Source organism: Antechinus flavipes, chromosome 2 (assembly GCF_016432865.1).
Source record: "Antechinus flavipes isolate AdamAnt ecotype Samford, QLD, Australia chromosome 2, AdamAnt_v2, whole genome shotgun sequence".
NCBI lineage: Eukaryota > Metazoa > Chordata > Mammalia > Dasyuromorphia > Dasyuridae > Antechinus > Antechinus flavipes.
The window spans coordinates 504,448,247-504,736,604 of NC_067399.1; the positions used below are offsets into that span (position 1 = coordinate 504,448,247).

The 288,358-nt window shown below is 36.6% G+C and overlaps 4 protein-coding genes across 18 annotated transcripts; 2 read left to right on the top strand and 2 right to left on the bottom strand.

The window, feature by feature from the left end:
• Positions 1 to 11,867: 11,867 nt before the first annotated feature.
• Positions 11,868 to 170,777, bottom strand: AK8 (adenylate kinase 8). Of its 4 annotated transcripts, XR_007950969.1 has the most exons (14): positions 169,431 to 170,096; positions 168,894 to 168,978; positions 159,761 to 159,810; positions 149,228 to 149,341; positions 137,560 to 137,628; positions 106,923 to 107,004; positions 106,723 to 106,794; positions 103,579 to 103,779; positions 99,077 to 99,208; positions 95,558 to 95,647; positions 66,862 to 67,003; positions 34,880 to 34,976; positions 13,465 to 13,545; positions 12,107 to 12,220 (listed from the first exon to the last, which is right to left on the bottom strand). XR_007950969.1 is itself a non-coding variant. In XM_051980248.1 (13 exons), the coding sequence occupies exons 1-13, from the start codon at positions 170,699 to 170,701 to the stop codon at positions 11,980 to 11,982; spliced, it is 1,443 nt and encodes a 480-aa protein (XP_051836208.1). In that variant the 5' UTR covers positions 170,702 to 170,777; the 3' UTR covers positions 11,868 to 11,979. The 4 variants fall into 4 exon arrangements, 3 of the variants coding, with proteins under 3 accessions (XP_051836208.1, XP_051836209.1, XP_051836207.1); XM_051980248.1 differs by lacking the exons at positions 34,880 to 34,976; positions 169,431 to 170,096 and adding an exon at positions 170,618 to 170,777 and having other exon boundaries at positions 11,868 to 12,220; XM_051980249.1 differs by lacking the exons at positions 34,880 to 34,976; positions 169,431 to 170,096 and adding an exon at positions 170,128 to 170,564 and having other exon boundaries at positions 11,868 to 12,220.
• A 1,075-nt stretch (positions 170,778 to 171,852) lies between these two features.
• Positions 171,853 to 185,520, top strand: SPACA9 (sperm acrosome associated 9). Of its 4 annotated transcripts, XM_051980257.1 has the most exons (6): positions 171,856 to 171,976; positions 176,759 to 176,823; positions 178,224 to 178,401; positions 181,563 to 181,765; positions 184,299 to 184,446; positions 185,451 to 185,520. In XM_051980257.1, exons 3-6 carry the CDS (start codon positions 178,258 to 178,260, stop codon positions 185,460 to 185,462), a joined length of 507 nt encoding a protein of 168 aa, XP_051836217.1. In that variant the 5' UTR covers positions 171,856 to 171,976; positions 176,759 to 176,823; positions 178,224 to 178,257; the 3' UTR covers positions 185,463 to 185,520. The 4 variants fall into 4 exon arrangements, with proteins under 4 accessions (XP_051836216.1, XP_051836214.1, XP_051836215.1 ...); XM_051980256.1 differs by lacking the exon at positions 185,451 to 185,520 and having other exon boundaries at positions 171,853 to 171,976; positions 176,755 to 176,823; positions 184,299 to 184,649; XM_051980254.1 differs by lacking the exon at positions 185,451 to 185,520 and having other exon boundaries at positions 171,853 to 171,976; positions 184,299 to 184,649.
• Positions 185,521 to 186,615: 1,095 nt separating this feature from the next.
• TSC1 (TSC complex subunit 1) lies at positions 186,616 to 226,920 on the bottom strand. 7 transcript variants are annotated; one of them, XM_051980239.1, is made up of 24 exons: positions 226,534 to 226,602; positions 217,605 to 217,667; positions 214,182 to 214,261; positions 211,664 to 211,850; positions 211,194 to 211,297; positions 209,896 to 210,048; positions 207,675 to 207,819; positions 206,533 to 206,687; positions 205,953 to 206,026; positions 205,162 to 205,337; positions 204,250 to 204,365; positions 203,762 to 203,873; positions 203,329 to 203,441; positions 202,999 to 203,062; positions 202,316 to 202,420; positions 201,482 to 202,037; positions 200,808 to 200,851; positions 199,973 to 200,139; positions 198,052 to 198,234; positions 197,575 to 197,685; positions 196,846 to 196,968; positions 194,000 to 194,187; positions 193,740 to 193,898; positions 186,616 to 192,373 (listed from the first exon to the last, which is right to left on the bottom strand). In XM_051980239.1, exons 4-24 carry the CDS (start codon positions 211,809 to 211,811, stop codon positions 191,857 to 191,859), a joined length of 3,513 nt encoding a protein of 1,170 aa, XP_051836199.1. In that variant the 5' UTR covers positions 211,812 to 211,850; positions 214,182 to 214,261; positions 217,605 to 217,667; positions 226,534 to 226,602; the 3' UTR covers positions 186,616 to 191,856. The 7 variants fall into 7 exon arrangements, with proteins under 7 accessions (XP_051836199.1, XP_051836197.1, XP_051836198.1 ...); XM_051980237.1 differs by lacking the exon at positions 226,534 to 226,602 and adding an exon at positions 218,148 to 218,231; XM_051980238.1 differs by lacking the exon at positions 214,182 to 214,261.
• Positions 226,921 to 262,255: 35,335 nt separating this feature from the next.
• GFI1B (growth factor independent 1B transcriptional repressor) lies at positions 262,256 to 279,914 on the top strand. 3 transcript variants are annotated; one of them, XM_051980251.1, is made up of 7 exons: positions 262,256 to 262,408; positions 271,359 to 271,477; positions 274,637 to 274,762; positions 275,828 to 276,090; positions 277,640 to 277,777; positions 278,370 to 278,535; positions 278,975 to 279,914. In XM_051980251.1, exons 2-7 carry the CDS (start codon positions 271,378 to 271,380, stop codon positions 279,151 to 279,153), a joined length of 972 nt encoding a protein of 323 aa, XP_051836211.1. In that variant the 5' UTR covers positions 262,256 to 262,408; positions 271,359 to 271,377; the 3' UTR covers positions 279,154 to 279,914. The 3 variants fall into 3 exon arrangements, with proteins under 3 accessions (XP_051836211.1, XP_051836210.1, XP_051836212.1); XM_051980250.1 differs by having other exon boundaries at positions 278,271 to 278,535; positions 278,975 to 279,912; XM_051980252.1 differs by lacking the exon at positions 277,640 to 277,777 and having other exon boundaries at positions 278,271 to 278,535; positions 278,975 to 279,912.
• The last annotated feature ends 8,444 nt before the right edge of the window (positions 279,915 to 288,358 follow it).

Consider the following 288,358-nt stretch of genomic DNA (forward strand, 5'->3'; position numbering starts at 1 on the left):
GTGGTGAATCTGAGGCAGCTTTAGCCCCACCTAAGGAGCAGGTAATTGACTCCCCTCCATCAACTCCACCCTCCGGGATGGAGGGAAGAGGGGTAGTGAGGGGGGGGGTAGTGGGGGAGCAGTGACAGCACCAGCACCTCCCCCCCAGCATCCAGCTGCTCCTATGACTATATTGCAAAAGGGACTAATTAAGGCCAAAGCGGAAGGTAGAGATGTATCAGAATTTCAACACCACATTTTTCCTGTAATTCAACAGTTTAATTCTTCAGGTCAAGAAAGTAGAAGATATGCTCCTTTTGATATAGAAATCCTCAAAGACCCGAAAAAGCTTTGCACTCTTTATGGGGTCATATCAGCCTATGTTAAGGTGTTATTACAGAATTTGGCTTTTGAAATCTTGACCCCTAATGACTGGAAATCTATAGCAAGGATATGCCTAGAACCTGGACAAAACTACTTGTGGCTTTCTGAATATAGTGAGCTCTGTAGGATGCAAGCCCAACAAAATAGTCAAAGTGGAATTCATACTACAATCACCTGTCACCTACTAACAGGTGTAGGTTCCTATGCAGATGTCGCAGTACAGATTAATTATTCCATAGCAGCAGATGAGCAAATTGCTGCTAATGCTATCAAAGCATGGGCTTCTCTCCACAATAAAGATGACAAGGGTGAGGACTTCACAAAAATAATATGAGGGCCAAATGAACCCTTTGCTGACTTTGTGGGACGTTTGCTGACAGCTATTACAAGAACAAGTGGGGAAAATGCAGTAACAGACATTTTGATAAGGCAACTTGCTGAGGAAAATGCTAATGAGGTTTGCAGAAGAATTATACTATGACTGCACAAGGATGCTCCTTTAGAGGAGCTCATAAGACTCTGTGCCACAGTGGGCACAAATGCCTTTTATAGCCAGGCTATGATGCAGACATCCCAAGAACCCAACATGGGAAGACAGAGTCCCTCCTGGCAAGGGACTTCCAAAGAGACTCGTAGATGCTTTCAGTGTGGTAAAGTAGGGCATCTGAAAGCTCAATGTTGGTATAGAGAAAGAATGAGAAAACAGGGTGGGAGAATAAAACCCAAAACCCCATGTCCAAAATGTAACTGAGGTTTTCACTGGGCCTCTGAATGTAGATTGACCCAGAGAAATGAGAGGCAGGGCCTAGGCCCAAGGTATCAATCAAAAGATGGTAGGGCATGATAGCAACTGAGGTTACACCCAGAGAGTTTTTAGAAATTCAGGACTCTGATGTCATCAATCAACAGAAAAGCAATCAGGATTACAGTTGGGGAGGTTACAGGCCTTTTAATACAACAGGGTAGTGTCCAGTGCAAACAGCTCCACTATCTTTAAATAATCGCCAGGTGATGTGGAGAGATCCAGAAAGTGGTAAATAGAAGGGAATTAGATAGGCTAACTGCTTGGGGAAGAGGGTTTGCTTGTATCTCTACAGGTAGAGAAGGGATCAGATGGGTGCCAATGAGCCGTATTTGCCTTGTCCATTGCAGAGAGATGGAGCAGACCCTTGAAACAAAGGAGAAGACCCAAAAAATATTGGGTGGTTCTGTTGCTGATTGTACTCACCATTGAAAGAACGTAGCAGTTATGGCGTTTGACTCATGGACATAGAAAATTGTTGGACTTCAAAACCCTCAGGAATCATTGGATTCTCTGGGCCATAAGATTGTTATAAGACTTGAAAGCTCTCAGGAATCATTGGATTCTCTGAGACATAAGATTGTTGTAGGACTTGAAAACCCTCAGGAATCACTGAATTCTTTGAGACATAAGACTTGAAAGCCCTCAGGAATCATTGGATTTTCTGAGAAATGATAAGACTGTTGCAGGACTTCAAAATCTGCTGGAATCATTGGATTCCTTAACACATAAAAAGACTGTTGCAGGACTTCAAAAACTTGGGGGGATCATTGGATTCCCTGATATGTGAAGCAATGGACAGTAGATTGGTTTTGGACTATCTCTTGGCTGCTGAAGAAGGCGTATGTGTGATTGTTGTTTACATACCCTCCTTCTAGGACTTCTGGCAATCTTTTACAATACCATGTTGATTTATATTGTTTGTTATACTGTTACTTGCTTGTACAATTCATGTTCATTACACTACATCAAGCCTGCACTGACTGTGGTGAGAGTCATCACTAATAGCCTGTGCATTGTTGCTGTGTGTTTGTGTAATACCTCCCATGCTGATGGGCGTGTGCATACCTGTTTCTAATAAGACCCTTCAACCCAGAAACCCGCTAGCAACCCCCACTTCCCTTTGGTGCTTTTCATCTCCCTTCCTGAGATGTCAGGGAGGGTGTGATTATCTCCTTTTTAGTGCTTTCACCTCCCTTCCTGAGAAGTCAGGGGGGTCGTGATCACCTCCTTTTCAGTGCTTTCACCTACTTTCCTGAGAAGTCGGGGGGGTGTGATCACCTCCTCTTGGGGGCTCTGACCTCCCTGAGGAGTCAGGGATGGCGTGACCACCTGTGTTCTAAAACAAAAGAAAGTGGGAGATGTAAAGGGCTGAGGCTCGAGTTGATGCACTGAGGTCCCAAGCACGTGAGGCTAAATAGTAATTGGACCATACTCTATTAATATATAAGCTTGGAGAAAGAATGGCCCCTGCCCACTCTTTGTGCAAGTCCTGATGTGTTGTATAGGAAATGATGATGTTGGTGGGTGGAGGGGGTGGGAAGGGTAAGGAAGTGGAAAGAGAGACTGCTGGCTGGTTTCTTGACAGCTGCTCGCATTGCTATCGCCACCTCCCTTCACCTCCAATCCCCTTTTCACCTGCAATCCCCCTTCACCTCTGCTAGCTGGCTTCCTGTCGCAGCTATTGCTATGGCAATCCTTCTTCACCTCTACTGAGAATAAAGATTGAAGATTTTTCCCTTAACCTGAATTCCTGGCTCCGGCTGATTTTAAATATGCGGTCATCACACATGAGAATTGCTCCTTACTTGTCTCATATCACTATACAAAAGCAACAGTATGTTTGCTTTCAATCTTCATTTCATTAGGGGAGGAAAAAAGGAGGAATTTTCTTCTCTAATGAGATCCTAGAGTTTGTTAATAGGATGACCTAGTGAGACATGGCATTGAGTGCTCGCCCTGGAGTCAGGACCTCCTGAGATCAAATTTGATCTAGAACAATTACTGCCTGTGTGACCCTAGGCAAGTCATTTAACCTCTGTCTGCCTCAATTTCCTCAACTTTAAAAGTGAAGATATTAACCCCTCTCTCTCAAAGTCATGAAGATCAAATAAGATGCCATATACAAAATGCTTTACAAACCTCAGAGTACTATATAAATTACTCACTTGTTATTGAGGTGTTGTGTGAAAGCAAATACACTAATGCACTAGTTGTTGATACAAGTGGTTTGCAAATGGGGCTAAGAAAATTGCTCAGGGTCACACATATGACTTCAAGCCCAGGATCCACTATGCCACTCAGATGCCCTCTTTCCAGACTAAACATCTCTAAAATCCTTTAAGATCATTGGGGTGCATTGCTCAAAATGAGTTAGAGACCTGAAGCCAAACATGGCCCCTGGGGGACAGACCAAGTACATGACTATCCCTTAGTGGCAGCTGATTTAGCTACATATCTTGACCCAAAAATCTAATGGATTTTCTATGATTCAAAGGACCTTCCTCATCAAAATCAAACCAACCTGTGAGGTATTAACTATGTCATCTCACTAATGTCCAAGTGCCTCACAAATTGGTCCTGGCATTGCTTCAGTGTCCTGGATTTTTTATGGCCTGGATTGATGATGGTGATGCTCTTTTGACTAAAAACCAGATCCAGGTAATTATGCTAATAGTGGCTATTGTTAAATCTTGTGATGGAAAATAAGAGAATGCTGACTCACTAACTGAGGATCAGTTCAGGGATAATAAGTAACTTGGCTAAGATCTGACTCCAAATCTAATGCCTCTGCTTCTCCTCCTATCAACCACTTCTTTTATAATATAGTCTCCAGTCTCTTTATTCTCCTGACTACTCTCCTCTTGATTAGTTGTCCATCTTGTCAGTGCTCTATAATATGGCACTCAGAAATAAAAAAAATACACCACACATGGTCTGGCTGTGATACAATATAACAGCATTTTTATTTCTCTTATTCTAGACATTATCTATTAATGTAATTTAAGATTGAACTAACTCTCTTAACAGCCATGTCAAACTTCTGATTCGTACTATATCTGCAGATTACTTAAACTCCAAAACATTTTTGGTAGGAATCATAATTAAAACCATAAGTCATATTATTCCCCCAACATCCTGTACTTATGCACTTGATTTTATGGAACCATGTGTTTATCCCTATTATATTTTCTATCCAATAGATAGAATTGGTCCAATTCCTGTTAGGATCTTTTTGAATGATGACTTTGTCATCTTAGTTGTTAGCTAGATTTGCATCTTTCTTTGCACCATATTTTTTATTCTTTGTATTATTCTCTTCACATTTTATCAACATTCCAACCAAAGATAAAAATATTAAATGTCACAGAGACAAGGACAGATCCTTGGGGCAATCCACTGGAGATCTCCTTTGAGGTTGACTTCAGTCCATTGGTTCTTTAAGTATGGGTATTCAATCAGTTTTTAAATCATCCTTAAATTTTATCTAGCTCACATCTTTCTCATCCTGTCCACAAGGACAGCATGAAGCTTTGCCAAATACCTCACATATGCCAGACATACTACAACTTTGCAAACAATCTACAACTTTTGACAGAAATGCATAATTGATACTAGTTGGGCCAAAAGTATTCATTAAATTGCTGGAATTATAAGGAATAACAAAATGAAGTAGATGATATAGTTCCTGACTTAAAAGTTTGCTACCTACTCTTAGAGACAGGTGGGCACTTAGATATTATAGTGAATAGGGCACTGGACTTGGAATCAGGACGATTTATCTTCCTGAAAAGAAATGGTAACATTTCTATCTTTGTCAAGAAAACTTCAAATTAGGTCACAAAGCATTGAACATGACTGAAAAAACTGACCAGTAACAATTTAGACAGGGAAGACAGAAAGGGACACAGACATAACTACATATAAATGAAATAATTACAGAACACAATACAAAAAGCATACATATGAGTGCTACATTAGGGAAGTATAGACTTAGGGCACTTAGATAATTAGAAAAAGTAGAGATCACTTGGAGCATAATAGGGAAGACATGGAAGAAGTGGTACTTGAACTGAGCTTGAGTATAAAAAGCATTTGGTGGGGAGTAGGTGAGCATGTGAGCAAGGTATTATAGGTAGGGAATATGGCACAAATTAGGAGGAGGAAAAGAAAGGTGACTGAATTAACTAAATGGGGACTTTGTTCAGGATTAATGGAAAATCAAACCAAGTCACCTAGGTAGTATAGCGGAGAGATTCATCTTACAGGTTCAAATCTGGCCTCAGACACTTTCTGGCTATGTAATCCTGGGCAAGTCACTTACCCCTGATTGCCTCAGTCTTCTCATAAAATGAGCTAGAAAAAGAAATGGCCATTTCTTCTTTGCCAAAAAAAAACCAAAACAAACAAACAAAAAAAAAAAACAAACCTGTGTTGGAAAGGCTTGACAGATGGTTCCAGAAACAACCTGGTTTCCTGTGACCAGTCTACCTAATCACAGAGGGACATAACTAATAAGCTGACCACCTGATGATAATTCCTTTTTGGCCACAGCAACCTCTGAAATAACATTTAACATGGCTTTGACCTGGAGTGCCCCTCACCTTGTGCTTCACCATCCCAAAAAGAGGGCAGAAGAGAATGCTGAGAATCACAATTTCTAAATCATCAAAAAACTGTTCGTTTTCATATGTGAGAATTTGGGATAAGACATAGACATGCAGCACCAGACGGGCAGGCATGAATGGGTTGCCATCTGCAGCAAGTGCTCCTGGACTGATGAGATCAAAGAACTTTTTGAGTACAAAATATATTTGTAAAATACATAAAGATTTTAGGGGAAAGGCACTAGCAAGAAGTAGGAGGATCAGCAAAGGCCTCTCAGAGTTTGTGACACCTGAGGACTGAAGGCAATTGGAGGTAAGAATACATTGCAGGCCTAGGGGACAGCCTGTGGGGAAGCACAGAGATAGGAGAGGGCATGCCATGTGTAAGGAATAGCAAGTAGATTAGTCCGTCTACCCAAAAAGGAATAATGTACAACAAGGCTAGAAAGGACCATGGGAGCTAAGTTGTGAAGGACTTCAAATGCCTAACAGAGTTGTTTGATTTTGAACTAGAAGTTAGGAGCCAACTGGAGTTTACTGAGTAGTTAAGTGTTTGTCCTTTATTCTCTAAGAGGGCCATGGTATGGGAAGGTGATGCTATGGTGAATTGGATTTAAATGAGGGAGGGCTGAGCAAAATCATCTGTCTCACTTTCTCCTCCAGATCCATCTGGGTCCAGTGGCCAGATATAGGTCAAGATAACTGGAGATGACCTTAAATGCAGCAGGAAACCTTGGCCTTTTAAAGCTAAAGTCTTTGCCAGGTCTCAGTTTGACTAAGGCAATGAGTCCAGTGAAGCTAGGTTAGAAATGAGGCAAAGAATGATCTCTTCTACCTTAGTCAAAAGTAAAAAAAAAAAAAAAAAAAACCAAAATCAGTCTGGGAAAGGAAGACTCTCACGGTTTCCGGCCACAAGAGAAATATTTGCTATTTATTCTTACTCTGAGCCACCTAGACAATGACCAAGTGAGATTTGGGTTGAGACCTATTGATGACCAAAATCAATCAAGAACTAAGGAATAGTTCTTAAAAAAAGAAATCTAGGTCTTTAACCCCAAGATATCTTGCAAGGTTTCAGATATCAAAATTTATATTCCTCTGGGCAGAGCACACACAGGTAAGGATATGATTCCCTATGTGAACAGAAGGAAGGAGGGAGCGGGGGAGTAGAGTCTGGGAAGGAAAGAAGGAAGGAAGGAAAGAAAGGAGGGAGGGAAGGAAGGAGGAAAGAAAAGCAAATAGAAGAGAAGAAGGAAGTAAGGAAAAGAGGGAAGAAGGAAAGAAGGGAGGGAGTAAGAAAAGGAGAAGGGAGGAAGGAAAAAAGGAGGGAAGAGGGAAAGAAAGAAAGAAGCAAGGAAGGAAAGAAAGGAGGAAGGAAGAAAGAAAGGAAGAAAGCAAGGGAGGAAGGAAGAAACTAACTGCATTATCTAACTGGAACTGACCAGTGGGGCACTACCACCACTCACAGGTTGTCATCTTTCATTCTCAAAGGACTATGATATCAGCAGAGTGATGTCATAAGTTGCAAGTGAATTGGATTTAAGTGAGAGAGAGATGTGCAAAGTTATCAATCTTATTCTCTCCCCTGGAGCCATTTGGGTCCAGTGGCAAGATAGAGATGGGGACAATTGAAGGTGCCCCCTCCCTTTTTTGAGTAGTAGTGTGATATGATTTTTTTTCCTTTACTTTAGGAAAATTGCTATGGTAACTACAAAAATGATTGGAAAAGAGAAAAATTTGAAGGGAGTTCAACTGAGGTTGCCATGGTTTAGATGAGAGATAACAATGGTCTGAACTAAAGTGAGATTGACTGTTTATTATTAAATAACAAAATTTACAGCTAATCAAACCTTTTGTGTTAAATTTTAGCCAAAGCCAACTAATCTAGAATTTAGCCAAATTTTAAACTTTTGATCATGACTACTGGTGTCTCTAAACCAGCAAGTTCCCCAGGTCTCCAGTTCTCTTTCATCTATAAAGAGCTGGTCATTTCCCTAGTACTTTGCCCAGAAATGGATGCTAATAAAATCCAGTAAGGCTTCCAAATTGGGTTGGAAGCAGAGGGATCCAATTATAAGAACCTAATTCTTTCTTCCATCTCAGGAGCTGATTGGTATTAGGCGGCTTTACTATGCAAAGTGCTGTGAGGAGCTGATTCGTTTGCAGTAATTAAATGAATGTCAATTGTTTTAGTTGTTTCTGAGGGAGCATTCTACATGAGTATTAGCATGTTCTGCTAACCCTGACGATCTGCACTCCAAGCCCCCAACAAACCCGTGGGGGATGACCATTGACCTGAGATTCCATACACAGCCATGCCAAATGCATCTCAATGAGCCAGCCTTTCGCTCTCTTTCCCTAGTTTCTATGGAACCAATGAAGCGAAACTAATATCAAGGCTGCATGCAGATGAAAAGAACAGAGAAGGAAGGGGACTTGTGGGGTGGGATTGGGAGGCAGGAGTTGTGGAGAAAAGGCATTTATAGCTAAGTTTGTTAAAGAGATACACCTGCCTAATGAGTAATACGTAGACTCTTTTGCAGCTAGGGAATGAGGAAGAGAACACTGGCTTTGTCTAGTATCCCTCAAATCAAATCGGCTCCATCACCGACTAGCTGTGTGATCATGAACAACTTGCTCTTCCTTCCTTCTCTATGAAATGAGGGAAATTTGATTAGATGATTTATAATTCCCTTTCAGCCCTGATGTAATGTGATTCTCAACCCTGTAGCCATTTTTCCTCCCTATGAACCTGTTTTTGGCCGTCACCTGACAAACTCGTCACCAGAAAGGCAGCCTTCTGGAATGTATAAAACTCCCAAGGATATCCAGACGATAATGACTCCATTGGGAGGGAAGATAGGGGTTCATATAGTCAATATAGTGGTATGTGGCACAGTAAAGAGAGCCCTGGGCTCTCATAGCAAGTCGTCTGATTTTGAATTTAGCCTCAGATATTTATTAGCTGTGTTTGTTATCTTAGGTATAAGTCACTCAATCTCTAACTCAGTTTGCTCAAATGTTAAATGGCGGGTAATAATAGTAGCTACTTCTCACAGAGTTATGAGGATCGAACCTTTGTAAATTTTTAGCACAGTGCCTGGCAATGAATATCTACTTTATAAAGTCTTCATCTTCCTCCTATATTCTTATCTGCATAAATGAACAGGAATAGTGGTAAAGATGGTACAGTGGTACAAATAAGTTGAAATGTAATCTTTAAAAGATATTATTTTTGATAAATTTAAATTTTAAAAATATTTATTATCTATTTTTTATTTTTTTTTTGTTTCAATCAAACAATAAATGTTTATTGATCTCTTCAATAGGCACTATGCTAATTGTTAGGGATATATTAAAAAGTGTCCCTACCTACAAAGAGCTTCTATCTCCAGTGATTCACCTTTTTGAAAATATTTTGACTATGCTGATGGGAGACCATCAGCTTGAGTTTAAACATTAGATGAGCAATCAACAAATTAGAAAATTTATATGTTAATAATAGAGAGGTATGTGTATTTGGGAGTCCCATTTTCTCACTAAATGAAGGTTCTGTGCACAGAATTCTTCATGCTAAATTGTTCTGTACAGAGCTTCAGTGATCTGCAGCTGTGAGAAGACTGTGGATTAGGGTCAGAAAGAAGCCTGTTAAATAACAGAAGTGGCACAGAGGGACAGCCATGGTCACCTGAAGCCGAGAACACAAAATAAGGGCTGTCTACAGTAAGGTGGGAATTCTTGAGAATGGGCCTATGACCCCTATGAAAAATGTTAAGGAAATCCATAGCCCAGTGTGGGATTTCTCTCCCTAGTGAGGAGAACAAGAGGTTTTTGAGGGGAGAGTAGGACCTGGGGTTGCTTTTGTCTCAGATGGACCTGGAAACCCGACACTGAGACTTAAGCAAACAAAGAGAGCATGCTAGCATACTTATATGTAGATATGTGTGTGTATACTTACAGCAGCTAATATCTTTTATATTGATAATAATAAAGATAATAGCTTCTTATTGTTGTACATTAGCTTTCAGCCATAGCTGACTGTTTATAACCCCATTTGGGGTTTTCTTGGCAAAGATACTGGTGTGGTTTGCCATTTTCTTTTCCAATTCACTTTACAGATGATAAACTGAAGCAAATAGGGTTTAGTTTCTTGCTCAAGGCCATATAGGCAATAAGTGTCTGAGGCTGGATTTGAATTCATGAAGATGTGTCTTCTTGATTCCAAGCCCAGTGGTATTCTACTGTACCCCATAATAATAAACATATAAGCTTACATTCTTATAATTCCTTCAAGTTCACAAGCCACTTTCCCTTCCAATTCTGGATCTATGAGCCTATGACTTGTGAGGTAGGAAGTAGGTAGAAGGCTTGCTAGCAGTGCTGGGGGATGATCTTTCAAGTACTTGAGAATGCTGGGCTCTAGGGCTTCAAGGCCCATCCAGGGGCTGAGTTTCTCTTGGGAAAGATTCTGTACATCTAATTGGGGAAGGACTTCAGGACTCAAACGTCAGAAACTCTTTGACCATCTAGGATTCTAGATTGTTCAAGAGTCAGAGTTAAAGATACACAGGATACATACCCTCTGTAGTCTGGTTTTAGATGGAGATATCATTGTGTCAGGATGTGACTAGATAACAGTCTGAAACCAGTCACTAATTATATCACTTTGGGCAAGTTACTTTCCTTCCTCTATAATCTTGATTTTCTTACCTTTCAAATCAGTATACTAATACCTATATTTCCTACCTGCTTTAGAAAAATATTGTGATAATGCAATTAGATGACAATAACATGTAGCACTTTACTTATATTACCTCAGTTGATTATAAAATCACATATTTCGAACTTCAGTAGACCTTAGAGATCATCCAGATGAGGGAACTGAGATCCATTGAGATTTCAATGGCTTACCCAAGTTTACAAAGATGGTAAGTGACAGTTTGGATTTGAATCTAAGTCCTCTGATTACAAATCTGGGGTTTTCCCCCCTAGGCTGTGCAGCCTTCAAAGTCCTCTTATGGCCTCTCGTCACAGAAGGGAGATTATCTGGAGTTCTGAAAGGTTCTGAGGTGAAGTACAGCATCTGAAGTACAGTAATAAGTAGGACCTACTAAGCCAGAAAAATCTTGAGTATAAGTCAAACCATGGATTTTAATACAAATACTACTCTAATTAAATTTAGAGCAATTCCTCACTAGTTTAATCCCAGGATGTTGCATTTTGCCACTAGGAATGAAGAAATGCCTTTCTTTGAGGAAGAGAGAATATCTCAGGTCAATATCAATGAAATTGGGGCAACTAGGTGACGCAGTGGATAGAGCACCAGCCCTGTCGGGAGGACCTGAGTTCAAATCTGATCTCAGACACTTAATATGTTCTGGCTGTGTGACCCTGGGCAAGTCACTTAACCCTAATTGCCTCAGCAAAACAAATAAATAGCAAATATATATGTATATATATATCAATGAAATCACAGATCCATGACTATCAACATTTAATATGATAGATATTGGACATGAAAGTGCTCTGAAAGGGCTAGTCCTTGATTAAAATCAAGGTATAGCAATTGGACCATACTCTATTAATATATATATATGCTTGGAGAAAGATTGGCCCCCACCCACTCTTTGTACAAGTCCTGATGTGTTGTACAGGAAATGATGATGTTGGTGGGTGGAGGCAGGGGGGTGGAAGGAAGCAGAAAGAGAGACTGCTAGCTGATTTCTTGACAGCTGCTCGCATTGCTATCGCCACTGCCCTTCACCTCCAATCCCCTTTTCACCTGCAGACCCCTTCACCTCTGCTAGCTGGCTTCTGTCGCAGCTGCCCATATTGCTATGGCAATCCTTCTTCACCTCTACTGAGAATAAAGATTGAAGATTTTTCCCTTAACCTGAATTCCTGACTCCGGCTGATTTTAAATACGCAGTCATCACACTATAGGTCTTTCCTTCCACTCATTAAGTTCACAGTAAGGTTTTCTTCTAAGTTTTTAGTAAAATCAAGATATCCCCCCATCCACATGTCTTCCCCTTCCATTGTTCTCAAATTCCCCTAAACAAGGCCATTTCCAGTCATTTTACTCTCCAAAGAAGTGATAATATGAATTCTTTATTTAATTGGCCATGGCTCAAAAATACTAAGGAAAATTAATACATGTTTTTGTGGGATATTATTACATAAAAGTAAAACCCAGTGGGTTTTTGCTTATTGTGAGACTTTAGTGGGCAAAGGCATAATGATCCCACTCTCTATGTACTCAAAGACAGTGTAAGGGTCTTGATCCCCATTGACATAAATGACATTATCAAAAAAATCTTCCAGCAAAGAAGAATTTCTGTAAAAAAAATCTATTTTGATCTTCACTTTCTCCTCTCTATCCCCTGGGTGCTGCATAAGACGCTCCTGGATCTCCATTGTTGGAGGTGGCTTGTACATTAAGTGATATCTATAAAAGAACATATGGCATAAGAAAACAGAGAATCAATTATTTCAAGGGGAATTGTGAGATTTGATCCATTTTTTAAATGCCCACTGAACTAAAAACAATATATGGATTTCTAGAGGACCCCGCACTATCCTCAGCAGCAACACCAAACATTTGCTAAGTACTTATGACATGCAGAGCTGAAGCTAGGCATTGTAGTCACAAGAATGACCAAGACATTATCTCCTGCCCTCAAGGAGCTTATTATTATTGAAGTGGAAAAATAGGACATGAACATAAAAAAGAGAAGTGATCACAAGTTACCACTTGTACGGTGCTACAGAAATTCAGGAAAGAGAGAATCTGGTAGGCTGAAAGCTCAAGGAAAGGAAAGGTGGAAGGGATTTGATCTGGACCCACTTCAAGGTGATTTGGATCCAAATGGATGAATTAAGTTGATGATGGGACAGCCTTTCCGTATCATCTATCTATCAAAAACACTCATTACCAAAGAGGAAGGGGATGCTGGGCTTCCTGTAAAGCCAACTATAGAACCTTGAGTTCCTAAACAAGGAAATGTGCCTTTGGCTATAAGAGAAATAAGACAATCCAATACTTTGTTGTAGGAATATATCACCTTGAAAATTAAAATCATATGAGGGATTCTATAAAATTAGAAGGCAGGAGACAATTCAGCCTTCAGTTCCTGATAAGCATGGAAAGAAGGTTCAAAATTGTGCTACTTCCTCCAGAAAAGGAGTTTCCCCTATGCAGCTACAGATGTTACTAATCACTGAAAGAATAAAGTCCAAATGGAGAATTGCATTTTCCTCAGTTCTTAACTTCATTACAGTATATACATTTCACAAAAATGAGAAAAACAGGGGAAGAATATTGCCCCCTGGAATGTAATGTATGGCCATGTGCCACCCTGGAGCTCTCATTGTTTTACTGTGTGATTTTAGGCAAGTTAATTGCCTTCTCTGCCTCGATTTAGCTTCAGCCAAAGAGGGCCAATAAAATTCAGATAGTTCCAAAGCAATTGGTCTTGTGAGTTCACTTCTTTAAGTCAGCTGTCAACATTTAACAGAACTTTCATTTGACTGAGCTTTCATCAAGCAACTATTTTCCTTTCTTTAGAATTCAGATTAATAAAAGGGGATAAGGGGGAGAGGGAGAGAGAAAGGGGGAGGAGAGAAAAGAGGGAAAAGAGAGAGGAGAGGTGAGGGCAGAGAGAGGGAGACAGAGAAACAGAGAGAACTGACCTTTCTCCTGTGGTTGGATCTGTTCTTCTTAGAGTTAACCGTTCAATGACAGAATCATATGGTACATTCAGAAAAAATACCCTGTGAAGGAAAAATGCCCACCGTTTGCATGTTAGTGAATTCATGAAAACATGACATTCTCCTTACACAGAAACCAAAAGAGATGATCTTTATAAATGTCAGTGACAGCATGAAATCATGAAATATCAGGGCTGGAAAGGACCTTTGAGACCTTAGTCCCACTCCTATCTCCTTATTTTCTAGATGAAACTTAAAAAGGACCTGTAGGCCCCAAGCTTCCTGCCTCTCTTTCCCCACCACTCTATAATCACTTCCCTAAGTTGAATGCTGCTTTCTTTTTAGCAAATGTTCAAAGTCAAAATTTAAAAATATAATCCCAAGGCTTTTAAATGAAATGAAATATCTTTTAAGAACAGTTTTTTTCTCTCCTCCCTTCCCTCTGTCTCATTTCCCTCTCTTCTGCCTCTCTCTCTCTCTCTCTCTTATTCTTTCCCTTTTTCCCTGCCTGCCTCCCCCTCTCACACACTAGCATGTAATTCATTGACATTTGCCTATGCAGTCACCAGAGAGCTGTTTTTCTGGTGTCGGGTGGGGTCTATTCCAATGAAAAGCCTGAGTTTTCCCTCCATGTGCATATAACAGTTTACCAGGCATCCTTGCAGGCCTGAAAGTTATGAAAATCAGATATCTCGCTTCAAATGTTCACAGATAATGATTTCCATTCACAACGTGCTGCAAAATAACAGCCTCCAAATAAAACATTCCAGATTGGGAAATTCCAAAGACAGGAGAAGCTGAGTTGTCTCAACATTCTTTCATCCCTTACACTCTGAACATGTTGTTTCCCCCCTTTATTTGTGTGGCCTACCAGTTGTACCAAAATGTGACTGTCAGAACAGCTAACGCCTCATGAAGCCTCTCCAGGTGAATATGCTAGTAGAAAGGAATCTGGTTTGGAAATCCATGATAATTGATGCCATTTCACAAACAAACAAAACCCCATTGAAAGAGTTTTAACCCAGCATATCAAGACCGCTTGTCGTCATTCTAGCGATTGGGCTCCGGGAGGATGGCGAGATTTGAAGTACAAGGACACAAAATTGGTACTTGAAACACAGCATTCAGAAAGCCTTGTTGGAGAGTCGCTCTGTTCTTACACGAGCTGGCTCTGATTACCCAGACTCATGTCACCATTAAAGGAAGGTGTCTGTGTAAGATGGGGGAGGCACCAGCCTTCTCTGCTTAGATGTGAAGCATCCCTTTCTTATTTCCCCCTTCACAGTAAGAAAGCAAAAAAAATAAAAAATAAAAAAAGAAGAATGCACTAGGAAAACTAAGGAAAGCATTCGCCTTTGAAGTGAGCCATATTGGATCCAGGGGAATCTGTTTAGGATTCGCATGGGCTAAGGGGTAGAACGAAAAGGGGAGAATGCTACTTATGGCTGGGATACAAATGATTCGCCAATGATGACATCCAGTGACAAAATACTAGAAGATACAGTTGCACGAATACTGGACTTGACATCACCAAGATCTTCATATTCTTTTCCCCCCGAGTCCCCATTCTCTTTTTTCCCTCCTTCTTCTCTCTGCTCCCAAATGTCTTAGCTATTCATTAGCTTTATGAATCTAACATGTCACTTCATCCCTTTCATCTTCAATTTCCTCATCTGTAAAATGAGGAAAATAATAGTTATAGTACTTAACTCACAACAAATGACAGCATAAAAAAATTTAAGACTAGATCAGTCTCTTGATTCTCTTTTGAACATTCTACATTTCATCAGTAACTGTTAGGGGAACAATTAAAAGATTTTGGATTTTAGAATCATTAAACTGACATCTTACATAAACCACTGCTAAATTTTTAAAAATGGGACCTCTTCCCATGTACCTCTGTGCTTACAATCAGTAACTAGAATTATTTTACTCTCTAGTAGTGGAGGGTTAACTGAAATGACTCCATTCCTCAATACTGAATGAGTCCCATTTTCTATTAGATAGTCAATAGTCAATGATCATTAATTACCTACTATGTGCCAAGTACTATACTAAGTGTCAGGGATACATGTACAAAAAAAAGACAGTCCTTGTCCTCAAAGAGTTTACAATATAAGAGGAATGGGAGAGAAAACACAAAAGAAATCTGAAAAGCAGAGGGGAAAAGAGGAGGAGAAGGTATCCAATGAGGATTATAGAGAAGTCTCAGAGCAGAGCAGATAGGTGAGAAATGAGGAAATGTCTGAGTTCAGCTCTCTCCTTAAATGGAAGAATATATAGTCATGGTCTCATTTTTTAATAAGAGAGACAAAGTTAATGATGAGGTAGAGTACCAAGGCCACTAAGGTCTTATACCATAAGCAATTATAAAGTCACTGTAGACATTACTTGATAGTGTGAAGGAAACACATTATTTGATATTAGGAAGCTAATGATCCAATCAAAATCTGATGCAATTAAAAATAAACAAATAGGTACATTTTTAAAAAAACATAGGAATCATTCACACAAGTGACAGCTATATAGACATGAGTGTGAGTACTTGTATAACAGGATAATTAAATTATGATTTTTCACTCTAGGAAAAATGTTTCCTGAAAACAGCCTATACTAGACTGATTCCTCCAGAACATAAAGAATTCTGCCCGGCATGGTGTATGTGCTCTGTGTGTGTGTGTGTGTGTGTGTGTGTGTGTGTGTGTAAGTGTGTGTGTATGAGAGTGAGAGAGAAGCAGAGAAAGAGACAGAAACAGAGAGACAGAGACAGAAAGAGACAGAGATAGAGAGAGACAGAGAGACAGAGAGAGACAGGCACAGAAAGAGAGAGAGAAAAAGAGAGAGAGGAAAGGAGGGAAGGAGAGGGGCAAGAAGAGGAAGGCAAGGAAGGAGAGAGAGAGAGGGAGGGAATATGGTTCTGGTTAGAGTCTTAATGGCAATACTCCTTCCTTTGTTGTCAGTTTTGCCTTGGCCTCTCTGACACAGGGCTAGATTCAGAGGCTGAAATCTCCAGCACACTTATTCTTCATAACCCCAGCTATTTGCAGTCAGAGTTGTCTTTCACAAAGAGTTTTTCAGTGGCTGCTGCTGAAAAGGGGACTTGGACAGAAAGGAAAAGGGGCTTTTGATGGAAAGAAAAAAAAAAGAAAGGCAAGGAAGGAAGGAAGGAAGGGAGGAAGGAGGGAAAGAGGGAGTGAGGAAGGAAAGGAGGGAGGGAGGGAGGGAGAAAGGCCACACAGAGTAGTATCTTGAAGAGCCTGTTTAAAGGTGTGAGCAAAGTGTGAAGATTACAAAAGTGCAACAAAATAGAGGGTACAACTTTCTACCCAACTTCCAGGATAAGGTGTCACCCTAAAAGCAGAGATCTCATAGCAGTTGTTATTTGGGGGGAAAACTCATGTGAGAAAGAATTTGAAGAAACTACACACACACACACACACACACACACACACACACACACACATACACACACACATATATTTACGTTCTGTGTATGTCAAATGATTTTCATATTTGCCTCCTTGAATCTCCTTGGGGCCAAGGGCTTTTTGTTTTTCTTTGTATCTCCAGGATCTAGTTCATGATAAGTATCTAAAAATGCTTGCTGACTAAGATCCCAAAGATGGGACTCAAATCCAGGTTTTCTAACTTCAAACCAAAGTTTCTTTTCTGCTCCTACTTCCAATCTACCTAATGATGCAGGAAGCAGTCATATTTCTTCTGGGACAACTTTAACATTTGATAAAGTCCAAAGGTGATTTTTATAATTTAATCCAAGGACTTTAAAGTAACCTGAGTGAAACAGTATGGAATAAATGAAAGAAACTATGGCTTTGGAGTCAGAGGACCTGGATTCTAATCCTCTCTCTAATGTTTGCAACCTTGGTGATCTTAACAAATCATATAACCTTTCTGGGTTTCAGTTTCCTTCTCTATAAAATGAGGGGATTAGAATAGGTACTCATTGAGGTTTCTTCCAATTCTACAACTATGATCTTATGATCAGTATTCTTTGCCCCTCCTCAGACTTAAGTCATAATGAGATCAAAATGATCCAGGATCTGTTATCCAAGTATATAGATAATAGAAATATATAAGATCAAAATCTTCTCTCCAACAGACAAGTAGCTAGACTACACGAACAATTTGAAAAAGAATTGCAGACTATTACTGATCATATGAAACAGTACTATAAATCACTAATAATAAGATAAAATGCAAACCAACACAACCCTCAGCTTTCACTTTTACATCCAACAAATTAACTAAGATGACAAAAGATAGCCAATGTTGAAAAGGTTGTGGAAAGATGGGTGCGTTCATATATTATTGGTGGAGTTGTGCATTGGTATACCCATTCCAGAAAACAATTTGGAATTTTTCAAAAAGAATCATTAAAACGTCCATGTCCTATGACCCAGAAATTCTACAAATAGCTATATGCCCCCAAAGACTTCATTGACAAGAAGAAAGACATCATAATATTCATCCTAGTACTTAAATTTTTTTTAAAATTAGCAATCTTTCTCTCTACACTCTCTCATCAAAAGGAAAAATAAAATACTTGTAACAAATAAGCAAAACCAAATTCACATGTTGATCATTTCCCAAAAATTTGTCTCATTCTGCATATTTACTCTATCACCTCTATGTCAAAAGGTGACTAGCATTCTTCATTGGTTGATCATTGCATTTATCAGACTTCTAATTTCATTGAAAATTGTTTATTTTTACAATGGTGTCATAGTATAAATTGCTCTGGTTCTAGCAATATTTTTATAGCAACAAAGAGCCAAAATCAAAGCAGGTGTTCATTGATTAGGAATGGTTAAATAAGTGTGATACACAAATATAATGAAATATCACTGTGCTGCAAGAAATGATAGCTGGCATACATATAGGAAAATAAAGAAAGACTTATATCAATTAATTCAATGTAAAAGAAATAACCAACAACATTCAAACAAATGAAACTGAATGTTGTGAAATTGGAATGACTTCAACCTGGCTCCCAAAGAACAGAAATGAAAGGGAACCTGTGCCCATGTCTTTGAAGAAGCGGGGGATTATGGGTGTGAGTGTAGTACTGCATATATCTCAGGTTGTTTGGATACATTGGTTACTTTTGCTGAACTTTCTTCCCTCATTTTTTCATGATATTTTGGATCTAGCTCTCTGGGAGGAGGAAACAATGAGATACATTAGAAAATGTAAATGATTTAAAAACAAAAGATATCAATAAAATTTATTTTTAAAAACCTAGGATCACAATTCACTTAGGTACAGAGAAACAGGTTGAGAGATGAATTTAATGACCTTTGGAAGTCCATTCCAGATCTCTTGGGGAGAAGTGGATAGGTCCCATTTACAAAGCAGAGCAATGAGTTATTAGTTCCCCAAAGTGAGGGTCTTAAGAGAAGAAACTCAGGAAATGTGAGAAAGTGTGGTGGTAGAATGAATCACATGTTTGCTCCATTTGGGGTCTAAAGAATGTTTGTTCAAAGAATGCAGACTTTCCCATTCCCAGATGATTCTGTAACTTTAAAATTAGAAGGCCATACACCACATACTTCTTTTTAAAATGTCTTATGTATCTTGCTTCCTACTCTCAGGTACCAGCTGTACTATTCCCATTCTTTCCTCTCTTCACTCCTTAGAAAGAGAAGCTCCCGGCTGGCCATTTCTTGTTTAAAACTGTGCATAATTGATAGTAGCAAATCTACCCCAGCTGTGTCTAAAACCTCTCCCGGGGCAAGAAAAACACTCTCTATGACTGTCATTAACTACTAAATTAGCAAGCACTACTGGCAGTTTACAATGCACCCTACAAAACACATCAATCTGGTTTAAGAAGAATGACCCAGGGATCAAATTCCTGCATAATCTATAGACATTTTAGAATCATCTTCAAGTTACTGCATCCTCTACCACGGGGAAGAAAAAGAATAATCCTGATCAGCACCATCAAAACATTCACCCAGACAACATCTGAAATGCAAATCGTGGGAAGCCAAAAAGTTCTGAAAACTTTCCTCAAAGAGAAAAAAAAAATTATGGTTAAAGAAGAAATGACAGAGGGATAGGGAAGTGCAAGAAATAACAGAGAATAGGGAATGGAAAATACCAAAGAGCTAAATCACCTCTTACATGATCAGATGCATAGGAGAGCTTTCTGACTTATTCCAGATGGTCGAGGTCATGGTGGGTACAAAAAGATGAAAAAGGTTCAAATTCAAAGTGAGGGTCAAGCCTTTTGGATCCTGTTATAGCAGGTCAGTCAATCACCTGAGTAGCCACAAGGAAGGAGGAGTGATATAATATTTACCATATGCATTTGCAAATGAGGGGACATTATAGTGAGACTAGAAACACAAAAAGTATGTACCTCAGGAATATCAGGATATTTATATTTTGCAGACAAACACACCAAAGGAGGAACTTGCAAGATCTAGTATCATTTTTCACTGATGGACTACCCCTAATTATTAAACTTAAAGTACCAAGTTTCTACATCTCTTATGTCAGATAATTTTGCATTTTGTAAAGATCACATTCTATTTTGATTATCTATAATGAATGCAATCAAGTTTCACAATAAATGCACTTCCTTTCTTGTAACTTCAGAAGGATTCTATTTTTTAAAATGTAATCAATGAGAATGAAGAGAAAATTTATTCAAATAGAAGTGTTCCCTAAAAGTTTGTTTCCCTATTCTAAACCTTATTAACTTAAGAGTCAAATGGGACAAGTAACTTAGTTAATGACTTCCATTCCTTTTTTACAAACTGTATATTCCTCACTAGTTAGCACCTCTGATGTTTTATTCCTATAGAAAGATCTTTTTGATGGCAACATTGCTAGAAGGAAGGTTTGGCTGAATAAATATTCCAATTTAAAGGAATTCTGTTGGAAACAGGATTACCAGAAGATGCATGATCCTTGCTCTTGTGACTGGTGGAAAATCTTGAAAGAGAGAGAGATATCACAAAGAAGAGGTAATATAAAGTTCTACAAAGACTTATTCATAGCTTAGAGGTAGCCTCACTAGACAAGACCTTTGGAAATAGATGGCTGAGATATATGCTTGAAACAAGTAATTTTCTTAGTGTCCATTACCAACTCTGGTAGGGAGAGAACCAATTCTAAGTGGGGGGTGTAGTCTTCTCTTCCTAGAGCACAAATGATGTTTGATAAACTCAGGGGAAGAATCACAGAAAACTTATTATTCGACCTAAGTAAATGCAACCTCTTCCCTAAGAAGTGGTTTGTTAGAATCTCACTGATAGTAAAATAAAAAAAAACTGGTTCTCATTTCTCTTCTGATCTATATTTTAGCTAGGTATGATAAAAGATAAACAAATAAAATGGATATTTAATTTTTTCCACAGCAATTATCCCAAATTCATCTGCTTTCTAATAGACTACTTTTTTATACTATCTTTTTATTTTTCAAAATACATGGAAAGATAGTTTTCAACATTCACCCTTGCAAAATTTTGTGTTCCAAATTTTTCTTCCTCCCTTCCCCCTCTCTCCTAGACAAGTGATGCAATATAAGTTAAACATGTGTAATTTTTCAAAATATATTTCTATATTTATCATCCTGCACAAAAAAAATCACATTAAGATGTGGGGAATGAGAAAGAAAAAAAAAGAAGCATGCAAACAACAGCAACAACAAAGGTGAAAATACTATATTGTGCTCTACATTCAGTCCCAGTGGTCCTTTCTCTGGAAGTTGATGGCTTTCTCCATCACAAGGCTATTGAAATTTCCCTGAATCACTTCATTGTTGAAAAGAGCCAAGTCCATCACAGTTGATCATCAAATAATCTTGTTGTTGCCATATATAGTGTTCTCTTGGTTCTACTCACTTCACTTAGCATCACAAACTACTTTTTAAAGAGATTTTAACCACTTTCTAGCTGTATTTAAGTACTGTATTTAAAGCTGTATTTAAACATAGTCTACTGTTGTTCAGTCATGTCCATTTCTGTATGACCCCATGTGGGTTTTTTTTGGGCAAAGATACTAAAGTGGTTTGCCATTTTCTTCTTCAGGCCCATTTTACAGATGAGGAAACAGGGTTACATGTATTTCTGAGGATCACATGGCTACTAAGTTTCTGTGGCCAGATTTGAACTCAGGAAGATGAATCTCCCTAACGTCAGCCTCAGCACTCCATCCATCTCAGCCACCTGGCTGCCCTTTTGTACTGTATACTTAAGAATTGGGTACCTTAAGGAATTCTTAAGGGTATTTTGACCTATATGAGATTTTTGCTTTACTCCTTAATGTTTAAACTTAACCTTCAGGTAAGATATTACTTTCCTGTAGTTACAAGGCTTCGAGTTAAGGCTGGGAATAAAAAGACTAAAAAAAAAATGAACTGTTCCTGCCCTCAAAGAGTTTATATTCTTCTGGAGGGAAAGGAGTTCCCCTACTTTACCAATAAATAAACTATAAGAAAAATTGAGGTGGAAAAGAGTTTAGATGATCAAGGAAGACTTCATACAGCAAAGACTTTTCATTTTGAAGAAAACAAGAATTCTGAGAAGCAGAAGGAGAGAGTACAGTCTAGAAATGTTACAGCTAAATGTAACAACTTGTATAAATGCACAAAGGCATTCCAAGCAGAATACCGCGAGAAAACTTTTGACTGTAAAATAGGATTTGTACAGGGTAATAATATCATATAAGGCTGGGAAAGTAGGTAATGAGGAACCACTGAGGGTTTTAGAATGAAGAGAGTCATGATGAGACCTGTGTTTTCAGGAAAATATTTTGGTTATTAAATAATTTTTGACAAAATTATTTTGGTATAGTGGATAGATTGGAGAAGCAAAAGGTCAATTTGGAAGCTATTGCAGAAAGCTGCAGAATAGTGGCTATGTGAATGGAGATGGGGGTGTCATGTGAATAGTTTTATGAACATAGAATAGACAATATTTGGCAACTGATTGAATGAAGGGTGAAGGAGAAAGAAGAGTCAAGAATGACTTCATGGTGAAAGACTCAGGAGACTAGGAAGATAGAGCCCTAAAAGTAAATATGGAAGCTTCAAAAAGGGGAAGCTCAGAGCAGCTAGGTGGCGTAGTGGATACAGGACTAGCCCTAAAGTCAAGAGGACCTTCGTTCAAATCTGATCTCAGACACTTAACATTTCCTAGCTGTGTGACCCTGGGCAAGTCACTTAATCTCAATTGTCTCAGAAAAAAAAAAAAAAGCAGGGGGGAGGGGAAGCTCATCTTAGAAGAGGGTGTGACAGTGGGTTCCATGTCTCATAAAGACTGAATATTCCTTCACTAGTAGCATCTCTAGCATTTTAATCCTTTAAGGAATTCCAGATGGGGTGGAAGATTGGCACTCTATCTGAACTTCTACCTTTGCAGAATTCGGGTGAAAATGATCATGTTCATGATCTAAGCTATTCTTCTTACCAAAAGTATTTAATCAATGACTTGCCAGGCTCCTAAGGAAAACTTGGATGGAAAGGAGAGAAAGAAAATAGGGACAAAAGGGACACTCTCTCCTCTCCTCTGTCTTTCAGAATCCTTATTTTCCTCTAGCAAAACCAAAATTCCATCTCCTCCATTTAGTTTCTCCTCATCATCCAAGTTCCCAGATCAAGTTTTCTTCTACTGTTCTTATTGGTATATTTAAAGAACCCCTTTTCCCTCCAGTAGAAGCTCTTGGATTTTTAGTCTTTTTATTCCTGTCCTTTATCCTTTTTTTTTTATTCTGAAGAGAGTCCTTTATTTAAAAGAACAAGGGTACTAATTACTAATTACTTATTCAAAAATAAAAATACCCAAATAAACAAATAAGAGACTTGATGTCCAAGAGCCACTAGTTCCAATCCTAGAGCTTCCCCGTGTCTATTTTTCATCCCTAGAACTATTGTCTAGATGTCAGCTCTTGCTGTTTCCACCAGAAAAAGCCATCAGACACTGTGTAGTTATGACGCTGTCTTATATTCCTTGATGGATTACCCCTATATGGGCAGAACTTTTGTAAGAATAACCAATTTTACCCTAGGCAGTGGAGTATTCAGCCAGTCTTGATAAGTGAATAAAAAGTGGCAGCTATTTTCATTTACCATCATCATGGGAAAGTTGAAGAGCTTTCAGCAGCTCAAGAAAAGAAGTCTAGGCAAGTACAGGTTCATCACACCTGGTTTGAACCCAGCCGCTATGAGGCTAGTTTTCATCCCAAGGAGGTATATGAGAAAGGATAACTAGATTAGGAGGCTAGGACTTAGGCTCAGGGACTAATGCCACCATTGGCTGTACAATTATGGGCAGTATGACTTAGTAAATAAACATTTACCAAGTATCTGCTCTGAGCTCAACATAAGGGATACAAAAAATTAAGAAAAGGAAAATTATATAATGTATGTCTCCCAGGACCTTAGAAGGATATGGCCACACACAGGAAAATGTGATGGATGCAAAAGAAAATAACAAAATTAACTGAGCAAAGACGAAGTAACTTTAAAAACCTTAAGAACAAAAATACTTTCAACTGAGGGGATGAGGGATAGTTTCATTTACAAGGTGTAGCAGGTGAACTGGGTCTTGAAGAAGGGAAGGAAGTTCAAAGGCAGAAATAAGGGAGGGAGTTCCAGAAATGGGCCCCATGGATGTAAGAGAAGACAAGATGAGATTCAAGAAACAGCTGATTGTCCAATTTGACACTCAATGCATGGAGGAGAGCAATGTGAGTGGAGGTTGGAAAGTGGAATAAGATTATAAGGGGCCTTCAAATGCCAGGCTAAGGAGATTATGTTTTATCCCATGATCAACTATGAGCTACTGAAGGATTTGAACTGATAGTGTATGCATTAGGAACATCATTTCAGAAGGTATGTGAAAGATAAATCAGAAAGAAGTGTAGAAACCTCAGGAGAACCTATTTCACAGAATCATAGAATGCCAGAGTTGGAAGGCACCAGAGCAGCCATCAGGTTCAACCCATAATATCCTAAAAGAATTCCCATTAAAACAAATGTGTCAAATGGGCATCCAGCCTATCTAACTGGAAGGGGGAGGTGGGAGAAGAACAGATATGCCACTAGTAGAGATATCCCATTCCACTTTTGGATAGCTCTAAATATTAGGAGGTGACAACTAAGTAGTGCAATGGATAGAATGTCTAACCTGAAGTCAGGAAAACTCATCTTCCTGAATTCAAATCTGGCCTCAGTCACTTACCAGCTGTATGACCCTAGACAAGTCATTTAAATCCACTTGATTCAGTTTTCTCATCTGTAAAATGAGTCAGAGAAGAAAATGGCAAACCACTCCAGTGTCTTTGCCAAGAAAACTCCAAATAGAGTCATGAAAAATTGGAAGTAATTGCAACAAGACTAAAAACAACAACAACAAAATATTAGGAATTTAGGTTTTTCTTGATATGGAGTCTAAATATGCCTTTTTGCAGTTTATACTTATTGATCCTACATCTGCCCTCTGAGCCCAAACAAATATTTTCTTTTTACACATGGCAATTTTTCAAGTACTTGAAGTCAGCTATCATGTCCTGCTTCTCCTACCCCTAAGCCTTCTCTTCTCCAGGCTGCACATTTCTTCTTCCTTCAGCCTAACCTCATATGAAATGCACTTAAGACTCTTCATAACTTTACTAGCCTTCTCTGGATGTTTTCCAATTTAGCAACATCCTTTTCAAGTCGTGAAGCCCAGAACCAAACACAGAAATTCAGATATGGTCTGACCAGGGAAGAGAACATGGGCATTACAGCCTCCTTTTCCCTGGAAACTGAATATTGAAACAGCTTTTTGGTAGTCAGTCACAGGGAGCTAGGTGGTAGAATGGTTAGGGCAGTGGTTCTCAAAGTATGGTCTAGAGAATCCTGGGGATCTCTGAAACCCTTTTAGAGGGTCTACAAATTCAAAAACAGTTTTTATTTCCAATATGCTAAGTGTCTATAAATATAATCCAGATAAACAAAAACGCTTTGGAAAGAACCTCAATAATTTTTAATAGGATAAAGATACTGAAAACAAAAGTTTGAGAACTACTGGGTTAGGGAATCAGATCTGGAGTTAGGAAGACTAGAATTTAAAATTCAGACTCAAGACACTTAGTAACTGAGCAAGTCTTTATGTCTGCCTGAGTTTCCTCACCTATAAAGTAAGAATGTCAATAGCACCTATCACCCAAGAGAGTTGTAAGGATAAAATGAGATAATATTTGTAATACACTTTATAAAACTCAAAGCACAATGTAAATGCTAATTATATTATTGTTATTATTTCACATTGACTCATGTTGATCTTCCAATCTAATAAAACTCCCAAAGTGCTTACTATTTATCTCAATTGAAGGCATGTGAAAGACTTTATATTTATACTTATAGGTTTTCACATTTTATTGCATATTTTACTTTATTATTTATATTATAAATATTATACTTATATGTATTATATAACAAATATTCTAACATTTTATTATTAGATTTGGCCTAATGATCTAGCTTGTCAAGTTATAATGTGTTAGCTATCTTTCTCAGCTTACTTACTATTATTTGGAAATCTCATAAACATACCCTTTATCCAAATCTTTGATTAAATATATTACAGCAGTACAAGGTTAAGCACAGATCCCTAGGATACTCTACTAAAGACCTCTTGCTAAATTGACATCAAACCAATAATGACTATTCTGAGTCTAGTCATTCAACAGTTTCAACTAATTATATTAACAGATAATATAAATCTCCCCATATTTTCCGTGCTTTATCAAACACTTTAATAAAATTAGGGAAACTCTAACTAATAGCATTCTTCTGACCTATTGGTTGAAGTAATCTTGTCAATAAAGGAAATAAAGCTGACCTCAAAAAGACCTGATCTTGATAGACCTAATGTTGGTCCTTTGGAATCATTCACCATGTCTTTCTTTTCTTTTTCTTTTTTCTTTTTAAACTTTTTATTGACAGAACCCATGCCAGGGTAATTTTTTACAGAATTATCCCTCGCACTCACTTCTGTTCCGATTTTTCCCCTCCCTCTCTCCACCTCCTCCCCCAGATGGCAAGCAGTCCTTTACATGTTAAATAGGTTACAGTATATCCTAGACACAATATATGTGTGCAGAACCGAACAGTTCTCTTGTTGCACAGGAAGAATTGGATTCAGAATCACCATGTCTTTCATGATCCATTCTAGAATCCCAGGACTCAAGGTCAAGCATATTGGCTTATAGTTTTGCAGACTGTTCTTCATTTACTCTTCTCCTTTAGGTACTTTACTATTTCCCATGATGTTTAATGATAGTGGCTTAGCAATCACATCTTCCTGTTTTCTCAGTATCCAAGGGTATATTCATTCAAATGGTCCATGTGGCTTACATTCATTAAGCAACCAAGTCTCTCACCATCTTCTTGCTGGTCCTTGGAATACACTCCCCAATAGCCTTTGAAGGTTCATTCATTTCCAGAATAAAGTGTATCATTTTCCCCAAAGAACACGGAACCAAAAGTTTGTCTTCTCTCTATTGTCAGTTACCATCATTTCATCCATCTTAAAGTCCTTAGCTTCCCTTGCTAGTTCATCCTGAGCTTTAGCCCTTCTAATGATATTTTTATGAAATCTTGCCACATTCCTAGTCATGCAACAGTCTGTCCTTGATTTCATCTTCTATGCAGATTTTTTTTTTAAATCTACCTGATAGCTCCCTGTGCACCAACATCAGTCTCTTTGGGAAATGCTTTCTTCTCTGGTACTGTTTCACTCTTTAGGTCAATCACTCAATTCATCAATAAACTACTATGTGCCAGATACTGTGATAAGTATTTTTTAGATCTTCAGACTTTCATTCTTAAGAATTTCCTCCATCCCTCTAGGCTGTCTTCCCTTGTAGAATTTTAGTCCATGGGGTTCTATCTATTCTCCCTTTGAACTATTTGAAATCTTTTCCCCATCAAATCTAGGATACATGTCTTCCCTCTCTTCTATCACATCCCAGCCACCATTCTACTTTGCTGTAAAAATTAAATCCAATAAAAAAAAGCATCCCCCTATTGTTTATTTCACCTTTTGAAGTATGAAATTATCATTAAAACAAGTCAATAGTCAAGATGCATACCTCTTAAATCCACCCCTCTCAAGCTCCATTTTTCCATCTTTAAGATGAGAGGGCTGTGCTACATGATTTCCAAGGGCCCTCCAGGTCCTAGAGATTGTGTTTCTAATCCAGCAAAAATAAAATGTCTGTCTGCATAGAGAAATTCATGTAATTCTATTGCCTAGCTTTAAGCTAACAGCCCTAAATTCATGGTTTAAACATTAGTTTGGTAGGGCTAAAATGCAACTGAAAGCCAAGGTCAGGGTCTGCAGAAATAAATACCATCTAAAAATCACACAAAAAAGATCGCACATAGGACACTGGGTAGATGTCCTGTTTGGGGGTGGGGTTGGGGAAGTTGCTCTAAGTCTGCAGGATCAACCATGTGACAATTTCTACAATCATTTTCAGTGAAGCACTCCAGGACAAGGACTTCAAGGACTGGGGGGCTTAATTTTGAGAGTATGTCTGGAATGTTTTAAAAATAATACTAGACCAGTGTGTCTTCAGATTAGTCAACTGGAAATGGGAAAAGTAACGTATGTATATATGAATCAATTCTGAAGTTCCCCCACTAAAGCATATTTTATATGCTACAAATGCAGCATAAACAATTATCCATGATATAAGTGTTACATAAACTAATTTGACCATTCCACCAACCCTTGGCCAATACCACCCTTTTCACCCCACTATCTCACCAATATCCAAGGTGCTCACACTTCAATTGTCTACCTTTGCCACTTTCTACAACTGATAGGCTAGAATTCTGACATTTGAATCTCTGCACTCAAGTCCATTTTGAGCATTTTTTATTCTTTGCAGTTTCCTTCCTTCTTTCTTCCCAAATTCAATCCCTCTGTATACCATACTCTTGAGGCTGTTGTGAATATCGGGGAGGAGGCATGAAGAGTGACTTTTAAAACATTTCTGCTTGGATTATTCACTTCTGCCAATGTCTCATCCATCTCACAGTAGAAGAATCAATCTCTCTCAGTCAAAACTCCAACCTGTTCCAAGTTCTCCATCTTGTTAGAAATGGCCTGCATTTCTTTAATGCCTGGGTTCCTTTTAAATTTGCTTTCTTGGGGCAAATCATACATACTTCAGAATCCCAGGGTTAAAGGTGAATAAACTGTATTCCAAAGAATCTTTTCTACCCTTACTGCCACTTTGCTGAGGAATCATTCTTATATCGGCTGCAGCACCTTCATTTATTAAACCAACACTTTAATTACTCCAAAATTATGTTAAATCCTGGAAGCAAATATTGAAGCAGGGTCCTTTGAAGAATTTCATTATACTGAGGAGTTGCAGTGAAGAGCAAATGGTTATAAAGTAACAGCCAAAACGACACATAAAGATATATATTGTTTTTAAATTTTTAAAAAAGCAAGCAGGTTATCATTTGTTGGATCACCCAAGTGTCAAAGGAAAAGAGTTTCATAATAGCAGAAATTTTCCATTTTAAAAGACCCAAGGAAAAAAAAAATGCCCTTCAGCCCTCCAATCTAATAGGGTATACTTCTGGAAAAACCTAAACCCAATTAAATATTAATATATAGTGGTATTAATTAAGGGGGAAAGCCCATCAAGAGAACCCCAATATGTTTACAGTGTCCCCAGGAAGCTGGAAAATTTCACAATCAAGTGTGTAAATGTTCTAAAAAAGGGTCCTGAATATTTTATGAATATTTGTCATAAAACAGAAATAATAACCACTGTGCAGAGCTATTAGAATTAATATTTATGCTGCCAGCCATGAAATATTCATGGGGACAGAGAAAGGGGGGCCGTAAGACAAGAATTAATTTACATTGGGCTCGGTTTACCCGCTGGCTTGATGTTTAAAGACGGGTTGACAAGCCTCTATATGAATCCGCCAGTCACTTTCAGCAGTAGGTGGAGTGGAAGGGGAGGGGAGGGGAGGAGAAGGGAAAGAAGGGGGGGAATGGGTCCAAGCTGCTGACAGCTCACAGATTGAGTTTCTGACAGGCCTTAAAAAACCTAAACGGCCCCCCACCTTTTTTTCCCTTCTTCCATTGCCCAAGGCGCTCTGTACTGCCACCGTTCATCCGATCTCCCCTTCCATCTGCTGAAATTAACGAATTAATGAGAGCTATACGCTTTACTGTGGGGCCCTATGAATGTTTACAGGCGATTAAATTATAATGCCACGGAGCTGTATAATTCATGAACCAATTAAAGGAAGTGTTAGTTGATTTGATGGGATGAGGACGTACAAAATGCATTTAACTAATAGGGAACCGTGGGCTGCCGATCGGCCGGGCGGGCTCTCTCGGATTACGCGGCTAATTGCTCTACTTTATAGGGCTGTCACAGATAGCCATGCATATTTCATTGTTCTCAAATACTTCAATTGTTTGCTTTCGTGTCGCTGCTGTAATATGTAGAAGCCCAGCCAAACTTCAGTGTAGTTAAAGTACCTGGCCACCGAGGCAGACCGGCTGGGGCACCCGGGTGCCGGGGGGCGGCGGGGAGGGAGGAGGAGGGAGCGGGGGAAGGAAGGAGCAGCGAGGACCTAACCTGAGCCCGCCGCCTTAAATGTCACTCTGCAATTACGTGATTAGAAGTCGGAGCATTCGATCCTCTTTGGCTTTCGCAGTTTTAGGACCCTAATTTCCGATGCAGACTCCTTAACAATGAAAATATTAGTCAAGTGGCCGCACGATTTGGTGAGGGGGAGGGTGACCGGCCGGTGCGCAGGAGGCAGGAGGCCGGGCCAGTTCCCTTAAGTGACCCCAGCCCATGACTTTCTTAGGCCGCTAGGCTCAGTTTCCAGCAACCCCAGACAACTAATGCGAGACGTCTTTTCTTCCAACCAAGAAAATGTCCTTTTCCTCTCTTGCTTGCCTCGATTTGCCCACCTGTTAAGGAGGGTCATCTGGTGCTTCAGGAATCACAACTATTAAAGACATATATATGACAAGCACATGTGCTATTATCATCAGTTCCCTTGGTTTGCGACAGGGAAGGAAAAATCGGAGAGGACAAAGAGTTGCCCTGAGAGAGAGCTGAATTATCCTGGTTCTCAGGGAAAATATATAATGCTTTTACTTACATGACTCCATATGCTGAAGTACATAAGAGATGAAGGCAGCTGATTTCCCAGCTGGGAGAACGTGGGATGTCTAATTTAGAGAGCTGCCACATTATGTTCGCTCTTTATACCAACAATTTCAGTTTATTCTGCAAGGAACAGGGAACTCGACAGCAGGGTGGCTGGGGGATTTTTTTTTTCCGAGCTCATCCTAGATTGACAGACCCCAGCATCGATAAACTATTAATTTCAATAACACAGTTAACTCTGATCATCTGGTTTACTGGCATCTTCCTTTCAAGTGGTTATACTCTTCTGTATGAAAAGATCAAGAAGGAGTTACAGCTGAGAAAATAAGTGTGGTCACCATCATGGATTCCTTGGGTGCAGGTGGGATCTGTTTTTCTCCTTTCTCATACACACATTAGACTAAAACATGCTCCAGATCCCATTTAATTTGAAGAGAGATTGAACTGCTTCTCTTGAAACTTCATTGATTTCCTTCATTAAAATAAAGGGGCTAGATAGATAACCTCAAAGATCCCTCCTGTATTTAAATCTATGGTTCAAATGATGTATGAATGCTGTGTAACAGTAGTAAGGCCTAAAACTTTTTTCTTATTCTTTTTTTTTAATATTGCCAAATTAGAAATTGATCAAGTTTGGAAGGATTTCCTCCTACATGGAAAGAAATATATGTAGTTAGTTAGACAACCACTTAGTTGATCATCCTCTTGAATAGAACAATATGGAAATAATACTTATATCATAGTCTTACCACAGATTTGAGTATTAACCAACCAGTCCATGAATGGGAGGAGAGAGGGAAGGACAGAGAGCCCATGAAAGGAAATTTTATTGACAGTGAGCAAAAGTTGAGTAGTCTCATACTATATCTTTGGTTTGGGGATAACTGAATCCAGACCTATACGATAAATGTAACAAATAGATTGAATAAATAGATTTTTAAAATACTTTTGTTGGTCTAATGATATAAGAATATATTGTGTAGTGTAAGTTTGTGTGAATTAGCATCTATGCCAAGCACTGTATTTTTTGGTGATATTTTGGGATAATATGCATGTATGGGATAGTAGGAACATTTCTTTTTTCCCATGCCCTCTATATTACTTGTACTCTCCTCCCTATACCTTTCCTTCACACCCCAATTCCTCCCTTCTAATTTTTCTTATCTAGATGAGAAAAGGTTATGGCCAATGAATCAGGCCATTTGTATTAAGCATGGGATTATAGTTAAATTCATATCATCCCCAATTACTGGCCTAATGTCAAAGGTTCCCTGAAAAATGTATTATGTTAAAATAGACACTTCATCCTACTATGGTGTACAAAGTATACAAGGGCACAACACATGTCTTACTTCCCTCAGAGAAACTGTCTGAAGAAAAGCATTCCTAACACTAATTCCTAACTAGCAGTTTAGTAACATGCATTGTCACCAAGGGTAGTATGAATGAGGAAGGATGACTCCAAGCAATTCAACACTTCAACTAACGAAACAATGCAACCAAATAAACTGAAAATGAAACTAAAAGCCAATGAAAGTTAAAAACCCATGAAATGTGTTGTTAACCCTTTGTGTGAGCTTCATGGGTGAGTTCTAAACTTGATGTGAAACCCAAACTACCAAAAAAAATCTCTTTATGCTTTTATTGTCAACTCTAAATCCATGTTCATATACTTTGTCTTTGTTATACTAATTAGTATCCTAGAGAAAGGTGAGTTTGGGGTAAGGAAGTGCAATGATGTATTGAAATTTCTGCAAATGTCTGATTTTTCAACTTGTAATTCACAAAAGACATCCTAATTCAACCAACATTTTCATATCATGTTGTAATTTGAAAAGATTTGAAGAGTGATTAGCTTTTTAAAAAAAAATAAAAGAAAAAACAACTTGTGAACAAAACCTTGATCCATGAATTGGGTAATTATTCTTTTTTCATTTCAGATATTAACCCTCCCTCATTAGTCCTTCATTATACTCTATATGTAATTTTGCATGTGATAGATAGATAGATAGAGAAACAGAGATAGAGATAAAAGCATCAGATAGATGAAAATAACTGCCCTTTGTGCTTAAAGTCATTTATTCAAAGTTGTCACCCCTGGTAGAAATTTCAGTATGTGCTCAAGTATGTCTAAAAAGACCAATTTATGATTAACTACATAAGTAAGCACCATAAAAGAAATGTTATAATCTTTCTAGTTTGGGGTAAGGAAGAAAGAGAGTTTTTTTTCCCTCCCTTTTTTCCCAGCTCCCCTCCCTCAATTGAGGATGAATAGAGCATTCCCAAATAGTCAAGGTGCAGATATTGAGGCTGCTACTATAGCTGCAGCTACTAGGCAGGTGTGTGTGTGTGTGTGTGTGTGTGTGTGTGTGTGTGTGTGTGTGTGTGTGAGAGAGAGAGAGAGAGAAGACATAGATACATATTTATTAACTAGTATTAATAATTTGATATTTGATTTTTTTATGTAATAGGGAAGTTGGAAAAATCCTATTTTTAAGTCACTCCGACAGCTCCAGCAGAATTTCCCTTTGGGGTACACTCTACAGATCAATTCTTTTGCTCAAGGTGACTTTTAAGACAAAATTTTAAGGACAGTCCTTTTAATGATGAGTTGTGACTTTTTAAGAGATGCTTTTTTTTAAAAATGGGATGATGCTAAGGACATAAAACCAATTTTCTAATTTACCTGGGATTTTATTTAAGTGTGTAATATACAGAAAAAAAAATCATAATTATATCTGATGCAGATTTTCCAAAGGGTAGGGCTGTCAACAATATTTATGTGCTATTTAGCACTTCTCTCCTTCCTTTATCTCCTTAATCTCTCCTTCTTCCCCTCTAACTTCTCTTTCCCCAGTCTACCTTCTGTTCTCAATCTATCTCCTGTTCCAGTTCATCTTCTCATCAGTCCAATCATCTGCCCACCCCTTTCATCCTCTCAACTTCCATCTTTCTCAGATGCTAATGAGCAGCACCATCAGTCAAAGCTATACCTCCCTTGTCTCATGCATTTTGAAAAATTACTAACAATTTGCTTAACTGGATTTGTTGTTGTTATGAAGGCAGATGCTAAGGAGATTACTGGGAAGTGATAGTGGTATAAAAAGCAAAATGTATTAATAAAATATCAAAAATCATTACCAAATTTTCATTTCACAAGTGAAATCATCTCTGTTCCCAACTTTCTAAATACAACACATCTCTTTTATTATAAAGTTTACTTTAACAGATACAGAAAGGTTAGATATCAAATTGCACCTCCCCAAAACACAACTACATAAAGCAAAGGTCTGTTATAATGTAGCCAGCCTACAAGGCAGTTTGTTAGCCTTGGCCACATACTAGCTTCTTCTGAGTTCTACTATGCAGTCTTTTCTTTTCTGAGATTTAGCATGCCTAAAATTTTAGTGTCAGTGCTGAATTACAAATGGAAAGGAATACAAATTGAAATTTGGACTACACTCTTGCTCTTCAAAACAAACCCATTATAAGGATAAATAACACTAACTTTTTGGATACTAAACCTGAGACTAATTCAACGTACTGAATGTGAACTCATCTAATGGACTGGGGGAAAAACACTTGAGGTTAAACTGTTTATCAAGGCTTTACTTAGGTTAAATTTCTAAAACAGACACTGCTTAGGATCGGAACCCTGAATTGGTAGATAAGGCTTTTCTAAACTTTCAACTGGACAGTCAGGCTTGCAATTTAAAACCCAGGCTCTGAAGCTGACAAGAGTCTCCAAGAACTGTTAATTGAAATCAAACTGTGACTTGTCTTGCAATGCTATCAAAGCTAGAGGATGTTTTGACTAGATCTTCTCACAGCACTTTCACTATATAATACTTTGAATAGATGGGTCTATTTGTATGTCAGGTTCACAACGGTTAGCATTGGTATGTGCCAGCAAGTCCACAAATTCATACTTTCATTTCTATAAGGCAGCCCTAGATACACTGGAACCTATTCAAAGACCAAATGATGTTTGTTTCAGGTTATCCCGTGAGCACTTTAAAAAAGTACCTATTGGAGCTGGCAAAGCAGATTGGTCTGCTTTCTCAATCACATATGTGTACCACATAGGATTTCAAGACATGACAGTGGTAGAAACACTAGGGAAGACCTTCAACAAGTCCAGATTCCCCTGAGGAACGGGGATTTTGGAAGGCCTAGAGAAGTGTCCCCACTTTTTCCTTCCTTCAGGCCAGCCTTGTACCTTAAGAGAAGAACTCCTAGATCTCAGCAGAAGAGCTAAATAAACCGCAGGAGAGGTTAGTTCATGGCCCTGAAGAATCCATTCAGCACAGTGAAAACTGCGTAGAATAAAGAAAAGAGAAGATGGGTAAATTCACATTGAAATCTCTGTTGGCAACAGCTGACAAGAGACATCAGAATATGGCAATGTCAGAGAATCAGAAGCACAGCACGAATTACGTTCTTTGATGCTTTTGAAGCACCTTGGATATATTCAATCACAAAGATGTATTTCGGTTCGGTATGGAAATGGCTATTTGCATTTCAATATGTTGGAGCAGGACTGCCAATACAAACAGGGACCCATGAAGAAGAGATCAGCTTACTGGAGTGAAAACCACAAGGTGACATCTAGGAGACCTTTAAGATGAAACGGAACCCAGCTTGTAACATTTTTTGTTGACTTACCAATATTTCTGAATGATTGGGTTTTCAAATGAGATCAGTCAGCATGCAAATGAGGAAACAGGATCAAGACATCCTCTCTATCTGATTGGATGTAGAGTGTATCAAAAGAGTCTTTTTTTGTATCAAATTTCCATCACAAAAGGTCAAACTTTCAACTCCCATTACTCTTGCTAACTGCATTTCTTGTGACTGCTGGTTTATTCCTGATGCTGTTGCACAAAGGCAAAATTTAACAAAATGCAGACAAACACACACACACACACACACACACACACACACACACACACACACACCCCACCACCACCACCACCATTGTATCTGTCAAATGCAATGGACCGACATTTTCCAATCTGATTCTATTTTTCTCCAACCCATAAAAAAAGGCCTAACAGCCAAAACATCACCTCTAACCTGATTAGCTATTCCCAGCTGATATTTTTATCATCTCTTTTCCTTTTTCAGCTGACAGGAGCATTCACTGTAGCGCCAGAATATCTGGATTTTACAACTTGGTCATCTAAAATATTTAAAAGGTTTTTCATATTTTCCATATGTTAAGGACCTAGAGCAGCATCATGTCTTTGGCATCTCATGAATTGTTCCCTTGGCCTACAGTTCCTTCCAGGAGCCAGTCTGAGGTCTTGGGCAACGCTCTACTAGAAACAGTCGGCATCACCCCAGGAGAGACTGCTGCAGGTTTGCCTTTGGCACAGGCTTGCACATTTACCTGGTAGTTTGATAACCAAACAATTCCTAATCCCTTTCCCACTATATGACATAGGTTTTGAAGAAATGTATTCAGCTGGAATATTGAGAACTACAAATCATTTGCTAGACCAGCAAGAGAATAGGATTCAGGGAGTCAAAAAGGTCCCCAAGAAATCACCTAAAATTTTAGACCAAACTGCATTCTATTCATCCCACAGGGAAAGCTGTCTTTTATTCTTAAAGATTTCCAAGAAAGAAAATTCATTCCACCAGTTCCCATGGTAGTTATCTCCAGTGTTTCCCAATCTTTTTAGACACTAACTTTTTCTTTATGTCTAATCTGAATCTCTTTTGGGTCATTTTATGCTTCTTTCGCATTGTTCTGTTCTCATTGGAAAGAGAAAAACATCAGTTTCCTTGTATTCTACAGAAAATATATCTTATATATAATGTTTTATAAAATACATGTTAATAAAATATTGAATCTGTGTACACATTATATATTATATATGCATATGTATATATATGTGCATGTGTATATGGGCATACACATACATTCACCTGCTAAGGCACAGACAGAGGAATTTTCCCATACTCTCTACAAAAGGCTATTAGACCACAGAAAAGGTCATTGTTCATGAGACAGGGATATTATAGTACATTTTCTTACTCGAGTGAAATGATCTTTTACTGTGCTGAGTCTGACTCAATCTATCTTTGTGGGTTCAAACAAGAGAAATAAATAGGTGATAAAAAGAATACTACTTTCCAAAAATAATCCCATACTTGTCTTTGGCTATTTCTGGGAGAATCAAAGATCCAAAAGTAGGTTCTCTCTTGATTTCCAATTTCTAACTCTACATTTCCTAACTGCTGGACAGCTTCTCTGAAAAATGAATTCCCACTTAATGTGCCCATGAAACTGGTCCAAAAAGAGTGTGATGATTTGAGATCAATGCCCAATTAGGTGTCTGATAAATACTATCAACTGACTCTAACACCTTATTCCAAACTGTCCAGTCCTTATTTAGAACCATGCTGTGCAATCATATTTTGGTTTTGAAAAGAACTCTGAAGGTCAGATGGTTGGGTCTTTGGAAAGTAATGAGCATTTGGCTTTAGGCAATGAAGTTATTAATGTCACAAGCAAAAGTCTGTGTAAGGCAAATTAAAGTCAGTATGCTCATAAAATGGCTCTCTCAATATCATTATCATCACAACATATATAACTCATCAGATTAGCACCTAGAGATTTCTGCTCATCTGATTTTCTCTGTTCTTCTTATTACTCAACAACTAAATGTTTCACAAAGTCATTTCCTACCGAAATATTTATGTTCTCAAATGTTTATTATCCTCTCTATCATGATCAAGATTTTATGAGCACTCTATACCAACTGTGAATTAAATGCATAATTTCTGATCCATCAAAATCCAGTTTGGCACTCTGTTTGCCTGTATTATATAGCAGCTACAATGGGCTTCAGACAGATTATAAGAGAACCATTTTGGATATCCAAAGCAACTGATATTTCTGGCCAAGGGGCTTATTGGTCATCACTGTTCATTGGTAATGAGGAGGAAATTCATGGATCCCACCGAGTTATCAGAGGGATGATGTGATATAAAGAAACTTTTCGATGGAATCTATAGCTAAAGATCTAAGAAAGGTTTCTTAATAGCAAAAGAAGAGAGGGACCAGAACATTAACATCAATTCCCAATCTTTTACAAAGGAAAGAGAGAATCTGCCTAACTATAGGAATCAGAATAAATCATAACTTTTAAATGTACAAGAGAATCTATGATAATAACTAAGATTTTTTCCTATCTGATGTTCAGAGAGCCACCAGATCTCTTTGCTTGATGACTGTGGAGATGAGATTCATAGAACATTAGAGCCAAGAGTGAAGAATTTGAACACGTAACATTAGAACTGGAAGGGACAGTAGAGCTAGTAAGAACCTGAGAAAACTGAAGTATAATGTGACAAAATCTAGAATATTAGAGCTGGAAGAGGTCTTAAAAATCATCTATTTCATTGACCTAGAGAGATTAAGGGACTTACTCATGACAATAGCAATGGTCCCTGGCCCAGGGAATTTCCATGGTGACCTGGCACTATGGGAATGAGCCAGCCTGATTTAGAATTATGGTTTCACTCTGAAGATGTCTTTGCTTCTCCTGGGTTCCCCAAACCATCTTTAGTGGTGCACCTCACCTGTTGGGGTTTTTTTTATTTGTTTGTTTTTCAAAAATACAATTTCCATGGTTTTCTACATGTTGTCAGACATGAGAACAATTTCCCCAAACCAAACTCCATTGCCCTAGAGTGGACCTAGAAGTCCACCCTCCAGATTAAAATACAATTGAGAAATATTTAATAAAATAAATAAAAAATCCTTTTAAGATATAGATAAAACAAAGTCATTATGTGGCTCAGTAACCCTATTTCTGTTTGAGTTTGAGATCAGTTCCTACACAAAATAATGTGGTCAATTGGAGAGTAGTAATGATCAAATGAGATAAATAATATTTTATAAAGTATGTTTTCTTTTAAGAGTTAAAGCAAGTGATTTCCTTTCCTATTGATCTAAATGCTATACCCGTAGCAGATTAATCCCAAATTTCCACCTAACAGAAGTACTGTAATAATAGGAAAACTAAGTGACTTTCAGCTTTTTTCTTTTACATTTCCTGAAGAAGATGGTTGATATAAGTACAACTTGCTTCCTTACCAGTGAGCATTGTTATTTTCCAATTTTACCCAGCTACTCAGAATGCTAAAAAAAAGTATAATATTCTCAAGATGAATTCCAACTACAAGTTAACTGAGAGTCATTACATCACCCTAATATATATAAAGATATATATTTTTAAGTGGGAAGAATATGGTATTTTATTCCTTCTTTATTGTCCATTCTTTTTTCCCTTTTTTCTCTATTAAAACTTTATTTTTCAGTAAAGATATATTTAAAAGGAATTCTCATTCCTTCTACAGAATGTGTTAAGTTCTGGATAGCCCTATATTTCTCAGTGCTCAAATCCTGCCATTGATGAAACGTAATCATTTCGAAACCATATATGATCTATCATCCTTTAGCACAATTCACTGGGCCCATCATAGAACCCAGAATTCTAAGAGACATTTTAAAACATCTTGAAGAAAAATGACCAATACTAATGCACTTAAAGGAAATTTGTATTTCAGCATCTCAGAAAGGGTCAAAGTGAGAAAAATGGCATGGGAAGAAACAATATGATAAAGGACACATTTCTACCCATTTCTATACATTACTAGCTCTTAATGGAATCATAGACTGGTAAGACTAAGAATGTACCTAAAATATTAGTGCCCATAATTTCAGAAAAGCCTAGAAAGATCTACATGAACTAATGCTGAGTGAAGAGAATAGAACAAGGAGATCACTGTACACAGTAACAACAAGATTATATGATGATCATCTATCTGTGATCTCAACTTGACTCTTTTTGACAATTCAGTAATTCAAGGCAATTCCAATGACTTAGGATGGAAAACGCCAATCACATCCAGAGAGAGAGGTTTGTATCTGAATGTGGATCAAAATCTAGTATTTTCATATTTTTTTATATTTTTTTCCTGGTGCCTCCCCCCTTTGGTCTGATTATTCTTGCATAATATGACAAATATGGAAATATATTTAAAACAATTGCACATATTTGACCTATTTCAGATTGCCTGCTCTCTTGGAGAGTGGAGGGAGATAAGGAGAAGGGGAGAAAAATTTAGCATGTAAAGTCTTACAAAAGTGAATGTCAAAACCCATCTTTACAAGTATTTGGAAAAATAAAATACTATTTAAAAGAAGAAAAAATAAATTAGTTCCCAAAGAAGTGATATGAGAAAACACCCACTGCCTTCTTTATAGAGGTGAGAAGTCTACAGGTATGACACACTGCATACATTTTTTGGACTTTTGTGAATTTATGGATTTGTTTTAAAACATTTTGTCTCTTTTTCCCCCTCTTTTTTTTTAAAGGTGGGATTTTTTATGTGGGATGACTCTCTTGAAGGGGAAAAAGAAATGGATGACCAGGAGAAATTTTGTAAATTCAGGAATTTAAAAAACACAACAAATAACAGCAAAAATATTTATAAAAGAAATTAGTCAAATGTTCTCAATTTATATATAGAAAACTGAGGCCCAGAAAGGAAAAGGAACTTTCCCAGAGTCATCTAGCTAATGGGAAGGAAAAATGGGAGAGTTATAAATGTCAGTGAAAGAAGAAAATTGGCTAGGATTTCAGGAAAATAAAATGAGAGGCACTTGCATCTAATTTATGGGTCCTTATATTGTATCAAATGTTTAACATCAAAAGAGGTACATTATGGTGGTCTATCTCTATCCAGTCAGAAAAATCTGGGTTCAAATCCTGGTCTTTGACATCTATTGGCTGTGTGACCAATTTCGAGCAAGTTGACAACCTCTCATTGCACCTATATAGTTTTCCAAATCTCTAAGTTGCAAAATAGTTGTTACATGCGTATTTGGTAGAACAATCTTCTCACTGAGACTTCCCCATACCAGTAAAATCAAAAGTATAGTTTTAAACAAAATGTCAAACAAAGAACAAGCTCATTTTAAAGATGAAGATAAAAAGGCAAAGATGAAAGGAACCTCAGAGATTATCTGGCTAACCCCCACTAATGTTACAGATGAGGAAGCTGTGAGATAGGCAATGTCAATTGCTTAAGCTCATCCAGACAGTGGTAGAACTGTGACTGGGCTGAGACCCTCCTTATCAAATATTTTGTTGAAGTCACTTATTTCTGTTTGTGATACTACTTTTCCTCTTCCATAGCTGTCATTCTCAATTATTCTAGCAGCTTCTTACTAGCTGTGTGACCCTGAACAAGTCACTTAACCCTATTTGCCTTAGTTTCCTTGTCTGTAAAATGAACTAGAGAGGTAAATGACAAACCAGTCTAGTATCTTTGCCCAAAAAATTCCAAATGGGGTCATGAAATGTTGGACATGGCTTGGAAAATGGCTGAACAACAACAGATTGGTTTTCTCTGCCACATTTATTGTATTCATTCCCACCACTGTCATCCTCCTCCCTCCCCACTCCCAGGGCTACCATCCTAGGTCCAGGGCCTTTATAAACCAATTGGGAATGATAAAAATCATAAAAACAACAACCTACATATTAACAAATCTTCCTGCCTTCATTCCCTCCCCACTTTCCATCATCTATGGGTCAAATGCCAAAATAATGTTTCTTACATATCACTTCTCTGCTCAAAAATCTTTAATGGCTCCCTCTCAAGTAATGTTCAGTTTCTTTTGCCTGATACTCAATATCCTTAATAAGAACCTGACACTCTATCCTTTCCAGGATGATTTCATATTACTCCCCTCCACATACTCAATGTTTTAGTCAAAATTAATTCTTCTTCAGGTCCCTTGTCCCCATTTTTGACATTCTCTTGTATTCTCACACCTCTGAACCTTTTCTCCTTTGAACTTTCATGCCTGGAATGTGTTCTTTCCTTTCATTTCTAGAATTCTTATCTAGTCTTTAAAGCCCAATTGCCCTGCTTTCCTCCCTCCCAGAACCCTTAGTTTTGAGCTTCTTAATGCACTTATTGGATAATGTTCTCAATAGTTGTGTGTATTTCTGTCATTTATCTATTAGCTCCATGTGGGCAGAAAGAATAGTCTTTAACCTTTGTTTCTTCCTCAGTGTCCGACAAGGTCTCTACACTTGATGGGTGCTTACTAAATGTTGGTTGAATTTCTTTTTCCCCCCTAGTAAGGGACAAGTCTCTAAGCATACCAAAACCCCAATTCCATATAAGCATTCACATCTCCAGAAATCAGCAAATGCAAATCAGGGCTTGATATACTCTTCTGTTAATTGGCCAAACTTAAGAAACTGATCAAGAAGATGTTAAAAACTTAGAAGTGGATCATGTATATATCTCTTCCTTCCTCCCTTTCCCCTCCAACTACTAGTGATAGAAATTATACTAGCAGATCCCTGTCACAGAGAGACAGAAAATTCTCCCTATTTATTTCTCCCCTGAAGTCAACGTCCTAAGTGGGATCAAAGATACTCAGACATTGCAGTATCAGAGGAAGATGATGGAAAAAAACAGTGAACACCAGGAGCACTTCTCAAAATTCCTCTCAAGTTCTGTCAAGGAGAAAGCAGGGAAGGCAGCAGGGTTCAATCCTTGTCACAAGACAGGTATACTCTGTTATCACTAGAGGGGGAAACACTAACAAAGCTAGATGCACTGGGTACAACTGGAATGGCCTGCGACCCACACAAGCCCTGGCTTTCGAAAGGTATCAAATAAAGCCAGAGCATACCTTTTGCACAAGGCTGACACATTGGAAACTGTTTTGGACTTGGAGTGGGCAGACCCAGGTTCTTGTTGTAGCTCAGTGACAAGCTAGTTGAATGTCTTTAGGTAAGTCATTGAACTTCTCTAGATCTCAGTTTTCTCATCTGTAATAGGGGAAGGTATAATGACCACTCAGGACACCCCAGAATCAGGATAAGCAAAAGTCTTCAATCGTTATTCTTGGTCCCCAGACACAGGATCAAACAGGATGGAAGCAGATTCTCCAGCGACCACCTTCTCCTCTTCTATCTCAGAGAGTGTGTCCCCTGGATAGCTTTACTCCATCACCTAGTCCCTCCTACAATCCTCCATACACCAATCATCGAGCCAGGACAGTGGATAGGACTATTTTCCAAGCATATGCCCAGAGAGTATTGTCCAATCAGTAATTAGCCTAAGCACTCAGCAGTCCCGACCTCAGTGCATCAACCCAATAATTTCAGCTTTCTACAGGAGGGGAATCAAATGGATGAATCCTAAGGTTCCAAACAGCTGTAAAATTCAAGTGTAAAGAATGCTGAGTCAGCATACTTTCATCTTGATCTGGACACAATGGGTAGTTGGTTTTTTTTTAAAAGAGAGAAAGAGAGAGAGAGAGAGAGAGAGAGAGAGAGAGAGAGAGAGAGAGAGAGAGAGAGAGAGAGAGAGAGAGAGAGAGAGAGAGAAAGTGAGAGAGAGAGAGAGAGAGTGTGTGTGTGTGTTTAAGGTATGGAAAATTTCAAGGAAAATTTGAAAGGAAGGAAAGACACTTGAAGGTGATCCTCAGTTCAGACATGGCCATAAATTATCAAGAAAATTAGTACTGTTCTCATATCACTCATTTAAAAAAAAAAGAAGAAGAAGCCAGGCCGTTCCGACTGATGCCATGTGCCATTCCTGCGAGGTAATCAGATAGCTGTTAATTAATAAAGCTGTCAGGTGAATCGCCCTACTCTGGTCATTATTATCCATTCAGTAACAGGATCCTGCTATCACCACCCCTATCTGCCCCATAGCTTCCAGCTCAATTAACTTAATGCTATGCAAATGAGAGGCTCTCCTCATCATTAGCCTAGAGTCCACGAATGTTAATAGCATAATTGGGCCCTTCAACAGGGTAATTAGACACGATTTCTTCCATTAGTCTTACAAGGCTAATTATTGTTGATAGGAGAGAGGGGACAAGTCCCAGGGCTACGTGCAAAGAGGGGCATCTGGTCAAAGCAAATATAGACAAAACATTGACAAGGTAAAATAACAACCAGAACCCAAGGCAAGCTAGGCAGAAGAAAAGGAAATAAAGAGGAAGAAATCTTACCACTCTGCACAAGGGTAATGGCAATAACAGTAAGAACTTTTAGAATGTTGTACATTTTATGGCATTTTTCCTAGCAAGAACCTTTTGGTCTAGGGATCATACTCACTTTATAGATGAGGAAACTGGAGGCTCAGAGAAGAGAGGGAACTTGATCATGACTCACTAGGCATGGGATCAAGACTAATAGCCAGTCTTGTGACTCCTAAGTCCAATGCTTTGACTACACTCCCTCAAAGAAAGCGAGTAAAGGAAAAACACCAACATGAGAATTCTGACTTTTGAACTAATGAAAAACCTTATGGTATTGAAAGATAAACAGAAACCAGATATATACCAACATCTCAAACTGCACACCACGATAAGGTCAAAGTAGATACATGACTTAGACATAAAGGAAAAAACGTCTAAATCACTACTGATTACAGAAATGCAAATTAAAACAGATATCATCTTGCACCTATTAGATTGGCTAAAATGACAGAAAAAGATGACAAATGTTGGAGGACAAATATGGAAAAATTCAGATACTAATTGGTGAAGTAGCGAACTGATCTAACCATTCTAGCAAGCCATTTGTTACCATTCCCAAAGGACTATAAAACTGTGCATACTCTCTAACCCAGAAATATTATCACTACTAGATCTGTACCAAAATAGATTATTTTAAGGGAAAAAACACATTTTTGAAAATATTATAATGAATTTTTCATGGTGGTAAAGAACTAGAAATTGAGGGGATGCTCATCAATTGGGGAATGGCTGAATAAGTTGTGATAAATGATTGTGATGGAATACTATTGTGTTAAAAGAAATGATGAAGGGGTGATTACAAGAAAATCTGGGAAGAATTGTATGAACTGATGCAGAATGAAGTGAGCAGAGCCAGGAGAACATTGTATGTAGTAATAGCAACATTGTAATGAAGATCAACTATAAAAGACTCAATTACTACTCTGATCAATACAATGATCTATAGCAATTACAAAAGACTCATGATCAAAAATACTGTCCTCCAGAGAGAGAAGTGATCAGACTCTTGAGTGTATATTGAAGCATATTTTAAAGAATTTTTTTCTTGGTTTTTGTTATCATTGACTTTACAATATGGCTAATGTGGAAATGTATTACATGACTTCATATGTATAACTAGTATAGCATTTCTGAAATTTTCAGTGGGGGAGAGACTAGAAGGAGAGAATTTGGAAGTGAAAATAAAAAATTTAAATTAAACACTTAAATGACTTTAGGTCCTATAAGAATAGAAATTCATTTATTTCATAAAACAAGCTACACCTTTCTAATCTTAACCAAGATCTACTATTTTCTAAACATGAACACTAACGACACACTGTTGATGGCTTGGAAAACAAACAAACAAACAAAAAAAAACCCAACAAAAACCCACATTAATACTTTTTTTAAAGGTTCCAGGATCTGAAATTTTATTTGACTAAAATTTTGTAAGAGAAAAAAGAGTGGAATTGGATTGTTACTTTTGATAGAGCATTTAAGATTCTATCTCAAAAGAATCAAATACTTCTTTGACTCATTGCTGAGATATTAATTTTATTGCATTAATACACATTTTTAAACACATACACCATAATATACTGGGCACCAATATGCATTTTTAATGCTTTGTGTTGAAACTTACATTAAGTAGTACATCTTAGGCAAAATTGTGATGTGAATAGATACCATCTTCAGTGACCCTAACTTATAAGCAACAGATCCCTTTTTGCTTCTATACATTGTCCCAAGAATTTTGGAACTACTTTCTTGGGCACTCCAATATTCTCTAAATCTCTGCCTTCTATCTTATTCCCAAAGCTGCTAGATGCTCTGTTTCTAAAAAAGGTATTAGAATGATTTGAGAGGAACAGCCTCTTAAGCCTTCATCTCTTCCAAGGATAACAACATATGTGGATTTAAAAAGGATTTTAGGAGGCAACTGAGTAGTACAATGGATAGAATGCTGGGAAGTTAACTTCTATTCGGAGACTCATCTTTCAGAGTTCAAAATCTGGCCATAGGCATTAGCTGTGCGACCCTGGGCAAGTCACTTAACTCTGTTTGCCTCAGTTTCCTCATCTGCAAAATGAACTAGAGAAGAAAAATGGCAAACCACTCCAGTATCTTTGTCAAGAAAACCTCAGATGGGGATCACAAAAAGTTGGACATGACTGAAATGACTGAACAACAAACAAAAAAGATAATTTTTTATCTTTGTTTTCTCAATAAATGATTCTCCTAGGCAATATGATTATCAGTTCATGTGAAAAGTACTTAAAGGCAGGGAGGACATGATAATAATGGTTTTTGTATGTCTATATGAATTTCAAGTTTTTTTAAAAAGGGACTGGATTTGTTCTATCTTGCCCTAGAGGATAGAACTAAAAGCAGTATCTACAAAAGGGAAAATATGGCTTAACTTGCTAAAAGGAGAGCTGTCCAAAACCATCATGGGATGCTCCAGGAAAAGTAAGACTGTAGTGATATTTCTGAAAGGGTATAGGGAGGAAGTTTTCACAATATTGGTGATATTTAGGAAGAGGCTCTTCAAGATTTTAAACATCTGCAACCTGCATCTGGCAAAGCTCCAAGCTTTTAAAGCACAAAGCAAGGTTCAGCAGTTCAGTGCTTTATTTATGCCTCTAAGGAAAATGGAAAATTGAAGTACAGTCTGAAGTCTCCCCAAGACTCCTATGGGTAAAGAAAAACAAATATGATTTCTCCAAGTCATCTTTGTGTCTTAGTCCTTTTGCCTTTTTCCAGGAAATGAGTTTAAGTTAATGGTCTGGCATCATGCTTGCTAAAAGTGGTGACATCTATTCATCAGGGCTTGAATCAAATGCCAACGATTCTGTGCTCTGGCACTGTGAAAGGTTAGTCTGTCATTCTCTACCCAAGGAATAAAGAAGTCTCTGAATTTACTGATTCAGCAAGTCCAGGGACCAAGTGTTTATTTTCTCTCCTTATTGGTTTGTCTTTAACTTTTACTGCTGGATATAACCTATTGCTCTGTTTAAGATTATAAATGAGTATGAGATTAGATGAAATATTATTTTGAATCCTGAAGTAAAGAAAGAAAAACTGATTGGATATTAAAGTTGTAAGACACTGAAACAAGTCATTGACAAAATCTGTCTTACATTTGAAGAGTTAATTTCAAGGATTGGGTGATCAGACTCTTCCATGTAGTCCCTGGTACTTAACAGAAAATTCTCTCTAAATGGATAGTAAATGTTACTTCTATGCTACAAAAAGGTGACAGTAGGCTCTAATATGCAACCCATATATATTTCACTGGGTTTTTATTAATTTTGTTGAATTTTTATTGAAAAACCTTTGACCTGACTATGATGACACTAGGTCTATACCACAAAGAGATCAAAGACAAGAGAAAAGGATCTTTATGTACAAAATTTTTATGACAGCTCTTTTTGTAGTGGTAAAGAATTGGAAATATTGTATTGATCAATACAGCAATTCAAGTATTAAACATATTTAGCCTCACTTCCACTGGTGACTTCATCCATTGGATGAATACCTCATTAATACCTCAAAATAGAAACTATATTACAGGGATTAAAATGGAATGGAACAAAAATTTATTAAATACCTACTATGTGTCAGACTCTCTGCAAAAGCATCTTAATGAATATTCTCTCAATTTATCATAGCAGTGATCACAAGGCTATGGTTAATGAAAAATCAACCTTAGGCAAGAATAGAATCTTTTTCTTTTTAATAAGGAAATGTATCTGCCTAAAGATAAGAGAATAGGCTAAGTGACCTGTGGAAGTTCTCAAATTAATGCTTTTGGGACATATACCTAATGGAGTGTTACAGAATTCTTAAGAGCATAATACCATAGAAATTAGAGGTATTGTTTGTATGCACTAATATCTAAGATAATGATTCTATTTCCTATCATCAGTCTTTAAAAAATTGCTTTGCAAATAAAGACTGAATCTTGTTATAAAGTAAGCTGTATATCCATGGTTATCTTCATAGAAATTAAGCTTCCTAATTTTTTCTCTCAGGTTAAAGCAGCCTACCTTCTATAGGTAGTACCACTTAAGAGTTCTTATTCTTATCAACCCTCAAATATCTAAGTGTCATGGTGGAAAGAATGCCAGGCTTGGACTCAAGAAGATTCCACTTCCTAAGTTCAAATTTAGCCTTAATCACTTCCTAGTTGTGTGACTCTGGGCGAGTCACTAAACCCTCAGTTTCCTCACTTATAAAATGAGCTGGCAATGGTAATAGCAAACCATTCCAGTATTTTTGCCAAGAAAACCCCAAAAGGGGTCTCGGAGAGTTGGATATGACTGGAAAACAATTCTTATCACTTCTCCCTAAAGTTTATTTCCCACAGCATGATGTGTATCTCTCCAGATCCCCAATGTGGACAAGATGATCTTGGATGGCAAGAGGAAATCTGGACCCTCCATGAAATTTACTATATTTTTCTACTGCAGCCTGGAGGCTGCAGCCATGGAGTTCAAAGGTAATGTACATTTTTGTCTGTCTTTGCTTCAGAAGTAATTGCTCTTGTGCTCTCAACGACAGACAACAAACCTAGTAACAGACTTTCATAAACTAAGTTTTAACCCAGGGAGAGTAAAGCTGACCTTCCACATTTGCTCAGAATAATATTCACCAGACTTTTTCTTACACAAACATTGGAAGTAAGTGGTAAAATGTCAACAGTCCCTAGACAGGAAAATAATGGAAGAGATTTCCTTTTTCCTTTCAAGTTCTTTACTGCAAGATTAAAATGCTACAACTTCATGAGAAACATATTGCATCACCATCATGGATTCTAAGCTCTGAGACTGGTAGTCAGGGGATCTAACTGACTGTTTGATGCCAGGCCTGCTGACCTAGCTGCTGTTTGCCTGTCACAATCATCTTCATTTGCAGGCTCTGAAATCACATTAGGAAATGCTGGCTTCTTCAGCAAAGGCCCAAGAGCAGGGAAGATGGCAGAAGATGAAAATATATATTTTTAAGATTGACTATTGTTGTCCCAAAATAAACTGACATGCATTCTTAGAATTCAGATTTTTTAGTTTGCCACAGATGCTACCTTTTCCTGTTTTCTTGAAGTATATTCTGCATAGCACATATGAAAACCCTGATAGATGATTCCAAACATTTCAAACATCTCCTTCTTTAAAGCCGATTTAATTGGGAGTGATCTGCTTGTCGTGGTAGTTGCAAATTATGCCTCAGACAGTGGATATCTGTTTTCATTTTGGGATGGATCAAATTTTATGTTTCAAAAGGTTTCTTTTCATTAAGACCCAAGGAGACGAATCCTACATAATCGGCACAGGAAATGAATAGGTATGGATCTAAGGGTTCAATCAGATGCCCCCTTACTGTCCAACCCAAATTAGAGCCTAATTGAAAACACATTAGTTCCCTTTTAAGGGACATAAAAAGATATGACTACAAGGAACTCATGGGCATTCAAACTTATAGAAAAAAAGAAGACTACAATATCCCTTTTTAGTTTCATGTATCTGTGGAATTGGAACAACCAGATGACTCAGTGGATAAGAATGCTGGATTTAAAATCAAGAAAACCTGAATTCAAATTCAACCTCAGACACTAACTATGTGATATTGGGTTAAGTTACCGAACCTTTGTTTACCTCCTAAATCCACCAGAGAAGGAATTGGCAAACCATTCCAGTATCTTTGACAAGAAAATTTCATGGACAATACAGTCCATGGGGTAATAGAGTCAGATATAACAATGACTCAACAAAAACATTATCATCTATAGGGTTGCTCTGTGGGGCAGATGGAAGGGTCTTCTCTATCCAAAAAAGATCACTTTGGTTATTGTGTCTTAGGTAGCGTTTTTGTAGTGAGACTTTCATAACAGATCTCATTGTCTTTTTTTCACTTAGTTTAACCCTTGAACCCAGACATGCTTGATGAACTGATGACCATTTCAAATAGCAGGCATATTCAAATATGAAGTATAAGAAATTAGGATTCACATGAAGTATTCCATATATATGTCCAGTGACATAAGTGGGCATACCAAGTATTCGCTGCACCTGTTTTTCCATAAGAATTCAGAAATGCTACACCTGGAATGGCTTACAGAATTGTTTTAAATACAGGTACATGACTGCCAAAGGATAGCAAACCAAACATTAAGAAGGGTACTAAGATAACTGATCCTAAAAAAGGAAAAAAATCTTTTCTTCCAATATAAAAGATGCATCTATGGAATCATCAGTCAATGATATGTATTCTGGTCCATGTCTGGTAAACTCTCAGATAATAGCAGCATGCTAGGGTCACTGGGGTTCTATTAGCTCAATTAATGAGGAGTAAGATAAGGCTAACACCCAGCTCTTCAGATGGCTAAGGAATAGAGCTGGTAGTAATGGAGTTATTAACCTGCGTCAGCCAGTAAATTTTGCTGCTGATTCCAACTCCATTTCCTAGTTCAGGCCTCCATTAATAGGCTGTTTATTATTCCTAATCCACATAAGGATCAGCTGCTGAAATGTGAAAGCTTCTTGGAAGGACCAAATGGTCCCCACCAACCCACCCAAAATCTCCCTGCTTTGCATTCTAATTTTCCTGGTGGTCCTGTGGACTTCCTCTTAGGAGATTGTAACATCACCTTCACTTTTAATTATATAGAGCCCTACAGCCTACTGAAAAGCTACTGAAAAGTATCCCGGGTACCTAAAATAATAATCCAATCAGATGGCTCTGTCAGATCCAGCATGGGTTATTTTAATTATATAATTATATAAATATATATAATATAATAAAGAATCACTGTAAATGAGGATTTGTTTATCCTCAATAACTAAGATTTTAAAATGAGTATTTAAAAACTATGATTAACAAAATGGCACGATGTGGAATTTCCACTTGTAGGAGTGAAAATGTCTCCCTTAAAATAAAAAAAGACAAGAAAGGCAAAGCAAATGATATTAAAAGAATAAGTCATGCAGACATTTAGAATGTGTGTTATTCATATGATCACATATGGAATAAGTATAATAAATACAAGTTGATATTCTCCTAATTCTGTCCCTCTCCAACACTCAGTTTAGGTGCTCTACCCTCAGTGAGACTTTCCCTCAAGTCATTATCCTCCAGGTATTAGTGTTCTGTCTGCCATTTTCCATGCACCATACATGGTTTTTTATAGTTGTAAAGTGTGGTCAAAGCAAATTTCTCTATTCACTGTTCCACACTTCTTTTTGCATATACCAAAGTGTAAATAGATATGATAGATATGTGTTGAATTAACAGCAGAAAGAATACTTAACCCTAGGGTCAGAGGAGCTGGGTTCAAATCCTACGTTTGGTAATTACCACCTGTATGGCTTTGGACACATCACATCACCTCCTCAGTTTCCTCCTTTGTAAAAATGAGTGGATTAGGCTAGATGGAATTCTGAGTTCTATTCCAAATCTACATATAACACCAAGAAATAGGGTGTATGTCCAATACATTCACCAGCTTTATTTGTTGGTCAATCATTTCAGTAATATCCAACTCCTTCTGACCCCAATTGGGCTTTTCTTGGCAAATAATTGAGTAGTTTGCCATTTCCTTCTCCAGTTCATTTTATAGATGAGGAAACTGAGGCAAGCAGGGTTAAGCAACTTGGCCAGAGTCATGCAGTTTACAGATTTGAGACCAGATTTGAACTCAGGAAAAGGAGTCATTCTGAGTCTAGTGATCTATCCATTGTACCCATCTAGCTGCCCTATAGCCAGTTTTATCTCCATTATGTTAGAGTGGATTTTAGTAACCAGAATAGAGGCTATTTTAAAATAAATTACCATTTTCACACTTCTTAATCTTAATAGATGCATCTTAATAGATGCAAAGCTGTAATTGACCCATTTTTCTCTTCTAAATTATGTATTTTGGCTTTTAGTATTTGGATACTAGAGATTCTAGAGTTGGATAAAGCACCAATCCTAGAATAAGGAAGACCATAGCACACCAACCCTAGAATAAGGAGGATTTGAGTTCAAATCTGACCTCAAATACCTAATAGTTACTAGCTGTGTGATCCTGGGCAAATTATTTAATCCCAATTGCCTTGAAAAAATTTTTTTAAATAAAAAATAATAACTTAAGGCATTGGATATAGAATCAAAAGACCATATGTAAAAATAAATATAACATAAATTAAATTATATTACATAGAAATAGCATGTAAAAGAAATCATTTACACTTAGTGTGTAGGTTGTACATGTTGAATATGGATTTTAAAATTCTATAGTTAGGAAATAATTTGGCTCCTTTGAACATAATGTAATGACTTCTGACATACTTGTCTGTTCATGAGAAGGTAATATCCAGTACAGACTCATCAAGCAACAAATATCTTCAAAAGGCCAAACAGTCTAGCCCCAGACTCAAGTTAGCATTTCATCTTATTAATCTGAGACATACATATTTACCTCATCCCAAATATCCTTTGATAACTTATTCCAGAAGGAAGATGGATCTTTTTGACATTTAACCACAATCTGTCTTAACCTCAGTTTCAAGTTGTCATTTACTAAATTCCTTCTCATGCAAGATACTATACTATGTGCTATGTCCACCACAATAAAAAAGAACAATTTGTCTCAAATTGGCCTGTAAAAATTTCTGTTCTCAGAGTTTACAATCCAGTAAAAACCCATTCCTTTAGTTCTAATGTTGCTGAGCAGAAACTCCAGGCTAGAAGTAAATTCTTTTGAGATTAAGATACAAAAAAGAAAGAAAAAAATTCTATAAATTTTTCTGGGTTTCAGAGAAGAGGTGATAGTTAATCAATCAACAAGTACTTTTGAACCACCAAGTATGAGCCGGGAATATACAAACCAGGCACTAGGAATATAAAGACAGAAACTTAACAGTTCCTTCCTTAATTGGGTTTATAGTCTATCTAGGAAAACAACATGTACACATATAATCAAACACAAAATAAATCCAAGGTAATTGAGCACATTGGTAGTTAGAAAGATCAGAATCATGTAGAAGATAGCAATTGAGATGAGTTTTAAAAGAGATTCTAAGAGACAGAGCCAAATAGAGACAGAAAGAGACAGAGGTAGAGTATTTCACACATGCCAGAGAGCCTGTTCAAAAGCAAGAAAGCAAAAGACAGAATGATTAGGAACACTTAGAAAGTCAGTTTGACCCAACTACAGAGAGGGTGAGCTAGTGGCTCAAGGGAAGGAGCAGATGGAAAGAGGGAAAGAAGTTTTTGTGACACCAGTAGAATAATTAATATTTATATAATGCTTTTAAGATTTATGAATCAGCTTCCTTATAAACTATCTTTTAAAAGAGGCCTTATAATATTATCCCTCTTTGGGGAGGGGGGGAGAGGGAAAAAGAAGAAACAGTTTCAGAAAAGCTAACATTTGGCCAAGAAAAGATAGTGAAGAAGTGGAAGGAGAATGGCTCAAATTATAGGTGACATTGAACTAAAAGCCCATGTTGTTGTTCAGTCATTTTTCAGTCATGTCCAGCCCTTCGTGATCCCTATTTGAAATTTTCTTGTCAAGGACACTAAAGTAGTTTGTTATTTCTTCCTTCAGCCCATTTTACAAATGAAAAAACTGAGACAATTCGTAAGGATCTGAGACCAGATTTGAATTCACATGAGTCTTTCTGACTCCACACCTGGATTTCTTTCTACTGTGACATCTTCTTCCTCTAAAATATTAAAGTATTATTATTAACTAAGCCAGGGAAAGCTAGATGGTGCAGGGGATAGCGGACCTGTCCTAGAACAAGAAGGACTTCACTTCAAATCTGATCTCAAATACCTAGTGGTAACTGTGTCTTCCTGGGCAAGTCACTTAACCCCAATTGCCCTGCAAATTTTTTTAAAAATAAAAAATAATAACTTAAGGCATTGGATATAGAATCAAAAGACCATATGTAAAAATAAATATAACATAAATTAAATTATATTAGATAGAAATAGCATGTAAAAGAAATCATTTACACTTAGTGTGTAGGTTGTACATGTTGAATATGGATTTTAAAATTCTATAGTTAGGAAATAATTTGGCCCCTTTGAACATAATGTAATGACTTCTGACATACTTGTCTGTTCATGAGAAGGTAATATCCAGTACAGATTCATCAAGCAACAAATATCTTCAAAAGGCCAAACAGTCTAGCCCCAGACTCAAGTTAGCATTTCATCTTATTAATCTGAGACATACATATTTACCTCATCCCAAATATCCTTTGATAACTTATTCCAGAAGGAAGATGGATCTTTTTGACATTTAACCACAATCTGTCTTAACCTCAGTTTCAAGTTGTCATTTACTAAATTCCTTCTCATGCAAGATACTATACTATGTGCTATGTCCACCACAATAAAAAAGAACAATTTGTCTCAAATTGGCCTGTAAAAATTTCTGTTCTCAGAGTTTACAATCCAGTAAAAACCCATTCCTTTAGTTCTAATGTTGCTGAGCAGAAACTCCAGGCTAGAAGTAAATTCTTTTGAGATTAAGATACAAAAAAGAAAGAAAAAAATTCTATAAATTTTTCTGGGTTTCAGAGAAGAGGTGATAGTTAATCAATCAACAAGTACTTTTGAACCACCAAGTATGAGCCGGGAATATACAAACCAGGCACTAGGAATATAAAGACAGAAACTTAACAGTTCCTTCCTTAATTGGGTTTATAGTCTATCTAGGAAAACAACATGTACACATATAATCAAACACAAAATAAATCCAAGGTAATTGAGCACATTGGTAGTTAGAAAGATCAGAATCATGTAGAAGATAGCAATTGAGATGAGTTTTAAAAGAGATTCTAAGAGACAGAGCCAAATAGAGACAGAAAGAGACAGAGGTAGAGTATTTCACACATGCCAGAGAGCCTGTTCAAAAGCAAGAAAGCAAAAGACAGAATGATTAGGAACACTTAGAAAGTCAGTTTGACCCAACTACAGAGAGGGTGAGCTAGTGGCTCAAGGGAAGGAGCAGATGGAAAGAGGGAAAGAAGTTTTTGTGACACCAGTAGAATAATTAATATTTATATAATGCTTTTAAGATTTATGAATCAGCTTCCTTATAAACTATCTTTTAAAAGAGGCCTTATAATATTATCCCTCTTTGGGGAGGGGGGGAGAGGGAAAAAGAAGAAACAGATTCAGAAAAGCTAACATTTGGCCAAGAAAAGATAGTGAAGAAGTGGAAGGAGAATGGCTCAAATTATAGGTGACATTGAACTAAAAGCCCATGTTGTTGTTCAGTCATTTTTCAGTCATGTCCAGCCCTTCGTGATCCCTATTTGAAATTTTCTTGGCAAGGACACTAAAGTAGTTTGTTATTTCTTCCTTCAGCCCATTTTACAAATGAAAAAACAGACAATTTGTAAGGATCTGAGACCAGATTTGAATTCATTAACATGAGTCTTTCTGACTCCACACCTGGATTTCTTTCTACTGTGCCATCTTCTTCCTCTAAAATATTAAAATATTATTATTAACTAAGCCAAGGAAAGCTAGATGGTGCAGGGGATAGTGGACCTGTCCTAGAACAAGAAGGACTTCACTTCAAATCTGATCTCAAATACCTAGTGGTAACTGTGTCTTCCTGGGCAAGTCACTTAACCCCAATTGCCCTGCAAATTTTTTAAAATAAAAAATAATAATAACTTAAGCCACTGGAAATAGAATCAAAATTAATTGCCCATGTGCCAAATGACTACAATAGAATATTCTAGTAATAATGGTACAGATACAAAGGCATCCTGTTTTAATAATTTTGAAACTGTTTGATTCTCCTTGACTTGTAATACTTTTATCTAATCCTGGAGCTTTTATGGTAGTTTCATGTTGTATGACTTAACAACACAAATTTATCTTTGATTTGTTTTCTCTGTTAAGCAAACACTCTTCTTTTGAGTTGCTACTATAATGGAAGATGTGCATTTATAGAAAACTGCCTAAAATTCTCTAGAAACCTCTAGAAAAAATATATAACCTCCAAGTTTTTCTTCTTGGTTAGGATTCATGGCTGGTAAGGGGAAGAGAGTCATGTTGGTCAATAACAACAACAACAACAATAATAGCAGCTAATATTTAAATAGCACTTACAGTGTGTCAGGCACTGTGCTAAAAATTTTACAATGATTTTTTATTTGCCAGTTTCTTAAACTTTGATTCACAACCCTATATGGTTGTCTCATAACTGAATGCCGGAATTGTGAAATTATGCTTTATTATCAGTAAATGTGTGCTTTGTATACCTATTTTATATACCTAAATATTGAAGGTCACATAAAAATTTCTCAGACACAAAGGGATTGTGAATAGAAGAAATTTAAGAAGCCTTGATCTACCTGATTCTCACAATAACCTAAGAGATAAGTGCTATTATTTCCATTTCTCAGAAGAGGAAACTGAGGATGAGTGCCTTGCTCAGGATTACACAAATAGACAGTGTCTGATGATGTATTTCAACTCAGGACATTCTGATTCGAAACCTAGTACTCTATCCACTGAGTCACCTAGCTGCCTCTTAACAATAATCTTCCTAGCAATCATTTGATAAATTAATATATTTCCAATAGGTCTGATCCCCTAAAACACAGTGTGATTCAGTTTACTTGCTTCATAAACAGATGCAATCATGTTTTGAAATTAATTTGTATGAATCAGTGGCCATAACTTCCCCTCCCCCTGTTTTTTTCTCTCTCTCAAAGATAAACAGCTCCACAAAGAACTGGCTAAGCTGACCTTTCTTTGTCTCCAAAATATGCCTTTCACTCTCCCATTTCTGTGTCATTGTTCACTCAGTTCCTTATGCCTATCCCACTATTCACTTGTTGGATCCTTATTCATTCTTTAAAGACTAATTCAAATGCCATTCTGACTGGTAATCCCCCGTGGGCTTCACATATTGTTATGTTCTGCTATTCTCCTGTATTTAATGTTATTTTTTGTGTTAATCTATTTTTTTAAAAATGTTAGTGTCCTACTAAATTGTAAGTTCTATGTGGGTAGGATTTATTATATTGATACTGCTTCTTTAGCATAGCATGATGGTCTGTACATAGGAAGTACTTAAGAAATGATTGTTGAATGAATAAAGGAGTGAATTTCATTGTCACACTGGATTTGGATTCAAAGGACCTGACCTTGGATCTTCCTCATCTATAAAATAAGGGAAGCAGCATAAAAAAAAAAATAATGCTCCAATCCCTAAAAATCAGATAAATGGAATCAAAATAACCTCAGTGTATCATCATGTACCTAATTATACTGGATTAAAAAATAGCAAAGAATCATAAAAATTAAGTGTCAGTGGGGCTGCAGAGAAACATCACCTATAAATCAGAAGTGAACTTCAGTCCCATATCACCAAATGCATTTTGGACCTTTCAAAATGGACTGTGGGTATCTCCATCCCAACAAGCCTGAAACAGAAGTTATTTCTTTTCTTCTAAGCTTACCCCCTGCCCTCTTCTTCTGAATTTCCCTGTCTCTGTCAGGGGCATTGACATGCTTTCATTCATTCAGGATTGGCATCCTCCTTAATGTCTCATTCTCCCTTTGCCCAAAATATCCAATCAATTGCCACATTTTGCTATTTCTACCTCCACCACATCTCTCCCATCTATTTCCTTTTTTCTACTCATGCAGCCATCATCCTGGCCCTCATTATCTCACAGCAGCTTTCTAAGGGATATCCCTGTCTCAAGCCTGTTCCCACTCTGATCTATTCTCCACACAGCTGCCAAAATAATGTTCCTAACCATCATTTCCTTAAACAGCGAGCTCCAATGACTTCCTGTTACTATCGTCATATATCGCTGTATTATATACATGATTATTTTAACCAATATGACATATATAGTTACATAAATATATATTATACATGATTATCATATCATCAAATATAAACTTGTTCTGCTGGACATTGAAAACCCTTTACAATATGACTCTGATGTACTTTTCTAGCCTTGTTCCCTATTATTCCCCCTTCCTTCAGTTCAGCCAAAATGGCCTTCTTGTTAGTTCCTTTCACACCACCCTCCAGGACCCATCTTTATGCCTTTGTCCAAGGTGCCTCCACACCTGGAATGCTCACCTCTGCCTCTTAGAATTTTCAGCTTCCATCAGCACTCAGCTCAAACACCATAAGGGCCCTTTTGTGAACTCTCTGACTACTAGAGTCTCCTCTCCCTCCAAATAACCTTTCATTCCTTTTGTATATAATAACGTGGATATGCATATCCCTAGAAAAGTTCATTGAGAGCAGGGACTATTTCATTTTCAAATATGTATTCTTAGCACCTAGTCCAGTGCCTAGAATACAGTAAGTACTTAATAAATGCCTAACGGTTGAGGTTGGTAAATTGTTCATCAAACTTTAGGTTGGTGTCAATACTTTGGAAAGCAATAACAGTCAGAATGCCACTCAGTTCATAATCCAGTGATCCTATTGCTAGAATTTTGTTTTAAAACATTATAATAAAGGAAAAGGAACCTTCTATAAAAAATATTCATAGCTGTTATATTTCTAATAGCAAAAAATGGAAACCATATATCCAACAATTGGAGAATGGCTGAATAAATTATGTTATATGAGTTTAACAGAATATTATGGTACCATAAAAAAGATAAATATGGAAAGTGCCAGAAAATATGGAAAGACCTATATAAGGTGGTGCAAAGAGGTATCAGCAGAATGGGAACTGTATGTATACTGACTGCAATTCTACTTTTTTTTTTAAGGAAAGAAAGAGAAGAAAACCTGAAGTAGTAGATTTTCAGATGGCTCTGGAGAGAGACACCGAACAGAAAACATTTTTTAAAACTGGTTTGTTGTTGAGTGATTTATTTGGTTCTATTCTGCTAAATACTAATGGTTTTATGTAAGATCATTATTCATGTGGCTTATTTTATTATGTGCCTCTTTTGTAGTGGTTATCTTTATGCTATGTTTTTAAACAAGAAATGGAATGGACTAGGTGATCTTTATGAGCTCTTCTAGATCGATACCTTATTATCCTATGACCCTCAATGAAAGTTCATTTGGGGAATGTATCCCCAGATACCTAAAGGGCCTTCTCACTTACTTATCTGGTGAGAGGCACAACACCAGGACACCGCCTTCTTTGGCCTGAGATTCCCTACTCCAGCGGTCCAGAGGTGGGACAACAATACTCAGGATCTTTGAGGTGGCTGGAATTTGCCCGTGTTTGACTTGCTGTCAACACCATCTCTCCCTTGGAGGCAGCCCTTCTGTGTAGACACCACTTCGGCTCTCCAGCAGGCTGTTTGTGATAACTGTCTTTTTGTTTAGCGGGGACTGAAATAACCCTGGCACAGTCTAAGAGGCAAACCTAATGACAAGAGATCTGTCACAGTTTCCTCAGTGACAATGAAGATAAAGTTCCCCAGAAAATGTGGGTGTGGAGCTGCATGTCTATCTTACCTGGGGTGTCCTTTTAGAGCACAAGCAACTCGTCTTAGCCTCTTTCACAGAGCAATTTCTGTCTTGCACCAGGGTGCTTGAGACACAAATTAGCTTGTCCAAATGATCATCCTGGAGGGATTTATTTAGACCCCCACAAAAAGTGGGGGGAGTCATTTTAAGGAAAATAACAATTATAAAATGCCTGGTAGCACTCTGCTGTCATAAACTCATCTAGCATTTTACATATCTTGTACTGCATGATTCCTTTCTATTTTTCATCCAGGTACTTTGCAGCCATCCCTGCTGAACTAAAATAAACAGGATTCTGTACCGGCTGTCGATGAAAGTCTCCATTAAACCTTGACATAAGTAAACCAAAGCCTTTTATTTTAACCATCCAATTCATGCAACTCCTGACATGAGAGATTTTAATGGTACTTTTTTTTTAAATGTCTCCACCCTGTGCTACCATCACTCAAGACTATCAGAGAATTGGGTTTCTCATTCACCTTAAAGGCTTCCATAATTCAACATAATTAAGATCACATCCAGATACCCACCAACTTCCATAACAGGGAAGATTTTCAAAACAGGTGGAAACCTTGTACCACAGATGCAGAGGAGGCAAGAAGACATTTTTGTCTGGTTCACTGCAAACTTCCTGATATCAATCTGAATTCTATTCTCTTTCTATGGTAAATATTAATTCTAAAGGAAAATACCATGCTTCAAATTTGCAGCATGAAATGAATTATTTTACTGTTAGGCAGAGGGCAGAAGTTTGGATGAAGCAGTGGATTTTTTAATATCATTATTATTGTATTTTAACAAACTTTATAGCCCATATTGTTTGTTCTCAAATAACTTTCCCCCCTTCTTTTCTGCCATCAATTACTTGGTTTGTTCCCTTCACTGTATGATGTTGGAATCAAAAGATTGATACTACTCAACGGTATATAATTTAGTATTATGTGCACTGGGTTTATGCAGTGGGAGTGAGACAAAACATAGCATTTGAACACTATCCATTTATTAGCTCTAAGAAAGAGATTTATACTGTGACAACTAGACAATAACTCTGTTTTCTGATAAGCCAAAGAGGTCTGTTTTTGAATCCAATACACAGAGTAGCTTACCCTTTCACCAATAACTCTGTTTACTAGTGTGAGTATATTTTAATAATAAACTTGATATATATGTAAATTTATTTTAATCTAATTTCATCAACTGAACCCTCCTAAAAATGAGTCTTTGTAGATTGTTTTCATATCTGAGTTATAGATTTCTGTATCCTATTCCCAGATTGATTTCTGGGCTATAATTCTGTCAAGATTTCCTCCTGGTGTCAAAAACAGCAACACCACAGCTAGAGTGTTTTATAATTGGCATCACACCTCAACCAGAATTATAGCCCTAATGTGCTTTCCCAGGGTGGGTGGTTTGATTTTTGAATCTCTCTTTCTCTCAGTCTATAAGTGGACTTCAAGGTTTTATACCAAAAATTGTCTGCAGGATTAATCAAGAAATATTTATTTTAAAGCATATACTTGGGTGTGGTAGAGAAAGGAGAAAGAAGGAGAAAAGAAAAGAAAGAGAAAACAACTCTGTGAGGAATGGAAGGGAAATGTAGAAGCATGATTAAATGTACAAATTAATCAAGGATTTAAATGAATATTTTAAAATAAATCCATCTTCCTTCTGATCTGAGGGCAAATAAATTAAATTGTTGTTCCTTACTAATTCTCCAAGCACTAATCCTTGTTACATGGGCAAGTGGGCTCTTTGCAAGCCTAAATTAAATCAAAATCATACTTGTGAAGTGCTTTCTTGACCCATTAAAAATAAACACTTGGTAATACACATATCTTCTCTAGTCCACATTGATTCATCTGTTTCTCCTCCGGGTATGATAGTCTTGAGTTCATCAAAAAGCACCTTTCATTCCCAAACATTTCATGTGCTTAAAATAAAGTACAGTCCAGCCATGATGAGATTACTTGTCCAACATAGGAGTAGAAAAAAAAAAGATATTATGACCTCATTGAAATAATAGCTCCATAATTTTACAACTCATGTCAAAAGTTACTAAGAGGAACAATTTTAATAAGAAAAGCTCAGAAAACAACAGTGCTCGGGAGTTATTAAGGAAAACAGAGAGGACTGAGAACTAACATAGGGAAGAGTCAGCAAAGTTTAAATTATAATTAGTGGTAAATAGAATATTTGACATGAATTACTGTAATCCATGGCAAAGTGCTCCAGAATGAGAAAAGGGACAATGTTATTGGGAAGAAAGAGTAAGAATAATGAAAACACAGCACTATGGAAGAAACAAAAATGTATGACATATTGGCCCAGCTCTCAAGAACCTTACAATTTAGTTAAGACAACGAGATTGTTCAGAAAGTTAAATAACAATACTAGAAATGTCACAAGGCAGGGTGAGTTGAATCCTACTCCAGTAATTGCCAGTATTGCTGCTTTGAGGATCAAATGAGTTGATGCATGTGAAAATGCTTAGGAAAATATTTAAAAACACACACAAGCATATTGTAATATTAATAATAATGATAACTTGGCATTCTATTCTGGGCTCTCCAATCCTGAGCACTGAATCTTGGAAAAGTCAGTCAACCTTAGGCAGAATTTTCCCATTTTAGAAATGAAAATATTGCTTGAATATACTATGCTTGAGAATTACTTTAAGAACTATGAGGTAGACAGACTACAGAATTCTAATGAGACAGCAGCTGCAATTTAGTTCTGGCTACTACAATACCAGGATAAGGTAGCTAACTGGAAGTTTTCCAATAAGAGAAAGGAATATTGTACTTATATTGGAAGATAAAAGAAAAATAGCTACAAGCGATTCCAAACTACATTTATTCCATATTCCTTCAGTCTCCATCATGATCTTCTCTGTGATAATGCTGCCTGTTCAGTCGTATAATCCTAGAGGACAAGGATCTTACTTATTTAATTCATTTAGTTTCACAACCAAAGGAGTGCTTAATAAATATTTTTGAATGGAAAAAGGAATTCAGTGGATGGAGGCTGATATCAGGAAAAAATTTAAAGTGATGTTATAGAAAGTAAGTTCCTTAACACAAGGCAGATATGTAAGCTCAGGCAAATCATAGTTTCACTTTTTCCAAAAGAAAGGGAATGACTACAGGGGCCATTCCAGCTCCCACCTTCAAAGTTCTAGGCATTTCCAACTTCAACAATGTTGTTCAAAGGTCACTTTCCAGGTCTTGCATTCTGTATTCTAGGGTCCCTTCCAATTCTAATAATCCATAATTCTATGATTCTACATGCCCAGAGTAACCTTTGTAGTGGTCCAGTAATAAAGATGTGATTAATTCGTGGCTTAACAAATTAAGGCAAAGGATAGGCTTATTCATTTTTGTAGACCATCAATTTTAAGAATTTACCTGCACAACTGAACTAAGATAACTAAATGCAAATTAAATGCACGTTGATTAACAATGCATAACAAATACATTTATTAATTTGTTCACCGACTGAACAAATTTAGAAGAGATATGGTCAAAGCTAAGGGATTAAGGACAAGACATGAATGAGAATCAAATTTAAGGATATGAAAGAAAAAAATAACTAAAGCTATCCATTATCATTATCATTATTATTGTTGGGTTTTTTCTAGTCTTATTCCATGGAGTTCATATAAAAATGGTTCTGGTTGGGAATTGATATCCTGCTATTATTCTTTTATATTTGATATTCTGTAGTTACTGCACAGATGGACAAAATGATAGCTTTTGTATAAAATTATTATTGATTAAATTAGTAAGATGTAAAATCATCCTCTATAGGTTCACTGAAAGCTTTCTCGATACAATTCCAGCAAAGACAGACAAGAGCAATGATATCCACCTCATCCTATTCCTACATGATTTTGATCCACTCTGAGGTCTCTGATGATATCCTTTATATAGCACTTTAAGTTTTGCAAAGTGTTTTACAAGTATTACTTTATATTTTGAAGGTTTTAAAGATGATATTCTCAAGGTTTTTTTAGATCCTTGTTATATTTAGGTGATTATGAGCAACAGTTCATTCTGTGTTGTTTTAGCATACTTTATTGGTTGAATTCTCCTGATATCATTATGATTATGATTATTATTTTCATTACTCTACTAAGGTCTTACTTTAATACTTATTTCACCAGAGGGTGGAAGTGACTGGTATTTCCCAGATTATGCCAGTAGAGTACAGCCTATGGCAGGTTTTACATCTTAGCAAGATAGGAAGGCTTTGAAGATGTGACTATCTAGGTACTGTATTATTCAAAGAATAGTCTAACCAATCTGGCCAGTTTGTGATGATTTTTTTGGCTATAGAAACAAAATTGCCTACTCATTCATATGAAGTGGGAGGGGAGGGTTGCAACCTATGCTAATGGAAGACTCATAGAAATCACTTACTTTCTCTGAGCTATGATTTGCATGTAAAATGAAGGGGCTGGACTAGATCATCTTTAAGGTCTTTTCTGGTTCTATAATTCTGTGAATCTAAGTACCAACCATACTTCATACTCAGATAGTGTTTTATAATTTTCCACAGAATTTTCACATATCTTATTGAATCCTAACAATAATCCTGTAAAATAAGTAAAGGCTATGGCATCCATTTTATAAATGAATAAACTAAGGTTCGAAAAGTTTTAATGATTTTTTCAAGGTCACGCAGGTAGTAAGTGGAAGAATGTTTCTCATTCAGGTCTTAGAAGTCTTAAGTCCAGTACTCTGTACTAAGGGAAGAAGAGCTAAGATACCCTTCTCAATATCCTTCCAGAAAAGGAGCAGAACTCAACATGCAGAAAGCACTGAAAACCCAACAATCTGAAATGAATGAAAATGTTGTGACAGTTCTCCAGTGGGCTTTGCAAATTGGGTCCGAAGGCTGGCTCCATCACTACAACCTGTCTGTCTTTGAGGTAGTCATTGCCTCTGGACTTTAGCTTCCTTATCTATAAGATCATAACATTTAAATTTGGTCATTTATAAGATCTTTGCTAATTCAGAATGTTATGATGCAAACTACAGAAAAGTCTAGTAATGGAAGACACTCACTCACCAAACTTCAGAAATTCTTGTTACAAAGAATTGTAGTGGATACTCATCAATTGGGGAATCTACAACATGGTAGATGAATGTAATGGAATATTACTGTTCTATAAGAAATGATGAGCAGGCTGATTTCAGAAAAGCCTAGAAAGCCCTATATTAACTGATGCTGAGTGAAATGAACAGAGCCAGAAAAACACTGTACACAGTAACAGCAAGATTATGTAATAATCAAATGTAATGGACTTGGCTCTTCTCAACAATGCAGTGATTCAAAGCAATTCCATTAGATTTAGGAATGAAAAACGCCATCTACATCAACTGAGGGAGAATGAATATGAATCGAAGCATAATATTTTCAACTTTTTTGTTTGCTTTTCCTTTCTCATGGCTTTTTCTTTTTTGGTCTAATTTTTCTTGTACAAGATGACAAATGTGGGTATATTTTTAAAAGGATTGCACATATTTAACTTATATAGGATTATTTGTTGTCTTAGAGAGGAGGAAAGTAAGAGAGAGAGGGAGAAAAATTTGGAACACAAAGTCTTACAAAAATGAATGTTGAAAAAAATTATGCATATTTTGGGAAAAATACTATTGAGAAAAATTTTTTTTGCTACAGGAAAACATTAAAGATCAATACAAGGGACTTAATGTCAAATTGTTTACTTCAAATATGTGAAAATATTAGCATTATTCTTATAAAGATTGTCATCATCATTTGAAAAAAAGGCTTAGACTGAGCTGAATATGATAGGGTGATGCTAAAAAACAAAACTGTTGGGAAAGATAGAAAAAAATAATTTATCTCATACAAATAATCATAAAAGGAAAGACTGATACAGAACAAACTTGTAAGGGGGGAGGGGCAAGTAGAGGTAGAACCTTACCCTCATCAGGAATTGGTTAGAGAGAGAGATATATATTTCCCAATCTCTCTGTGTGTATAGTAGTAGTAGTAGTAGTAGTAGTAGTAGTAGTAGTATATAAACACACATATGTATGTACACATACATATACGTCTAAATAATTTATATACATAAATTTGTATAGGTACACACATGCAAATATACACACATTATGTATTATGTATATATATATACCTAGAAAAGTATAAAAGCCTTTAAATTCAGAAAGAAATAGGAGAGCAAGGAATGAGGGCAAGCATGAGGGAAAAGGATAAAGGACGGTTAAGGAATACAAGGGCAAGTTAGCTGATAGAAGTAAAACGGGAGTGAAGCGAGAGGTTGGGTAAATAGTGTGAGGAGGATATGAGAAAAAATAGGAAGGAAGAAAGTACAAAACAAGTAATTGGAGTTTAGAATGTGAACGGGACAAATTTACCCACAAAACAGAAATGGATAACAAATTAAAAATTTGAATTCAATAATATGTTGCTTTCAAGAAACATAAAAATGAGACATATACACAAAGATAAAGGGTAGGAGTAGAATATAATATGTAAAAAAAAAAAAGCAGGGAGAGTAACCATGATCTCAGACAAAATAAAAATAAAAATAGATTTAATCAAAAGTGAAAAAATAGAGAAACTACACTATGTGTAAACAATATCATTTGAAATTGTTTTAGGCCATTTGAAATACCCAGGTGATATAAAATACCTGAGCATATATCTCCTAAAATAGTCTCAGGTACTGTATGACTATTAATATAAAATAGTATTTTTTATAAATAAACTCAAAGCTAAGTAATTGAAGTAATATTTATTGTTCATGGGTAGGTAAAGCAAATATATTTAAAATGACAATTTTGCCTAACTAATCTATTTATTCAGTGTCATCCCAATTAAATTAAAAAAAATTTGTTTTGCTGAATTAGATAAAAAAAATAACAAAGTTCATTTAAAAGAGCAAAATGTCAGGAACTTCAAAGAAACCAAGAAAAAAGATGTAAAGAAAACAAATTCAGCAGTATCAGACCTTAAACTATATTTGAGGGAGAACATTGTTGGAGCATAAACAGAATAATTCTGATTATTTTAAATTAAAATTTTCTTATATAAATAAAACCTATAATAGAAAGGAATAGAAGGAATGCAAAAAATTAGGGAAAAATTTTCATAGACAATCTCTCAGATAGGATGTGACTGGATTGGAATATTGCTGTGATATAGGAAATGATAAGCTGTGATTTAAAAAAAAACATGGAGAAACTTGGACTATGAAGGAAGATGCTATCCACCTTCAAAAGAATAAAGGTGAAAATAAGCATAGTATGGTCTTAGGTATTTGTGTACATTTGTAGCTATGTTTATATATGTATATGTGTGTATATACACATATATTCATGCTTAATTATAGCCTTCTGTAATGGGGGAGGGAAGAGAAAAATAAAGTAAAAAATGTACAATGTACAAAAGAAAACCAAAAAGGAGGCAAAGTTGGGAAGCTTTGAAAACATTATTTAGTATTTATTATGTAGGTTTTCCTGAAGTGGAAATTTTTTGTTTTCTATTAAATCCTTGCTTATGGCCTGCAGTGTACATAGTAATTTTTTTCTCATTTTTCATTTAAGTTTAAAATAAAATTTTACAAAAAACCTTCTTGTTACAACTAATAAAATACCTGTTGGGCACGAATCCTTCACTACTCAGGAGAGTTGCTTGGTCTAAGTCTTGAGGGAAACCATGAAGCACCCATCCATAGCAAATACAATCCTGTTTTTTCAAACGGCTTGACAGAACTTTCATGATGATTTGATCAGGAACTAGAAGGGAGAAAAAAATGAAACCTTGTTTTGGACAAAAGCAAAAAATAGAATTTATTTATGGTATGTGAATGTTATAGAATAGTATTGTTCTGTAAGAAAAAACCAACAGGATGATTTCAGAAAGGCCTGGAGAGACTTATGTGAACTGATGCTGAGTGAAATGAGCAGAACCATGAGATCATTATACACAGCAACAACAAGATTATACAATGATCAATTCTGATGGATGTGGCTCTTTTCAACAATGAGATGATTAAAACCAATTCCAACTGTTCAGTGATGAAGAGAGCCATCTACACCCAGAGAGAGGACCATGGCAACTGAGTGTGGACTATAACATAGCATTCTCACTCTTTTTGTTGTTGTTTGCTTGCATTTTGTTCTTTCCCAGTTTTTTTCCTTCTTGGTTCGATTTTTCTTGTGCAGCAAGATAACTGTATAAATATGTATACATATATTGGATTTAAGATATTTTAACATAAAAATAGAATTTATGAAATCTCTCTTGGTAGAAAGCAAGATTTATATGAACTGTCACAAAGTGAAGTAATCAGAAGAAAGCACTAGATACAGTGATTACAACAATTTAAATGGAAAAAAACAACCACAAAAAATCAAAATTAAATGCTATGAAATTATAATGACCATGTCTAATGAACTTTATGTTCTCCCAAAGTGAATAGCACAGGATTTCTATATAGTAGTCTCCTATGAAATGATAGTTGGATTTTATAGGAATATACCTTGTCTACTGAATTAAACTGTCAACTCTCTGAAGATGGTCTGTATTTTATACAACTATTTTTCCCTCAGAGTCCTTCATATTTAGATTTGTATTTAGATCTGATTGATTCATAGAATTTTCAACTATCTATTTTGCTTTGTAATGGTTTTCAAGTTCCTTTCAGTATGTTTGGTTTGTTTATATACCTTCTTCAAGGTAGGAATATACATATATATGTATATAAAATCTTCCATTTTTAAAAGATTTTCAATTACTTCCAGTCTGTAGATCTGTAGACCCCAAGGAGATTAAAGAAAAAGGAAGAGGACCTATATATATAAAAATATTTATACCAGTTCTTCTGGTAACAAAGAATTAGAAACTGAAAGGATGCCCATCAATTGCAGAATGGCTGAATAAGTTGTGGTATACAAATATGATGAAATACTTAACTATTGTATAGTCAGAAATGATGAAGGAAATGGTTTCAGAAAGACCTGGGAAGATTAATATGAACTGATGGAAAGTGAAATGAGCAAAATCAGGAGAAAAATCTACACAGGAACAGCAATAGTGAAATGATAATCAACTGTGAAAGATTCTGATAGATAAAATGATCTACCAAAGGACTCATAAAGTAAAAATGACATTATTTCCAGATAGAGAACTGATAAAAACGAAGCATATTTTTCCCCTTGGTTTTTCTTGCTTTGGTGGGGGGAAACGGAGGTACATGCATAATATGGAAATGTTTTATATGACTTCATGTGTATAATAGGTATCTTATTTCTTGTCTTCTTAGTGAGTGGAAGGGGGATAGAAAAAAGAAGAACAATTGCAACTGAAAATAAAAAATAAAAATAATAATTTCCAGTATGGCATTCATGAGGTCAGAGTAGCAATTCCTAGTTTGAAATAAACAAGGGACAAATTCACAATGGCCAGTCTTTTTGCCCAAAGCGACATTTATTTAGGAGAAGAGGTTCTAGACAAAATGAAGAGGTAATAGGCATCAGGAGTGGTAAATATGAGATAGATTTGGGAGAGCAAATAGGGTTACAAAAAAAGGAGTTTGGAAGAATCCATTAAAGGAACATGCGGCCATGGGCAGATTTATAAGGGAAATATAATTTCAAGGGAGGAGGGGAAGTACCTGGGAAGAATATGGTAGCTCAAAGGGAGAGATCAAGGAAGAGCCAGATGGAATGCACCTGGCAGACCAGGTCCCAGACCAGTCTAAAGATATGCTAATCAATACTTCAAAGATTGTCTAAAGATGCTCTGAGTTCAGAGGAATAGACAATGGAGGCTGATAGAATTCCAGTCTTAATATCACTATACAAATAGGATAGTCTGGGCCGTGGTTATGTCTTATAACAGCCAGATGGGCTTCTTCCTGACAAGGAAGAACAATTAACTCAAAGCCCACATCAGCACCATGATGCATAGTGTGTAATCATGTAAATTTTTATCATACTTTTAATTACAGACAAATAAGGGAAATTATAATAGCTTGCTCCCTAATGCTATTGGGTACAATGTCACATGCTTAAAGACCTGAAGTATTATTTCATTATGTTGATGATTTATTTTCACTTAAGTGAAATCAGTCTCATAGTATGTCTCACAGGCAGGATTTGAACCAGATCTTCCCAATTCAGAGGTTAGCTCTCTAATCACTAAAACATACTGATATCATTGAGTGTCAGGCACCAGACGCTGAGATTGAGGAGAGCAATTGGCAATAAATATTGGGGTTCGGTTATGTGAAGAATTCACTATGGCCAATCTCTTTAGGAAAAGGTAGATTATTTATGATAAATGGGTATAGACAAAATGAAGAGGTACAATATTCACCAAGAGTAATAAATATGAAATAAGAGTTGGGAGAACATATAGACATCATGAAACCTAGGAGAGGGGTAAGAAGAAAGACACCCCGAGGCAGAATGACAGTGAGCTAGCCCAAAAGGGGTTCACTGAAGATGGCATGGGCCATGGACAGATTTATGGGGGAAATTTAACCTCAGGAGTTTGACATAACTTGGATTTCTGACTGCACACAGCAAAGCGGGGCTACCACAACCTTCACAGAGGATGGAACTATAGGGTTGAACTGATCCCCATCAGTGCCCTTCCCTGCTTGAATCAAGGAATAATTTTAGCAGTACTTCAGGCTTTCTCTGCCAGCCCCACCTAGTTACTCAGGACCTTATCAATACTGTCTCTCATTTTACAGATGAAGAAACTTAATTTGAGGGTTTAAGTAACAGCAATAGCAACAACAACAATAATAACTAAGATTCATATAATTCTTAGAAGTTTGTAAAGCACTTTACATATGCCATTTCATTTGATGCTCAGAACAAGTTGATGTTATTACTATCTCCATTTTACTTATTAGGAAACTGACTTGCCAAGGGTCATACAGTTAAATAGAAGAGATGGCACATGAAGCCAAATCCTCTAACTTTCGGCTTTTTTTTACCTTTTTTCTCTCAGCCACACTATATTTTCACACTACTAAGATGTTTCTAAAAATTCTAAGCATTTATGGAAGTAGGATGAGCTTAGTATCTAGAGAAGGCAATTGTTTTCATAATCAGAAATGCAAGCATTCTATTCAGAAACATATCATATGCCTAAAACCAGAATCTCTGCATACTGATACATACAAATGGCCAGATGCACCCAGGTGAGACCATGAGAAGCAAGAAGGGTGAAGGAGGGTTGGGAAAATGAATCACAGAACACTAGAAACATTGAGTCTGTTTCTCCTCCCACTGGAGCTCTGTGAAGTCATACTATAAAAGTCCTCCGGATGCATTCAATGGTGTTCAGAGAAGCACAAAGGAGTTCTGCAGCAAGCCCACAAATGAGAATGAGTCCACAAGCTTTCTGTTTGTTTGGGTTTTTTCAGCTGGGGGAGAGGGGGAAGGATATCCTGCACTGGCTTAAAATTATTTAACAAGTTGGCTCCAGTTTCGGGCGTCGGGTTGCACTGGCTCACCACTGTAGTTTTTCTCTAAAGAGACACATCACACAGGATGACCAACCTCAGTTTCCAATAGTCCCTTAAATGTTATGTGTCTATCTATGATCTCCTATAATTTGCTTTTCTTCCGGCCTTCACCTCACGTTCTTTTCTGATTCATACTTAGAATCAACTATTTCTCAAGATTCAATGTTCAAGGATAACTGAAGACTACAGGAAATGTATATAGAAAATGAAATATTACACTGAAAGCTCTTATTTACATTGACACAACTGACATTTTCCTGAAATTTATACCTTCTCCTCTAGTCTCATTAAATATCCTATGTGGTGATGTTCTGAGTTCCAGCAATTTGCACTGCATTCCCTGCAATTTGCACTCATTTTTCAGAGATGATTGGTAAATATTACCATTGTTTGCTGTGAAATTAGTTCTCAAGAGAAGATAGGTTCCTATATAGTTATTATAACTGACTGTTTCACACCTTCTTTAGAGATGCATAGCTTCCCTAATGCAATCCTACAGATAAAAGAGACTCCAAAGTAAGTGCTTATCAAGGATTTACAACAATGTAAACAGAAAGAACAAAAAAAAACAAAACTGAATGTTTTGTAATTATCATGACCAGACTTTGACCAGATAAGGGCTAGGAAGAGGTACCTCCCTCCCGTTCTTGGAGACACCGAGAACCATGGGTGTAGAATATTGCTTCTATTTTCAGATATAGTTGATGTTCATTGAATTGTGGTTTCTTATAAATTTCTGTTATAAAGGAAGGTTTGATGGATAGGGGAGAAAAGGGAAGGATATATTTGGAAATGCATTTGATATAAAAACAAAAGGCATCAGCAAAAATAATAATAATACTTTGTGCTGGGCCTGAATGCTGGTTATCGTTTCAATAGGTAGAGCTGGGGCATGGGGGGAGACATTATATGCATTAGGAACACTACAGAAAGGCACAGAAATGGGAAGGTTTGGGAAATATTTGCAGGAACAGTGAATAGTTTATTTGCCAGAAACCCAATTAGCCTGAGATAAAGGTAGAAAGGTAGGTTGCAGCCAAGTTATAGAGGTCCTTGAATGTCAGGCTAAGGAGTATATACTTTTTTTTTTTCAGGAGAGAAGTAGCAGAAAGAGCCCTGCATTTGAATAGATGACCTGGAGTTAAGTTTCATATCTTCGGTGTACTACCATGTATGGCTCCTCCCTTATTGGATCTTATTTTCTTCACTGTAAAATGAGGGTGTGTAGCTCTAAGTCAATAATCAATGGGGAGCCACCAAAGGTTCATAAATCTATATGTAACAGATTAGAGATATGCGCTAAGAAGATTAAACTGTCTACTGTATGTACAATGACTCCGAGAAAAAGCTAAATTGGAGGCAGGGAGGCCTGTTAGGAGACCAAACTATGAAAGTGACAGTAGGAAGGGCAGCTAGATGGTGCAGTAGATAGAGCACCAATCCTAAAGTCAGGAGGACTGAGGTCTTATCTGGCCTCAGACACAACACTTTCTAGCTGTGTGACCCTGGGCAAGTCACTTAACCCCAAGTGCCTCAGAGAGAGAAATGGTAATAGGGGTAGGAAAAAAAAAGATGACAGAAAATTTGACATGATCTTCACTGATTGTACTAAGAGGTTTCTTTAAGAAATACTATTCTTCATCCAAATTATTGATTTAAATATGTTATTGTTGAGTGATTTTTCACTCCTGTCTGCCTCTTCGCAACCCATTTAGGGTTTTCTTGGCAAAGATGCTGGAGGGTTTGCCATTTTCTTCCCCAGCTTGTTTTACAGATGAGGAAAATGAGGTAGCAGGGGTAAATGACTTACTCACAGAGCCAGGAAATGTCTGAGGCTGGATTTGAATTCAAAAGAATGAATCTTCCTGATTCCAAGCCTAGTGTTTATCCACTAAGTCACTATCTGCTTGATGAAATATGGCCATCTTCATAATAAAGGTTCTTTAAACTCTAGAAAGAACTGGATCACACTAAATTCAATTAAGTTCTCTGTACCAGTCAATGTGATGTGATACAGCCATTGTCAGGACTGATATGAACCCTAACCAAGTCCACCCTGTTCCCACTGTCAACCTTGTCACACACAAAGGGAGGCCAAATTGTCAGCCTGACTAAGGCATACTCAATTAACCAAATCAGATAAGGAACCCCTCTTGCCTAAACAGGTGCACTAGACACATTCTTGCTCTACAAATAACCTTTGGAAGTAGCCTCATTATCCTGTATTAGTATACCCCATTTCCTCCAGTCCCGGTTGCTGAAGTAGACATAATGAAAATGTGAGTTTACCCTCAACTAGGACCTCCCTCATTCCTCCCTAACTCTCTAGACCCCACCCTTATTTCCCCTCCTCATCTTCTCTTTGACTTTAAATAGCCCCCTTCACTCACAGCCCTCTGTTTTATCATTTTGATTAGACCAGGAGCCTTTTCATGACAATAAAGGGCCCTTGTGATTATAACACCTGGCACTTCATCAAATGTACTAGGTGCTTTGGATACAAAGAGAAAATCAAAGTCCCAGCCATCTAGGAGTTTACATATAAATTCTGAAAAGGGTCTAAACCTAGTGTCAATCCACAAATGTTGAATTGTGACTACTTACAGTTTTTTAGGATTTGATATCACCTTTCATTCACTTTAAAAACTTAGAGCCCACCATGTTCGGTACACATTTGGCACTTACCAAATGCTTATTGAAAACTGAATTTAGTTTTAACACCAGCTCTGCAAGTAACTAAATAGATGAATCTTAGACCAGTCTTGGTCTCTGTTTCCTTCCTCATATTTAAAATGAGACATTGAATTCAAGTTTCTAAAGTCCTATCTCTGATATTTTGTGATTTTTATAAAGAAACAGGTTAAAGATGAATTCAACTATATGTGAAAATGCTCTTCCAAACACAATGATAATTGTCTTTCCTAAGGGGAAAACTATATTAATGCAATGCTTTCTTTAAAAAAGCGAAACAAAAAAAAAACTTTTCTTCATCTGTTGCCTTAAAACAGAATCATAGAACCACAAAATTCTAGAAACCATACATATTAACTGGCAGGGAGATCTGATAAATTATCAGGTTCAAGTCCATTTAGAGCTACAATTTTCTGTTTAAAGCTCAAACCTTCCATCTCATATCTATCAGACAAGTATGGATGATATAAAAGGAAAATGACTTAAGTGGGAAGGACTACAGGAAAATAAGCACATGTATGTGTTATGGGTGGAGCTGTGAATTAGTCAAGCAATTCTAGAAAACAATTTGGAGCTAAACTTTCAAAAGTTACCAAAATGTACTCATCTTTTGACCCAACTATACAATTCCTATACAATTCCTAACCCTGTACTTCAGAGATCAAAGAGGAAAGGACCTATACATACAATTTTATATATATATATATATATATATATATATATATATATATATATATATATATATATATATATATAAAACATTTATTTTCATAACAGTCAAAAGCTGGAAATCTAATGAAGCACCCATCTATTGGGAGATCACAACACAAATTATGACATGTGAATATAATACAATAATAATGTGCTATGAGAAACAACTAACTAGACAGTTTCAGAGGAAACTAAGATGATGTCTATGAACTGATGCAAAATGAAAAATCAGAATCAAGAGAAAAAATTTCATAAGGAAAACAACACAGAGGAAAACAACTTTGGAAACTCTAATCAAGGCAAAACTAAACCACTGCAAATTCAAAAGATTAAAGATGAAATAAGCCATCCACCTCCTGTCAGAAAAATGATGAACTTAAAAATGTGGAGTAAGACATACATCTTGGACATGACCAATATGGGATTTGTTCTGGTATAGTATAAATATTCAGAATGAGGGGTCTCATTTTTCATTTTTAAAAATTGTTCAGTAATACATGGGAGGGGTTTGGAAAAGATATACAAAATTGTTGGAATCTTTACAAATTGTTAAGTCATTAGAATTGATAGAGACAATAATTATCTAATTTCACATGGTTCAGTATGATTGATCTGATCCTACAAGGAGATGTTATGGGCCAGAACCTGAAACAAGGTACTAAGTAGAACTAATTGATACAATGCTTGTGTTCACACCAGCACTCACTGGAGTGCACAAGTATGGGAGATTCACAAAGTAAACTTTGTAACTTTGTGAATTCACACCTCCCTTGGGTGTGCCTCCAGAAGGAGGAGTCAACCTTTGGGAGATCATATATAAAGAGGCTCTTAGCTTCGGGTGAGTTAGTTACTTTGGGTTAGAGAGAGTTATTTTGGAACATTGACTGGGGTCAGAGAGGAGCACTCTGGGAGGAAGCCCACAAGCCCTCTCTCTGAGGCAAGTCAGATTCATTCCACCTTTGTGCTGGCTGGAGGCTGAAGAAAGCAGAGGCAGAAGCAAAGGACAATCTGTAAGCAGAGAGATAGGCCACAACTAACCGGGCTATTTTGGAAGGAGAAAATAAACATTTGCATTTTATCACCTGGTTGAGTTTTGAGGCTGCCTCCTGAAAATCTCCCTGAGAAACCTTCTCCCAGAGAGAACCTTTATATTATTTTAAAAGAAGAAAAACACCATACAAAATGCTTATTTTAAAAAAGACAATTGAATTTTTAAAAAGGAAATCAAACTCTGATCATTCAACTAACAATACAGAATGACACATTTTTGCCCATGAAAGTACAACACAAATTTACACTTATTTATTACAAAGGAGGCTTTTTATTTGAGATGAGGGGAAAATTACCTCTCCCCGTGAAAAAAAAAGAACATCATAAATAAAACATCTAAAATACAAAGAATAGAAGGAAGAAAAGGGTATAGACAAGCCAGGCAATGATTTTAAAGGATAGGTTGACATGTCACAAATGCATGATTTCAAATATAACCCTCTTTTTTTTCTGGCTTTCTTTGTATATAGAAATGTTCTGTATTGTTCTGTTAACATTCAAGGGTTTAAAAAGACAAGATGGTAGAACCAGAAAAGACTTTAGAGTTCATCTAGTTCTATCCTTTTATCTTATAAATGAGGAAACTGGGTCTTATCCAAGTTTACTCTGCCAATGACTGGCTAGGCAAAAGACCCAAATCAAAGTCTCCTGGGAGTTGGGACAATGCAACATCCATTTGGGTCAATTTTTTGAAAACTATGAATGAAAATGAAAATACTTTTCAGGTCTGTATGTATTTGTGGTCCATATTATCACTAAGAAGTACTCTTCAGGCAATAACACAATAAAATCTTGTGAGAATAAAAATAACAAGAAAACAATGAAAAAAGTTATGTTAGGGTATTAGAGCCCTTAAGAGACCACAAGGTTCAAACCTCTTATTTTACATAGATGAGAATAGGGAAACAAAAGAATGGATTTTCCTAGAAATGCATAGCTAGTGGTAGCAGAAAATCAATACCAGAACCCACATCTGTTTCTTAGTCACTTTTTCCCCCTATACAAGATTGTCCTGGACTAATGACCCTTTCACATAAATATCCTAGATTATGACAATTTTCTGCACTCGTTTATTCCATCCATCAATCAAGGATCATTTTAAGTACCTCCTGCAACTGGGCCCAGGGGGAGAATACCAGGTTTGGGTAAAATACTGTTTTTGATCTCAGAGAGTTCACAATTTAGTAAAGGGATAAGTCACTTAGTGTTAGGGGTACTTAGTGGCACAGTAGATAAAAATGCTGGGCCTGGAGTCAGGAAGATCTGAATTCAAACCTGCCTTCAGACACTTACTAGCTATGTGACTCTGGGCAAGTCATTTCCTCTGTCTGCCTCAAGTTTCTACATCTATAAAATGGAAATGATTACCCTTACACCTCCCAAGGTTGTTGTGAAGATCAAATGAGATAATAATTGTTAAGCACTTAGTGCAGTGCCTGGCACATGGTAAATACTATATAAATGTTAGCTATCATTACTAAATACAATCATATTTGTAAAGTACTTAATGTAGTAGCAGGCATATCATAAGCACTAAATAGCTTTTCCTTTCCCTTCCTCATACATTTAGTATCATATGCAATGATATTTGAGAAACGCCTCACTGTGGTATAGAATCAAAAACTATGTGACATCTGAGGGGGGAAACTATCATCAACTAGGGTTATCAGGGACAACCTGATGAAAGGGATAGCATGTGAACTGATGGCTTGAAATTCACTTAACGTCACACTGATTCAGGCGAGGGCTGTAGGGACCGAATGTGGATGACAACATAGTATTTGTACTTTTTTAGTTATTGTTTGCTTGGTTTTTTCTCTTATTTTTTTATTTTTGATCTGATTTTTCTTGTGCAGCTTGATAAATGTGGCAATATATATAGAAGAAATGCACATGTTTGACATCTGTTGGATTGCTTGCTGTCTAGGGGAAGGAGTGAGGGAAGAGAGGGGGAAAAACCTCAGAACACAGGTTTTTGCAAGGGTGAATGTTGAAAACTATCTTTGCATGAATTTTTAAAATTAAAAACTATTATTAAAAAGAAAAAGAAATTCAATCAATTAAGGCAAGACTCTAATATGTGACATCATGGTTAATGGTGCTACATAGCAAATATGTGGTGTCTAAGTGGAAAAATGGGTTTGATGGTATTAACATACCTTTCCTAATCTCCTTAATCTTCATGTCCATGGAATGAAAGAAATTGACACTAATGGGCCATCACTGTGTTTGTGTACTATCATATTGTGCCTCAAATCCCAAATAAATATGGTAATGGAATGCCCATTTATAGCACAATCTATGATCAATTAAAAATGCAGGTCACTTGAAGGCTGCACTTTGACCAGACACATTATGAAAATAAACAGGTTGTACCATATTAACAATGGCATTCAAGGATTGGTGTAAAAGAGTTTATCACCAAGATGGTTAAAATTGAAGGTAAGATAAGTTGATGGTGGTGGACAGAATAAGAGTACAGACTGTCTTGTAAATTAATCTTGCAAAAAGTCCCCGGATATTAAAGAAGCCATAATATAGGGTTTAGAAAGACACAGAAACAAAAACTCCACTGGATAAACCCAGGTGTATGGGTTGTGCCCTATACTATCAGAGGGAGTGACCACATTGATGAGATCACAGATCTGTTCGACTATATATCAATTTCTATCCATCAGCTTGTACTTTCCAGTATATCTCACAGGTTTGTTGTGATGAAAATACTTTGAAAAATCTGAAGCCAGAATGAAAATATAGGTTATAGTGGTTGACATGAATAAAATGTTAAAATTATATGCATTGGCTGGCAAATCTGGTTAAAAGAAGAGTGCTAGTTTACCTGAATAGAAATGGTTCTGTTCTTCTTAATCTTGCCCCTCAACACATAAACTTCCCTTATCTGTGTTTATTCATTGTTCAGTTGCAGGCTGAACTATGTAATGTGTTTGCTACTGGAGCAAACCTACAAGTCCTACCCTTGAGTATTTGCTAAGGCTCTTGGGCAGAGATCCTCCAACCCTGTGCATCACCAAACAACATTAGACAAGTGGATTGTTAGCCTATTTTTAAAGATCTCCAAAGATTGTGGCATGAATTAATGAGCTAGGTGAATTACAAAAGCAAAGTTAAAGTGATGTCTGTTTAACATTTTTCTCACACAACATTAGGGAGCTCCCCCATAGAGCAGTTCTGTGGCACTTATCTAAGTTGAGGTGAAGAGGGGTGGGAGATATTGCTAGAGGCTAAAGCAAATTATAAATGACTCTGGGTGCACTGACTTGAACTGCTTCATCTGAGTAAAGAAAAACTCTTGCCAAATGAGCTTTTCTTCTCACCTTCTAGAAAGATTCCTTGAAACATGTAAAGTCCCAGGATATAACCCTGGAGAAGACCATGCATTTAGCTAAACTGACCAAAAAATCTATCTCCTCTCCTATCTCCAGTTAGTGTGCCTTTTTTCTCTTTCACTGTTTTTTTCTCTTTTTATCAACTCTATTTTTTTCCCTGTGAAGGCTATCGACTCATTTCTTCCACCTTGCCCTGTCTAGCTGGCCAGTTCAGCACAAATGCACTTTTCGGAAAAGATCTTTGCTGTTGTGTTCTGCCAAAAGTTTAAAGTACCCTTGATAATACTGCCCATTTAGCCTTTATCCTCTTCTCAGATAGAGATTTTTCAGCTTGGGTCTAAAGTCTTTCACCATTAATTCAGATGCCTAAGGCTTGATTTCAGTGCTTGACAGTTAACATCTTACCCTGAGTACAAGCTGCTGCTAAGGGCTACCTCCCTGGAATGTCCTGTCAACCCTAAATTTAGCAAAGTGCAAGATGTGAATGTCCTATTATTTTAGGAGGCCACACTGGATAACTTCACTTGCTTGCTCAAGATCTTCCATGAAAGACTTGAATCCTCACAAAGACCTCAGAGTTGTTAAAATTCAAATCACTTGTTTCCAATTAGACTTGGGATACTGATTTAAATAGTGGTTTAATGCAGTTTATCATCACAGAGGCTAACTAGAAAATGACCCCCAATATTGAATGGGTCTATGCCCTAAAGAATGAGTTCCCCCTAAATCAAGCTGGAATTCTAATGAGGGAAAAAGGTCACCGGTTAGAATGCCCCACCCAATGCCACAAGTGATGGATTGTGAAAAGGCTCTGCCTTTTTATTCTATGCCAAATCACAGAATATAAGGATGGGATTATCTTAAAAACTATCTCATCTAATCTTCTGATTTTACTAAAAACATCCTGATGCCCAGAGAGGGAGTATAATCTTCCAAAAGTGACACAGGTTTCCACAGTCCCAATCTGTGGGCTTAACATTTCACCATGCTGCCATCTATTGTAATGACCAATGCCCCCTCCTCCTTTCCTTGACCCCCTACTTTCAAGTAAGTGTTTTCTAGACGCAGAATAATTAAACATTAGAGCTGGAAGGAATCTGAGACCTGACGAAATGTTACAGAAAGGGTTAAGTTACATCCCCTGGATAAAGGAATCTGAGGAAAATAACCTTATTTCCCTTCCTGAATATTTCCTTTTCCTCTCCCTTCCAATACCATCTTCTCCCAATACACACACACACACACACACCTTTTCTTCTGGCTGGGCAGTATGGTTTTATAGCCTAAATGAATTTAGATGAATTAAACTCAACAATTAGCCCATGACCCTCCTGGGTGCTCCCATCCAACAATTCTGTTAAAACTAGCTCTCCTTTTCAAGTTGTATATATATATATAATATATATAGTATATATATATATATATAAAAATTATATACTGGAAAATACAACTCAAGCAAATATAAGACTTCTTTTTCCCTTAAAGACTGCCTCAGTTTTATTTTTTATAAAACTAAAGACATAGGTGTCAGGGAGAAATCACAGAATTTGAAAGTTGGAAAGGATTCACCTAGTTCAGCCTATATACCACTGTAATGTCCCCAACAAGGCGTCACCCAACTTCTGCTGGAGGATCTCCCAAGAAGAGAAATCCAACACCTCCTGGGCTAATTCTCTTAAACTGCCCTCTTGGCAATGTCCATCTATTGCTCTTGCTTCTTCCCTCTGGGTCCAAACAGAACAAATCTGATCCATAGGACAGCCCCTCAAATATTTAAGCATGTTCCTCTCCCTAGAGCCACTTCCCCACCACCACAGCCAGTGACAAGAAGATGAAACAATCAATGTACCACTGCTAGCCATTTACAACAGAGGCTAAAAACAAAGGGGAGAATCCTATATACAAAAATATTTATGGCAGCACTTTTTTGTAGGAGCAATGAACTAGAAGAAACGCAGGTGTTCATCAGTTGGGGAATGGATGAACAAACTTGTACATGGTATATTGTCTTGCTATAAGAAATAATAAATAGGAAGAATTTAGAAAAACTTAGGAAATGTGAGGCAAGCAAAAGCAAGAGAACACTTTATACAAGGAGCATAATAATGTCAAGGAAAACTCCATGAAAGATTTCAGGGCTCTGATCGATGCGGTCACCCAGTGTGACTTTGGAGGACTGATGGTATGGAGCAAAGTGGTGCTGGATTTTAGGGGCAGATGAGGGAATAAATCTGCAGGCAGAGTCATTGAATTTATTCCTCTTTGTTTCATTTTGCTCAGTTTTGTAAAAGGAGGGTTACCTTATTATGGCTGGGGACAGGGAAGCAGAATCTCTAGGAAGTGATCGCAGTATTAAAAAACAAACTATTTCTCCTAAAAGATTGATATGTCCTGAGTACTCCTCAGTCCCCCTGTGACAACTCTGAATCGGGGAATATTGAATAGGAGGAATCCTGTTCTTTTCAGACAGCTGGGTGGGCAGGTTGCCATTTTTGGTCAGAGTTTTGGGAAAGTATGGGATGGGAGAAGGTCAAAATGGGGGGGCTAGGGTCTTTCTGATGGCGGTCTCTTTATACCCCAAACCAAGTGTGGCTTTTAAAAGCAATAAAAGGGGACTCTGGGAGGCACCCAGCTTTGCTCGGAGCCATGGTCCGTTTGAGGTAGTTCCCGCTGTTACCATCCAAGCAATTCAAGGATGAGTTCTCCTTCCCTAAAGACTACGAGTGCCCCTCGCATGGCATGGGTTCTGGCTGTTGCCGGTGCCTGCCTGCTTTCTTCCCGGTTGTAACTGGAAATCATCACTGCCTTCCCTAGCACCTACGGTTCTGAGAGCTAGGTTCGGGGCTCTGCTATTCTGCCAATTCCTGGTCTCTCCACTGTTTGTTTATTATTTACTGCCACCTGCTGGCCAAAGGTATATCCTGCACGTCCCCAATAGCGGCTGAAATGCAGAGAATGGATTCACATAGAATCCAGGAAGGCCAGAAAATAATGGAAAGTGTTTTTTACTCTCCACGTCTGCCTCTTGGTCACACCTTGAATTTCTCCAAAGAAACTCACCAGACTTTATAGACCTTTCTGATAAACTCAGGTCACAGGTAACACAACTCAAACTGCTTTTAACAAAAATCAAATAATTCCAAAAATCCTCTACAGAAAATATTATCAAGATGAGAATTTCTAATACATGTTTTTATATTTAATCTATTTATCTATACGTTACATATTTATTTTTCCCTTTACAGAAATATATTGTCTTTGAACCAATTATGAACACATTTAATGACTCCCTAAACCTGGTTTTTTTTAATAAATAAGAGCAGATTCTTCCAAACCCCAAAACTTAGTGAGATCTTATGCTTCTCCTCTGATAATTCTGCCGAGGAAAAAGGCTTAGAGAAAGCCAAAGAAATATAATCCTAGAGTCAAGACCCTCAGACCTTGTGGACTCCTTCCTAACATAGTAGATAATATTCCTGGGATTTCTGCCAAGGACTTAATTTTTTTTCCATTTGGACTAAATAATTGATATCTTTTAGGGTTTCTGTTTTTCTGTTTTGCATTTTGTCAATATAAAATGAAGCTCATTCTTATTTAGAAACATTATCTTAAAAATGCTGTGGGATGAAGATGATACTGTCATTGAAATGACTGAACTACTAGACCCTTTGCAAAATGGAAGTTTGGATCTTTTCATCCCATTTTAACATAATTAAATGAAGCCTGATTTAATCTCCAGTACACAGAGTAACTTAGGAGGAACATAGGTCAGACGTAAGCAAGATGAACTTAATTTTTATTTTTAGATTTTGTTGCAGTCCAAAATGTAAAATTCTAAAAAAATAAAAATAAAAGGGTATTATAACTGTATAAATTTCATGCCTACTGAAAAGGTACAGTGCCAAAAACATTGGCTTGAATCTCTCCAGAGGCACAACTTCAAAAATTGTTCACTGTAGTGGGTGAAAAAGGAATGGGGCTACTTCAAGGAACTACCCAAATAACCAGCACCTCTACAAAACTAAGTAGGAGAAAAATCTCAAGCTCTACTAAGCAGGATAGCACCCTAAATTAAGGACTCCAGCTTTGGTTTTCATTCTGGTTGCCATTTTAAAGTAGCTATTTTAGACTAACAAATTCATGTGGGTGTTTCCACGGTGATGTGAAATGGGAAGCTTGTAAATAGATCCTAAAAAAAAATTTAAAGCATGCAAACAGGCTTTCCTTAGATTTGGGGGAGAATGAGGGAGGGAGCTGTAGAAACTAAGCCCCTAAGATCAGAGGAAAGAGATAACACCTTGAGTTAGTAACATTAATATCAACAAATAAAAAGGCCTCGAGTTCATATGTACTTATGGAGAAATCCATATATTCCCTCAAGGAAATACCCAGTTACCTAGCTTTTTGTCTCCTTCCCACCCTCCAGACATTCTTCTAGCTGCTAGCGGCTTTTTTGTTAGCCTGGGACCAGGAAGATCATGGGCTTGTAGTTTTAGAGCTGAAAGGACTATGCAAAAGCATACTGAAGAACTCTGATAAGCCTGGTCTAGAGGAAAGGTTGGTTCTCCTGAATGCCTATGAACTAGTTTTTGTGGATGGAATAAGATAATCCATAAAGCTAAAGCGTGAGATGGGGAGTAGACATAGGGGGAAGGAATTGAATTAGTGGATAGAAAGTGGTCCCCAAAGCCAAAAGATCCGAGTTCAAGTCCTTTTTCTGACACATACCTGTGTAAAGACCAGACTGCAAAGAGGGTGCCTTGGTAGGTAGAGGGAATTTGCTCATGTAGGAATTCTTTATAGGTCCAGTCCCTATTCCTTATAACTCTCTTTTTTTTTCTACACCTACCATCCCCATCCACATAATCCTGAATCATAATGATTTCCTCTGGTTGTTTCCCATATCCTGGAGATGTCAGGTCAGATAATGGTATATTCTCCTTTTCACTTTTAATGCTGGGGCAATTCAGTATGTCTGAGTCTTCATGACCCCATTTGTGGTTTTCTTGGCAGAGATACTGGAATGGTTTGCCATTTTCTTTTCCAGCTCATTTTACAAATGAAGAAACTGAGGCAATCAGGATTAAGTGACTTGTCCAGGGTGATACAGCTAGTAAGTATTTGAGACTGGATTTGAACTCAATGAGTTTTCCTGATCCCAAGCTCCATGCTCTATCCACTGCCCCTAACTCTCATTTATTATATGCTGATACTGTGGATAGTGAACTTAGGCTATGTAAATGTCCAGCCTAGACAATTCCGACTCAAATTTTGGGGACATTATTGGCTACTTTGGCCATAATCACTAATCCCGAATGTTTAAAAGAAACATTGATAATTACCTATTTTTCTTTTCCCTTTCTTTTGCAGCTTTAATGCTGGATAAAAGCTTTTGGCAGTAGTTACCCAATATCGTCCTCTATAATCTAATATGCCTACTCATAAGTTTGTGCCATCATTGTACATATATATTTACTAATCTATGTGTTTGCACTGGGTTTTCTACACAAAATCTTCAGTGATATTTTCCATTCAACAAGCTCTTATTATCACTTTTATGTTCTTGAGTGGTTCCATAGATGTAAATCCATTTTCAGAAGAGAAACCCATTTGAGTTTCACTTGCCTATGTTGTCAGAAGCTGGGGGATTTTAAAAAAACCAGGAATTAGAATTCTGAAAAGAGATCTGGAGGGCATCTCGAGGAAGGGCCTGGTGTCATATCTTTGTGCTCTGCCTTGGGACTTCCAGGCTGGAGAAAGTAGTATTTAGTCCTCTGTAGGTTACTGCCTGTCAAGACCAATTTCATAGCTGAATAGATTGGAATGTTATTCTTTCTCTATAGCTATTGTGGCCATGGAAAAAAAAGGAAGAATTTCCAGGGCATCTCCAATTAAAACAAGGAGAAAACCACACACTCATGGATTATCCACTTCATAGGACTAAAAGTGTGACTGATTGTTTCATGAACCAGACACCTTTCAATCACTGCCTCAGTTTCCCCCAGCCAACTCTGATCTTTTCACAACTATACCTCATAAATCATGATATTAAGATATAAAGCAAAAATAGAAACAATCCAGTTAAAAGAATACAGAAGGGACTCATCATGTCAAATAAACCTATTGATGAAACAAGGACTTTAACTCTCAGTTCATTAATAGAAATTTCAGCATTTAAAACATACTGCTACTTTTGACTACCCTGGCCACAGATTTTCTTCAACTGAAAAAAAAAAAGATTCCTACCTATTTTCCATAAAGAAATCTTTGTAGCAATCCCAGTGGAAAAGTCAAAAGTTTGACTTGAAAAAAGAAGCTACTTCAAAAGCATTGTCAAACAGAGGTGAGGGTTGCTTTAAAATGCATAAATTAAAGGGGTGTATGTTAATACACCTATAGGAAACTTTACATGGGGGTTCTATCCAGAGGCGGGCAAGAGGATGTGTATCTGCATGTGTTGGGGAGGTGAATAAAATATACATTTAATAAAAGAGCAAATTAATCTGTTTATTACTTACTGTTTGGACTGCCTCCGTGTGTGCAAGTGTGTGTGTGCGTGCGTGTGTGTGTGTGTGTGTGTGTGTGTGTAGAAAAATGAAAGAAAAATGTAGAATTTTCTCAATAATAAAAAGGGAGTTGCACTGCGGGGCCCCTAAAGCTTGTGAAAAATTAAACTCGACGGATTCAAACTGTCCTATTTCCACTTCAAAAGAGAAGAGGCACTGAGCTCTTCCCAACTTATCTTCAAACGCCCAGCACCCTAGAAAGTTTCTTTAAAAAAAATAAAGTCTCCTGTTCCCCCAAGCACTGTACCGGTTACTGTATCCACTGTCTCTCCCTCTTCTAATTATACCCATGTGAGTCTATTAATCAACTTGTAAATTATTTAGAGAGTCATGCGCTATCTTCAGCTAGTACAAACACACTGCATGCAAAGACTTGCTGAAAACGCATAGAGGTCCCTACGGGTCTCTCTCCCGTGTTAAGACAGCTTGCAGCTCGCCAATACAGCGCCGTTAAAAAACAAGGAATAACATTCAGCTTTACCTCCTCAGATAGAAAGATTTACTTTGCCTTTCAACTCAGCAACTCTTTGCAAGTTTTTAACAAAAGAGAAAAGCTGGCCTATTGTCGAATCTTTAGTGCGCATTTAGTGATGAGAATATTAATTCACCGTCAGAAATGAAGGCTTTGGCAAAACCGTGATCATTATCATCCTGGGGAGCCGATCTTTGGGAAAATCCAATTTGGAAACCTTCATAATCGTTCGAAGTTAAAAATGTTTGGTTTTTTTGATTGCTGTACTTGGAGCACAATAGCTGGTTCCTAGCACTGGTGGAAATTAGGAAACCCATTTCCCTTCTACTCCTCTAATCCATTCGCTCTTTTGTGGGTGTACCACATTCATTAAGGACCTCTCTAGATGGAAATATCTAATAAATGTTGGGGGGGGAGAAGATATCTATTCTGGTTCCCCTCCGAGGGATTTCAAACAGCGACATAGCGTGATCTATTCTCTATGTGCATCAGGATCTGCATTCTAATGAGAAAAACCATTATAACAACTAAATAGCTGTTTTCTCAACCAAAAATAAGTGTGTCTCTACAATATGCTCTGAGGAATTCAGAGATTTTTGTGATTGCCCTGCTTTGGATGAGGGTAGGGGTTGAGTCGGAAATGTAGGGGGATGTGAGGAGATTTGGTGTAAAGACTTATTGTAGCCTGGCAAACAAAACAAAACAAAAACAAAAACAAAAACACCAAACAAAACCCAACAAACCCATTTAGTCTCCGGCTCAGCTCTTAGAGAAATAGATAAGTCTGTAAGAAACCATAGCCTAACTCAGAAATTCCTGGCTGGATGAATAATCATTGGGGCATTCTCCTGACCTTACTATTCCAACAAGTTTGAGAGTATGCCTCTCATTAATAAAGACAAACATCTCACACACTCAGAGCAAAGACTTCAACCAAGAAGGACAAGATATGCCTTTGGCTGTTTTTAATATCTTCCCTGAGCAGCCATTCTCCAGAGATGGCCAAGCAAAGGCAGGAAGAGAAAACAATTACCACAGTCTCAATGGAAGGCAACCTTTCTGAACTAAGGAGAAGATGAGGTGCTGCTAATTGGATTCAGGAATCTGAAGGTGGGGTTTCTACCTCCTACTGGTGTCTGGACCGCAGGTTTATGGGTGAAACTTTCTAAGGGACAGCCGCTTTCTTTATGGTGTGGTGTTATCTGGTGGACTGTGCTGGCTTTTATCCTCATGATAAATACAGAAAAATAATTTTATGATTCAAAAACCCTCACCCTTCTCTAGGAAAAATCAGAGTTAGGAACACAGCACCCTAAAACCAGCTAAAGTAGAATTCAGAGATGGCAGCCAGAGCAAATGTTTGAGATGAGAAGATGACTAGGACTCTATAACTAGAACATCATCTCCACTTCCAATACCGATTTGTGATGTCAATAGTCCAGACATGTTGGAAATCTTGCAATGCCAGGGGCCTAATCTTAAGTGACATATAAACAACTGAGTACTTAATTCTACCCAACACCTGGAGTTGGTATTAACTCTGCACTCTACCACTGTAAAAGTGACAGAGATATACAGCTATGAAAATTGAATGTTTTAAAACTTAATACCATTCTTCATATGCAGACCAAACACACCTATTGACTTTAATGGGGATTGTCTGCATAAAGAGCATGTGCTTAAACCCTTGGGGAATAAATTTGCTATTCAATCTGCAGCTATAGTCAGAAAGAGTTTGGGAGGTCAGACCTATATATTTTCAAAGTCTAGGACGCATACATTCAGCAAAATTAAAAAAACAACAACTATCCTTCAAACACTTCATCAGTGCTGCTGTATTCAAGGTTCTATAACAGAAGATTTAAGACAAAGTTAAGGTAGGACCTTAGGATTCTCTTGCCAAGTAAATGTGAAGATATGGGTAAGTGGTATAATCATTAATATTGTAGTTGATACTGAATTTGGGAGATGTTGGCAGTATCTGTGAAGATTCTCCCCTCCCCCCCAAAAATGTAAGCAAGACTAGAGAAGTCAGAAAGGGTTTATAGGATCATGAAACCAAAACTGGGATGGGGATGGGGGAGTAGCAAATCCTTTTGAGGAGGAGAATGTGATAACTGGTGCTATTCAGTAGGGGCAAAATTAATGATATGGTCTTGGTGGTGGTGATTATTTTATAGCTATGACTATATATATATACACAAATATTCATGGATGTATATTTACATAAATATACCAAAATCAAGAATTTATCATCAAAGAAGAGCTCCCAAGAGTTTATCACTTAAATTATATATTCCTATGAGGCCAGAACTTGATGAGACCTTAGAAAACAGAATTATTAGAATACAGAATATAATAGTATCATTCATTCAGCAAATGTTAAGTGCTGTATCTTGTTCATAGCACTGCGATAGCTGTTATAAAAGTTTAGATAATGTACTATTTTTATACTTGCGGTCTAGAAGAGAGATAAGATATGGTGCCCAAATAACTATAATAAATAATCATTTTTGCATTCAAGAATATAAAACAAGGTCTGAGCAGGAAGGCTGTTACCAATAGGAATAATCAGAGAAGACTTCATGGAGAAAAGTAGCACTTGGGCTTTAAAGAATGGGGAACTCAACAGCTGAAGACCATGAAAATATTTTAGGCCTGGGAACACCGTGAGCAAAATGTTAGGGACAGAAAGTAATCCAGTACAGGATTAGGACAGAGTTCTTGGAAGGTCACACTTTGAGATAAGATTGCAAAAGTGATACATGGGAAAGACCCTTGACCTTGAATGCCTTTGTACTTTCCTCAGTAAGCAGCAAGGAGTTATAACAGATTTTGAGCAGAGAAGTAGAAAGATTTTCAAGTAAGGAGATTATTTCAACAAGGAAGGGAAAGACCTGTAAGGCCCCTACAATGGTCCTGATGAATGTTAATGAGGGTCTATACTAGGGTGGAGGGGAAGGATTGGATGTGAGATGTTTCACAGAGATGTGATGTGCACTAGTGATATCAAAGTCAAATAGAAATGGGACCCATTACATATTACATTAGGCTCCTTGCAGGCTTTATATTGACTTTGCTTTTAAAATGTGATACTATGTTTTAGTGTAATTTTATTTTGTTAAATGTTTTCCAAATACATTTTAATCTTTTCAGGAAGTTTTTGGTGGTGTTATGGGATGCAGGCAGCCCTTGGGCCATGTTTTTTTTTTTTTAAATATTTCTGTCTATAAGACTGGGTAATGAATTGTATAAGAAAGTAAAGAACAAATCAAACAATTTTTGATCGTTTGTAGGTGAACATTGCTGTTGTAGGGAAAAATTGTGAAGTCAGAAAGAAGATCAAGTTAGCAAGTCAGAGAGCTAGAAAATTTGGACAAAGAGTAAAGACCATAAAATGCTGGAAACTAGAACACAGAATGTTAAAAGTTGGAGGAACCCTTAGCAATCCACTATCCCCCCCCCCACCTTTTATGTGTGAGAAAACTAAAACCCAGCTAAGTTAAGAAGCTTGTGCAAGGTTACAGAAGTCAGAATTTGAATCCACTGCACCAGCATAGCACCCACTATGAGCAAGGCACTGTGTTAAATACTAAGGAAACAAAGACAAAATACAAACAGACCTTGTTCTCTAGCAGTTACAACTTGGACACAAGTAAGTAATGTAAGTATGGCACAAGAGAAATGAGGGAAAGGAAGAACCACCATGGGGGAGATAATCAGGAGGGCTTCACAGTGCCTCTGCATGAATTCTTGAGGGAAGATGAGACTTGATTTATCTCTCTGTCTTCATATCTATTTTCAGTTCTTGATTTGAGAGCACACTAGCAATTTAAAACAAAGGCTGAGCAACCTCTTAACATGGGCAGGATCAGGAAGGATCTAAGAGTTTAAAAATCCATGATGTAAAAGGATTGCCTTGATATCCACCCCGGAGCCCCAGAAACCCACAGGGGCAGCTAAAGAAAATCCATATGGGCCACATGGCTGTGATTTTAGGAGAGAAGACTTGAGTAACTTCTTATCACCTAATGAGAGACTACCCTTAGGGCTGTCATGTAAGAATCCAGGGGAGAGAGAAATCTACTTTCAGGCAAGTCACTCCTCTACAAAATGAGAGAATTGAACCAGATGGGGTCCAAGGTCCCTTCTAAGACCATATTTTAACATCGCTTCCAGTTCTAACATTCTGATATGAGAATCCATGAAATGTGGAGGAAACCTGAAATAATTATGTAGCATGATCCATGAGAATAATTTAATTTGTCCATTTTTTCCATAGCATAGTACTCTGTGTACAGTGGATATTTAATAAATATACATTGAACATTATCGAATAATGAATGACTCAGTTAACTTGGGTAGCAATTCAGCTTGCCTATAGCAAGTATTCTACATTAGTAACATTGTCATTGGTTAAATAGGCCAGCAATTTTCAGTCTGACCTTCTCTTCAAAACTTAATTCTATTGAGGATTGTTTTCAACTTTCTTCCTGAGTTAAATGGTAACAGAAAAGTTCCAAGCCAAACTGGTATTTTTCCTCTCCCTTCCTCCCCCTCTTTTCAGCACATAAACCTCTTTAGTTTTCTCAAAGGCTTTTGTGAGGGCCACTAATGAGATCATGTTAGTATTTACTAATGTAAATTCATTCTTTGTTATTCCTTTGAGAGGAGGATTAGTGAAATGACAGAATTTATTGCAACTGTTACTAAGATATGATAGTTGTAGTTTTGGTAGCTTTAATTTTGTAGAGATGTACAGTCTAAATAAACAACAAGCTTAGGGGCATATTTTTAGCATAGAACACAAGGTCTGAGATTACCTGATTGCTACTAACATTTATGGGAAATGGTAGTCAACTTTCCTTGTGTTTCATTAAAAAAAATTATCCAACTGAAGTTAAAATTGAAAGAACTACTCTGGATTTGCTTTGGAGAAAATTGAGGGCATCTCAGAATTCAAGGACTGGAAGAGATCTTCCTCCACTTTAAAGATAAAGAAACTGACATCAGAGAATTAAAATAATTGACTAAAGGTTCTAAAGTTTGGCAGAAATGGAAGTTGAACTTAGATTTCATGATGATGATGATGATAACTAGCATTTCTGTACTTCTGGGTGATTGCAAAGCACTTTACATTTGTTATTTCATTACAGATGAAGAAACTGAGGAGACTGGTTAAATGACTTGACCAGAATCATATAGGTAGTAAATGTCTAAAGCAGAATTTGAAATCAGGTCTGCTTGACTCTAAGATCAGTAACACTAGGCAGTACCTGGCTGCCTCCAAGTTTACTTAATACTAAGGGTCCCCTGCTTCCTCAAACCAAAGCAATGTATGTATATCATAGTTTAAAACAAGTCACTTCACCAAGGCTAATGTATAGGAAGGGAGTAACTGGTAAATGGATCCATGACAGGTTGAATTTTGTACAAGTATTTCTGCAAAGAGGTTCATGACACTCATTAAAATTAAGTGATATATTTTGGCAACACCATCAGGGAGGTAAGTACGAAGTTTCTTAATTCACTATGATAATGTAGCTATCTACAAATAATCCTATGGAACCAACTTTTAATTCATTTCTATATTGGCTTCTCCTCCCAAAGATAGTAACTTTTAAGATCATCTCCCAGACTCAACATCAGCCCAGCCAGCCTGCATACCATTTCCCCCCCTACAATTTGCTTGTTCATTGCAATATCTCACAATATCAAAAATATTTAAAATTTAAAATGGCTCACTTACTTGAGAGGGGGATAAGTCAACGAATCACATCATTAAAATTGATGATTGACCATGAGACCAAATTTTTTCAAGGACCCAGATGTCAGTAGCTTATATATGGATGTTGATATTTTTCATATCTCAAATATTACTCCACCAGTCTCACTGATATTCTAAAAATTTGAGAACTCCACAAGCCTGTGGCTTCTGATTTCTTTCTTTTCTAAGGACTATGAGATAGACTAGGAAATATACATATATGAAATGATTTGTGATGTTTAGGAACATAAATATCTATGAAAGATCTATATACATTCAAGTATGGAAGATGGAAGAGAAAAAAACAAGCATTTGTTAAGTGCCTACTATGTGCCAGGCACTGCGTTAAATGTTTTACTACCATATCTCTCTTCAATCCTCACAACAATCCTGATACAGTGCTGTTATCATTTCAATTTTACAGTTGAGGAAACTGAGGCAGACAGAGGTTAAGTGATTTGTCCAGGGGACTCAGCATCTAAAACAATCTTCCTGATGTTAAACACTGTGCTCTATCTATTGAATTGCTTACCCATCTCATTTACGTAAGACTTAAATAATCACCTTAGCTGTAAGGTTCTCATAGTTAGACCCTCTTTTATAAACTGGTCACTGTAGCATTTTCCCCTAAATAGGGATGAGATACTTTGATATACAGTCTGTCTGGATTTCATTCAATTTATACTGTGCAAAGGGGAACAGAGTGAAATGATGCTCAAAAAAGAAGTTGGCAAAGGCCTTAAATGCCAATCTAAGAAGTTGATATTCTGTCTGGTAAGCAATGGATATCCATGCTATTTTTTTCCTCAAGGCTGGAATGACATCATGAGATTTGTACATTAGGAGGATTCTTTTGGCAATTGTGTGAAATATCCCTGTAGAAGCAAAAGGTGATTTCAACCTTCAAGACCATTTTGCTTGAGTTGTTTGTGTATATATTTTTTAACATTATATATAAAAGTTAAGCCTCTTCCATATCACTTGATAGCTTTTTATCTTATGATTAAAGGAATAAGAAATCAGTCTATCTTGGAACAATACTAAGAAAAACAACCAAACATGGAAGCCTATTTCAGCAATGAATATCTTGACTAGATAAACACCAGAATCAAGAAGGCAACATGAGAGAAGAGAGAAAGGAAAGTCAAGATGAAAGGAAGGATTTTTCCTTGGTTCCATGGATTATTTGGAAAGTATTACCACTTTTATGTTCAGGGTGACTTGAGAAAACATCTTACCCTACACATCTCTATTGTTATATAAAAATATACATCATTTAATCTTATAGAATTCTATTTTACTCTATGAAACTCATCCTGAAATGTGTAATCTCTGGAAAAGAAGTACTATTTTGGACTTTCTGTTGACCCAAAGCTTTCTTTGGCTAAAACAAATCAACAGAAATGTATGTATTCTGAGATCTTTTTTAAAAAAGTAGCATAAAACCAAAAAAAAAAACCAGTCCATTTTCAGAAATTTGCAATATTAGTTACTCTGTCTAGCAAAAGAAGAAGAAAGAGAAGGAAAAGAGGAGGAGGAGGAAGGAAGGAAGGAGGGAGGAAGAAAAGGAGGAAAGATAGAAGAAAGAAGGAAAGAAGGAAGAAAGAAGCAAAGAAAAAGAAAGCAAAAGAAATCTCATCAAGAAAAAATTACTAGGTTGAGATTTATAAGTTATTTTTCATGAGAACATAATCTTCTTTCAACACTTTTGTTTTCAGCAAAAATCTATCACCATCATTAACCTGATGTATTAAAGAATGCACAGAAAACATCTGTCTACAATGTGCCCAACAAGTGATCATCCAGCTTTTGCTTCAATTTAATAATGATGATAACTTCTTGAAACTGAGAAAAAGAGATTAAGTGACTTGCTAACATCACACAGTTAATAAGTATATGAAACAAGATTTGAACTCAGTTCCTTCAGACTCTTAAGTCCAATGCTGTATTCACTGTCTCACTTAATTGCCTTTTTAAAATAGGAACTTCCTTAGGCATCCATTCCACTTTTGGACAACCCTAATTAAAAACAAAAAACAAAAACCTTTTCTTTAGACTAAATCCAAAATCTTTCTTTATGCAACTTATACCTTGATAGTTTTCAAGCTACCAAATCATAATACATTTAATTTTCATTATCCAAGCTACAATGATAGAAAAACTGGAATAAAATCTTGGATGTGTATATTGGCCAAACCTCTTCTCCAGATTTCTTTCTTTCTTCCATTTTTTGTTTTTGTTTTGTTTTTGTTTTTGTTTTTTTGCTGAGGCAATTGGGGTTAAGTGACTTGCCCAGGGTCACACTGCTAGGAAGTGTTAAATGTCTAAGGCCAGATTTTGAACTCAGGTCCTCCTGACTTCATGGCTGGTGCTGTATCCACTGTGCCATCTAGCTGCCCCTCTTCTCCAGATTTCTTGCCACCAAAAAATAGTGGTTCACACAAAGCTTTACTTCTTCTTGAATCATTTGTCAGAAACTTTATTTCTATTTGTTTTCACAACAGAGAAAACACAAATTCTTTAGCATTCTTAATCTAAAATTAACAGCGGTCATCCCTTTCAGGGAGTATGTCTGGTATTATGTGTTGTACCTAGAATCGAGCCATATTTGTTGGTGACACATTTGCCCTTTCTAGTGAACTCTTTGAAAGAAGGCATGTAAAACCAGAGGCCTCCATGTTGATCTCCATGTGCCTCCTCTCTCCTATTTGCCATGAGGAGGTGTGGGAGGTCTCCATGAAAAAGGACAGAACTTTGAACAGTAGGAGCTATCCATTTAGCAGCCTCCAGAGGGAGAGAAAATTTTTTTAATTTTTTCTTCCTTTTTTCTGAATATGGGGTTTGGGACTCCAATAGCTACCCTTTGGGCTTTCTCAGGGGGAGGAAAAGGATTTCTTCTTATCCTTTTAGCAGCTAGAAAATGTACACTTGCCTAGGTGAACCTGAGAGTAGACTCTCATGGTTTTAGCAGCCTCTTCTGCTTTGTCTTTTGCAGTTGTTGTTTTTTCCTAAACCAAAGATGACTAAAATTGAGAGGGAGTTTTGAACCCAACGAATCCTTTGGGAGTTTTGAAAATCTTGGGTTCTTCAATTGGTTCCAGCTTCCCTGTAACTACTACACTGCTTCTTGGAAGAAAAGATGCCCAGTGAGAGAAGAATGAGGCAAAGCCATGCTTGCCAAAAGATAAAGACATTTTTAAAAATTGTTTAGACAGTTTTAGACAGTTCAGAGCTGAGGTGAAAGTAAACCGTCTATTCCTATCTTAAGTGTTTGTATGATGCTCTAAGGATTTATCAGTACAGGATTTCTTTTGTGGTGGAGAAATTAAATACTGTCCTATAACTGATCAATCTACTTATCCATGAATATCTTTTTGAAAAGGACCCTGTAAATCCTTCTTGGGATATGAGCCAAATCTAAGCTTTGCTGAAAAATATTCTTCAGAATTCTATTTTGGAGGACAGAGGCATAACAAGCCAGAGAATTTGAGAAGATCCTTCCTTTTCTTCTAGAGGAAGAGTTATAGTCCCCTCCAGGACCAACTATGGTCTCTGAGTCTCAAGCCACTGGGACTGTTACACTAAATATCACACCTTGGAGAGGACTTTAAATGACCATTTTAGTCTCTCGACATTTAGGCAAAAGAATATCTAATCTACCTAAAACAGAGAGTCAAAAATCTAATTTCAAGTTCATAAAGGAATTATTTTAAAAATCTGTTTAAAATAGGGACATAGTTCCCTTCCAGCATTATAATCAAAGTGTGCCATAGAAGAAAGATCACTGGATTTGGAGTTAGAAGACCTGGGGCTAGGCCAAACTCTGCTACCACTAAATCAGTCTACTTTGTGAAATTTGGGGGACCTCCACTTCTCCATGAGTAAAATGAGGGAGGTTGGCCTAAATAATCTTTAAGGTCTTTTCTGGTTCAAAATTCTGAATGCGATTAAGTTAGGAACAATCGACATTACTGCAAAGCAGGTCAGTATCCATAAACTTGCTTCACCTGGGGATCTCCAACTTAAATAAAATCCAGGAGCTACTCATGATTAAAACATATGGATATTTGTTTATAAAACAGCCAATCTCTAACTCATCTGGTTATCTTTCCCCATTATGAACCCCCAGGGTATCCGTATCATGGATTATTTCTCATCAGAATCTGGAACCATTTGGTGGCTAGCAGGTAATGTGACTCACCTGACATTTTCTTTTGAAAATATGGCCGTATGAGTTCTCCAATACTCGAATTGCTTGCAACGCATTCTTTCAGTAGTTGCCCACAACAGACTGAGGGAAGAGAACAGAAAGACATAGGTTAAATTTTAAATAAGATAGAAAGAAGAGAAAAATAAGCCCCAAAGCTGCATGCTAGAAAAAGGTCACTGCAGACGGAAAAAAATAAAAGGCCTTTTCTCGTATGAGAGTATAGCCAAGCAAAAACAAATATCATACAGAAACTGAGCAGCAAGAGCTGTGGAATGAAAAGGAATGCATTTGGTGAAGAACATATTAAAAATAGAAGGCAAGAGAAAAGACACTAATAAGATATGTCATCAAAATAGGAAATCCAGGAGGACCTAGTTTAAGCTCAGAATTACAGAGCAAAATTGGAAAGTCCCTGACTTCATGGGAACAAACAAAATATCCAGTTTGGAAATGAGTAAGCACAATTCTCTAAATGATGGGTCCCAAATACATTTCTGTTAATAATACTATTATAGGAATTGTTAAGTGCATAAGAGCCAGGGAGTATCAATTGCTGATTATGGGGACTATTTTTTTCCATCAGCAAATTACTTCTAAGTCAGGGTGATCTCTGGTGAGTAATTTTCAAAATATGTCCAATGTAGTCATGTTTATACTGTTGACATTTAAAGATGTAATACCATCTTTGGAAGCAATGCCTCCTATTAATAATAAAGAATATTTGGTTATTAAGTCATGGAACTTAACTTTCACATTAGTTGTGCTTTGCAGAAGTTGAATCTTCTTACTTTTGCCAAACCCTTTTCAACCTGAACCTGAAGCAAATGGTACTAATGAAAATTACACGCAAAAACTGAGAAATTCTTTACCAACAAAATTAGTTACCCATTATTTTGTTCATCAATGAGTTTGTAATAATAACTATTCTGTCCAATGTACCATGAACTTGCTGTAATAGTAATGAAATATGCTTCAGGATCATATTTCATCATAAATACCCTGGAAGTTTGAAGGGAAAAAATAAAATGGGATTTGTAATGAAGAAAAGAGATATAACTGTTTAAACATCAAGTTAGGGGGTGCAGAGACCTGAGAGTCACTGTTAAGAATCATGAAGATGTGCAAGCTTCACAATTCAGCTCTTTTAATGGGGAGTTGGAACACTTGATCTTTAAGGTCCCCTCTCCAGCTATAAAAGTCTGCTTTTGTGGCTTTGGATAAACAGTGATATAATCTGACAATTGCAAAAGATCCAGTTCTATCAGACAAAATTCTAGAGGAGGACCCATTCTCAGTTCACTTCTACTTCTTTCTAAGATGATGCTGGTTTGTGTTTCTGATTCAAATCCTTTTTTCCCCATGTCTTTGCTAAAACTCTATATTTGTATCTGTAGTTCACTCTCAGATACGTACTAGCTGTGTGATCTTGGGCAAGTCACTTAACCCTGTTTTACCTCAGTTTTCTCATTTGTAAAATGAACTGGAGAAGGAAATGGTCAACCACTCAAGTATCCTTGTCAAGAAAACTCCATTTGTGGGGTCATGAGTCAGATAAAATTAAAATGACCTCCAAACAACCACCTTATTATTGTACATAATAATAAAAATTAACTGCATAAAAATGTTCACATTTTAGAAGCAGTATTTAAAGATTGTTAAGCTGTATCTTTTTCATCTACCAACTTCTGGAGCCTAATATGAGGTCCTATAAGATAATAGTCACTGACTAGAAGTTTGATCTTGCTGTTTACCTTAGTTTTTAAGGAAATGATGAAAAGTGTGGTTTGGCAATTAGTAAGTGTGTGTATGGAGACAAAGCAAGAATTGGTCCAGAAGACAAAGTTTTCACCACTTATGACTAAGAAAAAAATCCTTTTAACTTGCTAGAGCAACTCTGTATCTCAGTAAAGAAATTCTGTAAATGGGTTAGCTATCTGCCCAAATCTTAGCTAGCTGAACTACTTATTTGTTTTCTTAAACTGATGAACGATCACTCTGTAGATTATAAAATTATAAATGCAAATCTCAATTGTCCAAGATAACAAAAAGGCTTCTATTCCAACATGTAATCCAGAAATAATAGCATGAAAAGGAAAAATTATGATGGGTCACTTTTAGCTTCTTTCTTAGAAAAATCTCACCAGTTAAGTTCATTTCTGTTCAATTAATTAATGGTGAAAAAATTCAAATAAAAACATTACTGAAAGAAATATATTGCATAAGATAAAAATAGAGCACAGAGATAATTACATAAGGATAAACTAACATTTCATTAATCTACTCATTTAAAAAAATCTAGCATAATTGTGCTTTATCGGATCTCTTCATTCTTTAATGTGTTTGCTGTAATAACTCTGTACATATACAGCCATAATTAAAAAAATTCAAACTACAAAAGCATCTTTAAACCAAGGATGACTCTGCATTTGCTATTCATTTGTGACAAAATGCCAATACACTCTATTAATTGCAACTAGGATTTTAGTTATAAAAAGACAGGACTGCGTATATAAGTAAAATGAAATAGAGAACACACATTTCTAGACAAATTTGGCTTAGAAAAACCAGCATCCTATTGCTGCAGGAAGGGAAAATAAAAATTTTGGCCAGAATATGTATCTCTACTGATCAAAATAATGGATAACTGAGCAGCCATTCATTTTAAGTGAGCAAACACAGAGACACTAATCCTGGTTATTCTGAGTAACTTTGGTGTAGAAAGTGGGGGGAAAACAACTAGAGTTTTTAAATGCCTTTATCAACAGAAGATCCACTAGAAACTTCCAAGAGATGAAAATGGGGTGGGGGATAAAGGTTTTATAACTACATATTATCTTTAAAAATAAAATAGAGGTTGCTTCAGTGTTACAAAGAGTTTGAGGCAGGGCCTTTAACTTTCACCAACTACATTACCCTGTCTGGTACTATTTCCTCTGACTTTCAAATCCTTTATGCTCTTTAACACATGCTGGCATCTAATGCCACCTGGGACCACCCTGTGAAAGGCCGGGAAAGCTCATTTCAATATTTTCTCTCCTCCTGGTGAAATATTTATTGAAATGATATACAGGAAAAAGTCTCCATCCAGTTCAAAAATTGTTAGCCTGTAAACACCACTCTGGACTGAGGTTGTTGCATGTTCTGGTGTCATGCAACAACAACAGAAAATCAATCAATCAATCATTGAAAAGAGAGTCCTTATCATATAAGGTCTATAGAAAATTCAGAGTATAAGGGTTATCTCTGGTGTATAACACATGAAAAACTACTACTCTAAAAGTTATAAAAATGATGACTAGAAAAATGTTCTAACTTATTTGGACTTGCATATATGGTTTTATTTGGTAAAAAAAAAATTATAGCAATTTTTTCAGGGAAAAGTTATTCTGCTGTGATGTATTAACTAAAAAATTTTGTGAGCATGTAGCAGGAAAGAAAAAAGATAAATGATTTCCCCCCTCCCTCCAAAAAAGTTGGAAAGGAAATGGAACATATGAACTAGAAACTTACCATTGATAATGCCATATTTCTGAGCAAGGAGAGCTGCCTGTAGACTTTTCCCACTGCCTGTGGGTCCACAAAGCAAAATCTTTGGAGTAAAAGGTGCATTCGACCGATGCTGGCTTTGGACATAGGTCAGAGCTGAAGAGAAAGGATAAAGGGATCATAAATTCAAGATTCCAAATAAAAAGAAAACCATCTTACCCTTTGCCTTTCTTAATGGGAACAATTAAACTTTGTATCTCTGCTGAGTAGCCACCAGAGCAGCAGGAGAAAGTAATTATATTTCAGGGACTCTGTCCTCCATGAAAAGACATAGCAAAGGCAGAGGGGCAAAGAGGGGAGTAATTAATTTCAGGAGAAGCCGCAGAAGCACCTGAGCATCCGCTGGCATTCTCTATAAAATACAGTGGCTTCCATGGACTATTCTTTCCCACATGTTCAAAATACTTGTTATTGGTATGCGGGCTGTACATGAATGGCATTGCACTATGATTTCTAAAAAATCAAACAAGATTGTGAACTTCTTCATGCTTTATTCCTATTATTTTATTTGCATGAAAGAGGGGTGGTAGGAAGCCCCCAGAATGATTCTGCTCTCCCTTGTCAGAATCCGCTTTTGATTTCTACTGATCATGTCTGGTATTAGATGGAGGGTTCTAATAAATTTATTAGTCCAAGGGCCTATCTCCTGGGAACTTCTAAAGGACGGCAGGATTTGTGAAGAATAATCCGTGCAGCTGCACTCCAGTGACACAAACTTGGTTTCAGGTCCCCAAAGGGATGATGATCAAATAGGTCAGGGAGACGGTGGGGTTTAGCTCCATAGGACTGACTAGGGTGTGCATGGCATTTGATGAACAAAGAGAAATGGAAACACGGAGGTGAGATACTCCTGGAAATGAGGTGACTATCACAGCAGAGGGCTTCAGGGGCTAGGAGCCAGAAGAAAAAATAAGTGAGACCTCCTGAAACCAGAGGGACGAAAGCTGGGGAAGGAAGTCAGCTCATCAGTCCAGTGAAAAGGCAGACACTTTGGAGATCTAACAGCAGGTATTTTACAAGGTTGCAGCCCCGCCGTTGAAACCAGCTTCCCTTCTCCTTAACCAAACCTTCTGAGGAACGGGGACACTGGCTTTGCAGTCAATTTGGAACTGCAAAGACAATTAGATTGCAAGTTGGTGTGTAAGTTCAATATATTATTGCCTTTGGTCCCAGAATACTTTCTTATTTTTACGATCCTTCTAAATGGAGTTTTTGGATTCTCCCACGCCAAGAAATGGAAGGAGATGCAGATACTCAGATTTCAGGAAATGGGACACTTCAGAAGGGGAAGAATCGTTCCCTAGCGTTAAAATTGTGGGAATTTCATAGTCAATGGTCTTCACAGATCTATAGAACCCAGATGGGGACTCAGATTGAAACTGAGAGCCCAGAACGTTGAGAGTTGAAAGTTACCCCCGAGTTATGTTAGAACATAAAATATTCAAGCTGGAAGAGACTTTATACCAATGATTGCTAAATCACAGAACAATGAATCTGGAAGAGTTCTGAGAATAAGACTTGAATAACTTAGTACATAGAACATTAGAATATGAAGCACTAGAGCTGGACACTTTAGAGCACAGAGTGTTAAAATACAGAATAGTGATTCTGAAAGATCCCTAAGAATATGGAATGTTAGAACCTAGTGATTAAATAAGACCTTAGTCCATAGAATGTTAGAACCTAAATCATTAAAGCTGAATGGAAACTTAAAATGGCAGAGTTGGAAGCATCTCAAAGAGCCTTAAGTCCACCTTACTCATCTAGGGATGGGTAAATTGAAGCCCAGACACATTCTGTGAATTGTATTCCTCTCCCTTCCTCCTCCTCTCTGCAAAGGTCACATACCAGTAAATATTAGAGATGGGGTAGAATTAGTACTCGTTTCACTGTAACATGTAGCCTGCATTCACTCCCCAAACAAGGAAAAGTTGAGGAAAGCTTGCCAAGGAAGAATCTTTATACTCGATCCTTTTCACAATCCAAAAAGTCTAAAAGCCTACACACTACAGGCAAAGCAGCCTGCTTACAAATGGTGCTTAATTTACAGTAAATAACTAACTTAATTAGAAATAATGATCCCCCAGACAATCTCAACATCTAATTATTCTTTTAAAAATATCTGGCTGGTTAATACACTGCAGAGAGGAGGGGGAAAAACAAACTAGCGATTTTTTTATTCCAATTTTCAATTTATTTCTCTACATTATTAATTAATAATAATTAATATTCAGACATTCACATTTTTACTTACAATTCTAAGCATGAATTCTTTATGAACAATCATATGAACTTTTAAATTTAATTAAGTAATTTTAAAGTAATTAATGTATAAATTCAGAATCGAGGCATAATATAGACTTCTTGGTTGTTTATCTTAGAAGTACAGTGTATGTTATTAAAGATCCTTTTGAGATGCAAAATAACTAGAAAATTATAAGTAATCACAAGATGGGGATTTTTTTTTTAAGTGTAGTATTCTCTGGATTTTCAACTGCTGGTTGATTTTTTTTTCTTCATCAATTTCAGAATATAATGTTGTACCCCAGATATCACTCAGGTAAAAATCAAGCTTCACAAAACCCTTCAAAGCAAAGCCAGCTTACTCAAATCATACTTCTTCATATAGTAGCTCTTCAATTAAATGCCCCAAGAACGGGTAGGAAGACAGTGTCTACATGGGTAACAGGATCAAGGGTGATTGCTATGGGTGTCTGACCTGGGTAATTAAATCTCTCAAAACCTAAATCTCCTTTTCTTCAAGAGGTTTATTCAGATAATTGCCTTAGTTTTCTGCATTGCTCTGCATGTGTTGACAGATTACATATAGACACTCTTCAGGCATCCAAGCACCTTTAGGAAACTGATGAATTTTGCAGATAACTGAAAGGTGAGTCTTTAAGCACAGGGGAAAAAAAGATTTAAAAATGCTAAATTTTGGAGATGGAAATATTTCTAAAACACATTATATTCTTTTTTGAATAAACAAGATTATTGAACATAATTTTCTTTTTTCTTTATGATTCAGGAAAATAATTAATGATTGCAAATGTAGAACTATGCAGGAATCACAGTGATGTGCTCAAAGATCTATTGAAATGCAAAAAGCTCCTTGCCCCCAGATTAAATTATCTTAAACTTTTTGAGAAGTTGAGTCTATTTCTTATAGTTTTCCCTAGCCTATTCCTTCACTATCATTTCTCTTTAAAACTTTTTTTTTTCAGTAAATAAATATGGATTTTCTCTTCCTCCCTTCACCCTCAGTATGGGAGAGGGAAGAAAAATGAAACTTATCTAACAATATGCATAATACAGCAAAATAAATTTCCACATTGGTCATGTCCAAAAATGTTTTTGTCATTCTGCATCTTCCTGCCAGAAGCTGGGTGGCACACATCATTACTGGGCTTCTGGAATTATCATTAGTCTTTGCATTGATAAAGTTATTCTTATGGAGCAATAATATTATTTCACTCATATGTCATCTTTTGTTCAGTCATTCCCCAACTGGTAGGCACCTCATTAGTTTCTAGTAATTTGCCACTATATATAAATAGCTTCTAAAAGTATTTTAGACAGGTGAGTCCTTTTCCTATTCCTTCAATTTAGAGAATGGGTCTAGTAATGGCATTAGGTCAGAGGATTTGGGTTTTTTTGGGAAGGAGTGCATCGCATAATTGCAAATTACTTTCCAAAATGGCTTAATTGATTCACAGACATAAGCAGAGGCCAAGTACACTTTTTTCTTGAAGCCCCTCCAATACTTCACAGCTGCTTTAATTTGCATCTCTATATACAATTTTTGATAGGATGATAACTTGGGATTTCTTCCTCTGAAAACTGCCTTTTTACATTTTTTTTGACTATTTATCAACTGGAAAATGAAACATTCTTATAAATGTGGATCAATTTGTCATATATCTCAGAACTGAAGTCTTTATAGAAAAACTTATGGCAAAGATTTTTCACCAATATTTCCTTCAAATTTCAAAATTCAAATTTAAATTTCATCTGAATTAAAAATATATATATATAGTTAGAATTGTTTATTTTTCCTCTTTATCCACCTATTATTCATGAATAAATTCTTCTCTTTTCCATATATTTGAAAGGAAATTTCTTCTTTATTCTTTCCATTATTAATGATGTAACCTTCTATATTCAAATCATGTATTCATTTGGAGCTAATCTTATATAGGGTGGGTCAACCTTTCTTAGTGTTGTCAGTATGGCTGGGTTTTTTTTTTTTCAATTGATCAATAAACATTTAATAAGAAACTACTATTTGCAAGGGACTATGCTAAGCACTAGAGATACCAAAAAAAAAAAAAAAAAGGCAAAAAACAACCAGTCTATAGCCTCAAAAGTTATTGTTAGACACTGGATAAATAAGGTGTCACTATATCTTGATGGCCATCTTGAACAGCTTTGGAATATTTCAAGTGATGCCCTGAGTTTATATTTACCCTGGTAGAAGACATCCACACAAGGCTGGTCAGAACTGATAACCTTCAAAATTTTAGGATAAGAAGGGAGAATCCTAATAATGTTCCTGTGATACATCATTAGCCTCTTGACCGTTTCCTCCTCGGAGATGCCCAAAGGTACCTTCAGCCGATTTTGAACTTCAGGCTCTGAAGGCCAGTCAAAAGTTGTGTGATAAACCTCTGGAGAAAAAAAAAGGGGGGGGGGGGAATCTATTAGAACAAAAGGGCATTGCTCAAAATCACCAAAGAATTGACTGTTGAGGACTATATATATATATATATATATATACCATCTGTCCACACTTTCAGTATTGTACCTAAACTTAAGCTAATACAAAACTTAGAAATCTTTCACCTATATTGTTTGGTTATGATACAACATTCATTCAATCATTCATTTAATAAATATGGGATGAAGTGAATAAGTTCTTAGTTCAGTTCCCAGTTCTTCTCTTAGGTTTAATTAAATTGAACAAGAATTTAACTTCTTTCTGGTTCAGTATATTTGAAAGGAATGAATAATCACAGATTACAATTGAAGAAAACACAACCTTATCTGAAAGATGGCCAGAAGCCAATGCAACTTCTGAATGAAGACTAGGGGAGACCTTCATCATAAGCAAAACCTAATTTAGAAAGTGTCTATTGATACAAAGCAAAATAAATTATTGTGATATTTTCCTAAGCCAAATTTAAATGATTTTGTGAATTAGCACTTTGGGTTTTCCATACCACTTCCCCACCTCTCTCAGATACTGGCTCTTCAGGTAGAGGGAGAGTTCCCTCCTTCAAAAGATGGAAGAGGTTCTGACACAATTATCATTTTCATGTATCCTGGCTCTATTCTCAAAGATAGATGGTCAATAAAACTCCACAGACATAAAACCACACTCCTGAAGTCATAATTGCACCTCACTAATACATTCCTCAAAGTGCCACAGGCTGTTTTAGCAGTTTATGCATGGATTTCCTGCTTAAAATATAGTTCCGAGACCAAATGGAAAGGAAGTTCTCATCTTTCTTATAACAAATAACATAAAATAAAAATGTTGGCATAGATAGATGGATGAGGTCCTAGACCTGAGCTAGACTTAATCCTGAATGAATGAATGAAACATTTAAGTGCTTACAAAATGTAAGGAATTGTGCGAAAACCAGGAGACCTCATTTAAAAGGTAAGACCCTCCCTGTTCTCAAGGGACTTTACACACTTCAATGGGATTGGGGAATGCAGGGAGAGGGCAAGAGAGAGAGATAAACATGGAAATGTTCAGTTGCAGGGTGGATTTAAAGTCCCAGAAGATCTAAGCATTCAGCACTAGAATGGATATTAGGACCTAGAGAACTGGAAGGGCAGCTAGTAAGGTCTGAAAGTCCTCTATCTTACAAGAAGAATTGTAGTTGGTGGCTTTCTGCTCATCAAAGTGAATAGCCATGACTACTGTGTGGGAGCGGGAGGGGAACTAGAAGGATCTAGCCCACCACCATTAGAAACTGGGAAAGGGCCCAAGGATCTGAGTGAAATGGAGATTCTGAGCTCCCTCCAAAAGTGGGGAGAACTGACAGAAAGGTTTGGTGGGAAGGGCACTCATTGGCACTTGTTCCATTAAGCTTTCTGGCATCTACTTGGATGGAGGAGAGCAAGTTCTCTCTCATCCTCTTCATATAGTTATTAAGAACCTATCCTTCCTAAAGTGACCCTGGACAGGCCTTATCCTCTTTCATCCCCACTTTTCTTCTCTTCAAAATAAAGAAGTTGCACTAGATCAGAATGTTCTAAATTTAATACTAGAAATATTATCCTCTACAATTTCAAAGAGTAAATTATGTGTACATGAAAACTACTACATGCCACATGATATGAAAATAAGCTTAATTTCCTCAATCATAATCTATTATTTCCCTGATTACTTCTCATCCCCTAAGATAATCAACATCCCCAGGTCTCTTCAGATTAGTAACTATGGGTTTTATTAATATGTTTCAACTCCAAAAACTTTCCAAGGTCAATTTGGGTCACTAGTTGTTCCCCTAAACTCATATTCCATCTCCCAACTCTGTACTCAAGATCTTTTCTGTGTTTGAAATGTACTTCCTCATCCTCACCTCCCAGAATCTCTGTCTTCCTGAAGAGATCAACTCAGATGCCAGTTCCTCTATGAAGCCTTCCCTTATCCCCACAATTGTTCATGTTCTCTTCCTCCTCAACTGTTTTTGTATTATATACTTTTCTCTGCAGATGTTAAATTCTCCTAGTATAATGCAAGCCAGTGGAGAGCAAAGACTGTTTTACTTTGCCTTTGTATATCCAGAACCAAAAACCATACATAGTAGGTACTTAACAAATATGTGTTCTATTGAATTATCAAATAAGTTTGGGAAGTATTACATTAAACTTGTTTCTCACATTTTATAAGTCTATAGATTTATGAATCTAAGAATAGAACTGGGGCAAAGGGTGAAAAAAAAGGTCACCGTAACATAGCTAAGATTTCTTTATAAGACTGATTCTACCCTCTTGATATGCTTAGTGTCTAATATACTATTTTAAAATTGTTTTAGATGAAACCTATCTGCAGGAGTAAATCAGTCAATAATAATTAAGCACCTATTATTATTTTTTTAATTAAAGCTTTTTATTTTCAAAATATATGTATAATTTTTAACATTCACTCTTGCAAAACCTTGTGTTTCAAATTTTTTTCTCCCTCTCTTACTCACAACCCCTCCCTTAGATGACAAATAATTAAATATACATTAAACATGTGCAATTCTTCTATACATATTTCCACAATTATCATGTTGCTCAAGAAAAATTATATCAAAAAGAAAAAAATGAGAAAGAAAATAAAAAGCAAGCAAACAAAAAGTAAAGTGAAAATACTATGTTGTAGTTTACATTCAGTTCCCACAGTTCTCTCTCTGGGTGCAGATGGCTCTCTACATCACAAGTCTGTTGGAACTGGCCTGAATCTCTTCACTGTTGAAAAGATCCACATCCATCAGAATTGATCATTGTATAATTTAAGCACCTGTTAGAAGCCAGGCACTGTGCTGTGTGCTGGAGACATAAAAAGAGGTAAAAGACAGTGTCCAGTCTCAAGAAGCTCTTAATAACATTACCTCCATTGGAAGGATCAACCCGTTTGCCCAGATTTCTCTCAATCAGGACAGTATCCGGAGCAGTCAACACAACTAGAAAGAGAAAAGTAAAAAAAGAAAAAGGAAACAGAAACAGAAACGTAGGTTAAGATACTTTCCACTTTGTTTCTGTATTGGAGGAATATGGATGCTATGTGAGCCCGAGACCAAATGCTACTTACCAACATGCCTGGGAGAGATTCCAGAAGTCTGTATCATCAGTGCCTGTTCTCTAGTTTCAGGAATACCATCCAAAATCCAGCCCTACTCAGAAAATGAAGAAAGGCAGTTTTTGAAATGAGGACAATCTCTACTCTTAATTAAACCTGAAAAGTCATATGGGAATGAACAAAACCCTAAGGCACAGATGTCACTGTAGAACATCAAGACATTTCCCCCACACACATTCACTTCTACCACTACTTTATGCCCCTCATATTTTTTTCATTTTCTCTTCCATATCTCTCTTCATCTTTTCTCCCTTTCCTGCTTTTTCCCTGTTTTTTTCTTTCTCTCCCTTTTTATTCCCCCAAACTATAGCCTAGATTTATCAATGGTGCCCATAGGTTGGTACTCTCCTTCCCTTTCTATCATATAGTGTCATCAATTAAGTTAGAGGGACTTGACAGCTACTAATTTTACCAAAAGACTTTTTCTTTCTCAAAGTAGCTTCTTAATCCTAAAATTGATTTGAGCTATTAATACAACTTACATTCCTGAAATTATTGACAACTTTCTGATTTCCTGATTGGTCATATGAGAATGGTCAAATATATACGAAAAAATGGTATTCCATAGAATTATAGGCATTTCCCATGAAATTATCTTTATTCTGGAATTAAATAACTTTATTTTTAACTTGTCACCATGAATTACTTTCCATTTCAAGCTGCTCCCTGCCAAGTTGTTCTTGCTATTCTGAAATATATTTTTAACAGCAGTGGAAAAGTACATGATAGGTAGATGTAGATTACATCATGCTGCCAACAGTGACTTGTGCACAATTATCATTAAAAAAAAAACCAACCCCACTGATTTTTGAGAACATTTAAGACATGTGGACTAGTCATGCATCAAGAATGAGGAATAAGAGATGGACAATCTGAACTGCACTGATTATCTACTAATTTTTTAACTGACCAGGATTAATCTTGATTTTATTCTTCTCATGCATCATGATAAATATGGAAATTTATTTCGAAGAATTGTACATGTTTAACCTATATTGGATTACTTGTTATCTAAAGGAGGAGGCTGGGGGAAAGGAAGGGAATAAAATTTGAAGCACAAGTTTTTGCAAGGGTAAATACTGAAAACTATCTTTGCATGTATTTTGAAAATAAAAAGCTATTATTAAAAAAAAGATTTCTTGTCTTTCTATATAGGATTTTTTTAAACCATGGCATTTATACATAGTCAAATGATTCTTACACTTTTTTTCTTCTCAATCTGTTTTTTACATATTATTTTTTTTTCTGAAAAAGCTTTCATTTTCTTTCCTTTTTTCAGTTTTTGACTAATATTTTTTCTTGTTGATTCATGAAGTCATTAGCTTACATTCAGTCCATTCTAATTTTTAAACAGTTTATTGCTTGGAAAAAAATTTGTACTTCTTCAGCTAAACTTATTTCTCTTTCCATTTCTTTCTTCCTTAGTTCTCATCTCTTTTCAGTTTTTTCCTCAGTCTTTATTTCATTTATTTAAAAAAATTACTTGTTTCATGTCTTCCAAGAATTCTGACTAGTTTTGTGTCCAAGCTCTAGCTTTTTGTTTTTGTTTTTTTTCTGAAGAGATATTTTGGAGTCTCCTTTGCATTTGTGTCTTGAGTGTCCCTCTCACTGTTATGGTAGGAGCTTTTTGCTTGTTTGCCTGTTTTTCCAGGGTCTTGTTATTTAGAACTGGTCTCTGTGGACTTCTGTGGAAGTCTGAAAACTGGTCCTGTTGTGACTTTCTTGCTCTATTTAGTACTGTGTTATTCCAATACCTCAGGAACAATATCTAGAGATCTATAAGCTTTCAGTGCTCTCAGAGTGGTCTGATCAAGGTTAAAGTCTGATTACTGCCCACCCTGGTCTGAACTCTACAAGTTCCTGACCTAGGTTTGGGTCTGAACAAAAATAAAATGCTACTGGATTTAGGCCTCTATTACACAGTTGGAAAACTGTATTGGCTCTGAGCAGCCAAACTGTAGATTTCCAAACCACTAACAACATAGCAGTTAATACAGAACAATTCATTTTAATTTAACAAATATCTATTGAACGCCTACAGTAATGCAAGTCTCTGTATGAAGTGAAGCAAAGAAAAAAAAACTATTATTTTTTCCTCTCTAACAAATACTATTTGTAATATGGGATTGGCTCTTGGGGAGTAGAAGGGATAGTTAGGAATAACTATAATGGTGGAGGAAACAAAAAATATATATAAAAATTTATTTTAAATGCCATGTTTAACAAAATAAACAAAAACACAGTATAGCTTAAAAGAAAAAAAAAGGAAAGCAGCTTCTGTTTTCAAGGAGTTTACCTTATACTTAGGGATATGCATAAGTAAACAGAAAACTAAGAACAAAAATAATTTGAGGAATGAAAGAGAACCAAGGGGGAAGAGGAAAGGCACATAAGCTGATCCTTGGAGAAAGCTAGGGATTCTGAGAGGTGGAGGTGAGGAGGGAGCACATTCCAGATGTGGTGAAAAGCAAGCCTGCACACAGGGGCACAGAGACAACAGATGGAATGTCGAGTTCAGGAAATAGCAAGTAAGCCAAGTAGGATGTGAAGTGGGAGAAATGAGGGCTAAAAAATCTCTCTTGAAAAATAGTCTGAGCTCATGATGAAAAACCCTATCTGTATCCAGAGAAAGAACTGATGGGAGTTATGAATTCAGATAGAAGCTTACTAGTTATCATTTTATTTTTTTCATGTTTTTCCCCTCTTTTGGTCTGTGACCACATGATGAATATGGAAATATGTTTTGCATTATTGCACATATATAATCTATATCAAATTGCTTACTGTCTCAGGTGGAAGGGAAGAAGAAAATTTGGAACTCAAAAAAATTTAATGTTAAAAATTGGCTTTGCATATAATTGGGAAAAAATGAAATATTTAAAATAAAGGAAGAAAAGCTGGATCCAAACTTTGAAAAACTTTAAAGGTCAAGCTAAGAAGTTTGCATTTTATCAAAGAACACTAGGAAGCCCCTGAAGATTCTTGAGAAGGGTGACTTGATTAGCCCTGAGCTTTAAGAATTTTGGTAGCTGTATGGGAGAGAGGATTGGAGAAGAGAGAGCCAAAAATCCAATTAAGAATTTCAATAGCTTAGGCAAGGGCATGAAATAGAGTGATAGCTAAAAGAAAAGAGAAAAGGAAGTAGATGCAAAAGGTGTAAAGGTGAACAACCCAAGGATTTAGAGTCAGGTGAAGTCTGTAATAACTATATTGTCAAAGTGTAATTCATCTTCCAAGGTTCCCCCATGACTAGATTCACATTAGACCATGAACAGGTCTATTGCTTTAGGCCTTTTCCAAAGGGTCATATTCTCTTATATCTATTTCCCCCAATTCAGATTTTACTATAGAAAAATCTTCAGACAGTATCTCAAGTTTAAGTCTCCACAAGATCATTACTGGCTTCCAAAGATTGTCCTTCACTCTCAAAAAGAGCCATGACATCAGGGAGGCGATGCCATGACTTGCAAGTGAACGGTACTTAAGTGAGGTGGAGGTGTGCAAAGTCACCAGCCTCAGGCTCCCCTCCGGAGCCATCTGGGTCCAGTGGCCAGATACAGATCAGGATAACTGGAGGTGGTCCTGGATATTGTGGGAGACCTTGGCCTTTTTAAGCTAAAATTTTAATAGGCCTCAGTTTGATTAAGCATTTAGTGATTAAGGCTAGGTAAGAAATGAGGCAAGAATGGCCTCTTGTACCTATCAAAAACAAACAAACAAACAAAAAACCAAAATCAGTCTTCGAGGGAAAACCCTCAAGATTTCTGGACAAAACCAAAATGTTTGCTATTCATACTCACTCTAGGCCATAAGAGCCCAAATAATGACCAGGTGAGGTTTGGGTTAGGACCTACTGTTGGTCACTCCATGAGAGTATTGACTCCCATACAAACATTCAAAGTAGCAAATGCATAAGGGTAAAGGACAAACTTTATTTCAAACCTCAGACAATACAGAATATGTAAAGACGTATTTGGACATATGCAAAAGCATATGTGATTCACAGGAGTCACAGCAGCCCATCAAGAGATAGATTAAAAAAAAATAAAGTACTTAAAGAACTCAAAGAAGTCAATCAGAATTTTTCACTTTGGAAGGAACTGAACTTGGGTTACCACTGGAGTAATACTGACATTCTGGAGAATCCCACATTTTTTCAATTCAATTCAATTCAACAACTATGATTCTAGGAATCATAGTGTCCTTGCTCCTAGAAGATAGAGGGAATTCTCTCCTCTCCTCCTCCCTCCCCACACTTATTCTGAAAATAGGCACAAGGGAAAAGGGCCAAGAGCCATCCCTCACTCATTTACATAGGCTAACATTATTTAAACCAGATCGATAAGGGTCTATCTTCCCAAGAGGCCTTGCTAGCTAATCATCTTGGGGGAAACCTCAGTCACCGGAGATTAATAAGGAACTCATGTCCTGTCTTCTCAAAAAAGTGCCATTGGGCATGATGTTCACAATTGCCAAGAAGTGTTCATCAGCTACTCTCTGGATATCTGCTCTATAAGCATATCAAATTGATCAAGGAGCTCACTAAATTAATGTGGAAAACTCCTTTATTTTAACAATCTCTCCCTCCCTCCCCCAAAAACCCCACAACTTTTTTTCTAGGAGCAATGTAATGCAGAATTACTGACCTAGGAGTGAAGAGTTCTGAATTTCCATTCTCACTTTGCCACTTATTTATTGTGACTTAGAGCTTTCTCCAGGCCTCTTGGTCACTCCTAATCCATACTATAAAGAGACTGGACTAGATGGTCTCAAATATCCCTCTTCCTACCTGTTATCACCTGAAAATTTATGGGAGAAATTAAAATGATTGCTCAGTAATGCAATATTAAAATCAGAGGCCTTTTTTAAGGTACTTGAGTCATTTTTTGTAAATAGGTGTGGTTAACATACAGTATACATATATGTGCATATATAAATACGTCATGTGTATGCATATATATTTATTTATATTATAAATATAATACATACACATACATGATATGCTGCTTTAATCTAATGGCCAATTAGTTCAAATAGGATCAGTTTTTGTGTACTAAACTGTGCAGATTATTATTTTAACTCTCCATTTTGCAACTGGTAAGACATAATGCTATCAAATGAAAACTAGAAATGAACTGTCAGATTTCCTGCAAGATATTCTTTACAAGAGATCTCACTTTAAACTAGATACTTAACAGAACTTGGCAGTTCTAAAGATATATTTGTTGGAGCCACACAAATACAAGAATTCCAAGAAAGGTCAGAGAGTAGATTGATAGGCATGAAGCAACAGTCAAGGTCATGCACAATAAATAACTGTTGATTTACAGAAAGAAATCAACTTTAACCTACCAACAGAGTGAGGGTTAACAGAAAACAAATGTGTTTCTCAATGTGTTATGTGGAGAGGAGAATTTTTCCAATATTAAAATATTTAGGTTGCAGCAGCAATTGAATGAAGATAAAAACAAGCCAAAGAGATTTGAAAAGCAAAGAACACTGGCAAAAATCAGGCTTGCTTTCATTATTTTCTTAAATTATACAGCAAAACTCAGAGTCACTGAACCCCTCATTTCTAGAGCTAATGAAGCAACAGTGTTAAAAAAATGTTAACAGCCTTTTGCTCCCTTAAGTCCTTGTTATAGCCAGCTAAGTGTTGGATTGCAGTTCTTAGAAAAAAATAAACATCTACAAATTTAAGCAATACTACAGGACTAGAGTGGAACACCTTGCTTTTTAAAAAGCATGGTTTTTGATATATCTCCCACTTAAAGATCTTGAATTTGAATCCAAATTTTAATAAAAATTTATCCACCTCCTAATTCATTTTCCTTTTCTTTGAGATATATAAGAAGGGATTGTTTTTTTCTTAATAGAACAAATTTGTCATTATGCTTCAAATCACTTTTGGGGAATGAAGGAGGTTGATGTAACATCTTCACTCGGTACCTAAAAAAAGGCCTCTGCTTTTAATATTGCATTACTGAGCAATCATTTTAATCTCTCCCATAAATTTTCAGGTGATAACAGTATGTGGTCCAGAGCTTTTAGAACTATTTCAGGGGAACATATCTCACTGACTTCTTTTGGGGAAAGTGGGACATTCCAATTACATAGGAAAAATGCAGCAAATGAGGAACAACTCCCTAATTAGCCTGGCTTCACTGACGCACCATTCTCCAGGTGCAGGAATGAAATAAAAAAGGAATGGAGCAAACCAGCAGTCAGCCGTTCCCAAGGTCTGCTTTCTCAGACTAGGATGAACGATAAGGTCACCCAGGTGCCAAGAAATGAATTATTCCCTCCAGGACTCCTAGGGGAAAGAGAATGCCAGTCCACGGAATGGCAGCAGTATCAGAAGTCCAGAACTCCGCCGCCGAGGCAGGCTGTTTAGCCAGCCAAGTGAGACATTTTATCACCACGCCTGCCCAAGTCAGCTGGCTTGGATTCCAAAGAGCTAACGGGAGCCATAAAGCAGATCTCTGTATCAAGGCAGTTTCAATATGGCGACTCTCCAAGACAGAAGCTCTAAGTCTAGCAGGGTAGCTCAGAGAGCTTTCTCTTTCAAGTTGCTCTTAATTTTAGGGATTGTATGCAGCTGCCCAGCTTCAAAATGGACTTCACTTGCTAGCCTAAGAGAAAGTACTTTAAGCTAGAGAGCAGACAGCTTAATGCCTGCAAATTCCAGCGAAGCAAGAGGTTATAAATCAGGCAAGAGCATCCTTCACTAGTAGTCTGGGGCACCAAACACATGTGGAATAAAAGCTATAGTTAGGTTTATAGGTCTGATTTCCCGGAGTCTCTGGATGCTAAGGTATCAGTCAATTTCTAATTAGAATATATTATCCATCTTCTTGACACTTCAGTGAAATGTCTATTCCACTCCAGAGCTGCAGCTTTGTTCAGAACAGGTTAATTGATATTCTGATGCATTCTCTCACCATACCCCCAGTGGCTCGGTTCTGTTTTATCACACATCAAAAAGGCCTTCTGCTCAGGGCACCCTATGCACCAGCACGGGGCTGGAGGTCTGAGCAGCTGCAAGGAGTACGGTATCACAGGAGGGACAAGCACTGAGCAGATGTCACAGATAAAAAAAAAGGCAGTAAAAAGGCAAGAAGACTTGGGAACCAGGCAAGGGGAAACAAGGCCCAGCAGAGCAAGACCTGACTTCAAAACATTCCTATCATGCTTTATGCAAACACGGGTCCTTTCTGCCCTTATCACTATTATTAAAGTGCAATTAGCAACTTCACATGGTAAGATTTTGCTGCTCTCTGTATCTTCTTCTATTCTATTGAGTTGCTCTTCATCTCATGTCCCTCCTTTAAAGGTCAGATTGGATGTATTCCCTCGTGTTTTAAGCTCCTTGAGGGCAGGGGCACACTTTATTTATCTTTCTCTCTCCCCTACGAGTGCCCACCAGTTATCTTACACATGATTAGGCTCTAAAGTAGTTAAATGAGTAAATGAATATCCCCCCCCACCACCACCACCTTCCCGCCAGTATCACCACTTTTCTCAAATGCAATCTACAGAGATTTTCAATCAATAAGCAACATGTCTCTTTAGAGATACAAAATCAGATCTGGAACCAGCACTGAGTGCTTCCAGAACCAAATTAAAATGTAATTGGGAAATGTTTATTTCCCAATAATACAGTATTCACAGTAATATAGAAAAATACAGTATAACAGAAATAATAATAATTTGTGGTTTTGTAAATCAATAGATGGCCTATAGGAATCTGTTTCTATGTGAGGTAAAGACCACTGCTCTATATTTTGCAATTAAAATGGTCATTTCAGGATACTCAACTAGCCATGCAAAATTCTCTTTGACAACTCACCCTAACAAAAGGATCCTTATTTTGAATTCAGGCCTTCCAGTTAAATATTTCACAATGTTTGAAAATAAAACTAAATATTTATGAAAAAATACAGAGCTACAGATATTTCAAATATCCAGCAAAAATCAGATGTTAAAAATATAAGTCTAACATTATACATGCATACATATACACATATTATATATATATATATACACACACATATACATGCACACATACACTAAAAGAGAAGAACCCATTTATGTTTTCTGTGCCTAATATATATTCTTTGTACATAATGTACACGGGCATTTTGTACCCTTTCACCAAGATTATATTAATACTGAGTTAAGTATTATTTAGAAAAACAGCTCTACCCAAAAATCTGTATTCTAAATTTTTTTAGATGATAATAAACGTGCAACTTCTTGACAGGAGGAATAAGTACTCCTAATTTGAAATTATTAATTAAAGACTTAAAAATTGTGTATTTCAATTATATCTGGAGTGAACCTAATTAGGGTGTCAATCTATATTCAGTCAAACGCATTTCTTCAGGCTACTTTAAGCATTAATATTATGTCAGCTAGTCTCAGCCCATGGATTGGAGAGATCACATCCAATAGTGCAAAACATTTTTTTTTTTAAAATGTAGAAAGCTAAGTCTGCAACTAGGGTCAGAGAGAACATATGTCTTATAGGTCTCACATTGCTACTATGCTTGCTGACTGAAGTGAGTTGGAACCATGTTAAACCATATTAACGTAGTAATTATATTTTGAAAGTCTTCACTTATTTAGCTAAAAGTCATTCACTTAGTGAATTTTTTCAGTATGTACACTGCAAATTATTTTACTTAAGATTTTTATGAAAACCTTCAGTTAATCTCTTTATTTAATGTTTCTGTTGCTCACTCTGCCTCATTTCTGTACTTTAGATCTCTGTTTCCTTATCCATTAAATGAGCTGGTTGTATTTGATGACTTCTAAGATTTCTTCAAGTTCTGATACTCTGTGTTCTATAGTCCAACATCAGTAATTCTAATCTTTAGATTCCATCTGAGATGAGCCATATCATATAAAAATCAGTTCCGTATGTCAGAGAATTCAGTCTGGTATTCACATCATCAATTAAAATATTTCATTTACTGAAAGTATCTCCAAGAATGTCTTTAATTATGGATCTGGTGGTAGATCATTTGGAGGGAGACGGAAGCTCACCTGGCTTTCTGGTATCTATTACTTAGGTTTCACAGTATTATAAGTTTTTCAACAGGATCCATCCTTTTTTGTCTCATCTCAAAGTCAAATCTTCTGCCTAGGCTTTCTTTGTTCTTACTAACAGTGAAATACAGGGCTAGTCCATGGAAAACTTGTAAAGTTGGGGAAATGTATCTTTAATATACTCTTCCCATCTTCCATCAGTGCCTTCTCTTCCTGCTCTGCTACCCCTGGCATCCCAACATAAGCATCTATCTTGATCTCAGCTGGCTGTCAACTAAACCCTGATAAAGTATTCACTGATTCTGGTTTATGGCATTCCCTTCCCATGGGTGCTTGCATTTTAATAGGTGTCTTTGTACCTCAGCAACATTTTCCATTTTCCAATAACACTTCTAAGTCCCAACTACATTGGTCAAATGTCAGGCAAAATTCTTCCATTCAGACTTCCTAATTTAAAAAACACACACATTATATACCATAACATTATATCATTTATGTTGAGGGGTAATCTTACCACATAATAGTATGGACTGTTACATTTTAAACTGCATTTATGTCTCCTTGGTATTAAAATAGTGTACCAAATAGAATTTATTGAAACATCATTAACGATATGGACCAACCAATGGGGTCTAAATCTCTAGCCTCACTAGCCACCCCTGTGGTCTAGCAACACCAAAAATAAGGAAATAATGGAGCCATACTCACTGTGCACTAACCCTGTGAGATGAAATGTTCTTCCAAGTCTCCGCTCCTAACATAATGCTTGCAATAAGTTTTCTGTGTACGCACTAAGACCTCCCCGTCTGATCCCCTGCAATCCTAACTACATTTGTATTGGAGGAACGCACAACACACAGTCTCAGCAGAGCTGTTGATCAATAAAACCATACTCCTTAGAGGATGCATGTGACATCTATAAACCTGTGAGTGTCAAAACAATGGCAAAAAAATTCAGGATTCCTACTGTCGGTGGGATGAAAACTATGCAATTAATGCTGGTCCAATGACACCACAAGGAAAAATAAAACAAACAGCTGGTGGTACTGCAGTCCAGCATACAACTTCTCAACTCTGTTAACATTTTCAGTATAAAATACTGACTCATGTTATGGGCAAGACAGCATAAATCTGTTACCAAAAAATAAAAATAAAAACTCTGGAAATCTTCCAACTATGAGCTTAAAGTTTTGGTTCTATGGTTAAAATGACAACACAAAAGGAAGGACATCAAAATTTTCTACATATTTCTTCAGGAGGTAGACTTGGAGATGTGAAAACTGGATAGGGATATATTCAAGTTTAATCTATATATACTGAAATCAGGATAGCCACTAAAACCAAAGGAAGCAGTGAGTTCAGGTGTCAAATATAATAATTTCATTTTATCAAATGCTAAATGTGTGAAATTCTTGTGCATTCATGGCATGCACATATATATGTATGTGTGTATACATATATGTACATATATGTATATTACAAATATATATTGTGTGTATAACTATATAGTATATAACACTGTGCATATGTATTATCTATACCAACTTATATTTCAGACTACTTTGTCAATGAGTGGTCAGAAGTTTTTCTGGTCTCTAAAATATTTTATCTTCTCAAAATGGAATTCGTTATAATTGACAGATCTGTACTTACTTTTTATCTAGTCCCTTTGTTACCCTTGGCCTGAGTTTGTTCAACTGTGGATATTAATATCTGAAAGACTTGGCATAGGGCTATTGTATGAAAAAAAACCAAATTATTAGCCTTAAGGTGCTATGGAAACATTATTATCTTGAATCCCAGATATAGTTATGATTATGATTAAGGTTTTTAACTTTATAAAATAAGGTCCAGGCAAAAATACATTAGGCTATGAGCCTTTTTGGTGATAATTTTTCACTTTCACTGAAACAGAGAAACTACCTCACAGTAATACCTGTGTATATTTTACCTGTAAGGTGTACATATAATGTACTTTGCTCTTTAGACAACTGTCTCTGATGGTTGCTTTTAAGATTGTTGTGACTAATGATAAATGATAATGATAAACTACCAGTTTATATTCTGACATATTACCACATGCAAATGTCTGAAACAGATAAGAGTTCTGTACACTGTGCATTCAATGAAACTAAATGATATTCTGCACTGAGTTCAACCCATTCCTTCCTTCTAGCATTAGTAGTTGTGTTTATACCAATGGGCCAAATTCTGATTTCAATTTTTATGTGGTTCAGTGGATAGAGCACTGGATCTGGATCTAGCTATAAAATCCTGAGCAAGTCACTTCACTCTGTTTGCCTCAGTTTCCTTATCTATAAAATGAGCTGGAGGAGAAAATGGCAAACCACTACAATCTCTTTGTCAAGAAAACCTCAAACAGGTCCTCAAAGTCAGACATGACTGAAATGAGTCAAAACAACAACAAAGATTGAACACATCCATGTTTACTTCTTACCTCTTCTGAAAACAGGCCCGAAGGTACGTAGATTCATAGAACCAATTATAACAAACAAACCTAGTCAAAATTTTTTCTTAAGTTCTGTAGGAAGCGTGAACTCACACCACGTTAACAAAGCGAGCTCAGGTGGGATATCTGACAAGGAGTGAGAGTGTAGGGAGGGGGAAAGGAAGATTCTTTTTGAACAGGTAGGTGAAATGGGGTGTTTAGAATTCATTAAACAGGAACACAGACTTGAGAAAGCCTTCCTCTGCAGACTGAAGAATGTCTTTCATTTAACAGCACCACAGGAAGACACAAAGATGCAGCACGTATGTTTTTCATTAGAGAAAATGTGATTTCAACTAGGGGGACTCAGAGTACCATGGGGCTTTCCAAAGTGTTTGGCAAAGAAGAAAGAAGAGATACTTGAAGACAGAACCATGATTGAAGATCATATCAGCAGAGAAAGACAGAAGGATAAAGTGACCTCCACAGTTGAACATCAGGGAAACTAATTTCTAACTCAATCACACTAAAGGCCCTTCCCTTAAGGCATAAGTATGTCTTAAAAGGAGTATACGGAGAACTGTGTATGCCCTGCCTTCTTTCATTACACTCAACAAGTTTTTGAACTAGGCCTCACCTCCAAAAGAAAATGAGCTCAGTCCCAAAAGGGAACTCACACGAGTGAGAGAGAAAGAAGAAAGAAGATGGAGGTGGAGGGGGCTGGGGAAGCAGTTTATGGCTGGTCTTGCAATCTTATTGATTTGTGTGTGTGTGCTCGAAATGCATTTAATCGTCATGCAGTTGGTACCCGAGCTGCTCAGACTTCTTTGAGGCACCCGAGGATGAACAACATCAGACACTCAGTCTATAAGGGCTCAGAGAGCTAATGGTCTCATTGGTCTGTGGATTCAAGGATTTGCCTTCACAGGTTCCTCCCTTTTGTTTCCTTTCTGCAATCCCCCTCAGCTGCCCGGAGATATAAGGCTTGTCCAGTTCCTTTCACCTACTGACTGCTCCTCCTTGGCCCTCTGTGGAGAACCATAAAATGCTGCCTTCTTGATGCTATGGAGAACTATGGCCTTTTGTGGGTGATAAAGCATCAGGCCTCTGACAAGTCTGTAACTGTTCACAAGTCATTGCTTTTGTGTTTTTATAAGTTTAAAAAACACCATTCCCCCTACCCCCCATTATACAGATATTGCCTAGCTCATGCTACTCTGGCATAATCTAAGGGAAGGTAACAAACATTTATTAAGCATTTACTAAGTACTGCGCTAAGAGTTTTACAAATGTTATCTCATTTGACCTTCACAACAATCTTGGGAGGTAGGTGCTATTATAATCCTTATTCATATATGAGGAAACTGAGGCAGATTTAAGTCACTTGCCCAGGATCACAAAACCAGTGTCCGACTCTTCTCCAGATCCAGCCTTCTACCTACTTTGCCACCAAGCAGCTCCAAGACAAATTCAAGGAAAATTCAAACTAGGTTTTTGTCCAAAGACCTAGAACCAAAGAATGTAAAATGTATAAGTGTGTAAATATAATCTAGGTGAGTCCATTCTCACAATCAAAAAAGCTTTCAAAGAGAAAGCACTATGGTGCATTAAAATGAAGAAGTTCTAGGCATAGCTCTGTGCTTATGTCATTTCCCATCTTTGCCTCAGTTTCCCCTCCTGTAGAATAAGAAGGTGAGACTTGGATGACTTTTAAGAGTCCCTCAGATCTGAAATTCTGTGACTTTATTTTGATTGTGTTCCTGTCTTTTTAATTTATTTCCACCAAAAATCTAATTCATATGCAAGGTGATGTTTTTATTCTTAAATAAGTTTAGGTACACAAAGCCACATTCATTTCTTCATATAGAAAGAAATGTATCATCTGAATATGAATACACTTGCTAAGCAATTAAATTCTGATTACAATGGGTAAAAGAATGAAGAAAATATAAAAAACGTTGGTGAGCAAAATGGCAAGATTAAATTGGAAGATTAATTGGTTCTCAAAAACATGGACCTTGAATATCATTGAATAATGATGTGAACAATACACTGTAGTTGTTTAATTTGACAAAGGTACAGAAGACCAGAAAGAGATGAAAAAAAAAGCAAGCATTAATGATCGTGGAATCTTAAAAATGCTCCAGGGAAGCAGTGTATCTATGGATCCATATTTCAGATGAACATGTTTTGTTTTTTATAACAGAACAATAATACAAAAAATTCTCACCAAAATACAAACAAACACTAACAACAATAAAAAACCCAACCCACCCTAATCATGTTGTGGAAGTCTTTAGGAAAAAAAGATTTGATTGAATTATTCTTAAATAAAAACATCTTATTTCTTTCATCCTTCTTACCCAAAACAATTTTCCATTGCTTAGGATGAAAAACAAAATCAAGACACAATTTAGACAAATTAAGCCTGTTTCCCTTCCTCAAAAGTTATTTTTATTTTATAGGTAATTAATTCTCATTTTGCAGGCAATTCATGAATTTAATCAGGCAGCTAAATGGAGCAGAGGATAGAGGACTGAATTTGGAGTTAGGAAACTCTAAATTAAAATGTTACATCAGACACTTAGTAGTAGTTGTGTGACCCTGGACAAGTCACTTAACCTATTTGCCTTATTTTGCTTAGCTACAAAGTGCAGTTAAATTTAAGTTACCTTAAGTGGTTACTGTAAGGATCAAATGAGATAATATATGCAAAAAATTTTAGCACAGTGCCTGGCACAAAGTAGGCACTATATAAATGCTTATTCCCTTCCCTCTTCCCATAATGGACAAGGCAAAATGAAACATATAAACACTATGTTTAAATAAATTGGATTTGGTATTGAGCTTTTCCCCTGAATTATCAAGACAATTTCTGAGCTATATGGCTTTAATAAATAAGACCTTATGTTAATAACTAACAAAATTTCAAATTTTTAATTTTTAAAAATTTAAGTGAGATTGGCAATATAAATATTACTTTCTCCATCCTACAAATGAGAAAATATAGAGAGAAACCCAGAAAGTAACTTGCTTAGGCTTATACAGATAGTTAAGGAGCATTGCTACAACTGACATCCAGTTCTCTGATTCCTCTTTCTACATACCTAGTTGTTCCTGGAGCTCTCTTGAGCCCATCTATTCTGAATGTTCTCCTGAGCTGCCAAACCTCAAAGTCATTCTCTTCACTCTTAAGAATGGTTAACCAACTTAGTACTGGTAGAAACCAATCTCTTTTGATGTTTCCAATACAAAGTGCTAATTTCTCTTTCTTGAATTTATTTGATGGTCACTTCAAAGAAATTCTTCAAAGAGATTGTGTTATACCAAAATAAAACATTATCTACTGAATCCTGATAAGTTATATTCCCAACATTTCTCCCAGGAAGTTATCTATACTTTTATCTCTCATTCTAAATTATATATCGATCTTCCTATAAAGCCAAATGGGAATAATTAAGTGATAAATGAATGTGTATTTGTATCAGCTTTCTGAAAACAGAATTATATATTTACTATATCTGTGTGTTGAGGGACCAAATACATTGAGATTCTCATCACCTTTAACCTAGAATATTTTTCAAAACCCTTCTAATTGTTTTTCCCTGCATCCAGTCTCTCCCTTATCCAATAGATGAACTGCAATTACAATTAATTTTTAACATTTATGGTTTTTTGTGTCTTTAGACAGTCACTTAATTTTATCAGTAACTAAATTTTCACTTTTGTATTGGCAATTGTGCACATTCAGGCTTTGTGGAGTAAAGAAAAAAAATGAAAGGTATATATTTGCAAGTTTGTGGAGCAGCTGATGTCCTATTTGGCGAGTCACTGGTCTTATTTAGCCTATCAATGTAGAATAAAGAGCTCCCTGAGCATCTGTTGCATATTTTCATTGTTTGCCTTAAAAACCTGTGTTTTATGCTGCAATGCTGCCCCAAAGAATAGTGCAAGACTTTTGGTTTTAAGGTGATATCAAGACCTTATCAGTCTCAGATTTTCCTACAGCCATGAATTAAATTCTAGTAAATTCTCCTTTGGTTTTCAGAGGGTGAACAAGGCTAAGAGGTTTGCAACACTTTAGTATATAGCACAATGTTCTCACATCACCATCTAATATAGTAGAATTATGCAATGTTTTAGTTGTAAGAATTTTCATTGCTGCATAGTATTTATGATATTGTCAATTTGGTATAAAAGTGGATATTATCTGAAATAAATGTTTTCTTTGAGATGTCAGTACAAAATATTATAGAATACTAGGAAATTGCTGCTGAGAAAAATGTTTTGCATGTTGTCAATTTTATTTTGTTTATTATGTTTTATGGGTTATTTCATGGTTACTGTGTTAGGAAAAATATATTATCAGAATTAATGTTTTGTTCTTACAAATTGTGTGCAGAAAAGTGTATTTTCAATCATTTCTAGTGAAATTACAATTTGGGGGGACAGCAGAAACCTAACCTCTTATTTTCCATAGATTCAATGTATCAACATTCAAATTTCTGACTTTCCAATCATTTTGTAGCCACAAAAGTTGAAGATTGACTGACATTTCTAAAGGAAAAATCACTTCACTCCACTGCTCATGAAGTTTTACTGACTCTCTAATGCCTTTAGAATGAAATACAAACTTCTTTATTTAGTAAAAATTTACATTCTAGTTCCAACTCCAAGGATCATCCCTACTACTATCCCTACTATCAGGAGAATATCCCTGATCAACTGACTTCTACTCTGCCCAAATAATTAAATTACAACAACAAAGGGCATTTACGTTAAATGCTAAGAAAGTGTTTGGTTATTTTTTTGTTTTTTTCCCCTATAGAAGGTGGAAAGAATTCTTGGAAAGAATTCTTCAATCAAGCCTGATAGAATTAAGAATGCAGCTATCAATACATTAGCATTTAAGGACCATTACCCAATGGTCCTTTAAAAGTACAACACATTTTCTACAGAAGTGAGTTGAGGGAGTAAGAATTTGAGTTTAGCAAGGGTCAAAGTTTCTTACTCAGTAAAAAGTACTAAAAAGTCAACAGGGAAAACAGGCTGAGTGAGTCAAAGAAGGAAATGGCTCTGATGAGTATAACCTCTGGCAATAGGAAAGAGAGCCAGTTATATAAAAAGGATCTAGTTCTTGAGAAGCAGGTGAAAGAAAAAAATACTATAAGCAATCAAAAAGAAATAGTTAAAAGTATCAACAAATTACTATGTTACATCCACTATAAGGAAGAAAAAAATTAGGAATACAGTATTCCAAAAGTTAAAAGACTTTTGACCAAGAATAACGTGTCCTGCAAGACTAAGCATAATCCTATAGGGGGAAAATTGCCCATTAAAAGTAGGAGTCAAGCAAACTACTACTAGAGGATCAAATCTAACCTGCATGCTGTTTTTATACCATGAGATAAAAATGATTTTTACGCTTAAAAACAATAAAACTTTATTTAAAGATGTAAAAGCCATTTCTAATTCTCCTGCCCTACAAAGATGGGTGACTGGCTGGATTTGGCCCACAGCCTGTAGTTTGTCAATTTCTATTTAAAAGAATAAAGAAATTTTAAAAGAAAGGCAGAATCTTTAAAATGCAAACATAAGAAACAAGAGGAACCCAGAAAGGAAAACATATTTTAACAACTGGAAGGGGCTATAAGGTAATAAAGAACTTCCATTCTATTAAAATTCGAACATTCCTTCAGAATCCCATTTTCTTCAAGGGTCTAAGAGAGTTTTAAGAAAAATAAACATGGAACGTGGGTAGGTTTTTAGAGTTTTTATTATTTTGTTGATTTTTAAAGAATCAATAAAAGAGAAGAGAAAAAGTATTCACCAGAAATCTCATGAAATTATTCTTAGCTAAACAAAAGGAAGGGTACATATGAAGGTACACATACACATACACATACACATGTTTACAAGAGTTTGAATACATCAAGTTCAAAAGGAAAATAGGCAGGGACAGGAAGGAGGGAAGGAAAATTTAAGAGGGAAGATTGCATCTGAGAGAAAACAGACACAAACAAAACAAACTTTAACTTCAGATAGTGAATCATGAGGGGGAAAACAAAAAAAGATTAAAAAAAAGAATCCACCGAACAACATCAGAAAGAAATCCCAAAATAAAAACTCTCAGTAATATTATAACCAAATTCTTGAGCTCCCAGGTCAAGAGAAAATATTGCAAGCACATCTAGAAAAAAAACAAATCAAGTAGAATGGACCCACAGTCAGGATAACACAAGATTTAGCAGTTTTTACAATAAGGGACCAGAGGCCTTGGAATATGATATTGTGGACAGCAATAGATCTAGGATCATAACCAAGTATCATCTACCCAGAAAAACTGAGTATAATCTTTCTGAGGAAAAGGTGGTCATTCAATGAAATAGAGGATTTTCAAACATTTATGATGGTAAGACCAGAGCTGAATGGAAAATCTGATTTTCAAATACAGGACTCTGAAGAAGCATAAGGAGGTAATCAGGAAAGGGATATCATAAGAGACTTAATAAGACTTGTTTGCATTCCTATATGGAGGATGATACTTGTAACTTATTAAAATGTTTTCATTATTCTGGCAATTAGAAGGCAATTATTGAGAGACAGAGGGCATAGGTGTAAGTTAAATATGAAGGGATAATATCTTTTTAAAAAAATGATGAAATTAAGGAGTGAGAGAAAAATATACTGGGAGAAAGGGAAAGGGAGAAGTGGAATGGTGCAAATTATCTCCCATAAAAAAGGAAGTGGAGGGGAAGAGGGGAAAGAGAGGGAGAGAGAATGAACCTTACTTTCATCAGAATTGGCTCAAAGAGGAAATAACATACATGCTAAATAGGGTTATAGAAACCTATCTTAACCTGCAGGAAAATAGGAGAGGAATGAGATATGGGAAGGAAAGGACAGTGACAAAAAAGAGGGAATATTGGGGGAGGGAGTGGTCAGTACCAAAACATTTTTGAGGAGGGACAAAGTGAAAAAAGAGAATAAATTGGAAGTGTGGGGGGAGGTGTAGCAATAATAATTGTAATTGTGAAAAAGGATTCCAAAGCAAGTTTCTTTGATAAAGCCTCATTTCTCAAACGTAGAGGGAACTGAGTCAAATTTATAAAAAGAACCATGACCCAATTGATAAATGATCAAAAAATATGATCTGTGCCCCAAAGGCCATGAATTCATGCATATCTTTTGAAGTAACAACACTACTACTTGGCATGAATGCCAAAAAAGATTTTTTTTTTAAAGGGAGAGAAATGACCTATATGTACAAAAAATATTCATAGCAGCTCTCAGGGCAAAAAAAATTGGAAATTGAGGGGATGTCCATCAATTGGGAAATGGCTCAATAAACTGTGCTGTGTCTTTATGATGAAATATTAGTGTTTTATGGGAAAGGCTGAACAGGATGGTCTCAGGAAGAAAAAAAATCTGGAAAGTCCTTCATGAACTCAAGCAAAATGAAATATATTGTAGGCAAAGTAATAGCAATGTTCCAGGATGACCAGCTGTCAATGACTTTGCTATTCTTAGTAATACAATCATCTATGACTACTCTGAATAAAAAATCTATCCAGACCCAGAGAAGGAACTAATTGTGTCTGAATACAGAATGAAACATTCTCTCCTCTCTCTCTCTCAGCTTAATTTTTCTTGAGAGTTTTTAATTTTCATTAGGATAGGAAATCTATGGTGTTTTTTCCCCCACAACTTGACTTTTATGGAAATGTTTTGCATAACTTCACAAGTGTTTTATTATTATTATTATTATTATTATTATTGTGGATGGGAATAAGAAAGAGAACATAGAACTCAAAAATTAAAAAAAAAATAAAAAATTGTTTTGAATGTACCTGGGGAAAAATATTAAATAAATAAAACACAGAAAAATTAAATATAAATGGAATAAATTCACCCACAAAACTGAAGATGATAGCATAATGGATTGGAAAGCAGAATTCATCCTTTTTTTCATTTTTTATTTTGACAATTTAGTTTTCTTCTCTTTTAAAATTAATTATCAATTGTCTATTAACATTAAGTAGAAGTTCAATTAATTAAACATGAAATAGGAAAGTACAAATAAAAAGCCCAACTAAACATCAAAATAGAAATTCTGAAAATTAAAAAAAGAAAAAAATAGAAAACAAAAAATAAATTGATAAATAAAAGCAGGAATTTTTTAAAAATAAAAATAACAATGTAAGAAATAATAGACAACTATTAACTAAATTAATTTAAAAGAGTAGAAAAGTAAATTGTCAAAATGAATAATAAAAAAGAGGATTTACACAACAAATGAAGATGAAATGAAGAAAACTATTAGTTTACTAAAAATGAATTGACCTATACAGGACCATCCCATAGCATAAAGAGAGATGTCATTCTAATTTCAGTCCACTACATACATTGTTGTTGAAGAGTCTTCTTCTACTCATGAATGACACAGGGTTAAAGGGCTTGAACATTGAAATGAAAGAGCTGCTTTTTCAGTTATAGATCCAAAAGTGCTGATGACTCAGTGAGCACATAAAAGAGAACTAGTATCTCTGCTTATGTTTCCTTTTCTAGCTGTGAATCATATTAGAAATTATTCCCAGTAAGAGAGACCAAAAAGAGGAAAAACCTAATTTTCCGCCTTAACCGCAAGTTCTATGTAGCTATGATCAAATAGTATCTAAAGCTTATGTCCTGCCTGGGTAATCCTGAGCTTAGAATCTGGGCTGCATCTCTTTAGGTTTGCTCTTTCCTTCCTGAGTACTTATCCTAAAAGGAGTATTTTCAAATTTGAAAAAGAGTTCAAGAAATCTCAAAACTGAATTTAATGAGCTGACTTTATACCTAGAATGAAAGTTTTGTTCAATATTAGGAAAACAATAGACATTGTAGATTTTATTATAAAAACAATAAAAATCACAATTATATCACTAGACACAGAAAACATTTTTGAAAAAATGCAGTGCCCACTTATGTTAAAAACAAAGTTTGAAAGTTTAGGAACAAAGGGAGTTTTACTTAATAAGGTATATAGTAGCTATCTAAAACCAAGATCTAGCATTATCTGTATTGAAGAAGTACTCGATGCCTGTCCAGTTTTATCAGGGGTAAAGACAACTGGATAGCACAGTATAGAGCATGGGGCCTGGAGTCAGGAAGATTCATCTCCCTGAATTCAAATGTGGCTCACATATTTTTTAGCTGTGTGGCCCTGGCAAATCACTTAAATCTGTTTTCGTCGGTTTCCTTATCTGTTTAAAAAAAAAAAAGTGAGCCAGAGAAGGAATTGGCAAATTACTCCAGTCCTTTTGCCAAAAAAAAAACAAAAAACAAAAAACAAAAAAACCCTAAATGGATTCACAAAGAATTGGACACAACTAAAAGACAATAACAAAAAGCAAGGATGTCCATTGTCTGAATGATTATTTTATATAGTTTTAGAAATGTTAACTATAATAATTTAAAGAAGAAACTGAGATAATAGGCATTGGCAAAAAAAGATATAAAATGGTCACTTTTGTAGATAATATGATGGTTTGCTTAGGGATTCAACTAAAATTAATTGAAATAATTAATTTCTTCAATGAAGTATCAGGATAGAAAATAAATCCCCCAAATCATTAAACTTTCTAAATATTACCAACAAAATCCAGAAGGAAAAAAAATAAATTTCATACAAAACAACTATGGATTGCATAAAATATCTGGTACTTCACCTGCCAAAACACAAACAGACAGAAAGGAAAAAAAAAAAAGAAAGACATAAATGTAAGGGTAGAATTGAGTAAGTCAATTAATCCCACTCACTCCTTTAAAGCAAGATGAATACCTTAATGAGATGAGAACCAGGGTCAATCAACCAAACCAAACAACAAAACACCATAAAGTAGTAAATATCCTTGGAGGAACTAGAATATCAGAAAGGATTTATGGACTTGCTGAAAAAACTTTAGAGTTGTACCCTCTGAATCACCTATAAAATAAAATAACAGTTTAGAACTTAAGTTATGATCAGTGAGCCATGAATGAGATCAAGTTCTTGCTAAGTCCTCTTAGAAGGAGTTTCTTGGGGGGTAAAGAATGAGGAACACCTTGACTTTGGCTTTGGTCTCCTTCCCACCTCCACTGACCAGAGGATGACCTAGTAGACTTTGATGATCTGGAACAGAATTAACACATAGCTTGTAATAGGTAATCAAATTAAAATGTAATTAGGAAGCATTTGACTAACGAGATCAAAATACAATAAGACACAGATAATGTTAATATGTAGTTTTCTAAGTCAATATTCAGACCGTAGGGATCTACATGTATGGTTTTGTTTAACTCTGAAACCACATGTCTGAAAGACATCAAAACCCTATAGCAGCACAGAGTCATGTTTACAAAGAGAACCAAGAACAGAGAGGATGCTCATCCAGGGGAACTTTTGAGCACCTCATGGAAGGAAGAAAGAGACGTCCAATAACCAGATACTGTGAGGTACCTTACATGTGTTTTCTAAACTTGAGTCTTCTTTCTCCTGGACTCTGTATGTACTCGGGGGAAGAAAAATCACAGAATTCTGAATGAAAAATATTTTGTATCAATTCTCCTTACTTACTATGCTTTAGTAATATTTCTTCCTAAAAACTACTTACTGCTGGTTAATTAAAATCATTCTGAACTAATAGACATGGCAGGAAGCACATCAGTAAAGGATTAATTGAGTTCTAACTCTAGGAAAGTCTTCTCCAACACCTTCTGAAATATCCCAAGAGACCTAAAGGGACATAGCAGCTATGCCCTGGGAACTTGACTCATCAGTGTGAGCAGGAGTTGGAACAGTTGCCTGAAAACCTGCACTACATAAATAATAGTAGAAATACTCATTATAATAAAAATAACTACTGTTTAAATAAATCTATACATTCAATCTATAAATTCATGCTAGTCAAATTACCACTGGATAATAACAAGATTCACTTGAAGGAACAAAAGGTCAAGAATCTCAAGGAAAATATTTATGTGTCTATGTGTGTGTGAAAGAGAGAGAGAGAGAGAGAGAGAAAGAAAGACAGACAGACAGAGACAGAGAGGCAGAGAGAGGCACTTAGTAATACCATATTCCAAAATATATCATAAAGCATAATTTAGTCATCATGACTATCTGATACTGGTTATAAATTTAAATAGTGGAACAGATTAGGTATACAAGACCAGAAGAAACTAAACATAGAATAGTAATTGATAAACCCAACGATACTAAGACTGAATTAAGTATTCTTTATTTGACATTAAGAATTTTATGTGTCTCATTCTAACCCATTCAATTCTATAACCTTCCCTCTGTTAATAATTTCCTTCTTAGGAGCAGCTAAGTGGTACAGTAGTTAGCGCACCAGTCCTGAAATCAGGAGGACTTGAGTTCAAATGTGATCTTAGACACTTAACACTTCCTAGCTGTGTGACCCTGGGCAAGTCACTTAACCCCAATTGCCTCAGGAAATTTTTTTTTCCTTTTTATTCTATAATTTGCTTTGTATATATGCATTTTGTACATTGTTTCCCCAATAGATTGTAAACTCCTCGAGGAAAAGGCTTGTCTTTTTTTTTTTGTATAACTTAAAGCAGGCATTTTATAAATGTTTATCAGTTGCTTGAATTGATACAAATATATGAGAACAAGGGATATATTACCAGTAGAAGGTGGTACCCTGAGCACATAGAGACAAGTAAGTCTGAGGATGGGGGGCAGAATGAGGCTGGAGTCTCATTTCTCCGCAGGCCCTTCAGCCCTTTTCCTCTTCTAGATCTGAAAAGCTCTGTCCTCCTCCCCACTTTTCCCTCACACTAATTTTGTTTTTGAAAAGGACAAATGACACCAGGAGAATGCTTACATCTACTAGAATATATCCCTTCTGAGGGCAATGATTGTTTATTCTATGTCCTCAAGGCCTGGCACAGTACCTGACCTTACCTCATATTTACTGAATTGAACTGATGTGCAAGATTGCATATAGCTGAGCTTCTTAAATTCAGTCTGTATATATATTGATGAGTTCCATCTCTGAATGAATCTAGTACATTTAGGAAAATGAAGTAAATATCACTAGATATTTGGCCTAATGGGACACATCACTATTGTTGATGAAAAAATAAAAAGTAGCTCAGCTTTAAAGGGCACTGAGAGACATGAGGCAGACCCAGATAATTCAAGCATAGTGATTTGCAATGCAAAAGTCCAATTCTACTTGGAAAATTCAAAACAAATTATGGATTAAGGCATAAGGCATTTTGTAAAGGAAAATGAAGACCATTTCCAGGCAATAAGACTTTCTCCCACCCTTTTTATCCTAAGGAAAATTGTTATTTTCATTCTCTGCAATGAAAGAGAAAGAATTCCTCTTAAGAAGCAAAAAACAAGATTGGTACATTATAAGAAAAGAAGATCTAAGGTCTTTTGAGCAGAGTGATCATTTTATAATATTTTCAGTTGAGAAGGTAAACCACTTTAGGAGGCCATAATTAATGGGAGGAGGGTTGGATTATAAGAAAATTTAGCCTTTTCTGAGATTCTTTTTTGCCTTAGCCTTTCTCTTGATAATTTCATAACTTCTAGTTCTGTCACTTATGACACAGAAGATCCAATTATATGCCCTGAACTATGTTTCTCCCTATCTCCTAAAATTTGGTCAAATTATTTAGCCTCAATTTCTTCATCTGTAAAGTAGGGATAATAATACTTGACTTATCTACTTCACTGATTCATCATGAATGTCATTGTAAAGATGATTTATAGAATGAATCCCCTTCATAGCCATATTATATGTCTCATGACTCATCACAAGCTGCTGTACTTATAATCAGACTTTTCAAAACCAACTTTTGCCGACAGAACTCTCACTTGTCCTTTTAGTACAACCATCAATATTAAGCTCTACTCCTTGAGTAACACCCACTACAACACTGCCCATGAGCTATAGTCTAGCTTAAGAATCAATCGATCAACATTTATAATATATGCCTACTTTCACTTAAATCCAACTCACTTGCATGTCATGGAATCACCTTCCTGATGTTATCAAGTATATAGAACAAACAGAAATAATGATAACATGTGCAAGGCACTGTGGCCAGTAGTAGGAGATACGAAGACAAAACCAAATCAGTGCCTTCCTTAAGGGAATTGACATTCTATTAGGGAATAACAACATGTACACAAAAGTACATATATTTGCAAAAGATATAATCAGGCTAAATGCAAAGGAAAGCCCTAGTCATAAAGAATTAGAAAAAGATTTCATGTAGCTACTGACATCTGATATGAGTTTGAAGGAATTCTAAGGAGTGCAGATGAGGAGGGAATGCATTCTAGGCATAAGGGACAGCCTATACAAAGGTATAGAGATGGGAAACTGAATGTCTTATGTAAAAGAACCAGCAAAATTGGTTGGAACATAAGAGTGTATGTACAGGAGAAATGGATAATTAGCCTAGAAAGGCAGTCTAGATTCAGGTTGGGAAGTGTTTTAAAAGTCAGAGTGAAAAAAAGTCAAAGAGCAGAATTTATATAGTTGATCCTACAAACATTTAGGAAGCAGCTATTGGTAATAGAATGAGAAAGGAGAGACTTGAAGCTGGTAGAACAATAGTGGACTATGGTTTATCTGAATTAGGAGTGGTCACATGAGTGGGGAGGAAAGAAGGAAATAGATGTAAAAGATGTTAGGAGGTTAGAATCAACAAGATTTGACAACAGACCAAACTTGGGGAGAAAGAAACTGGATATTCCCAGGTTATGAGTCTGAGTGACTGAAAGGATGTTGGTATTCTTGATAGAAATATGGACATTTGGAAGAAGAGTAGGTTTGAAAGGGAAATAACATATTCGTTTTGGATTCTGTTTTAGACATGCTGAATTTGAGATGGGAAGTTCAGTTTGAGATGTTCAATAGGCATAGAAGAATAGGAATTGTAATCAGGGCAGAGCCAAGATGCAAAAGCAATATAGCAACTCTTCCTCTACAATTCTTCCAAAAATATCTAGAACATTCACCAGATTGAATCCTTTTTAAATTTAATTTCATCTTAAATTTTTTATTTTCAAAATATATGCATAGATTTCAACCTTCACTTCTGAAAAATCCTGTGTTCCAAATTCTCTCCCTCTTTTCCCCACCATCTCCCTTAGACAGCAAGCAATCCAATATACGCTAAACATGTTTCCACATATTTCCAGAATTATCATGCTGCTTATGAAAAATCAGATCAAAAAGGGAAAAAATGAGAAAACAAAAAACCAACAAACAATAATAAAAATATGAAAATATTATGTTATGATTCACATTCAGTCTCCACAGTCCTCTCTCTAGATTTAGATGACTCTATCTATCATAAGCCTGGAATTGGCCTGAATTACCTCATTGTTGAAAAGAACCAAGTCCATCTCAGTTGATCATAATCTTGCTGTTTCCAAGTACAATGATCTCCTGGTTCTGCTCATTCATGTAAATCCAAGCCTCTCTGAAATCATCCTGTTGATCATTTCTTTCAGAAGATCAATATTCCGTAACATTCATATGCCATAACTTATTTAGCCATTCTCCAACTGATGGCATCCACTCACTTTCCAGTTCCTTGCCACTACAAAAAGGGCTGACACAAACATTTTTGCACATGTGGTTCCTTTTCCCTTTTTTATGATCTCTTTGGGATATAGGCCTAGTAGAAACACTGGCTCAAAGGATATATACAGTTCTATAGCCCTTTGGGCATAGTTCCAAATTGCTCTCCAGAATTGATTGGATCAGTTCACAACTCCACCAACAATACATTAGTATCCCATTTTCCCATATCCTTTCCAACATTTATCATTATTCAGATCAAATCCTAATGAGAAAGTCATCAAAAAGTCATAGTGAATCATTTGTGCAGTTCATGTCAGCAAAGGGGAACAGATAAAAATTGACTGCTGAAACTGGGACTGAGTCAAGGCAAGAGGATTCCAAAAGTCAGATAGACACACCAGAGCAGGAAATTGTCCCCAGACTTATTATATCAGGGCACTTCAATTGGGACAGATACCAACTAGTAGCTTTGTTGCCTACTATCCAGTTCAAGCTTAGAGACTAAGAAAGGGGAACTTGCAGCACAAGGAACAGAACAGAATCTCAGTAACAGCATCTCTAGACCAGTCTATAAAGCAATAACCTTATAGAAACCTTAGGCAGAAACCTTAGGCAAAAGGGGAACTTTCATTTTTATCATTCTAACCCACCAGAATTACCTAGCTGGCTAATAGTGGCTGAGTAGAGGAACAATCTACTATACTACTACTACTAACTAAAACCCAGATCAAGGAATCATAGAGTTGAGAATAGGGGAGTAGCAGTCAACTTTGTCCTAGATCAGACAATTCTGAGAGCACTAAAATAATATGACACTAAATAACTCCAGGAAATCAGCATCAGGACCTGGCCAGTCTTCTCCTCAAAAATGTGTCAGAGCCCAATACTAACATTAAATCCAAAGTCAAAAAATAGGCTAAAAAATTGGGAAAACAAGCAATAGCAATTTTTAAAATTCTAATATAATAAACTATTTTGGTGGAAGGGATGCTCAATACATAAACTCAAAAGAGAAAGATTTCAAAACATCTCCAAGCAATTCCTCCAAAGAAAAGACAGCTTGGACACAAACTCAACTAGAATTCCTGAAAAAATGAAGCACATTTTTTAAGTTGAAAAAAGTCTTTTAAATGAATTGGAAGGGGAATGAACATAAGATCTATAAAATCTTACCCAAGCAACAAATTCCCTGAAAATTAGGATGGATAAAATAGAAGCCAATGACTCCATGATTCAACAAGAAATATTAAAACAAATTCAAAAGGTTGAAAAAATGAAAGAAAATTAAAAGGATCTCATAGCAAATGAATCTCATAGCAAAAACAAAACAAAACTTTACTGGAAAACAGATAGAGGAGAAAAAGTTTAAGAATGATTAGATTAGGGGCAGCTAGTTGGTGCAGTGAATAGAGCACCAGCTCTGAAGTCAGGAGGACCTGAGTTCAAATCCAGTCTCAGACATTTAACACTTCCTGACTATGTGAACCTGGGGAAGTCACTTAACCCCAATTGCCTCAGGGGAAAAAAAGGAATCATTAGACTATATGAAGTCCATAACCAAAGAAAACAAAGAACTCAGAGAACCAGAGTATTTCTAGACAGAATCCACCTAAACCTTAAAGTGAAAATTCCCAGGAACATCATAGCCAAGTCAAAGAAGAAAAAAAAAAAAGCTTCAAATGGCCAGAAAGAATTAATGTACTGAGACTGTACTAATTAACTTTTATCTTCCAAGCTTATATCAGTCCAGATTCCATGTTGTACTTTTTATTCCACAAGCACATACATCTGAGACTGAGTTTCTTATAGAACAAATGAAATAATGTGTTTTTGTAAAAGGCTTCATAAACTATAAATAGTTAGCAGTACCACATAAGTCTCTTAAAGGGCAAGGATTGTTATATTTTTTAGTTTGTGTCTGAGGGGCTTCAAAGTGTATCTGACTCATAGGAGGGACTTACTGAATGAATGGCTGAAGTGATCATTTCCAAACTGTTGACCAAGCTACTGAAGGTGGCTTTGGCATATCATAAGACACTAGCTTAAAAAGAAAAAAATACCATGTTCCAACATGGAAGATCAGAGAATTCTATCCATAAACCAACATCTGTATTTGGGCTACCTGTAGTACCATAAGAAGAGTGGTAACATAAGAAATGACTATGCAGAGAAGTATAGAAGTAAAGCTGGGTCATGAGTCTACTCCCCCACCCCAATACGTCTATCCAGAATAAGAAATGATAAAGATCAGATTGCTTTATATAGAGCCCCTCTTACTTTTTGATTACTCCTCTTTTGCCGGGAAAAACTTGGTTTCTAATGCTTTAAAAAGATTAAGAAAGTGATAGCACAAGGAGCCACAGACTTAAGAGGCTTAGAAAGGTCATACTTTTCAGGCACCAGAAACTTAAACTGACCACTCTGAGATCAGAGACATTGGAGAACACAAAGTTTATTTGGCAAGCAGAGCCGAGAGAGTTTCTGTCCACTCTCACATTGGCTTTTGTCTGCTGCACCTTGACTCCCAACTCATGACCTAGTTGTGAAAAGAAACAGTCAGATGTCCCTTCCAGTGACAGGACACTGGGTATAAATACCCAGTCCCAAGCCCATGTACCCTTGTTGCTCTAAGGAGGAGGGCTAAGTCTTGGGAGCCCATTTCCTTAGTCTTCGGCTAATGATCTGCCCTAGTAGGTAATATTAATAAAAATGTAGCTGGCAATTCCATGCTCCTTTGCCAACTCCAAGGAGGACTAGCTACTCACTAGGGGCTAAGCAAACTGAACTGGATCATGTACTTCCTGCAACCAGGAGAAGCAGCCACAATATTAAGTTTTATTATATGTTGTATCAAGGTATTAGGAGACACCTTGTTTTTCAGAGCCAAAGCTAAGCAAGCAAGCTGTACCCTGGACTTGGCACAACAACAATTCTTTGCGCTCACCCTCTGGATGATCTCAGAATTATTTCATAGAATTATTGCATTGTTGTGAGCAGCACCTGAACTTGGACAAGCGCCTGCGTATCCATGTTCCGGTCATGAAGCCCTGCTATGAATCAGACTTGTCACATTGTGGCAGTTACCCCTTATTGTCAGGGCAGCCCCTGTTAGTGTTGAGATTTGGCCACACTAAGGCAAAGCGGGTCGTCCCTCCCCACTAGGGGAAGGGTTTCAGCACATGAGTCCTGTTTCCCTCTCTTTGAAATTAAACTTCCATTTGATTCCTAACTCCTGTCTCTAGCCTGCTCTGTTCAGCTGTGGTCACCCACAGATTAGAGGCCAGCTCTGTCTGGTTGACAGCTAAACAGCTTTTATTTATTAAAATTGCTTTTATTATTCCTGTGCCAAAAGTAAAACACTATACAGTTGAAAACATTTTGTCTTTTTCTGTGGAAAGAAACCCCATTATGTCAAGGTCAAGTGACTATGGCACAGAACAATACCATAATTTCAGGATAGAGGTGGGGGTTCCAGGAGAATGGAAACTTGGGAGTTTTTTTGCTTGGATAAAACCACAATAATTATACCCTTTATATTGACACAGTATCTGATACATTATAGGTCCTTAATAAATAGTCATAGATTGTTTGATATTGGCCTGGTTACCCAGAAAAAGGTGGAGATGTTAGCTGGGAGAGGCAGAGTTGGGGTCCCTCTGAGAACAATAGAATTTGGCCCCTCCTCTGATATTTCTATGCATACAATTAAAGGAATCCTGCAAGTTCCAGAACCTAAGGCATCTTGTTAAATACAATCAAGTCAGTTGTGAGTTGTGATAGGTAGTGGTGAAATTATATAATTTATCTGAATTACAGTCCCTGAGCTCTGTTTAATTTTTGTTTCCAAAAAAAAAAGTAATAGGGAAGAGGGAAAGAGGATTAGATGAGCAGGCTACAAATCACTACTACATTGTAAAAAATCCAGTCATTTCTAAAGGTCTCCCTAAAGAAAAGAAGAGAAAACTGCCAAAATTAACTTCTCTTTTCCTCTTCATCAAAGGTGAAAGGCAAATTCAGCCTTTTGTTTTTTAGGTGGTGTGTGTTTATTTGATTTGTCCATCAATTTTCTAGACTTGCCGCAGAGCAATCTTCCGTGCTCTGCCTTTGATCATCTTTACAGGGTCCTCAAACTCCGGCTGCGGCCAGATGCAGCAGCTGAGGACGTTTATCCCCCTCATCCAGGGCTATGAAGTTTCTTTATTTAAAGGCCCACAAAACAAAGTTTTTGTTTTTACTATAGTCGGGCCCTCCAACAATCTGAGGGACAGTGAACTGGCCCCCTATTTAAAAAGTTTGAGGACCCTGCAAGATTAGCATGTACACTGTTCATCTTTCTTTTTTCCTGCTTATGATATCCCACACTCTGCAGGTCATTGTTGAAAAAAGCCATCAGATCCAAAGTCCCCTAGCTGATTCCCTTTTCTAGTCCCATCATGTGAACTAATGGTACAGATTGTCCTGTTATTCTCTAAGGAATTATTCTTACCTTTGAGATGCATTCTTCTTTTGACATACGTTCCAAGAGCAATTTCAACAACAGAAAATCAGGAATTGCCTAGAGAAAGCATCAAATGTACAAAAAAAAAGAAAGAAAGAAAAAGAAGATAAGGACTAAATATTTACAGGGAAGGTAAAAAGGAATTTTAATAGGCAAGCACACTGGTTAAAGTAAAAGGAATATACTTTTAAAATTAAAGTTCTTAAAATCCTAAATCAGTATCATATAATTCAGACAGCTTTAGAAGTGAAAAATTCAAATTTTTTTTTTTAAAAAAAGAAACTTGGAAGCACATTTCTTCTGTCTTTCCTTTTCTTCTAAATTCTCTTTCTTCCCTGAAACACCTCCAGCGATGGAGGGACCAGAGACACCAGCTTAACTCAACATCTGTTTGTATTCTAAAGATGCTTAGAAGATTAAATCAGTTTCTTAAACTCTTCATTCTTCACTCAACAAATAAGCCACTCTTGAAGGTTTGCCATACTCTAATGGTGTCAGGGCTCAGTGAGACAAAACAGATTCCAATGACTTTTCTAGTGTCTATTTTACTAATCTCCCAGAAAATCTAGAATCCTAGAAGTGTTCCAAACCAAAGATGTAGAGGGCTGAAACTATTGAGTCGATGCACTGAGGTCAGGACTGCCGAGCACTTAAGGCTAACTATTGATTGGACAATACTCTATGGGCATATGCTTGGAAAATGGCCCTTCCCACTATCCTGTGCTGGCTCAATGACTGGTGTATACAGAGGATTGTAGGAGAGACTAGGGGGTGGAGTAAGACTAGCCAGGGTTAGTCACTCTTTGGTGGTAGAAGAGGGAGAAGGCAGTTGTGGAGATTCTGCTTCCATCCCGTTCAATCCTGCATCTAAGACCAAGAATAAAGACTAAGGACTTTTGCTCATCCTGACTCCGGCTGATTCTGAGGTATCTAGGGTGCCAGTGCAGTCATCACAACATAACATTCCCAATCCCTCTATTTTTGTTGCCTGTATTTTTGATTTCCTTCACAGGTTAATTTAACACTATTTCAAAGTCTGATTCTTCTTGTGCAACAAAATAACTGTATGGTCATGTATACATATACTGTATTTAACATATACTTTAACATATTTAACATGTATTGGTCTACCTGCCATCTGGGGGAGGGAATGGGGGAAGGATGGGAAAAATTGGAACAAAAGGTTTTGCAATTGTCAAAACTGAAAAATTACCCATGCATATATCTTGTAAATAAAAAGCTATAAATAAAAAAAAATCTACATTTATGCTTGGATCACTTGAGAAGGGGAAAAATACAGTTAAATTGGGGGCACTCTTTTTTAAACATGACAGAAAATGTGGCATCTGCTCCATCACAATGCCCCCAAACAGGACAACTGAGCACCCATACTACAGACATTGTTAGTTGTGTATAGTTAGTATAGTGTATAATTTGGAAGGAACCTCAAGAGGGCCCATGGAAATAAGTCCTGAGAATCTAGAGAATTTGAATCTTCAGAGAGCTGAGACTTAAAGGAGGAGATTAAAGACAAAATGAGCTATACACATAGTCCATAAAGTTTGTCTGGATGTACAAAAATTTATGGACAAAAAATATAAAATTTCCAGAAATTTTCAAGTGAAAAAAACAAAATAAACAATTTTTTAAAAATTGAAGTAAATATACTTTGTTGATTTAGGAACACAAAGATATGTTGTGAATAGCTTGGTTTACTTATAAAAAAATTATTTCATTTAGAGAAGCAAAGATTTGGGAAAGGGAATGGGAAGAAACAAATTTTTGTTCATTTTTTTTATGATTTTGAAGGAGGAAGAGTCTCCCTGCCACACCTTAAATGTGGAATTTTCCTCTGATTTTTTATTTTTTTCTAAATGTCTTTTTCTTCCAGCCTTTTTATATCCTTAATGTGGGTTGGAATGTGATAGAAGGGAAGGTAATTAGGAAAGCAATGATGAGGATGAAATGAAATAGAAAGGAAAGGCAAATTGTTTGAAAACCTTTAACTTCCCACAGAGGATCTTTATTTAGGGTTCAGAAGTAGCTAGCTGCTCCAATCTCAGCTCACCATCAGGGCCAGGTGGGACCTAGGAAATGAAGCCCAATGGGGTCCCTTTCTAGTGGAAGCATTTTTTGTCTAAGGATCCTTGGGGAAAGGGGCAGGAGAAAAGGGGAAAGCATCTGGAAGGACTCTCCATTCAAGGTGACCCCTCTTTTGTTCCACCATAATTCTGCCAGGTCCTACCCTTGAATCCTCAAGGCCACCCCTCCCAAATCCAGGAGGGGCCTAGGTCAGAGACTAAGGAATGGAAATAAAGAAGATGGTTTCAAGAAAGTAAAAGTGCAAGGGCACAAACTCCCAGAACAAGGCTGGGTTTCTGCTCCCCTTGATTTTCTCCAACTCTTTCTTCCCTCCCCAAACAACAGTCACTCTGGAGGTGACATTCAAGAGGTAAAAGTGGAGATGGGGGGGAATTGGAGTAAGTCAAAGAAACCTGGGGTTTGAAAGACGACAGGTCCCATAGTGTGGGACGTCAAAGCCTCCCGCAGCCTTGCGCTGCTGGAGCATGGGGCTGTGGCTTTGAGTCTGTCACCTTCCAAAGGTGCGTCATGCTGCTCCCTGAAACTGCTACTGTCTTGCTTAGCTCTTTGATGTGTCATGTCAACAGGGGTTAGCAGTTTCCAGGGGGTCCACTCCTCCAAACCCTGCCAAACCTGAACAGAAATTAGACTTTTCTCTTTTCAGAGTTTATGATAAGATCCTGCCCCATCAGCCCTGAAGGGAGTAAAGGGGCACACACTGGCGGGAAGCCCCAGTCAAGCCAGTTAACGGCTGTCCCCAAGCATCCCAGCTCAGTGCTAGGTTCTCTGCTGCTCGAGATGCATGCTCGTGGCTCTCTGCTTTTGCTCACAGAAAGCCGCAATGCACTGAGATTACTTCATCCCTTATAAGGGCAAGTCTGTTGGAGTTCTCTAAATTTGGAAATCTCTCACTTCTTGTTCCAGGTCTCCAAATGTTGCAAACAGCAATGTCCTGGTGGGATCGTGTCTCATAATCACCAAAATCACTATTAACTCATTCTTCCCTACTTCCTGTGATTCAAAAGCACCCGGATAGGTGATAAATCTGAGAGCTCCCTGAGGACAGGTACGACTTTATGGTTCCCTTTGTATCCTCAGCACTTAGCCCAGTGGCTGGGACATTGTTGTCATTGTTCAGTCGTGTCCAGCTCTTTGTGAGCCTGTGGATTATATCTGTCCATGGGGTTTTCAAATACAGTCCATGGAGTTTTCCTGGCAAAGATACTGATGTATTTGCCATTTCCTTCTTCCAGACAAACAGAAGTGATTTGCTCAGTCATACAACTAGTGTCTGAAGCTGCATTTGAACTCAGGTCTTCCTGACTGTAGGCTCAGGGCTCTATCCACTGAGGCACCTAGATGCTTCATCTGGCACATAGCAGGTGCTTTATAAATGTTTATCAATTGATTATTTCTCCATAGATAAGGCACCTTTGATCTGCAATTACAAACTTCTTAAAACTTAGGTTTTTTTCTTCTTTTCTTCTTTTTTTTTAATAAATAAAGGGGAAGGATTTTGGTGAGTTAGGCAGAGCTGCCTCCAGGCCTTTCCCTTTATGTCGTTCTCCTGGAATTAATTCCCCTGTGCCCTCTGCCTATTTGAATTCTCCCCATCTTCAAGACTCAGCTTATCATGAGATTTAGAGCTGAAAGGTACCTTAGAGATCATCTAATCTAACCCCTCATTTGACAGACAAGAAAGCTGATATTCAGCTCAAATCATTCATTCAGTAAATATTTATTGAGCCTCTCCTCTGTGCAAGGCCCTGTATATAGGAGCTATAAAGAATACAAAGAAGTAAAAGATGTCCTTCCCTATTGAGAAGGTACTGAAATAGAATATAGGACTACAAGCCCCAACTCTTCCTCGGAACATTCCTGACAACCCCAGCATACAATCATTCCTGTCTTCTGAACTATACATCTAGGACTTACTGGGAGCTGTTTTGTACTGTTGTTCTTATATTCAATTCAGTATTTAAAACTATATATGAAATGCCTACTCACGATACTTTTTGACTGAAAATATTGTGAGACTCTTGGGTATATCACAGAGAAAGGTTGGATGGTCTTCTTCTGTCAGTGGACAATCTTAAGAAAAAGGGCAGGTTCTTATCTTGCTGGTGGTCTTGTGTGCCATTAGTGTGAAGACAGGACAATACATAAAAGTAGGACAGATCTGCTGGACTTGGGCGTCGTCATAAGTTAGGAGTTCCAGTCTTGGCCCTGACACTTATTAATGATATGATCCTGGCCAAATTACTAGAGCTCTCTGAGCTCCTGCTTCATAATTTTATCATCAGTCCCCTACCCTCAGAGCACTATTGTGCTTTGTAAACTTTAAAATATAGATATGTATAAGTAAATGGCTAAAAGGTTCCTCCCCACCTTCCTGCCTGCCAAACTAGGGCAAATCCTGGGCCTTCATTATTTTAATAGAAGATTCTTCTTATAGATTAGTACATCAGTGGAAAAGGTTAGGTTCACAAGACAGAATAGTCAACTATAGCAATCTAGTGTTTGACAAACCCAAAGATCCTAACTTTTGGGATAAGAATTTATTATTTGATAAAAACTGCTGGGATAACTGGAAATTAGTATGGCAGAAATTAGGCATGGACCCACACTTACCACCATATACCAAGATAAGATCAAAATGGGTCCATGACCTAGGCATAAAGAACGAGACTATAAATAAATTAGAGGAACATAGGATAGTTTATCTCTCAGACTTGTGGAGGAGAAAGACTTGTGACCAAAGATGAACTAGAGACCATTACTGATCACAAAATAGAAAATTTTGATTACAACAAATTAAAAAGCCTTTGTACAAACAAAACTAATGCAAACAAGATTAGAAGGGAAGCAACAAACTGGGAAAACATCTTCACAGTTAAAGATTCTGATAAAGGCCTCATTTCCAAAATATATAGAGAACTGACCCAAATTTATAAGAAATCAAGCCATTCTCCAATTGATAAATGGTCAAAGGATATGAACAGACAATTTTCAGAGGATGAAATTGAAACTATTACCACTCATATGAAAGAGTGTTCCAAATCATTATTGATCAGAGAAATGCAAACTAAGACAACTCTGAGATACCACTACACACCTGTCAGATTGGCTAAGATGACAGGAAAAAATAATGATGAATGTTGGAGGGGATGCAGGAAAACAGGGACACTAATACATTGTTGGTGGAATTGTGAACACATCCAGCCATTCTGGAGAGCAATTTGGAACTATGCTCAAAAAGTTATCAAACTGTGCATACCCTTTGATCCAGCAGTGTTTCTACTGGGCTTATGCCCCAAAGAGATACTAAAGAAGGGAAAGAGACCTGTATGTGCCAAAATGTTTGTGGTAGCTCTGTTTGTAGTGGCTAGAAGCTGGAAAATGAATGTATGCCCATCAATTGGAGAATGACTGAATAAATTGTGATATATGAATGTTATGGAATATTATTGTTCTGTAAGAAATGACCAGCAGGATGAATACAGAGAGGACTGGCAAGACTTACACGAACTGATGCTAAGTGAAATGAGCAGAACCAGGAGTACACTTCAACGACGATACTGTTTGAGGATGTATTCTGATGGAAGGGGATTTCTTTGACAAAGAGACCTATTTGAGTTTCAATTGATAAATGATGGACAGAAGCAACTACACCCAAAGAAAGAACACTGGGAAATGAATGTGAACTATCTGCATTTTTGTTTTTTTTCCGGGGTTATTTTTACCTTCTGAATCCAATTCTTCCTGTGCAACAAGAGAACTGTTCGGTTCTGCACACATATATTGTATCTAGGATATACTGCAACATATCTAACATATATAAGATTGCTTGTCATCTAGGGGAGGGGGTGGAGGAAGGGAGGGGAAAAATTGGAACAGAAGCGAGTGCAAGGGATAATGCTGTAAAAAAATTACCCTGGCATGGATTCTGTCAATATAAAGTTATTATTAAATTAAAAAAAAAAGAAGATTCTTCTTCAGCTTTCTTTTTGAATCTCTTCATTTTATTTGAGACCTCAAAAATACATTTTCAGGTCCTAACAGGGGGAAATAGCTGTTGATCAGACATGTTGGTAATTCAGTCTTTACAGATTTTCCTCGATGAAGGAAGATAGACAGAGATTATAACAAGATATTGGAGAAAGGCTATTTTCTGAGCAAACGCCCAGAGAGCAAGTAAACCCTGAGCACCCAACACCAACCTTTGTTCTCACCTTCTGGAAGCTGAGCTTGGGCAAGCACCAACAAGCCCAGGCATGAAGCCCTGCGATTAATGGATTTTTGGTCTCTAGACAACCTCTCCACTGTTGCTTGCTGTGCCTCACCACAGTTGCTACACTATTGTTTGACCCTGTCTAGCCACAAATATTTAATTCAAGGTTCAGTAATACTAAAGCAGATTCTTCCCCCACCTCCCACTAGGGCTCCTGCACATGTGTCCTTGCTTGTAAGCTGTTTCCCTCACTTTGAAACTAAACTTCTGTTTGATTTCTTACTCTCCTGTCTCTAACTTGTTCTTTTCAGCCATGGCCACCCACAGGTTAGCTGCCATTTCTGTCTGATTAACAAATGGCAAAGGAGAAAAGGGATACCTGCCTAGCCATCCAGTCCCCAGTAATCAATCAATAAGATGACAGACATCTTCAGAATCATCTCTCCCTATCACAACCCAAAATCTTCTTTTCTCAAGGCTAAATCCTTCAGGGACCTTCTCACATCTTCAACTGGCATAATTTCAAGTCTTCTCACTCTTTTGGTTGCTCCTCAAGTGCTAGTTTTTTCCCTAAAATATAGCGCTCAGAATTGAACACAATACAGTTCAGATGTGATCTGAATGAAGCAGAGGAGAGCAAGACTATCACTTCTTCATAGCCCTCCATTAATGGAGCCTAAGATAGGGTAGTTTTTGGCTGCCATAAGATACTTGATGCATATTGAGTTTGCAGTCACTATTAATTAGGCATGAATTCCCTTTATAACGTTCTTGATGGATCAGGATTATGCTCCCATGCCCACAGCGGTATAAAATGTGAATCTCTTTCATTATAACATAAAAAATCTAGAATTGGGGTTCTGTCTTTGTTTTAATACCTATGATATAATTATCTTTATGGAACTCTACAGTTTTAAGCTAAATGGGCTGAAAATACAAGAGAAAAATAACATATATGTGAGTATTGAAAAGGTTTGTTATTTTTTCTAAAAAGAGACACAAAGAATTCCAATCAGCCTAAGGATATGGAAGAACCATGTAACTAACTGCTGTTTTCCTGGCAAACTACATTCTATAGACTTAAAGTCAACCACCAAGACCTCACCAATTTCAGTCCTTCAGAAACTCCTTTAACTATCTTATTAGTCTTGACAGCCTTGCTTTTCATCTTCCCTCCCATCAGTGTTTCTGAACCAAATAACCCCAACAAGGCACCCTTGAAAGTACTTGATATGATCTAAAAATATGTGGATAATTAGTATAATTAAACCCAGGAGGGTTGTATATAAATTCTGTCCTCTAAGTTGAATTTTATGAACCTAATAAAATCATCTTTACAACAGAAATAAACATTTTCCCCATAAAAGTTTGTCTTTTATATAAAATTAGTTATTTTTTTCTATACTTATGTTAAGTCCAAAAATATTTTCCAGCACCCCAAAGTAGAAATACAAACAATTAATACTACAAATATACATAGACATTGGGGTAAGATTGTGAGGAATTACGGCAATTTTCTGTCATTAATAAATGCTGCCAGAAAAGTAAAGAATCTGGAAAACAGAGGTGAATGGAAAGCTGCAGGTCATGCCTCAGTCACATCATCTATCTACAAATGTAATTCTTTCCTCTGTCTCTTCCATTCAGAGAGGCAAATCTAACTGGAATATCATCAGTTGTCTTCTTTTAGATGATGTCTGGATTGGCCCAAAAGAGCAATGTCATCTGAGGAATTGTATCCACACTTCGGTGTGGGTTAACCTTGCCAAGTTGTTTTGAATTGAAATACAAAGATATACTGCACTTACAGTTATCATCAAAAGATGAAGATAGCCTCAGATGCAAATTAATGTGTTTGCCATGATCAAAAAGATCCAAATGTATAGATAGAAGAAAGCTTCTGAATAACATATATGCTACATAAAACAGTGCAGAGGTTTATTATTGCTTATGATCTATTGAGATATAAATGGAACTAATGTTAATTCATGGATATGTATATCACTTTAAGGATTTAAAAAGTGATTTCTTCAAATAATCCTATAAAATAGTTAAAGTGGCAGAAGATAGTTATTTGTCACACATGTTTCTTATATGTGTACTCCACTATTATCACGATCTAAGTTGAAGGTTATTCCTTCTCCTCCTCCCATGGATACTGAATTTGTGAGGAGTAAGCCAGAATGTTTTTTATTAACTGTCTTTTTATCATGTTGTCTGAGAGTAGTAGTAACTGCCCTCTGAATAATGCTGCTGCTTTTCTTCTTCTTCTTTCTTCTTCCTCCTTCTCTTCTCCTCCCTTTTCCTCCTCCCTTCCTCTTTCTTCTTCTCCTTCTTTTTATTTTCTTGTTCTTCTTCTTTTCTTTTTCCTTTGCCTCCTCTTCCTCTTCTTCTTCCTCTTCTACTGCCTTCTTTTCATCTTCCTCAGAAAATCAAAGTCCCTTGCCCATCATCCCATAGCTAGTAAGTACAAGAGCTACCCATTTTCCCGACTTTGCTGCCTTTTAGAAGCTTCTATTTATACAATACTTAAAAGGGAATATAGCAAACAAATTCAATAGGCAGCAGAAATATTTACCCTTAAAATAAATTAATCCTTCAAAATAGGATCATGTTGAGAATTTTAAGTTTCAGAGGATCCAAATCCTGCTAATTTCACTCATCCTTCACCCATGGTATATACGATACTGAAGTGGATCACAGCACTGTAAGTCTAAGACTGATCATATTAGATTATAAGTTCCACAAAAGCAGAGAATGAGTATCTAAATTTTGAAAGTAGGTACTTAATAAACATTTAAGAAGTGCTACTGAATAAATAATGATACCAGATTTCTGAAGGACATGACAATGGAGTCAAAGTCCAAATATTAACAAATTAAAAGACCTGAGCTAGAAGCCTGGTGATAATGTGTCTGTAGAACAAGAATAAGCCTTTGGAAAGTGCAAAGGATTCCATCATAAGATCAGGCACCAGACAATGAATCCTTCTGTTCAAAACAGCTCCTGAAAACTGGAAGTTCTGGAAGAATTTGCAAAAGTATCCATGGAAAGAATAGATCTGCCCTGATGAAATCTCTGAAATAAAAGCATGTAGATGGTATTCCTCTCCAAATATGCTCCAACAGGTATATTTGTTCTCATGGAATTAAATGATATAACAGAATACTTAAGCACTTATACTATATTTTATGATGTCAGAGGCAAGGGAGTGAATAAATGGCTTAGCTCTGCCACTTAGAGGCTATGTAATCTATGATAAAAAGTCATTTAGAAAAAAAAATCAAATGAAGGTGGCCTAGCTGTACCAGATCTAAAATTATATTATAAAGCAGCAGTTACTAAAACCATCTGGTATTGGCTAAGAAATAGACTAGTTGATCAATGGAATAGGTTAGGTTCAAAGGACAAAACAGCCAATAACTTTAATAATATAGTGTTAGACAAACCCAAAGACACCAGTTTCTGGGATAAGAATGCATTATTTGACAAAAATTGCTGGGAAAATTGGAAATCAGTATGGCAGAAACTAGGCATTGACCCACACTTAACACCGTACACCAAGATAAGGTCAAAATGGGTTCATGATCTAGGCATAAAGAATGAGATTATAAATAAATTGGAAGAGCATAGGATAGTTTACCTCTCAGACCTGTGGAAGAGGGAGGAATTTATGACCAAAGAAGAACTAGAGATCACTATTGATCACAACATAGAAAATTTTGATTATATCAAATTGAAAAGTTTTTGTACAAACAAAACAAATGCAAACAAGATTAGAAGGGAAACAATAAACTGGGAAAACATTTTTACCATCAAAGGTTCTGATAAAGGCCTCATTTCCAAAATATATAGAGAATTGACCCTAATCTATAAGAAATCAAACCATTCTCCAATTGATAAATGGTTAAAGGATATGAACAGACAATTCTCAGATGAAGAAATTGAAACTATTTATAGACATATGAAAATATGCTCCAAATCATTATTAATCAGAGAAATGCAAATTAAGACAACTCTGAGATACCACTACACACTATCAGATTGGCTAGAATGACAGGGAAAGATAATGGGGAATGTTGGAGGGGATGTGGGAAAACAGGGACACTGATACATTGTTGGTGGAATTGTGAACACATCCAGCCATTCTGGAGAGCAATTTGGAATTATGCTCAAAAAGTTATCAAACTGTGCATATCCTTTGGTCCAGCAGTGTTTCTACTGGGCTTATACCCCAAAGAGATACTAAAGAAAGGAAAGGGACCTGTATGTGCCAAAATGTTTGTGGCAGCCCTGTTTGTAGTGGCTAGAAGCTGGAAAATGAAAGGATGTCCATCAATTGGAGAATGGTTGAGTAAATTGTGGTATATGAACGTTATGGAATATTATTGTTCTGTAAGGAACGACCAGCAGGATGAATACAGAGAGGACTGGCAAGACTTACATGAACTGATGCTGAGTGAAATGAGCAGAACCAGGAGATCATTATATACCTCAACAACATACTGTTTGAGGATGTATTCTGATGGAAATGGATCTCTTTGATAAAGAGAGCCTTAATTGATCAAAGATGGACAGAAGCAGCTACACCCAGAGAAAGAACACTGGAAATGAATATAAACTGCTTGCATTTATGTTTTTCTTCCCGGGTTATTTATACCTTCTGAATTCAATTCTCCCTGTGCAACAAGAAAACTGTTTGGTTCTGCACACATATATTGTATCTAGGATATACTGCAACCCATTCAACATGTAAAGGACTCTTGCCATCTGGGGGAAGGGGTGGAGGGAGGGAGGGGAAAAATCGGGACAGAAGTGAATGCAAGGGATAATGCTGTAAAAAATTACCCTGGCATGCGTTCTATCAATAAAAAATTATTTAAAAAATTTTAAAAAAATAAAAAAAAGTCATTTAATAATATCTCAGTGCTTCAGTTTTACCATCCATAAATTTTTTTTAAAAAACACCTTATCATTCACCTTCTCTTTGCTCCCTGTCGAGAATATGCAAAAGAAATTAGAAAATTTATAAAAGAAGTACTCTAAGACTTTGTGTTTATTCAAAACAATTCTTTTATCATTATTATTTTCTTTTATGTAGCAGCTAGCATCATAGAAACCTTTTCTCAATTCCAACCAGACTGAGGGAATGCCTAAGAATTCTCTCCCATCTCTTTCCCACTTGTTCATCCATCATACCTTGAACATGTCTTCTCTACATCTCCTGAAAAGAACTATTTTCTTTTATTTGATCCAAGCAGAAATTGAGACTAGTCTATCTATAAACTAATAGTTTAGCAGCATTAGAGAAAGCCTGGGGTAAGAGCCAGCAGGAAGTCATACCTCTTCTTTTTCATATATTTTAAGTGCTTTAATAGCTAGTCCAGAAAGCTTATTCCATATTAAGTTCTCCAGTGTAATGAGGGAGGCATTCAAATGTTTACAGAGCCACATCGCCTAAAAAAAAAATGGAGAAAGGAAAACATCAGTAAAGAAAATGAATATATTTACCAAATTAAAATTCTATGGTGTAATAAATTATATTAAAATATTTAGCTCCTTCTAGTTTCTATCTTTTATTTTTAAAAAGTTTTTAAATGTGTTTATTTTTTTATAGCCATGGCTTTAGAATGTTTAAGCAAAATTATAGCTAGAGACAGGAAGCTAGACTATATGAACTCATTAGATTTAGAAATCATCTTTCCAACCTTCTTCATTTAACAGATTAGAAAACATTTGCCCAGAGAGATAAAGTGATATGCCCAAAATTAGCCAAGTAATGGGTAATTAGAGCTAAGAGTCAAACTCAGATTTAACTCTCATTTACTCTGCCATGCTGCCTCTTTCTTCCTTTCTTTTTCTTTTTTAACCAGGCAATTGGGGTTAAGGGAACTTGCCCAGGATCATACAAGTAGCAAGTGTTAAGTGTCTGAGATCAGATTTGAATCTGGTTCCTCCTGATTTCAGGGCTTGTCATGTTGCCTCTTAAAGTCCTTGCTACCTCAAGGATTCTACTTATCCCTCTTTCATCTCTTAAATATCAAATGATTGCAAAACAGAATAGAAACATGATAATCACATTGCTTCTTAGGTTTAGTGTCATGTGCATTAGCTTTCTGCATCATTCCTTTTTTTTCTTTTTAAGTTTTATTAATACCTTTCCTTTGCATATCACAGTGATTTCCCATTATATCCCCCTATTCATATAGTAAAAAAAAAAAACAGTTAGGCAAGGTCATCAAAAAATAAACAAAAGAAAAAGGAAAAACTAACTCAAAAAGCACCTGCATCTTATAGCCTTTGTATATCCCATCCCTATAGAATCCCACCCATGAGCTTCATCCTCTTGTTGTCTAGAACTGATTATTCATCAATCACACAAGTTTGGGTGCCTTTTAGTTTTTTTTATTTGCATTATTGTAGTAATTGTTAATATTATTCTCCAAGTCCTGATTAACTGCTTCACTGTGTTCATAGAAAGTTTTCCTACATTTTTAAATTTTGTTTTTAACATTACTTTGCTGCTTCTTAAAATTCAATATTTCATTTCATTCATAAAACTATAATTTTTCAGCCATTGCCTAACTGATGAGCTCCTAGTCTCTATGCCTTTCTGACTATGCTCTATCACACACACACACACACACACACACACACACACACACACACACACATATATTTACATATACATATATATATCCTATAGCCAGATAGCTAGATCAAAGACTTTTTCTGGGAGCAACATCTCCTAAGAAGACTTTTTAGAAAGTCCCTGCTATATAGGTTTGGTTTTCCCTAAAAAATGAATCAAGCTGCTTTCCAGAGTTAATTGATCCAGTGGATTAAGACTGAACTATTGGCAAAATATCTTGGTCGCCTAAGGCATAAAAGCTAGTAAGCACTCCTCAAGCTTCCTGACTTCACTCCTTTCAAGTCAATGCACCTTTCTTTTGGATCTTTGGCCATTGTGGCAAATGAAGAGGTAAGGAAAGCCACATCTAACTAAAACAATTATATCTTGGCCAAAATACTCGCTATGTTACTGAATACACTTCTCTATATTAAAGGTTATATGTTCTATTTATACTGGACTTTTTTCCAGGGAAAGGCCAACTCACATAGGAATAAAGAAAAAGACATTGCTGAGTCTTGAAGGAAGCCAGGGATGCTAAGTTATGGAGGCAAAGAGAGAAAACATTTTAGCCAGGTAGGACAGGTCATACAAAGGAAGCAGTCCAGAGAGAAGGGATAGAATGTAATATTTAGAGAACAGTAAGCAGACCAATATGGTTATATCACACAGTTTGTGTACAGGAGACTAAACTCCTGTTTACCAGGTTGTGAAGAGACTCCATTGTCAAAGAATGGCTTTTCTATTTGACCCTGGAAGTAAAAGGGAGTTATCAGAGTTTATTGAGCAGGCTTAAGAAGTAGGAAAATGCCTTTGATGGCTTTGATTGGAATGATGAGACACATGAGGCAAAGTAAACAATTAGAAAACCAGAGCAAAAAGTTCAAGCAAGAATGAGGCCCTATACTAGAGTGGTTGCTGTGTGAGTAGAAAGGAGGGCACCTATATATCCAAGAGACATTGTAAAAGTGTAATCAAAATTTGGCAAATTATTAATCTATTGGATGAGTGAAAGAGAGAGTTCTGGAAAGACAGCAAAGTTGCAAACCTTGGTGAGTGGGAAAATGGTGGAACCCAGGTGTACCACTGCTGAAGCTGTTGCTGGTGCCTACCTACATCACTGCCCATTCTTCTGGGGCCCATGCTGCCATTGTCTGCAGACCCAACACTGTTTTCTTTTTTTAAAAAAAACTCTTTAAAAAGATTTTTTGAGAGAGGTTATAAAAGTGTCTACTTGGGCAATATAGGTTCTCAAAAAAATCCAATGCTTTTTTTTCCTAATGAATTTATTTTTAATGCACTTTGTTTTATAACCATGTTGGGAAAGAAAAATTAGAGCAAAAGGGAAAAACCATGGGAGAAATAAAAAAAAAAGAAAAAAAGAAGTGAACACAGCATGTGTTGATTTACATTCAATCTCCATAGTTCTTTTTCTGGATGCAGATGGCATTTTCTATCCAGTCTATTGAGTTTGCTTTGGATCACTCAATCTCTGAGAAGAATCAAGTCTTTCACAGTTGATCATTGCAGATATTTGCTATCATTATGTACAATGTATTCCTGGTTCTGCTTGTTTCATTCAGCATCAGTTAGTGTAAATATCCCCAGGCCTTTCTAAAATCAGCTTCTTCATTATTTTTATAGAACAATAATATTCCATTGCCTTCATACACCACAACCTGTTCATCCAATTGATGGACATAATCTATTCATTTTCCAATTCTTTGCTACCACAAAAAGAACTGCTACAAACTTTTTTTTTGCTAAGGTAATTGGAGTTAAGTAACTTGCCCAGGATCACACAGCTAGGAAGTGCTAAATGTCTGAGGTAAAATTTGAACTCAGGTTCTCCTGACTTCAGGGTTGGTGCTCTAAAACATTTTTACACATGTAAGTCCTTTCCTCTTCTTTATGATTTACTTGCAGACTCAGTAATGACACTGATGGGTCAAAGGGTATTCATAGCTTGATAGCCCTTTGGGCATAGTTCTAGATTGCTCTCCAGAATGGTTGGATCATTTCACAACTCCACCAACAATGCATGAGTGTCCCAGTTTCCCACTTGCCCTCCAACATTTATCATTATCTTTTCCTGTCATCTTAGTCAGCCTAAGAGGTGTAAAGTGGTGCCTCAGGGTTGTTTTAATTTGCATTTCTCTAATCAATTTAGAACATTTTTTCATATAACTACAGATGGCTTTAATTTCATCATCTGATAATTGTCTATTCATATCCTTTGACCATTTATCAACAAGGGAATGATTTGTATTTTTATAAATTTGACCCAGTCCTTTATATATTTTAGAAATGAGACCTTTATCAGAAACATTGGCTGTAAAGATTTTTTCCCAGCTTTGTATTTCCCTTTTAATCGTGTTCCTGTTGGCTTTTTGTTTTGTTTTGTTTTGTTTTTTATTTGTGAAAACTTTTCAATTTAATGTAATCAAAACTGTCCATTTTGCCTTTCATAATGTTCTCTAGTTCTTCTTTGATCATAAACTCCTCCCTTCTCCAAAGATCTGACAAGTAAATTATCCCTTGCTCTCCTAATTTTTTTATGATGCATCCTTTATGCCCAAAGAAGAATCCAATAATTCTTAAGGGTTTCTTAAACCTATAGGAAAGTAAAATTCCCTAATAGTATTAGAGGATTTGGTAGAGGAGGACTTGGGAGGAAAAGATGAATTCTATTTTGAGTATATTGAATTGTTTATGTAATATCTAGTATATGAAATATCCAGTAATCCAGTGGGACTAAAACACAGAATATTAGCACTAGATATATCGAATTAGTAATCATTTGCTCATGATACAAGGTAAAGTGAGCAAAACAAGGAGAATACAGTAATATTGTCATGATAATCAACTATGAAGACCTCAAGTATTCTGATCAATACAATGATCCAATTCCAAAAGACTCAGAATGAAAAATGCTATTCACTTCCAGAGAGAGAATTGATGAATTGATAAAGATTAAAGCTTTTTATTTTATTTTATTTTTCTTGTTTCTTTTTGGTAATGGTAGGCAAAATGTGAAAATATCTTTTGCATGATTTTGTATATATAATGGGTATTTTATTTCTTGTCTTCTCAAAAAGTAGGGGCAGGGTGGAAGGAAAGAGATAATTTGGAACTGAAAATAAAAATAAGTTTTTTTTTTAAAAAGAAATTGTCTTTTCAGAGATAATGACTAAATTCATGGGAACTTGTGAGATCACCAAGTAAGAATAGTATAGATCTAAAAATAAAAAAACAGAAAGCCTTTGAAAACTTTGGGAGACACCTATAGGTATGGTACCCAACAAAAAGACTGAGAAGTATAGATTTTCATCCTTGACACTCTTTTTTCCCTCTGCTCCAATAGTTGAAAATAGCCAGTAGTAGTTTGCCTTTTTCACCTAGAAAGTACAATAAAATTTCACCATCCTTCTTCAGAGCTCTTTAACATCCCTCATATTGCCACAGTCAGGTGAGCAGAAATTCAGATAATTAGACACTGAGTGGATAATAGTTCAATGTGAGCCTCAATGTTGATTGAGTCCTCATATTAACCCAGTCCACAATGTGCTACTGATACTCACTTTCCTATAGTTTTAAGAAAGTTTTGAAGCTCGTTGGATTTTTCAAGTTTTAGAGAATCCACATTGCCAATCTGAGCATAATGTTAACTCTCCAAAAGTCTACCTCTTTCTAGCAAAGTTAAAGAAACCAGGAAGAACAAGGAGGACATGCCCTAACCAGTAAGAGGCAGTGGCATAGGCCCCAAAAGAATGGGCAGTGGTGCAGGCAGGGACCAACATCAGCTGAAGCAGAATTGGCAGTGATAGAGATAGCCTGAGCATTAACAAGCAGGTAGTGAAAATGCAGCAAGAAAGGCAGCAAATACAGTTTGGTACAAGCACAAGTTCACATGCAACTGTAGAAGTAGGGCAAGTGGGTCCATTGTAGTCCTTCACTAATTGTAATCTTGGCCTCTCTAAGGCTCTTCCACACTGCTGCCAGCACCATATTAGCCATCAACTCCATCCATGATTTCCTTGTTTAAATGGATGAGAAGACATAAGAACCCTATGCAAATACTGGAATGGATTCTTGAAACAACAGCCACAAGATTAAGTAACTCACTATCAGGGCTGAGTGTCTCCCTTCCCAGAAACAAAGTGAACTCTCCAGTCCAATGGTTTCTTAGATTCAGCCTCCAAGAAAACTTACTCAACAAGGACAGGCTACTATGCGACATTTTTTTACAATTAACCCCTTCCTTTTAATTTCATTTCTGTGTGAAATGTCTATGGCTTTAGGGTCCCCCTTTAAAAGGATAACCCCCCCCCCCATGGCAGATCATCAAGGGTTAAATTTTGGGGAGGAGAGAAGTGGGGCTACCCTTTCTAAGGAGGGATGGAACTGTCTTTATAACTATGATGTGAGTTTACCAGAAAAGATCCCTTAGCTAACTTTGTGGCAATCTGAGTCACTAAGATGAAAATGAGAGAAAGAACTAAATCAGTCCTGATGGAAGAAAAGGGAAGTCCCTAAGAAGAGGTAGGTCTCCTTAGGTGGCCAAGGATATGGTAGCACTCTTCTGATGGCTCTCAGGGAGGGCAGGTGCTATGCTGAGTAACACTGAGTGGATAATAGTTCAATGTGAGCCTCAATGTTGATTGAGTCCTCATATTAACCCAGTCCTGAGGATAGATTTCATAGAAGTGGATTAGGCTCTCTTAGGTACTTTACCAAAAATGATTCTGACCCATAAGTGATGGTACCAAAAGTGTCATCATCTGAGCTAGGGCCTTGTTCCTGGCACTGCTCTTACTCATCAACATTGCTTCACATCGAGAGATCCGTTCACACACTGAGCAGACTGCTTGATAATAACAAACCCACATCCATGGAACATATTATTAAAATCTTGGACTGGGTTTTCCAAAGGAGAAGTGGGATGGGGAAGGTGAAGCCTGGGATTTCTGAAACTGGTTTTATCAGAAGATAATTCTGTGTTTGGGGTATCTCCTCCTTCAATGCTATTTTTGTCAGGTATCTTCTATATCTGAATTCGTCCAGTATGGTGACTGATACTCACCCACCCCTAGGTAATTTAAGGGTAAAAGATTCCTTAGGAAACCATTAGAATCTTGACACTAAGGATTGGAATGTGGTAAAAAGAAGCTACTATTGTTACTACTAGGATGACTCAAAGGCTAGCTTTTCTGTAAAAATAAGTAGTGAAACTGTCTTAGAAACTTATTGGTTCAAGAAACTGACATCCATCTGCTTGAGCATGCTATCATAGCAACTGCATGAGAGACCAATGTTCTCAATTGAACCAACATTATACCTTTGCGAAATAATTTTTCCAATATATTTGTGATTAAAGTTATTTTTGTTGAAGGTTATATTATCTACAAGTCTATTTCAATCCGAACCATAAATCACATCAGACCTAGCCCAGAACATTAGTAATTTAAAGGGTAATAGGGACTAACAAAGGTCCACTTCTCAGACATTTCTGATATTCCCTGCTAATTTCAATACAATGCACAGAACTTTGGAGATCCAGTTCTGGCCAGGAGTGACTAACAGATATATTTCTATAGTCTGATAAGGAATTTTCCAATTGGCCTCAGGATAGAAAGACTAATGATGGAACCCAAACTGAGTTTTCATACAAAATTATCTATTGACACCTCTCCCTCAGTCCTTTGTTCTTCTCTGGAAATTTTCCAGTAAGGAAAAAGAACTTCTATGAGCCTTCAGAGAAATATATTAAACTTCATCTCCTACTTGACCATTATGGGCTCATGAATTCATGATGCCTATTTCTTTTTTTTTGCATGTTTATTCTTTCCAGATCTTAGGTGAATGAATGGCTAAAAAGAGAGGATGAATCAAGTTACTATTTTTAAGTTATGAAAGATGGAAAGACTCATAAAAAATCCCCCAGCAAATAGAAACTGATAGTAACAATAGCTGAGTCCAGAAAAAAGGCATCCCTAAAGAAAGACCTGTTGGATCTACCCAACTGCTAAGATCCTATATCCTAGAAGCCAACTTTACCACACACAGAAATGAACTTGTTAGACTCCAAGAAGTAAGAAAAGGACTCCCAAAGCCAGGAGATACATTTCAATCAAATATACCCCCCTCCATATATTTTATTCAGTACTTCTGTACAAGAGGTACAAGAGGGAAAGCATGCCTCCAATTATTGGAAAAATATCTTAATGATTTCTATCCTTACTAAATTTCAGTAAAGAGTCTTGTGAAGGCTAATTGGTATCAACTAGTTAATCAATATTAGGAAGCCTACTCCACTTGGGAGCAATCATAATAGAAAACCTTTTAGTCATAAGTCACTCTCTGGGGCCTCAGTATGTCAATTATAAGTAGGAGTTAAAAGAATGAAGCCAGAAGTGGGCAAAAGGAACATTTTTCATATGATTATTGAGTGTCTGCAATTTTTCATTTGGAAACTGTTTATATTCTTTGATGACCAATCTCATTGAGGAATAACTCTTAGTCTTATGTTATTGTGTCATATATGAATATAGGGTATAATCAAGATGTGACTTTTCCCCTTTGCACTGGACAGTTTCTCTTGTTATTCTAGCTGCATTGATTTTGCTCATGTAAAAGCTTTTTAATGTAACTGAAATTGCCTTTTTAATTTTTTTATGATTACCTCTGAGAAGTGGCATAGAAAAATAGAAAGCTAGCCATGGCGCCCGAAAGACCTAGGTTTAAGTTACACCTCTGACACATACTGTTTGACTCCAAGATAGTCACTTAACCTCTCACTGTCCTAAGCAACTCTTTGTGACAAGTCATAGATAAGTTGCTGATAGGCATTGATAGAGGAAATTTCTTCACAAAAATTACCTAAACTCATGAAATAAAAGGCTCAGATTTTTTTAAGTGTACATAGATCATGTAAAAATAAACCCAAACATTCTTGCCTTCAAGGGATTACATTGTATTGAGGAGATACAGTGTGGAGAAAAAATATATACATAATATGTCCAATGTAATTTAAGGAGGGGTTTAGTAGTAAGAACTGGGGAAGATGAGGAAGAGAAGAAAAAAGAAAAGATAAGGAAGTTATATCAACTTGGAGAAAGATATGGATTCTGAAAGGCAGAGATTAAGAGTAAATACATTCAGATAGCTAGGTAAATTAGGCAAAAATGATTTTTGTTCCTAAGGAATTTACTTTCTGTGGGGACTAGGAGAGGAACACAACAGGTAAGTAAATATATTCACAAGACATACAGAATAAAGATACATTAGAGAGGGAGGGCATTGGTAGCTGGAATGATCAGGAAAGACTTTATATAGAAGTATTAGAACTAAGTCTTGAGGAAATGAGCAGGGAGCACATCCAGGCATGGGAGGCAGTAAGTAAAATGGTATGGAAATGAGAAAGAGCATACTATATGTGAGGAAAGGCAAGGACTCCAGTTTGGCAGGAGCAAAGAGTGCAGGAAGGAAAGTAATACATATGTAAAAAAGCTAGAAAGATAGATCAAGGCTGAGTTATAAAGGGCCTTAAATGCCAAAGAGTAATTTACACTTGCTCCAGAGGCAACTGAGAGTAACCAGAGATCTTTGAGTAGGGAGTGATTGTTAGATCTGTACTTTAGGAAAATCAGTTTGGCATCTTTGTAAAGGATGTATGATGGAAGGGAGAGAAGAGCAGAGAGACCAATTAGGAAGCAATATTGCATAATCCAGATTAGAAGGCTTGAATTAGGATAGTGGCCATGTGAATAAAAAGGAGTCAGATGGAAGCAATGTTGTAGAGTTATAAAGGACAAAATTTGGCAACCAAATGGATATGTGGGTGAAGTAAATAAAGAATTATGGATAATAATGAGACTCTGAACCTTAGAAATTCTTAATAATGTCCAGGTCCGAAATGGGGAAATACGGAATTGGAATAAGTTTGGGTCAATAGATAATGAGAAATAACAGTAAGTTTGGATCTACAAATAATGAATAAATTATTGTTTTGGACATGAAAAATCTAGATATTTACAGGACATTCAGTTAGAAATTTCCAGTAGGTAGTTGATGATTTGTGATTGGATCTCAGAAGAAAGACAGAAGCTGGATAAAGATTTAGGAATCATTTACATAGAGATGACAATTAAACTTATGAGAGGTGAAGTAACCAAGTGAGAAAAACAAGGCAGTTTAGAGTAGTTAGTAGAAACAAACAGGCCAATAGGCCACAAAAACTGCATTATATGACAACAAAACATAACAATTGATATAAAAAAAGCAAGTTCAGCTAAATATTCATTCCGATTACACAATTTTTTTCTTATAGTCAGAATGATGGCCCTGATTCAACAAAACAATCTCAAATTATGTTCATCTTTCTCTTTTTTAATTCTTTATTATTGTTATTATAGCTTTTTATTGACAAAACATATGCATGGGTAATTTTTCAATACTGACCCTTGCAAAAACTTCTGTTCTAACTTTTCCCCTCCTCTCTTCCATCCCCTCCCCTAGATGGCAGGCAGTCCCATACATGTTAAACATGTTAAAGTATATGTTGTGTACATATTTATATAGTTATCTTGTTGAACAAGAAAAATTGGCTTTAGAAAGAAGGTAAAAATAACCTGGGAAGAGAAACAAAAACAGCATTCTCTTTTAAGAAGGCAAAGAAATGTATCATTTGAGAAATGTTTCAATCAAGAATGGTTCAAAAAAATCTTTTAACTGTGTAGATAAAATCTAGCTAAATTAAATTAAATTAAATTCCCCGCTTCCAAAACATGTCCTGTACTTTCATGCTCCTGTGTTTTTGCTTATGTTGTTTCTTATACCTGGAATGCCCATCTCCCTTTTTCTTCCCCTATCAATTCTTTCATATCTATTAAAGTATAATTCAAGTGCCATTTCCTACAGAAATACTGTAGCCCATCTCTTTTCCTCCATCAATATTGACCTCTTCCCTTGGACTTCACGTAACATTGTTTTACATCTCTCATGTAATATCATATACTTCACCATAACTAGATATGTTTGCAACTTCATACTTTACTAGCTCCTTTGACAGCAGGGACTTTTTCTAATCTTTGGAGCTCCCTCTGTGCCTAGTACAGGGCTCTCTATACAAAGTAGATGCTTAATAATTGTTGTATCTCAAAAATTCACTTATAGGGAACACCTAATTCCCCATCAGTGTTGGGTGAATGAGATGCTACTATATAATAACAATACAATGTACTTACAATAGTCGTTTTCCCAGAGGCAGGTGGGCCCAATATAAAAATCCTTGGCACTGTGGAATGAAAAGATTTAAATATCGAATCTCAGCATCACAAAGCATCCTCCCATGTCTGCTGTACTCTGGGTGTATTTATTCCTCTCCTCCCCAGGATTTCATTTTCCTTAAATGACACAACCATTTGTAACAGGGCTACGCCGGAGATACTATTACTGTAGAACATATTCTCTGTGTTTAGAGAGGTAAGTGATCACTGAGATGGTTTATTTTTCTTACTCCAAGGGGACACAGATAAGGTAGCTTACTTACTGAACTAATAAATATCAAGAACAATTGGGATTTCAACCAACATAAAGCATTTTAAACAGGAACTTTGTCTCCAAGATGCTCTCCCAAATAAAGCTGTATTTTATGTAAATCGACCTTCAAAAGCATTTTTATATTTATGCTTTTTTATTTAGCAAATTGTATTCAACATCATTTTACTGAGAGAAATAATAGGAGGGAGTCCATAGTGTCTGAACTAGATTTATAAAACCCAAGATAAGAATGTCTTTGTTTTCAAATATGGGCATTTCTATGCAAATAGGAAATGCTGCCTGAGAATTTCTGTCATAGTCTGATGCTCCTTGCCCTAAAATAATTCCAAAATGGCCACAGAATTAGTTTGGGGTCTCTAGTGATTTTGAAAGAAAAGATTGCCATCTTAAGAGTTGGAATAGGTAAGTGATTAACTGCAGTCAGGACTAAAGGAAGAAGAGACCAGATGTCCTCTGGGGAGCTTTCCCACACCAAGGTGCTAAACAGATTCCCTAGAGAATGTAGTCTTGATTGTATCATGTTGCTGTTAGATTTTTTTAATGCTAAGTGAAAGGAGGGAATGTTTCATTCACTAACAAAGGATAGGAACATTGTAGATCCATCCACCTTCTGTTCCTTGCTTAGCTATTGGCTCTGGGAATATAGCCAATAATTGTATTCTCTGTAGACCATCTTTTTCTATCATATTTACGTAATATTTTTAAGATTTGCAAAGCACTATCCTCAAAGAAAACCTAGGAAGTAAAAAGTTTAAGTAATAAATATCACTATTCCCATTTTACATACAAGGCAAACTGCTAGTGCCAGAGCCAGACCTGAGCCCAGGTCTTTTGGCTACAAGTGCAAAGTTTCTTTCACATTCCCATGACTGCCTCTATAAGATATAGCCAAGTCCTGAGAGCCAAACCGACAGACAAAGATCAGTTCAGTCAGACATGGCTCTCGCCTATTCTTGCAATCCAAAGGCTTTTATTTTCCTTGAAGCTTTTCTGAGAGGACATAAAGAAGGGACTAGATAGTGAGAACATAGGGAAGGAAGTATGGTACCTTTCAAAAAAGAAAACTAAATGTTAAAAGAGAATGCAAGTGACCTCCACAGCTCCCAGAGGATGCTCTCTTTCAAGCAGTTCATTGTCCAAATTCAGTGTCCTTTCTCATCATTTCTGGGTAGGACTTAGAAAACTGAATTAAAATTATCTCTGGGAATGCTTTCCCTGGGAAGTCCTATTTACCTCAGTCTTTTTTTTTCCAACAACATCTTTCTATCCTATTATTTAGACAAACAACAATTCCTCAATCCATACTCTCTACTCTATTTAACATTAAAGGGAGGTCCCTTCCTTGTCAGTTTCTGTGCTTTTATCCTTGAAAATTTTATGCAGTTAAAGATTCAAAAATAGATTTCAGATAGATTGAGATCCACAATGAATAATGAAAGTGACTTACTACTACAGATCATTAGTCTAACTCAACAAGCTCTCTGAACAGGGCCATGGATGTGGATACAAGAGTCTTGTCCTCTTTCTTCCCTCCTTCCCTTTCCATATTGAATGGAGTAGGATGAGGTGTAACATGAATAGGAAGGACTCATAAATAAGATATAATTTCAGTACAAATATTTTATTCCTTCCAGAAGGGCCTCAACATAGAAGACTTTACCCTAATATATCCTTGTAAGCTGATCTAACACTGCCAAGGGGAGCTGTTTGCTTTGTTCAAGATATTCCCTAGCCCTGTCATGCTTTCCACAATCCTGTCTATCTGGCCAAACTCTTCCCACAGTTTAGTTCAAATCTCATCTCCTCCATGAAACTTCCCCTGAACACTTCAGCTCCTGTTATCTCCCTCACTTCTGAAATCCTATAATATCAATCATTGGTACCATTCAATTTGATGCTTAAACATATTTTGTGTTGCATTATTTAGCTTTTCATTTTTACCTGTTTTATCTGCTCTAGACTGATTTCTTTGGAACAAGGATCATGTCTCAGACTTTTTTGTATATCCTACTGAGCCAAGAATGAGGACAGAGTGAGGGCATTCAATTAATGTTCAAATTAATACATGAAAGAGCTATAGTAGCAGGCATATCATGTGCCATCTACTTTTTGTCACCTGTATGAAATCCTTCTTTCTAAAGATGTTAAAGACTTTCTTCTTCCTCCTCCTCCTCCCTCTTCCTCATCTTCTCCCTTCTCCTTAGCAACATATATTTTCTGCTCAACTAAAACAGAGTATACCTGACCCAAGTCTCTTCCTTTTTCAATCCATTTCACATGGTTACCAAAATTATCTTCCTAATGCACAGGACTAATGATACTTCCTTTTTTCAAAAACCTCTGTGGCTAATTATTGACTATCAAAAAATACAGACTTGGTCCTCTACAATCTGACTTGGAGTTGCCTTCCCAGACTTATTTCATATTCTTCTCTTTCCTACTCCTTTATGTTCTTGCCAAAGTAAACTACTAATTGTTTCCTGGTCTCTTGGAGTATTCTGAGAATTTGTGCAGACCATCTATCAAGCCTAAGAAACTACCTTTTGCTCATATTTGACTACTGAACGTCAAGTGCCTCCACAAGCCTTCCATGATCTTTACAATCCAAGGTTATCTCTTCTAGTTCTTCTTTTCCAATAATCCTTTGTCTGGATCTCTTTTTGCCTCTAACACACTGAACTGATGATACTCATTTGTGTGCATGCTATAACCCCTGCACCACCCCAGTAGACTGGAAGCTTGTGACCAGAGATTCTATTATTCTATTTCATCTATTTATCACCAGCATCTAACACAAGGCTGTGTACCTAAAATTATTTAAAATGAATGCTTGCTGAGTGATTGCAAGGCATCATGCTATATACAAGGCAAACCATGGCAAATCTAACACTAAGCCTCTCTTCTAGAAGCTTACAAGCTTACCAAAAGAATGCTTGGGTACTGAAGCCTCTAGGAACTGAAAAGAGTGAGATTGGTGAAAGTTAGTATGGCCAGGGAAATCTTCATAGAGAAGATGGGCTTTGATGTGGGCCTTTGGAAGAAGAAATTTGGATAAGAAGATATATAGAAGGGAGGCTATTCTAGGTGGAAGAAATGGCCAAAGATCCAGAGGAAAGGAAGAATAGAGGTTTATTCAGACAAAAGTGAAGGAGAGTACATAGCGGAATGATGAGATCCAAATCTGGTTTTAGCTTGTTCTATGTATAATCTCTGTTTGCTTCTCCAAAGCTTTGGTTCATTTGAATTGGCCTTGTGTTTGAGTTGGCTTGTGTTTCTGTGTATTCTACCTTCAATGACCCTCTTTTCTCTCTTCTCCTCTTTCTCTCTATCTCTCTCTCTCTCTCAGAGAAAAGAAAAAAAGAAGACATACCCAGTCCAGTGCTCTTCTAGTATAAGCCTGAGACCTAAATTACACATTCATCTTGACAAAGTTATCTTACTTGGAAAGCTGCAGGGAAAACCCTCCCCTTATTGGTTTCCATAAGTGGCACCAAAATTGTACACAATCTATGAAAATGCTTTAAAAGGGGAACATCAGCTGCCTTTCTCTCCATCTAATTTCTCTCTCGCACATTATGTGATTAATTCTGGTTTCTTAAAATCTAACACCTTGAAACTCCAGCCCTGCTCATGAGTAATTATTTATAAACAGTGTCATAAAAGACTGCTTGAGTGCCAAGAGTAATCAACTTCTTCAAACCACTTCAAAGGAAATCAAAAAACCTTTCCATCCACAGATCCTTTTGAGGTTGAACTAGGAGTGTGATTTAAAATTCACAAGAAAACCCTTAGGTATTGGAGCTTTAATACACAGCTTTCTTGGACAAACGTTTGATAAAAAACGAAACATACCATTATATACACCATCTCATGCTTTAATATTGCCCAGGGCTACTGTAAATGCTCACTTTGTACTAAATCTGCTTTTCTCTGTGCTTAGGGGCTGGCAGCCAATGTGGCAGCGGTCTAGCCTCTTTTGCTCATCTGCACACTCTCCAGGGATCTGTCTGAAGGCCTGCTCCCCCTTTGCACCTGACACTGGGCATGTCGCTATGTATTGTATTTAACCCCCACTCACCCAAATCCAGGACCAATTAGCATAGGAGTTGGAGACTGGTGTGCCAGTTAACAAAGGCCCCTTCACTTTGCCTATGGAGAGTGACATGGTAGTCTAAGGCAATGGCCCAGATGATTCAAGCCCCTTTAAAAATGCCTTCGAATTACACCAGAAAAGCTACTAATTGGATAGATGGATAACCTGAGTTTTAACCCCAGCTGGACTACAAACTAGCTGTGTGATCTTTCATAAGTCATTTTCCTTCTTTGGAGCTCAACTTCCACATCTGTAAAATGAAGGGATAGATATAAATCCTAAAATATTGAGAGCAACTCTTTTTCTGATAGCAAATAATTGGAGAGTTGCCAAACAACTATGGTATATAAATGAAATAGGTTATTAACTGCTTTCCCTTAATTCAGAATTCAAAGAAGCAGGGGAAGATATACAAACTGATAGATGCAGAATAAAGGAAGCAGAAAGCTATAGTAGGGATGCAGGGGGGGGGGGGAGAGAGTACACACAAAGATAGCAACACTGCAAATGGAAACAAAAAAAATTGAATGATAAGTAAATTAAATGAGCTTAGCCCTTGAAAAGAGAGGAGAAAATGTATCACCCTCTTTTCCTTAAAAAAATGTTGAATGTCACAGAATATCTGTGATATCACAGATGTGATATCTGTGAATATCTGATTCAGTTGATATGCTGATTTATTTTATTAAACTGTTTTTTTCCTCTTTTTTATTCTTTATAACAGGGGATGATTCATTGGAGTAGGAAGGGGGAGAGAGATATCTTCTTCAGAAGGTGATACAAAAATAAGCAATCAGGAATTTTTCTCAAATGAAGGAGTTGGACTAAATTTTTGAAATCCCATCCAATTCTTACATTCTAGTCAGTGACATCAAGTAAAAGAAATTTGCAATTCCTAGAAGAGTTAGTATCCAGAATATTACTTTGGTACTTCTCTTTAAAAAAAATGTTTTCATGTTCAAGATTAGAAGCTTCTAGAGGATAGGGATTTTATCTTAGAAATATCCTATTTCCTGTGGTAACTCAGAAAGTGTTATTACAGTTTTTGTTATTTTTTTTTCCTTTTACTTAGCTGAAGACCTCATTTCTCAGTCTGTCTGTCAGGATAGTCCTATTAAAAAATAATACTACCTCACTTCTATAGAATGTTTAAGGTTTACCAGAAAAAAGTACTCTAATAATAGAATGTCAAACACTATTCATTAAGTAAAAGAGACATTTGTGAAGGAAAGCAGAGTGAGACATCTTCCTGGTACTCCCAATAATATAACACAAGGGCACTTCCCTACTCTAACTAATAGTACCACAGCAGGCCTAGACTGAGAAGTGAATTAAAAATAGTCTTCCAGCAAATGAAAATAGCTAGTATACTGAGGCTCACCTCCACTTTGAAAAAGAATTAAATCACTGGCCTTCTATACTTCAATTTCCCTATTTTAAAATGAGGGAGGAGTTGGACTGGATGAACTCTAAATGTCCCTTCATCCATAAAATTATGTGAATCGACTAAATGTCCTCGACTTGGACACTCTGACATCTCTTCAAGCTCAACATGTCCAAAACTGAATTCATTAGTCCCATGAACCACGAACTCCCTCAAATTATCTGTTAATTTCCTGGTTTCTATTGATGATAGTACTAATCCCCAATGCCACAGTCTGGGAATCTCAAGAGATTTTTTGGTCATTGCTTTTTTGTTTTTAATCTCTTTCTTCTCCTTCCTTCCCCACTTAATATCCAATCAGGTACAATCCCCCTTTTATTCTGCATGGATATTATTACTGCAATTACTCTAGTTCTAATTCTCATGTCTTCCTTCTCTTTCCAAGATCTCATGATTGTATATTTGACTCCTTCTATAAATCTAACCTATTCTAATTTGTGTTATATATATTCATGTATACATGTATTCCCTCTCCTAAACTGTAATTTCCTTGAACACAGGAACTATCTCATTTTCGAGGGATTATTTTTGTAACACAATATCTTAAACAAAAGAGTTACTTAATAAATGTTTGTTAAAAAGTGAAACACTGTGATATTAACACATAGGAAAAAAGCATTTCTTAAATGGAGGTTATCATTATCTTCTTAAAGAGAAAAGTTTTATTTGTGTCTTTTGTCTTTGCATCAAAATCATTTCCAACCCCACTGCAGATCAAACCCTCTCTTCTGACAAAGAAAAACATGGAAATAAAAAAATCTGAGCTGAAGAATGTGTCTGGCAATGTATATTCATTGTTCTTTTCCAGTAGACCACCATCTCTCTACTGTGAGGGAGAATACATGTTCTGCACTGTGTCTTACATCTATCCTCTCTCCTATTTACTGCTGCCACCCTAAAATGGGTACTCATAACCACTCGTCTTCCAACATGTTTCCCACTTCCTCCATTTTCTTTCCTCTAATATATTCTTCATCCTGCTTGCAGGCCAATATTAATTCTTACAGTTGGCTTTGTCTTTCCTCTGTCAGGGCAACTAGGTGGGGAAATAGAGTCAGGAAGACTTATCTCTTAATTCAAATCCAGCTTCAGATACTTACTAGCTGTGTGAATTTAGGCAAATCCTTTAACCTCTTTTACCTCAGTTTTCTCATCTGTAAAATATTCTGGAGAAGGAAATGGCAAGCCACTTCTGTATCTCTGCCAAGAAACCCCAAATGGGATCTTTGAAGATTCCGACACAATTAGAACAACTTCTCTTTTTAAAATTCTACATAGGCTCTTTACCTGTGAAGGAACTTTTAAACTCCTTTGCCTGGCATTCAATGCCTTCCCCAATTATGCTACCAATTTAGTAATTTTTTCCTCAATCTACTCCTTGTCATGTATTCTTTCACCAACATGTCCAGCACTTTCCTGTTCCCATGTCCTTTCTCATGCTACTCCCTACACCTAGAATATTTTCCATATCCTCTTCATCTTTTGAATTTTTAAATCTATTTTTAAAGTCAAGTTGAAACACTACTTCTTCCATGAAGACTCCCTTCTGTCTGTAACATTGCCTTCCTTGGCATTCACACAATTTATTTTCACACTCTTCTAAAGCAGGAACTTTGTCCTATCCCCTGCATGGGTCCTCAAACTATGGCCTGCGGGCCTGCGGCAGCTGAGGACGTTTATCCCCCTCACCCAGGGCTATGAAGTTTCTTTATTTAAAGGCCCTCAATACAAAGTTTTTGTTTTTGCTATAGTCTGTCCCTCTCACAGTCTGAGGGACAGTGAACTGGCCCCCTATTTAAAAAGTTTGAGGACCCCTGCCAGAATCTAAATACTTCTTTGCACTTAAGTAAACATATATTGTTCTTTGTTCCTATACACCTTATATTCTGTAAGTTTCTCATTTGGGCGTGGGAGAAATCAGTTAATCAGAGGTCTGCTGATAACATCCCACATACACACTTCTGTTAGAACAGGTCAAATTTATAGAAGTCAAACATAGATATTGGGTACTACAGTTATCTATAAGTAGTATCACAGTTCCCATGAAGGCCTTAAGTTCCATGAAGAAAGAGATCACATCTTACCTAAACTTCCGACTTTCCCCAGTACTCAGAACAAAAAAAAATTCTGCTCATTAATAAGTGCTCAGTGAATGATTATAGAATCAGCACACCAAAACCTTTCTAGAAGGAGTAAGGTGCAGTCAGACCTAGAAGTAGTAGGATGAACTAGTTTCTAGATTAAAAGCACTTTACTGCCCTGAGAATATCAGATTAATTTGATAGGTGAGAATGGCCTTGGGTGATGCTAGAGGCCTGAAAAGGGAAAGAATTTGGCTTTTTCTTTTGACCACACTTCGCAGAAATATGAAATAAGAGTTTGGAAAACTGATAATACCAAACTACAATTCCACTTCAGCTATCCTGAGACTATATTTGAACTGGGGTACAGAACAAATTGTGTGGAACAGACATGATAGAATCAATAGGACACAATTTGCATGGCAAGAGAATTTCTCTCTTTCCCTTCTTCCCTCTCTGCCCACTACTACTTAAGATCATGTCACATTGACAGCCATCCGAACACCACCATGACATGTCAAAGCCCCTCTCTGAATCTCTAAGCCCTAATTTCACTGATGCTCTGGTAGATCTTTCATAATGGCTTATGTTCTGATTTGAAAGAAACATCAAAGCACCATGACATCAGTTCATCCTGACAGCTCATGCAGAACAGAAATGATAGTTCACTTGTGCATAGCCAAATATAATCTGCCTAAGGGTGAACAGTTTGTAAATCAAATAATTTGAGAGAGTGTACAAGCATTCCTTGTTCAGGATACATCTTTCCTCACCAATTCATCAGCTTTGGATTTCTGTTCATGCAGATATGTTTTTTAGCAGAAGTGCTCCAAGCACTAGAACTCATTAACAGATAATGAACTAATCAAAAAAGCAGAGATGCTGCCTATCCAGGTAGGACAGGAAGTCAAATTTACACCTGACAAGAGGGGTAATTAGAGAGCTTTAATGACAACAGGAAATATCAGATAGGGCACTAGAAGCATTAATAATTGATACCATGGAAGGCGCCAACATTTTCATTTTTATAACTGTTCAAGTGCATTTTATTATATGTGCTATAAAAGAAATTAAAGCATCTAATTAATTAACTATTCCAAATTCCCATTCAGTATTCCCTTCAAATAGCAAATTAAACTTTTTTTTATCGATAGATCACCATAGTTATAAATATTAAGCTGTAGTTCTTGAGACCTTACCCATATCATTGTCTCGTTCTAAGTGTTCCAACATAAACTGAATGGGCTCCTTTGGTTGATGAATCAAGAGTTCTTGTAGCATGATCTGCAATGAATTGGGGTCAGATCAGAAAGAAGCAAAGTCAGCATCTCATGAGATTGAAGTAACCAGGATTTTAAATACCCAACCACAGACTCTGGGAAGCCCTAGTCTGAAAGATGCTGCCACAGTTATAACTGATCATAATTTCCTTATCTTGCTACCAGTCTCCCCTTCTCCTACCCCTTAAAGCACTCACCCCAAATTCTGAGAGTTCAACATGCCAGTTGGCAACTACTTGTGTTCATATGGGCAGAATGACCAGAGATGCCGCTTTCAACTGAAATACTGTATGTTTTGGATGAGGTAGAGAAATGAGGAAGAGACAGTAGGAGTCTACTTCTTATTGAAATTATCTTTTCCAAATTTAGATCTGAGCAAAGTTTCTGAGGTCTGATAATATACACAGTGGGATAGCTATAGGGCTAGGGTGAACATGCAAAGAGTGCTTTATTCACCAGGTCTTTTTGTATCTGTGTCTCTGTGTCTATCTCTTCTCTGTCTCTCTGTCTCTGATTCTCTCTTTTCTCTCTCTCCTCTCTTCTCTTTTCTTCTCTCTTTCTCTCATTCTTCATAGCAATGCTGTCTACTGAACTTCACTACAATCTGAATGGTGTCTGGGATTATCTAGCCATGTTCAGAAAAAAAAAAAAGAAAAAGCAAAAAAAATTAAGTTTCTGATGAAAGCCGAATATGCATGTGTGTCAGCAATGATTGTTTTTACTTAAGATAATTGCTAAGGAATTTTTAGTTCCTGAAGGGAATTAATACAAAAATTTTAGAGATTACTCTGATCTCTAAGGTAATGCCCTATTTTGGACAAATCACTTCTATCTGGGTTTCACTTTCCTCCCATATAAAATGAAGGGGTTGGAATAAATGGCTTCTGAGGCCCTTTCCAACTTGACATTCAATAATTCTAGTGCATCCAGAATCATTCTTCACCCTTATTAGTATGCTAACCTCACTGATACAACATTGCCTCCTTTTCTAATAGTTTAAATTTGTTCATCTATAAAAGTTTATTTCTTTGTCACCCAGTCTTTCAAAGGTGTACTATTTTTTGTTAGTACTCTTTGTAGATAAACTTTTCCAAAGCTAAACTCTTGTTTTAACTGTTGTCAAGAGCAGAAATTACTGCAAATGTATCATTACTGAAAATGGGGGTAGAAAGGAAGAATCCGGCCAATCCCAATTCCCCATTGGAGAAGGGTCTAGGAATCCTGGTTGAGTCAAGTCCTTCCCGCCCAGAAATTTGGTCTTGACGTCTCTGATGGGAAAAGTCCTTTTAGTGGAGCCCAATCTTCTGGCCTTGGGCCTTTTGTTGCCCCTTCACCTGTCTCACCCAGGTCAAGCCCTTTTATTTTTTCTGTCCTGGTAATCCGAAGAGAGGAACAGGGGGAAACAATTCTAGGACTTTGCCTTTCGACCAAGGACCCAGCTGCAGAAATGTCCCTCTACAAAGAATCGCGATCCTCACGAGTTGCTAATACTGCAATAGAGGCTAATAAACGAGAAATGCCGCGCCCACCCAGTCACTCCAGGCTATCTACATCTGTCTCGCTACCCAAGGTGGAAGTCGCGATGTCACCCACACCCGGGGCAAGACAGAAAGAGAGCGTCCTGGAGGCGCTTCGCGCGGCACCTGCATCATCTCGAAGATATGATGGTGCTCCCCGTATTTGGGCATTTCCACTGGGATGTGATGGGGGGCTGTGGTAGCATCCATGTTGCCGACAGTAGCAGAAGGAAGAGCCTTAGCAACCTGCCCGTCGCTAGGGACGCGAACGTGCCGCCTAGTGCGTCATCAACCCGCGGCCGCCGCCCCCGCCCAGACCGCCACGCCACTCCCACTTTCCCCGTGCCCTCCTTCCCCCAGGTTTGACTGAAGCTTCGGATGGCTGCCGCTCTACACGGGTTCTCGAGCCCCTGAGAACTGATCTGGACCCGCTTCCACTGGCTGGCACTGATTCCCTGTGGTGTTCGACTGCCCCGCCTCTCTTCCATTCTTCCGAGTGTTCCCCCTCTGCCTGCAGTCTCATGACACCCCGCCCCGCTTTAATTCTTCTGGCCAGGGCGCTTTTGTCTAGGCAGCTGAGCCCTTCCTTCCCCAACATCTGGATAAGGAATGTCCAACTCTGCCGAAGCTGGCCCCTGTGCAATGCAGGAAACGTACGCCGAATTTAGACGTTCTTGCACTTCTGCCTTTATGGAAACTCAGCTAAATTCCTTTCCCTCTCTGGGTCTCGATTTCCCCATCTATAAAAGGAGATTGCAGTAGAGGATATCCTCCCAGAACGATCTTGAGCAAGTCATTTCCATTCTGGGCCTCAGATTAAATTAAATACAAGATGACCTCCAAGATCCCGCTAGCTCTGACGTTTTTGAATTAGGTATTTAAATGCTGCACTAGTGGCAGCTCAAGCTCAGAATGATTCTCCTTTTGGGAGCACTCCCGGCAGAAAGGAAGTTCCATACATTTCATGGAGGGTCAGAACTGGATGGAAACTTGGAGAACATTTAATCCAATTGTCTCGTTTAAAGTGAGACCCTGAAAGACTTGCTCAGATTCACACAGGGAATCCATGGCAGAATTGAACTAGAAACCATTTCTCTTGATTTTAGTCCCCTTGTTCCTTCCACTCAAGCTGTAGAGCCACCTCAGGAAAAACTGCGATTCGGCAGCCCTTCCATTTGCTCGAATGGAGTCTCCTATGCACACAGACACACAAAAAAGACTATCTCTATTGCCTTCACCCAAATTCAGAAACGAGATCTAGCAGTAGGGTTGCTTAGAGGGAAGGATTACCTCGTGACCCATTGCCATGGTACCTACAGTAACAATAGCCCCGTAGCCCCGCCCCCTTCCTGCCTCAGTCTTTCCCCCTCCCTTTCCCCTCTCCCCCCTCGCGCCCCGGGCAGTGCCCGGGGCCCATCAGCACAGTTGGGGTCGCAGCAGCTTTCCTGACTCCAGGCAGTTGGCCGCAATTTCTGGACATGAAAGGTTAATGAAAATAACTGGGGATGGGTTTACACCTGAGGAGGGCAAAGGCTAGCCTAAGTTTTCCTGTCTCTTATTACTTGAAGACCAGGTTGGCCGGGAGTATAGGATTAACGAGAGGAGGGGTGGAGGTGCAGACAGATGAGATGTCCCCGACTGGCTACCAGACTTTCCTAACTGGAAGCAGGAAGAAAATGGTTCCCATGAGTGCTTCAGACCATTGGTTTCTAAGTTCCCGACTTTGGGCAAACCAGTCAGTTTCCCAATCTATAGGAGGAGGAGGTTGGATTCGATATTCTGGGGTCTCAGAACGTTTCCTTCCAAATTTTATGAGAAGTTACTCTTCTGGGGAATCAGACATCAGATTGAATGTGTCCCCTTTCAGCTGGGGAGATACCTTGCGGAGAATTAGAATCTCTCTAGTCTTTTTGAGGTAGCCATCTGACTCAATATTCTGGGCTGGGGTTGAAATCTTAGGGGGTTTACCTAAAACCTGTTAATGCTTTCTTCCTGCAAAACTAGGCTCCATTCATGGATTTCTTGGATTTTGAATTGGCAATGAAACTGCTGAGCTTGATTCCCTCAAGGGTCTCCACAGGGTCTAGAGTTACCTGTGCCAACTCCAAAGCAGTTCCCCCCAAAGTATTCTCTTTATAGTAATTAGGGCAATTCTTTCATTATTATTCTAGGACCAGCATTTCCCATACTGTTCTCTGAGGAAACCCTGGAATCAATAAATGTTTTGTGGGAAAAGTTTGATACTCTCCCCTAACCACATTTTTAAATGAAAAGTAATGTATAATGAAATTCCATATGTATCAGGCAAGTTTTCTGTAAGAAAATGTTTTCTACATGTTATATGGCCTCTATTTTGTTCTAAACTCTTTATTTTTCCCTTCAGGGGGAAAGGGGGATTCCTGGCACATAAAAACTACACTCATCTCCCCACTCCATTTATTTAGTTTGCAATTTTTGGTGCTTCAGGCAGTGTCATTTATGCCCCTATTTCTGAAAAACTCAAATCCTTCCTGTCACTCCTGCTCTGTTTATTAGAAACCCATGTACTGTATGTACATAATTCCTTGAGAGGTTGAAATCTTGTCCACCAAATTGTATCCAATGAATCTTAGTCAGCAAAGATGTTTTATTGATAGCCTACTGTGTGCAAGACAGAGTGAACACTTATGAAAAAAATCAGAGAATCAAATTTTATTCCAACCTTGAACTTTAGTCCTGTAATCTGGATTTAGGGTTTCCAGTATCCCAAGAAAAACTTTCTACTACAAACCAAATCATGAAGCCAGTGCTAACTCATGAACTGAGAAACCTAAAAACTAATTTCATTTCAGAGTTGTGCTATTGTATGTGTATCTATTATGTTTTTTTTTAAAACAAAAATTATTCAAGGAATTGATTTGTTTTAAGAGTATGTCATCTGTTTTGAGTAATGTCTAACCAATGCAGAGGACCCATTACTCACTCACTAGTGTTATTAATTGCTGAGTTGCCAGTGAGTTAACTTCTTAACACTGTAATACAAAGTGAATTACCTCCAGTTTTGGAGCAAAGAATTTTCATTAGGAGCAGTAGGGTTGGTATAACTGTAAAAAAGTTAGGGTTTTAGGATTGTTGTTTTTCTGGGGGGAGTTTGTGTATGTGTGAGATTGTTGCAGGATTTTTTGTTTTGTTTTTGTTTTATTTTTTGTCTAGATGTGGTTCTAGAAGACTTTACTGAAGGTTCTTTAAGCCAATACTTGCCACTCCCAGCATTCAGACAAAACATAAAAAAGACAACCCTTCTGCCAATTCCCCATATAGCAAAGAAATCACTTACCCTCTTGAGGTTTCAGTTTTCCCATTCATAAAATAACAAGTTTGAATTGAGTGTCCTCTAGCTTCTTTCCATATGTGATTAGCGGGGGTGGGGGGGATGAGGGTGGGGGTTGTTTGCTTGTTTGTTTTTGGAGGGATCCTGGTCCTGGTAAGACTTAAGGGAGACTGTTGACTCCTTAGGTTATCAGTTTTTTTATATTCAGTTTGTCTCTAAGGCTCTTTGCAGTCCTAAAACACTATGATTATTTCTCTAGTAAACTATTTTCTTAAAGTGTACCTAACTTTGTGGGTCCATCAAATACAAATTAAGAGAAAAAGGGGAGGAAGAGGGGGAGAAGATGCTATTGCCACCACCATGACCTATTCTTGAACAAAGAACAAAAGAAAACCTGCAATTTGCACTGGAGAGGTTCACTTCTCTCCCTGGACATTTCTGAAATGGCTTGCCTTTCTCCTCGTTTATTTTAGGCCGTAGGCACTTTTCATACCATTATTTAATCTTCTTTTTCAGCCTTGAAAAATACAAATCAATTAAAGCCTAAAACCTATTGGGTAATCATTTTTTCCTCACTCACTTCTCCCCACACATCCTGCACTTTGTGACTTTCATCCATACTAATTTGGTTGCAAGTGACTCTTGTACAAGGAGTTATCACTTTGGATAGCTTATTACAGCTGCTCTCTTGACATGGATTCTGTGTGCATGTCACAAGTCACTAGGATCAAGAGCAGAGGCAGCTTCCCTCTCTAGGGTGTCTGGAACCACTAGACAAGGTGGCTTTTGTATCCCAATAGAATTTGGCATCCAAAGGGAAACACTATTGGGACCTAAACTCTTTATTGGTAGTCAAAATTGACCTCGTCTCTTTTAGAGCTGGGCATTCACAGGCACAACAAAAGGCAATTCCTGCCATAGCTACCATGGGTGGGATTAGGGGTGGGAGTAAGTTTCACGGGCTTGCTAGAGAAAGGGACAAATCTGTGTAGTACAGAAGAAACTCTATGTATTCCATGGCCTGTCTGCAGCCAACTAAAGGACCAACAAGACACACTCTCTCTCACCATACTTTTACATTCAGTCCGCCTGATCCCAGAGATAGATTTAGGTAACTTCTCAATCTTACCACTATTTCTGGAATCCGATTGTACCTATGGATACATTTACAGAGTGAGTGCATATGCACAGAAATGCTTACTTTCTTTCAACACACATTAAGTGCTTAATATATTGCCACAGTTAGGGTTGAGAAGATAGGTTCTCAAGCAGTTATAATTTAACTGGGATGACAAGATAGGTGCAAATGAATAGAATACAAAATAGAATATGCAGGTAGTAAAGTCTGAAATGTTAAAAATGCAGGTTAGGTGTTTCCTTATTGTTGCCGCACACATGCATATATATACACAGTTTTTTTTGCCAAAAATCAATGAGTTCTTAGTGGTGGAAACCATTAATTCAGAAGATCTTTAACTTAAGTCTTAGAAAGTTAGGATAGGAAAAGAACTAAGAAGTCAAAAACCACATATTCTACATCTAGTTATATATGTAAAAAAGAACCTAGTTCCAAATTTTTTGGACTATAAGGCCTGGTGTCAATCTACTACACAGAGCTGCCTGTCAGATGAGATCTTTCTGCTTCCCTCCATATGCCCTATTCTTTCACTCAAGCCGTTCCCTCCATATCATTATTGTTGTTATTTTAATATGGTCCAAATCCTCTTCTTCAGCACATTTGGCATTTTCTTGGCAAAGATATTGGAATGCATTATTTCCTTCTCTAGAAGGTGAGGAACTGAGATAAATAGGGTAAGTGATTTACTTGCCCAGGGTCACACAACTGGTTAAGTTCCTGAAGTTGGATTTGAATTCACAAAGATGAATCCTCCTGGTTCCAAGGCCAGTGGTCTATCTATTTATTGTACAACCTAACTGCCTCTATATCAACCTAACTAAATTTTATTAACACCCAGGGAGAATCTTTTTTTCTCAATGATCCCAGACTAACACTTTCTCCTAAACTAAATGACTAAAATATTTTCTTCATTTGGTATTTACTTCCATCTTCTATTCTTTACTTTTCCTGTATTTCCTACTTGTTTTTATTTTATAATAATCCTTTTATGATAGCTTATAATCCTCTCTAGGTCAAGGTCTGCCTCTTATTTCTCTATAAAACACAGCCTTGTGAATGGCAAATATTCAAAAAATGTCTATTGATTGCTTTTTCCAAGTCAGTCATTTAATCATAGGCCTTATCTTGTTCCTTCCCTATTTTCTCTTATTCTGAGATTAGAAAAGAGAGAAAGTCCATTCTCCTTTTTTCCTATAAACTTCTAACCCCAAAATAGGTCTACATTGCACTTCTCACCAGTCTTTCAAGGACCCATTTCCCTGTCTCATTCCTAACCTCAACCCAAGCCTCATTCCTCCCAACATACACTTAACCTGCTATGAGAACATCACTAGTTAAAATAGCTTCTTTCTTGATCTGGAAACATTGAAGTTGCCCTTGTATCCTCCAATACCAATCACAACCCCAGTCATCCACCTAACATTGAGTCTGAGATTAACCTGAAGCCTAGATCTTCCCCCTGTCCCCAAACTCCAGAGAAAGTTAGCACCTGTGGCTAACTGAATAGATATTGTTCCCCCAGGCAACTTGAAAATTTCATAGTCGATGGATTAATATATTATCTTTACAGTGGATACAATAGGCCCTCTGAGTTTCTCTGTTCCTTTATTGTATACAGCCTCATAGGCTTACTGCTCCTGATTCTAAGATTGCCCTGCTCTTCTCTCCTGGGGACAGGACTAAACTAAAAGGGCCTCTTTTTATTTCTTCTACATTTTATACTTTACCCACAGCCTGTCAGCTTTCCTTAGAGGTTTTTTCCTTAGAGCTTTATTTGGAGAACATGACCCTCATTTATGCCTTTGCTTTTCTGAGGAAGAAGATGGAATTGGGAGCTGAGAAAGAAGAATAGGGTTTAAGAAAGCTACTGGGGAATAGCAACAGGTAACTAAAGCCACAGATAAATTACAGGATTGATAAGCAATTAAGTCAGAAGGTTGTCCCAGAAAGTGGGCAATTGACATACTTGATATCAGAAGCCCTGAGATCCAATCTCAGCTCTACTGTATACTAAATATGACCCTGGTTGAACTATGGTTTTCATTTCATTGGTCATTTCCTTATATATAAAATGAACTAGATCATTCCTAAGGTACCTTCCAACTAAATATTTAATGTTCTAGAGCTCTTCTAACACTCCTAACTTCTAACTCAAATGTTCTAAAGTCTATGCTAGAATACTAATAAAGATGTTTTTCATTCTTCCTTCTTATGCCAACAGTTCCACAATTCATAAAGCCCTCTCTCATTCAGTCAGTCCTTCAACAATTGACAAGCTTTTATTTAGGAACTGTCAGACAATGTGCTAATAGAGCTACAAAAGCAGGCAAAAAAAAAATTTAATCCCTGCTCTTAAAGAACATCTTTAAGTCTAATGGGCAAGACAACATGCAAAACAAGAGTACACAAAACTAAAATATATAGAATTAAAGAAAATCAACAGAGGGAAAACACTGGCATTAAGGGTGAACATGAAAAGCTTTTTATAGAAGGTGAAATTTTAGCTGGCTCAAATTGAAGGAATCTAGAAGGAAGCCAGGGGAGGTCAGAAGATAAAGATGAGGAGGGAGAATATTCCACACATGGGGAGCAACTAAGGAAAAGGCACCAAGTCAAAAAGATGGAGTGTTGTTGGTGTTGAGGAGTAGCAGCAAAGGATCCCAATGTCACTGGACTGCAAAATATGGAGGTGTCAGGGGAGAGAGAAGTGAGAGGTAGGAAGACTAGAATGGAAGGAGCTAGGCAGGTTATAAAGGAAAGGATATGAATGTCAGATGATTTTGTACTGGCTCCTGGAGGCAATAGGGAGCTACTAGAATATATTGAAGGGAAGAAAGGAAAACTGAACACAGATAATTAACATTCATTTCTTCATACAAATAGAAAGTTTAGATACATGTGTGTATAATACATGACAAGGTAGTGTGTTACTATGTAGCCAGTAAATCCCATGACAGCAGGGATCAAGTTAGCTAATCTTTGTTTTTTCCTTCTATGATATAACCTAGTTCTAGATGCTTAAGACATGTTTACCAAATGGGTGCATGAATTTTTAAGAGGTTCAATTTAGATTCTACTTGCTGTAAACCCCCAGAGACTATTCCACAAATCTGAAGTAATGCCTTGGGCCTTTGACATTCAGAATTCAAGATTCTCCCAGAAAAGAAAGTGTGAGATGATTTTTCTCTTTGCTTTTGAGCTCATGTCAGGAAAATGGCTGCCTTGTGAATTCAGGCCTCTAGCCAGTAGAGGACTCATCCCTTTTTTCCCTGTTCATCCCCTAGGATTTTAAGACTTCTTAAATGACCATCAAATACAATGAACGAGGTGAAAGAATTTCTCAGGAACATCGAACAGAGTTACAAACTTTTCCAGCAACAGCAGTTCACTTTTATTGCCGCCTTGGAACACTGCCGGGAGAATGCTCACGACAAAATCAGACCCATCTCGAGCATTAGTCAGGTATTTGGGGGAGGGAGGAAGAATGTCTCTCCTAGACAATGAGAGGAGAGGGGAGGAGGTAATAAGAGAAGGAGAGAGAAGATAAAGAGGTTGGAGAACAGCATCAGATTCTAAAGGGTAGGGGCAGTGCATTCTGCAAGCTTGAGGAACTGGAATCCAGAGGGACTTGGACAGGAAGTCATAAGAGCAAGGTGTTTAGAAAGTGCTCTTAGAACGCTTGGCCAATGAGATGTTTGCTGGAACCTCATCCTTCAGATGAACCTTCTACAGTGGGCAGAAGGAATTTAGGGATTGATGCTGATTAGGGAGAAGAGACTGGTGGGCTGTTTCTGCAATCTCAAATCAGGAAGGCAGCCCTGTTATGGTACAATGAAAAGAACAACATAATTGTAGTCTGAGGACCTAGGATCAAATTCTCTCTTTGCCATGTTACCTTGGAAAAGTAATCTTCCTTTTCTGGGCCTCAGGTCTATCATTTCATTTGTAAGCTTTATAAAGGGGTTAAACTTGATTGTTTCTAAGATCTTTTGTAGTTCTAGATCCTATGGTCTCTAGATCACAAGAAATCTCTAGGTTTAGAAACAAAGGGTAAGGAAGACTCCCTATTTCTTGGTTCCTGTTCAGGATCATCTGTTAAAATCCAATCAATGCTCAAACTTGTACCCAACTGACTTAGCCTTCACAAATGCCTGGACTTCAGATAGGAAATAGCTAAAAGTGTTCTTATTAGTAATGTTTGGTTGAACCTGACAAAACCCCTACCTTTCTTAAACAGAATGAAGTGCTTCGCAAACAAAGTTCTTCCTACTCACCAGAGGTACACACCTGGATACCAACAACCTTTCCCAGTAGTTATAAGGGACTGGTTTATTTTTCCCCCTCTCATCACCCCACCCTCTATTCTTATAGGTTGGGATGTGCAGGAACCTGCCTCAACAGGCTATAGAGTCTTATTGCTAAATTTTCAGGGAGAGCATTTAAAAACCTCAGTGACAAACACTACAAATCAGAGTTTATTGTTTTGTGGTAGGGAAAATGTTAACACCACAGATGAAATGTTAAAGTAAAAATCCCCACCCTCATTCCCACTCCTAGCCTGGCATTAATCTTTAACCTTCACAGTAGCAATAGGTATGGCTACTTCTTTATGTTACTACTCCCAGATCCAAGGCATACTTAGACTAGGATTGGGGTGACCAGTCATAGGTTATGTTCCACTCAAAAAGTAAAATCAGAAGTTTTGCAAAGGTGAATGTTGAAAGCAATCTTTACATGTATTTGGAAAAATAAGACACTATTAAAAAAAAAAAAAACAACCAGAAATCAGAAGAAATGATCTGAGGGGGAAACAGCTTTCTGTTAGAACAAAAGGCAATTGCTAGATTTTAGACTAGATTTTAAAGAGAGGACTTGCTGGATATAGCGTTGCTTAAAGGACATTGGGTCATCACTCACTCTAGATATGAGCAAGAATTGGAGGAACTCTTGTGATTGTGAAATGGTGAGAGGAAGAGCAGATTTGTCAGGTGAAAGGAAGCTAGATTGTTTAAACCTGGTTCCTTTTCGATCAGGGAATGCTGGAGTCAGCTCCAACAGCTTAGATGATGTTACATTTTCAGGGTGAGCATTTATATCATATGCTAAAAATCAGGGCTTATTCATTGTTTGTTTAAACTGGAGAAATTGATGGACAATGTTAATAAATACAGATCAAATTTCAAAGTATGTAGCATTTAACTTGTTATTAAACATTTACCAGGACATTCCTGCCTCCAACCCTAAACTCTATCCATCTTTGCACACACTTCTATCTCCCCCTGTGCCTGACACAGTTTTATGATCTGAGTAGCTTTTTTAATAAATATTGAATCTCATGTTGGTTACAAGCTGCTGAGTTCAATCATCTGAAAACTTAATGATCTTCAGCAAATTTTCATAACCAAGAAAATATTGTGTCAATCCAGTATTACTGTTCAGTAACCAGAAAGTGAAAGTGTTCTTGAAATTCTAAAGAGAGGAAAAAAGACAATTTGTCCCATTCCACCTTAAAAACATAAAACCTTTATTGTTTAAAGTTCTTGTTACTGTTTTTCCAGAGAGAATGCCATTCATACTAAAATGATATTTCTTACTTTAAAACATCTGGAAAACTTTGGAATTGCAGATTACAATCTGGACATGTACTGCAAAAAATGTTTGAAAATCCAGATGATTTGTGGTATAAATTGAAATCCTAACTTAGATTAAAGAAAAACTATCTCCTTCTAGTCTCTTACCCTCATGGATAATAACTGTGTCAACTCTCCAGGAGTCCCTGGTCTTTTGCTAAATTTCAACACTACCTCACCACTGGCCTAACTTGGTGGTTCTCAAAGTGTAACCAACCTGATGGAACAATTCCCATAGCACTCATGATCATCATAACATAACACCCATATTTTATTTTGGTCCCAAATAATTATTTGCTTTGGATATTAGAGGTAGGTAGGTACATATTAGATGGGAGGGTGGACTAGGAATTGCAAAGAACTGAGTTCAAATACTGTTTCAGATACTTACTAGGTGTGTGGAAGTGGGCATATTATTTAATCTCTCATTCTTGGTTTTCTCAGCTATAAAATGGAAATAATAAGAGCACCTACCTTCCAAGAAGGTGCAACAACAATCCTTGTTGTTAGAATTAAATGAGAGAACATTTGTAAAGCCTTTTGCAAACTTTAAGTATATGTCATAGCTATTATAATTATTTTAAGAAAAACCTCTCAACTAAAGCAGAATCATTCACTAAATTAACAGAGTAGAGGTTTGATCACAGAAGCACCTTGAAGATCATCCTGCTCAACCCTCTTTATTTTACAGATATAGAAATTAAGACCTAGGAAAGCTGTGACTTGCTAACTAAAATCACTCAATTACTCAATCATAAGGACTCAAACCAAGTTCTCTGACTCCAAAAGCAATGTTTTTTTATATTATGCCACAAAAGGGTTTGAACCAACGTGTTGGTTGCAAAATTTGAGCCTTCCAAATGAAGTTTGGACTGGGAAAAAATATCAGTTGGGCTCTTTCTGAGTAGTCCCAGATGGGATGTGGATATGGGGAGGAAGGTGTCAATGGATGGGTACACCACTGACTTGTGTTACATATACATGCTCCTGCAGGTACAGAACTACATGGAACATTATTGTAACAACAGCACTGACAATCGGATCCTTCAAATGTTCCTGAAACTCTGCGCCGAGATGAGCAAGCTCTGCCAACAATTTGAGTCCCTGCATCCTGGTACCCCAGCCACCAACAACATCTTGGAGAAATGCAAAATCCTTGTCAGCCAAAGCAATGATCTGAGCAGCCTGCGGGCAAGGTAGGTACTTCCTCATTCCCACCTCTGAAATCTTTTGGAGAGCTTCAGAATCTTGCAGATCTACCCTTCATTCTGAGCAACATAATGTTACAGTTGTTTTGAATGCTGAATTTAAGAGACCTGGATTCAAGGCTTTTCGAATTGATCTCCCTGCCTCAAGTTTCTCCCTACTCCAATCCATCTTCCACTCAACTGATATTCCTAAAATACAGATCAAGCCAAGTCACCTCCCTACTCATTACTCATCTTTTGTTTGTCATTTATAGCATTGTGCAACCTTGGCCTCTTCCTACTTTTCTAATCTTACATTTACTCTCCTACGTGTATGTATCATACTAGCTTTCTTGATGTTCTCTGCACATCATACAATATTCCACCTTCTGACTTTGTCCAGGACTTTTCATTGACTCTTCCTCATGCGTGGATGCCCTTCCTCTTCCCCTCCATCTCTGGAATTGCCTTGCTTCAAAACTCAGCTCAAATCCTACCTTCTGCCACAGATTGTTAGCTCTCAAAGGTTCCGCCTATACTTTCTACACTTCCCCTAGCACACAGTAACATACTACTATTCATTTCTTCAAAAAGTGTCAACCCGTGTAAGACACACAATCCCTGCCTTCCTCATTCAGTTCACATGCATCTAGACAGTGAATTGGGGAGGCAAATAATAGATAAGAGCACACAGAAACAGCTTAGGGGGCCAGTTCCCTTACTATGTTGCTGTTGAGTCATTCCAGTTGTCCCCAACCTTTTGTGAGCCCATTCAGAGTTTTCTAGGCAAAGGTACTAGAGTGGTTCACCATTTTCTTTTCCAGCTCATTTCACAGAAAAGGAACTGAGGCACACAGAGTTAAGTGACTTGCCCAGGCTTATACAGCCAGCTAGTTCCCAAAGTTGATTTGAACTCAGGAAGACGACTTCCTAACTTCGGGCACAGTATGCTACTATGCCACCTAGCTGCCTTCTTTTACATATACCTATTTCTTATTTAACTGAACAAACTTCCTCTTAATAAAAGTTTAGGTAGCCAAAATTATAAGCATACAAGCCATTCCTCAATTGAGAAATGGTCAAAGAGTATGAACGAGCAATTTTCAGATGAAGAAATTAAAGCAATCTACAGTCACATGAAAAACTGCTCTAAATTTCACTAGAGAAATGCAGACTAAAAGAAAGAGGCACTACCTCACACCTACAAGACTGGATGATATGACAGAAAAGGAAAATTATACATGATGGAAAAGATATGGGTAAACATGGAACATTAATGCATTGTTGGTGGAGTTATTAACTGATTCACTACTCTGGAGAGTAATTTGGAAAATGCTTAAAGGGCTGCAAAACTGTGCATCTCCTTTGATATGAAATCCTTCTTTGAGATATTGCTCTTTTGAACAATACCACTACTAAGTCTATATCCCAAAATTACATTAAAAAGGATAAAGAACCCATATGTACAAAAATATTTATAACAGCTCTTGTTGGGGAACATCAGTTGGGGAACAAGTTGTGGTATATAAATGTAATGGAATACTATTGTGTTATAATAAATGATGAACAGATTTCAGAAGAACCTGCCTTCTTATATGAATTGATGTTGAATGAAGTGAGCAGAACCAAAAGAGCACTGAACACAGTAACAGCTATATTGTACAATGATTAACTATGATAGTTTTAGTTCTTCTCAGCAATACAGTGATCCAAGACAGTTCCAATGGACTCATGATGGAAAATGCCATCGACATCCAGAGAAAGAATCTGAATTCAGATCAAAGCATACTATTTTCACTTTTTTTTCTTTCTTGTGGTTTTCCCCTTTTCTGATTCTTCGTTCACAACATAACTAATGTAATTAGTGGAAATTTGTTTAAAATGACTGTCCATATATAAGCTATATCAGATGGCTTGCTGTCTTAGGGGGAGGGGAGAAGGCAGAGAAAGAGGGAGAAAATTTTGGAACTCAAATTCTTAAAATATGAATGTTGAAAATCATACTTACATGTAATTAGAAAAAAATTTAAGTAAAAAAAAAAAAGTTAAGGTAACCTAAACCCTTCTAACATCCACATCCACATCCAAACTCTTCCCAGTGAGAGGATGAGGTATATACTAGAGAGATAAAGGTAGTCTAGGATCCAGTTCATGCTGCTTGCCACCTCTTGACCTGGGACAAGTTACAACTGTTCAGAGCCTTTTTCTTCACCTATAAAATAAGGGAGTATCATGTTTTTCTCTGTTCTAAAATCAATGATGAGCTCTGTCCATTTCTACCCTGGAATCACTCTTCCCCTCCGTAGGGTGCCCAGTTATTTTCAGGCATGCTTTTTCAGATCACCCTACATCCAAATCTAAATGTAGGATCTATGGAGCTTTTCCAAAAGCAGAATTCTTCCCAATATGAATGATGTAGCATAGAATGACTCTCGATTGGCAACATCAAATGTTAGCCAGAGCCTACTGCAGCAAAAGCTTGGGACTAATTAGGAATGACTGACCCTTGCTTACTGATCTTTCTCTTTTTCCTACCCCACAGATACCCACATGATGTAGTCAACCACTTGAGCTGTGATGAGGCAAGGAATCACTATGGAGGAGTTGTGAGTCTTATCCCTATAACATTGGACTTAATGAAAGAATGGATTGCCCACTCTGAGAAATTACCACGTAAAGCAATTCAACATGTGAGTGACCAGGAGAGTGAACAGAAGATAGCAGGAGACAAAATTAGCTGCCACTGCGTTGCCACACAGACTTTGGCTAGCACAGAAAGAAATAGGGACCCTAAGGGAGGGAAAACTGAAGGGAAAATGATCCGTCCTCCTTGGAGGCCACCTGGTGGACCTACCCTTTAAATATTAAAGCCAAACATTTAAAAATGGTTAAATTGGGGGTTGTTTCTTATTTAATATCCACTAAGTTTTCCACTTCTATTGCCCTCACCCCACTTAGTCTCTGCCGTATTTTGACTTGAAAATGGGCTGGCCCAGATAGTACCTTAAGCCACTTCTCTTCCTTTTCCCTTTTCCAGACTACAAATCAGATCACATGCCAACAGAAAAGGGTCCCAACTCAGATGAGGAATAATTGGTGTATGGATCGAGCCCAGGTCTAGAAATTGGAAGGCTTATGCTTAGTCCTAGTTTTTTGCTACTAAGCAGTTGTGTGATCTTGGGCTTCACATTCACTCTACGATTGGATTGAAAGAGAAAATGAGAGGGATAGTATTCAGAGCAAGAGTAGGGTAGCTCCACTAATTTTACTTTGTGAGCTACCTCACCTTGGTCTAAAATCCTTTCCTTTCTATACAGGTGAACGAGAGGAGGGAGTAAAGTTTTCTCTACCTCCTCCACTTGACAGACCTGGTAACTCATATCACCTGCGTGTATCTTTAGTCCAGTCACAATCTCTCTTTGCCTTTAGTTATTTGCCTATAAAATGAGAATGTTGCTTCGCTTCTCACTTTACAGGAATGTATATGATGTGCTGATTTTCAAAGTGCTTTTAGCTCTCTGGAGTGAAACTAGGAACTGAATGGGATTAGTTCCTACCTCATATCTCCTATTCCTAGTCACATTAGTAGATTAATACCATTTCAGAATCATTTGTGATCCATCATTTTTTAAGTGTGTCACTAGTATCAAGCCCTATCAATGGTGATGTCTGACTGTTGATTTTCCCTTTACAGGGGGCGACTTAGCTTCTGTACTCTTGCTTCCTCGGGGGAGACACTCAAGAATTAAATGCTCCACCAGCTATTTATCTGGCGTGGCTTATTGTGGGATTTTCCCCTTATTGTACCCTCGAATTATCCTAAAACACTCAAGGACATCAAGTTGTCACCAGATAAGCAGAAATGATTAAGCCATGCCTTTTTTTGTATAATCTAGGTCATTACTTGCCCAATTAGCATATAATTTTATTAAACTAGCCATAAATGTTAAATAGGAAAGAATCCCAACTTCAGGTTACCTAGGATAAAAAAAAAAAATAAGGGCGGGGGGAAGGGGAAGGAGAGGGAGAGGAATGATTTTTTAAATAAAAGACTTACTGGATTACTGGAGGGAGAGGGGAAGTTAAGGGGATAGGGAGTGGGAAGGATGAAGATTATCACATGTCTTACATAAAATTTCAGTTTTGAGATGCCATTGTTAAGGTGTGGTAATGGCATATAAGTAACTTCATAAACCTAGAGAAAAGAAGTCCAAAATGGTCACAAAGACAGGAGTTGCTTAGAAAGTTCAGACTTTCAGTTATCTAAATGAATTTTGGTTAACATATATGTTTTAAAACATAAATCAATTCCTCCATAATTTCTGAGGTCCATAAAACAAGCAAGGCTTCTGAAAGTGATGACCAACTAGTTCTTCCTAGGATAACAAGCCACAAATGCTGCATATATTTTTCTAGTACCCATGAGAAGTTCATAACTTTTGGATAGAAGTTTGACAGTCCTGATAATTTTCAATTAGTTGTCTATTATTGATAGTGTTTGCACTTAAGTTACCCATTCTTGTCTATTCCCTTTTTTGTCACAATCAGGAGGTATGATCCAGGCACATCTCAGTCTCCTTTTTTAATAGATTCGAAAAAACACTTATTAAAGATCTGTGTGTGAAACCTTGGGCTAAGAATTAGGTGTTAGCAATTAAACCCCAACCTTAGACTTGATAACATTCTGACCCTATCCAAATTTTCAAATATCTAGACTGGTTAAATCAACTAAAACTGATTTTGTATGTTAAGAGAACTAAAATTCTTATTGTTTTATTACTTAAAAACGATAATCTTTGCCCTCATATCTCCTACAAAAGATTAGTACATGTCTCCCATCTTAGTTTAACACAGGAAAATAGTGCAAAACAATAAATTTTTATTTGTTCACAGTTAGACACAAGCAACTGCCTTGACATTTTTAGAACATTCTAATAAGGACAGCAAAACCTTTTGATTCCAATTCTCATTCACTAAGATTGTACCATTTTCCCTTGCAGTTCATATTTATGGCATTTACTGTGGATTGTTTTTGACATGCTTACAAGCGTGAGGCAGGGAACGGATTGAACCTTTTTGACAAAAGATGACATTTTAGATTTGAACTAAAAGCAGTTAAAAGAGAAGTGTTGCCACTTTGCTAAACGAGCCCCTTAAACTGCAAGTTCACTCTATTATTCTGAAGTTCCGTGGTTGAGGTTTATAAAACTAGATTATGTCCTTAGCAAAAAAATCTGTTCCTCCATAATTTTTGTGGTCCATAGAAAAACAAAGTCTTCTGAAAGTGATTCCCAATTCTTCCTAGTGTAAAACACCTGACACTCTTGGGTAAACCCATACTGGAGTCAATACCATATGATCCTGCTATAAAGAAACCTCCTCCCTCCTCTCCAAACATGGCACCTGGATTTAGCCTACAGGTTTCAAATTCCCAAAGGTATCCTCTGAAAGGAGAATGGAGCTCAGTAGGTAAGTCAAGTCTGTTTACTCAAGGATAATTTTTGTGGCAAAGTTACTTATCCATTATCCATTGAGCAATGGGGAAAGAAGGGACAAAAAAAAGACACTCTACCTTCATTAAATCATCTCAAATGTAGGAAAGTCATGTTAGAGAGATAGAACTCCTCATTCACACTGGTGCAAGCTTAGCTTTTTATGAACAAACCAAAGTTCACTTTTCCTCTCGAATTAGCACATACATATAGATTGTAGGAGCATACGTGTAGCTATATTTTGGGGCCAAATATAAGAGCACACGGTAAAAACTCAGGAGCCAATTCCCTTACATAAAACCATTCCTTATTTGGATGGACAAAGTTCCTACTGGTAAAAACTTATATAGGTGCAATTAATTTGCAAATGGGACTACTTTGAAAACTTCTTAAGAAAATTTCACACTCACACATATGCGCACGCGCACACACACACACACACACACACACACACACACACGTGCTTTGGACAAGATAAAATTTCTAACATTCATTATGGGGCAATTATAAAGCACGTACCATGAAGAGTAAAGAATGTAACAAGCTAAATTGTCCAGAACACTGATTTCTCCAACAACTACATGAAGTAAATCATCCCTGGTCAGATTGATCTACTCAGTCCAATATTTTGCCTGATAATGACAACCAAAGGCCATTGTGAGAAAACACAAGTATTCTTCCTGAAGCCACTTCAAAAGGCTATGGCCCACCTCTATTTTTTCAAATAACCTATTATGGATCTACCTTTTATAAATTAATATATATCTTTCTTGAACCTGTACTTTTAACTTCCAAACCACCTTATCATATTCTAAAAGTTTTGCTAGCCACTAGTAAGGTAAACTTAAGCTTTTCTAAAATTATATCTTTCTAGGTTCAAAAAGGAGGTGGAGGTACTTGGGGTACCCTCTAGTTCTAGTATTCCAAGATTTAGTAAAAAAGGCCACCTTTTCCTTTAGTAATTCTTTCCATAATTTTATAGATTTTGACCATATCATCCCCTCAGCCTTCCTTATCAATTTTTTTCATTTTTGTTTGTCCTCACAAAAGTTCCTATTATTACCTGCCTTGTTCTTGTCACCCTGTTGATTGGTCTCTAGCTTTATCTTTTTTAAGCAAATCATCTGCATATATTGCAAACACAGATGAGTCATGGTTTGGTTGTTATTCATTTTGTTTTCAATTCCATTTGTAATAAAAGTTTGCCTCCACTTTTCTGACTTTTCAAGTTATAGCCACATTGTCCTCAAGAAAGAGGTGATGATTCTCAGATCTAAGATGTTAACAGCTCATATTTTAAAGTCTGATTTGGAGAGAAAGTGAATTATTGACACTTGGTCACACTGAATTTCATCTGTCACCTTTTTTTCCTATTTAGACCTCATGAAATTTTCCTGAAGCATATCCCCACAGAATAGGTATTTCACTACCTAGAAAAGCTTGAGTGTTACCCACTAACTTTGATATTTATTTCATTTGTAAAAATATTAACTGATTGCTTCTAAGAATCTTGTTAGTATCCCATCCACAGAAATGATTATTATCCCTTACACTTTGGTTCATGTTTCTAAGCAAGCTCTATTCCATGGGTAAACACTTTTCCTAACCCAAGTAATTCAATTTTCAACTTTCTGATACCTTTGTCAAAGACACTGGGAAAACCTAAAATTTACACCTTCACACTTAAAGATTCAGGCATGATTTCTTCCTATTGTTAGCATATAGTTACCTCCCAACTTTGTTCCCAAAGGTCCACTTATGTTGTTCTTAACTACCCTTTATAATTGATTCTACCAGCTTAATAGGCTAGAAAGAAAGTTCAAGAAAGATATACCAGTCTAGAATTCCAAGTCTCCTCAAGGAACAGGAAATCAATAGTAATCTAGTAGTTTTCCGATCTGTGATCTGATCATTTCTAACTGATTGCACACTTGGCCTAACTATTCCTTAATTTTTACCATTTAGTTTATTGATAATGCTTTGATTTTTAAGAAGATTCCATTAATCTGTGATTTATACTTAATTTGGTATTAGTCTAGGACACACTGTGCTTGCACCTGTATTTGTTCAAATGATTATGACACAGAGACTTCAAGAAAATTCAGGAATGAAGAAGTCTCTCTTCTATATCCTTCTCATCTCCTGATAACTTTCTGGACTGTGATCAGTGTTCCCACTGACTTTCTAACTTACCCATGTAATTAAAGAATTGCACTACTGGCTTTTTTAAGTCCTTCAAAAAGTATATGCAGAATGAATGCTTTTTTTTAAAAAAAAGACTATTTTATATCTAGTTTTCATCCACTGCAGACAAAGTTTTAGGTAACAACAGAATGTTTGACCTGAATGGGACCTTGTAAGTTATTTAGCCCAACCTTCCTCATTTTATATAAACAGAAGCTCAGACAGAGGAAGTTACTTAACTACTGTCATAGTTTAATTAGTGGCAGAGCTGGGATTAGAACTGACTCCCAGACTCATGCTAATTCCTCCAGATATCTATATGAATATAAAGCTACAAATCTTTTTTTCCCCTCTTCCAAAGGCCTTCTTTAATTCACTTATTAGCCATATGGGCCATTTGTTCAAGTACCTAACATTTTTCAATTTGTAGCACATATTTTTCTTGGGCTTTGTAGGGGGTGTCTAAAAAGTTTCTAGGGTTACCATAACTTTCTAGTTAGAAATAGTTATTTTGGCTTTGTTGCCTCTTCTAAAAATGAATAATTTATTAAAAATTTGGGACTTTCCTTCATCAAGCTAAGTGTGTTGAAATATTTACTAAAACATTGTGTTACCCACGAATAAACCCCAGACAAGTTTCAACCTACTACTATGAAGTTACTCTCTAATTCAACCCCTTTAAAAAAAAAAAAAAAAAAAAAAAAAAAACCACTAACAAGTACCACCTCTGACCTTCACATCTTGTCCTGATGAGATATTCAGCCAAATTAGCCGTGGATATCAGAAGTCCCCATAGTATTAGCCAACCTAATTTTGCAAATGCTAATCTAGTCATTTCTTGCTCAGTCTCATCATGGGAAGGGATACTAGGGTTGTTACATTATCAGTTATTTTCATTATTTAAAGCAAGGAGTTTTCTGCATTTCCTTGCCTAGTAAAAATAAAAATCTTCATCTTCTCCTAGCTTCCCCATACCTCTCTTGTTTTTACAATTCTCTATAGCCCGTGGGTCTTCCTTTAGTCTTCAAAACATTACTTGTAATTCTGCTCTTCATTTGCCTAGTATTCCAATTGAAGTATTTCTTATGTTTCTAATGTTTTCAAGGCTTTGACAGAGCTGATTTTTCTGCCCTTCTCTCTCCCTGGCCGATGTCTTAAGTACATGGGCATCCCTTGTCCACATTTGTCTGATCACTTAAATGGGCTCTCTGTTGGTTACAACTTCTCAGATTTCCCTCAAAACCCTCATCACCACTGAAACTTGGAATTCAATAGTTACACTCTACTTGCAAACCAAGTACTTAAGATACAAAATTAAGAGTTAGTATGGAAAAAAGTTGTAGCTTTGTTGGCCTAAGCCACTGAGGCAATTATGCCAGACCTAAGAAAAGATGGTCACATAGCTACATAACAAACGACGCTGAGATTTCTTTGGAAATTCTGGTCATTTCTGGTGCAGTATTAGAGAGTGAGATGAACAAGGCAGGATCATGAAAAGTAATGGAGAGAAAACAGAAGGAAAAAGGTTCAGCCAGTCTTCTGGATGCATTAATGCTTCCACAAGGATTCCTTAGGAAAATTTCCAGTCTCCATTCTTCCCCTTTCTCTCCCACCCCCCAGAGTTTGGGTTTCATCACCTGCACCCCCCCAATTGTAGTCAGAAGAGTACCAGCTTTTCAGCCAACACCAAATAAATAAGAGGTAGAGGGGAAGGAGAGATGGTGCTTCACCAAACCCCACAGCTCCAGCTCCAGTTCTTTGAAATGGCAGAAGAGGGCGTTCACACTGAACTTTCTAGGAAGCATTATCAGAGCTTCCAAAGAACATACCAGTGAACAATACCCCCTTTTTTTCTTGATCATCCTCTGCTTTGGGTGCTGAACTTAAGAACCAGAAAGCAGAGAGAAAAAAACCATACGCATTCAGAAGACTTCACCTGAAGGTAACTGGCTCTGTAAACTGCATCCTAGAAAGCAACAAAACCAGACTTACCTGTACCACCACCAATCAACTGGTCTGCACTGAAAGTTGGGCAAGCTACTTGAGCTCCAGTAAAGCAGAAAGTTGTGTTAGATTCAAAGATTAAATTTGGCCTCATATTGCACAGGTTTATAGGATGCAACCATTTGGGGAAAGGAAGAAGAAAATAAAGATACTTATGAATGCAAACTGGCCCTTGGGTTAGCACATTGCTAGGAAAGAAAGGAGAGGTTTTAGGTAAGAGTCAAGAAAAGGTCAGAAGCATTTCACTGCCAGATCCAAACACCATTCTTCATTCAGTCTTTTGTCAAAAGGAGTTCAGTCCTATTTCCATGGCAAGAATTAGCTACTCACACCTGGAAATATGAAAGCTTTTACACTTGCATTCATGCCTCCCATTCTATGCCAAGAATATGAAAGTTAACACTGATTGACCATCATCCTTTAACTGGGTTCATGCTGAGTCTCATTGTAGTCCATGATACGAAGCTGTCCAACACTTTCCTGGTTTTTGGGAGATGGGTGAGGGTTGTCTAGGCCCAGGGGAGCCTTTACTTCCAAGTTTGGATCTTTGTACAGTTCAGTCTTTAGTGTCTCAGAAAGGCTGTTGTTGATCAAGCCGTCCTCATCACACTGGCTCTCACTCTTATTACGAAACAATTCTCGAGCCTTTATGGCCAGGAAGCTCTCTGAACTGGGAAGTGAGCCCACAGTCACAGGGATGCTGGTGGAAGGTTCTACTGTTTCCCACCGACTGCTGAATGGCCCTACTCTCTGGTTTGGGGGTTTCTCAGGGGTAGAAAGCTCACTACTGCTGCTACTACTTCCTCCACCACCTCTGCTGCCACTACTGCCCCGGCTGCTACCAGACTTGGGGGTCTTAGTTTCACCATTGTGGCCAGCAGCCTCTTCATTGTGCCCTACCAGTGAATCAGGGCAACCTTCATTACAACAGTCAAGCCTGTTAATGACAAAGAAAGATGGGGAGAAAAGAGGTAAGGGTTATGACTTGAATTGCCATCTAAAAGGTAACATATAATAGCACAACTCAGAAATGACTGTTGGGTCAGAACTGCTCATGTTAATCAACTCTCATTTAGTTTGTAATACAATAAAGTGAGGGCAGAATCAAGCATAATAAGCATGAGCTCTCAGATCGTCATGAAATTTAACTCAACTTTATGAAAGTAAAATGGAGATTTTAAAAAATATTGTTGATTTCTACTATTAATTTCTGGAATTAAGGAAGGCTATCTTAAGGCCTTAAAAAGATGACAAACAATTCCTTCTTCAAAGGGATGAATTAAAGAGGGACTGATTTGACAAACCAAACTGTGGTTATAAATAAGAAGTATAAATTAGGAAACATAAATTAAAATCATTGTTAAAATTGTTCATACCTTTTAATAAAAAAGTTCATTAAGTCAATAGGAAACATTTTCACCTCCCATTAGAATGGCAATAATTGTTTAAAAAATAAAATTTAATGGTGACTGTAGAGGAAAAGTAATTATTATATTACCGGTTGAGTTTTAAATTAATGCAATCTTTTAGAAAAGGAACCTGGCAATATAACAAATTTTATGTTCAGGGGGGCAGCAAGGTGGAACAGTGGATAGATCACTAATCCTGAAGTCAAGAGGGATGGGAGTTCAAATTTGAACATTTACTAGCTGTGTGTCCCTGGTAAGTCACTTAACCCTGACTGTCCTCCCCTTACTTTCCCCCAAAATCGAACATATCCTTTGATCTAGTGAGTCCATTAATCAAAACTATCATAATTTACAATAAGAGAACACACTCTTTTACCAATGCATAACAACATCTGCCCTGTAAATTAAATCTTTAGAGAGTTGCCTAGGCTACTAAGAAATTAAGTGACTTGCCTAGAATTACAGAGTTAGTATATGTTGAAAGTAGGATTTAAACCCAGAATTTCCTGATTCTGAGGCTGGCTCTCTATTCATTATGCCACATTGTCTGAACAATATTTTTAAAAAAGACCTACTAAATAAGTGATTTTTTTTTATCAATGTAATAAACTGTTGCAATATTTAAATGAGAAATAAAAAAATATAGAAAAACAAAGAATTATTAACTATTAACTATTAACAAAACCAGTATACAGATGGAAAATAAATGGAAGTCAGCATAAAGGGAATTAAATTATTTTTTTGTTAAAGCATTTTTAAGACTACTGAGTTTAAAATAAACCAAAGCTTTTCAGTTCCAAATACAAATTTAGTTGCAAAATATAAATTGATATAAGCGTCAAGTCATTACCTCCAGAACATAGAATCCTACTTTTTTCCCCAATATGCTCTTACCTTTCCTCAGCTGCCTCAGCTGCTTCTGTCTTTTCTTCAAGTTTTTTCAGGAGGCCATCTTTCTCCAATCTGCCATACAAATCTAAGATTTCTAATTCAAATGCCTGGGTAATCCTTTTCTGAGCCTCATACCTGCTCTCTACTGCCTGTAGCTGTCCTCTGAAATGGAACAAGAAAAGAAGTTGCCATAAATTTGAGAGGTTTCACTTATAAGCCATATTTTATACTGCTAACACAAAACCTCTCTTAATAGAGGCTACCTAGCCTGAAGTTTGACATCCTCCAGGTATTTTTTCTGTTCCAACAGAAGATGGTCTTTCTTGGCCAAATGAGATTCTAGTTCCACAATCCGTTTTTGGGAGGTATCAAGCCGCTGATTCTGTTGAAGAAGATGGCTTCTATTTTTCTCTAGTTCCTTCCGATAAGAAGTCTTCATCATTTCCACTTCCTTAAAAACAATCAAGTTAAAAAGAAGTTTGAGTCAATGTTTATTAATGAATTAAGTTTTTCTTTAACCTATTTGTGTCACATACTAGAAACTAAAAAGAAAGACAACTGAAACAAAAAGGGTAGACACTGGCTAGAATTTGTTATACCAAATGGGTAGGTCTGCTCAAGCAAAGCATTTATGACACAGATAATATAAAAGCTTTGGCAAGAATAATTTCTCAAACACACTGAATAAAATAGTCCTGCCCTGTTCACTTTAGACAAATCAGATAACCTGTAATATATCATTTCTATAGTATATCATACACCACAATGAAATAATCATTTAAGTATGAAGTAAAGGAAACTAATAACAGGGGAAAAAATCCTCAGTGATACTTCAGAAATTATACTATCTGGAATGTTTTATGTTAGAAAACTCAAATGCTACTCTTGAGATTGAATACATTCCAACATTTGGTCACAGAGCTATGCTATGGTAGCTAAATGCTTCTACTACTACTACTAGCAAGGACTCAAAACACTTATCCTAGTTTTACCTCTCTGACCAGCACAGATAGATTTGTTAAGGGTTCCAGGACATTCAGATATATGCTCTGGGGCACTCCTGAAAGACTGTCCTAGACCCTCTTCTCATTCCTCTCTTGGCAACTTCATAAGGTTCCATGGGTCCAATTACTGTCTCTATGCTGATGATTCCAAGATTTATATAACTCAACCCTAATCTCTATCCTGAACTATAGTCCCACATCACCAGTTGCTTTTTGGATATCACAAAATGAATGTTTTGTGGACATCTTATATAAAAGATGCCTAAAATGGAACTTATACTTCCACCCCAACTCTTAACTGTTCCAAACTTCCCTAATTACTGTGAAGGACATCATTATACACCCAGTCACACCTAAGCTCATAACATCATCTCTCTTTGATTTTTTCCCCTCAAATACCTGTTTGTTTTCCATATTTAAATGTTTCCCTTTGTTTCTCATCCAACTCACATATCTACCACATTGCCAAATCTTGTTTCTACCTCCACAATATTTAGTATATTCTCCCCTTCTCTCCACTCTCACAACCATCACCCTAGTTCAGCCCCTCATTACCTCTTCTTACCTGGGATATTACAATAGCCTTCTAATTGGGATCCCAGCCTCAAATCTCTCCCCACTGCAATTCAGGGAGCTGAGTTCCATTCAGTTGCCAAACTGATTTTCCTAAAGTGTAGGTCTGTTCATGTCACTTCCCTATTCAATAAAGTCCAGTGGCTCTGTATTAATTCCAGGATCAAATATAAAGTCTTCTGTTTGTCATTTAAAAGCCTTTACAAACTAGCTTCCTCTGACCCTTTAATCTGCTATATTTTATTCTTCTCCATTGATTCTACAATACATCCACACCTGCCTTCTTGCTGTTCCTTGCACAAGCCACTCCACCTCCTGACTTGGTAACTTTTCACTGGTTTTCTCCCATGCTTAGAATAAATACTCTACTTCCTGAAGTCTCTGACTTGCTTCAAGACTCAGTTCATATCCAGATCTTTTCCTGTCCCCTATCATTCATCTCTACTCCACCAAGCTCTAGCTAGTTCTTCTCCTTTGAAATTATTTCCTGTCTGTTCTGTAGACATCCTATATTTATCTAGCTATTTTATATGTTGTTTTCTCCATAAGAATATGGTAGGGTCTACATTTGTCATAATGTTTGGCACATAGTAAATACTTAAATGCTTTTTTGTTTTTAACAGCCTAAATGCTTCCTGAAATTCACTTGTGTTTTTGATAACTAGCATATCTAAGTATAATGAATATGAATGAGACTGAATACATGAAGTTCTCTATGTAGCATCTTCCCAAAGCCATTTTCCCTCCTATGGGTTTTCCAAAGCCATTAAACCATTCAGATAAGAATTCAGTTTATTAATCTGGAGTTAAGACTGTCTTACTTAAAATAGTTTTTGTCATTTAGCAAGTGGCTGAAATATAATAAAAGGCAATCTGGCCTATTGTGAAAATTGTATTTTACCCCTTTTCTAAGACTATTTTAGAGGGAAGAAAAAAATGTTATGCTCTTAAACAAGACTATGAATGATGAGTAATTTAGTGATAGGAATCATTTTTAGTTTTACTATTAAAATTCTATTCAGTACAAAAACATAAATAACATTACTCAAGTCTATCAAGTTAACATAAAACATTTGCTTTAACAATACTGGTGAGTCACATAAGGCCAGGAACAAGATGGTCTTTTTGACAAAAGTAAGCTCAACAACTAATCAAAATTAAAAGCTAAAGGAAAATTAAATTGCATGCAATTACCAAAGGAACACATAATCCAGCATGTACCCATATGCCTCCAGGCCTGAAAGTTAATAAAACTGACTTTCTTTTTTGTTCAATTTTTTTTTTTTTCTGGCAAAGGGTGTTTTTAGGGTACAAGAACATACCTGACAGCTGGAAAGTGCTTGTGTCATTAGCCTAGGGACATGGGGTAAGGGAAGATTCTCAAACAAGTAAAATAATTCTATTATGTAGATTCAGGCTTTAAAATCCATCATTGAGGCTGATTTTCTCAACAGTATTATCAATGCCATCTAACTGAATCCCACATCAATATTCTGCATCAAGAGTTTTCATTTCTCTTGACCCCCACATACCTGTGTAGTATCTGCATGCTTGTTCTGCAATTGCTCCAAATACAGCTCATTGACCTCCCCAAGAACTAACAGCTGCCTGTTCAAGAACTCCATCTGCTGCTGGACTGACTCACTGTTTGAAAGCTAACCAAAACATGAACACATACAAATAATCAGGTATAAATTCTGCAGAGCTAAAAACTGCTAAAGGGAACCTACAAAGCAGAGCACAAGCTAGACCTATACTATTATCAAGTGTAAAAATCAAAGGACTGGATAAATTACTCCTTTTGTTGACACTTCATCATTCCCTGGCCTCAGAAGTAAGGGATTAGAAGGGAAGCCTAATATGTGGTAAAGATAAGGAAAAAAAAAATACTCAAAGAGTTAAAAAAATTAAAAAGTACAAGGGAAATGTAAAAAATCAAAAACTGAAAAAGGAATTTCCATACCCTGAACAACCAATTATTTATGTATAACCACCCCAGCAGAAATTTAGAGGCCCAGTAGAGTAACAAAGCTAGAAGGAAGACTCACCCATTCCTGGGCAAATTGATATTTTCACATCTGCAGTGAACCCCACAGGAAGACACACAGCTCAGGAAACCTAAAGGTCAAACTTATTCCTTTTCTATAAAAGGGTACACCACTGCAAGCATCATCTAGTGGACAAGGGATGCATGTCTCCAGTTGGAAGGAATGGTGTTGGGCAATGCTGTCAAAGGGCCAAGAGTTTACTACATTTCCTACCTTTTGAGAAACTTGGCTGAGCAGCAACTCTCTGTGACACACTTTATTATTGGCCTTCTTTAATTCTAACCTCAGCTCTGCAATCATATTTCGGCAGTCTTCCAGCTTTGTCTGTCCAAGCAGATGTTGGCAGAAGATTAGATAATGACCGACTGTGAGACCAGATTGTGTACTACTCCAAGGGCTAGCCAACCTTCAAGTGGTAATAATTCTTCAATTATGCTATTATCCATTGTTCCTTAAAATACAATTTCTTGGCTTCAAAAATTATAATACATTTGACTTAGCAGCCCTATATTGTCAAGAACAAATCAAGATTTAACACAGATACCAAAAAACTGATTAAGTTACTGTGTTATGATCTTGGAAAATAACACTTTCATTTAGGTGAAATTAATAAAGTTAATTTTCTTGCCCCATACAGTTTTAACTTTGGGCTGCTCCCCCATTGAATTTGTTCAATATTGTAGTTTATACCTGCAGTTCCTGGCTTTGATTATAAAATTCCTCCCGATCATGTTGCAGCTGTTTGATCTGACTGTGGAGCTGGGTCACCACAGTGTCACGTTCCTCTTGAAGCTGATTGTATCTGGCCTGTTCCTTCTGCATACTAACCTTCCACATCTGGATGTCTTTCTCTTGTAACTTCAACTGATCTTTCTATCAGAAATCAAAATTGGCATGAAGTTTTTTAGTTGCCTAGCATAGGGATTTGCACACCCAAAGTGCTTAAAAAATACTTGTACTGGAATGCATTTTCCCCCAAAAGGCAACAAAAGTTAAAGGTTTCCCAAAGTAAATGTCCATCAAACAAAGAATAACTAAACAAACTGTCGTACATGAAAGTATTGGAATACTACAAGTACCGTAAGAAATGACAAATATGATGAATACAGAGAAACATGGGAAAAATCTATGAACTGATAGAAAATGAAGTAAGCAGAATTGAAAAAATATATATACAATAGCTACAAAAATGGAAATGGATAGAAATAACAAAATAATTTAAATAAATGCTTCAGACTTATGACTGATCAAGTTTAATTCCAAAGAAAAGATATTAAGAAGATACCTCTTCCTACTACTTTGTAAAAATAGGGGACTGTAAATGTGAAATGTATTCTGACTTTTTCAATGGGATGATTAGTGTTTTACGAAACTATTTTTTTACTTTCTCTGATATGTTCTTTATTATAAAGAATAGCTCTCTTGGAGGAAGAGAGGGGAGAGACCAAGGAGAAATGTAGATGATATAAAAACAAAAGTTATTAATACTTTTTTCTTAAAAGCTTAAGTTTTCTTTCTCTGTAAACACTTCATTTAAACAATCACAAGTAACCAAAAATAAAGAGTTACTACTGATGAGAGATTGCATACTGCTTATTATATCTGGTAGCTTCATATGACCCAATTCAAACTTGGAAAGCTTTTAGCCAAAATACTTCAGTTACTATACTTAAGATTGAATGTAATTTGCTTCAAGATATTTTGAAAAGTGTCATTTTCTTTCAAGTTTTTCAAGACTCTAAACTACCAGCCAGGGTTTGAATCTAAAGACTTTGGATCAAACAAAGGTAGAGTAATGACTGCATTATCTAGCATTATAAAATGGACTATTCTAACTACAAACTTTTTTCCCTCAATAGAAAATCTTCTGAAGTATGATACTATCACATTAAGCTTTATAGCATGAAAATAGTTCATTTTTTAAGTTATTATTTTAAGGAATCATTCTCACATTCAAAAAAATAAATTTTCACTTATCATTCAATAAAGATTTATTAAGCATCCTCTATGTACTAGACACAGTACTAAGTTTGCAGAGTAAAGATTAGGTGTTCTTTAGTACAATCAGTAGTCATCAGTAGTACAATAAATGATCTACAAATGGTAAATAAACCATTTTGCAACTATACGGTCTGTGAAGATTATTTAATGCTACACTCCCACCTCCAACCTCATCTCTTTTTGGCTGGATTTATCTAATTAGTATAAAAAACTCCCAGTGAGAAAACTTTCTACTAATGCTGACTGGCAACTGCTATGCAACTTATAGCCTTAGAGATTTGCCCATGGCATTGAGAGGCAGGTCAGAAGACTTTGTTAGAGGCCAGTATTGTCAGAGGAAAGATTTGCATCTAAGTCTTTTGGACTTTAAAGTGATCTTTCTATGTATTAAATCAAACTACTTCCACTCCTTTTTTTTTTTTTTTTTTTTTTTTAAGATAAGGACACTATGGCCTAGAGAAGTGAAATGATTTGCTCCAACTCATGAAACGAATGATTACCCAGCCAAGACTACAGCTTAGTCGGCTGACTCCTAGGTCTAATGCTCTTTCAACTAGCCCACTGCTACTGCATATTTAGACCAGTGTTGGGCACCTGCACAAAGCCTTACCATAGCAGCGTTGTGTTCCTCCAGAGCTGTGGCTTTGATCACCTTCCGTAAGAGTCTTCTGTTCCGGAGAGCATGCTGCTGTCTTTTGAAGCGCTCATAGAGTAACTGGTTGTGCAGTAACAGCAATTGGTTCCGAAGGGTGTGAATCTCATCTGAGGGTGGAGAGCCTAAGCCAGGAGTGAAAGGTAGGGAACAAATGCTGGAGCACCTTTTGAACATTTCAATCTTGAGCTAACCATGAAGATTTGATATACTTTAGTGGCAGGGAAGCTTAGGGAACAAATTTATAAAAAAACAATTACATTATCTTTGGAAATATTCCACTGGCTATACAAGAGCCAATTCAGTGGGTAAGAAGCAAGACTTGACAGTTTATCAAGTACCTATGTTTCCTCTCTTAAAAAGACTAGATGGACAAACAAAGGCTATTCCTTTGAGGGCATTTATTTATTTATTTTTGTCAATGAAGATTATAGCTATAAACTCAAGATTCCTATTCTATTTATTCAGATATTCAATCACTGTACTCCATGTTTATTCTGTGAAAATTCTCCATATAACTTTTTTCTCCAGGGATACCTGCAGTCAATATCTGCTGTAGTCCATCAATTTTCTTAATGACTGAATTAGTGACACTTACCACATTTCAAAAACAGGAAAGGCCTCATTTGTAATACTACAGGAACTCAGTGCAAGTCTGATGACTATAACTTAAAGGGTAGAGATCATCATCACTTTCCTTCAATGTACTTATGTGACAGAACAATACACAGAAATATCTGGGGCCTTTTGAACTGGTTATTTTTAGTCTGGGTTTAAAACAAAGGAAGTTTACCTCCAAAGTGGGTCCAATCGACAGATTTACTGGGCAAAGACAACCTACAATGAAAGATTTTACTCAGGTGACTTTTCAAATTGGAAGCTGAAATTAAGTACCTTGACTTTAGGAGATAACCCTCCTGGAACATTTTATTTCATCACTCTCAACTTCCTATTTCCCTTTTATTTGACCCGTTCCTCCTATTAAGAATTCCCAATCATAACATTTAACTCATTTTTTTTTTTTTAAAGAAATTGCCTTATTAAAGGTAAATAGAAGAGCCTCTTAAGACATGGTAAGACTTACTGCTTTTGAAGAGATTCCATTAGAGAGATTACTTTTAATTAGTGCTACTATAGTCTAATTCTAAGCACTGTTCACATTCAACATCACAATCTGTTTTTCATGTCTATATCCACAGGATGATCTAACATATTGAAAGCAATAGGACATAAGGACATAGGACAAAGGAATAAATAATGAAAAACACTATTCAATAAAGTTTAAGGCAGTGAGTATCTAGGCATCCTAAACCTCTAAAAAAGACAGATTTGATTTATTTTATATTCTATATGAAATTCCAGCTCATAAAATCAACTAAGTTTCTCCAAACTTTCCATCTACTTTCTGTCCCTCCTCATTCACAATGAAGACAACAAAAGGTTTAAAAACAAGTTCAAGTTACTTACTTGTTTAGCTCTTTTGTATGTGCATCTGCTCCCTGTTGAATCAACCTATCCAATACCTCCACTGGGGAAGTGGAGGGCATATAATCTTCCTCTGTATTTCCTTTTACTTTCTTTAATAGCTCTTCTGTCTTCTTGCTGACAAAATGGTAAGCAGTCTTTGGCAGTGCCATCTCAAAAAGATGATCATATGGGGGAGGCTGTCCACGTCCAAAACCTACTTTCTGAGATGGAATTTTACAAGGGCTAGGCGTTAAGATGTTTGTCTCTAATGAAGTCTGGCTTTCCCTGTTACCAGCAGGGCTTTCATTGTCACACCCACAGGGCCATTCTATGGGTGTAAAGGCTTGCTTTGGTGTGTCAGGCCCAAGCTTGTCCAGAGAGGAAGTTAGAAGTTCAGTGCTCACATTAGGACCTTGAGTGTTAGAAGATGTTGAATGGGACTTCTTCTGAGAACATGGGAGACTATCTCGATAGAAAGGCGAGTCAAATCCTCCTCGAGGCACCACAGGCTCAGTATCTGCTGTAGTGATCTCAGAAAGCTCCTTTGATATTGCAGCTAACAGGAAAAGAGGAAAGAAGAAAACCCAGAGTTCAACTGAGTGTACGACTGGGCAATTTTTAGGGTATATGCTACAATTTATAGTGTTTATGGATGGCTCAAAATGGGAGACTGGTATTAAATTACCTAGTAGGAAATCTGAAATAAAATGTCTTTTTTCTAAGAGAAAATTAAGTGGACATATACATTGATATTAAAGCAATTTTATGACAGAATAATGTCATTTAAATTTTGCCATTTAAGTAGCTGACATACCAGAATTCTATATGCATTACCTTCTTCCTTATCTTTCTCAACACTATCTTCTTCAGAGGCTAAATCACCTAAAAATTCTGGAAGATCACTTAAAGTGACAGAACCCTTATTGGCAGATGTTTCTTCTAAAGAGAAAATGGACAAATTAGTTTACAAAGATAACAAAATTTACAACTATAAGCCCATTTCTCCCCCTCCTCCAATCCCCCAACCATAAGACAACTGAGGATTTGTAACCTTTATCCCACCTGTTTGAGAAAATGAGAAAATACTCACTCTGGAGCTAATCTCTCCAGAGCTCCCCCTGCAGACTACTAAGAACTTTAATAATGATCTAGTTACAGTTTTCAAAATTAGTGATTCAACGCTAAATGAAATAAATTAAGATTAAATTTTCATGAGAGGTAAGAGAAAAGGCATCCATACAGCTCTGTTCATGAAACTACTTAAAACAGTTCATTTTAAGTGCTTGGAAAACAAAGTTTAGACTAGACAAGTTAGATCTGATTTCTTTTAACTTACTATCCAGGGTCCCTAAAAATGCATTGTTGCAAATTATTTCAAAATTTCATGTGCTTTTCACTTGTCCCAGCCCAAACCCTCATCTTATAACTTTTAAAGGTATGCCCCTGAAGAATCTGGTTTGTTTCAATAGAGAGAAAACAGATTGTGAAATCTACCACTGCTGAATAATAAATTTTACCTAATCCTCTATCATTAGGAAGATGATGTTGTCTGTGTAGACATGGTCTCTCCAGTCTGTCCTCCTGGAACAACAACAAAAAAAGGACATTTTCAACAGAGAATAAGTTTATGTATATACTCACTGATGTTTTGAGAGTAGAATCCATAATTATACCATATAATTAGGCACAGAATTTAAAGATCAGCCCAGTTACCTTGACTCAAAACTGACAAAATATCAGGCCAAAGTCATATTTGGTATAATTAGGCTTTATAAAATCTAGTTAAAAGCAATTCCTCATGATTAGGCAGGAGAAAATGATGGCAGCTAGGCAAGCCTGGCATTTACCTTCTTGGGGGGCATGACTATAGCCTGAGGGGGTGAAATGTGCACGTAGTCATCTGAATGGCAGGGAGGAGGAGGGGAAGTTGCTGGTGTTCCCAAAGGAGTTCCTTTCCCACCTGATCAAAAGTAAGCATGGAAGAGATATGAATCCTTTGCTAAATTACTTATGTGAACTTCTAATTATTTGTAGCTTCAACTATTACCCCACAGTTAAACTTTTATAATTCAATTCTTCTTTTGGGAATGCCTGTCAGCAGTCATCACATTTGGGAGTTCAGTTTACATGCTTTGAAAACCCCAATAGCTTACTTTACCAATGTCTAGAGATTCACTTCTCAAATCTACAACAAAACTAAGTATATTAGGTATTTATACTTTTTTTTTTTTTTACTAACTTTTACTAACTTATTTAAAAAATGGTCTCAGATATACATACCAGGTGTACCAAAGACTTTGCTATAAGGGTGTGACAACTCAGGTGGGACATTTCCAGGTGAGGTTGGAGGAGTGGTCATACCACAGACTGCAGAGGGGCTCCATATAGTAGCCTAGAAATTTAGTAACATTAGATAACTATGGTAAAGAAGGAACAAATCCAAAGGTATTGTGGGCCTATCATGTGTTTATTAAAATATTGTCTATGCTTCTGATAGCATCAGGTAACCTTGACATGAACAAGAAAGAGTAGTTAAAATTCAAGAGGCACAATGTACTAAGGCAACTCAATCAAAGTAGCATTGTATTTGGTGGATTTTTAATTGCTAAAACTAACAAGAGCAAAATTAGATATTTCTACCATATTTCTACCTTAATATATCTTAAGAATAATTTTTAATATTGGTGAAATATCTTATTCATACACTAAACTTCTAATCCAAATGAACCAGTTTCAACACAAAGAAACATAGAGAATAGGCACCATACTTGTGTCGGCTCAGTTGACAGCCGTATTGATGAGCAACTCAGAACCTGAGGTAGCTGCCCTGGCGTGTTTAACAACGCCAGCCGAGGAGTGGAATAAGGGGTAGAAGTAGCATTCCCTAAAATGAAAGACATACATGGGATTAAAAATTGGTTTTAGATCACTTCAATTGAACATGATTCTCTTAAACCATCCAATTCTCTATCTCCACAAAGGTCCTATTATCTCAGAGACAAACTGCTAATATTTTCTGCCTAATATTTAAAAGGTTCTTAAAAGAGATTTTATAAATGAGAGTTAATGGTATTCGTTTCAGTTAAACTTTTAGGATTCTTTTTATGAGTCTAATGTGGAAGGCAGTTTTAATTAGTGTGATGGTATAAATTTAGGGTTTAATAAACTTTCTACAGGTATCAATCCTACATCAGGTACATTAATTCCATAGGAAAATAGATCCCTTAATGTTGTAAAAAATTACCTTGGCATGGGTTCTGTCAATAAAAAGTTATTAAAAAAAAAAGTAGATCCTTCTTTATTCTGGATAACTGTACAAAAGTGATTGGCAAATAAATATTCCCCTGTGAGCCAGAATAAAGATGTTTTTACATTTAAACATTTTTTCTTTATATAGTCTAAGATATTATTTCTGTATCTGGTATATCCCTGGTAGGCTGCCATGTAAAGATCCAAACATAAGATCCTGAAATTCAAGGGATTAACATTAACATGGGATTATGTGAAGAGATTTAAAAAGCTGGGATCAGAATTTGAATTAGAAATTTTGAGAAAAAAATGCCCAAGTCTTTGATAGCTCTTATCCCAGAGAAAAAAAATTAAATCACCACAGGAGTAAAATGTTTTCTGGAGAAAAAAGTTTTGAAATAGATAAGTCCTAGAGTTCTCTCTCTTTTTACCATAGCTATTCTGTGTGTCAACATAAGGGCTGGCGATGGCATCAGTTGGACGATGATGAAAGCGTGCTGAGATCTGCTGAGACACAGAATAGCCATCTTCGTATGAGGCTTCAGTGGGGTCCAGAGAAATTTTGGCACATTCTATTACAACATCATGAGTTTCTAATCTCTTCCACCTGTAACAAGGGAATTGAAAATCATGAAATACAAATTTGAACCAACTCAGATTTGGAAGCATATTAAGAACTACATATTTGTTCTGCAAATTTGATTCTCACTAGCTTAAAAAGAACCATATTAAGCTGATTCCATTTTCAAAAGCTTAGGAATATGCATAAAATACAGTTTTTAAAAGGCTGCTTCATTGATTGGAGTTCACCATAGGAGACTGCTTATCAAAGAAGCAAACAGGGAGACTTGGAAAACTCCTAACCAGCAACATCAGGTGGCAAATCTAAGTCTTCATATCAAAGCCTGAAACTTCTCCCAATTCATCCTTAGTTTAATGTGAAAAATGTTGACTCTAGGAAACTAGCTAAAATATAGTTTACCCCATCTCTGTAAAGTATATTTTCTAACTTTTCATTCTCCAAATAGTAAGGCTTTATTGGGAATAAAAATTTTCTTCCTAATATTCCAAAGTTCTGGGATATCAGCATGACAATAATATCCACTAATTAAAGGAAAAGAAATTTCACAAGTAACCCAAAGGATTTTATTGCCAAAAATGTTTTCAATCTCTAAAAGACTATTTTAAATGTTTGTTGTCAGTTAGCTTAAATTTCCAATACCTGCGTGGGTCTAGTTCATGGTCCTTGGATCCAGTCACTAATTCTGGATGAATTCGAACATGTTCCATCATTGGCTTAAAAAAAAAAAAAATTATAATTTTGATACTTTCATGTGAGAAAAAAAAAAGCTAACTCTGGGCAGTCAATTCTAGGAGAATTTTTAAGTACAGAAAACTTAGACTCTTCTTTAAGCAATACAGCCCACATACTACTTTTCAAAAGTATTTCTATCATTTGAGTAGAATGGGCCACAGCTGAAGATCAAAGTTACATAAATTTATTTTATCTAAGTAAACCTTAGCAGCTAGATGGTCTAGTGAACAGAATGCGAAGACTGGAGTCGAGAAGATTTATCTTCATGAGTTCAAATACAGCCTCAGACATCTACTAGCTATGTGACTCTGGACAAGTCAGGTAACTGTTTGCCTCAGTGCCTGACCTGTAAAGTGAGCTGAAAAAGAAAATGGCAACTATTCCAGTATCTCTGCCAAGAAAACTCGAAAAATGAGATCATAGAGAGTAGGGTATGACCAAAACAACTGAATAGCAACAACAAAAAGACCAGTAAACTATGCTTTACCTTTACCACTTCTTCAAAGGTCTCCAAGTTTTCCTTCATACTGTAGTGAGAACGTAGAAAGGAGACAAAGTTGCAAGGGTACATTCCATAAAGGCGATGAAAGAAAGCATAAACACTGGCATGAAGATGGACGAGATAAATTTCTGTCACATGACCTAAAGAAATTAGACTCTTTAGAAAATACTAATAGTAGGGCACATGAGCAGAAAATCTATACATTTGTTAGAAAATCTTGCTGAACCATAAGTGTTGAGACTTCCATAAAAGGGGGTAAATTGTACAAAATAATGATCCCCAACTTCGAAAAAATATTCCACTAATAAAAAACAGCTGGCATCATGATAGCGGTTTTCCACATGTTTAGCTGTGGGGAGAAAAATTCTATTCTTGTGTAGGAAATTACAGTATGCAAATTCAAAAAATGTTACACATTCTATCACTGCAATGCTAATGTCTCACACTGGGGTTGGCAGAAGACTAAGAATTTATCACATACTCATAAACTTATGAGTCACTTTGATGGAGTTGTGCTACCAGTAGATAAGTAGAATTTTCTGTAGTTCTTGAAACTAGATTAATGAGCACATATAATTTCCCCCTGTTTTCTCTATATATACAAATAAATATTCCTTAGTATTAGAAAGCAGAATTTGTTCCAAGGGTATTAGTAGGCTAGAACACCAAAAAGGCTCAGAGATGGGTCTTTGATACAAAAATCTACAGTAATCTCAACTTCATTTTGTAATTAATGGCTTACATTGCCAAATCAGAGCAATGAACATTTATGAAGTATTTATTGTATTAGGCACTATGCTAAGTGCTGGGGATCAAAAGACAGCTTCTCTCCCAGGTTTGTTTATTATATACCTAGTCAACTACTAATAAAATCACGTATCTTATGTTGTACCACACACTATTCTACTTTGACATTTAACCTTTCTGGAGTAAAGAATACTAAAAGACAGGAGTCTCTTAGTTGCTTATCACATATGTATCTATAGCTAATTTCCAGAGAATTTGTAAATCACTCAAATTGAGCTCACACCATATTGGATGAGGGCCTATTTACCTAGAATAACAAGGAAAAAAAACTCTTATGCTCCACCTAGTGTCTGATATATGCAATTCAGCAAGAATCTTACCTGGATTCTTCAGGCACCATGATGAAAGACGGCCAAAAACATCAAAGAAGTCGTGAAGGTATTGTTTGCCTGACTGTGGAATCATTGGCAGCATGGTTATTAAGACTAAAACTCCTGTTGTGAGTATTACTACATCTGTATCAGTCTGCAGAGAGGAAAAGCCAAGTGAGAAGAGTGAAGACAACCTGCCAGAAATAAGATTCGTATCAGCACTACATACTAACTGAGGAAAATCTCAATGAATGAACCTCATACCAGAAGGTCATTCATTATTAGCTTTGAAACTTTTCCTTAAGGATTTGAAGATAAACTCACAAGAGACTCAACATAAATAACTTTTTAACAGCTCCATGTTGCTCAATCTTTTAAAAGTTCTCATCACACACCTCTGTACTTTTAGGGTATGTGGCAATATCATATAGTTTGAATTTCAATTTCTAACTCCTCAAGATCTATTTATGATATTCAGTTGAAAGCATAAAAACTTGCTTTTCACCAGAAAACCTTTCCAATGTTACATCAACTAGATTATATGCTGTTCTCAGGGTTGGTCCACATATTTTAGTTCCTAGTCAGTGAAATCTTAATCTATGCAGAAGTCCTCTTACTATACATTCTCTGGTAATGGCAAATGTTATCATTCATAACCATGTCATTCATCACTATGGAAAAAAAATACTTTTTCTATTTAAAAGACTATTGAATTAGAAGATCATCTAAGAAGAAACCAATCAAGACACAAAAAAATGAATCAGGAGAATAAGGCTACCTCTGGGGAAAAAAAAAATCTATGGTTTTCTTATGTCACCAAATAACTCAGAAGAGAATAGTACTTAACTGAACTCACAAGAAATGAATCCAGCTAGTCACTGGGTCTTAAATGAGAGATGATTACGACATAAATGATTTGCCAAATAACTGAAGCTTTGCCAAGTAACTGAAGCTAAATATTCAAGAAACAATGTTAGATAAAAGGACATCAGTTCAAAACTAAGAAATCTAAAGTTCTCTATCATACTAAAAATCCTGAATTGCATTTTGCTTTGTTTTGTTTTGGTGAGACAATAGGGGTTAAATGACTTGCCCAGAGTCACACAGCGTTAAGTATCGAAGGCCGAATTTGAACACAGATCTTCCTGAATTCAGGACTGGTACTCTATTCACTGCACCATCTAGCTGCCCTTTGAATTGCATTTTTAAAATTTGTAGCTTTTATTTATAGAATCATAAATATAGAGAACCCAGGGATCCAGAGCTCAGAGATCACTTAGTACCAATCCTTTATTTTGCAGAAAAGAAACTAAGGACCAGAAAGGTTAAGTGAGTGTTCATGGCCAATAAGCAGTGATAAAACCAGGATTCAAATCTAGATTCAAATCCATGGCTCCTTGTACTATACCACAATGTCTCATCTAAAGCCCCTAAGTCTTCTATTATCAGAGAGATATTAATATGTTTTTCCACAGTCTTATCTAGGTTACAAAATGCTTCTTTGTGCATCTAAGAAGATATGCTAAAATTCATCAAGTCATGCAATTAACAAATGTGAATAAAAATAAAGCATGCATAATCAACCAAGTTCTGAATATACAGCAAACACTAGAATAAGATTTAAACTATTTTATAGTTAACTCAACAGAACATCTAGATAAAAGTGTTATTTTAATACAAGGAAAAAAAGTAGGCTAACCAGCCAATTTTTAACAATTTAAAGAGTATACAATTTAAAAACTGCCTTAAAGTTATACACTTTTGAACAGAGATACCTAATAAGTTTTACTGTGCTGTACTTTACTGTAACAGACATCAAACATCCATAGTATTCCAGGTATCAAAAAATTCAATGAGCACAAGTCATGTATTATAGGATACCTGAACAAAACTGTTGAATCTTAAAGAACAGTCTGGCTTAAAATAAAAACTTATTTTCATAGCACTTTATGGTTTACTTTATGCATTTTTATTTAAACTGAAAAGTCCCTTGAAATAAGACAGATACTGCCTTTATACAGCTAAAAAAACTAAAGCTTATGGAGGTGAAGGACTTGTTTCATTAATAACAGAAATGGAACGAAGATCAAATTCTGACCAACTCCAGAAGGCTTTCAACTACATTGCCTTCCTTACTTATTATAATTAACAAGCTCACTGGTTCCAGAAAGTTCAGTATTTCAGAAACTAAGCTCATCAAACAAATCATTCAAATCTTTAGAATGCCTACCTTGAGACACTTAAGCAAAGAAGGCAAGAGAGGCGCTTGAGAGAGCTTATGCTTCCATGGGGGCTGCAGTCTTATGACATGCCCCAGTAAGGAGAGGACGGGTAAACGAGTAGCAGCTTTGCCCACATATTCATTAATTTTGTCCATGAGGTGCTAAAAATGGAAAAGACAAAGTTTATTTCATTCATTTAGGCAAGAACTAATACATGTAACACTATTAGAAAAGGATGGATTCTTATTTGCAGTCTTCAAGTGTCTAAATCATTCTAACTTGTTTTTTGATGCAAAAGCTGAAAAAGATTAAAAAAAAAAAAGAGAGAGAGAGAGAGAGAGACAGACACATACAGAGAGAGAAGAGACCACAACAGAGACATGATTAAAAGTATCTTTTTTTTAACTTTTATTTCGGGGACTTATGTCATATTTTAACCCCAAACAAGCACCATGAATCAGAAGAAATAAACAAAAATGACAAAAATATAAAATTTCTCCAGCAAAAACTGACAAAAGTAGCACATTATTAGAATTCTTTAGAAAGAATTATAAAGTATTCGCACACTCCAAATCACAAAGTTCCAAATTTTATGAATACAAAAAAGATTTTTATATTCTCCCAACCAAAGAAAGGGGAAATAGGTATTGATACAGCAGAATCCTCCTTTGCTATCCTATCCTTTGGCACCAGGTTTAACAAATGATATCACAGATTAAATGCATTTATAGGTTTTTCTCAGATAAGAATCTTTGCATACAAAATTATGAAAAACTGAATTTACAAAAAGATGATTTATTTTTCACAGATTTACAAGATTCCTCCAAAAGTATAGTGCATTTTAAATGCTTTTAGATAACTTTTTGATAAATTTACATTAAAAAGTTATTCTTATAGGTAGTTATATTGGACATAAGTTGCAGAGCTTTGTGATATGCCTAATGTGAAACATTTAATGTATTGAATACAATAACGATGACAATAACAGCAAACATTTATATAGTACTTTATTACATGCCAGACCCTGTGCTAAGGTGCTTTACAATTATTATTCCATTTGAGCCTCAAAACAACCTTGGGAGGTGGATGTTATTATTATCATCCTTATTTTACAGATAAGAAAACTGAGGCAAAAAGAACTTAAGTGATTTGCCCATGGTTGTATGGCTGGTAAGTATCAGAGACTGGATTTGAACTCAGGTCTTCCTGATTCCAAGCCCAGCACTCAATCCACTATGCCATCTAAAAATTACATCATTATTTTATAATTTCATCAATGTTCTACCATCAAATATAAAGAAATTACCTTATCATGAGGCTCTTGCAATGTAGTCAAGATGCGTAATACCTGTTGAGAATTGGTTTCCAGATAATAATCCACCAATGTGTTTACAAGCATAGGACCACGGTCTAAATAAATAGAAATATGATTTAAATATGGCTTTCTTTCTTAAATACCTTAAATATATATTTCAGTATCTTCCAATGTGAAATACACTTTAGTCTATATTTAAGTTGCATGAAAAACTTTGTGGCAAGTTATCATCTAAAATTGTATGAAATTTATCCTACTTCAATTCAGGTCATAAACCAATTTCTAGTTTTTTTAAACTCTGAATTGAATAAGTGTTTAATTGTTTTCCCCCATAGCCTAAATCCATAAAGATCCTAAGTTTATAATAGAGATTTTAGAGATAGGGTGTTTTCTCCAGATTAGCGTTAAAAAATGAATGTGGGAATAAACAAAAAACTATACTATTCACATTGGCTACTTACCAGAATTGAGATTCTCTTTAAAGACAGTTGTTATTTCATCTAACACACCCAGAGTTGAGGAATCCAGCATGGAGAGGAGTTCACTAATATTTGCCTGCTGTGCCATTATCTTATATGTATGTGCTCTTGCTAGTTTTGGTACACACATTAAAATTTCCACAGGTTCTTCATTTGTACCTCTACCAGACTGCGGAAAAAAGAGAAAACCATTCATACGGTAATAGTACCACTGCCCACTAGCTCCACATTCCCAAATGATTATTAAAACACAAAGTAGAGAAGAAAAAAACTATAATCACTTTTTCACATGACACTAAGATCTATGTGATTTCATTCTTGTCAATTATATGACCAAATTATTAATTCTAGTTAAAGAAATAACTAAAAACACCATTAGTGTTTTTAGAATAGTGAGTTACTGACAACAGAAATTTATAAATGGACAAATTTCCCCTTGGACAACTAGGTTGTATAGTGGATAGAATACTGGGATTAGAGTCAGGAAGACTTATGTTCCTGAGTTCAAATACAGTCACAGACACTTAAGAGTCATGTGCCGTAGACACGTAACTTAATCCTATTTGCCTCAGTTTCCTCATGTGAAAATGAGCTAGAGTAGAAAATGGCTAACCACTCTACTTTCTTCACCAAGAAAACCTCAAAATGGGGTCATGAATAGTTTGACAATACTGATAAATGACTGAACAACAACAACAAATTTTCCTTTAATATCTATTTTAGCATCTGTGCTTGGGTTCATGTTGATTAGAACACTAATGCTACGGAGACCATAATCTCAAATTAACTGAGCCTACACAATTTTTTTCACACCTCGTATTTCCCTCCCTTAAACCTCTTCAGTCCTCTCAAACACATCTGCTGCTGGCCAAAGGAGATAAGACAAGAAGGTGAGAAAATTTCAATATTCATACCTTATCAAAAGTAGAACACATAAAAGACATATTATAGGAGTCACTACAAATATCTATAATCATACGTGCCTGCTTTAATCTTTAAAGCTGTCTGGTACCAATTATTTCATCTCATACAGGTTTGTTAATAATAAAAATATAGCCACCATATATTGCAATGATTCTCTAAATTAGCCAAAAGTAAATGGCTAAAATGTTAACAAGTTTCTTTCAATATCATCTGATTTTAACATTAAGTTGTAAAACAGTTATAATTACTGCAATTAATGTAGTATTCCATTGCAATGACTTAATCCAAGAGCCCAAATTCTTTAAATTTTTAAGCAAAAACCTTGTGACACTCATTGGTTTGCTCCTCTGAAAAAAAAAAAAAAGCTTAGAAGCCAAAAAGTCAATTAAAATATTTAGATGTGTTCTTGACTACAAATCAAGATATGGGAAAAAATGTAAACCCACCTAGAAACAGTAATCACAAAGCCTTAAATCATTATATTAGATAATCAATTTTTTTAAGACTCCATTGCAGAAATGGTTCTAAAAAAGCAATAACTCCATTATAAATGGAGTATAAGACTTACATAACTTCTAGGTCACTCATTTCTATTCTGAAATGTTACACGGGAGACTTGGAAAGAGTTGCCAAAAAAGCATAATTCAGGAGCCAAGGAAAAAAAAAATCTTACTCAAGTCTTCTAGAAATTTCTGAAATGGGTACTTATTTTTGCTTTCACCAAAACAAGCACTTGGGTAAAGCATGAAAAGATCAGTTTTTAATTTTAAAAAAAATCTACAAACTTAGAAACAAGCTGGGTAGTTCAAATCAGTTAGCCTTGACTATAGTAGGCAAGATAACTGGATGCTTGCCATCTTTGTTTAGGGTTTTGCTAATATTTCTCTGTGCTTTAGGACTGAACATATTCAGAAGAACAAAATTGACAGCATTTCCTTTTAATTTCTCATATAAAAAAGATGTTCTCAAATCTAATTTAAGGATGATAGAATTACAATACAAAATTAAGTCAGTAACAGCACTGAGCAAACCAATGGACACCATCAAATCCAGTACACTAACTGGAAAATAATCCTGAGATTTACTCAAAAAAGAAACAAGAGCTTCATCACCATAATATTAAATTTTGAGGGTACAGCATTTATAAGACTGCATGTTTAGTTGCCAGGGATAAATGCTGTGCCATGTAATAGTCATTTCAAAGTATCTTAAGTAATAGTACAAAGATTACTGAAATTTGGATAAACAACTTTTAGAAATGAAGTTTAAGAATACCAGATAATCTTAGTAGGCATCTAATCTTGCTAGCTAATCCCAAAATATAACTAAATCAGAAGATTTTCTTGGCCTTCAAATTTTTCAAAGCATAAATATCTAAACTTTATGCATCTCTGATTCTAAATGCTACAAACACAAATTTACATTGCTGAATCCCTTAAAAGAATACAATGCTCTTTTTGGTTTTGGTCCCATTTCTGCATTCTCAGATACTAACTTTAAAAGCAGAACATCTGCTGAGCATTTCAATAAAGTAAACAAAGCCAGCCAATAAAACTTTTAAGTCCAAAATACTTACAGAGTATAGTAACCAAGGAAAAAGGTGAATTTTCTTTTCTGTCTTAATAAAAAATTAGTATAAAAATCAGCTGAATTTCCCTGTGAAGTCAAAAGCATACAGTATTTCAAAAAGCTGATTGGTAAATGCCCTGGTCACACAAGAATCTGTAATTCACAGATCATACAAAAAAGCCTGGTATTTCAAGGCCTTTAAACTTAAAAACTGATGACTATAGACCTGAAGGATTTTAAAAATGAAAAGCACTTTATAGGTCATATAGTCTAAACCTTTTATTTTACAGAAAAGAAAAGTTGAGAATTACAGAAGAGACAGAACAGGAAATGGAAGGTCTTTAGACTCTAAACAGGATGCCCATTCCATTAAACCCCACAAACAATAATTATTTATTTTTATAATAATATTTATATCCCTGAAAATGAAGGGCTTTATTATATTTTAATAAACTTCTTCTCATAGCTACTGAGTATATGCTAAGTCTTAGAGATTGAAAAAAAGACAACATAACAAGTAACTTGTGACTTGATCAAGATTTTTACCTTATTTAAGAATTCCATAATTGAAGGATACTAAAGTCTAGTACCCAAATACAATGACACCTGTACTCTTAACCACTTATAATTAAATAATAAGATACTAGTAGTTCAAAAGAAAATGGCTATATATCATGAATAACCCAACAGTAAATCAAGAAATATGTGTGTATGTATGTATATGAAATATTCTTTCAGATCAATAAACCTCTCTCAGCTGTTAGAGAACACCAACTTGGAGTTAGAATACAGGGGACGCCAAAAATCTAGATTCTAGGTTAGTAATGTGTTTACATATCTGAAAACAGTGTTAAAAGTATTTTAGGTACACTTTAATAGTCAAAGTTGCAGGTAAGTGATTAACTTGGAAAATCTGACAATGTTATATTATTATTTCTGAACACTTAGCTCATCTAATTACAGCATTCTGTTCAACTCAAGTAGCCTCCATCTACTACATATTCACAATGTCTACAGGAACAGACCCCTTGCACTTAGGTTCAGGTCTTATTTTTAAGTCCTGAGTAAAAAAGATGTGAAGATCATGTGCATTATCTCTAACACTTAGCCTCAGCTAACACTTGTATACATAAAAATAACTAGGATATTTTACTGATCTACATTGTACTAACACAAATGTTGTTGCCCTACATATATAATTTAGACTAGAAAAGAAACAACTCCACCCAAACTTTAAGAGAAGGAAGGTAAAGTTAAAAGTAGGGTAGAAGTTCTGCTTAAGAGAGGTGTTTAAAACAGTTCTAAGAAGATAAACACAACTCCTGTTGTTGTCTATAAAGTTTTTTAGGTCACTTAATTTCTTTCAAAATGTTCCTTTTTGCTCCTGAGAGATCAACAGCTAGGTTAAAAAGTCAAGTGTAACTGAGCTTCCTACTCATAGAAGTTTTCTAATTAGAAACTGATTTTAGATAATTTTTTTTATTATAGCTTTTTACTTGCAAAACATATGCATGGGTAATGTTTCAACACTGACCTTTGCAAAACCTTCTGTTCCAGAATTTCCCCTCTTTCCCCCACCCCCTCCCCTAGATTGCAGGTATTCCAATATATGTTAAAATATATGTTAAATCCAATATATGTATACATATCTATATAGTTATCTTACTGCACAAGAAAAATTGAATCATTTTAGATAAATTTTAATGAAATGAGATATTTGTGTTTTGTAAATTTTAAAGCACTATTTTTAATATATCCTCTTTGCAAACCTTAAACTACTAAATAAATGTTAGCTATTTAGCTATTATTTTAAATATATCCGCTTTCCACCTCATTCTCAAAGCCCTCCTTCAATTGATTTCCCTACAATGTACTCCATCACAACCATTTTATACTTTTATAAAACATTTACTGTCTGAATTTCCATTTGCTATTATATAATGCAGTTTACTATGTACTTTTTTGTGTGGATATGGGTGGGTGGCTATTTATCTTGTTTACCTATTCAAATTGCAAACTAAAAGTTAGAAATTATTTTCTATATAAACTCTATCTATCTAATATCTAACTAGATATATAGCTGGTATCCAAATACAAATTTGTTAATGAATTTCTTTTTGGTGCTTTTTCATTCAATTTTTAGAAATCTGATTTTTCCCATCCCAAAAGAATTAAAGCTAAAAATTAAAGCATTCGGGCCAAATGTTCTCTGTAAATTAAATGGAAAAATGGATTGAGTTTTAAGTTAGTTATTTGTCACCTTGTTGAATATTCAGATACAATTTCTATTAGCATTCTTAATACTTTAAAAATTTGATTTTGTTATGAACTCTCTCTTCACTGATTTAGACTTCAGCCTTTCCACAGCTCTATAATGATTTCAAGAATTTCTCTGACTGAAAAATTCAACACTTTGTAGCCAATCTGTTTGTGAACATCAGTCTCAACTAGTAGAAGATGTCTTTTTCTGAATCACAGAAGAGAAAGAGGCTTGAAAATGGAAATGACAAAACTTAGAGAAGTTTCTTTGACAAAAAAGTGAAATGTTTTCATCGATTTTCAAAGGGGGCAGCTAGGTGTCATAGTGGATAGAATGCCAACCTAGAGTCAGGAAGACTCAACTTCCTGAGTTCAAATCTGGGGACAGACACTTTCTAGGAAATCACTTAATCTTATTTGTCTCAGTTTCCTCATCTGTAAAATGAGAAGGAAATGTAAACCACTCCTGTATCTTTGTCAAAAAACAAAACAAAACAAAAAATCCCAAATGGAGTCACGAAGGAGGGAACATAACTGAAAACTACTCAAAAGCAAAGATTTTCATAGGATCACAAATTTTAAGGTAGAAAAGATCTCAGATGCCATCTAGCCCAACCTCTTCATTTTACAAATGAGGAAACTGAGGCCTGGAAAGATCTAACTAGTACTAAGAGATGGCATTTGAACCTATCCCCTATTTCAAAATCCAATGTTCATTTCACTATACCACAGCACTTTTCTTAGTCTACAATCTGCAAAATATATATAAAGAGCAGAAATTACTAAGGTAATAACAAGCTTATTACCTCATAAGTTCATCACTATCCACCAGAGCTTACTTATATGAAGGTAATAAATGTCACAACATTAACACTACAGAATGACTTATATTAGCTAATTAACAGCATGAATATTCATGCCAGATACAATTTCCTTCTCAGCTCCTCAAAATATATACACACTATTCTGCTACAGATGATACTCTTACTAAAATGGTCAGCAGAATTAGATCAGATATAAGATAATTAAGACTATAATCACCTCTAAGATAATGTCTAAAATGTAAAATATACTCCCCCTTAGTGGAGGAATTGAGCCAAAACTGACATTAAGCACTGTGCCCTCATTTACCCCAAATGAGAAGGACAAAACATAAGATATTATGCTCTACCTGTTCTATGGACAATAAATACTTCAGTTTCCAGTGCTGTCAAACTGGTGTCTTTCATGATCTCTAAAGAAAAAGAAAACACTACATAAGTATACAAAACTAATCTTATAATATAATATGCTCACAGAATATTAGAGTTGGAAGGGACCTTAGAAGTCATCTACTCAACTAAGTCTAAAACTTCAAGTGACAGCCTTCTAAAGAGTAGAAATCAATTATTGTGCCCCCCTCCTTGCCTCCAGTTTCCTCTCATCCAGACTAAATATTCTGAGTTCCTGCAACCATTCATTATTTGACATGTTTTCCAGACCCTTCAATGCTCCTATGATTTTTCTTTGGACAAAATCTAGACCTTCCTAAAATAGGACAGTCTAAATTGTTTAAAGCTTAAAATACTGTCTTGCCAATGTAGAGTGTGATAGAACCTATGTTTCCTTTGATCTAGATTTTACTTCTCCTAAGATTATTAATGTTTTGTCCTCTCATGTCACATTGCTGACTTATCTTCTCTCCCCTCCTCCTCTCCCCCATCTCACCACTTACCAAATGAGTTAAGCCCTGAGGGGCTCTCACTTCTGATGTCTGGCACAGTGAAGAGTGAGGATTTTGACTGAGGCACTATACCCACCAGACTGTAATGCAGGTATCTTAAGGCAAGTTCAGGGAGGACAGAAATAGCCTATGAAGCAGAAGGGCAAAAGCTTATTTGGTGTATATTTATTTAATATGAATTAAACCACTGAAAGTGTGGCTCTATGAATAATATTCTCTATTTAGCTAGTAATGAAGACCAGTAAGTTAGAAGCAACTGAGTTATTTAAAAAATAGCCAATCTTAGTCAAAATTAGACTGTTGATCTTTTATCAATTTAACTTTATTAATCCAGTTGATAGAAAAGATTGTACATCAAGGTTGTACAGACATTTTCTGATAATCAAAGGAACAATTCTCTATTAGTACATTATGTGCAGAAATTATTCTACAAAGCTATGAAGTAAGTCCATTTCAGTAGGTTAGACAAACATTTAGAAGGACCTAAACCAAGGTCTCTAAACCAAGTAGATAACTTGGATTAGCATACAAGACTTCAAGTCTTTTAAGAAGCTTAGCTACTTAGTTTAGTGAGTCATATAGATTCCCTAATTTATATTTATTCCCAATCCATATTATCAACCTAAAAAATTTGCAACAGAAGGATAATTGTGATGATTATTCATATACCACACCCAAATCTTTTCCAGTTTTCTCTCCTACAATCCTAACCACGTATTCTCCTAAAACTTTCCACTGGAACTATCCACCACGATCAATTTCTGCTCTTTCCTTATTTTCTTAATGTAGTTTCCTCTACCTAAAAATGTCCTTTACATTCTAACTTCTACCTATATTTTAAGGCCTAGCTCAAATGTCATCTTTACCACAAAGCTTTTCTTGATTTTCTTCCTTCTAGCAATCTCTTCTTCCTTTTAATTTTTACATCCCTTGTTGCACCTACTGTACATTCACATTACATTCTGTATAATAATCAATGCCTTACTTTGCTCTACAAGAATAAGTTTCAAAAGTCAGAGATGTTGCCAATGTTTGAATTCCTCATGGTATGTAACAGAACAAGCACTCAATTTGTTGAATTGGTGAATTATAGAAATTAACTTCAAAAAGAAAACAACTATTTCAGGAGTTCTTAACCTTTTTTGTGTCATGGACCCCTTTAGAAGTTTAACAAAGCTTACAGACCCTTCTCAAATGTTTTTAAATGCATTAAAAAATACAAAGAATCACAAAGGAAGTTAACTATAATGGGATAGTTACAGATTTTAAGAAAAAATTCATGAACTCCAAGTGAAGAATCCCTGAAGTCCTTATTGACTGCCTAATACATGCAAGACACTGAGCTGGATCTTAGGGATTTGGGGGAAAAAAGACAACGTGATATACTGTCTGTGCCCTCAGAAACTTGTATTTTACTTAGAAGACAACAATATTATAATTTAAAATATGAAGCTATAATCAAAGATGTAAGCAAAGCAAAACAAAAAAAAAGGAGAGGCTGGAATGGATTGGGGAAGAGCAACAAGTTATATACTTTCAAAACAATCTCATATGGGTTTCATTTCTAGGGTTCATGAGTGGATTGTTTTCATATCTGAACACAGGGTAGATATGAATTCTAAGCTATTCATATGTGACCTTAGTATGAATTTTTTTTTTTTGAAATTGGGTTTTCTCTTTAGTGTAGGCTGAAAGTACCACTCAAAATTCCAAGTTCAAATAACATATCAACTTTTCCCCAAATTAGGAATTGTAGGCATGTACCACCACATCATAGTATGAACTTGTAAAGTTTTTTCCTACATCCTTATCTACAAGATTGTTGTTTGTCCTTCATTCTTAAAGAAGACCATGACAACAAGGAAATGATACCATGACATTCAAGTGAATGGAATTTAACTGAGGGAGAACTGTGCCAAGTTACTTGCCTTACTTTCCCCTCCAGAGTCATCTGGATCAAGATGACTGGAGATAGCCCTGGATTTTTCAAGTGCATAAGTAATAGCTATGAATTTGAACCTATCAGTTATCATCTGCAGTTGAAAAAAGGACCTAAAATGCCCTTAAAAGTATTCTATGTGGAAATCCTGCCTTAGAACTCTCAGGATTTGGGGAAGTTTCATATTTTCCCTAGAAAGAGCTATTTGTCAAAGTTAACAGTACTTAAAAAAAATCACTTTGAGGTAGTCTGGGACTGGTTTTACAAATAAAAATACAAGTTATAAATATGAACTTTATCCTTCCCCAAAACTGTTTCTACTCTCTTGCTGAATATAAATATTAAAGAGCTATTCACTTGATGAAATGGGTTAAAGTATTAATACAATGGAAAAGAAGATAAAGTTACTCTATTATGTTAATACTTTTATTAAAGATCAAGGCAAATTTGGATATACTATGGTTATTTGTGTTGCACAGTGTGTACAAAGTTCCCTCATATTTTTCTTTAGCCAAAAAAAAGCAAAAGCATATGCTATCATTTGCCCTGATTATATTCTCAATGATACCAAGTATCTTGAACAGCACTGAATGATCTAGGAAAAAGAGAGGAAGAAAAAAAGAGGACACTACTTGCCAGGAAGAAAAACAGCTGTTAGTTAAACCTGCCAAAGTCTATGGTCATGTGTTGTCTTTTCAGCTGTACTACCTTCCAAGGTCACATTAAAAGGGGCAGTAGAGAGCTTCAATTGACTAATTTCTAGGTTCAACAGTATACATGCCACTTTGGTCCAGTAATCAGATACAGCTTTGCTCCCTGTTTTGTGAATTCAGAAATACATTCCAATCAACTGTCTCAAGAGGCAGAAACTCAACAGTTTTGACAATACTATTACTCAGCATTGTCAATTCAGAATATTTCATCTCTTCTTTCTTATTTCTCCCTCCCCCGAAACATAGATACACACACACATACACACACACACACACACACACAGAAGATAGATGACTATTGTATGAAAGATTTATTTAGCATTGTCTTCCCTGAGTCAGACATAAGAAATCCTGGAGATCTTATAGGATATCCATGGGATCAGAAATGTAACTTGTCATTTCATCAGCATGTTGAACATATACTTGGGAAGTACCATGGATGCCAAGGTTAATGACCACTAAAGAAATAAAGTAAAGCAAGATACAGGAAATACTAAGATAAATGCTTGGTTTTAGGTTTAAACAAAGAAGAAACTCAATATTGTATAAATCTTGAAGAGTTATCCTATAACATTCAAATACGCCAAAAAATGTATTGGTTTTCCTCATCAGTGTACTGCAAAATTTGACAATTATTTAGAAGCTGTGAAACAGATCCTATTCTCCAAAGTCAGATACCGAAGTTCTTCAGTATTAAAAAATATGATTTTTAAGTGGCACCATGTTTAAAAATAAGGAGAATAACAAAAAAATTAATTGCCAGAGAAGAATGAATTCATCTTTTAGGCTATGGACTTAAGCAAAACAGTTTAGTCATGGTAGTCCATAGGCCATCTTTATAAGAAAGATACCAGCTACAAACCAACTGGGGACTTTCTAGTCTGGTAGTCATTCAAGAAATTAATTTATACTTATCAAAGCTTACCAATTTTTTAAAAAAATATTATAACAGAAGTTATTACTAAAAAGATGCATTAGGAGTACAAAGTATACTTGCTTCTTTAATCTAAAGCATTAGAAAACTTTACTTCTAAAAATGACTATAATAATATAATATGAATACACTTCTGTATCTTTACATTACACTATGTGAACAGCTCAAGTCAAAGCAAGTAGTTATGGATTATAGTATGCCTGAACACATTCCTTTAGTCTGTTGCTATTTATCTTTTATCTTCTCCCATACCAGATCTGATACATGAACATCCAAAATGCACCTTGTTGCTCAAACACAAGATGAGATTATTATTAAGTCATCATTCTATTTGCTTTATAAGACCCTTACCAATGGGTTTGAATAACTATCATGCCTGGCATTTGTCCAAGTAATGTCTTTAAGAGGAGAATATGGAAATGCAATGATGAATGCCCTCCTCACTCATCTGACACAGAAGCACTCTTTACTTTATGACTCCCTCTTCTGCCTTTTATTGACACTGAGACCCCTATACAGCAAAAGACAGGATTACATGAGTAAAGAACATGATTTTATGAATTTTTATTGATAATTAGCAATGACTACTAACTTAATAGCATTTAGATTCTAGAGGTTTACAAAGGCTAATTTTTCACTTATTTTATTATCTTGAAATAACCAAGAGCTATTAAAATTAACTGGAAACTGGCAAACATAACATCGTTTGGGATCAGGCTTGCTCATTTTTGCTTCTGTGCCCGTTGATATAAAATGAAAGTCATATACCTCTGTCCAGCAAGTCATTTGGGCTACATTTTGGCTCATTGTGGAAATCTGATTTTAGGAAGGTCACTGACAAGCTACAAAATAACCAGAAAGATGGGGGAACTCAAAACCACACATGCCATATGAGGAGCTATTAAAGAACTTTGGGACGTTTCGCTTAGAAGATTCAAGGAAATGATTATTTCTTTCTTCAAATATTTGAAAAGCTATATGAGGGGGAAAAAAAAGAGTGGGGGTTGGGGGCCAATTTCTTTTGTTTGGCCTCAGAAGTCAGAACTATGATCAACTCTTCCGGAGAGTAAGGGAGAAGGAGAGAAGTCACAGAAGGCAGATTTCTTCCTAGTAAAAGAAATTCCATAACAATTAGAGATGGGATGCCTTACGAGGGAATGGTCTCCATCACTTAAGGTATTTGAGCAAAGGCAATTAGGGTATATCATAAAAGGCATAGCTTTTCAGAAACCAAAGAAAGACGAGATGACTTCTGATGACTCTTCTAATTCAGATTTTTAAAAACTGCATTGTATTAACTTTTGAGTACTTAAGTATGAAAAAGGAAACTATTCTTATAAGCACTTCTCACATATAATTATACTCCTAATTCCTATGAAAAAGCAATCAGTCCCTTAAAAAATATACTAAAAGAATATACTAAAGAAAGGACTAAAAGGAATTCACAAATTAGTAAGAAAAAAAGTTAAGCAACAAGATTTTATAGAAGTTCAGAAGAGTGAATTTTTCTAAGCTATTAAATATATAAAAATATCGCCAATAAGTAAAGTCTAGATTAAATATTATAAATCTATTAGCATTTTGATGAGGCAAGCCAGAAGTGGGGACTTCAAGTCAAGAATTCAAGAAGCATTTATTAAGCACTTACTATATCTTGCAACGTACTAAGTATTAAGGATACAAAAGCAAAACAGTTTCTGTTGTCAAAGAGCTCATATTCTGGCGAGAAAGACAATATGCAAATAACTGTACACAGAAGAAATAGACAAGATAAACTGGAAGTAACCTCAAAGAAAAGACATTAGGGTGGTATGGAAATTGACCAGGAAAGGCTTCTTAAAGAAGTCAGGATTTGAGCTGAGTAGAAAGAAATTGGTGAAGACAGGCAATGAGGAGGAAGAATATATCAAAATGAAAGGGAGCCCATGAAAAGGCAGGGAATCAGGAGATAATTGCTATGTGTGAGTTATAGCAAAAGTTCCAATTTCAGAAAAAAATTAAAATCACAGAATCTTGGAGCTGAAAGGGACCTCTTTGGTCCAATACTTTTCTATTAAAGATGAGGCCAGGAAAGGTTAGGTGATTCAACAAGTTCACACAGCTTAATAACCTTCAAAAATAAACTGATTTATTTTATTGCAAGGTTTCCAGTATGCTACTGGATTAGGACTCTCAGGTATATATGCACTTAAAATAGCACTATTAAGAGATACAACAGCTTTAGTCCACTGTGACAAGGAAATAAAAATTGTACCTTGGCAATTTCCTAGAGGAATCTGAGATAGTGTTAGATTCCATCTAACACCAAGGTTAAGGTAAGTTAAAAAAAAAAAAAAAAAAAAAAACCTTCATTCACAGTACTCTGCATGCAATAGTCCCTTATTAAATGTTTGCTGAATGAATGAAAATCAAACTAAGATTTCTTGAGTATTTATATCCAAGTACCATACTATATAGATTAACTACATAAAAAGAAAATACAAACTGAAAATGAAGTCATGAAATTGCCACTGTAGGATTATTGGAAAGCTATGAAGTTATTCATTTGCCCTGATTAACTGATGAAATTGTGCAGTTTCACTGCATAAATGAGGCACTTAAGTATCAGAAGCTTTCCTAGTAATACACTGCATAACCAATACACCATATATACCAGAACTCTGTTTTGATATGTCAGTGAGAGTTCAATGATTCACATGATGAGACAGTTTATGAGTTCTCAAATCTAGAATGAACAGGTTAAGGAAGCTGACAAAGGCATTTTAACTAAGAGTTTAAAACACACCATGTGCTTCATGCCACCAAGAAATGCATGAAGCAAGAAAAGCTGACATCATTTGCCTTCTCAGAAATGACATACTATAGTTGTTTTGTGTTTTGTATAAGATATTAACTTTCGAAGGTATGGAGAAAGTGGTATTTTCCATTTATATCTACTATAAATACCCCTTAAGTTTACACCAGGTGGTTATAAGAAGATTCTGTAGCTCCCCAGGGCAATAGCAAAGAATGTTTCAGTGTTGAGTAGCCTCATTTGCCTGATGCATGACTGTTAAAAGTATATTTCCCTACACAGTCCCAAATCAGTTTATCCATTTGCATATTCAAGGTTTATTTAGGGATGTTCAATTTAAGGATCACAGGTGTTCACTGAATAAATCAAGAGTTCTCTGGTTTAATGCAGCCTCCTGAAATTAACAATTCTTTTTAGTCAGGAAGTGTTTGAATTGGGAAAACTACAAGTTTATCCCAAGAGTACAAAATATAAAATATCTCAAATTAAAATTCTTCATATAATAGCAATTATCTATCTTGACTATCAAAAGTCCAACACAAAAGCTTATTTTGTCTTGAAGAAAAACATTCTCTGGGGTACTTATCTATAGAAGCTAAATAATTTGAACTATTTATATATACCTTTCTACATTAAGTTCTTTATACTTCATGTCAACAGTTATAAAGTGCCTGTGACCTGCTAGGCAATGGGAATACAAGTAAGAAAAAGAACAATCCCCATTCTTACAACTAAATAGGAGGTATTCAACATGTGCACAAATAAGTATAATAAAATACTGGGCAAAGGAGGCATCCAGAGCTAACCTGTTAAAAAGGTACCGGATGTTTTCAACATATTACATACTTACATATATAACACATAATACAATGTTGATGATATTGTCATTTTATGCTTTTGGTGCGGGAGTATCTTATTTCTCATGTTAACAAACAAGGAACCCCCCTCCCTCCCCCCCCCCAAAAAAAAATAAAGAGAAATCCAAAAGATTAACTCCATCTCCTCTGAATGACAAGAATAAAATATGGACATGAGGGAATGAATGAGCTACATTTAGGAACCAGAAAAAGAAAAGAATCACTGATAACTACAGTAAAATCCTTTATCACTGCATGCAAAGAAAGTGCTTTTTAATAAAGCAACCACCTCCAGTAAGAAGTCTCTTCACCCTCTGTTCCCTTAAATGAATGAATGGGTGACCTGTGGTTGGTTCGAAGTCACTGCAAATAGCATTTTAAATATTACTTGTTCTGACAGTTACCTTAACGTCATCATCAATTAACGGGCAAAACCACTTGTCCTCTCGGGCCTCAGTTTCCTCATTTGACAAATGAGGGATTAGACTAGACGATCTCTAAGGTCTCTTCCAGCTTTAAACCCTGTGAATTCGCTGAAGCTCCCAAAGTGCAAAGCACTCAATTAAGATAAATCTCAACCGAGGCAAAGTGTAGGAGGAAGAGAGAAAATGAGGTTCAACTAAGTGCAACAGGACACTTAACCTCCCTCCATTCATTCTCTCTTCGACCCTTCCAAGAGGGTCCTCGGCTCTTTCCCCTCATCTTCCCTTAAAGAGTCAAGACCCCTGATCTCCTCAGAGAAGCTGTGGAGTGTCTCCCACCCCCGGGAAACTATCACCCCCACAAAGTGAAGGAGAGGAGGCGGTGCAGGGAAGAGGGCCCATCCTCTCAGGGCTCCCCTCGGCACCCGGGCCTGAGGGATTGGGGGGGCCTGGGATCAGGCATGGTCCGAGGAGCAATCCAGGGGGCCCGCCCCCCTCTTCCTAGAGAGCTGCCAGTCCCCGCAGGGCCCGGCCCCCAAAGAGAAAGAGAGAAGGAAAGAAAAGAGGGAGGGGGTCGCTAATGAAGCCCCCCTGCTCCCAAACGCCTAGCATCAGCGCCCCCTTCTCCTGCTAGGTCCCTTCCCGACAAGCCTTCCAAAGCGCGGGCCATCCCAGGGATCCCCGGTGAGAAGGAGAAGAGCGACACCCTTATACTCACCCACCGCCTCCTCCCCCTCGGCTGTTTACCTCTCACAGCTCCTCCAGCCTACAGGGCGCCGCCATCTTGGCCGTACAGCGCCCCCCTCCCCCTCCCCTCTCGGTCGCGTGCTGCAAAAGCCTCGGAGACTTCCGCCACAGAAAAGAGTCCCCGGCTCGCTGAACCATCCCCTCCGCCTCCTTCCTTTCCCCGCTCCCCCTCCCCCCACCCGGTTAATTGTGGATATTTACCATGGACGTCCTCCGAGCGACAAACTTTCCACAGAAGGTTAAGAATACCTATCTGTGGAATGGGAATGTGTCTGGGAGAACTAAAGAGTGAGCATAAAGTGTGCTGGGGGGGCGGGAACTAGCGGAAGGATTGAAAGAAGAGGCCACGGTAAAGTCTTGTGACTTTGAAGGCGGCAGAAAGAAGCGCCGGCGCTGCGGGAGGAGCCACGAGAAATGGGGCGGGGAGGCGGGGGGAGTGGTGTCACGTGACTGGTTCTTTCCGAGGTGGGGGCGCTGCTAAGGAGGGATAAACATGTTCATTCTGTCCGGGTGTGGTTTTAGCTATTTTCTGCCATTCTGTTTGTTTGGTTTTTTCCTCTTTTGCTTCCTGCTACGTTGTAGGATTTAGGGCTGGAAAGGACCTGGGGACTACTTGTTGAGACCCTGTTCCCAAGGGAATGGGAAGACCCAGGCCAGGCACTGCTTGTTACAGGCCTGATTTTGAACCTCAAAGGAAATGAAAGCTCACCTAGCACAAAAATATCTCTGCTCTCCACGTTTAAAAGGTATTGTCAGTCATGATCCGTTTAATTCTTCTCACAATCCCTTAAAATGGAGCATTTTACAGAGGAAAAAAGAAGAGGTGTATACAGGCTTGTGCAATACATAAGCAAAAGAACCGGGACTAGAGCCCCAATACCTTGTTCAGCTTCTACAGCTTGAGGAACCCTTTCAAATAATTTTCCCTGTCCTCCCCTTCAGTGTATTGATGTGTTTAAGTACTATGGACTCGTGCCCCATTCTTTTCTGGACTGGGTCAGAGATGCTTCACTAACTGCCTATTGGGCATCTCCAATTAGATGTCCAAGAGACATCTCAAACTAACATGTCCAAAACAGAACCCATCTTTCCCCCCAAACCTTTCCTTCTTCCAAAAACTTCCGTATTATTGTGGAAGGCACCAGCACCCACATGATTATGAAGGCTTGCAACCTTTGGGTCATCCTCACACTCACCCCATGTATGCATTCTGCCACCAAGTCTTGTCCTTTCTACAAAACATCTCTTATCTACATTGCTTTCTTTCTATTTGCAGAGCCTGGTTCAGGCCTTCATTCTCTTACACCTTGACTATTGAAATAGCCTTCTAGTCGATTTGCCTACCTCAACTTTCCTTTCACCCCAATCTATCCTCCCCTCAGGGGTCAAAGTGCCCTTCCTAAAGCTTGCCATTTTCCTACTCAATAAATTCCAATAACTCTCCTTTACCTCTAGCATCAAATATAAAGGTTTGGCTTTTTCTTTATCTTTTTTAAAAATTATTTTCTTTATTTCTCTGATTATACACGTACATTGATTTTTTTAAATAGACTTTTTATGTATCATGTTGGGAGAGAAAAATCAGAACAAAAGGGAAAAACACAAGAGAAAAAAAAGTGAACCAAATATAGTCTTTAGTTTGGTATTCAAAGCCCTTCAGAACCGGTTTCTAGTCTTCTTACACTTATAAACCTTGGCAGGTAGTCTATGATCCAGCTACACTGTCCTGCTTGCTTGACATTTCCCATATGACATTATCTTCTGACTCCCAAGTCTTTTCCCATACTGGAATGTTCTTCCTTACTCTTACTTCCTGACTTTCCTGGCTTCCTTCAAGCCTCAGCTTAACTCACACCTTGTGAAGGAGACCTTTCCTTCCCAGTTCATCCTTCCCATTTCTAAGTGTCTTTTCTCTGTCGATATCTTTCATCTGTGTCGAATATATGTGTAATATATGTGCTATATAAGAATCTTATACAGAAATATAAGATCAGAGAGAGGAGAGAGAGCAATACAGACACAGTTATTTACAGATTGTATCTGGATGAACATAGACTCCCTGAGAGCCAGAATCTTGTTTTTCCCTATCTCAGTGCTTAGCACTGAATCTGGCATATATTAAATGAATGCTGATTGACTGAAGGCATTCCCTCCACTAAAATGTACATTTGGTTTATTTTGGATTTTTATTTTAGAGATTAGGAAGAGATAAAGAAGATGGATTTGAGGCAGGGAGGCAAGAAGAACCTGTGGATTTCTAAAGCATTTCACCAAAGGAATTTTGGCTATAAGAAACTACGTACATATAAGTATTTGCCCTTTATTGAAGAATACAAGAAAGAAGGAAGCCTAGATGTGATCCCCTTGGAAATTTGCCTGGCCTACTTTGTAAAGTTAAATTTACCTTTCTCTTCCCTTGATCACAATTTGTGGCTGTGAAATCCGTTATTTGTTCTACAATTATTTATTGTACATCTGCCACATAGGGCCAGAAGTATGCTAGGAATTAAGAGGAATTTCTAAAAAAGAAGATTAAAACATGATCCTTCCTAAAAATGCTTAAAACGTAATTGAAGACACAACTAAAACATAAATTCCTCAGTCCAGCACTCTTAACTATCCATATTGTAAATAAAATATAAAATTCTTGAAATCAGGGACTTTTTTCTTGTCCTTTTAATCACAATTCTTAGTATATGGTAGAACTTTAATATTTCAATATAAAATCAAAGGAGTTGTGATCCTTACATGTATATGAAATGTGTGAGAGGAGTCAAACTCCCATTTTCAGATTTGCTTTTTTCCATTACCACCGGAGCTATGAAAAATGGTCATACCCATACCTGATGTTTGTTTGGAATCAATTCAGCATTATTAAGTGACTCCTTTGTGCAAGGCACTGAACTGGGGAAAAATTTTGGGAGGGAGGAGGAGAAGGGAATGAAACTCAAGCTCAGTCTTGTAGTGTACTGTTACACAAATGTAATACAAATTAAAATATAATATATACAAAGGACAGATTAGACCATGGTAAGTACAACACAGTAAGCACCTACTATGTGCAAGGCACTGAATATATATATATATATATGCATATACACACATACATATATATATATATATATAAAAAACAGTCTCTGTCATCATAGAGCTTCTATTATAGAAAATGAAACATACACAAATAGCTAAATACAAAGTAATACAATTTAATTTCAAAAGAGATATTAATTGAACTTGTGAAAGCTGATGAGATCATCAAAGAAGATGATCCAGGAGACTGTATAACAAGAGAAAAAAAAAAAAAAGGGCCTGGACAAAGCCTGGGGGAATGACTACACTTGGTGAGAGAGGGGAATCAGAAAAGGAACAATTTGGGATGTTGAAGAGATATTAAGGATGCAAAAACAAGGAGAAGGAAGTTTATAGGAGGAGAGGCTGATCAGTGGTATCAAAGCTTTCCAGTCTTCTGATACCTCACTCCCCTTCATTTACCCTACCTACAGTCCCAGAACTGACTGTCCCTCTAACCAGTGTTTCCAAGTGCCAGATAGAATAAACTTGTTTGGTAGCTCCAGAGGACCAAAATAGAACTACCAAGTGGAATTTATAAATTTCAACCTGATATAAAGAGAAAGTAACAGCTAGAATTATTTGACAATGTAATAGACTATCTTAAAAGTTGCCTGTCCTTGAAAGTATTTGAACAGAGACATCAGATGACTATCTTTTAGGGTTGTGTTAGGAAAGAATCCAGTGTTAGATAGAAGAGTAAATCAATAAAGAAACCTGCATATTAAATGCTTACTATGTGCCAAGAACTTTATTGGAAATAAAAAATCACAAAGTGATATGATCCCTACCCTCAGAGCACTTCCATTTTAATAAAGGAACAAGTGGTCCCTCTTTGGTACCACAAGTGGTGCCAAAGGGAAGTGGTAACAAGAGAGTATTTTGATTTGAGAATTCAGAGCGTTATTACAGGAAAGCCGTTTACATTCCTTTCCGAAGTCTTGAATACCTGTAAAAGCACTTAGCACATTTCCTGCCTATAATAGATGCTACATAAATGCTTATTTCCTTATTCTTTACCCTTCCAGTAGTAATATTGATTTATTTTGGTTTCCAGAGGAAGAGGTGAAAACAGTGGGTCAAGTTCTCCCAAATTGAATGATCTCCAAAGTTTCCCTCTCCCCAGGGGGACTCTATTATTCTATGGAAAAATATTTATATTCACCAAATTCCTTGAAGAGAAAGATTAATTGTTGTCATCATAGATATATAACACTAGGGGGCCCTAAAAACTTTCAGAAAAAAAGGTAGCAAAAGCTATAACTATATAAGGTATTTGAGCCTTTTGTTTGTGAACAGATTAGTGGATGAAAGGAATGGAAAATGAACATTTGTATAAGTGAAACTGACCATGTAGAATACCTATTCAATAAACTTCAAAGGCTTCTTATAACCTGTAGGATCAGTTCCTAATAATCCTTCACAACCCTGTTTTTTTTCCTATGTTTTCCTTCTTATGTAGGAATTCTGTAATCCAGCTATACTGGTTTATACTACCATTCGTGCTTCTCATACACAACACTCCATCCCTTATCCAGCCTTTTCATTGGCTATCTCTTACCCTTAGAATTCTCTCTCCAAACCTCAATTTTTAAGAATCCCTGACTTTCTTTAACACTCAGCTCAAGTGCCACCTCTTGCCATCTTAAAGTTATCTTCTATAAACTGTATGTTGATTTATGTATATGTTATCTCCCTTGAAGTTAGGACTGTTTTTATTTGTATCTCCTGCTAAGTACTATAAAAAGTGTTTATTGATTTATCACCATTCTTCCAATCACTCAGATTCAAAATCTTAGTCATTTTAGTCTGTTCTCATTTTCCTTCTTCCTTTCTTTTAGTGTAAATCTGTGACAAATGAGGTAGATAATCTCTCAATTCAGAAACTCCCACCTCACATAGATGGTCTTTGTAGCTTAGTTTTAGAGTTGCCTAGAGCAGTGAGAATTATGGGACACCCAAAGTAAGTGTCAGAGGCAATTTAATGCCAAGGTGCCTTTTATCCATTAGATCATGATGGCTTTCTCCACTTTTCATTATAGGCATTGTAGTTTGACTGTATTCTCCCTTCCTACTCCCATTCTCTTTAATGCATCTTATATGCCTCTTCTAAGACTTGTGTTGCAATTTAGACATTGAGTCTGAATTCTTCTATATTTCATGATACTTCATAACCTGATTCTACAGGTCCTGCCAACCTCATTTTCCAATTCTCTACATACATTCTCTAATAAGAATCTTGTATTATTCAAACTAAAATGTTCACTACCTCCTTTGAATCTCAGTGGTGCTAGTACCCTATCTCACTCTCTTTTTGTCCCTTATAATGCCTTCTTCTTTTCCCTTTTCTTATCCAAACCTAACTAATTCTTCAATGATAGGTTCTAGTCTCAGTAAGAAGGACTTGGGTCAAATCTTACATCTGACTGACATTTGTTAGTGACACAGGACCCACTTTATTTTGTTAAACCTCAGTTTTCTCATCTATAAATACAGATTGTAATATCATGACTTCACAGGGTTGTTGTGAAGATTGAACTCAGAAAATCTCTGAAAAGCATATTGTAAAAAATGTGCTATAAAAATGTAAATTATGATAATTATCTCATTCAGATCTTTTTCAAAGAAGTTCAGATAGAAAAAATCCTGGGACATACTACTATTCTGCTATTGTTCTTCAGACAGTTACACAGGTGAATAAAACAGCTATGGTTTTTTTAATCAAATAAAAGGATTGGGATAGAAACTCATTTTCTGTAGGCTCATTCAAAGCATCTTTGAGACAACTCCTATATCAGATAGAATATGTACCTTATCCCTTCCCCCAAATTATTTTTACTTGTTCTGCTAAATATAGTTTAAAAGTTCTTCTCACCCCCAATTCCAGCTTGATTATAGCTTAGAAATGATGAGTTTTTGACATAATATCTAATTGAAAATATCCTTAAATTTTTATAAATCAGTCATATGCATTGGTAATTTGGTTAGTAGTTCTACTAGTTATAGTAGGGTTTATTAGCTTAATTCTCAAGTATATTTTGAGATCTCTATCTGTGGTTTGCATATTTGTACTCTTATTTTGTGAAAGAGAGCAAATTTCTCATATAGCCACTATATGAGTGGTCATGTCTTACTGGATATTTGGTAGGTATTAAATGTTTTAGGTCTGCAATAATGAATTGTATAGTGTCTACTATTTTCTAGGATTTAATCTATGGATCTGCATTTGATCTCTAAATCCTATCCGTAAGGTTAGTCTTAAGGGCTCCTTACAGATAAACTATTTACAATTTCTAGTGATGATAACACGATCCTAAATTACATAAAATAGAAATGATATAGCAACTGATCTAAAATGAACAATGAGGGAAAGGGAAGAATTGGCTATAACTCTTAGTTCTCTCATCAGTTCTCAATTTTTCTCATCAGCTTCCACATTTTCAGATATTAACTCCCTGCCAATGACTTTCAGATCTAAAAATCCACCATCATCTCCTTTACTGAATTCTAATCTCACATCACCCATTGCCTCCTGGACATTTCCTCCTAATTTTCCTATAGACATCTCAGACTTAGCATGTATAAAACAAAAGATGTTCTCTTTCTTCAAAGACCCCCGTCTCCTCCATATTTCCTTATTTTGGATGAAGATATCACCATCCTTCTACTCATCCAGGTTTGAAACCTCAGAGTCATCCTTTACTCTTCACACTCTCTCAACTCATTTTCACTCATTTTCCTAGTCTTACTGATTCTACCTGTATAACATTTCTCATATCCATCTCTGTATCTCCATTCACTGCACAACCACTCTAGCCCAGGCCTCTATAGCCTCTCATTCAGACCACTGCAGTAACTTTCTTTCTTTTTTTTTTTAAATAACTTTTTATTGACAGAACCCATGCCAGGGTAATTTTTTACAGCATTATCCCTTGCACTCACTTCTGTTCCGATTTTTCCCCTCCCTCCCTCGACCCCCTCCCCCAGATGGCAAGCAGTCCTTTACATGTTGAATAGGTTACAGTATATCCTAGATACAATATATGTGTGCAGAACCGAACAGTTCTCTTGTTGCACAGGGAGAGTTGGATTCAGAAGGTATAAATAACCCGGGAAGAAAAACAAAAAATGCAAGCAGTTTATATTCATTTCCCAGTATTCTTTCTTTGGGTGTAGCTGCTTCTGTCCATCTTTGATCATTTGAAACTGAATTAGCTCTCTTTATCGAAGAGATCCACTTCCATCAGAATACATCCTCATACAGTATCGTTGTTGAAGTGTATAATGATCTCCTGGTTCTGCTCATTTCATTTAGCATCAGTTCATGTAAGTCTCACCAGTCCTCTCTGTATTCATCCTGCTGGTCATTTCTTACAGAACAATAATATTCCATAACATTCATATACCACAATTTACTCAACCATTCTGCAACTGATGGGCATCCATTCATTTTCCAGCTTCTAGCCACTACAAACAGGGCTGCCACAAACATTTTGGCACATACAGGTCCCTTTCCCTTCTTTAGTATCTCTTTGGGGTATAAGCCCAGTAGAAACATGCAGTAACTTTCTAAATAGTTTTTCTACCTAGTTTCTCTTCTCTCAATATCCAAACACACACACACACACACACACACACACACACACACACACACCCCTCTGTATATAAACATATATGTATGTATGTATGTTTAATTTCCTTATTATTGAATCATTTCAGTCATGTCTGACTCCTTATGACCTCATTTGGGATTTTCTTGGCAAGGATATTAGAATAATTTGCCATTTTCTTCGCCAGTACAGCTTATAGATAAGGAAACTATGTCAAACAGAGTTAAGTGACTTGCTAGGATCACACAGACCAGATTTGATGCCAGGAAGATGAATTTTCCTGATTCCAAATCCAGGACCTTAACCACTGTACCACGTAGCTGCATGTATATGTGTGTGTGTGTATACATACACATACCCTCACCCTCACATATACATATAAATTAGTTACTATCTTATATTTCATATTTATACATATGTTGTGTGTGTGTGTGTGTGTATAGCTAGCTCTCTATCTGTCTATCTGTATGTATGTATGTATGTATTTACTTAGAGAAATCAAGAAAGAGCACTGGCTTTAGAGACAGAGTACTTGGGCTCAAAACCCAGATCTTTGTGTGACCTGAGCAAATTGCTTAACCTCTCTGAACCTCGATTTTCACATCTGTAAAAATGATGAGGAGGATGTACTAGATGGCACCTAACATCCCTTATACCTCTAGATCTATGGCCATATATCATTTCCCCTAATAAAATGTAAATTCTTTAGAGTCAAGGATAAGTATCATTTTTGTTTTTGTATCTCCAGAATATACCCCAGTGATTGAAATATTAGATTGATTGATAGTGTTTGCTAAGATTTTTTTTTCCTCAATGAAATGTAAACTACTTGAAGAAAGGGATTTTGTCTTATAATTACATATCCCTGACTCTATTGGACACTGTGCTGGAAATATTGTAAGTGCTCAGTAAAGGCTTGTTGACTGGATTCTGAGAGTGACTTAGAAACAGAAATTTCTAAGTTTCCAAGTCAATATACTCTGGCAAAGAGCACTTCTTCTTTAGTGAAATTTAAATTCTATATCCCTTTCTATCCTTATTCACCTACCTCTCTCTTTTCTTTTTTTATTAAAAATTTTATTGATATTTCATGTTTTCTACATTTTCATTTCCCAATATTGTATGTCCTTTCCCCCATATCTAGAAGGAGCTATTCTTTATTTTTTTTTAATTATAGCTTTTTATTTACAAGATATGTGCATGGGTAATTTTTCACCATTGACAGTTGTAAAACCTTTTGTTCCAACTTTTCCCCTCCTTCCCCCCACCCCTTCCCCTAGATAGCAGATTGATCAATACATGTTAGATATGTTAAAGTGTAAATTAAATACAATATATGTATACATGTCCAAAAAGTAATTTTGCTGTACAAAAAGAATCAGACTTTGAAATAGTATACAATTGGCCTGTGAAGGAAATCAAAAAATGCAGGCAGACAAAAATAGAGGGATTGGGAATTCTATGTAGTGGTTCATAGTCATCTCCCAGAGTTCTTTCACTGAGTGTAGCTGATTAAATTCATCACTGCTCTATTGGAACTGATTTAGTTCATCTCATTGTTAAGGAGGGCCAGGTCCATCAGAATTGATCATCTATAGTATTGTTGTTGAAGTATATAATGATCTCTTATTGAAGTATATCATGAAGTATATAATGCCTGCTCATTTCACTCAGCATCAGTTCATGTAAGTCTCTCTAGGCCTTTCTGAAATCATCCTGCTGGTCATTTCTTACAGAACAATAATATTCCATAATATTCACATACCACAATTTATTCAGCCTTTCTCCAGTTGATGGACATCCACTCAGTTTCCAGTTTCTGGCCCCTACAAAGAGGAGAGCTATTCTTTATAACAATGAATAAAAAAGAATAAGGTTTGTGGGGGAGAGTAGTTCATTGAAATTAACTCATATGTCAACTAATTCTGGCCATATATGCAATTTCATACTTATAGTCTCCTATTTCTATCAAGAAAGAAGGGAACTCAGATGTGCAAAAATGTTAGTAGCAGCCCTTTTTGTAGAGGCAAGAAATTGAGTAGATGGGGAATGGCTAAATAAGTTATGATATATGAATGTAATGGAATATTGTTGTTTTATAAGAAACAATCAGCAAGAGATTTCAGAAAGGCCTGGAGAAATTTACATGTACTGATGCTAAGTGAAGTGAGTAGAACCAAGAGAACATTGTACACTGCAACAAGAAGATTATATGATGATAAACTGTGATGGACTTAGCTCTTTTCAACAATGAGGTGATTCAGGGCAATTCCAATAGACTAGTAATGGAGAGAGCCATCTGCACCCAGAAAGAGGACTTTTGTAATCTGAATGTGGATCACAACATAGTATTTTCACCTTTTTTGTTGTTGTTGTTGTTTGCTGGTTTTTTTCTTTCTCAATTTTTTTCCTCTTTTGATCTGATTTTTCTTTTGCTGCATGATCAATGTGGAAATATGTTTAGAAGAACTGCACATGTTTAACCTATATAGGACTACTTGCTTTCTATGGGACGAGGGTAGATAGAAGGGAGGAAGAAAAATTTGGAACACAAGATTTTGCATGAGTGAGTGTTGAAAATTATCTTTGCATGTATTTTGAAAAATAAAAATCTAAAAGAGGTAGATATCATAGTCAAAGAATGCATCTACAAACCTGGTCCAGTAGAGGTTCTGTTGAGGAATAGCTTAAGGAAACTTCACCAGAGGTGTAAATTACACTTCCATATTGATTTCCTACATGGGGGCTCCATATATGATCTCTGTACTTACTGTCTTCATCAGTGCTATGTATATTTGGGGAAGACTGTACCTTAGGTTTGATGGAAATGGTCAAACATAAATCTTACTAGTTTACTCTAGTAAATGTCTTTAAGCTAGTTGTATTTTCTGGCTATTAAAAAATGAACACACCAGTGGGAGCTCATTAGGTGTTTGGACCCACAAAGCACCTTGAATCTGTAATAACCATCCTTAGGAGTACCTAACCTGTGAATATAGATTGAAGGGGGTGTGCTCTCTAGAGTACTATAGGTCAGAAAGTAAGCACATCTTTGATTGTTTTAAAATTTCTCCTTTAATAGCAGTACAACATACAAATTGAAAAACTTTCATTGTGGGAAATGGATGTTGGCAAGTATGAGGACCTCCAAAATGTAAAGGGGAGAAATTCCCAATATTTTGGGCCATTAAGCAAGCAGATTTTTTCAGGAACTCAGGTTTATTCACTCTACAAAAAGCACAATTTACTACTTAGATTCCTCAGCATATGTCCAAGTACCCTTCAAGATAGTCCTATTCCTCATTATGATTAGAAGACAATAAAAATAAAGTCATTTGGCAAAGATTGAATTCTGACTTGAATGTTGGTTTTAATTGCCCTGAGTAGTAAATAAAGTGTTAGATTTTTAGTCAGCTAATTTTGAATCCTATGTCTGATACTTACTAGTTGTGTGGCCATGGGCAAGTCATTTAATTTCTCAAAGCCTCAATTTTTCCTCAACAAACACTTATTAAATCACAAGTTGATTATTTATTATTAGACACTTACAAAAGACCATACCCCTGCTAAATACTAAGACTATAAATACAATTTTTAAAAAAGGCAGTTTTCCTCAGGAAGCTTATATTCTGATGGAAGGAGACTACTTATAAAAGAGGAAGGGAGATGTGAAACAAGGAAAGAAAAAAATCAGGGAAAAGGCAGGACCAGAGAGATGGCACTGTCCATAATCCTCTAATTTTGATAGGGGGATAACCTTACAAGGAATAAACTCATTCAGAAGAGGGGTGGGAATGAGAGGAAAGATGAGTTTTGCTTAAGACATATTGAGTTTGGGTTGCCCATCCAACATCTGACTTGAAATATTCAATAACTAGTTGGTGATACAGACTGTACTTCAGGAGACAGACTAAAACTGACTGTGTAGATCTTGGAATCATTTCCTTAAAGATAATAATTAGATGAATGAGAGCTAATGAGGTCACCGCATGACAGAATATACCAAGAGAAAACCCAGGACTGAGCCTTAGAATATACTCATAGTTCGAAGGATAATATATATGATGAAAGGGAAAAATAATGAGAAAAAGATAAGACAGGAAGGAGAACCAAGAAATTTAAAAAAAAAAAAAAAAAGAGTGATACATAAAGCACTAACCCTAAAGTCAGGAGGACCTGAGGGCAAATCAAACCTTATACACATAATCACTGTGTTACCCTAGGCAATTCATTTAATCCTGATTGTCTCTAAGAAAGAGAGATAAAGGGAAAGAAGACAGAGACAGAGAAGAGAGAATGTAGGAAAGGAAAGGGGGCTTGACAGTGTCAAATGCTGCAGAAAGGTCAAGAATAATGAAAAATCCACCAAATTAGTCAATTAATGGATCATTGGTAACTTTAAATAGAACAATTTTATCCCATTAAGTGAATTGGGGTCAAAGAGTTGAGTATATAAGGCAATAAATAACATCTGAACTTCACTTGAGCTGAGGCTCAAGTAAGGTACAATAACAAAAGCACTAATGTCATATGTCATTATTATAATTAACTAAATATCATCTACATCTGTGCTTTCAAATTCCCAGGCCCCACCTCATTCTCTTCCAAATTCTGGAACAAATACTTCTCTAGATGTCTATTGCAACTGTATATGAGATGCTACATTGTTTCTTGACTTTAAATATAAAGTTTCCCCATATTAGGGATATGCTGGTTCCAGCTCTAACCAGCCTGCAATAGCCAATTGTTAAATTTTCAATGTGAATACTCATTCCTCTGAAGCAATTCCTACATATCAGGGCTAGATTTATTGTTTATTGATTGTCTAGAGTTAAAAAAAAAAAGTTAATAATTAAACTTAAGTTTAAACTTAAACTTAAAAGAGTATATACATATATTAAACTTAAAAGATTCAACTTAAAATCTAAAGTATATTTAGGGGGCAGATAGGTGGCAGCTAGGTCTTGGAGTCAGGAGGACCTGAGTTCAAATCTGAACTCAGATACTTAACACCCCCTAGCTGTGTGACTCTGGGCAAGTTACTTAACCCCAATTGCCTCTGCATTAAAAAAAAAAAAAAGAGTATATATACATATATTCCTTCTTCCTCCCCCAAATGATTATTAACCTTTTTATTTGTTTTTGTTTGGGGTGGGGAGGGAAGAAGATGGGAAGTTCTGGGGAGACAATGGGCTTAAATTGAAATGCCCAGTGTAACATAGCTAGTAAGTGTCTGAAGTTAGATCTGAATTCAGGTCCTCCTGATTCCAGGACCACTACTTACCTGCCCTTATTAAGTATATAGCAGCACAATTCTGTATTGAACTATAAATATTGACTGAACTCAGAAAAAGCATAGAAAAAGACTAATGAAATGAAGTGATTACCAGATTGAAGGCCTAGTGACTGTAGGATAATAATAGCAATAATAGTTAATAATAATTGGCATTTATATAGTACTTTAAAGTTTACAAAGTACTTGCATCCATTTATCTCATTTTAACCTCACAATATTCTTAACTACAACTGGAGTATTACCACAAGTCAGAAGCAACAGCCGCACAGCCAAACAGAAACTGAGCCTTGCATTCATTCTGACACAAAAATCTTCAGACACTTTATTCTGATGAGAAAGCAACCCTGAGCTCTGGAAGAATAGGCCAGTTAGTAGAATACAACATCTGGCACAATCTATCAAGCTGAAAAGATTTTAAATATATCTTCAGTGAGAGATTATATTTGTAATCCAAAGACTGGCTTCAATAAAAATGGGGAAACTTGTTACCTTACTATAGCAACTCATTGAATGATTTATTAAGACTGTATAAATAGTCTCTTAATTGTAAGAGAAAATTATAAGAGAAAAAAAAATTTATAGGAAGGGACTGTGTTCTGCATCATTTAGGAAAGGAGGAGCCCCCATCGGTAAATAATAGATCTTTTGAAGCATGCCTGACTTTAAGAAAACCTGCTATATAATGGTCTGACTGAGAGATTTTAGTCCCCAACTCTTTCTTGAATGCTTACTCTGCTTTTCCAAGTGTGCAAAGTGAAAAAGGAAGAATATGAGCCAGAAGTAGATAGATCTCTGGACTGAAAGTCAGGACATGGTTTCTAGTGAGGACTCTGCCATGACTATAGCTTTGGACAAATTACTCCTCCTGTGTTTCAGTTTCCCCATCTGTAGAATAAGAGTATTGGATGTTAGTTCCTTTCCAGTTCTAGCATCTTTTAAAAACCGGTTCTTTGTTTTATAATCATTCACTACTGTTCTCTTTTAAGTAACTATCTTAGATCGTTTAAAATATTATTTAAAAAAAAACTCACACAAAGGCTTAGTCTTTCAAAATTATTTCTACTATATTGTAAACTACTTGAGGAACAATGCTATGGTGGGCACTACTAGTATTCTTTCTTGAGCTTTAAGCTCTAAGGAGCTGACTAGATGCCTTAGACACAATGAAATAACATTAATAAAATGTTTATGAGAGAGAAGTGGTCAGAAAGGTACCAGAAAATACAGAATAGGTAGCAGAATGAGTGAAGAGGAGATACCATCTTAGTTCAGGGAGTAATTTATAAGCAAAGGGTTTATAAACCCTTCATTTTAGTTTCTAAATATAAACCATCACATATTTCAGGGTAAAGATATCCACAAGGCCTTCTTGTTCTATGAGACTATTTTCTGTTCTGTTGTTCAAAATGTAAAGGGGAGAAATTCCCAATATTTTGGGTAACTGTTCTTAGGACATCTTCTGCTGACCACTGTGACTTTCCAATGAGTTGTAAGCTCCCACTGGCAAAAATACAATTATTCTGACTTTTGAGTATTTGTGGATTTGGAGTTTGCCTCTTTTTTATTCCTCTATCTTTTTATTTCGTTTGTCTTACATTAGCTATGTTTAGAATATGTTTTGTGTCCCACTTTTACTAGGACAAGTGGAATGGTATAATAAATTGCCTTATATCTAGCATGTAGAATCAAGGTCCAGTTTATCCACTCCTGAGGCAATTAGATGGCAAAATGAGCTGGTAAAATAAATGGTAATCTTTTCTAGTATCTTTGTCAAGAAAACCCCAAATGAGGTCACAAAAAATTGGACATGATTAGAACAACATAACAAATAATACTAATGTATAGTTTAGTTCTGATGTGACCACACTATAATCAAGACCAAGGGATAGATTTATAGTGGGCACTACAGATTTTTTCCAGACAATGCACAGCTAGCTTAGAACAGGGATATTCATTTTTTTCCAATTTCCCTACTCTGTAATACTGTATAGAATATGTAGAAGGAAATTAATAAATGTTTGTTGAATGAATGAATGGATGAATAACTATCATGTATAATCAGATACATGTATACCTCTTTCTCCCTACACATATTCTTTTTTATTATTGCTATTTTAAAGTTTTATTGATACATTTTGTTTTTTACAACACAATCATTTCCTACTCCATACTCCATATCATTTCCTACTCCATACTTCCATACTCCCTTCCCACAACTGACACAGAGACAATCCCAGCCTCAAGTAACCTGAACAAAGGATATACCTTCACCACAATGGACTTCCCCTCTCCTTGAATGAGGTCTGAACAAGATTGAGAGAAAGCTAATCCAATCTCATTATCACCATATCCTTTAGATGCTGGCTTGGCCTAGTAGAGAATGAGGATCTAGGAAGGGAATAAAACCTGGATCTCCTCCACAACTGTTTATTTAATAATCATTTATCTCAGAAGTAAAAGAGAACTATATACCAATATTGTTGCTAAAGTGTTAATAAATGCTGGCACATAAAATGTATTTTAATGTATCAATAATTGGGATTCAGTTTATAGTATTTATATTAGGAATGCATGAATGATTCAGTATCATGAGATTAATATAAGTAGTATCAATAAGAAAAAAACAAAAAAGATATTAATAGATGCAGAAAAGGCCTTTAATAAAATACAATATTCATATATGTCAAAAGCATTAAAAAATATAGGAATGAAAGGATTTTAGCTCAGATTTACAGCTGGAGTCAAGGTCTACCCAAGTCAGGAAAGAATTTAAATTGACTAAAAAATCAGCTTGCACAGTCCAGGTGACTGATTTCAATGATGAAAGAACCTTTGCTTTAGCTCTTTTGACTGACTCGTTGCTTGAAGTAATAATTTCTTACATAACAGCTTCTACTCTCTACTTTGCTTGCTGTCTCTCTCACCCCCTCTCTTTCTCAGGGGAAAAAAAGATTACATCTCCTAAAGTGAAATAATCAAGGATAATATGCCTCTAGGTTATTTAACACAACTACAACTTTTTTTTGTTGGCCCCACTGTTGCCTTGAATACTTTCTGAAGACCTTTCCACCACTTAAGGTCCTCACCCTTCACTTCTAACTATTTTAGGATAGATTCCATTCCTTCCTTCCTTGCCTCAAGGTATAAAGGGTGTTGCCTTGTCTTGGTTAGAACCTCAATTTGAGGCTAACAGAAGCCAGGGAAAATACTTGAATCCATTTCTACCACCTTTCTAGTTCCTCCATCCTTTCCTTTAGTAACTAACTTCAGGCAATGAAAATAATCCTGAGACTCAGAAAAACCTTAAGATAAAGAACACTGAAAATAGGGGCAAAGATGATCATCCTTATGCCAGAGTAAATACTCAACCCTGAGAAGTTTTTATATTGTTGGTTTAATTGTGCATAATAGTCTTTGTCAGTTTCCATTATTTCTTCTTTGTTCACTGTAATCTCCCCTTTCTCATTTCTAATTTTGATAATTAGATTTCTACTTCTTTTTTATTCAATTTGTTAATACTTAACAATTTTGTTGTCTTTTTTAAAAGTTGTTTTGTTTAGTTATTCTATTATTTTTTGCTTTACTGATTTATCTTTTTATTCTGAGGATTTCTTTGTGCATGCTTTTGGCATATTAATTGGATCATTTAAATGTCTAGCTGCGAGCAACTCAAAAATTTTCTCTTTTCACCTCTTTTAGTATGGTTCTAAAATAAATTTGCCTCTGACTATCTCTTTAGTTGCATCCCACAAATTTTAATATGTTATATTTGTATCATCATTATATTTTTAATATCTCCTTAGTGTACTACACTAAAATTTTTTTCTGATATTTCATCACAGCATAGAACTAGCCAAGATTTGCCAAAGGCAGGAACAAAGAAGTAGAAGCTACACTCTCAGGTCTTATCTTTAAAGACTTTGAGTATAGACTTCATAATAGATTGGAGGCCTCACATACAAGGACCAGACTAACTAGATTGAGAGAATTATCACCAGCTTGGCCACGGAGTGATGAATTTTTCATCCAGTACAACTCTAGAAGACTTGGTGGAAGAGTTGCCAAGTACTGTAAGTTATAGAAGCATTGTTGAAGGACTAATTCATGGATTCTTGAAGCAATGAAATATCTTAACCATAACTTGTTATTGTCTCCATAATTTGTTCTTTAACTGAACCATTATTTGACAAGATTCCATATATGCCTTCATTTTTTATACTATTTATATTTATATTTCTGTAAGACCCATAAATGTTCTCTTTATTTACTTTTCTAAAGTTATCTCTAACTTTGTGTCTGATAAAATAAAATTTTTATGAATATTTTATAGGAATTTGATAAAATATAACTTCTTCTTTTTCACATTCTCTTTATATCTATTAAATATAGATTCTCCTACATACTATTCAAGCCTACAAACTTCTTTCTGGTTTATCTTTTTGCTTGATTTATCAATTCCTTGGGTAGAATGTTAAAATCTCTCATTGTTTATTGATTTTGTATCTGATTTTTTAAGTTTAATTATTTTTTCCTATATAAATTTACTTGATTTTCCATTAGGCAGGTAAATGTTTAATATCGATATTTTGTTAGTATCAATGGCACCCTAATGCATATTATGATTCCTTTGCTTCCTTTAATGTTTTCTATTAATTTAGTTTTATCCAATGGCATTACTACCACTCCAGATTTTATATAGTCAGCTGAAATACAGTAGGTTTTAAATCTAGGTGTATTTTGGCATTAGGCTTATTGTATTGTAGGGCTGCATTTTTCAATCCAATAATTCATCTATTCAATCCAATTATTCATCTATTTGTTTGTAAGAAAATTTAAGCATTTACATTTGAAATTTTAACTGGTAAATTTAACTTCTCCTTTACCACACTTTCAAATTATTTCAATTTAAAATTTTATTTCAGGGGCAGCTAGATTGCACAATGGATAGAGCATCAGCCCTGAAGTCAGGAGGACCTGAGTTCAAATTTGACCTCAGACACTTGATACTTCCTAGCTGTGTGATCCTGGACAAGTCACTTAATCCCAATTGCCTCAGCAAAAACAAAATAAAATAAAATAAAATTTTATTTCAAAATTAAATTATTTTAAAATTTCTCATGAAAATTTCTCATAGTGTGTGTGTGAGAGTGTTTCTATTATTGTTTTTGAGGGGAATAATGAGGAGATAAACCTTCTTGTGGCCTTTTGTTCTTCCATCTTCCTAGCATTCTTCCAAGGAACATCTTACAGACTGTCAAGAAGAAAACATGTACAAATTATTATATGCATGAGATCAGTCTGGAAAAAGATAATAACAAAAATATTGTTGTTCAGGCATGTGGTTTGCCATTTCCTTTTCCAGCTTATTTTTCAGATAAGGAAACTGAGACAAACTTGGTTAAGTATCTTACACAGAGCTAATAAGTGTCTGAGGCAGGATTGGAACTCAGGTCTTGATTGCAGGTCTTCCTAATGCTCTATCCATTATACTACCTCGATGCCCAATGACAAGAATTAAATAAGCCTAGCACACCCACTTCTCTTACCAATTTCATTGCAAAATGTCTTTGTGTTTCCTCTTCCTTGTCAAAGAAAAGACTCGGCTTGGCTCCCTGCTACTTTAATATATGCAGCTGAAAGTTTAGAATTGTGCATGTAATAAGGGTATTATCTTGATAAAGAGGTAGTAGGCAAAATATAGACTTGGCCAATCTGAGATTTTGTTTGGCTTTATTATGCATAGTTGTAACAAGTTTTCTTTTTCTTTCTCATTTTCAATGAAGGGGTTAGGCAAGGTTAGAAGAGAAAAAATAAATAGATGATAATTTTTTTAACTGAAAGAGCACTTTATTAATTTTTTTCATCAATATTTTCCCCAGTTACATTCAAAACAATTTTGTTTTACCTTTTTTTTTTTTTTTTTTTTTTACTGAAGCAATTGGGATTAAGTGATTTGCCCAGGGTCACACAGCTAGTCAGTCTTAAATGTCTGAGGTCAAATTTCAACTCAGATCCTCCTGATTTCAGGGCTGGTCCTCTATACACTATGCAACCTAGTTGCCCTTTATATTTGTTTTTAAGATTTTTAAGTTCTAGGTTTTCTCCCTTATGCCCACTCACAATTAAGAAACCACAAATGTAGTTATACAAAACATTTCTATAAAAGTCAAATTGTGAAAGAAAATATGAATTATGAAAATAAAAACCCTCAAGAAAATTTAATTTAAAAGAAAAAGAGAGAGAAATAGAGAGTGCTTTAATCTGTAATCAGACACAATCAGTTTCTTCTCTGGGTATGGATAAGATTTTTCATCATAAATCTTTCAGAGTAGTTGTAGATGATTGTACTACTGAGAATAACAAAGTCATTTACAACTGATCATCACAGACCATTGATGTTACTTTGTATACAGTATATTTCACTTTGTCCATGGAGAACTTTCCAGGTTTTTTATTTTCCTGAGAGCATTCTGCTTATCATTTCCCAAAGAACAATAATATTGCATCAGAGAAACTTGCTTTGAAAATTTTTTTACAATTACTATTGCTAATTGTATTTTCCCCTTTCCTTTCTCCCTGTGTCTCCTCAAAAATGTTTTACTATTGACCACTTCCTCCTCCAATATGCCCTTTCTTTTATCACTCTCCCCCCTTCCCATATCCCATCTCCTTCATACTTTCCTGCAGGGTAAGATAAATTTCTATACCCTTATTGAATATGTATGTTATTTCCTATTTACCAGTTCTGATAAGGGTAAGGTTCACTCACTTACCCTTTCTTTGTCCCTTTCCCTCCACTGTAAAAAGCTTTTTCTTGCCTCTTTTTAAATGGCAACTAATGTGAACCATTCTACTTCTCCCTTTGTTACTTTGTATACAGTATATTTATTTATTTATTTATATACAGTATATTCAGGTTACTCCCTTTCTCCCAGTACATTCCCCTCTCACCCCTTAATTTCATCATTTTTTTTTAAAAAAAGACACTATTCCTCCATATTCAACTTGTGCCTTCTGTCTATATATACTCCTTCCAAGTGCCGTAATAATGAGAACATTCTAATGAGTTACAGAATATGATATTTATAGTATCCTCTGGTACTTTTTAATATAGAAGCTGTTAAATCTTGTATTGTCCTGACATAGTGATTCCACTATGCTTGAATTGTTTTTTTCTGGATGTTTGCAATATTTTCTCCTCGATCCAGGAGTTCTGGAATTTGGCTATAGTTTTCCTGGGAGTTTTTATTTTGGAATCTCTTTCAGGTGTTGATCAGTGGATTCTTTCCATTTCTATTTTACCTTCTGGTTCTAGAATATCCAAACAGTTTTCCTTGATTTCTTAAAAGATCATGTCCAGATTCTTTTTTTTTTTTTTGATCATGACTTTCAGGACCAATAATTTTTAAATTATCTCTCCTGGATCAATTTTCCAAGTCAGTTGTTTTTCCAATGAGATATTTCACATTTTTCCATTTTTAGCTTTGCTTTATTGTATCTTGATTTCTCATAAAATCATTAGCTTCCATTAGCTCAATTCTATATTTTAAGGAACTATTTTCCTCATTGAGCTTTTGTACTTCCTCTCCCAATTGGCCAATTTTATTTTTTAGGGCATTCTTCTCTCCATTAGCTTTTTGTATTTCATTTTGCACCTCTCAATTCTTTCCCTATCCTTTCCTCTATTTCTCTTACTTGATTTTCAAAGTCCCCTTTGAGCTCTTCCATGGCCTGAACCAATTTTTATTTTTTCTTGGAGGCTTTGGATGTAGACCTTTGACTTTGTTATTATCTTCTGAGCATGTGTTTTGATCCATCTTATTGCCATAATAACTTTCAATGGTCAGAAACTTTTTTTTGTTTTCTACTCATTTTCCCAGCCTTTTCCTCAGCTTTTAAATCTTTGTTAAGCAAAGCTCTGTTTCCAGGTGGAGAGTGTTTCAGGGGTTTTGTGCAGCTGTTTTCAGAAATTCTTCTAGGAATCCAACCCCAAGCACTCTTTTCTGTCCTGGAATTGTTAAGTGGGTCCCCACCTCACTATAACTGTAAGATCCAATGTGCTGGCCATGACTGGGGCTCCACTGGGACCACATACTAGATTCTCACCTCATTGACACAGACCCTTCAAATCCTCTCTCATGTCCTCTGGCTAAGAGGTCCAGAAGCCTCCAACACCAACTTTTTTTTTAATTTTAAAATTTTTATTAAAGCTTTCTATTTGCAAAACATATGCATGAGTAATTTTTCAACACTGACCCTTGCAAAACCTTCTGTTCCAAATTTTTCCCTCCACTATCTCCCCTAGATGGCAGGTAGTCCAATACATATTAAATATGTTAAAATATATGTTAAATCCAATATCTGTATATATATTTATATAGTTATCTTGCTGCACAAGAAAAATCGGATCTATAAAGAAAAAAAAAAATCCTGAGAAGGAAAACAAAATGCAAGCAAACATCAACAGAAAGCATGAAAATGCTATGTTGTGGTCTACACTCAGTTCCCACAGGCTTTCTTCATCACTGAACAATTGGAACTGATTTGAATAATCTTATTATTGAAGAGAGCCACTTCCAACAAAATTGGTCATTGTGTAATCTTGTTGTTGCCATGTATAATGATCTCCTGGTTCAGCTCATTTCACTTAGTATCAGTTCACATAAGTCTCTCCAGGGCTCTCTGGAATCATCCTGTTGGTCATTTCTTACAGAATAATAATATTCCATAATATTCATATACCATAATTTATTCAGCCATTCTCCAATGAATGGGCATCCATTTGTTTTCCAGTTTCTAGTCACTACAAAAGGGGCTGCCACAAACATTTTTGCACATGTGGATCCCTTTTCTTCCTTTAAGATCTCTTTAGGATATAAGCCTAGAAGAAACACTGCTGGGTCAAAGGGTATGCACAGTTTGATAACTTTTTGAGCATAGTTCCAAATTTATCTACAGAATGATTGAATCCGTTCACAGTTCCACCAACAATGTATCAATGTCCCAGCATCCTCTCCAACATTCATCATTATCTTTTCCTGTCATCTTAGACACTCTAACAAGTGTGTAGTAGTATCTCAGAGTTGTCTTAATTTGCATTTCTCTGATCGGTAGTGATTTGGAACACCTTTTCATATGACTAAAAATCGTTTCAATTTCTTCATCTGAAAATTGCCTGTTCATATGCTTTGACCATTTATCAATTGGAGAATGGCTTGAATTCTTATAAATTTGGGTTAATTCTCTACATATACTTTAAAAGTGAGGCTTTTATCAGAATCTTTGAATGTAAAAATGTTTTCCCAGTTTATTGCTTCCCTTCTAATCTCATCTGCATTAATTTTATTTGTACAAAACCTTTTTAATCAAAATTGGATCTCTAGTTCCAATTGGTCACAAATTCCTTCCACCTCCACAGATCTGAGAGGTAAAGTATCCTTTGTTCTTCTAATTTGTTTTTAATATCATTCTTTATGTCTAGATCATGAACCTAAAATTTTGATCTTATCTTGGTATATGGTGTTAGGTGTGGGTAAATGCCTAATTTCTGCCATACTAGTTTCCAATTTTCCCAGCAGTTTTTGTCAAATAGTGAGTTTTTATTCCAAAAGCTGGGGTCTTTGGATTTGTCAAACATTAGATTACCATAGTCATTGACTGTTTTGTCCTGTGAACCTAATTTATTCCACTGATCAACTACTCTGTTTCTTAGCCAATACCAAATGTTTTTGAAGACTGCTGCTTCATAATATAGTTTTAGATCTAGTACAGCTAATCCACTTTCATTTGCTTTTTTCCCCATTAATTCCCTTGAAATTCTTGACTCTTTGTTCTTCCAGATAAATTTTGTTGTTATTTTTTCTGGATCAGTAAAATAATTTCTTGGGATTTTGATTGATATAGCACTAAATAAGTAGATTAGTTTAGGAAGCATTGTCATCCTTGTTATCTTTGCTTGGCCTATCCAAGAGTACTTGATATTTTTCCAATTGTTTAGATCTGACTTTATTTGTGTGGAAAGTGTTTTTTAGTTTTGTTTATATAGTTCCTGACTTTCCCTTGGCAGATAGATTCCCAAATATTTTATACTATTGACAGTTATTTTATTTTATTTTATTTCATTAAAGCTTTTTATTTACAAAGCATATGCATGGGTAATTTTTCCAACATTGACTCTTGCATAATCTTTCCTTCCAAATTTTCCCCTTCTTCCCTCCACTCCCTCCCCTCACTGGCAGGTAGTTCAATACATATTAAATATGTTGAAATATATGTTAGAGCCAATATATGTATACATATTTATACAGTTATCTTGTTGCACAGGGAAAATCAGATCAAGAAGGAAGAAAAAGAAAAACTGAGAAAGAAAACAAAATGCAAGCAAATAACAGCAGAGAGAGTGAGAATGCTATGTGGTATTCCATGCTCTGTTCCCATGGTTCTCTCTTTGTGTGTAGATGGTTCTCTTCATCACTGCACAAGTGGAAGTGGTTTGAATCATCTCAATGTTGAAGAGAGCCATGTCCATAATGACAGTTGTTTTAAATGGAATTTCTCTTTGTATCTCTTGCTGTTGGATTTTGTTAGTGATATATAAAAATGCTGATGATTTATGCGGATTTATTTTGAATGCTGCAACTTTGCTAAAGTTGTGGATTATTTTTAATAGTTTTTTCACCACTGCTGTTTCACAGGTCCCACATCACTGATATAGCGATCCAGGTGGGAGCTAGGGCCAAGACCAGGTTTTTGCTGGGATTGCACACTGGGATCTCACTCTGGTTCCACAGACCTTTTCTGCTGACCTTCTAGGTCCTCTTTGCTGTCTCTGGGCTGAAAGGTCTGGAAGCCACCAGTATTGCTGCTGATTCAGAGTTCAGCCTGAGCAAAGGTTGGGGCTAGTTCTGGTGCTGCACTGACATAGCCTACATTGGAACTGCATGTTGAATTCCCACCCTGGTGTCACAGACTTTTTCTGCTGAGATTCTAAGTTGCCTTCTGATGGAAAATGTTCTATTCTGTATTTTGGGGTGTTCTGATACTCTAAAATTTGTTTAGAGTCATTATCTAAAGGAATTTGGAGCAATTTGGGGGAGAGGTTGGGCAAGTTCCTGCCTTTACTGCACCATCTTTCTCCATCTCTAAGAGTAGTTCGATATATTTTTAAATAAAATATAATTGTTTAAAAAAAGGGATAGATTATTGTAATATTCTTTTCTAAATGTAATATTCTCTGGGAACAGGTTTCTTGGGGGGCTTCTGAAGGCAGCCTTAGTTTCAGTTCAGAGTAATCACCCCAAATACAGCCAGACTTTTATTAAAGTCCAAAATCCTTTATTTTCTTCTTCAAAGTCTTATCTCTTTTCCTGGGACTCGGTTAGCTTTCTTAGGGGTTATTTCTCTCCTTGGTTCCAAGAGTTTCTGCTGCTAGTCCTTTGCCTCTGCCAACTTCAGCCTCCAGCCAGCACAGAGGTGGAAGATGGAGTGAATCTGTCTCAGCCTCAGAAAGCTTCTAGTGCACTTGTCCTTTCTGGCCCTGATAACTCCTCCTTATATGCCCCACACTGAGTATACAACAATCATTATATCACTAGGAAACCCATTATTTGTTGTAGGATTAAATCAATGCTAAACTAGATTTAACCAGTCTCCTCAATATCACTTACTTAGCACCTTATAAGAATCCTAACAGGTTATGAGAACAACTTCTAGACTAGATCATGAGACTGATGAAGGTAATTAAAAATAAAAAATTATGGATTATAAATTGAGACCTAAGTTCTGCCCATCTCTAAAGTTACCTTCCATTTACATTCTGCATTATTTTTAAGACCCCTTCTGTGATCTTCACATAACTGAGTTGCTAAGCCACTGAAGAAGAAACATCTCAAACATATTTTTTGAGTGCTTGGTGGAGAACAATATATGTTGGAAAAAAGTTATGTAAAAGCTTTACGAAATTACTTCCCTGAATGAAAGATATGGCTCATTTGATTTATAAGATTATAATAAGGATAGTAAAAACTAAACCCATAATGATTATCATAATCATTACTTAAAACTGTTTTTTTCTTAACTAAATGGCTGTGTATCAACAGTGCCTTGCACATAGGCAGTTTTTAATAAGTACTTCCTGGATTAGTAAATGAAGGGAATTCATAGGTTTGGTATATTATAGAGGTTCTTAAAGTGTGGTCTGAACACCCCTAGGGGTTCCCTCAGACTCTATCTGGACAAAACTATTTTTATCATAATACAAAGATTTTAATTTCTAATATGGAAAATATCAATAGGTATATATAGCCCACAAAAATAAAAACTTTTTTTTTGGAGATGGGGAGGAATCTTCCAATAGTTTTTTTATAAGTGTAAAGGAGTCCTGAGATTGAAAAGTTCTGTGATCCATGGGGATTATAGAAAGTCCTGGACAAGGAATCAGGAAGCTTAAGCCCTGGTTCTATCTATACTTAAGTAGAGGAGGCTTTATGCCTCAGTTGCCTCCTCTGTGAACTAAGGGGCTTGTAAAATCTGGAATTATTCCAGTGTCTGAAGATTGAAGAATGAACAGCTGAAAAAATTGTGGTATGTGAAACTAATGGACCATTGCTGTACAATAAGAAAAAATAAATACTAATGCAAAAAAAAGTCCTAGAACAAATGTGAAGTGTTAAAATGAAGAAAACAGAATCAGAATAATATATTTCCTATTTAAGCCATCATATATGCAACTATTTATTCCATCATTTGTGCCAAAAATATATGCTATGTAATAAAATTTATAACTATATAAAATAATATAACAAATTTATATTATATAAATATGCAATAACAATTACATACAATCTATTAACAATAATAATAATGGCAACAAAATCCAGAAAACTACACAGAATAAAAAGCTCTGAAGGGAAAATAGAATCAAATAGAACATTTTTATTACTATCCTGTTAAAGTTAATATACAATTTTTTCCAAAATTTGTAAATGGGTCCTTGAGACTACAGGTTGAGTGTGGGAGATTTTAGATAATTACAGTTATGCAAATATATCTCAAGATCTCATCCAGTGCCTTCTCAGCCAATAGATTGATTGAAATTCATTAACTTTTATAAAAGATTTTTTTTTTTTTTTTTTTTTTTTTTTTTTTGCTGAGGCAATTAGGGTGAAGTGACTTGTCCAGGGTCACATAGCTGGGAAGTGTTAATTGCCCAAGACCAGATTTGAACTCAGGTCCTCCTGACTTCAGGTGTTTTATCCACTGCAGCACCTAGCTGCCCCATAAAATAAATTTATTGAGAAATTAGAGTTAAAATAGGACTTTACATAAGAGGTCCCTTAAAGTATAAGAATAGTGAAGCATATGTTCTGTATGATTTCACATAATGCATATTATATTTCTTGCTATCTTAATGGATGGGGGAGGATTAAGATGGAGTAAATTTGAAAACAAAATTTTAAAAAATAATTGTTTTTCATTAATAAATTTCTTTACATATAACTGAAAATGATGTAATAGTATATGTTATTCACAGCTGTGCAATATTGTGTTGCAAAATAAATTATCTAGAAGGCAGCAAAAGTATATTGTTAATGTATATAAAAACTATACAGCATTTATGGTATACATTTATATATGAGTATTGGCTCTGTAGTGTTTTCAAGTTATATTCTCAGGAAGAGAAACAAAAGGTCCAAGTTTAAAGGAATAAATATATATATAAACTATGGATTTGATTCTATTAAAAACACAATTGTCAGAGTCCTAGCTGTGGATCACCACTTGCCCCCCAACTTCTAGAGAAGTCAGATGGCATTGCCTACCCCTCACTCAACATAAGCATCCAAGAGGCCTGCTCTTTGAAAAAAAAAAAAAAGGGTACTAGTGGCTGCTCTGTGATTTTAGCTGGAAAGGATCCTTGGACTTGAAAGTTTATTGGCTCCACCCCTTTATACCTTTGTCCATGAAAGAAGGACTGTGTGCTTTTCACTTTATTTTTTTTTCTATTAGATTTGGATGGAATGAGAAACTTAAAAAATGAATTTTCTTCTGCAACTTCTCCGAAATGAATTTTCAGCTGAATGGAAAACACAGATCTGAAAATCACCATTTCCACAAAGATGGAAACCCAATGGCTTCTGGCTCCTGCTCAGGATATGGTATCAGGGTGCCCCTGAGACCATGCAGACCCTCAGTGACTTTACTGTCTGGTCAGACTGCATAATGTATAAGTTTTTTTATCCTTTGCTGAAGCATCTGGTTTATATAAGAGATATATTTCCTACTTCTGCCCCTGGAGCCATCAGTCCAGAAGTGATTAGTACATTGTGAAGAAAATGCAATTTTTCTCTCCCTCCCAGTTCCCCTCTTCCCTGGGAGATGCCTCTTCCTTCCCACTGAGGGAGTTACCAACAAGCATTTGGAATGAATAGGAACTCAGCCATTCATCCAGGATGGGTCCTGCCATTTCCAGTTTCCTGTAAGATTGTCTTGGGATCTGGTGGTATCATGTGTGACCATTGGCACATAGAAGGACAGCATCCCATAGAAGATTTGTGCCCTGCGGGGTTCAGCTCCTGGACCTTCAGCTGCCATTCCATCCTTTGCACCACATTGAAAGCCTCATATTGCTATGATATCAAGAAACACCTCTTTATCCAATTGTATTTTTCATCTACATCCTATAATTCAGGAAGTGAAAATGAACATTTTTAAAAGTAGTGAAGTACATGTGTAGAGAACCCCAGTGGCAGAGGGATAACTCAAAGTTTCTAATTACTACAGTCTCTTTGTCCCTTTGTGGAGTCCTCTTAAATTCCCCTTAAGTTTAGCTCTCTCCTAGGCTTCAAAGTTTTAGTGACTTTGGAGAATCCAAAACTAGCACTTATCTTCATTAAAATTGATCACAATCCCTGAAACTGCGAGTATTTTCTAGTGACACATCCATCTACAAACTCTTCTTCAATCATTAGTTCAGAATGTGTCTACCTCAACCATGTAAAATCTTCCCCTAATGTAATGGGGGATGAGAACATTTTGTTCCAATGGCCATGAAGACAAGTAAAGCAGGTGGTGTGGAGCATGTAGAGCTTGGTTAGACATCGAAGACACGAAAGTCATGCACTGTATCTCGCGTCATTACCAGTTGTCTTGACTCTGTCTTGCCGCTGGACTTTAGAAAAGAAGGTGAAGCTGATGACTTCATGCAACTCTGCCTCACTTAAATCCAATTTATGCACAAATCAAAAGACATCATCATATCATTTTACCATTTCTACATATCTCAAAGCCCTGTAGCAATAGGTAAGTGATGAAGCAGCAAGTATGGATACGCTAGTAGCTGTAGTCATAACCCTGCACAAAAGCAGAGGATCTTCTTCTCACTGGAAGTAGCAGTGGGATTTGGCAGCCTTTTAAGAATTGCACTGCTCACCTCCATGTGTGAGGAAGGAGCTAGAAAAGGTGCTCTAAAAATTGTTTGTTTACCCAATGCTGATCTGATTAAGGCAAATGGGGTTCCCACTCTGTGGGCATTAAAAAATGTACAAAAGTTTCTAGAAAGTTGATTCCTCTTACTACTTGTACATGGAATGTGTGCACAGTTACAGACAATACAAAATTTAGTAGACATGAAAGAACAGCTCTTTTGAGAGAACTCAACAGATATTGCATCCAAATAACAGTCCTGAATGAAACAAGACTGGCAAATGAAGTCCAGCTTACTGAATTAGAAACTGGATACACATTTTTCTGGAGTGGCCACAGTGAAAGGGAGTGCCATGAAGCTAGTGTAGGCTTTGTAATCAAAACTAATCTAGTAAACAAAAGGAATAAATGACAGGCAATGTGATTGCCACTTGCAGGAAAGTGCCATGTCACCATCATCAGTGCCTGTGCTTTTTCCATGACAAACCCTGATAAGGTCAAAGAAAAATTTTATGAAGACCTAGAGACCTTTATCATCAATGTTCCAAAAGAGGACCAGCTTATAATTCTGGGTGATTTATTGTTAGAATAGGCTCAGACTGCCAGGAGACATGAAGTTGGAAACAGCAACAGCAGTGGTTATTTATTATTGAATATTTGTATATCTTCATCATCATTGTGTATCTTCTCATCACCAATACTGTATTTCATTTACCTAAATGCAATAAAACATCATGGATACACCTTAGCAGCAAAATTGGCATTTAATAAACTATGTGATTATAAGAAGAGACAGACAGGATATGAGTGACCAAGGCAATGTGTGGTACAGAGTTCTGGACTAATTATAGACTCATCCTCTTCAAGCTGAATATTTGCATTCAATTAAAGTGGTGGCCCGAAGGCAAAAAGACTACTAGAAGAATTAATGTCAACAGATTAGCGTGCTTCTCTGAGAGGAAACAGTTTGTTGCCAAGTTGAGTCAACACACAGTTAGCAACAATAGAGCAGAAAAGGAATGGACAGAATACTCGCAAACATCAACACTGGTTTGATGAAAATGATGGAGAAATTCAGAAGTTCCTAAATGAAAAATGAGAACTCCACAGGGTATAACAGCAGAATAGTTCAAATATCTCTAAAAAGATAGCATTCAATTCCATCAAAAATAAAGTACAATCAAAACTTAGAGAGATGCAGGATTCTTGGCTCAGAAAAAAAGGCAGAAGACGTTCAGTTTTATGCTGATAAGAACAACACAATGCATTTTTATAATGTACTGAAGGCTATTTATGGACCAAAGACCTATCATGCATCTCAACTACTCAATGCTGATGGTGCCACACTGATTAGTGATGATTAGTGATCCTAGAAGGATGGATGCAACACTTCCATAGTGTTCTCAACATACCATCATCAATCAATACTGAAACTATTGACTTTTTACTTCAGGTTGAAATCAATCACTCCCAGGTTGAAATTCCAACTGAAGAAGAGACTTCTTTCATGTGGTAAAGCATTGAGTGCTGATTCTATTCCAACTGATATTTACAAGGGGGAGGACCATTACTCATACAAAAGCTGACTGGAATTTCCCATATTGTATGGCAAGAGGAAATTATGTCCCAAGAGTTCAAGGATGCCTCCATAGTTCATTTTTATAAAGGTAAAGGGAATAGTTTGTCCTGTGATAATCACGGGGGAAGGAGGTTTCTCTCTTAATCGTTGCTGGAAAGATTCTTGCCAGAGTCCTCTTTAATAGGCTGACCTTACACTTGGAAAAAGGTCATCTATCTGAGAGCCAGTCTGGCTTCAGAAGGAGCCACTGACCGATAACTCCAGGAAAAATTCCAAGAGCAGAACAGAGGTCAGTTCCACATTTGTAGATCTGGCCAAGACCTTTGATACTGTCAGTCATGAAGGCTTAAGGAAAATTATATCAAAATTTGGTTGCCAGAGAAATTCATCAGTACAGTACATCCGCTTGTATAGCATGCTTACCAGGTCCTGAACAATGTGCAATGCTCTCAAACGTTCCCAGTCACCGATGGAATGAAATAAGATTGTGTGCTTGCTCCCATACTTTTTAGAATGATATTTTTATCTATATTGCCAAACTCCTTCAAAGAGGTAAAACATTACCACACAAACAGTAAATTCTTCAACTTGGAAAGACTACAAGCCACTCAAGTGGAGGGAGTGTTGATGCATGATTTTTGTTTGCAGATGATTGTGCACTCAATGCAACCTCTGAAGCTGAGCTCCAACAGAGTATGAATCAATTCTCTGCTGCTTATGCTAATTTTGGCCTAACAATTAACACCAACTGAACACAGGCCCTCCATCAGCCAGTACCATACCATCTATATGTAGAAATATCAATTACAGCAAATGGTGAAATTTTGAATGTTACGGATAAGTTCTCTTACACTGGCAGTATACTTTCGAGGGATGTCCTCATTGATAATGTGATTGACACATACACTGCCAGAGCTAGCTCAGTGTTTGGGAGGGTCCAAAGGAAGGTGTGGGAGAGGAGAGGCTTTGGACTGTCTACTAAACTAAAGGTCTACAGAGCTGTTGTGCTGACCTTACTGTTGTATGTCAGTGAAACCTGGACAGTCTACTAGTGCAAGAAAATTGGAACATCAAGCCTGAGAGCTAATCAACTCATCTTCAACTCTTGATAATCATTTGGTACAAGAGGTACCTCTATGGCTATAAAGAACATTTTTCAATCTCCACAGATTGCCAAGAAAATTAGGTTAAAATGTGTTAAATCCTTTTATTTCCTATCATACTATTGATAGAGTCATGAAAATTATCTTGACATTTAAGTCAGCTGTAAAGAGATACTTAGTAATATTGGAGTTCAAGCAATGTTACTCTTCATTCCTGTCACTGTTGTACAGGCACCTTTGTTTACTTTATGTAAATAATAGAAGAGTGTGGATTTATATATGATAACTTCCCCTGATGGGAAAGGAATCAAGCCTTGAATATGAAGCTTGGGATCTTCCTCTTCCCCAATAATGAACAGTGAACAGAAATTAGACCTGAAAATCACATGACTAATGATATTTAAGTGAGCAGATAGAATTCTTGTCCCATATCCCTTCTCTCTGAGGAAAGGAGAGCAGTTTGTGCCCTAAGTTTCTACTTCTTTTCTTGGCAGAAATTAAAATTTCCCTTAGAGGAGGATTGGGGAAGATGTAGAGATGATTATTCTAGCTCCCTTAAATATTGTATGTGTACATAAATTTTTGTGCTTATATATATACACAAGGATAACTATTATACACATATATGTATGTAAACAATGTATGTATATAACACATTATATTATGTGTGAATTTATGTGTATGAGTATATAAGGGAACTAACATCCTTAGCAGTTGTCAATTGTCACAAACAGGATAAGCAAGCAAAAACAGAGGTGCAAAGATAGAGACACAGAGAGAAACAGACACAGAGATAGAGATACAAAGACAGAGAGATGGAAAAATGTCAACATGTGCCAGGAAAGCCACACAATCACTAAAATCTTGATGGTCATCTCCACTCAAACTTCAGTGGAGACAGCCCAGGACTCTGAACCCAAGACTTGTTTTTTTTTTAATAATTTTTTATTAATAGAACGCATGCCAAGGTAATTTTTTACAGCGTTATCCCTTGCATTCATTTCTGTTCCGATTTTTCCCCTCCCTCCCTCCACCCCTTCCCCCAGATGGCAAGAGTCCTTTACATGTTGAATGGGTGCAGTATATCTGCACACATATATTGTGCAGAACCAAACAGTTTTCTTGTTGCACAGGGAGAATTGAATTCAGAACGTATAAATAACCCGGGAGGAAAAACATAAATGCAAACAGTTTATATTCATTTCCAGTGTTCTTTCTCTGGGTGTAGCTGCTTCTGTCCATCTTTGATCAATTAAGGCTCTCTTTATCAAAGAGGTCCACTTCCATCAGAATACATCCTCAAACAGTATCATTGTTGAGGTATATAATGATCTCCTGTGAACCCAAGACTTGTAAGTAGCATCGCTTCTAGCCTAGTTCCCTCAGCCATCATTTGGAAAGTAACATCTATGAGAACACAACCTGGCAACTGTTCTTGCTGCAGGTGCTGCAGCTATAAGCTACTGAAGACCTAGAAAGGAAAGTTCTTACCACCAAAGTTCTTGGCATTATCAAATAATTCAACATCAGAAACCAATATGATTTTATTAGTGAAAGTGACATTAAATCTGTGTTGCTGCTATGAGATTTTTTGATTTGACCTTCAGCTGAAATCTTCTATATGTGTTCTCTCCCCAATTGGAGAATGGCTTGATTTCTTATAAATTATAAATTTTGGAAATGAGGCCTTTATCAGAACCTTTGACTGTAAAAATGTTTTCCCAATTTATTGTTTCCCTTCTAATCTTGCCTGCATTTGTTTTGCAAACTTTTCAATTTGATATAATCAAAATTTTCTATTTTGTGGTCAATAGTGATCTCTAGTTCTTCTTTGGTCATAAATTCCAGGGAGATAAAAATAACTGACATTTTTACAGCATCTTAAAGTTTGCAGACCACTTTGTTGTTGTTTTGTTCTTGTTTTATTTGTTTTTTCAATAGTATTTTATTTTTCTGAATACATGCAAAGATAGTTTTTGACATTCACCTTTGCAAAGCCTTGTGTTCCAAATTTTTCTCCTCACTTTCCTTCCCAAGACAACAAGCAATTCAATATAGGTTAAACTTTATAATTCTCCTAAATATATTTCCCTGCTTATCATGCTGCACAAGAAAAATCGGATCCAAAGAAAAAAAAAACACAAGAAAGAAAAAAAAAGCAACAAACCAACAAAAAAAGATGAAAATACTATGCTTCAACCCACATTCAGTCTCCATAGTTTTCTCTCTGGATGCAGATAACTTTCCATCCAAGTCTATTGGAATTGCCTTGAATCACTTCATTGTTGAAAAGAGTCTATCACAATTGTTACTATGTATAATGTTCTCTTGATTCTTTTCACTTCACTCAGCATCAGTTCATGTAATTCTTTCCAGGTTATTAGCGTGCTCATCATTTCTTATAAAACAGTAATATTTCATTGCATTCATAAATCATAACTTATTTAGCCATTCTCCAACTGATGGCCATCTACTCAACTTACAATTCTTTGCCACTACAAAAAGGACTTGCAAAGCACTTTATATGCATTATGGTGATTTGAGCCCCACAACAATTGTGTTGAGTGGGTATTATGGTACCTTTTTACAGATTAAGAAACTGAGATTCAGAAAGATTAAGCAACTTGACTAAGGATCAGTAAAATCTGAACCCTATTTTTCCCTATTACCTTTCTGAGATTTCAGAGTATCCTTGTCTTGACCCTTTCTTTATTTGTACTAAAACTTGGATGATTTTAAGTATCACTTCATTTTCAGTCCCTTTAACCATCAATCAAAGTTGCTAATAATTTAATTCAGCATTTTCCTCTTTACACAGAATCTTGAACTTCCAGTTTAAGTTGGGACTTCTTGTCATCAACTTGTTTTCATAGTGAAGGAAACATAATCCCTCAAACACCCAGGTTTAAGAAGATGCAAATCAGCCTAACAGTCCTCTGTTTTGTGAACAGCTTTTACATGCAAAACTTGGTTACATAAATAAATGAGCAAATAGGTATTGGGAGGGGGAAAAGGGAGAAAGAGAAAAAAGAAGGGGACTAAGAATGAGGAAAAGGAAAATATTTGCCAAAGTGTGAGATTTTAAGTGTGCAAAAGCTAAACTTTTTGCAAGAACTTCTCCTTTTTAATTGCTGGTTGTTTATAGGGAAAAATGAAGACTTTCTAGGGATTAATAGAAACTCCTGCTCAAATATGACTGTAAATATGCAGTTCATGGTTAAAATATATTTCTTTCATTCCTGCTTTCACCACCAGGTGGCATCACAAGTGGTTCCTAGGAAATAGTGTGATGTAGTACAAGTATAGTATCAAAACTCTGATGAAGGAGTCTATATATCTGGTCTGTAAGGTAGGGCAGAGGATCACCCTATACCAAAACAAAGAAGAGAGTTTGCTTTTAAGAACTGACATTCAACAAACGTCTTGCTCCTTCTGTGCATTTGAGTTTAGAAATTCTTATATGTAAGGTTTCTTCTTAAAAGTGTTGTCTTTCAGAGTAATATTTCTTTGGTAGTGTGGAAGAGAGAGTGAGGCTGTTGACTGTGCAACTCTGCCTCACTTAAATCCAATTCATGGATAAGTCAAGACATCACCCCATGATGTCATTGGCCCTTTTTGAACACGAAGGACAAACAGCAACAATAATCAAAACTAATTAAGAATTATTGAATCATGGGATCTTAAAACATAAATTGTCATAGCTGGGAAAGAGTTTAGAACATAAAATGTTAGAGCAAAAAGGAAACAGACAACAGAATGTCAAAAATGAAAGGAAACTTAGAACCAAAAATGTCAAAAATAGAAAATTTCTTGGAACATTGATTTTCCCAGCTTACGGGTCTTTAGAGCAGAATGTTAGAGCTGGAAAGAAGTTCAGAAAGCATTTACATCAGGATTCCATATCTGAATTTGATTTTTAAAAATATTTTATAACTATTTTGCATTAATTACTTCTTTTTAAATCTTAGATATTTTATTTTATGTTTTTAAGAACATTATTCTGAGATGTTCATAGACTTCACCACTGTCAGAGAAGTTCATGAAACAAAAAACATTAAGAACTTCTGATCAAATCTAAACTTTTTTCTCCCTTCTTGTGAGAGAAATGATGGTCAGAGAGGGAATTAAATTGTCTATTTTAGCATTTGTCCATGTTAGCAGGGGAACTAAGGCTAGAATTTAAATATCATGGCTTCCATTTTCTAGAGTTTTTTGAGTAAAACTCTAGCATTTCACACATTTAATGGCAGCAGGGTTATATTTGTGTGATTTAAAAGAAAAGGAACTAATTTCCCAGGAAGAAAAAGAAGCATCGTCTTAGTTCTCTATATAAAACAGGTTTGATGCAAACTAGTTTTTTTCTTCTAAAGTGGTATTCAGTTTGTCAATCCTCAGAACTTTCTTTATAAATATCATACAGGAACTCAAGCAAACAGGGTGCTGCTGCTAAAAGGGGCTCAGGATTAGGACTGAGAATTCCGTTCCTTAACTCCTGGAAAGTTTTGATAAGCAAATACAGCCAGAACTCTCTCTCTCCATTGGCTGTTTCTTCACCGCCAGATTTTGACACAAATAATCAGATTGAAAAATCAGGGAGGGGAACAGTAGGGAAAAAAAAAAAAAAAAAAAGGAGAAGTATCTGTTTGAGCAGAGAGTAACAAAGTTGACAGAGAGGAAGAACTTACCCAAAGAGAATGCTGTAAAAATCCTTCTGGCAAGAATTGAAGTCATAACTCAAAGAGTTTGAACCTCTACCTCCCAAACAGGTGAATGATTTAAAAGTTGATTTCATAGATTTTTGATTTGCATGTCTTAGAAATTTTTTTTTAGTAGTAATCATTGTATGGCTCTTGTTGTAGTCTTTACAAAGAACTCAGGGAAAACGGTATGGCTTTAAAAGATTATGGAAACAAAAGTGTTTAGAAAGATATTAGCTAGCTCTGAAATGGTACTTGTTTTTATGCTGTAGTATAATGGAAAAGACTGGGAATTAGAGCAGGTTTTACAGTGCCGATGCTGATTCTAATTTGCTGTGTGATCTATTTAGTGCAAATCACTTAACCTCTCTGGGGCTGAATTTCCCTATCCCTAAAATAAAGCTCTTTTACTAACCTCTTATCTCCCTTTTAGTTCTAAAATTCTAAGTCTATGTCATTTGATATAATAGAGCAATATAATAGAGCACTAACTCTGGGGTCAGAAACTTATTTTCAAATCCCTCTGATCTGCCCATGGGCCACTTAACCTTTCTGGCCTTCAGTTCTTCATCTGTAAAATGGATGTGAATTCAATGATCCCTAAAATGCCTTCAATCTTTAAATCTACGATCCTCTGATATGATTCTATACCTGGATGACCTCTGAAATCCATTCCATCTCTTGATATATAATATTATGATTCATGTATAAGCAAGCTACAAACTCTCTTTATGGATATTATTCATATTCAAATATGATATATGCATGTACTTACCTCTACAGAGAGATGCATTGGCAAACATGCTAACATTCTCCATTAGACTTTAAAAAAAAAACATTTATTGTTTCATTTTTTTTGTAATTGTATCCTCAGCACCTAGCCTGCTGCTGGGCATATAACAACAGGTGCTTAATAAATGCTTAAGTTTATCTACTAAAGTGTACTAAACTGGAAGTCAGAAGATTAAGATTTTAGTCTCAGCTTTGCTATTGTCTTTGGGCAAAACACACCACCTTTCTAAGGTTGTTCCCTGAGCTATGACATGAGAGAACTGAAGTAAATGATTTCTAAGGTCTATCCCAGTTTTAACATCCTATGATTCTGTGCTAATCCCACAAATGTTCATGGCATTCTTACAGTGTGTAAACACACACCCTTGTGTTCTTCCATGTACTAATAGATAACACTTTTAAAAGTCTTACACAGGAACTTGTTTCTACAAAACTTGTAAAAATTGCTAAGATCCAACACCTAATTTCCTGACTCTCTGGTGAACAAAGAAAATACTTTCTTAAAGTGTTGCATAGATATGGAGGTACTGTGACCATATCTGCTTTTCCTGTGATTTTCACAATTTTTCGACCTGCCTTTCAGAAAAAAACACAGAAAAGTGTGCGGTCTTTAGAAATGAAAGGGTAGAGATAACATTAGGTCCACTTCTAGGCTGATGATAATATTATGATAACTAAAAATAATTCACTGGATTGAGACTGACCACCACCTCTCTTGCCTATGAAAGAGCAGGTATATCAAGGAGATTTCAAAAGATTCAGTGCTGATCCTTCTAATGAAACTTAAATAACTTCTGAGGTTTTGTAGATAGTTTAAAATTTGATGGATGAATTTTTAAAAAAACTTCTTAAAAAAAATGTGCTGTATTTCCTAGAGATGCAAATTGAAGACAAATCTGTTTATGATAAGGGTATCATAAAATTCTGGGGACCAACCTCCCCTAACTTTTCCTGGGAAAGTATGCTCCAATCTAACTTGTGGGAAGTTTGTTGTATGAAGCATAACACTTCATGTTAAGTTTTAACTGGAACAAAAGAAATATTTGCCTCAGTTTAGCCTATATCAAGGATTCTCAACTTTTTTTGTGTGTCACAGAATCTTTTTGGTAATCTGGTGAAGTTTATGGACTGTTTTTAGAATAATTAGAATCAAGAAACCAATGATATTGAAATAGTTTTCAAAATATTTTTCCCATTCAAATTCACAAACTCCACAGAAATCTGTCTGTAGATCTCTTGAATTTCTTAGTATCTTCCTTTCTTTCCCCTTTTTTCTTTCTTTCCTATCTTCCTTTCTCTTTCCTTCCATTCTTCCTTCCTTTCTCTTTCCTTCCTTTCTTCCTTCCTTCCTTCCTTCCTTTCTTCCTTCTTCCTTCCTTCCTTCCTTTCTTTCTTTCTTTTTTTCTTTCTTTCTTTCTTTCTTTCTTCTTTCTTTCTTCCTTCCTTCCTTCCTTTCCTTCTTCCTTCCTTCCTTCCTTCCTTCCTTCCTTCTTCTTCCTTCCTTCCTTCCTTCTTCCTTCCTTCCTTTCTTTCTTTCTTTCTTTCTTTCTTTCTTTCTTTCTTTCTTCTTTCTTTCTTTCTTCTTTTTTTCTTTCTTTCTTTCTTTCTTTCTTTCTTTCTTTCTTTTTTTCTTTCTTTCTTTCTTTTTTTCTTTCTTTCTTCCTGCCTTCCTTCCTTTCCTTCTTCCTTCCTTTTACTACAGTAATAATAATTTTTTTAAAACTATAGGAACTACTTAGATATTTAAAGGCTATATTTTTCATTTTGTATGCTTTAAATATGCATTCATTTGGGGAGTTTATGAACAAACTATATAACTAGCTCTTCCAAATGTTTTAAAAAAAAAGGAATAAGCACAATCACTTTCTATAGAATGGCTCTAAAAGTAACGTACTATTCTAACTTCTGCAGCTAAAGGTATATCATAAATTCTTTTCAGGAAGCATACCACTGGAGAGCTTCCATAGTTTTTAAACACAAAGGAAGTCAAAATAGTTCCATGTTACTAACCCTGGGAAAATATTGTGAGAATTACCCAATATTCCCTAAAAGGGAATCCCAAAAATAGAAGTTTCTTTTTCAGGTGGGTCTGTCATATGAGGACATGGACTCAAAGGTTTTCCAAGTTGGAAAGGACCTCGAGTGATCAGCTAGCCCAATCTTCTCATTTTATAAAGAGGGAAATTGAGGCCCATAGAGAATTGACATCCCTCAAATTCACAGGATCATAGAGTTAGAATGGATCTTAGAGATTCTCTAATCAAATCTGTTCATTTTACAAATAAGGAAACTGAGGCTGAGAGGGGTTAAATGATTTACCCAAGTTCACATAAGTGACAGAACTGGTTTTTGAATCTTACCCTTCTGAACTCGAATCAACTTGTCCTTTCTACTACTTTCTCATATAAGTACATTGGAGTACTTATATGATTATGTATGATATGTCACCCATCTCAGTTCTGTATAACTTGTATAACAAATGACATTGCTTTTCTTTACCTTTGTCCACACCGAAAATGGTACCATAATGCATCCAAGATCAGCTGAAACTCTGTATTGAAACAAAATGCTACACAGTTTAACTTAGGAGAAGGGGCTGATTTCTCAGGAATAGAGGTTTTCTGAAGAGAAGTTAACAGTGGTTGACTTTCCCCATACCTGATAAGATCAAGACACTTGCTTTATGAAGAAATAGATGCCTTCTTTCACAATCTGTGCCTTGAGCTCTTTGCCAGGATAGATCCATGTGAATCAGAACTGTTTTACTGGCTATATAGTTGTTAATTAACTGCATTATGGATGATTAGTTCCTGTTTTCTTGCGTGGGGAGTGAGGTGGAGGGGAAGGTTATAGGGCAAAGGGAAGTTCCTTTAAAGCATTTCTCATTTCATTTGTATTTATGGTTTAGTCTCATTTGGGGTCCCAAGTATTATTAATTCTAGCTTTGCAATTCTTATAAAGACAATTACATGGGAAAGAAAAGAGCAGTAAATTTTTGTTTCTTTTTTGTTTTGACTTCATCGACATTTCCCAATATACTTTTCCTCTTCTCCATTAAACCTTCTCTGGTAGAACATAAAAGCAGCTAAACTATAATTACTAACACAATTGTTGCATTTCCTGACTCCAACAATCACATTCTCTCACCTCTTTACTAGAGAGAAACTGAAGTGGATTTTTCACTTCTTCTCAGAATTTGAGATTGATCATTACCATTAATCCATGTTTTGCCATCTTGTACTGCTGCTTACATCTATGTGATTGATGATACAAGTGATTACATTGTTGTGAGCATAGGTGATTCTCCTAGGTCTACTTACTTTTCTCTGCATCAATTCCTATAAATATCCCCTTGTTTTTCTGGATTCATCATACTTGTCATTTTTAATGCACAAATATTTCATTTTATTCATGCACCATAATTTTCCCAACCATTCCCTGAGCAATGGGCTCTCAATTTATTTTCAGAGTTTTTTTCTCTATCATAAAAAAATACTGCCATGAAAATTTTGCATGTATGTGGCCTTTCTGTCTGGATTAGCTATTAGGAGAACTGGTTCAATTTCTAACTATGTTATGACTTTAGGCAAATCACTTCCATCTTTCTGGACCTCAGTTTATTCATTTTTAGAATTAATATGTTGAACTAGATGACATCTAAAGTTACTTTTAGCTCTGAAATTCAATAAAGCAGAATAGGCCATCTACAATCTAATCTCTCTGTCTCTCTCTGTCTCTCTCTCTCTCTCTCTCTCTCTCTCTCTCTCTCTCTCTCTCTCTCTCTCTCTGTCTTTCTTTCTCTCCCATATTTAAAGAGAGCAGACAATCTCAGGAGGATTTGATTTGGACATTGAAGGTTTACAAGTGAACACCAATCTGCCAGTGGAAGGTGTCCTATGTGATCCAAAATATGAAAAATCACCTTGTCCTCTTGTCCTCTGGTTTCAGTGAGGTTCCTCATTATTTCCTGTCCTAAGTGGTATTTCTCTGTGGCTTTGGAAGGGGTAGCTATGTTGAGCCCCAGATGTAATATGCATCCCGAAGGTAAAAATTATAGGCATTCTCTGGTGTTTTCATGGATGAATTAGAAGTATAGTAAATTGTCCTATCCCTCCCCTCAATCCTCCTGAATCAATTCTAACTCTCCCACTTAGGAAAACCCTTCCCATTTTACACACACACACACACACACACACACACACACATGCACACGCACATACACTCCCACACATACACACACATCCCTCCCTCCCCACACATATCATTGCCCACTTTTAGCTATTCATATCTGAATCAGAGACACATCTCTACCAAAAGGAAATAAATTAGCCAACTTCACAATTAAACACTAGTTTTCTTTAGAGTCAAGCTCTTTTTAGATCTTGTTCTTTCATTGCCTACATATCCTTGGAGAAGCATCATACAACTTTGCAATGAGATGCTTCTCAGCCTGGGTTATTCTGACTTTTCCATGAAGCTTTAAAAAACAAAAGTAATTATTTTCCAACACCTAATTGGCAAAGCTTCAATGGCTCTGATTAAAAGCATTTAGAACAATAAGAATAACTTTCTCTCAAGTCAGGGGGAGATCCCAAACTGCCTCACCTACAGTGGTAGCAGCTTCAGGTATGCCACCCAAGAGTGCCGGAACAAATGCAAATTTTCATGCAAATTCGTCCTCCACACCCCACACATTTCCCACCTTGAGCCCACCAGACCCTGACTACTCTTAGTAATCAGGGATTTAGTCTCATGTTTGGCTAGACCAAACTAACTTAGTGAAGGACAGAGTTGGAGGAAGAGGGAAGGAAGAGGGGAGGGGTTGTGGGGTGAGTGTATGTGTGTTGGGGGGGGAACAAGGGGAGGAAAACTGTGTCCCTAGGAGATAAGGAATTTATTGCAAGGAAAGTATGGGTGATTACAGTGCCAGTCTGTTCTGTTTGCTTGACAGGGGCCGGTAAGGGATAATACTCAAAGCCTTCTCATTGTCTGTCCTTCCCCTTAGAATTTGGATTCTAAGAGCCAGAATGATTTGTTTAAAGCATTTAATGAATTCCTCTTATTTTACAGAAAAGGAAACTGAGGCCCAGGGAATTGACCCAACTTACCCAAAGTCATAGCCAATAAGTGGCACAACTCAGACTTCAATCCGGTCTTCTGATGTTTAGACCAGTGTTCTTTCTACTGTGCTGACACAGGCATCATGAAAGATAAAGGAGTTCTTTGGCTATCATGGGAAGATGATGCTTTGCAGGTTAAAGGGACTCAGGAAGGGCCATCTTTTTTCTTACTAAGATTGGAAATTTGTACAAAGACTTTTGGTTAAAGAAGATATAAAATATTTTCCCATCTTTCTTTCCTGGGTTCTTGCTTAAGGAAAATACTGTTACTGGGTTTGGGAGGTAAGGAATACTACATTGAGAAAACAGGCAAATTCTGAGAACGGTTGTCTTCTGTGTTGCCTCATTTTCCCTTCCTGATTCAGGGAGCTCTCTCTTCCTACCTCCTACAACTGTCCCAAAGACCAAAGCATGATATTGTATGCTCCTGGTAATCTCCCTAGCACCTACACTCCTTCTGTGGGCCAGATATTTTATCAGTGGATAACACCCATCCCATCCCTAAAAGTGTTGTTCAGAGCTTACTTTATGAGGGTATTGCAATCCTTTTTCCCGCGCTTTACATATATCAGACTCAAAGCTCAGTGAGCTATCGAAAAATTTCAGAAATATTTGAAATGGTGTTGTCAGAAAAATTTAATGCAATAAGCACTTATTAAATATCTGTTATGTCATAATGTCAACCTACAGTTATTAAGTGCTTATTTTATGCCAGGCACTGGGCTAAGCATAAGGGATACAAGAAAAAGCAAAAGATAGTGCCTGTTCTCAAGGAGCTCACCATCTAATGAGAGACAGCAAACAAATAGTTATATACAAACAAGATCTATAAAGATATATATTTGGAGAGGCTAGGGGTTAGGGGATAGAGAGGGATTTTAGACGAGAGTTGAAGGAAACCAGGAAAAGCAAGAAATAGATGAAGAAGGCCAGGACACACACAGGGAATTGTCGGTGGAAATTGGTGGAGTTGGGAAATGGAGTGTTCTGTTCAAAAAAACTGCAAGTGGGCCAGTGACCCTGAATAGCAAAATGTATTGAATGGAGAATATTGGAAGGGTAGGAAAGGGCTAGTTTTAACGGGGCAGCTAAGTGGTACAGTGGATAGAGTACTAGCCCTGAAGTCAGGTGTACCTGAGTTCAAATCTGGTCTCAGACACTTAACACTTCCTAGCTGTGTGATGCTGGGCAAATCACTTAATCCCAGTTTCCTTAGCAAACAAAGAAAGAAAGAAAGAAAAAAGAAAGGTCTTAAACATCAGAGATTTTATATTTGATATGGGAAGTGATAGGGAGCCATCAGAGGTTTTTGAATAAAGAGTTGATACATATATATCACTTCAACAAGAAAAGTAGATTTTTTTTCTGCTTCTAAGGATCTTACAGCCTTGTTGGGGAAGCACAAGCTATGTATACTGTATATTAAACAAGCTAGTGTATTACTATTAAAATAATATTCCAACTAAGGGATAAAAACTTGTTGTTAAGAGAGAAGACCATTAGATTGAGTGTTCCTTAGATGATAGAGGTTGTCTTTTATATTTTCTTTGTAATATCAAGTTGAGCAAGTTGTCTGACCCAGAGAAGGCACTTAATAAATGATTACTGACTGACTTAGAGCCTTGTTAATCATGTGATCCTAGGTAAATCATTCAATCCTTTGATTCTCAATTTTCTCATTTTTAAAATGGGGTAGAAAGAAAATGAGGAAACAATTAAGAATTATATCTAGGTTAGTGGGAAGAGCCATAGAAAGTAAACTTTAAAACTATCTTATTTGTATCCCTTTGTTGAGCTATTCAGTGATAAAAACCAATCAAAAAACATTTATTAAGCAAAGAAAAAAACAAAAATCATCTCTGTCCTTAAGGAGCTTATATTTTCATGGAGAAGACAACATGTACATTAAAATAGGTACCTACAAGAGGAAAGTAGAGTAGATGGGGAGTCTCCTTTAGAGGAGAAGAAACTAACTGCTATTTGGGGGTAAAGGAGTATGGGAAAATGAGGGGCTCAGCTTAATTAATACTATTATGCCAGGTCTTTGCAAATATTATCTCACTTTGTTGTTATTCAGACATTTCAGTCATGTTCAAATCTTCTGCTTAAGGGAATTAAAAGGTGTTAATGGGATGTGAAATTGGGTGGTGGCCTAGTAGCAGAAAAGAAACAAAGGCAACCCAGCCCACAAAGGGAGGAGGTATAAGGATTAGCCTCCAATATTAAAGGAGATCCCTCCGCAAGCAGCGAACAAAGGTCCAGAAGAACTTTGGAGAAGCCACAAGACAAGAGTAGAGGAAGCTAGAAGCTGGGAAGAGGAGAGGTAGGGCAGGCAAAAGGAGCCAGGAAGGGGGCAGGAAGTTGAATGACCCAGAATAATTTCTAAAGGGAATAGCTGGAAGTCCCGGCCCAGAGTGAAAACTAATCTCTAGTTGTTCTGGCTATATCCTCTAAGGACTCCCATTCAGAGAAGGTTGAGCTGGATGGAAGGAGGGAAAGAGATAAGACTGGAAACCCATTTTCCATGCTTCTTTTCCCCTTTGAAAACTGGGAATCCTTGTCTCTTCCCCACTCCTTTGCCCTTTTGGAAAAAGTTAAGGTTCTCATAAGAGGAAAATACTAGCTCTGATTTCACTGTATGACTTCTGAAGTCTCATGAAATAACTTCAATTTTGAAGAGCAGTGTGGTATAGTGGGAAGGTTTGAATTTCTCATCTCTTAACATTTTTAAAGATAGAGATAACATGATTTTCCCTAATTCACAGGTTTTTGTGAGGAGAGTTTACGAAGTATTGTAGGAATGCAAGTCCACCAAGAGGAGATGGTGGAAAAGTTAAAAAAAAAAAAAAATCCTTTTTTTTTTTTTTTTTTTTTTTTGCTAATTTTGGAAGGAGCTCTGGATTTAGAATGACAGTGTGGGTCCCGGCCATGACCACCACTTTATTACCTTTGCTCGTGCATGTCACACAAACCTACTCTCATGGTTTCCTCTATTGTAAAATTAAGATGACAAAATTTGCCTGACATTTTCCAGGACTATTGTGACAACTGTGTTTAAGAAAAAACATTTAAAAACAAAAATGTTATTGTTTTTATTTTTATTTCAGCTCCAGAAAGGTATTAAACATGCCTCGTTCCTTCCTGGTCAAGAGTAAAAAGGCCCACACTTACCATAAGCCTCGAACTCAGCATGATGATCTACTTTGGGCTTACACCCCCCCCTCAGGTGAGCCAGAGACTTCTTTTGGGCCCTCTTGGGTATACACTAGAGTTCATTGCTAAAATCAAAATCACTCTGATTTTCATTGATTGGCTATCTATAAATCCCAATCCTAGCCCCAGTAGATCATTGTTTGGGTCCTGATTGACTCAGATTGAATGTAAATAACAGTCCTTTCTGCTTTGGGCAGAAACCCTGAGGGTCTTCCCCTCCCAGATTTATTTAGATTTTTTTTTTTTTTTTTTTTTGGACTAGGAGAAAGAGGAGATTCTTTTCTTCAATAGTTACCTAGCCTTAATCACTAAATGGGTGCGACCTCAGTCAAACTGAGACCTCAGTCAAACTTAGTTTAAAAAGGCCAAGATCTTCCACTGCATCCACAGCCACATCCAGTAATTCTGATCTATCTTTGGCCACTGGATTCAGATAGCTCTGGAGGGCAAAGTAAGGCATGTGACTATACAAGGTCACTGCCCTTCCTCACTTAAATCCAATTTACAATTTACATTACACCTCTGGAGAAAGGACAAAACGACAAAAAGAAGTTCAAGGAGGAAGAAAGAGCAATAGGCTCTCACCTCAAGATTTTCCTTCCTTTCTTGATCACTAAGCTTTATAGTCATCAGTCTTTCAAAATCTTTTTAATACCTTGTAATAATGGAATCCTTGAGATTCCATTTGCTCTGGAAAATTTTCTAGAATTTTAAGGATGTGGTATGGTGAAAAGCACTTGCTAAAGATGGAGTCAGGGGTTCATATACATAGTTCTACTATTTATTACCTATATGCATTTTTAATCTCACTAGATCTCTATTTCCCTATCTGTAAAAGGAGTTGAACTAGATGAGTATATGCTTCAGATGTATGATCCTAAATTGAAGGGATGCCTATCAGTTAGGAAATGACTAAACAATTTATGGATATGATGGAATACTATGGTACTATGAGAATGGTTTCTGAGAAATTTGGAAAGATTTATGTGAACTGAAACAGGATTAAATGAGCAGAACCAGAACAATTTATACAATGACAATACTGAAAAGACAAACAAAACTCCACAAAACTTGCCACCCAACTCCTGTTAAAGAAGTAAAAGACTCAAGAAAATGAAACTTTTTTTGACTCAGTTAATTTGGGAATTTTTTTACTTGAATAAATATGCTAACGGGGGTTTTGTTTTTCCTCTTTAAAAGATTAGAGGAGGAAGGGGAAGGAGGGAAGTTTTTGCTATTTGAAAAAAAGAATTTAAAATTTTATGATCCTAGTCAGAATGCAAGTTCCTTGGGGACCAGTGAGAGCTTTGGCTGATTTTTTTGGTGGAAGTCTCTGATGTCTCCCCTCCCCTTTTTTGATGCTTTGGTTCCAAGCAGAGAGCCTTTAGAGGACTTTTGCTCAGGAAAAAAGAAGAAGTAAAGGAAAAGCTCCTATCTTTGCTTCCTGCCATATATATGAAATCAATTGTAATGCTCCCTGTTGTTTATAAAGTAAAATTCAATCCCTTATACCCTCCATAATCTGGTGCTAGCTTGCCTTTTCAGTCTTATTTGTACTCATAATAAGTGTGGTACCTTAAAAAAAATGTACAGATATGGAGGTAAAACATCAGGGTTTGAATTCCAAGTCTGCAATTTATCTGTGTGAGGGCAGCCCATTTGAATCTTTCTAAGACTCAGTTTCCTTATCTGTAAATTGAAGGGGTTGGTCTAGATCAAAAGTGTGAAAGTAAACTACGGGGTTGCATGGTTCTGTACCAGGTTAAACTGTAATTGGAAAATGTTTAACAAAATGAGTAAAAATACAATAGAGTATAGATAATACTAAGTTGTGGTTTTCTGAATCTATAGATATCTGGCTGGGATCCTTATCTACACTTTAATGTCCCCATTTCTATTTGAGTTTGACATTGATCTAGATGACTTTTAAATTCTGATCTATCTCTAAATTTCTTGATCCTACTCCAATCAAAATAGATTGTTCCCTTCCCCAACCTGAATAAACTCAGCGCTCTCCTTACATCTCCCCCTAGGCTCATGACACCATTCCCTGTGGCCATATGCTTTTCCCTCCTATCCTTCCCTATTCAATTTATATTGAATTTTGACTTTAAAACCAGTCAAAAGCATATCATCTTTGTGACTTTGAACTTCACATGAATCCTAGGAACTCCTATAACACTTTGCCTTGTAAAGCTCTGTCTATTCCTCAGGTCCCCTAAGCTAGCACTATGAATACTGTAATACTGGGACTTCATCTTATCTCAGTTTTATTAGTCCCTTAGCACCTAATACTATGTTGTATAAACAGTAGGTGTTTGTGAATGAATCGATTTGTTGCTCATCAAACAATTCTTAAGTACCTGGGGGAGATACAACTTTTAAATATCCCTGCTTTCTGGGAGCTTATACTCTTGTGAGGAGATAAGACATACACTGGTTAACATACAACAATACATAAAATAAAATGATAAGTGCATTAGGGAGTCACAAAACAAAATGTCTCTATAAGGTTGGGGGAATGAGGCAGCTGGTGGTAAATATTCCCAACTAAAAAGACTGGGGAAGACTTCCTGGAAGAGAAGTTGGAATTTCAGTCCCCTCCCCCCCCCCCCCCCCCCCCCTCCTATTCCCTTTCCTTCTGGTCAGAGGACAATGGATTGCTATTGCCCAGGGTTTTCCCCCTTAAATGGAATTTCCTTGAGTACCTTCCTCCATTCAGGTTGAATGTCAATAGCAATCATTTCTGCTTTGGCCAAAAACTTTGAGGGTCTTCCCCTCCCATATTAATTCACCCTTTCATTTATTTATTTAGATTTTATTTTTAAGTGAAAGGAGAGATTCTTTGCCTATTTTGCTACCTATCATTAATAACTGATTAAGCACTGTCTCAGTGAAACTGAAACCTGTTGAAGACCTTAGCTTTCCAGTCATCTTGATCTATATTTGGCAACTGGACCCAGATGGCTCTGGAGGGGAAGGTGAGGTAGGTGACCTTGCACAGCCTCCCTCACTTAAATCCAATTCATTTACAGGTTACAGCATCACCTCCCTGATGTCATGGTCCTCTTCGAGAATGAAGGACAAACAGCAACAACCTCCTCTCCCTTTCCCCCCATAATGTGATTATCTCCAGGGGATGGTAACTTTCCAAGTGTTTCTTTCCCTGCAGTTACCACTGACCAGGTCCTAGGGGATGCCACAAACTTTAGTAGCCCAAGCCAGTGTCCAGAATGGAATAACTCTAAAAAAGATCATAACACGGAACAGTGTCTGACCAGAACAACTTCAGTTCCAGGTACTTTTTTTGGCTTTTTTTTTTTTTTTTGGCTTTCTTCCTAATCCCAAGGAGAGAACCAAGGTTAATTTACCATATCAACACACTGGGGCAGAGGGAGTGGGAAGAAGAGATGGGTGTCAGGCAAAGTTGTACTACTTCCAAAAAGCATGAATAACTAACCTAAAAGTGATTTTTCCAAAGAGTATCCCTGACCTAGAGGGTTGTAGTCTTGATTTCTTGAAGCCTGGGGCAACAGGGAAGAGAGTTAAGAGGCCAGAACTGGCCCAATCCAAGACAAGGCAAAGCTGGAGATATGCTTGAGTTAAATGGGCTAGAAGAACAAACGAGGAGATATGATAGAAAATCAATTCTTTCAACTCAGTTTTAAATCCAGCCTTCTGGAGGAAGCCTTTGCTGGTCTCCCCAACTGTTGGTGCCCTCCCTTTTGATATTACCTTGCACTTAGTCCACATATTTTTTATATTTAAATGCTGACTCCTCCCAAAAATGTGAGTTCCTTGAGAGCAGGGACCATCATTGCTTTTCTTTGTGGTCCTAGAACTTGGCACATTCCCTGGAACATAGTAAGATTAAGATCAGAATAAGCTAGAAACTGGACCTCTAATTTTACTTCCCTCTGCCACTACACGAAGTCACCTCTTTGAAATTTATGGAGGTGCTTGGAGGGGAGTGAAAAGTTAAGGGACTTGTGACTCTGGACTTACCCAGAATTACCTAGTCAGTATATATCAAATTTAAATCTTGAACCCAGGTTTTTTAGATTCCAAGACTAACTGTTTAGCAACTACCCGTGCTTCCTCATATTAAGCAATTAATCATTGTTTGCTTTTATTAAATGCTTGGGATTTATTTTATTTAATGCTTGCTGAATAAGATGCATCCCAGTGTCCCTTACCATTCAAGATAGGGCATTGGGTACCTGGCAGAAGTAGGCTTTAGTTAGGACTGAGGGTACATGGGATATTACTTATGTTTTTTCTTTAGATTCAGTATCCTGCCTATTTAGTAGGAGAACTGTGTGGTAGTGTTTGATGCATGTCCCTCCCCTCTTCACACCTCCAGAGACTCCCATCTTGACTCACCAAGCTCAGGACCATGGCTTATCCCCTGCTTCACCCCACTACTACAAACCCAGCTTCTCTTGGGATGCCTTCTCTTCCCCTTATGGCTATGGACAGATTACATCCACCATGCAGTCTGCCTTCCTGGAGAACTCAGTAAGCTTGTATGGCAACTCACTGATCCCCAATTCTGACCCTCCCTTGGACTACAGTCTACATTACTCCCCTGGCATGGATGCCTATCACTGTGTCAAGTGCAATAAGGTAAGTCATCAGAGGAAACAAGAGATGCACTTTGGATGTCATCTCAGAATAGTTACCTGGTCTTTCTGACTCTTATCATGCTTATCTTCATCCTTATTATCATTTCCCATTCTATGGGATGTCCCTGAATTATCTTGTCTTGATTTTGAATTGGAAGACTGTGGAGCTATGGTAGGAATCAAATAACTATGGAATTTTAGAGGACCTATGAACATAAAATCTAGACTATCAGAATGGGGAAGGGGAAAAATCTTAGAATGTAGAACATTGTATATCAAAACTGGGAGAGGCTTAATTTAAAATAGATAATATTAGAGATGGAAGGGACTTAATTCGTAAGGTAGGAGCTCTTAACCTTTTTAGTAACTCTTGGAAGTCTGGTGAAGCCTATGGACAGACTCCTGCTCAGAATACTGTTTTAAAACACAAAGGAATACAAAGGGAACCAATTATACTGAAAGTTATCAAAATACATATTTTTTAAAGTTCAGGAATTCTGGTTAAGAATTCTTACCTTAGGAGGTTAATTCCTTCATTTCATAGATGAGGAAACAAAAGTACAGAGGACACTTGCCTGACAACATCACACCAAGAATTTGTGTTAAAGATTTAAACCCAGGTCTCCTAACTATCAGTCTAGTAAGGAAGAAAGACGAAATCAAGGAAGAAAAGAGGGAGGGAGAGAATGAAGGAAGGAGAAAGGAAGGAATTTTTGTGAATATCATTTATTTATAGATCACATCTATAGTTCCCTCTTCCTGCCCCCTCCCAGAAAGTGAGAATAAAGGAGAGAAAAAGAAACTAAAATTTACCAACATATAAAAATTAACTAAAAATTAACCAACATATAAAAAAAGGCTGAGTTTATCACTGCTCTACAATCATAGTCCCTCATCTCTATGGAGAAAAGAGTGGGGCAGAGTGTTTTCATATCTTTTGGTTATTTTCATTTCAAAGTGTTTATTTTCTCTTGTTTCATTATTATTTCTCCATTTCCATCCATTATGTATACTACTTTTCTAATTGTGCTTATTTCACAATAATGATAGCTATCATTTATATAGTACTTGCTATGTTACAGGCACTGTGCTAAGCATTTTACAATTATTATCTCATTTGATCCTCACAACAACTCTAGGAAGTAGGGCTATTATAGTTCCTACTTTACAGATGAAGAAAATGAGCCAAACAGATTAAGAGACTTGCACAAGATCATGTAAACTAGAAAGTATCTGCAGCTACATTTGAACTACCCTCTTCCTAATTCCAGGCTCCACTTTCAACCTCCTGAGGCATCTAGCTGCCCTGAAGACTTTGTTGAATTCTTGTTGGGCTTCTCTATATTCAATCCAGGACTCTTCCCACTGCTTTCATGGAGAAGTAGAATAGAATAATCATGGCTGCCCTAGGTTTTAACTGTTTTTTACTCTTATGAAATCCACCAGACCAGTAGTAAGTGCATCCTCCTGGTGGAAGGATCATCACTCAGAGGAAGCATCTTAGCCCTCAACCACTATCTTTTCTTTCCCCCATTCCTACCTCCCTGCAGGTATTTTCTACCCCCCATGGGCTGGAGGTTCATGTCCGGAGGGCCCACAGTGGAACTCGACCCTTTGCTTGTGAAGTTTGTGGCAAAACATTTGGCCACTCAGTAAGCCTTGAGCAGCATGCTCACATACACTCCCAGGTAGGTAGTCTGGAATGGGTAGAAGGAGCAGGGAGAAAGTTTTTCCCTTTCTATTCTGCCCTCTCCTAAAAGAAACAACTCAGAAAAGGGAGAAGTAAGAAGAGCGAAGAAGAGACAGATAGGGAGTCCTCTTTTGTACCCACAACTCAACCATCTTCCTTTCTCTGCCTCAGTTTGTTACCTTTCTATCGACAACACATCTCCCTCGTTCTTCCCCCAATCCTCAGACAGAAAGTAGAACACACCACACGTGCCAAAACTCCAGATAGGAAAGCACAGGGCCGAGCTGCTGAGGCCTTGGGGTAGATTCTAAAAACCCTCAAAATCAGTAAAAATAAGTAGGGCATCCATATAGTGAATACTGTTACAACATTTGTTTATAACCCAGAGATACCTCTCTCCCTTCTACCCCATGAAGACATAAATGGGGCCCCCAATTTCCTACATCCCCAGTATTCTCAAAGTCATCCCAACTGAGTCTCCTGTTCCTCAGGGGCTCCCTGCTGGGTCCAGTCCTGCTCCAACGTTCACAATAAACGACCCTGAGCTCCCGCCTGCACATGACCCACCGGGGCCCCGTTTCCTCCGGCAGGAGAGGAGCTTTGAATGTAAGATGTGTGGCAAAGCTTTCAAGCGCTCTTCCACCCTGTCCACCCACCTCCTCATCCATTCGGACACACGGCCTTATCCCTGCCAGTACTGTGGCAAGCGCTTCCACCAGAAGTCGGACATGAAGAAGCATACCTACATTCACACTGGTAAGCTGAGTTTCCCCACACAAATGCCAGAGCCCAGATTGGCCGCCACATTCGCCTCATCCCAGACTATATTCTTCTTCCCTCAAGAATATTTCTGGGCCTGATTTTGTCAAGAATGGGAGTGTGTACAACCTTTGGTTAAAATTGGCCTTTGCCAATTTTTTTCAGTTTTATTGTTATTGTTGTTCTTGAGGAGGACCCTGACATCAGGGAGGTGATGCATGCAAGTGAACTGGCTTTCATTGAGGGAGGGCTGGGCAAGGTCACTTGTGTCATCAATACCCTTACTCCCACCCCAAACTCTGAAAGAGAAGCCAAGTCCTAAGAATGGGGTTGGAGAGCTAAAGATCAAGGAGAATCCTGACATCTAGAAAAACCTAAAAGCAGCAAGGCCTAGGCTCTATTTTCTTAAAACTACCCCTTCAACTTTTTCTTGCAGGAGAGAAACCCCACAAGTGTCAAGTGTGTGGGAAGGCTTTCAGCCAGAGCTCCAACCTGATCACCCACAGTCGCAAACACACGGGTTTCAAACCTTTCAGCTGTGAGCTCTGTGCCAAAGGTTTCCAGCGCAAGGTAGATCTCCGCCGCCACCGGGAGAGCCAGCACAGCCTCAAATGAATGATGCTTCCTCACTGGAAACCCCAGCTGCCAGGACCTTCCCTGCTGAACCTTAGAGAGGTTGGATGCCTCCACATTTTGGGTTCTTCCAGTGTTGAGGACGGTTCAGAAGAAAAAAGCACACACAGAACAGGAGCCAGGTGACTTGGACTCACGTGTTAGCTCTACCATTCACTCTCAGTGAATCTTGGACCAATCATTTACTATCTTTGAATGTCAGTTTCCTAAATTTAAATGAAGGGATTGGGTTAGGGAGTCACAAAAATGATATTTTTGATGCCATTTGCTAGAGCAAATACCATAACCAGAACTTGAACTGGATCTGATTCATTTCAGAGAGATAGAGGTGAAAGGAGTCAGAGATTAGACATCTTTTCTCTAGCTGCAAACTCATTCATTCATTGATTTAATTAACATTTGAGTGTACTCTGTGTAAGGCTCTGTGATGGATTTGGTCTTGATATTTAAATTCTTTTTTTCCTAAGAGATAATTGGTGTGACTCCTTCTCCATTAAAATCCCAGACCTTCTGTTTAGGAGACAGAACCATGTATTTCCAGCAGAGACTTCTGTATTCTATACTCCATCCTTTTGGACATTGTAAAATAAAACACAAACTTAAAAAAGTGTGTGATCTCTAGAGTCATTGTGTTTCCTTTAGCTAAGGACCTAATATGAGACATATTCTGGGACCCTCATTCTTAAGAACTGATGGCTTAGCTCCCTAGATTTCTTCCATACTTTTCCTACACCTTACCACCCATATTCTCAGTCTTTGCTCCTCTCCTACTATTATCCTGAAGAACTGTTATTTCTCAGGGAATGCATCCTAAAATCTCACTCTTTCAAGATCTAAACATTACTCTTCACTCTTCACTCTTCACCCTTGGTCTTCAACTGACAGTTAGGGGCACTAAACAAAGGGGGGGCCAAACATACTTGGTTGCCTTCCTCAGCCATAAATACAAATCTGGAGCCAAGAAGACAATGGGGTTCTGAAGGATATTTCCATTCTTAATCTATGATTTGCATGAGATGGCATTCCTGAATCTGCTGCCCTTAAAGTTCTAAACTCTGTGTGATTCTAAACCCAAACTTTCTAAGTTGGAAACTGTTGGTAGACTATGTATTCTCAAACTATAAGTCTGATTAATAAAGATGATTATCTTTAATAATAATAATAATAAAAAAGATGATTAATAAAGACAGGGAGAAATGAAATTTCTAGCATTAATTTTACAGGATTGTCATTGATAAGGCATTCCTTCAAGGGTCCTACAAGTTTTTTCCTTGAGGTCTAGGCTAAGATATCCCTTCAGTACAGATATCTCCTTCAATCTCATAGTTTCATGAGCCAGGATTCTGAGAACCTCAAGTCTGATTCAGGTTTCTAAGCCTGGGGAAAGGAATATATTCCATAGTCTTCTAGATTTACCTAATTCCTGTTAAGCCAGTAATACCAAAAGATCTCTCTCAAAGAAGTCTTTTCTCTTCAGGGCCATGTTTTGCTCTTAAATTTAATCTTGAGGACTTGAAAGTGAGCAAGTTTGAAGGTGAAATTCTGAAGATAATGGACTCTGGTATGAGGATGATGTGAAAATGAGGTGGATTTTAACAGACAAAAGATAGAGAGAGAATATTCCAGAAGAAAAAAATATACTCAAAAGCATGAAGGTAGAAAATTCAGGTCACATTTGGGAACAAAGAGTAAAGCAGTTTCCTATCTTATATGACATGTCTTAGGGTTCCCTGGATCTTTATAATCATTCATTAATTAGTTCATACTTTGTTAGTAGAAGGCCAGATGGACATCCTGAGAATCTTCCTTGTCTACTAAGAGGTCTTTTGGAAACAATGGCCCCATCTTTGTTATTCAACTCTGAAGTAATTGTTGGGAAAAAAATTCAGGTCAAATCGAAATGTAGGGATAAACATGTAACATAAGTTATATGTATATGAACATATAAGTCAGTGGATGAGAGAAATTTTGGAAAAGATGATACATTTACTCTATAAAAGAAAAAGGCAGAACAGAGACCATTTTATGATTTCAATTTGGATTATAGTTCCCATTGGATAAATATCTGTGAATTGATACTGATTTGCTTTGATTCTTTGGGGGAATGCATCATTTTTCCACCACAAATTCCAAGCTCTGAGCTTTCAAACTCCATTCACAAAACCCCAGGATTCATTAAATCATGGCTATTTGATTTAATGTTGACCAAGAAATCAGTGACTGTATAAAGTACTGGGATAGGTAGGAGTGAATACTTTAAGAAGTAGGTTGAGATACAGCAATTTCCTAAGACGTGATCTATGCCTTTATGGAGCTTATAGTCTATTTAGGACTTGAACAGAGTAGACAAAAAAGGTCTTGGACAGAGCAAACAAATAGTTTGCGGATCTGAAGGAACAAATAGTGCACATTTGAAATTATATAATATAATAATAATAACCCCCAAACTTTTTGATTATTCTCTTCTCAGTGCTAAGGCACCATTGAAATCCCTTTATGCCTGACTGTGGGCCTGCTCCTGTGAAGCATGATTTACTTAGGTTTTCCTTGGAGAATGTGACTTCATATATATCCATCTGGTCCCTCTCTCCCAACATGCAAATTCTTTCCAGTTTGCCCTACTCTAAGACTGGTCTGTCCTCTTCTTTCCCTGCTCCTCCCCCAACCCCCTTGGTGGATGATCAATGGAAGAACTAGATAATCTAAAACCCAATCTCAACTAACCTAAAAGGATGAAGAAAGAGCTCCTTGTCTGTCTTTCTCCAACCTCTCTCCCCCATGCCCCTCCTTAAAAAAAATTCCTTTGTGGCAGCAGCAGCAAAAATTCTAATGTTGGTTCAGTTTTGTTTAACAAATAAGAGGCATGCAAAGTAGCTCACTGCTTCCTGAACCAGAGAAGAGAGAGAGAGAGAGAGATTGTTATATACATCCTAGTGTCACCTCTTGGTGTCCCAGAGACCCCAGCCCTACCCTGAACATAGACAAAGGGTGTTCTGACTCACCATCATCCATGACCAAAAAAATGACCTACTGTCATGATCTCATTTCACTTTTCAGCTAAGATCCTTTGTCTTCTAAATCTGAGCAGAAGGGAACTTAGCTGGCAGACCCAATCCTAAGGGAAGTTGGAATCAGGGTGAAACCACAGAATATGTCATGCCATCTTCTCTCTCTACCACTGTCCTCACCAAAGACTATATTGTATATCGAGGTGAAATTGAGTTAAAGTGACTATTTACATTCACTCTGAGTCAATCATGGCCCCCAAAATAATCAAGTTAGGCTTGGCTTTGGTCAATCAATGGGAATGATTTGGCTTTAAAGCATGGTCCTTAAGAAAGAAATCTAACCCTAAATCCCAAAACATCTTGTAAGGTTTAAGTGTCTGCCTTCATTTTAGTCACTGATTGAGCATTGCCTCAGTCAAACTGAGACCTCTTAAAAACTTTAGCTAAAAAAACTCCTACTGAATCCAGGGCCCTCTCCAGTTGTCCTGATCTATATCTGACAATTAGACCCAGATGGTTCTGTAGGGAAAAGTGAGGTTGATGACTGTACAGAGCCCTGCCTCACTTAAATTCATTTCACTTGCATGTGGTGTCATGGTCTTCTTCAAGAACAAAGGACACACAATAAGTCAAAGTAACTATCAAGGGAAGCCCCAAGGGAGAAAAGAAGAGCTGACAGAATAAGACTGATACAGATCCAGGATTTATGTAAAAAGCAATATAGAGGACTGTGATGAAATGTTTTGCATAGCTTCACATATGTTTTCTTCATGGGACCTAGAGGTGGGAATAGGGAAAAGAATCTTGAACTCAAAGCTTTAAAAGCAAACGTTTAAAAAAAATGCTTTAAATGTAACTGGGGAAAAATAAAAATATCTTTTTAAAAAACAATATAAGGGGGGGCAGCTAGTTGGTGCAGTGGATATAGCACCTCCTGAAGTCAGGAGGACCTGAGTTCAAATCTGACCTCAGATACTTAATACTTCCTACCTGTGTGACTCTGGGCAAGTCACTTAACCCCAATTGCATCCGGGGAAAAAAAGCAATACAGGGAGATCTGGGTTTGTATTTGATTATGACTCATAAGTAGAGTGATCATGGACAAATCATGGAGCCTTTTGGAGCCTAAGTTTTCTCATCAATAAAATGAGAAGATTCTATTAGATGACCTCTAAGGTCTTCTAAAAGTCTGTAATTAGGAAAATTATCTGTAAGCCTTCAAATTCTCTAAAAATGTGAATTATATTATTCCTGCCAAGCAAATAGCCTAACATAAACTGAGTATATATTTAAAACCTTAGGTCTTTGATGTGGCACTTCTAAGGTGCCTACTAACTCTGGATCTATGATCTTATTTAGAATACCGTCTGGGTTCCTTGTCCCAACTTTCATTGGACTAGCAGATTAGGTTTTCCAGAGAGGACAATAATCATTGCCTCTGAAAATGCCATCTGCATCCAGAAAAAGAACCAAGGAGACCAAATGTAAATCAACACATGTTCACTTCTTTTTTCTGTTTTTTTTTTTTACTCTCTCCCATGGTTTTTCCCTTTTGCTCTGATTTTTCTCTCCCAACATGATTCATAAAACAATATGTATGAAAAATAACTAATTTTTAAAAATCATTGTCTCCTTCGGGATTCCCAGGGTAATCCTGATGGATTGGGTTTTTGATTCCTGTGATTTAATATGTTCCCCAATACTGATCAATTAATGTTTGTTAGCTTTTACAAAAAGATACATATATATATATATATATAATATATATATATATATATATAGGCTGAGAAGTGTAGCAGAAACAATAGTTACAAAATAATCCCTCCAAAGTGGTAGATATATTTTCCCCTTAAATACACTGCAAAGAGTGAGCTCAGACTTAAATGACAAAGGATGTGAAACATACATATAGATTGAGAGGTACTTCATGATTCCTGGCCCTAGGAATTCCTTTCTTCCTTTTCACTCCACTAAATTGACTTCTGAGGTATTATTGATTCTTCAGTTGCTAACTATGCTGGATGAATTACCCCAGCTGTTAGGTCAATCCCCTTCTAAGCTGGGTGACTCAGCTCCTGTACTGGTTCCTCACCAAGGTGGACTTTTGTTGCTACCAATTCTGCTTGTTGATTGGTTTTAAAGTGTCTTCCAGTCTCATTATTTACCTGAGCACCTTTCTTGAAACACTCATCTCCCTAAAATCAGGAAAGTATATACACAAAAGATGCTATTCTCAGCAATAAAATGATCCACTATTACTCCAAAGGACTTGTGATGAAAAATGCTATCCATACACAGAGAAAGAAGGGACTGTGTCTGAATACATATTGAAGCATACTCTTTTTAAAATTTGATTTTTTTGAAGTTGCTTTTTGGAGGAGAGAGATCTATGTTATGACTTTTATAGAAATGTTTTACATAACTTCACATGTGCTTTCTTAAATGAGGCTGGGATTGGGAGGAAAGAAGAGACTATGCAACTTGTTTAAACAAATGTAAAAATTGTTTTATGTATAACTAAGGAGAATAAAAATATTAAATTAGGAAAAAAGTAGGGAATATACATAAAAGAAACATAGGCACTAAACATTCATGGACACACCGTGGCTGGGTGGGAGATAGGACAATATTGTCCCTTTCTCCATCCATCAGTTCCAAGCAGTTCTTGCCTCTCTCAATTAATTGGCATTCATTAAGCTCCTACTAGTACCAAGAACTGTGTCAAGTAAGTGCTAGGGATAGAGAAAAAGGCAAAAGGCAATCCCTGTCCTTAAGGAATTTACAATCTAATGGGGGAAGACTTCACACAAAGAACAATGTGTAAACAAGATATATAGGGATAAATTGGAGATAATCAGTAGAAGGAAGGCACTAACATTAAGGGTCATTGCAAAAAAGCTTCATGTAGGTGAGACTTTAACTGAGATTTGAAGGAATATAAGGGCATTAGGAAGTGGAAATAAGAAGATAAATAGGGAATAGCAAGTAGAAATTTCTAGACTTGGAAGATGGAACCTTGTATGCTGAAGAATAGCAAGGAGTTAACTGTTATTGGCATATGTGGGAAGAGTAGGGAAGGGTGTAATATATAAAAAGATTATAAAAAGAAGGAGCTAAGCTAAAGAGTATTAATTCCTTTTCTCCTTCCCAAAAGATTTTATATTTGATTCTGTGAGCAATAAGAAGCTGTTGGGGTTAACTGAACAGAGGAGGGCGGGGAACATGGACAGAAAACTGTGCTTTAGGAGGATCATTCTGATAGCAGTATCATGAATGGGCTAGAGCAGGGACACTTGTGGACCAATCAACAGGCTACTGTCTAGGTTCACGGCAGAAGTTTCCACCAAAGTGGAAACAGTGACAGAGGAGAGAAGAAGTTATAAAAGCACAGAACTGGGTAACTGTTAGAAAAAATGAAAGAGTGACAGAGAGTGAATGGAGAATAATACTAGAGTTTTGAGCCTAGATGACTAGGAGGATGGTGGTAACCTTTACAGTATTAAAGAAGTTAGAAAGAAGGAAGGGTTTGAGGACAAATATTAAAAAATTAGGTTTGGACATGTTGACTTTAAAATGTCCACAAGGCATCTAGTTTGAAATGTCCAATATGAATTTTATAGGCATGAGATTTGAGGAAAAGTGAGGGATTAAGGATGGACAAATAAACCTGAGAATAATCTGCACATAAATGATATCTGGTTCCTTGGGAGTGGATGAGATCACCAAGTAAAACAGTATGAAAGGACCCAAGAAAAGAAGACCCAAGGCAGAGCCTTATGGAAAACTCAAGTTTAATAGGAGTAATCAGATCTAACAGGAGAGATGACCTTGTTAGCTATGAAAAATTCTTTACTCTTCAGGACTATGAGCAGAAAGAAAAGAATAGAAATCAGAAGACTTCATTTGAATAAAAGAAAACTGAAAAACATAAGGAATATGGGGAGGGAAGTGACAAACAGCTTCTCATGCCCTTATGTGTACTAGAAGGACTATAACATCACAAAATCTCAGAATAAGAGGTCAACAATAATTTAATATAACTTATACTTAAACAGGAATCTCTTCTACAACATCCTGAATAGTGGTTATCTAGCCTTCATTTGGAAAGCTGGGTGGTGCAGCGAATAAAACAACAGTTGGAATCTGGAAGACTTATTCCCTGAGTTTAAATCCAGCCTCAGACATTTTTTAGGGGTTGTGACCTTAGGCAAGTTACTTAACTAACCCTATTTCCTTGAGTTTCCTCTTTTGTAAAAATAGCTGGAGATGGAAATGGAAAACCACTATAATAGTCAAATATGACTGAAATAACTGGACAATAATAAGCTTTCATTTGTCAGTCCATCCTATTTTTTGATAGCTCTTATGGTAAATGTTTTTCTTTATATTCAGAAAAAAAATGTCTCTGTGCAATGTCCATCTTTTAACTAGGTTCTCACTATAAAAGTCAAGCAGAGCAGATATAATTTTTTATTCCTTACTGCAGTCTTTTGTTATTCATTCATTTAACGAATATTCATTTTTGTGTAGCAATGTTAAGGGACCTGATGGTGATCAGACTTATTAACCATTCCTATTTGACCCTTACTCCCTGCTGATTGGTTGCACAAATGAGTTTTCTTATACAAACATTCATTGTACACTATAGGAAATATTATCAAAGAATCTCTAATTTTCTGATTTTTTGATAGTTTTGAATTCCCAATCAGAGATAATTCTTTTTGAAAATCTCTCTCTCTCTCTCTTCTCTGGGGATATTTCCCTTCTCAGTTGGTTCTTTCTAACTGTATTCCCAATAAATACAATCCCTATTAGCAGGTGTTCATGTTTAGCACTGTTTATAATGACAAAGTAAACTTTAAAACAAAAAAAGATAAATAAACTTCTTCTTCCCGTGCTCCACTCCCACAAAAAAAATCTCAAAGTTGGAAAGGATACTGCTTTGGGGGAAAGCACAAGTGTCAACCATATCACTTTTATCCTGATATCTTGGGACCATTTTCTTTTTGTTTTAGGCTATCTACATGGCATTAACAATAACTCATTTCTAGAATATATTAAGGGTTACAAATAGCATCTCTAACCACAAATCTTTTTTTTCCTTGGAACTACTCATAAAGACTTTTTTTATTTTAATTTTAATTTTAAAAATTTTTAATAGCTTTTTATTTACAAGTTATATGCATGGGTAATTTTACAGCATTGACAACTGCCAAACCTTTTGTTCCAATTTTCCCCCTCCTTCTCCCCACCCCCTCCCCTAGATGGCAGAATGACCAATACATGTTAAATATGTTAAAGTATAAATTAAATACAAAATAAGTATACATATCCAAACCATCTAACTATAAACCTTTAGATTTTGACCTAGAAACCATTGTGTGCTAGTAAATGTTTAACAGCTGGATTTCCAGGAAAAAAAATATGTAGGACAAACTTTTAAGTTTAACCTGTATTATTAACATTTTCCCCATCAGTTTTTTAACTCTCAAAAATCAGCAGAACAATAGCATGAGCTCTGATTTGCATCATTTCTCTCTTCTCAATGTATAAAATGCTCACATTGAAAAGTGAATATCCATCGGGTAGCAGAAGCTTCTTTAGGCTGGCTTTAGAACATCTCTAGAAACCTCTCATTCTGTCCAAGGCTGAAAAAAATGCAGTGACTTGCTTTTGAGCAGTCAGCTTGTACCAGAGCTCAAATACAAACCCAAATCTCAGTGTAGATTTCATGCTCTCTTCATGGCTTCTTATTGAACCCCTTTCTTCAACTCCATGTGCTTTACAACAGCTTCTCTCTCTTCAGCTTCATGGTTTTTCTGTTCACTCAATCTTCTTTTTGTTCAGTTTTTCTTTGAACCTCTCTCTGAACTCAGAGTATCATATGGCTTTGGATAGATTCCTGAGCCAAGGGTATATATTCTGGAGTCATTGAGAAAGCTTGCCAGGAAATATTGTTAAATTTTCAGTGTGAGTATTTACACTTTAGAAATCAGCAAAATCTATAAATCAGGACTTGACTTATTATTTGGCTGTCTAGATTTAAGAAAGGGCTAGAGATAATATTAATAATTCAGATTAAACTTAAAAGCCACATGTATGCATTTTCCTTCAGAAACCTGATGTTAAACATTTAGCACCACATTCCTGAATCTGGAGTATCTTCATTTCATTGTTCT

Coding starts and splice junctions, on each gene's coding strand:
- SPACA9 (XM_051980256.1), top strand. CDS start 178,258: ATGAACGAGGTGAAAGAATTTCTCAGGAACATCGAACAGAGTTACAAA. Junction 178,402..181,562: donor CCATCTCGAGCATTAGTCAG/GTATTTGGGGGA, acceptor ATGCTCCTGCAG/GTACAGAACTACATGGAACA. Junction 181,766..184,298: donor CTGAGCAGCCTGCGGGCAAG/GTAGGTACTTCC, acceptor CCTACCCCACAG/ATACCCACATGATGTAGTCA.
- AK8 (XM_051980247.1), bottom strand. CDS start 169,547: ATGAAGAATGAGAGAAAGAGAGAAGAAAAGAGAAGAGAGGAGAGAGAG. Junction 95,648..99,076: donor GAAATATGGCATTATCAATG/GTAAGTTTCTAG, acceptor CTCTTCCCTCAG/TCTGTTGTGGGCAACTACTG. Junction 67,004..95,557: donor TTTTCAAAAGAAAATGTCAG/GTGAGTCACATT, acceptor TCTCCCTTCTAG/TTCCTGATCAAATCATCATG.
- GFI1B (XM_051980250.1), top strand. CDS start 271,378: ATGCCTCGTTCCTTCCTGGTCAAGAGTAAAAAGGCCCACACTTACCAT. Junction 271,478..274,636: donor GGCTTACACCCCCCCCTCAG/GTGAGCCAGAGA, acceptor CTTTCCCTGCAG/TTACCACTGACCAGGTCCTA. Junction 278,536..278,974: donor GCATACCTACATTCACACTG/GTAAGCTGAGTT, acceptor TTTTTCTTGCAG/GAGAGAAACCCCACAAGTGT.
- TSC1 (XM_051980236.1), bottom strand. Junction 210,049..211,193: donor TGCAAGAGCCTCATGATAAG/GTAATTTCTTTA, acceptor TTCCATTTTTAG/CACCTCATGGACAAAATTAA. Junction 200,140..200,807: donor CGATTGGACCCACTTTGGAG/GTAAACTTCCTT, acceptor CTCCTGGCTTAG/GCTCTCCACCCTCAGATGAG.